This window comes from Ceratotherium simum, chromosome 9 (genome assembly GCF_057802395.1).
Source record: "Ceratotherium simum simum isolate JZ-2026a chromosome 9, ASM5780239v1, whole genome shotgun sequence".
NCBI lineage: Eukaryota > Metazoa > Chordata > Mammalia > Perissodactyla > Rhinocerotidae > Ceratotherium > Ceratotherium simum.
The window spans coordinates 53348868-53609991 of record NC_141908.1 but is presented as its reverse complement, the minus strand read 5'-3'; the positions used below and the strand labels follow the sequence as shown (position 1 = coordinate 53609991).

The 261124-nt window shown below is 37.3% G+C and overlaps 1 protein-coding gene and 1 pseudogene across 1 annotated transcript; both read left to right on the top strand.

Annotated features, from left to right (window-relative positions):
- The first annotated feature begins 48079 nt into the window (after positions 1 to 48079).
- Positions 48080 to 222475, top strand: OLA1 (Obg like ATPase 1). The gene is made up of 11 exons (XM_004426636.2): positions 48080 to 48241; positions 49545 to 49645; positions 68941 to 69084; positions 74309 to 74436; positions 151618 to 151793; positions 176412 to 176492; positions 176810 to 176907; positions 215572 to 215712; positions 216400 to 216496; positions 218530 to 218652; positions 221960 to 222475. The coding sequence occupies exons 2-11, from the start codon at positions 49545 to 49547 to the stop codon at positions 222059 to 222061; spliced, it is 1191 nt and encodes a 396-aa protein (XP_004426693.1). The 5' UTR covers positions 48080 to 48241; the 3' UTR covers positions 222062 to 222475.
- Positions 222476 to 232526: 10051 nt separating this feature from the next.
- Positions 232527 to 259628, top strand: LOC101404629 (oligosaccharyltransferase complex subunit OSTC pseudogene; annotated as a pseudogene).
- Positions 259629 to 261124: the final 1496 nt, after the last annotated feature.

Sequence of the window (261124 nt, the reverse complement as noted above, 5' to 3'; positions counted from 1 at the left end):
CTTAACTACTTGAACCATTAAAGGAATCTACTACTGCTTTTTTTTCCAGTTTTTTGAGACATAGTTGACATATAACTGACATATAACATTGTGTAAGTATAAGGTATACATGTTGATTTGATACACGTATATATTGTGAAATGATTACCACAACAAGGTTAGTTAACACATCCATCACCTCACATAATTACCATTTTTGTAGTGGTGGTGAGAACATTTAAGATCTACTCTTTTAGCAACTTTCAAGTGTACAACACAGTATTGTTAACTATAGTCACTATGCTGTACATTATTGGATCCCCAGAACTTATTCATCTTATGACTAGAAGTTTGTACCTTTTGACCAACATCTCCTCATTTCTCCCCCACCTAGGCAGTCAGGAATTTAGATAGAGTGCAGTGGGTATGAATGACTTGTCTCTGACTCACCATATCTGAAGTCTCAGTTAGGAAGGCTCAAAGCCTGGGGGTGACTCAACAATCAGGGTCTGGAATCATCTAGATGAGTCTTCATTCACACATCAGGCAGTTGATGCTGGCCATCAGCCAGGACACCAATAGGTGGTCTCTCCATGTGGTCTCTCTGCATGAACTGTTTTGGGCTACCTCACAGCATGCATGTGAATTCCTAGAGTGAGTGTCTCAAAAGAGCAAGATGAAACGCATAGCATTTTTGTGATCTAATCTCAGAATTCACATAGCATCATTTTACATTGCTCTTTTGGTTGGAGCAGTCATAAATATTTGCCCAGGTTCAAGTGGAAAAGGACATAAACTCCACCTCTCCATGGGAGGAGTATTAAGTCACATTGTCAAAAGAGCACTCGGGATATGAGATACTGTTTCAGCTCCCTTTGGAAAATACTGTCTGCAATAATATATGAATATACATGTAAAGGGGACTTCTTAACAGAGTGCAGAGAGTTGACATCTGAGAGCTATTTTTTACTGTCTGTGACAGTTGAAAACTAAAGCCTTTCCTGGAAGACTGAGATGTAAAGCAGGATTTTACATATTCCCTATGCTTTTTTTATTAGGAGTTATTCTTCACTAATTTCTTGGAAGTATAAGATTTGCAGTGTTTTGATTAATGTTTTGCTCTCACATGCACAATTTAGTGAGTGCATTACAATTCTTTAAACTTCTCATCAGCAGATGAACAACAGCAAGTTTAGAATTTCAGTATCTACAGGAGTTTCTCTTTTGGCTCAAAACACTGCAATGAGGGTATTGATCTAATAACTCAGTTGCTCACATCTCTTTAAAACAAAATTTCATAGACTGCTTTAATAGAGATTTATTGATAACAGAAAAAATAATGCTTAGTTTCTCAGTTGTGTATTCCTTTTTATTAGCTTCTATTTGATTACATAATGCAAAAGTTTGGAATATTAGAAATCAGCCCACATCTTTGGAAGAAGTTTTAATACTTTTCTTTGTTACTGCAGGTCTTTTTTTTTTTTTTTTTCATATGAAAAGAGACTGAGAAAATGTCCTAATGTTTGGTTAACAAATTAAAAACCCATGTTTAACTGACTGGTCCTATTTCACTGTGTCATCAGGGGTTGATTTACCAGCTGCAAAATTACATAAGAAATCGTTTAAATGTAGAACTGTTGACAATATTTGAACTTCTGTACATATACTGTGATCTTCTGATAATGGCTACATTAATTGTGACAGCTCACTGCAGCTAACCCAGACGAGCTCTGAAATCGGTAACGCATTTTCAGAGATCTGAGGCAGGTCACAGGCTGTCTTCATTTCAGTATCCAATGTTTGTCACACATTCACTAGTTCAGGCCTTTTCCACACTTCTCCAAATGGTTTCTGCAAACTTTATGAACAAAACACCTCTTTTAAGAACCAAACAATGGATATATTTAGGAGGCCTATCAATTAAGAAGGCAGAAAAGCTGTTGATTATGTGAAAAGGACAGACCCAAGGGAAAGGAGTTTTGCAAGTTGACAATTTGTCATTTTAAAACATTAAGTTGAATGGGGGCGGGCCCAGTGGCATAGCGTTAAGTGTGCGCCCGAGCTCAGCTTCGCTGGTCTGGGGTTCGGATCCCGGGCGCACACAGACGCACCGCTTATCAAGCCATGCTGTGGCGGTGTCCCATGTAAAGTGGAGTAAGATGGGCACAGATGTTAGCCCAGGGCCACTCTTCCTCAGCAAAAAGAAAGGATTGGCGACAGATGTTAGCTCCGGTCTGATCCTTCTCACAAAAAAAAACAAAAAAAAAACCAAAAAACCAACAACAACAACAAAAAACTAAGTGAATGGAATACATCTCAGCTAATAGTTATATTAGATGAGGAGACATTATCTCATAGTTAACCCATTTTTCTGTGTGCCTAGCTCCACCATAATTGAAAGATGGGGGAAGAAGTAAACAGAAATGTGTGTAAGTTAGGATTCATTTGGCTACATGTGTCAAAACAACCAGAAACCAAGATAAATAACATTGGCTTGAAGTTTAAAAAATAAAAGTTTACTTCTAAACTGATGCGGTGGCTCATGATCATCAGGGACCTGACTCCTTCTCTCTTGATGTCTCACCTACTTTACTTAGTACACGACCTCATAGGTCAAGCTGCTTAAGTTCCAGCTACTGATTCCACATTCTAGTCAGCAGAAAGGAGGAAGGGCAAAGAAAACATACTCTCTCCCCTTAAGAACACTTCTCAGGAGCTAAACTCAACTCTTCAGTTAATATCTCAAGTACTAGAATTTACTCACATAGCCACACCCAGCTGCAAGGAAGTCTGGGAAACACAGTCTTTATTCCTCATGGCCATGTTTCTAGCTACAAATTCTATAACCAAGGAAAAAGAGGAGATGAGTCATTGGAGGACAAATAGTATTCCCTGCCACAAAATACGTGCTTTGGGGGAGGGGGGATGATCTAGAAACCAATAAGATGCTGTGATGAGACAAATTTATGCTAGGTTGGACTAGTCAGGATGTGTCTGAATAGCAAAATGATTTTTAAACTTCATTCTATTCAAGTGAACATCAAGAATTATGTTTAAATGAGACAAAACATTATTGATGTTGTTAAGCATGAAAATGGCATTGTGGTTATGTTAAGATAATGCCCTTACTTTTTAAAGATTTATATTGAGTATGAAGAGATGAAATAACACAGTCTCTGGGATTTGCTTTAAATACTTCTGCAAAGGAAAAAAGAGGGGAGAGATAAAAGAAATATTGTCAAATTATTGATTGTTTTTAATTTTGGGTTATGGATATATGGGATTTATCATACTGTTATTTTTTAGTATGTTTGAAATGTTTCATAATAGAAATGTTTTTGTAAATAATCAGGATCAAAATTTCTAAATTCGAAGCGATAATGTAAGTTCCTTGCAGCCTTGGCCAAGTTACTTAGTGTTTCTGAGTCTCAGTTTCTTCGTATGTAAAATGGAGAAGCTAATGCTTGTCCTAACCAGTTAACAGCCCTGCAGTGAAGGTCAAATATAAAAATGCCCGTGAGAGTGTTCCGGAACCTATAATATAGTATAGTATCAGTTATTGTTAATGATATGCTTGCTGTCATTTTTGTTATCATTATTAATGTGAGGGCAGAGGCCATATCTCATTATTCACTGCTGTATCTCCAGTGACTTGTAAAATTCCTGGCACATAATAAATATGAAATAAATGTTTGAGGAGTGAGAACAAAAATTGTTAAGAAAAAAATTTGTATCTGAAACTGACATTGGTAGAAGAGACCTGAGAAATCATCCAATAACTTCATATTACATACGAGGAAACTGAGGCCCAGAGCAATTAAATGACTAGCTTATAATGACACAAGATGACAGAGTTTCAGTATAGTGGAAGAGGCAAAAACATAGTCATCCTCAAAATCACAAGTGAAACACCAGAGACCCAGAGAGAATGTTATTCTCTTTTTAGCTACCTTGGGGAAAACATGTCATAATATAATCCCGTCACTTGTTATAGTCCTAAGGAACAGTGAGTTCTCTAGCAGTACTCAGATTTTGTTCTATTAACTGTTTTCAAACAGGAAGCTAACCAGTGAGGACTCAAAAATCCTTTTTCATGCAAACATTTTAGTTCTAATAGTCCCTATTATAAGAATTGGTCTTGTAGATAGCACGCCAACTACTTACAATCTTTTCTTTAAAAGTTCTCATAATACTGTTTCATGATCTTTGCGGCCAAGAGCTGTAAATTCTGTCCAAATCTGCCACGGTTTTGAGTATGCATCCGAATCAATCATTTCAGCAACATCCCGACACAACAGGGCTGAGTTAGGACCACATTTTCAGATGAACACTCTACTTTGATGCATGATATATGTATGCTCAACACTCCCCAAGCAAATACCAGCAGTTAGCAATCATTCAATAGCCAAGGCTACAATGATAGAAATTATCAGACATTAATTTATTTTGGCATACAATAAATATGTACTTTTGCTCATGAGTCTATGGGTTGGTTAGGTAGTTATGCTGATCTGAGCTGGGCTTGGTTCATCTCAGCTGGGTTCACGTGAGTCTGTGATCACCTGGCAGGTCAGCTGGGAGCTGATTGAACTAGGGCGGCCACGGATGAGATGACATCTCTGAGCTCTCATCCTCTAGCAGGCTATCCCATGCCTGCTCTCATGGGTTCCAAAAGAGCAAGCAGAAGTGTTTAGCGCTTCTTGAGGCCTCAGCTTAGAACTGACACATTCACTTCTGCTGCATTCTACTGGTCAAGCAAGTAACAAGGCCAGTGAGATTCAAAGGTAGGGAAAATAGTTTCCACCTCTAGATGGAGGAAGCTGCAGTCACAGCATAAGAGGCACGGATAGCGGGAAGAGAAGAATTGGGGCCATTTTTGCACTCAGTCTACCATAATACAGACGAGACTTTGTAGGGATACCTTAGTGAGGTTTCCCCTAGGAGTGTCCCCAGTTAACCAAACATATAGCCTTCAAAGTGCTCTACCTCTTGAGTTGGGAGAATAGGAGAACTTCTTTGGAATAGAGGAGAGAAGCTTGAGGTTGGGCAGGCTGGCAATGGATATTGGACTTTATTTAAAAGTTTATAAAAACAGGCATAGATGTAATTTTCTGTTCTTTCCAAAGTTTGCTCATGCCCAATAATCACATGGATTTCTATGTTCTGGGTTTTAAGCTTGTAAAGTATAGCAGCTCGTTTAATCCTTACAACCACTATGTAAGATATCACTATCCCTATTTTATGCATGAGGCAACTGAGGTTTAGGAGGGTTAAAGGTTAGACAGCCTGATCAAGGTCTCTCAGCTCTAAGTGAGAGAGTTTGGATTCAAACCAAACCAAACTTCAGGGCCAGTGGGAAATATTAAACACTGTGCTATTCAGAGGCCGGCTCTATGGCTTGGCGGTTGAGTGCGCACGCTCCGCTGCCGGCGGCCTGGGTTCGGATCCTGGGCGCGCACCGACGCACCACTTCTCCAGCCATGCTGAGGCCGTGTCCCACATACGGCAACTAGAAGGATGTGCAGCTATGACATACAACTATCTACTGGGGCTTTGGGGGAAAAATAAATAAATAAAAATTAAAAAAAAAAAAATTTAAACACTATGCTATTCAGTCTCCCCAAATGTAGTTCCCTCTACCCCTGCAAATGGCTTGTACATCCATTTGGCGGTACAGAAAAACCTAACAATCTCAATTTAAATAAATAATAGAATTTTCATTTGTAGTTAATATGCTAAAGCAGGTTGGTGTCACATCATAAAGCAGGGGTCAACAAACTTTTTCTATAAAAGGCCAGATAGTAAATATTTTAGGCTTGTGGGTCATATAGTCTCTGTTACAACTCTCAGCTCTCCTTTTGTAGCACAAAAGCAGCCAGATACAATATACAAATGAATGAATGTGGCTGTGTGCCAACAAAAGTTTATTTACAAAAACATGTGGCCAGCCAGATTTGTCATAGAGAATTTGATGCCAAGCCAGGACTTAGCGAAAATGCACTTTGTTCTAAAGTCCGGTTTGAAATGTTCTCCAAATCCTCTCAAACATAATAATAATAATAATAGTAATAATGCACATTATAATTCATATATGCTATTAATAAAAGATACTTTAAAAAATAAGGCAAAATCATGACTGTCACACAAATATAAAAAAATAGATTTTATTTAGCTCATTAATTAATGAGGGAGACAGGGAGAGGTTAAAACCCTTCCAAAGGAGAATCCAAAGAACAAACACATATAGCAGTAATCAGGAATGCTGAAATGAATTTGCCAATAGATGAAAAACTGATCGATATTTACAGCAAATAAACTGTAGTGTTGGAATCATCTCTTCTATAGCATGATAGTCAATTGCATCTTCACCCGACACAATTTATTGTCACGTCTACAGACAAGACTCATTTGCATTACTATCATTTTTCTACAACTTAGAGTTGTAGACTCATTGCCCAGTCAAAAATCGTGAAAACCACAGACCCCCATGTAGTCAGATAACTCTGAAGGATTGCCTAGACAACATCCATTGAGAAAATACCCAGTAATATTCACCCATTCAGAATTTTCCCTGACAATCTATTGTAATTTTTCTTAGCACTGTGCTTTAATCGAAAGTTTCCCAAAGGGTGGAAGACGTAATACTAGGGATACTGAAGATGATTTTAGGTGGCATAGATAAATGTTTTTTATCTTAATAATCATATATTTATTTTATAGTGGCTTATAAAATTAAAATTAGTCTGTTGAACTCATGATTTCACAGATACTATTTTTTTAAAAAAAATCCATACCTAGGGCCGGCCCCATGGCTTAGCAGTTAAGTGGGCGAGCTCCACTACTGGCGGCACGAGTTCAGATCCCCGGTGCACACCATCGCACCACTTGTCCAGCCATGCTGAGGCAGCGTCCCACATACAACACCTAGAAGGATGTGCAACTATGACATACAACTATCTACTGGGGCTTTGGGGAGAAAAAGGGAAAAAAAAAAAGGAGGAGGAGGATTGGCAATAGATGTTAGCTCAGGGCCAGTCTTCCTCAGCAAAAAGAGGAGGATTGGCATGGATGTTAGCTCAGGGCTGATCTTCCTCACACACACACAAAAAATCCATACCTAAATAGATCACTCTGAAATTTCGGAACACTATAGATGAAGAGATGATTCTAAAATCCTGTAGAAAGGGAAAAAAAGATATTTACAAAGGATTGAGAATCAAACAAACATTGGACTTCCCATTCACCACACCGGATGTTCGAAAACAAGGGAAAAATGTCTTCAAAGCTTAGAGTGAAAATTATTTTAAGCGTATAATTTTATTTAAATTCAACCTTTTCAATGGAGAGTGAAAGAAAAGTAGTTATTCTCAGAAATTCAATAACTTGGAAAGTTTAACACCCATATAAATTCCAGGTAAATTAAAAACGTACTTGTTTCCAGTCAAGATGGAGTAATAGAGAGCAGATTTACCCTCCTGCCTGAAACAACTAAAAACAAAATATATGGAACAATGGTTTTCAAGACATTGGACATGAGACAATGAAGGACAGTGATTCCTGAGAGATGAGAAACACAGCAAATGACCCCAACAATTGTCCCAGCTTAATGCCTGGAGAGTTTTGAGGCTGCAATGCAGGAGGTGGAACCCAAGCTGAATGCAATGACTGAGCTGAGGAGATGGAGCTGAGGGGGACCAAAGCTGCTGGAGTTTGCAGAACAAAGAGCCAGAGAGAAGAAAACTTTTTGGAGAGAGAGAACCCCCAAAACCTCCACAGGTATTGAGGGACAAAAATGTCCCTCAAGTATTCAGCTGAGTGCTTATCAGCACAAGCACCTGAGGAAACTATACTAGATCATGGAAACCACCCATAAGGAGCTCACACAGGGCCAGGAATAGTGCCAATTCCCACCAGCCACAGTGGAAAACCTCACAATTCATGGGGTATCAAGTAGAGTACTCAGAGGGGTCTTGCTTCAGTAGTGGGGCAAAATTAGCCCCAGGCTAAATGCTATTCTGGATCTACCTAATAAAGTTTAAAAGCAAGACCTGAAAGGTCTTTCTTTCATATATACACTATCCTATCTCAAACTATTTCCAGGTAACTTAGTTGCATCCCAGAACAAAGCCCAAGAATATTTACAGGAATATAAGAATACCCACAGCCAACAAAGTAAAATTCACAATGTCTGGCTTATAATAAAAAACTATAAGGCATGTGAAGAAGCAGGAAACTTATGAGAAAAATCAATCAATAGAAACTGGAGAAAACTGATGCAGATGCTAGAATTAGTAGATAAGGACATTAAAATACTTATCATAACTGTATCACATATGTTCCAAAATCTGGACTAGTAGTTTTCAATAAAGGAGTGATTTTTTTCCCCCAGGTGACATTTGGCAATGTCTGGCGACAGTGTGGTCGTCACAACTTGGGGGTAGTGGTCCTACTGGCATGTAGTGGCTAGAAGCCAGGGATGCTGCTAAACATCCTGCAATGCACAGGACAGCCCTGCAACAAAGAATTATCCAGTCCAAAATGTAAGTAGTGCTGAGGTTGAGAAACTCTGATCTAGAGAAAAGATTAAACATGTTAAGTAGAGACACAGAAGATATGAAAAAGACACAAATGGAACGTCTAGAGATGAAAAACAACAATAACAGAGATGAAAAACTACACTGGACAGGATTAATGACAGATTAGACACTGCAGAAAAAACAGAAGTGAACTTGAAGACATGGCAATATAAACAATGCACAATAAACCCAGACAAAAATAAGTCTGGGGGACAAAAAGGAGCAGAGCCTCAATGATCTGTGGCATGATGCCAAGTGGCCCAGTCTACATGTAGTTGGAGCCCTGACAGAAAGGGTGGATGACAGAAAAAAAATCTCTGAAGAAATAAAAGCCAAAATGTTTCCAAATTTCATAAAAACTAATCCAAGAAGTTCAACAAATGCCAAGCACAAGAAACATGAAGAAGACTACACCAAGGCAATATCACAATCAAATTGCTTAAAATGAGTTTTAAAGAGTTATAAAGAGAAAACATTAAAAGGAATCAGAGGGAAAAAAAGACATGACATGTACAGAGGAACAAAGATAATGATGACAGAATATTTCCTGTCAGAAATGATGTAAGTGAAAAAATAGTGGAGCAACATCTTTAAAGTACTGAAAACAAACAGCTTTCATATATACACTATCCTAAAATAGCTTTTAAAAATGAAGGCAAAATAAAGACCTTTTCAGACATTGAAAAGCTGAAAGAATTCATCACCAGCATATCCACACTACAAAAAAAGTTAAAGAAAATCTTTTAGGCAGAAGGAAAATATGATCAGTTGGAAATACGGACCTACCAAAAGGAATAAAGAACATTGGAATGGTAATTACATAGGTAAATGTGCAAGATTTTTTCTTATTTGTTTCAACCTTTTATTTTTTTATTTTTATTTTATTTTTTTGCTGAGGAAGAATCACCCTGAGCTAACATCCATTGCCAAACTTCCTCTTTTTGCTTGGGGAAGATTCGCCCTGAGCTAACATCTGTGCCAATCTACCCCTATTTTGTAGGTGGGTTGCCGCCACAGCATGGCCGCTGATGAGTGGTGTAGATTCTCGCCCAGGAACTGAACCTGGGCCGCCCAAGCGGAGCATGCTGAACTTAACCATTAGGCCATGGGGCTGGCTCCTGTTTCAATCTTTTAAAAAGATAATTGTTTAAACAACAACAACAAAATAATGTGTGGGGTTTACAACGTATGTAGAAGTAAAATGCATGATAACAATAGGACAAAGCACTGGTTTGCTTGGAGGGGAGGCTAAGCGGTGTTGTCCAGGAGCTCTATCTGTGACTGACTGGTGTGTTAAACTTAGTAGAAGTATTGGAAATCCTGTGTGGCCTAGAGGCTGAGTCAAGCTCTCCAGTTGGTAAGTATAAAGCCAGTATTTTCCTTCCTAAAGAAAAGAAAAAGGAATGAAGACGTAGACTGATTTGGACAGGCATTTGGTCTGGATTTCATGAGCAATGGTGTAGGTCACTGTTTGATTCTCCCTTTGAACTTTCCCTCCACTGGGCCCCCAAGCCACCAGGACAGCAGGCTTTGCAGGTAGGCCTGGCCTAGGGTAGGTTGGGATTGGGGAATAGTCATTCAGGAAGGTTCCTTTATAGGGTACAAGACAGGAAACAGACCAGCAAACTGGCCTTCCTCAAGCCAAGAGGACATGGCTACTAGAATGCTCAGATGGCAAAGCCCAACCTGGCTTAGTGGTGCTGCCGCCCCAAGTAAAGCTAATGGACAGATAGCCATCCTCTAGACAGGGCCTGGGTATCCTTCCCAAAGTCCTTTTACTTTTCCCCCAATATGAGAACCCAGAAGAAAACAGAAAATATCTTTATAATCACAGGGAGGCAGAGATATTTCTAAATATAAGACTAAAGCCCGAAATAAAGGATGTGGCCTCATTTACCAGTCATTGGGGCTCACTTTGTGCCAACATTGCATCAAACAACTGATTTGCCTAATATTTTCATTGATTTCACCAATCATTTTGACACTGTGTAGTTAAAGAACTTGAAATAATTTCTTTCTTCAAAAGTTGAGGCTTCAATATTTGGTCTTAGAGATGTTAAGCCTAGAAATTGTAAAAATTGGGTTCTCAGGATAAAATATAACTGAGAGAGGGAAGCTCTCAGCTTTCCTCTATGCTCTGGAGCTTTCTTACCTACAGCAACCCATAGAAAGTTGTCTGGCTCTTAGTGCTTTTGTGCTCTGTTCTCATATATGATTTTGCTTCTAATACTGTTGGGAATGTAGTAGATCAACTGAATTGCTTACTCAAACTCATAAATGCAAGTTAATTTCTCGCTCTACACAGTACTCTGGGAATTAGTAATGTTTTGACCAAAAATGAAGATTTTATTAAAAGTTAGCATGTGGTTTTCATTTGGAGAGATGTTAAGCTGATAACAGTCTTTTATTTATTTATATATTTTTTTGTGAGGAAGATCAGCCCTGAGCTAACATCTATGCTAATCCTCCTCTTTTTGCTGAGGAAGACCAGCTCTGAGCTAACATCTATTCCCAATCCTCCTCCTTTTTTTTTTTTCCCCAAAGCCCCAGTAGATAGTTGTATGTCATAGTTGCACATCCTTCTAGTTGCTGTATGTGGGACGCAGTCTCAGCATGGCCGGAGAAGCAGTGCATCGGTGTGCACCCAGGATCCGAACCTGGGCCGCCAGTAGTGGAGCACGAGCACTTAACCACTAAGCCACGGGGCCGGCCCTGATAGCAGTCTTAATTTGACTAAGTACAATGACAATCTTTTTAATGAACATGGAGAAGCTGGATATATTATACTCTACAACCTGTGATCAACCTTCCAAATAAGTGAAAAAGTTCTAGGTAGAAAATTAAGATTAATGTCAATTACATTTCTTTGTGAGGCTTTTTTTTTGGGGGGGGGGTGAGGAAAATTGGCTAACATCTGTTACCAATTCCCCCCCTTTTTTTTTTTTTTTTGCTTGAGGAAGATTGTCCCTGAGCTAACATCTGTGCCAATCTTCCTCTGTTTTGTATGTGGGATGCTGCCGCAGCATGACTTGATGAGCGGGTGCATAGGTCTGTGCCCAGGATTTGAACCGGCAAACCCTGGGCTGCCAAAAGCAGAGAGTGCGAACTTAACCACTATGCCACCACGCTGGCCCCCTGTGAGACATGTTTTTATCCAAGCTATTTGGACTCTAGCACTTCATCTGGAATATGTATATTGCATAGCTGACAAATACCGTTAATGGATCGCTACTGTGCTAATATGCATGGTTATTGTATGAGTGAGCTTTTGCTAGTTTATATTGCAAGAAGAAACATGCACAAATCTCAATGGCTTACAACAATAAAAGTGTATTTCTCATTAATGGAGCATCTCAGCTTGGCTCTGCTCAATGTGTGTTCATTTCAGGATCCAGGCTGAAGGAGTAACACCTATTTAGGACACTCATTATTGTGACAGAGAGAAAAGAATGTAATGGGTGAACCATGCAATTGCTCTTAAGCTTCTGTTTAGATGGTACGTATCCATGACATCTCACATTTCATTGGCCAAAGCTAATCACATGGTTAAACCTAATCTTAATGGAGTAGGGATGTATGCACTTCTTATAGGAAAGGACTGCAAGTGACACGGAAATGTGTAGGATACATAATTCTCTCACAAGAAGTGTAGTGAATAATTGAGAACAATAATGCAGTCTTCCACAGCTATTAAATGGGATGTATCTGATGAAGAAATAATTCAACAGACTGCTCTGCTCTGATCATTCAAATAAGACCAATCTGATGGTTTATGTAATATCCTTGCAAATTGTATCACTGCACTTTCAATTTAAGAATCATGAAACTTCTAGTGAAATACAAACAATTGCTACTCAGGGCTACGTGTTTTTTTGGGTGGAAAGATGGGCAGGGGGAAGTCTCCTTAATAGGACCAATCACTAACTGGTTGTGCCAAAGGTAGTGACTATTCTTTATAACAGCAGAGCTCCAAAGCATTTCTTCCCACATTTGGCTCACAAGTTCTTTTAAAAAATGTCTGGCAGCTACCACCAATCATGGTCCCTATTACTGTTTGTCCTTTAAAATTTGTCCCCTACTCAAAATCTTTTCTCGAGAAGAGCTGTCATTGATTTTTTCCAGTATTCCATTGAGATGCCACATTGTTTGAGGCTGAATGTCAGTGTATATCCTTCCAGCAATTCTTCTGTCTGTAATCATCCCCACCCCTGGCTTTGGCTCATCATATGTGAGCAGGCTGGTTATCCTGATGCCACACACATGTCCTGGGCAGGGAACTGTTTTTGAAGAGCTCTGCTACCATACAGAGTTTGTAAGTGTTCATTTGTAATTCAAGAATTTCAGTATGATGTCTGATTATATTTTTTTGAAAGAAATTGAGCTCTACCACAATTTCAAAGACCTTACTTTTTGTATGTTGCTTGATGCCACCTTATTTTTCAGTTTCCACTACAATATGATGGTCTCCCTGATATAATTGCTAAATTTTCTTTATTAGTGCATGTGAGAGAATTACCTCACACACACCCCACTGCCTTTAGAGAAAAAATTGTCATTATTATTGGGTGAGATGAGTCATCAAAGAGATACTTGGTAATTAGCAGACCTGATAGAGTATGCAAAAGTGAGATTATTCATTGGATTTAGAATTTGCCTCTCATCTTTGCCAGGCACAAGAGTGAAGAGTTCAAGGTTTCCAAAAGATAAAAACCAGCAACTGAGTGGATGATCCAACAGAGAGGCATAAACTTTGAACTTGAAGAGTCAGAAATTCTTCTGCTTGTCCCCAGTGGGATGCTGACATAAGATGGAACATATGCTATGAGGACTAGGATGAATGAAATTGCTGAAGAAGCCAAAGTTCCTTAAAAGCCTTCACCGTTTACTAGAAAAAGGACTTCAGAAATCCCAAAAGGGACTGAGAAAAAGAGTCAAGGGTAAAGCTCCATCTTCATCAATGTGAAAGAAATGACTAGCTGGTCAATACAGGATTCTTCCAAGGAACTCTGAAACCAGAGAGGCAACTCTCTCCCTTCTGTCTCTAGGGAATTAGCAAAAGGCAGAACTTAAGAGGCAAAGTGGCTGATGGCACTGGCTAGGGTGTTGGGCCCACGTCCTGTAATAAGAACCAGCAGATGGCTTCTGGAAGAGACGGAGAAGTCTGTGTGTTGGTGTTGGTGCCTGACCAGATATGCTCAGGCTAGCAGTCTGAGTGGTTTCATTAAGTATCTAACTCAGACTGGGCAGGAGCAAGGCATGAAAGTGGGGGCTGTGTCAGCTAAAGCCGATTTGGGGCTGAAAGGTAGTTTCTTAGATAAGAAATTTGTGTTCTGTAAGCTATAAAAAGGGAAGGGGAAACCTCGTGCTCCTTTCTCCAGAGAGGAGGAGTTGATTCTCGGGTCAGACTTCAAGAAACTTACTAGATCACAATTCCCCGTGGGCAAGGTCACTGTGATTCAAGATATGCATTTTCTTCTCCTCCTTGCTTTCATACAATGAGTTGACGTGGACCTCTGCTCAAAACACTCAGATATTTTGTTCCTTTTTGGTACTTTCTCCTCACTCGTGCACCAGAAAGAATAAAAATGAGCTGGCACCTGCCTCCTTGGGGAAGGCTGGGTTATCTTTTGCTCTGTCCTTTTTCATTAGGTGCTTTGGTTCCTGGGTTAAGTCTCTTGCAAGGTTAATGTAGTCTTGCTTGGTCTATGTAAAACTACTTATATCCTTAAGTAGTTTAAATCTTTCAGGGCTGGCCTAGTGGCATAGTGGTTAAGCGCACGCGCTCCGCTTCAGTGGTCTGGGATTCACAGGCGCTCCAGGGTGCTCACCGACACACTGCTTGTCAAGCCATGCTGTGGTGGCGTCCCATATAAGGTAGAGGAAGATGGGCATGGATGTTAGCCCAGGGGCAATCTTCCTCAGCAAAAAGAAAAAAAGAAAAAAAAAGAGGAGGACTGGCATCGGATGTTAGCTCAGGGATAATCTTCCTCAAAAAAGGAAAAAAAAAAGAAATCTTTCTTGTGCCCTGGAAATTTCCTTGAAGAACAGAATACACCAACCTGAACCTGTTCCCAACATGGCTTTATTCTATTGGTTGGAGAGAATTAATTCACTCTCTACGGTTAACATCAAAGAAAAAAGAGGCAGGATTTCGAGGGCTACCAAGTGTATTCAGTGGTGTTCAGATTCTAGGTCTACAAATGGTAAGCTTTCATTTGTTATAAATGTTTGCTTGGGCTCATGATGGGATAAGCAATATACTGGGCAGTGGACTTATAGTAAACATACTAGATAATCTGTGCTCCACAGGTGTTTTTTATATAGGATTATTTTATATGTAACATTGAAGAGAAAACAGCTGTTCTGCATCCCTTTCTATGCCAGCAGGCCTTTTCTTTTAAAGAATAATGAAGATGTATTGCTCCCTGCACATTCCCTATATCTGCTGTCACAAAGATTGTATCCAGGAGGCATGTGATTCCAGAAGATCCATTTAATGATGGGTGAATACTATGAATTAATTTGACTAAATTTCTGAAGGTGTGCCCAGAAATGTGTCCCATCCCCTTTGAAGTGCTGCCCAGGATGGCAATTTGCTGCTGGTGTTCTGCAGCCTATTTTGGGGTAGATGAAAGGATCAGCACTGTGTAGATCACGATAGTGTTCAGACTCTCCTTATTCATTGCTCCCTCATGGAACAAGTCTGTGTGGCCGAAAGGTGATCCAAAAGTCACAGTGGAAATAAAAAAGGGTGTAAGATTACCAGTACAACATAGAACTCCTTTTCAGGCTTTCAGACTCAGTGGTGGGACACGGTAAGGGAGGATGTCACGGGATCGGGAGGATGGGGAGTGAACAGCTAGGATCATTGGTTGTATCTTCATCAGGAATCTGTCACTTTGTGCCAAGATCCATGAGCCCAGCTGATAACCCTAGAATTCAGCTGCTCGCCAGAAATTATTCTGCTAATTTGATGGCCTTGTCTGTTGGGAGCAGGAAGAGAGGAATGTAACATTGAATTGAGAGCATTTCTGGGGACTTCAAAGGACCATGAACTGGGAGTATTTGCCACTTTCCGATTCCTTATGTCTGATTTATGACATAATTTAGATCCAAGAATTCTCAAAAAATGAGTTATGAGTGATTACTTCAGGTAAACATCTTTGTTTCATATCTGATCAGAACTTAATGAATTTTTTTTAGTTTAACTGAAATATATTTCAATATTCAATGCTACCATAGCATCATTACATTCTAGGTTCAGAAGCGAAAATTTCTTTTCCAGGATTTCTTGCTTTGAGTGATGGTTAGAGCTGAATATTATTTAGATGAGACAATGACTATATCAACTTTTATAACTCTACAAATATTTATTGAATAAATAGTACTTGAAAAGCAGGTTCAAAGATGAACCAAATAATGGATTCTGTAGGAAAAGAGATTAAGGTCTACGTATCAAAATATCCTGATGAAAAGTCAACAATGTAATAGCCAACATCCAGACGTTTGCAAATTGAATTTTTTTCCAGAATGTTATCATCACAGGACAATGTAAATGTCACTTTTAATATTGATTTACACTAAATGCCCAATTCTTTTTTTTTTTTTATTTGGCCACAGTACTCTTTTATTTCTTTATTTTATTTATTTATTTTGTTTATTGTGGTAACATTGGTTTATAACATTGTATAAATTTCAGGTGTACATCATTATACTTCCATTTCTGCATGGATTATATCATGTTCTCATGTTCACCACTCCAATGCTAAATTACAGTCCATCACCACACACATGTGCCTAATTATCCCTTTCACCCTCCTCCCTCCCCTCTTCCCCTCTGGTAACCACCAATCCAATCAATGTCCAATTCTGTTAATTTTTCCGGGTTTAAACAATCACCTCTATTCAACACTTAAGTTAAAAATCCACATTATTAATATTAATAGAGTATTTCAGTTCTCATAATACTCTGCTTGATAAATTCACTTTCCAGGAATTTTTCTTCTTCTTCTTCTTACAAAGAAAATTCATAAAGAATTCAAAAAGAAAAATCGTGAAGTTCATCCTTCTAAAGTGTACAATTCAGTGCTTTTTAGTATATTCACAAGATTGTGCGACTGTCACCACTATACAATTACAGAACATTTTCATCACTCCAAACAAGAATCCCTATACCCATTAACAGTAACTTCCCATTCCCTTGTGCCCCCAGCCCCTGGCAACCACTAATCCACTTTCTATCTCTATGGATTTGTCTATTCTGGATATGATATATAAATGGAACCATACAATATGTGGCCTTTTGTGTCTGCCTTCTTTCATTTAGCAAAATGTTTTCAAGGTTCATGCATGTTTTAGCATGAATCAATACTTCATTTCTTTTTATGGCTGAATAATATTCCACTGTCTAAATATACCACATTTTGTTTATCCATGCATCAGTTGATGGACATTTGGGTTGTTTCTACTTTTTGGCTATGATGAATAATGCTGCTATGAACATTCATGTATAAGTTTTTATGCAAAAATATGTTTTCAATTCTCTTAGGTATATACGTAGGAGTGGAATTGCTGGGTCATATGGTAACTCTATGTTTAACTATTGGAGGAATTGCCAGATTGTTTTCCAAAGTGGCTGCGCTATTTTACATTTTCACCATCAATGTATGAAGGTTCCAATTTCTCCACATCTTTGCCAACATTTGTTATAGTCCATCTTTTTCAGTATAGCCATCCTAGTGGATGTGAAGTGGTATCTCATTGTGGTCTTGATTTGCATTTTCCTAATGACTAATGATGTTGAGTGAGTATTGTTCATGCACTTATTAGCCATTTGTATGTCTTATTTGGAGAAATGTCTATTCAAATCATTTGCCTATTTTTTAATTGGGTTGTCTTTTTATTATTGAGCTGCAAGAGTTCTTCATATATTCTGTATACAAGGCCCTTAGATATATGATTTGCAAATACTTTTTCCTATTCTTTGGGCTCTTTTCACTTTCTTTCTTTTTTTTTTTTTTTTTTGTGAGGAAGATCAGCCCTGAGCTAACATCCATGCCAATCCTCCTCTTTTTGCTGAGGAACACTGGCCCTGAGCTAACATCTGTGCCAATCTTCCTCCACTTTATGTGGGATGCCGCCACAGCACGGCCTGACAAGCGGTGCATCCGTGCGCACCCGGGATCCAAACCCGAGCTGCCAGCAGCAGAGCATGCACACTTAACTGCTACACCATGGGGTCGGCCCCTTCACTTTCTTGATAGTGCCCTTAGAAGCACACAGGTTTTTAATTTTGATGAAGTCTAATTTATTCATTTTTTCTTTGGTTGCTTGTGCTTTATGTGTCACATCTAAGGAACCAATGCCTAATTCAAAGTCATGAAGATTTACCCCTAAGATTTCTTCTAAGAGTTTGATAGTTTTAGCTCTTGCATTTAGGTCTTTGATCCTTTTTTGTTTGTTTGTTTTGTTTTGCTGAGGAAGATTTGCCCTGAGCTAACATCTGTTGCCAATCTTCCTCCTTTTTGCTTTTTTTTTTTTGCTAGAGGAAGATTAGCCCTGAGCTAACATCTGTGCCAATCTTCCTCTACTTTGTAGGTGGGTTGCTGCCACAGCATGGCTGATGAGTGGTGCAGGTCCACACCTGCGATCTGAACCTGCGAACCTGGGCTGCTGAAGTGGAGTGCACCAAACTTAACCACTACGCCACGGGTCATGTGGTCTTTGATTCATTTTTAATTAATTTTTGAATATTGTGTGAGATGGAGATCCAACTTCATTCTTTTGCATGTGGATATCTATTCCATTTTCTAGGCATTTTTGCTTCTATTTAAAAACATGAAAAGTATTGATAAAGGAACTGATATAATTCTAATGAAATACAGTATTAACAATAAACTGAGGACACAGAATTTCTGATTTCTAGGTTCATGTTCAGGTTACACTGGTTTTCCTCTAAGGGAAACCACTAAATCTCTATTGTTTAACTTTGAAATCATTTAAGCATCATAGATTTGTAAAACTGTGAAATATCAGCTATCTCTAGGTTTCGGTAGTTTCTTATAGGGCGTTTTCAAAGAGCAAACTGCTTGAGCTGACTTTGAATTCCTCAGTTGGTAATTGATATTCTGAACATGAAGCAAGCATAGCTTTTTAACCAATAGTGAATAGTATATTTATATGTCTTATTTTAGCATTACTTTCTCTCCATGTTTTTATAGCAATGATTGGACAGCCAATATTTTCAGCTTTAGCCTCTTACTTCATGGCAGTTATTGACTTGGCTTTAGTCAGTCGTGGTTGTTAAATTTGAATCCTGTCCTTCTATCACTCATAGTGCTCCCTTGCCTGTTTGTAACTAGAAGTATGGAGCTATTTTATTCAAAGTGGTCAATGAGATGACAAAATATCTCAAATGAGTAAAGTTCAACTTCATCTATCTCATTTTCAAAATTAGTCTAATTTCCAACTTAGCATTTCTGGTCAAGGAAATATTGGCTGCCTTTGAAAATGTTATAGGGGAAAAAAAAAAGCAGGTATGGCAATGCACCTATATTCCTCAAAGACATTTAGACCTAAGGCTATTCTCCAACCTGTCTGCTGTGGAACTGACGTTCTAACAAGTAGATGCTGTAAGCAAGAATGTGAATTATTAATGCACCACAGCATTGTCACCAACTGACCACAAAATCTATTTTAAAAATTCTTTTACATACATAGTACAGATTCTGCTGTGGCTCTGTGTGCTCTGAAAGCTGCAGATACATTTTAGAAAACACTGATGAAGCCATTACTGCTCTGTCCATTTGTTCATAGTATATATCATTATTCAAGAAATTTAAGAACCATAATGATGGAAAATGACACAGAAAGAAAAGAAAAGGCACATGGACTCTGTCAGAAACAGGGGCTACATTTTTATTCAAGAGGTCCCTAATGATGGAAAATCACAGTGAAAGGCAGAGGCGAAACCAGGATTCCATAAAGGACCTGACACACAGCAGTAGTACAAGTAGGAGAACAGTCATAGCAGACGCGTAAAAATAAAGAAAAACAAAATTAACGAGAGACAAGCTGTACCGAGGCTGACGCACAAAACAGCAACAAATCACAGCGAATTCTGAAGATTAATTTCAAAGAATCTTCCGAAATAAGCAAGGAGACAGACAGCATCAATATTAATGAAGCTGAAATGGAACTCCAAAAGAGCCACGGTATAAAATGGCACATGAATGTTTTGTTTTTAAATGGATTGTAGATTGGATCACAGGACCATCAGGAAAATGAAGGGACATTCACAAGAACACCATAACAGGGCCAGCTGTGTGATAAGCAATTACAACATCAGTGCTAAAATCTCCAATGTAAAAGAAAAACATCAGTGTTGAAATAAAAGAAAATGTCAACAGTCTGCAGATGAGGTAAAAGAAAGTGAAGAATAGATTTTATTGAGACTCAATAGCCTGCACTGTGTCAATATCGAATGTCTTTGATAAAGCAGACAATAGGCATTTGAAGAAAGATCAGAATGTGATTCCATCTTGTATTGCACTCAATTTCTCTTCAAATTCTCAGCTAAGGAAGCCCTGGAATCAGCCCAATGCTTCCACTGCTTAAACTACTTGCTGGTTGTAAACTAGATGCTTTTGGAAGCTGTATAACTTGGACAGCCTCCTGGAGTTCTGCAGATGTATCTCTCATACATCCCTGTAAATCAAATTTTAAAATAAATAAAGTGTGCTAATAGCACTGGCTACTCAGAGGAATGTTATAGTCTACATTTTTATAAAAGGAAGGATTGGTTATTAAAAGGCAAATTATCACACCCCGGTTGGTTTTATGGAGTGCTGACCTCCAGGTAGACTGGTCCAGGGGCTGTGTAGCAATGTAGTTGTGGCAATTCCACCTGGCATTTCCACTGGTATGTGGTGCCACTGAGAGAGAAAATAACACCCACTTCAAGCCTTTTCTCTCTTCCTATGGCTCTATAACATTTATGATTGCAGGTTGTTGAGCTATTCTAACCACTAGCTGAACCAAAGCTTGTTTGCAGGGGAAGGAAGAGGTTCACTTTCCATCCATAATTAGAAAAGCTAGTCGTGTCTGGCACAAAACAGAGTTGGGTTCTTCGCCAGTCTCCCCCAAAAAGATGAGTGGGAAATTATGGGCGTTTCTTGGGAACTAAAACTAAGGGGCCCTTTTACAAGGCTTTGCTCTCCGCACTACCATAATGAAATAATATTAGCATTGTGGTAATTTTAAATTATGTACACAGATTCTTTGGTACTCTTCCCTTCAAGAGCTGGCTTAATTCCCTTCCCCTTGATAGTGTGCTGGCCTTAGTGACGAATAGAATATGATGAAAATGATGGGGCATGACGCTGGAGACTAGGTCATAGAAGGCCTTGAGGCTTCCTCCTTGCTCTTTCTTGAATCTCTCACTCTGGGGAAAGCAGTGGCCATCTCATAAGGGAATCTCAAGAGGGCACTCAAGCAATCCTATGGAGAGGCCCATATGTTGAGGAACTGAAGCTTCCAAAGAACAGCCAACAAGAGTAACTGAGGCCTTCTGTCAAGAACCATGTGAGTGAGCCATCCTCCAGTCCCAGTCAGCCTGTAGCCAAGTGACATCACGAATGCAACCTCATGAGAAGCCCTGCGCCAGAATCTCTCAGCTAAAAACCTCTTCCAGGGGCCGGCCCCGTGGTGGCGTAGAGGTTATGTTCACTCGTTCTGCTTCCGCCCTGGGTTTGCCAGTTCAGATCCTGGGCGCGGACCTACTCACCACTCATCAAGCCATGCTGAGGCGGCGTCCCATATAGAAGAGACAATCTTCCTCCAAAAAAACCTCTTCCAAATTCCTGATCCACAGAAACTGTGAGATAATAGATGTTTGTTGTTTAAGCTGCTAAATTTGGGGGTGATTTACTATGTAGCAATAGATAATTAATACAAGCCCCCACCATTTATTTATGATATTTATCTGCCAGGTTCTGTGCAAAACTTCTTGTAAGAGAATGAGCTTCTTTAAAGAGGTCTAAGATCTTTAATTTCAATGTGCATATGAATCAGCCTGTGAAAAATGCTATTTTCTGTGGCTTATCCCCTGACATGAGGCTTTTAACCAGCTTTCCAGGTGATTCTGATGCAGTTGGCTAGAGCACACCATTCGAGAAATATTGCTTCAAGCCTTTACCCCTTTTCTTCAGAAAAATGCTTATCTTTTAAATAAGACCCTCTGGGCATGCTGTTCCTTTTTAAAAAATTGTTACACTATTACTTTAAAAATACTAGCCAAACACTGTACTGGAGTTTCTGGAAAGAGAAGGAGATAGTGTATCCTGATGAGAGGATATTTTTGGAGATTAACAACTCCTCAAACCAGACCATTTAAGCAACTGTCTTCTTTGCTTTGGTGGACATACCGGGTAGAAACTCCCCAGGGAATTTCGGAGTTGCATTTAGGGTAATTCTACAGACAAAAACCTAGGCCTCATTTTGTTCACAAGTTTATCTAATTTTTAGGAAGTGAAGACAGGGCCATCTCAGAGGAGCAGCTGGTTGTCAACATGGTACAATCTGTTGATCTGAGTCCCCAAAGGCCTTTCCCTTGATAGAAATCTCTGTTACTCTCATACGATGGATTCATTCTCTTATCTCAACTATCTTTTTAAAAATGTAAGTACTTTTGGAATAGGCAACATTCTTAACTATCTGTCCCTAAAAGAGAATGAATGCATGAAATGTTTTTTTTTTTTTTTTTTCTGTCAGTCTTAGAAAGGAGCAGGGGAGTGAAGAGAAAGAAGGGCTATTTCATGGAATCTATGATGCCATCAGTTATGAGGAACACCTTTACTTGATGTATTTTTAAAAAAGAAAAAGTGCTTCCAATCATAATTGGAAGATGTCATCAATTGTAAGACACATTTCAATTTCTGAGATATTAAAATGTGAAAAATATGCATCTTTAGACGAAATAAGAGTAGTTTTATGGCTGACAACAGTGGTTATCAACCACTTACCACTGGCAGGGGAGAGTCTAGATAATGAAACTATTTCTCATCTTTGTGTTTCAAAGTGGTAAAGACTATGATAGAAAATACTATTGAAATTTAAAACTATTAATGGAATTATTGTACTAGTTTGTGCTTAAAATCATGACAACTAAAACGATTCCTAATACTTAATTTTTGCGATCTTACAACTTAAATGGAAATCATCAAAATTATCACAATGCTTATAAACATGTGGAGATTTTTTTTTTTTCCCTTAAAAAATGAGCTTTTTGTTTCATTCATGGTCTCTGACATCACTGGACCCTCAATGGTGCTAGCAAGGGTTTGGCAAAGGTTTGGGTTGGGATTGTTGAAGGGTGGGGGGTGGAGAAGAAAACAGAATAATTTTGTAGCCTAAAGATATACTTATCATTAATAGGAGACAATCTAGAATATGATTCTATCTTTCTTTACTAGGATCCCTCTACTAAACTTTCTTGTTCTCCTTCCTAACCACTCTACCCCTCACTCTCAGAGAACTGTTAGATCAGAACTCCCTCAATATCTTGGCAACACACCTAGAGCATACACTGCGTCTATAGCCTCTATTCCTCCAGCTTCAGTGAAAGAGGCATCCACCTTCCTCCTGTGTAAGACGAACCACTCCATCTGCACCCTGGATTCTATTCTTTTCTGATTTCTCAGAGAACTCCCATAAACTATTACTGCTTTTTCCTGTTCTTAACTTTAACCAATCCATCTCTATTGGCTCCTTCCCATCCACATTTAAGCATCCTCAAGTGAGTCTCATTTTAAAAGTTCTTTGAAATAAATACAAAGTAGTGAGTATAAATAAATTGAGTGAAATTATAAAACCCAGGCAGTGCTTAGATGAAAGATCCTGACTCCTTCAACTGCAGAAAGCATTTTCTCAGAGAGCCTCTGTGCCCCATATGCTAACTATTCATTCCTTCAAAACAAATATTTGTTAAGCACCTTCCAGGATTGTGGTGGAAAGCTGGAAATGTTTTCATTTACCAGAAAAATAGAACTTGGCTCCAAAATTCCAACTGGAATATATATTTTTATGAGTTTCCTAATTAGAAAGTTAGAGAGAAAAGCATGTTTTCTTTGTAGTTGGGAAGGAGTAACCATAAATAAGGCCTGAAATGCTTAGCCTTTTGGATGAAGGCTTTCCACCAAGACTACTCATTCTACTCCTCGTCAATAAGAAACAGAACTGGAAGTATGGTAACTTTTACAGATTCCTGACATTAAAATATTTCTATACTCAAAACAGCCAGCCATATTCTAGTACACTCAAAGATTCTACAGTAAAAGATGAATTGATACAATTTAAAGATCCAATTTCTTTAAAAAAATTTACAATAGCATCAACAATATGAAATACTTTTCTGACTAAAGACACACAAGACGTGTACACTAAAAACTACATAAGATTGCTGAGAGAAATAAAAGAAGACCTAAATAAAAGGAGAGCTATACTTTGTTCATGGGGTTAAAGACTCAATATTGTTAAGATGTCAGCTCTCCCTGAATTGATCTATACATCTAATGCAATCCCAATCATAAAATCAGCAGGCTGTTTTACAGACATTGACAAACTGGTTCTAAAATTCACACGGAAATGCAAAGGACCTAGCATAGCCAAAACAACTCAAAAAAGAACAAAATTGGGGGACTTATTCTATCTGATTTCAAGACTTTATAAAGCTTCAGTAATCAAGACAGTGAGATGTACTGGCACAAAGACAAATAGATCAATGAAATAGCATAGAGAGTCCAGAAGTACGCTCACATGTATATGGACAACTGACTTTTGTGACAAAGGTATAAAGTCAATTCAGTGGGAAAAGGATAATCTTCCCAACAAACAGTGCTGGAAATGTTTGTATATCCACATGCAAAACAACGAATGGGTATATACATATGTCAAAATTTGTCAAGTTGTATACTTTAAATATATATAACTTACTGTATGTCATTAATACCTCAATATAGCTGTTTAAAAAAACATTAAGATTTATTTCTGAAAAACCAATGTGTAATTTTTCAGATAATGCTGTCAGGAATCTTCCAAATCATAACTGGAATGCCATCTGGGTTAGGATCTCCTGTGGATAGACAAATGCAACAAGACAGCAAAACTTGATCAAGGCAACCCTCTGCCTTGGTAAGTTTACACTAGGCTAAGTTCAAATGCTACCATTAGATTATCTTCTTTTGAATCTAAAAAATTTATTACTGTAGTGGATTAGAATTGGTGATCAGAACCAATTGTCGTTTTTGCTAAAAGTTAGAAGAACAGATTTTTTTACTTTGAATTGAGAAAAATAGTTCTTCAAAATAAATTATAATTTTAGAATGACACAATTCATCCAGATACTTTTTTCTAGCATTCTTGATAATCTGAATTGGTACTATTATATTAGGAAGGAAAGTCTATTAAATTTAATGTCTAATCATGCTAGGGAAATTAAATGATTCCTAGAATCACCCAGAGTAAAATTCTAAGAGCAACAGTTTAGCTTTTAGTATATTCTGACAGCATAACAGCTATTAGAATAACAATTGGGCTTGGTTTAGTGGTTAAGAGGTTTGTTGTTCAAAAGACCTGGGCTAAATGTCCATCAAGCAATGAACAGGTAAACAAAATATAGTTTACATACAATGGCATATTATTTAGCCTTAAAAAAGAATGAAATTCGTATGCTACAACATGGATGACTCTTGAAAACATGGGAAGTGAAATAAGCCAGATACAAAAGGACAAGTGTTATACGATTCTATTTATATGAGGTACCTAGAATAGCCAAATTCATAGAGACAGAAAGTACCATAGTGGTTACCTGGGGCTGGGAGGAGGGGGAAATGGGGAATTAGTGTTAAATTGGTACAGAGTTTCAGTTTGGGATAAGGAAAAAGTCCTAGAGATGGATGGTGATGATGGTTACACAGCAATGTGAATGTACTTAATGCCACTGAATTGTACATTTAAAAATGGCTAAAATGGTAAATTTTATGTTATGTATATTTTACCACAATAAAAGTAAATAAATTTTTTTTAAAGGCCTGGGCTGAGAACTGGTTCTGCCACTTAAAAGTTATGAGATCTTGAGCTATGCAGGCACCACAAGTTCCTCATATGCAAATAGGGATAATAATACCTACCTCAAAGAGTTTTTGTGAGAGTTAAATGAGATAAATTATGGAAAGTACTTAAATAGTTTTTTTTGGACAAAGTAAAAGTGAAGAAATCATAGCTATTATTATGTATATATTTATTTACCTCTGTAGCTCCAAGGTCAACAATTTGTTGAATGAATAAACGAATGAGTGAAGAAACAAATGAATTGCAGGGCACTTTTTCCAATGTATCTGAAACTTAGAACAATAACAACAAAAATGACTATTAATATTTGCATAATGATTTAGAGTTCACAGAGAGCTTTCACATACATCAACTTGTTTGAATGTCGCAATAACAAAAATGAGCAGGGCAGACGTGAGACTGTCTTCTGTTCCTAACTACCAGGAACGTAGAGCAGGGCAGCAATTAGGGCGGTTAGTACAATGGAAGAGTGGACACAGCAAACTTAAACTTTATACCCAGGTTTGGAGTCCAGGGGCTTTTCCACTGGCACAACATAAAATGACGAACAGAACAGGAAAATGTGCACAACATAAGATCACGTGAAGGGTTGGTGGATTGTACTACGGTTTGGTGCCTTTGCCCCAGATATCTTCCCTTCCTTTACACCTAAAAGTTAGCTACTATGCCTCTGGCAATTAGGGATGAAAGTGGGAATTCACAGCACCTGAGATAAGGTATCTTCTGATGGTGAGTGAGAGCCAGAGAGGGCAGGAAAGAGAGAAATCTGACACCAGTAACCTAAAAGGAGTACTATGCTATAATCTCATTTTCATTGCTGTAAAAAAGTCCTGGAGCAGAGCCGGCCGGATGGCATAGTGGTTAAGTTTGCTCACGCTGGGCGGCGGCGGCCCGGGGTTCTCAGGTTCGGATCACGGGTGCGGACCTATGCACTGCTTATCAAGCCATGCTGTGGCAGTGTCCCATATAAAGTGGAGGAAGATGGGCACGGATGTTAGCCCAGGGCAAGTCTTCCTCAGCAAAGAGAGGAGGATTGGCAATGGATGTTAGCTCAGGGCTGATCTTCCTCACACACACACACACACACACACACACACACACGACACACACACACATGAAGCCCTGGAGCAATAACAGAGGCTGTCCCATTTCTTGGCCCATGACTTCTTCTCCTATTGCTCAAGCCACTGTCCTCCTCCACACTTACATGATATTGCACTTTATATAGGGTAGAAGATGGAGAAGGCAAAGTTGGAAATGGATAAGGAAATAGAGCAAACTGGACCAGATTAGATCTAGACTGTGATTTTTGTTAGAATTTGAGGACAGTGACTTAAGCAATTTGTGAAGAAGGTACGGGCCAGGAAATAAGACAGTCTTCCTTTATTGCTCCAGAGCATTTTGCAGCAATGAAAATTACACTATGGAGTCTCCCTTGCATTATTATCTGTGGCAACTCTTCCTCCATAATTTCCTGGGCTGTCTTTTTTTGTTTGTTTTTACAGACTAGATTTTTGGAGGTGTTATCTTCTCACCTACAAAATACAATTTGTGCCCTTAAATTCTGCAGCTGAAGTGTGTACCAAATTTTCATTTCCTTTAAAATGTTAGAATTGAGTCATAAGAAAGCTGGAAAGCCATACAATCACCCTGAAAAGTTCTAGAAGCAAAGCCTTAGTGAGATGACTCCAACCTCAAACTACATGGCAAGCACAGGTTCTCCAGTGCCTTTATCATGATAGAGGTGATCTTCCTGTAGTCTCTTTTGTTGTCTGTCTGAGTAAGATGCTCTTTCCGGCTCTAATGAGTGAGGCTACAGACACATGTCATCGCTCCTTTCTCTCTACTCTTCTGACCTTGGATAGCATGCAGCCAGATTCTCCATCGTTACTGCAGAAAATGCCATCTTTAAAGGACAATGCCTTTTGCAGTCTTGTCAGAACTCCAGCTGATCTGGCAAAGGTTCAAACCTATATCACATCTTTTTTTTTTTTTTTTGAGATCAGCCCTGAGCTAACATCCATGCCAATCCTCCTCTTTTTTGCTGAGGAAGACTGGCCCTGAGCTAACATCTGGCTGATCTTCCTCCACTTTATGTGGGACGCCGCCACAGCATGGCCTGACAAGCGGTGTGTCGATGCACCCCCGGGACCAAACCCGGGCCGCCAGCAGCGGAGTGCGCGCACTTAACCGCTACGCCACGGGGCCGGCTCCCTATTTCACATCTTAAAGGACTGCTCTTTATTTTGGGGTGTCTTTAAAAAGCAACACTCTACAACTACCTGTTTCCTTATGTAAAATTCCCCCATGTCCTTTACCACTATGCTAAAAAAACACTTAGGAGGCATAAATACTACAAGTAAGATATGAAAAGCTCATGTTAAGAATTATTAAAATATTATTAATTGTACATGGTAAGAATCTTTAAAATCAACAGAAACTTCTTGAATGAACATCTGTACAACACATTTTCAGGTCACATTAGGTTGTTGGTCTACCAGAAGATACTGAGAAAATTTCATATGGATGTGAAATTTTGATGGTTTCCAAGGCTACTGGTGTCTCTATCAGGAAAAGAAATATCTGCTCCTACTATTGGGTGTCCAAAGAGAGACTGATCACACACATATAGATGCTACTTCTGCTGCTTCTGGGTTAAAGAAGCAACTGAGGCATATGGAACCCTGAAAACTGACAAGGGTGATAATGTCATGGAGCCTGTAGTTAGTGCAGGGCCCCCTGGAGGAAGGGAGCCCAAGGTAGGAGGGGCTGTATCCTAATAGGAAAAGGGTCTTAGACAGGAGGTGGGATTCATAAAGTTTGAAGGAGGTAGCAGGTCTAAATAGTAGGTATTTAGAAGGAGATTCTGGAGGAGTACATGGGGAGTGAATTAGTTTGCTTGGGCTTTGACAACAAAGTACCACAGACTGGGTAGCTTAAATAACAGAAATTTATTTCCTCACAGTTCTGGAGGGTAGGAGTCTAAGATCAAGGTGTCAGCAGGGTTGGCTTCTTCTGAGGGCTTCTCTCCTTGGCTTGTAGGTGGCCATCTTTCTATGTCTTCATATGGTCTTCTCTCTGTCTTTGTGTCCTGATTTCCTCTTCTTATACGGACACCAGTCATATTGGATTAGGGACCACCCATATGACTCATTTTATCTTAATCATCTCTTTCAAGGCTCTCTTTCCAAACACAGTCAATTCTGAGGTACTGGAGGTTAGGACTTCAACGTATGAATTTTAGGGGTACACAATTCAGCCGAAAACAGAGAGCATTCTAGGTAAGGGCATGACGACATGAAAGTATGTAATGATCACTGAGTGTCTGCCTAGCAAAATTGTAAAAGGTGGAGAGTGGAGAGAGACGGGGCTGGAGAGGTAGATGGGGCTCACAGGATTAAGGGTCTTGCCTACCAAGCTGAGCAGTTTTGATTTTATCCTGGAGACTACGAGGAACCACGGAAAATGTTAAATTATGGAAATGGCACAACCATATCTGTGTTTTTGAATGCTTTGTCTGCATTGAGGATTGGATCGTAGAGAGGGAAAGTGTTGGAAGGCAGGGAAACTAATTGGGAAGGTAAGGGTGAATCCAGAGAGATGGTGCAAGCTAGAAGGTGAGGGTTTTTAGGGTGTTATGTAGAGACTGTAAGAGAGGAGACAGTGTGGAAGAACCTGAGCTGTAAAAGAGGAAGTCGACAGAATAAGGTCTTGAAGGAAGCCAAAGGGGTGCAAAAGGCACAGAGAAGGAAATGAGTGAAGAAAAGAGGAAAGATGTAAGGATGAGGGAAGATTCAGATAAGCTTACAGATAGAGAGAATTAAAGGAGTCCCTGCCTGATGCCTCTGTTTTTATTTTTGCTCCTGCCGAGAGAATGGTGGATAAAAGTCTGGGACTTGAGGAAAATCATAAAGGTTTGGAGTAGCCACTGTGAACAGGAAGAGAATAAAACAACCTCGCTGAAACCCCAGCAGAGGTAAGGCTCTCACAGGAGTGTAAAGAGGCCAGAGGACAGTAGTCGTGGCACAGAGAAACTGAACTGGGTTGATTTCTGTTTGGACGGCTGACAGGGTTGATGAGGCCAAAGTCCCAGGCTGAGGGAATTGAGGGAGCTGGTGAGAGAGTGGCTGACATTCTGGGATCCAGGCGTGAGGAGAAGGAAAAGGAACCAGGAGGGGGCTACAAGTCTGACAACCTAAGACACCCGAGGTAGTGATAAGGCTGAAGAGCAGGATTAATGACAGGGAGGACACGTGAAATGTAGGAGCATAGGGAGTGGTGGTGAAAAAAACGAGGTTTCTGATTAAAGATTTCAGAGGAGGAGCAGTGTCAGGTAGTGACAAGGTCTTGAAGTCAGTATTAATGAGTGGAAATATGTGCTGAGATTACACAGGAGAGTTTGATATTAGACCTAAAAGGAAAATTTCCTAAAAGTGATGTCCACATGGTTCTATTGTTTGGCCTTTTTCAAACTTTGGGCTTGGGGAAATATTGGAAACCTCTGTTCCCTAAGGAAGATGAAAGTCAAAAGATAGAGCTCTAAAAAGCAAGTACATCTGGGGGCCATTAATTATATGTAAAAACAAAAATACCCTCAAAACAAGAAACAGGACAGGAGAGGTAAGAACTCTCCCTCTTGCAATGTTAAGTAAGAGGCTAGAAAGAATTTTTTGCCTAAATCTTCATAATAAGGCAATTTTACTTGGTTTATACTTCCTGTAAATGTTGAAACAAGAGAACTTTTAAGTTTTGTTATATAAATCCCCCCTACCCCTGAAAAACAGCTTGAATTCTCTTTTATGTGCTTGTCATCCTCCTGGGGTTATGAGTTTGATTAGTAAAGTGGACCTGTAATTTCTAACTTCACACTCTACACTTTATCTAACTATTCATTATTGCCCTACTTTCTCCCTCTAGAAATCAGTTTCCTTTCAGACAGCTTTCTTTTCCAAAAAACTATCTATAATACTAAAGTAAAAACTAAAAAAAGAAAAAGCATTAACCCTGTTTATTTAGGATATTCTATAGGAATCTCAAAAGTGAATAAAGCTGTACACAAATGTTCATAGCATTATTCATAATAGCCAAGAAGTGAAAACAACTCAATCGCCTACTAGCTGATGAATGAATAAATAAAATGCGATATATCCATATAATTGAATATCATTTGGCAATTAAAAAATGAAGTACTGATACATGCTACAGCATGAATGAACCTTGAAAACATTATGCTAAGTGAAAGAAGCCAGACACAAAAAGCAACGTATTATATGATTCCATTTATTGAAATGTCCAGAATAGGCAAATTCATAGAGACAGAAAGTAGATTAGTGATTTCAGGGTCTAGGGAGATAGGAGAATGGGGAGTGACTACTAATGGGTACATGGTTTCTCTTTGGGGTGATGAAAATGTTCTAGAATTAGATAGTTATGATAGTTGCACATTGTGAATATACTGAAAAACACTAAGTTGTACATCTTTTTTTTTTTAATACGATTTTTTTTTTTTTTGGTGAGGAAGATCAGCCCTGAGCTAACATCTCTGCTAATCCTCTTCTTTTTTTGCTGAGGAAGAGCGGCTCTGAGCTAACATCTATTGCCAATCCTCCTCCTTTTTTTCTTCCCCAAAGCCCCAGTAGATAGTTGTATGTCGTAGCTGCACATCCTTCCAGTTGCTGTATGTGGGATGTGGCCACAGCACGGCCGGAGAAGCAGTGTGTCGGTGCGTGCCCGGGATTCGAACCCGGGCCGCCAGTAGCGGAGCGTGCGCACTTAACCACTAAGCCACCGGGCTGGCCCAAAGTTGTACATCTTAAAAATGTGAATTTTATGGTATGTAAATTATATCTCAATAAAAAAATAAAGTGAATAAAGCTACTAGAGATTAAAATGTCTATATGACACATTGGGCATGCTACATAGAAATAAAGCATTTACACCAATTTTATGCCCCATGGCTAGTTTATTTTGCCTTGTTATACTTGTCTATTACCACTAAACTATAAACTTATCTGATTTATGATTTTTAAAAGAGGTCAAACTTATCTTTTAATCAATTGGTCATATTTCCTTTTTGTTTGAATTTAACATTTATACGTACATTAAACAGTTCTTATTTATGCCCATAGTTGGAAAAGTATCACTACACTGGCCAAACCCTTAATAGTGAATCTGGGTCTATAGTCCATAAATCAAACAGTCAGGGGTGGAATCAACCAATAATAAGTACTATGCTGCCTGACACACTCTCTTAAACTACTTTAGGGAACCAGCCAAATGGTAATTGGTTGAGATAACATTTTATAATTCAAGCAAAGTAGGTGATTGGGTCAAAGGAGATATCATTAATTTGCCTTAGAGGCAAGATTTTCCTCTTTGCTAAGACAGTTAAATGCATTCATGGCCTCTTAAAAAAAAAAAAAAAAGAGGGAAAGAAGGAAAGAGAAAAAGGAAGAGGGAGCTTTGCAATCTTCTAATGTCTGGTGAAACATTCCCTGATGACCTGAAACAAGGTTTGAGGTTGGGACTGGCTACTCCCACACTTAAATGCACCAACATATAAGAAGAGAGGAGTCAGAACTCAGACTTCCTGCAATTTACCCCAAACAAGGCATCTCAGACTTAACTCTTATGGTAGCTAGTCTCTAAAATTGGCCCCCATCAATTCCTCTCCTCCCTGAATGCATATTTTGTTCCTCATATTTATAAGTGGAGCATCTTAGCTTGAACTGCTGTAACAAAATAGCACAAACTGGGTGGCTTAAACAACAGAAATTTATTTTTCACAGTTCTGGAGGCTGGAAGTCTGAGATCAGGGAGTTAGCATGTTCTAGTTCTGATGGGAGCCCTCTTCCGGGTTGTAGACGGCTGACTTCTTGTTGTATCCTCACGTGGTAAAAGGAGAGTCAGCTAGCTCTCTGGCCTCTTCTTATAAGGGCACTAATCCCATTCATGAGGGCTCCATCCTCATGACCTAGTTACCTCCCAAAGGCCCCACCGCCTAATACCATCACATTGGGTATTAGATTTCAACCTATGAATTCTGAGGGGACACAAACATTCAGTCCGTAACATGGAGTCTATTTCCCTTCTCTTTCAATCTGAGCTTGTCTTGTGGCTTGCTTTACCCAACAGAACACAGCAGAAATGGCTTTCTGGGACTTCCAAGTTCAGGTCCAAGTTCAGGCCTCAAGAGAGCTGACACTTTGTTGCCTGTATCTTGGAACCCTGACCCATCATGGAAGAAGTCCAGACTATTCTGCTGGATAGAGGCCATGCGGTGGGACCCTGGAAGACGAGACATCATATGGAGAGAGAGGCCACAAGGAAGAGCACTAAGGCGCCAGACATGTGAGTAAAGAAGCAATTGCATGTTCTAGACCCAACCACTATGACTGCAACCACACAGGAGACCCCCAAATAAGACCAGAACCACCCAGCTAAACCCTTGAAAAACCATGGAATCATGAGTAAGAAAACTTCTATTAAGTCACTAAGTTTTGGGATTTTTTATATAACAATAGATAACTAAGACAGAAATTGGAATCTGGAAGTGTGGTGCTATTGTTACAAAAACCTAAAAACATGTGGCACTGGCTTTGGGGCCCAGCTGGAGGGAAAAGGACTGAAGGGCCTTGAGGAAACTGTAAATGAAGGTGGAAGGACAGTGATAAAATTGTTACTGTGCTGGAGAAAAGGCAACCTGTTATGTAGTGGTGGGAAGTTCGACAACACTGTTGACTGTGGTAATATGCAAGATAGGAAACATACTTAACGAACTTGTGAATGTGGCTAAGGAGATCTGCGGGCAGAATGCTTCAATTATTAATTGGTTTCTTTTAGCTGCATATAATGAAATATGAATATGGAGTCCAAGCCAAGACTTTGCTGGCAAAGATCAAATCCAAGTTGCTGCCATCTGGACAACAGGGCTTCTAAGAATTTTAATTGCACACCTCTTAGATTATCTCTAACAAAAGGGCTTCTGAGAATCTTAAGGGCATTGTCCCACAGCACCTGACTCTAAATCCAAGGAAGAAGGGGTCTGTCTCAAAGAGATTTGTGGGTGTGGCTTTTATCTAATGGAGTAGATTATAATTTCATACACAGGAAGCCCACAAAGTTTTTTTTTTTTTTTGAGAGGAAGATCAGCCCTGAGGTAACATCCATGCCAATCCTCTTCTTTTTTTTTTGCTGAGGAAGACTGGCCCTGAGCTAACATCCATGCTGACCTTCCTCCACTTTATGAGGGGTGCCACCACAGCATGGCCTGACAAGCGGTGCATTGGTGCGCGCCAGGGATCCGAACCCAGGCCACCAGCAGCGGAGCGTGCGCACTTAACCGCTACGCCACGGGGCTGGCCCCACAAAGTTTTTTAAAAAACGAATTATACAAGCATGGACTGAAGGGACAGAGATAGGTTAAAGATAAGAGGCCTCTGAGCCCCCAATGCCCTCTGAGCAAGAAGCAAGCAGAGAAAGCTACTCAGCTGCAAACAAGGGCCATTTCCTATGGAAAAGGAAGAATGACTCAAAGGGCAGAGCCAAGGGCCCAGAGAATCTGAGGGAACTACTCGAAGCAAGCAGAACTGGGCCTCAATTGCGGACATTTCTGATCTCAGAGCTGGAGGAAATGACAATGTGCTTGGCTGAATTTCAGAATTACTACCGTCTGGTGACTGCTACGTGCCTCTGATTTCCCCCCTTTTTGAATGGAGCTGTCTACCGCAGTTATCCTGTCCTCTTTTCACCACTGTCTTGTTGGATGCATGTGGGGCAGACAATTTGTCTTTTAAGTTCACAGGTCTTTGCAACCAAGGTGCTGTACCTGAGAGACCACACCTGAAGAGCTTCAACTGCCCCTGGACCTTATTTAGCTGATAAGATCCTGGACTTTGACCTGATGCCCTAACAGTATGAGACTTGTAGAGGTTTTGAGAAGGGGTGAGTATATTTTGCACGGGGGAGGGGTGTGAATTGTTGTGGCCAGATTGTGGACTGTAATAGCTAATCTCCAAAGATTGTCCCCTCAAATACTTCTCCTACTTGTATATGCTTGCCACTCCTCAGATCAAGAGCTGAGCTTATTTTCCTTTCCTTGAAGCCAGACTGGCTTTGACAAACAGAATGTGGACAAAGTGACATTCTAGGTCTTCTGGACCTAGACTCTCTAAGGGAACTGGCAGCTTTCACTTCCTATTGTTCCTGAAATGCTCCTTCTTTGAACCCAGCCACCATGCTGTGAGATGCCTGAGCTACACGGAAAAGCCATGTAGGGAAGAACTGAGGTGCCCTAAACAACAATTCCAGCTGACTAGCACCATTGTCAGCCAAATGAATGAGACCATTTGGGATCTTCTAGCAATCCCAGTACCCAGCTCACACCACTTGAAGCAGAAAAACTACCAGATAACCCACAGAAATGTAAGAAATACTAAATTATTGTGTTAAGCCACTAAGTTTTGGTTGTATAGAAGACTGTAAAGGAAGAGAACTAATAATATCTGTAGAATGTTCTCATCTTGTGCCAGGTAGCCTGCTTGCTGCTGTATATACCATTTTTCTTAACCCTTACAAAACCTTTGTGAAGAAGATGGTGGTAGGATCAAGAAACTGAGGCTGAGACAAATAAGTTGATCAAAATGACATAGCTAGTAAGCGGTAATACCAGAATTCAAGTCTAGATTATTTGGCTCCAATGCCTGTGTTCTTTTTAGCATACCAAGACATTTGCCAATATTTTATAATTAATAGGAAAACTTCAAGATTAACATAGAGGAAAACATGATTTTAAAGAGTATTACTCTAGAACCCTTGATTGTATTATTAAGTACCAGCAAATTCTTATTTTATATACAATGCTAACATATAGATAGCCAAATCCTTGCTTTATCATAGTCTCAATTAATAGATTTTTATTGAACTTAATTTCTTCTTTCAGTATGTTTTATTCAAATAACCAGAATATATGCTCGTTTATTTTGAAAATAAATTCTATGGAAAAATATTTTGTTCTTGTTACTTATGGAATTCTTTGGTTGGCTTAATGCTGTCAAACAATCTCACAAAAATCTATTCATTACATTACATTTTCTTTAAAGTTAATATTTGTGGCATAAATATAAAACACAACAGAAGACAGTTACATTTGATAGGCACAGCATTCCTGAGAGTTTGACTTTTAAAAAAATAATGTGGATTAGAACACTAACATTAAAAAAATTTCAAACAGCATGAAATATGTGCTTCAAAACCCCGTATCTAAGATGGAATCTGCAGTTAAAGAATGACATTTCTATACTTTCCAGGATAGCTCATTTCAATTTATTCACAAACAATCGGGTAGTTATATTTAGCTAACAATTCTATACAAAAGAGTCTCTTAGCATTCTAGTATTTCGTATAGTTGAATATAAATGTGAGCAATGGCTTTAGGCCAAATTGTTCCCTTTATTTGCTTGTTCTAGATTTTCACAATTTTATAATTTGGCTCTTCTTAGGGTTATTTTTCCAGTTGGTAGGGATTTTGCTACACTTGAATTTTGTACATTAACAGAAATATTGATGGCGATAGCAGTGGGAAGAAGTCTGGCAAGCAGATTCCTTCAGGGTCTTGTCTCTGTCCACTGCCACTATGAACCCCTTGCTCCGCCCTAGCCACTCGCAGCTATTTATTGGTGACTGAGTCAGTTGTACTGTATTTCTCCGAGACTTGCTTCCCATCTCATTTAACCTCCACTCAGTCTTTACAATTCAGCATGAGCATCTCCCACTCTAGGAAACCCTCCAGTTATTTTCAGTCTTGGTGCCATATAGTATTTACTCACCTCCAGTATAGCTGTCACTTATTACATTGTGACTCCTCTGTCTCTTTTCCCAATTATGCTCTGGAACCATTGAGGGAGCAATTGCATTTTATCCATCTTTATCTCCCCATTTCTCAGCAGAGTACCTGGCACAGCATTAGGTTCAATAAATGTTTGCTAAAGAAGAGAATGAAAGGGAAGTCTCTCTTAGAGGAAAAAAAAAAATCTAGCCTTAGAAAGGCACCTTCAAGGGGAACCACAGAAAGACACTATCTTACTTTCTCCTTTAAACAGCTTTATTGAGAGACAATTTATATGCCATATAATTCACTTCTTAGGGTTATTTATGCTAAGATAAACTGCTAGAGGTAGTTCACATTTATATTCCTTTAGACTATCCCATATACCACAAATAGTTGGGCTTTGCAAAAATCTTTTTTTTATAATGACAATTTTCAAACATACTAAAAAATATTCAACACCCTTAAAATTCTCAGAAGCCCTTTTGTCTAGCACAGTGGTTCTCAAACTTTAGCTGCATCAGAATCAGCTGGAGAGTCTCTTAGACCATAGACTGCTGGGCCCTACCCTTGGAGTTTCTGATCCAATGAGTCTGGGGTGGGTCCAAGAATTAGCATTTCTAACAAGTTCTCAGATGATGTTGCTGCTGCTGGTTGGGGGACCACATTTTGAGATCTACTGGTCTAGCAGTTTCAACAATTATCAACATTTTGCCATATCTATCATTTATCCCTTCCTCACCCCCTCCCTCCCCTTTCCTTCTCTTCTGTATTTTATAAAAGCAACTTTCTGACATTTCTCTATCATTTCACCCCTAAATACCTCTGTATGTATCTAAAAAAATAAGGACTTTTAAAAACATATTATAATATTATCACACCTAAAAGTTAACAATACTTCATTAATATCATCTAATTAATAATCATCAAGCTTTTCTGTTTATCTCAAAAACACTTTTTTGGTTTGTTCAAATCAGGATTCAAATAAGGTCAACACATTTCATTTCGTTGTTGTGACTCATAAGTCTCTTTTAATCTAGCACAGTGTTCTCACCCTTTTTTATTTTCTCATGCCACTGACATGTTGACAAAATCAGGTCTGTTTCCCGTAGACAGTCCTACATTTGGATTTGGATAATTGATTCCTGGTAGTGTAATTTAACTTGTCCTCCTATACATTATATTTCCTGTAAATTGGAAGTTAAAACTAAAGGTTCAATTAGATTTCAGTTTTAACTTTTTTAGCAAGAATATCTTATAGGCAGTGCAATATGTTATACTGCATCACAGGAGGTATGTAATGTCTGGTTGTCCTACTTTTAGTGATGCTAAGTTGATTGGTGAATGGATTCAAGTGGTAACAGCTTAATCTTTACATTGTACACTAATCAACCTTTCTCCTAATACTTTTATCATCTCCTAATATGAACACTGCCTAAACCACAAAATAGTGTTTTTTTTTTGTTTTTTTGAGGAAGATTGGCCTTGAGCTAACATCTGTTGCCAATCTTCCTCTTTTTTTCTCCCCAAAGCCCCAGTACACAGTTGTGTATCCTAGTTGTAGGTTCTTCTAGCTCTTCTATGTAGGACGCTGCCTCAGCATGGCTTGATGAGCGGTGAGGAGGTCCTTGCCCAGGATTCAAATTGGCAAACCCCAGACTGCTGAAGCAGAATGCTTGAACTTGACCACTATGCCACCAGGCCCGCCCCAAATAGTGGTTTTCTAATTCTATCATTCCTTTTACATTAATTAACTCAATTTCTCTCCTCAATTATGGCTATTTAGTGATTCTAAAATACAGTTTGTATAGAACAGGCAAGATAAATTCTTGTTCCTTTGTCTTTAATTTCTAATTTTCAAAGTAAGGAGTTGGTGCCTGTTGTTACTAAATTGTGTCCTCCTCCCCCCCCAAAAATCATGTTGAAGTCCTAACCCCCAGTATCTGTATTTGGAGATAAAGTCTTTAAAGAGGTAATTAGGTTAAAATGAGGTCAATAGGGTAGTCCCTGATCCAATGACTGTCCTTATAAGAGAAGGAGATTTAGACACAGATATACACAGAGAAAAGACCACGTGAAGATACCAGGAGGAGGTGGCCATCTGCAAGACAAGGAGAGAGGTCTCAGAAGAAATTAACCTTGCCAACACATTGATCTTGGATTTCTAGCCTCCAGAATTGTGAGAAAATAATGTTTAAGCCACCCAGTCTGTGGTACTTTGTTATTGCAGCCCTAGCAAACTAATAGAATGCCCTAGCTACTTCCAACGGTGACCAGTGACTTTTGGTTACTTAATTAACTAATTAATTAGCTTTCTTTCTCTTTTCAAATCATGAACTTGTGGATTTTATACTTTCAATGCATTTCAATGAGCTGCAGTCATTTTTCTTTTGGATATTTAAATTGTTCTGTATTTAGGCAAAGGAAGTTGACTTTTGTGTCATTTTGATACAACCCCAACAGTCTTGGATAACTTCCTTGCTTTCAGGTAGAAGACATCCCAGGCTCATTTTATACATTTTTTGACCTAGACCTGGAATCAGTTATCTTGAAAAGGTATAATATGGGTGCCACGCCTGATCATTGCTATTGGGTTGTCACTGCTTTTAAGCTTTTTCAGGAAACAAAAAATTATTGGAATTTTACTTCTGTGTTTTTCTATTTGTATGTTTCATCTCTTATACGGAAAGTTTTGGATCCTAACATATTAACATAATCATTTGTTCTCTAATATCCATAAAATAGTTTCAAAAATGAAACCAATATCTTTTTTTACTAATCATTAGACTACTAAATGAAATTTAAAATTTGCCTTTCTTTTTGTCCTTAGGATACATATTTCTAGGAATAAACATAGTCAAAGTCTTGTGTTCTAAAAAAATTTAAAATAGTTCTTTTCTTTTTGTGGTTATATCACGTTGGTGATATAACAGTTAAGTTCATTTGTTTCAGAACAGTTGTCTTGGTACTTTGCCAGGCAAGGTTCTTTGTTTATTTTATAAGCATCATTAGAAAATACTTTTCTTCAGGCTGTAATGAGAACTGAGGTTAAAAGACAGAAGAAATGGAAAGAAACATTATTCTGGGACCTCATCTTCCTACTTATATGCACCATTTAATAGTTCACCAGTGATTTCACAGCAATTCATCCCGGATTCCCTGCATAAACTGTTCCCTGACAAAACATCTTAATCACGCCTCAATTTAGATAATCCTGGTCATGTCACGAACACTGAAGACTTAATGTTTCCAGGCTCTTGTTTGTGCTTGAGTACCAAAGCCTACAGATAGATTGAATATGTCTTCCAATCTTGTTAATAGTCCTATTTACTGAACTGAAATATTCATGATTAAAAAAAGAAATCCTAGCCAGAAGTTCTCTTTGAGGTCAATTTTTCACACGAAATATTTGAGTTAATCTTTTGCTCCAGTAAAAAGCAAGCACACAAACACACCTTTCTTCTTTATACTGTTAGACAGACTGCATCATTTACTATGTGTAACACATCATCTGGCTGTTGTGGGACAAGCATGTTTAAATAGAAAGTACAAGAACTCTGGAGTCAGATGGAATTGGTTTTATATAGCTTAATAGTTACTAATAATAAGACTGTAATAAAGTTGCCTAACCTTTTATGGACTTGATGTCCTTAGTTGTAAAAGGGGTATAATGATACACACTTTCAGAGTTGGTAAATTAGGTCCCAAATGTAAAGTGGCTAGTATCTGGCACACAATAGGGGTGTAATAACCATTTTCATTCTCCCCACCAAAAAACCTCTTAAGACAAGCAGAAGCAGCAGAAATCGTTTGATCTTGAAGATGATTGTGAGTACGTTCTACTTCCTCCCTTGATTCCTAGGTCATTTTGTGTAATCTAGCTCTGCTTTAAAGGAGCGATAACCTGAGCTGTTGTTATTCATTACTTCAGCTGGCCAGGAAGCCAAAGCGTTAACCAGTCTTTTTAGTCCTGTTAATTTACATAAGGCACAGAGGTTATATAAAAAAGTGGCTATCCTAATCAAGGGTTCTCCTATCAGCTGTCAGACAGGATATCCCAAAGATAGTTCCCAGAGGGAGATTCCTCAATAATTTTCCAGGGTCACTCAAGGAGAGCTACAAGTTTCATCCCCCTCTTTGGAGATCTTTTACTCCCCTTGAAAAGGTATATTCTCATCCAGAGTAAAATGAAGCGCAAGACTCCATTCTAAACTTGAACTTGGTGGTGAGACATCTGGCGGCAGCAGTGCTTTCCTTAGAGTTAATACTTGTTTTTTCTTGTTAAATAATCATTTTTGTCATTTGGTAGTTGTTAAAAAAGCAAGGGAAGAGAGCACGTTTCAACCGATTTTTGCTGCAACGAAAAGTACTCCTAAATCATTATAACAGCAACTTTCAAAGAGTTGCTCTCCACAGGGCACATGTTCCAACAGATTTTAATGTGTATTACGTGACCAACTATGTACACATTTGGTAATGCTGGGTTAAGGAGATTTAACAGGTCTCTTTACTGCAGAACTTCTCAGAACCTTAAATGTACTTATCAGTCTCTCAAAGGGGGATGTAGTATGCAGCACTTCTTAAACCTATCTGATCCTAGATCCCTTGTTCCACAGGGCAGCTTAGAGGATCACTGTTCCACAGAACACATTCCAGGAAATAATGTCTTATAATTCAAAACTACAGGAAAGAGAATCATCGGACCAATGTGCCCCTAACATACATTAATAGTTTTCAGGAGAGTATAAGCTCTTCTTTGTTTTGGCTATTGCAACCACTGTTTGGCTGTAAGAAATAGAAACCCATTGCAAACCAATTTAAACAGAAAATGGAAGTTCTTGATAGAACACAGGATTATCTCACCAAGTCCAAGGTCAGAAAACATACAAGGCTTTAGGAGGACTAGATTGGAATTGGAAAGTCAGAACTTGTGATTAAAGGACCATATGGCTGATTACCTACCCTTCTTCTTGCCTGCCTGTTTTCTTTTTTTGGTGAGGAAGAGTCGCCCTGAGCTAACATCTGTTGCCAATCTTCCTTTTTCTCTTTTTTTTTTTCTTCCGCTTGAAGATTAGCCCTGAGCTAACATCTGTGCCAATCTTCCTCTATTTTGTATGCGGGTTGCCGCCTCAGCATGGCTGATAAACGGTGTAGGTCTGTGCTCATGATCTGAACCTGTGAACCCTGGCTGCCAAAGTGGAGTGTACTGAACTTAACCACACCACGGGGCCAGCTCTCTTTCTTTCTTTTGAGGATCTGTGCCTGGGCCTGTCAAGAAAAGTGTCTGACATAGTCCTGATTCTATGTTCTCTTTAAGAAGTCAATAATATTTACTGCTATGTCCTATGTCCAACTTCTCAAGAGAAAGAGAATCTTGATTGCCCAGCTTGCATCAGGTTTTCACCCATGCCTAGTCCAATCTGCTGTGGCTAGAGAGTTCATGTGCTATAAACAGGAAGACTTAGGCCTACTCCCTCAGTAGGGTGAGGGGAACGGATCTTTCTTAGAATGAAGGGGCCACGGCATGAGTAGGCACCACCAAAATAACATTAGTCGTGGCTTCTTTATGAGAGTCATCTTAGAAAGAAGGGCAGCCTTGACTGTAATATATTGATGATAGCAAATTGATTTAGAAAGACTGTCTTTCAGAGAATCTATTTGTGAATCTATTGTGAATATTGTGGTAGGCATTATCACTATCTAATCAGTATCTAATTCTCCTCTACTTCTGTGTACAAGGATTCCCTGCCCTTTGAAATTAGATATGACCCTGTGACTTGACCAGTGAAATGTCTCTTTGCAGGGGGAGCACTTTGATACAGAAGGATTTAGAGACTGAAGCAGCCTAAAAGTGCCAAGCCAATTCATGGACAGCTGGCAGATCTCCAGTGGACTTAATGTAAGAAAAGTACTTTTAATCAGCAAACCCCTTGAAATTTTGGAGTTGTCTGTTATTGTATCATAATCTAGCCTATGTTGACTAGTACAAATATTCTTTGAAATGACCAACACAGGTTCAAAACTGTAATGAAGGTGATATGTTATGCTGAGCTGGGGTTAATTTGAGAGGCCATGAGTTTGGAGACCTAGGGTTATGCACAAGATTCCTCAATTTCCAGTTCAATTGACAGGACTCTTGTGACACATTTTGGTAAGTAACTTCCCCTGTCCATACTGGAATTTTAAGTATCCTGTAAAGGTTAACAAAAATATTATTTTCACAACACCATCAAGTGTTATTAGAAGATGATCAATTTTCTTCAGTGTTTTCTTAGAGAACTAGGTGTGTCAACAGTTATTACAATTATGTACAGTACATCAGATGAGCACCAGTGCCACTGACTTCTTTTATAATTATCACACTGTGCTCAAGCTGCTGTCTTGAAAAAAATGGTTCAGGAAGTATAGTGGACACTGGTGTCCTTTTCTTATACAACCCTGATTTTGCTCACGTACCTATCCATATTCCACACAGCCATGTCCCTCAGAGGAAGTTGATCTCTTTTCCAGCCTTAAGGGTGGGCTGAATGGTCTGAGGGTAACCCCATTCCCCCCCAGTGTGTGGTTCAGGTACTGGAAAGAGATTCAATTTTACCAGTAGAAGAAAAAGTCCGGTGGAGGGTTTCTAAGACATGATTCCTTTTTCTAAGAGAGAGTTATAGGAAGAGATGGTTTCTTCCTCCCAGCCCTTCTGAATATTGTCATTTCTAGATATGTTGCCTAGAACTGCTACAGCAGTTTTCTTGCTTGTAGCCTGAGGATGAAGCCAGAGGAAGCTTAGAGAAGGCAGAGTCTTAATATGGAAAGAACCAGGATCTTTGAAAACAGTGTTGAGCTACAGAATCTATCAATCTTGAAGCTCTCCCTCTCTGGACTGTTACTTAGGATACATTTCCATTGAATCACAATTTCTGTTACTTGCAGCTAAAAGCATCCTAGCTAATACATTAATAATATATTTACATTTCTAGATTAGCATACTTTTTTTATGTTGCCTCTTGGAAAACAGCATGTAAAATTTTCTCTTAAGGATTCCTAAATCTTTATCCGTGAATTATGAGATTAGATAAAACTCTAGTAGTTTCTCCAATGATAACTGGACTTTTGAATCAATCAGCATTCTTTCAAATACAGTGAGCAATTCCAGAAGAGAGAGCAGTTGATTAAACATGTTTTACTTCACAGGTAACTTATAGTCAAATTTCAAAAATTAAGAATCATGATCTATCAAGTGGAAGAATGAAAATCGAAAATCTCCTTCTTTGCTGATGCCTGATAGGGTCTGAGTGCTGCTGGCAACGGGACGGGGAAAGGGTATGATTAAGCACTGCCTGGTATATAATATCAGAAGTCCTGAAAGTAAGAGAAAATCAAGGTGTTTTATTTTAAATCTTCAATGTAATCAAAATACCTAGGTATCCTACAGATTTTTACCAGGTTCTTGGATAGTTACTTGTGTAATTACTTGTTTGTCTATCTGACTAGATTACAAGCTCCATGAGGGCGAGGACCATATTTATCTTGTTCTTCATTGCTCTAAAGCCTAGAGCAATGCCTAGCATGGAGTAGGTACTCGAAAAAATAATTTTATATGAATAACAACAAAAAGTGAAGAACAGGATACTCTAACTATCTGGGACTATTTTCTGGACACTGGATATAATAGGATAAAAAGCTTAATATATATGGGGAAAAAATCTCATACAGGCAACATAGAGAAAAATGCTATTTAATAATTCTATATAGGATACTTATTTTTTAAAAAATTGAGATATAATTGATGTATAACACTGTGTATGTTTAAGATGTACAATGTGTTTTTTTTTTTTTGTGAGGAAGATCAGCCCTGAGCTAACATCCACGCCAATCCCCCTCTTTTTTTGCTGAGGAAGACTGGCCCTGGGCTAACATCCATGTCCATCTTCCTCCACTTTATATGGGATGCTGCTACAGCATGGACTGACAGGCGGTGGATTGGTGTGCGCGCCTGGGATCCGAACGCCGGGCCGCCAGCAGTGGAGCACGCACACTTAACTGCTACGCCACGGGGCCAGCCCCTATAATGTGTTGTTTTGATACACATATATTGCAATATAATTACCACTGTAGTGTTAGCTAACACCTCCACTACCTCACACAATTATCATTTCTTTTTTGTGATGAGAACGTTTAAGATCTAGTCTTTCAGCAAGTATATAATACAATACTGGCAACTCTAATCACAATGCTGTGCATTAGATCCCCAGAACTTATTTTCTAACTTCAAGTTTGTACCCTTTGACCAATATCTCCCCAATTCCCACCCTTCAAGGTACTTATTTTTTTGCAAGCTGTTCCCTTTCCCTGTAAAGTTATTATCAGGACTAAATTTCTCTTTTAGTGTAGTTATTACTATTATTTTCCTATCTGTTATGCCTGTAACAGATGTGGACAAGGCTGGCCAACAGGTGTAGTCAAGCCCTGCAAGCCCACAGTGAACATATCACCAATCCCATTATTCTCCTTTCCTCCTTCCTCTTTCTGTATGCTCTCCCTGTCTCCTGTCCCTAGGCTTTCTGTACAAGATCAGTAAATCTCTGGATTTCCAACTGAGCTACTCTGTTTGGGGGAATAAACTACTGACTCCAAACCACTCTCTAGATCCTTTGTGACCTTTGGTCATCTCCGTTGATCCCTGGTTATTGGCTGAAGCCTGGAAAGAAAAATTCTGAAAGGCTAATAATAGCAAAGAGTGAAAACATGGGCTCTGTCTACTTTTTTTCATCCCATTGATTTTTCCTCAGTAGCAACCTTATGTTGAGCTGACCTTATGTTGAGTCTATTCTCATTTCTCCTCTGACAGAAATCTTTTGCTCAATTTCCATTCTAGAACATCTCTGATTCTTTCCTCTAGGCTTCACTTAATCACTGAGCCCAACAGGTACTAAACAGACTTCCCTTTGTGCAAAAGGCTCAGGGACAAGTTTTCCTATATTCAAAGTCATTTTCTTAGGCTTGGCATTTGTGTTAACTTTTTTTTTTTTTTTTTTTTTTTTGTGAGGAGATCAGCCCTGTGCTAACATCCGCCAATCCTCCTCTTTTTTTGCCGAGGAAGATGGCCCTGGGCTAACATCCGTGCCCATCCTCCTCCACTTTATATGGGACGCCGCCACAGCATGGCCCGCCAAAGCAGTGCGTCTGTGCGTGCCTGGGATCCGAACCAGCGAACCCCGGGCCGCCGCAGCGGAGCGCGCGCACCCAACCGCTTGCGCCACCGGGCCGGCACCATGGGTTAACTTTTAATATCCTGTTTGTCTCACTGAGTCTTCATTTATCACGTAGAATAGTAGATACCCATTAGTGTCTTCTTTGAGAACTGCATGCTTCATTAGTAGAGAGTCATTCACAGGGATGTTCCTACTATGTGACCCCTACCCACCTGACGAAGGCTGATTGGACCCTCGGTATAACTTTACTTATGCTGGGCTCTTTCTCGTGAATATGAATGGACCTCCAGGGACTGAGAGCGAGTCACATTTCCCCCAGTGAGCTGGAAACGGAGTCCTGTTATTGGGTAACTTAGCAGCAGCAATTGGCCACTCCTGAAACTCTGCCCAGCTCCCTGAGATCTGCGTGACCTGCTTTGTCAAGGCACTCAATAGGTGGTCAAAAGTGCAAGCAAGAAAGATGAGCTGTGATTAGAGAAACAGGTAACTGACTCAAGGACTTGACAGTGTGAATTGAAGGGAATGGGTAGATCTCAGAGATAGTAACAATGAAGTAGTGAGATTTGGCCAAAAGACAGTGATAAAGTTAAAGACGATTCTACTAATCCATGACTGGGGAACGTTTTCAATTAGTACTGGAGTGGCTGGTTGCTGGGCAGAGTGGGCTCTGTGGGATTCTTGAGCGCTTTAAGTAATAGTTCCTGTCTGTTTCCACAAACAGCAGTGTGAAAGCCAACTACAAAACTTCACTACTAAAACAGCAGTAAGCAATTTAGGAATTACTTTGTTAGGACTATTCATAGGAGTTTATATTGATCGTGGGTACAAAATGTGGCCTAGTTAGCTTCCCTCTGTTTCATAGCTAGAGTGCACCCAGACACCTGTTTTATAAACATGTGGTTCTGGTGACAACGGAGCTAGACTGACAGAATATAAATAGTGCATATTTATGAATGATACTAAAAAAAATACAAAACCAAAGTTGAATCAAGTTGCCTGTGTCCTTGAGAACGTCCAAATATACAGAAAAAGCTCTTTAACTTACCTCAGTAGATCGCTCTCATACGGCTAGGAAAAACTTAATGCAATTTTATTATAAATAATGGCTCAGTTGCCGCTTATAAGGAGTCCCTATTAGAAAAATATTTTGGCCAAAATAGAACAGATTTCTCAATTAGATTGGGGCTTGAAATCTGGCTTCTGCCATTTACTAGTTGTGTGACTCTATCCAAATTACATAACCTTTCTGATATTGCTTCCTCATCTGTAAAATGAGGATAGCAACCAATTCATATCCTTCCCTTTATTAGCAACTAGTCTTTCAGAAAGAAGCTTCTAGTGTCACAATTTTTTGCACAAGTATTACATTCATTGCCATAAATGCTTGAATGCTGATGGAAGGCCAGGACCTAAATGAAAGAATTCCTTCTACAGATGGAGCTCGTGGTGTAGTCAGGTGTGGGCGAGAGGGGATGAAACCCTAATATTTACAATAGCTTTTATTACTATTTACGAGCCTTTCCTACAGATGCCGGGTACTGTTGCTACAAGCTTCACACACATTCTCATTTTATCCTCACAATAACTTGGTAAGGTGGGTCTCAAGAGCTTCATTTTATCCATGAGGAAATTGAAGCCCAGAGAGCTTACTTTGTCCAAGGTCACACAGCTAATGACTAGTGGAATTCAGATTGGAACGTACTTTCCCAAATTCCAAAGGCACCTGCTCTTAACTATTCAGAGGAAAAAGGGGGAAAATTGGCTCTATTCTGGGATCCGGTGCCTGTAAAACGCCTAAACGATAAGGCGACCAAGCAATCCTTAGATCATAAGCTTCCCTTAGCTCTTTTTTCCTTTAAGAAAGTTTATTTAACAGCTTCTCACCATCTGGACTGAGTGAAGAAAGTTATAGGAAAAGCAAGACGGGCTGGGGCCATGGTCCTCAGGACTCCGCTGGCGCGGCGGCCCGCCAGACCTCAGGTGACCCGTCTCCGGGCGGTCCGTCAGGGGGAGGGCGCCCCGGGGTCCAGCGGGTGAAGTGCGAGGCTGCAGGCCGGCAAGCGAGCGTGTAAGGCCCACGTGGGGCGCGCACCGGGAGGGAAGCGGAGATCCGGGGCCGAGAAGCCCCACGCGCTGAGGCGCGGAACACGCGCGCTCGGAGAAACCGGCGCCGGCAGCTCGGACTTCGGCTTCGGCTTCGGCTCCAGCTCCAGCTCCCGCCCGCTCTCGCGCGCGCGGCCCCCCCCCCCACTCTGCTCCCGCCTTCCTGGCCGGTCGGGCCAATGGACAGGGCGGGTGGGCTCGCGGGGCGGGGCGGAGCGGGGCGCGCGGCCTGCGCGCAGGTGCCGTCAGGCGCCCAGCCCGCCCGTTCCGCCGCCGCTGCCGCCGCCGTCGTGCGTGCCGCTCGGCGGAGGGGCTGGCCTTGCGCTCCCTCCTCCTTCCTCCGCCTTGCTCCCCGCCTCTCGCTGCCGGCAAGACTCGTCTCCCGCTGCAGCTGGGACCCCGTGTCATCGCCCTCCCCAAGCACGGTGAGGCCCCCAGGGAGCCCGCGGGCGCGTTCTCTGCTGCGTCTTCGGCGCCCCGGCCCCTTGCTCTGAGGCCGGCGTCAGGCCAGGGCCAGGTGGCCGGGCTGGGGCGAGGGCAGCGGCGGCGTGGGGTGTCTGGATGAATGAGGCGCTCTGACTAGGCCGCGCGTCCCGAGAGCGGCCCACGCCTCAGCCCGGCACGCTCTGGGAAAGCCGCCTCCGGAGGCCGGGACGCCCAGTCGCCCACTGCGGAGGGAGAACGTGTTGGGTGGGGGCCCACTTAGGCTGGACTGCCGGCCACCCCTCGGTGGGAGGCCAGAGGACTGGAGAGGCTCTCCTTGTGCAGCGGTGCTTTGGAGGCCTGGGGTTTGGCTGGGAACAGGTGTGAGTTAAGACCCCGAGAAGGGAGATCCCAGGTCCTCGGGATCAGGGATCAGAGACTGGAATATCACTTCATGAGCATGGCCTCAGGGTGGCCCCAGGAGGTTCAAGTGGATCCAGAAGATAGGGACAGTTTTAGTGCCAAGCGTATAAAACGTGAGGTTAACAGTCCTCCTGAGTTCGGTGTGCAGTAGTAAAGTGGGATTAATTCTGCACTGAGGAATTTGGAGCCAGATTAGCAGAGACCGAGAAAGTTTGGACTTGTAAATAAAAAGGGTTTGTGGATTTATTTACGGCTAGAAATAATCAGACTGTAGATTTCGAAGGTTGCTTATGAGGACTGATGAGTCGCACCTACAGTTCCAAGGGTGGAAGAGACTTGGTTGGAAAGACCTTGATACCGGCGTGTGTTCCTCCATGTGAAAAATGGTGTTTGTAGTGGAAATGGGAAAGAGCAGGTTCCAGATAAGAGGATTGGTTTGGTGGGAGGTGACTTGGTTGCTGGTGGTTCTGGAATGGATTTTCTTTGACTCTCTTATCTGTACTCCTACTTCCAAATGCTTTCATTTGAAATAACCATGTCAGGTTAAGAAATGAAATGTTTTGTAAACAGTCTGGATGGAAGATTCGCAGCTAAGTTTTAAATTTATTTTTGATTTCTGGTGCCGCATATATTTTTAGATCAGTCTTTCCAGGACTTCTCAGGAGTGGCTGCTTTGACAACTATCAGAATCAGATCTGTTCAGAGAACTTTTTTGTTTTATTTTTGTTGAAAAGTAAAGTGTCAGTTTTGTGATTGATATAGACAGTATGTTTTATTCATAATCTGTTATTCAATAATGCATTTTGTGTGATGAAATGTGTTTTTGGTCGATAGGGATAGTAAAAAGTTTTGTTCATATGTATATTTGTTTTGACATTTTAGATGCCCCCGAAAAAGGGAGGTGATGGAATTAAACCACCCCCAATCATTGGAAGATTTGGAACCTCCTTGAAAACTGGTATTGTTGGGTTGCCAAATGTTGGGTAGGTAAACGTTGGGCTTTTCTCATTTTCATCTTGTAAATATTTTGGGTTCGTGTTGTAAAAATGGAAACTCATGAGGTAATTAAAATTTAAATAGAAGAAAAGAGGCTAGGAAGCTGGAATATTAATATGTTGCAAAACAAGGTTTTCATTTAGATGTATTTTATTTTCGATTTTCTACACACTGTGTTGAAACTTGAGTTACTTATATTGTTTGTTTTGCTAAACTCAGAGGAAGATGCAATGAGAGTTAAAACATTATGTTGAACCAGGTCTGCTCTGTTTGCTTGAGAACACTGTTGGGAGACACACAGCATTGAATTTAAGTGGACTTGGAATAGTTTAAATTTGATTTTGGTACTGGCTGACTATGTGCAGTACCTACATAGGCTGATTACCAGAGGCTGTACAGTAGGATACTTAGGAAATAATTTTAAAACTTATAAATTTGATTACATTTTTGGGAGATCAGGGATCAGATGGCTGAATTTTTACTGGAAGGAGGTGACAATTTTGAATTTAATATTGGAAGTTGCTAGATAAAGGGCATCTGTTATAAAGTGGCTAAATCTGAAAATTGTGAGAACAAAAATTTGAGTTTTGTAATGTTTAAAATTAAAATTAATCATTTATTTGCAAATATAACAGTGATAGGCAATATATGTGGAGTTTATCATATAAATTTATACACATGCAACTTGGATGTTCAAAGTCTACTTTTTCCATTATTTGCCCTTCTGTTTTACTAATCTTAAAATATAAGATGTCTCAAAAGTGATGAGGGTGTACTAATGAGTAACAGATCCAATATGGATTTATTAAGGTGACTGAAGGTATTTTGGCATGTGCTTTAGGCTTTTAGATTGGTGGCAAGTAGGACACCTGTGTTCTTTCCTGTGTACCTCGGAGTCCCTGTCCTAGAGATTGCTTAGTGAATGGAGCATGGTATGACCAAGTAAGAAGGCAGTTCTTAAATTCTTGTAAAACATGAACAAGGTGGCCGTCCTAATTTCAGTCTTTCCTGGAGCTGGAGAGGTTTGCATTTGAAGGAGTTTCCTGCTGATATAGGCTGCTTGCAAAGTAAGACTAAATAGAGAGTGGAAATATAAGCGAAAGAGATAATTAAGCAAAGTACTGTAGGGTGCTGTCAATAAACTTGAAAGCAAGATATGATCATTATGGATGTTGTGAGCTTTATTGCGCTAGTGAGCAAGACATGGTTTTTAGATATTAACATACTTCTCTTATTCTAGAATCACTGCAGTCACTGCAGCTTGGCTTTAAATGGGACTACTTTAAAATGGGCCATCTTTTTTTTTTTCCTTCTCCCCAAAGCCGGAGTACATGGTTGTACCTCTTAGTTGTAAGTCTTTCTAGTTCTCTGTGTCAGCCGCCATCACAGCATGGCAACTGACAGGTGGTATGGTTCTGTGACCAGAAAATGAACCCCAGGCTGCTGGGGTGAGAGCTTGGAACTTTAACCACTAGACCATCAGCGCTGGCTCCAAAATGGGCCATCTTTTTTTTTTTGTGAGGAAGATCAGCCCTGAGCTAACATCCATGCCAATCTTCCTCTTTTTGCTGAAGAAGACTGGCCCTGGGCTAACATGTGTGCCTATCTTCCTCCACTTTATATGGGAGGCCGCCACAGCATGGCCTGACAAGTGGTGCCTCAGTGCGGGCTTGGAATCCAAACCCAGGCCGCCAGCAGTGGAGCGTGCGCACTTAACCGCTAGGCCACGGGGCTGCCCCCTAAAATGGGCTATCTTAAGAAGTGTTTCCTATGTAAGCTTTTTAGCCATAGAGCATAATAAAATCAATATGTATGAAAATAACCTAAAAATATTTTATTATAAAAATTTTTATTTTTTAATATGTTATAAATGTGCTATTTATGCTTTTAAATTAAATACTCCTCCCACCCCCCGTTTTATTGAGGTATACCTTACACAGTAAAATTTACTCGTTTTAATAATGTAGAGTTTGATGAGTTTTGGCAATTGTATTTGGTCGTGAACACTCCTTTTTTGTAGAATGATCTTACGTTATCTAACTGTAGAATGATCTTACATTACTTAACTGTATCAAGTAGGGTTCTTTGTAAGCAACACAAATTCTGGCTGTTTTAAGCAAGAAAAAGAGACTTACTGGAAGGATAGAATTGAAAAACAAGCTGAACAGCCAGGCCTCAGGGAGGACGCGAGCCAGAGTAGTGCTGGCAGAGATGGGGCCGTGTGGAGCTCAGCCATATGAACTGAACTTCTGAATGTCTCTCATCTCCTGCTGCCTCTCCAGTGATTCACATTCCTCTGTAAGGAAATCTGACTGGACTTGTCTACCTCTGGATAGGCCCACAAGAAATAGATTGGGGAGAAGGGGCAGTTCTCTAAAAGATGGCCTGCTGATCAAAAATAAGGTAATTTAGTACATCAAAGGAATCTCTTGAGTTTTAGAGAACTGAATGAATAAAAAAGTTTGCTTTTTAGTATGTATAAGGCTGATTACCTTATAGAGGTAATATTTATAGCTAATATTATAGGTAACATTTATCGATAATAATAGCTAATATTTATTGAACACTTACTATATACCAGTCACTATTCTGAGTGCTTTATACGTATTACCTTATTTAATCATCTGTTTAACACCCTTCCTCCCCATTAAAATTTAAATTCCATGAAAGCAAGGATTGTGTTGTTCTTGTTTATTGTTATAATTCTGGCACTTAGACTGGTGTTAGGAACTTAGTAGGCATTCAGTAATTATTTGTGAATGGGATAGTTTTTTCCCCCTTGATGCTGTGTGTAGGTTTAATGATAAGGAGACACGTTTTAATGGCTAGTTTTAATGAAGTAGAAAGAATATCAAACCAAGAGTGTGAAGATTTGGTTTCTAGGTTTATTCTGTTTTTTCTTACCTGAGTGACCATTTATAAATTAGCTTCTCTTGGGCCAGTGTATTTTTGTGGGTGTGAGGCTTGGAGGCTGTTGGGGGAAACTACTTTTTTTAAAAAAAGATTTATTTTTTTAGTGCAGTTTTAGGTTCACAGCAGAATTGAGGGGGAAGTGCCGAGATTTCCCATATGCTCCCACCCTCACGCATGCATAGCTTCCCCCATTATCAACATCCCCACCGGAGTGGTACACCAGTTGTAATTAATGAACTTACATTGACATGTCATGATCACCCGAAGTCCATAGTTTACCTTAGGGTACACTCTTAGTGTTGTACCTTCTATGGATTTAGACAATGTGTAATGAGATGTATCCTCCATTATAGTATTGTACAGAGTAGTTTTACTGCCCAAAAAATCCTCTGTGCTCTTCCTGTTCATCCTTCCCTCCAACCACTAATCTTTTTACTGTCTCCATAGTTTTGCCTTTTCCAGAATATCATATGGTTGGAATCTTACAGTATGTAGCCTTTTCAGATTGGCTTCTTTCACTCAGTAATGTGCATTTAAGTTTCCTCCATGTCTTTTCATGGCTTAAATATCTCATTTCTCCTTAGCACTGAATAATATTCCATTTTCCAGATGTACCATAGTTTATGTATTTATTCACTGACTAAAGGACATCTTGGTTGCTTCCAAGTTTTGGCAGTCATGAATAAAACTGCTATAAACATGCATGTGCAGCTTTTGTGGGGACATAAATTTTCAACTCGTTTGGGTAGAATACTAAGGAGCACGATTGCTGGATTGTGTGGTAAGAGTATGTTTAGTTTTATAAGAAACTTCTAAAGTGACTGTTCCATTTTGCATTCCCAGCAGCAATGAATGAGAGTTCCTGTTGCTCTACATCCTTGTCAGCATTTGGTCTTGTCACGGTTCTGGATTTTGGCCATTCTACTAGGTGTGTTGTGGTATCATTGTTTTAATTTGCATTTGACTGATGACACATGATGTGGGGCATCTTTTCGTATGCTTATTTGCCACCTGTATATTTTCTTTGGTGAGGTGTTTGTTAAGGTCTTTGGCCCATTTTTTAATCAGGTTGTTTGTTTTCTTATTGTTGAGTTTTAAGAGTTCTTTGTATATTTTGGATAACAGTACTTTATCAGATGTGTCTTTTTCGAATATTTTCTCCCAGTGTGAGGCTTGTCTTCTCATTCTTTGGACATTGTCTTTTGCAGAACAGAAGTTTTTGATTTTAAGGAAGTCTATCTTATCTATTATTTCTTTCACGGATCGTGCCTTTGGTGTTGTATCTAAAAAGTCATTGCTGTATGCAGGATCATCTAGGTTTTCTCCTGTCTTCTAGGAGTTTTATAATTTTGCATTTTATGTTTAGGTCTGTGATCCATTTTGAGTTAATTTTTGTGAAGGGTATAGGGTCTATCTAGATTCATTTTTTTTTGCATGTGGATGTCCAGTTGTTCTAGCATCATTTGTTGAAAAGACTATCTTTGCTGCATTGCCTTTCCTTTAGAAAATACATTTTGATAGTCCAGATTTCTTTACTGTGTCATGGGACAGCTCTTCTTGTTGCTACCACTGCATGAGATGGGATTAGTTTCAATTGAGAATGTCAGAAAACCCCAAATAACCTTGACTTTCTTTTTTCTGTAAGTAGTCATAGATGGGTATGGTATAGTAGTGCCCCCTTATCTGTGGTTTTGCTTTCTGTGGTTTCAGTTACCCCACGGTCAAACCACTGTCCTAAAATATTAAATGGAAAATTCCAGAAATAAACAATTCATGAATTTTAATTTTATTTATTTATTTATTTTTCCCCCAAAGCCCTAGTAGATAGTTGTATGTCATAGTTGCACATCCTTCTAGTTGCTGTATGTGGGACGTGGCCTCAGCATGGCCGGAGAAGTGGTGCATCGGTGTGTGCCCGGGATCCGAACCCAGGCCGCCGGCAGCGGAGTGCGAACACTTAACCGCTAAGCCATGGGGCCGGCCCAATTCATGAATTTTAAATTGCGTGCTATTTTGAGTAGTGTGATGAAATCTCTTGCTGTCCTGCCCATGACGTGAATCATCCCTTTGTCCAGCGGATCCACACTCTATACTCACCCGTTAGTCACTTAATAGCTGTCTCGATTATCAGATCGGCTGTCTCGGTATGGCATTGCTTGTGTTCAAGTGACCCTTATTTTACTTAATAATGGCCTCAAGGCACAAGTGTAGTGATGCTGGCAATTTGGATATGCCAAAGAGAAGCTGTAAAGTGCTTTCTTTAAGTGATAAGGTGAAAGTTCTCAACTTAATAAGGAAAGGAAAAAAATTGTGTGCTGAGGTTGTGAAGATCTATGGTAACTTTTATTACAGTATATTGTTATAATTATTCTATTTTATAATTAGTTATTGTTTTTAATCTCTTACTGTGCCTAATTTGTAAATTAAACTTTATCATAGGTATGTCTGTATAGGAAAAAACGTACTATATATAGAGTTCTGTACTATTTGCGGTTTCAGGCATCCACTGGGGGTCTTGGAGTGTATTCTCCACAGATAACGGGGGACTACGGTGCTCATTTTTTGTCCTTAATTTACTTAACCTATTTGATACTGTTAATAACTCCCCACCTCTCTTACTCTTCCTTCAGTCTTTTATGCTTGCTACACTTCCTGTGTTTGCTCCCTAATATTAGGTTTCTGTCCTTGGCTATCTTCTCTTTTATACTTTCTCCCTGGGCATTCTCATCGTTTCCTGATTTTAATCATCTATTGGCTTCTATTTTCTAAATTTATACATTCTGCGCAGGTTGCATCTGAGTTCTAAATTCATATATCTAACTGCCCTGAATATCTCCAGTTAAATATCTCCACTCAACATGTCTAAAATTGAGCTCATTTCCTCTGTAGTCCTTATCTTGGGTAATACTACTGCTTTCCACCCAAATACTTGAGAGATTTATCTTTGCATCCTTTCCCCTCAACCTTATTTTTCAGTAGGGTGCCAAATCTTGTGCCTAAATAATCTCTCTGGTCTATTTTCTTCACATCATTGTTTCCACTCATTTCTTTCTTTTTTTTTTTTATAATTTTATTTATTTGTTTCTTTTTCCCCAAAGCCCCAGTAGATAGTTGTATGTCGTAGTTGCACATCCTTCTAGTTGCTGTATGTGGGACGCAGCCTCAGCATGGCCAGAGAAGTGGTGCGTCGGTGCGCGCCGGGGATCCCAACCCCGGGCCGCCAGCAGCGGAGCCAGCAGCGGAGCGCGTGCACTTAACCACTAAGCCACGGGGCCGGCCCTCCACTCATTTCTTACTTGAATTATTCCAGAGGCTTCTTAAGTGGGCATTCTGTCAGGGCATTATCTATAGTGATTATTTTTTTGTTTTGCCCCAGTTTTTTTTTTAATTGAGGTATAACTGATATACAGTAAAATGTACAAACTTTAAATATACATATAAAATTTTTACATATCAATCCATCCGTGTAACCAGTACCCACATCAAGATCTAGAATGTATCCAGCACCACAGAAAACTCCCCTGTACCCCTTCCCAGTCAGTACTGTCCTTCCTGGGATAACCATATTCCAACTTCTATCACTACATAGATTAATTTGCCTAATACAGAGGGAATCATATATTATATACTCTTTATGTCTTTTAAATCAACATTATGTCTGAGAGAATACACAATTTACCCATTTTGCTGTTGATGGGCATTTGGATTGTTTCCACTTTTTGGCTGTTATGAGTAGGGCTGCTTTGAACATTCGTGTACATGTCTTTTGGTGGATGGACATAAGAACTCATTTCTATTGGGTGAATGGATATACCCCTCCACCCATACCCCCACACCCCGACACCCCTAGGAGTTAAATAGCTTTAGTAGATACTGCCACACAGTTTTCCAAAGTGGTTATTCTAATTTACAGTGCCAGCATTTTATAGAGTTCTAATTATTCTGCATCCTCATTCATACGTGGTATTGTCAGTCTTTATCATTTTGGCCATACTTATATGTAGTGGTATCTGATTGTTATTTTGTATATCTCTGATAGCTAGTGATTTTGAGCACCTTTTCATATGTTTATTGGATATCTTTTGTGAAGGGTCTGTTTTTTTCTTATTAGTGATTAAATGTTTTTTATTCTGGATATGGATTCTTTGTTGGATATGTATTAGAACTAATTCTTCCCAGTCTACTTGGTTTTTCGCTTAAAATTAAATAAAAAAGTGTTTTTGAAGTAATTTCACACTTTAAAAATTTCACACTTGAAGAACTAGTTAAAAAAATTTATATATAGTGTCTGTTTACATTCTCCAAATGTTAACATCTCCTATAACCATAGTGCAGTTATCAAAATCAGGAAATTGGCATTGATTTACCTGTTGTCCCACTAATTGTCCATTTTCTGGTCCAGGAGCTAATCCAGGATTATATGTTGCATTTAATTGTTTTGTCTTTTTAGTTTCATTTAACCTGGAACAGTTTCTCTTTGTCTTTCATGTAATTGACACATTTGAAGAGTGCGGGCCACTTACTGTGGAGGGCCCTCAATTTGGGTTTGTCTAATGTTTCTTTGTGATTCAATTCAAGTTATGCATTTTTGGACACAGAAGTGACATGTGCTTCTTAGTACATTATATCAGGAAGCACAGGATGTGATTTGTCTTACTACTGGTGATGTTAACTTTGATCACTTGTCTAGGGAGGTGTCTGACAAATTCCTTCACTGAAAGGGTTACTGTATTTCCCATTGCAATTAATAAATATCTTGGGGGAGATACTTTGAAAGTATGTAAATATTGTGTTTTTCATACTTGTACCCCCCTAAATTTGGCATGTATTTATGATTCTTGTTCAAAATAGCTATTATTGTGGTGTTTACCAAATGATGATTTTAAAATTTCCATTGTTCCTTCTATAAATGTAGAAGGAACAATTTATAGAAGCAGCAATGGGAATTCTATTGTGTTATTCATGTATTTGATTATAATTTACTTATATCAGGATCTGTTCTTATTTTACTTTGTTGGTTATAATCGGTTACTACTGTTATTTATTTTGTTGCTCAAATTGCCCAGGTTTGGCCATCAGGAGCCTTCCTGTTCACACATATTCCTTCGACATGTCCTCTATTTTTTGAGTGTTTTCTACTTTTGGGGACCACAGTGTCTTCAGGTTTATTTGTACTTTCTCTGCGCAAGCCTGGGAATACACACATTTTGTGTAAACATTTTTGTCTCTCCTGGATGTATACTTGGGAGTGGAATTTCTAGGTTGTATGTTGACTCTGTGTTTAACTATTTGAGGAACTGCCAAACTGTTTTCCAAAGCGACTGTGCCATTTTACATTCCCACCAGCAGTGTATGGGTTCCAGTTTCTCCACATTCTCACCAATGCTTATTATCTTTTTGATTATAGCCAAGATGTGAAGTGGTATCTCATTGTGGTTTTGAATTGCATTTCCTTGATGCCTCATAATATTGAGCATCTTTTCATGTGCTTATTATGCCTTCGTTTTTGAAAAATTTTCACTGGGGAGATTTTCAGGGACAGTTTTTCTTTCAGCACTTTGAAGGTATCTTCCATTTTCTTCTAGCTTTCTAATGAGAAGTCTGTTGTCATTCTTATTTTGGTTAAGTGATGCTTGTTTTTGTTTTTTCCCCTCTAGCTGTGTTTAAAATTTTCTCTTTACTATTGGTTTTCAGCAATTTGATTTTCATATGCTTTAGTGTGGTTTTCCTTATGCCTCTTTTGCTTGATGTCTGTTGAGATTTTAGGTTTGTGAGCTTATGATTTTCATTAAATTTGTAAAATATTTGGCCAGGATTTCTGTGAATGCTCCCCCCCCACCCCCGTTCCCTTCCTCTCTTTCTGGGACTTTTGTTGTGTGTGTGTTAGTCCTTTAGATAGTATTCCACTGAAGCTCTGGTTATTTTTTTTCTCTATGCTTCATTTGATAGTTTCTATTGCTCTGTCTTCATGTTCACTGATCTTTTCTTCTGCAGTATCTAATCTGCACTTAATCACATCCAGTGTGTTTTCCATTTCCATTTCATTTTATTTCAGATAGTGTATTTTTCATACAATAGCTCTGTCTGGATAGTTTTCATTTCACTTCTCATTGTCTTCATATTTCCCTTTACATCCTTCAGAAAATTCTAAAAAGATTTGTAACATTTATTTTAAGGTCCTTTTCTGCTAATTCCATCATCTTTGCTGGGTTTGTTTGTATTGATTGACTTTTATCCTGATTTTAGTCTATATTTTCCTGCTTCTTTGCCTGCCTGGTAATTTTTATTGGATTCCAGATGTTAGATTTTATGTTGAGTGCTGAATTTTATAGTATTCCTTTAAAGAGTGCTGGACTTTGTTCCAGCATTTAGTTATTTGTGTTTCATTTTGATTCCTTTGAGGTTTCCTATTATGTTTTCTTATGAGTTCATAATATTTTTTGCTCGGGTGCTACTTTAGCCTTCATACTAAGATATGACTCTTTTGAAGACTCTATCCAAGTTCCCTTATATTATAAAAATTCTCTACTCTGGCTGGTAGGAATGTGAACTATTCCAAGCTCTGTCTGAGGCCTGAGAATTGTTCACTCTACTGCTTTTGGGTGGTTTTTTCCCTGGACTTTTGGAAACTGAACTTACTCGTATACAAATCATTACTCAGCCATGTTCTTGACACCTTCTGCTGATGTTCAGAGCCCTCTCTCTGTGCAACTCCTTCCTTTCCAGTACACACACACTGCTCTGTAAATTCTAGCTGCTTTGGCCTCCTTAAACTCTCATTTTAGTCTCTTTAATTTGGCATGACTGCCAGGTTCTGTTGGTTCCCCCTCCCTGTGCTGTGGCTTTAAAACCACCCTTAGGCAGTAACGTGGGGCAGTTGAGAAAACTTGCTGTTCTCTCAGGGAACTCAGTCCTGTGCTGCATACTGTCCTCTGTCTGAAAACTGTTATTTTGTATATTTTGTCTGGTTTTCTAGTTCATTTTGGCAGGAGGGCAGTCCCATTGGAAAAGAGGAAGCAAAATTTCCCAATACCATTTTGAATGAAGTTAAATCTTACTGTATACTTGTCAACGTTCCAGGGTGTCTACTCTTTCATGGAAATTTGTGATTTGGGAATTATTTGCTTTCTCTTTTTAATACGTTTTGAATAAACTTTTGGACAACAGATCTGCTCTCCTGTTCACTCTTTCCTGTTATTATTTCAGCAATAATTCTGTGCCTTAAAAGTACTTCATAGATTAATTGGCTTTCTTTTAAGTCTTTTAATTTTCATTGTTTTGTTTTCAGAATTCTGGTCTCTGTTGCTATATCACCACATAATTTCAGATAGATTTTTTTTGCTCATTTATTTATTTACTATTAGCTATAGACTTTATTTAGATTTCACCAGTTTTCCCACTAATGTCATTTTTTCTTTTCCACTATATACTTTTTTTTTTTTTTTTTTTGGTGAGGAAGATCAGCCCTGAGCTAACATCCAATGCCAATCCTCCTCTTTTTGCTGAGGAAGATTGGCCCTGGGCTAACATCCATGCCCATCTTCCTCTACTTTATATGGGATGCCGCCACAGCATGGCTTGACAAGCAGCGCGTCGGTGCATGCCCAGGATCCGAACCTGTGAACCTCAGGCCACCGCAGCAGAACACGCGCACTTAACCGCTGCATGGCCGGGCCGGCCCCACTATATACCTTTTAAAGGTCACAAAAAATTTCATTTACTTTTGAGAAGTGCTAATCAGGTATTTTGTATAATGTCTCTCAATTCGAGTTTGATGTATTCTCATGCTGTGGACTTTTTTTTTTAATTGAGGAAAGAAACACATAATATAAAATTTACCCTTTAAACATTCTTAAGTGTACGGATCGGTAGTGTTAACTGTATTCACATTGTTGTGTAACAGATCTCTAGAACTTTTTCATCTTGCAAATCTGGAACTCTGTACCCACTGAATAGCAACTTCCAATTTTCTTCTCCTCCCACTCCTGACAATTACCGTTCTACTTTCTGTTTCCATGATTTTGACTACTGTAGATATCTTATATAAGTAGAATCACAGTATTGGTCCTTTTGTGGCTGGCTTGTTTCACTCAGCCTAATGTCCTCAAAGTTTATCCATGTTGTAGCATTCAACAGGATTTCCTTCTTTTTGAAAGCTGAGTAATATTCCATTGTTATGTGTATACCACATTTTCTTTATTCTTTCATCTGTCAGTAGACATTTGGGCTGCTTCCATTTCTTGGCTGTTGTGGATAAGGCTCTAATGAACATGGGTGTGCAAATATCTCTTAGAGATCCTGCTTTTAATTCTTTTGGGTAAATACTCTGAAGTGGGGTTGCCAGATCATATGGTAATTCCATTTTTAGTTTTTTTTTGAGGAATTTCCATACTGTCTTCCATAGCGCTGCATCATTTTACATTCCAACAGTGTACCAGAGTTCCAATTTCTCTATATCCTGGCCAACACTTGTTATTTTCTGTTTTTTTCCCTCATAGTGACCATCCTGATGGGTGTGAGGTGATATCTCATTGTGGTTTCGATTTGCATTTTCCTGATGATTAGTGATGTTGAGCATCTTTTCATAATGCTTGTTGGCTATTTGTTTATCTTCTTTGGAGAAATGTCTATTTGGGTCCTTTACCTGTTTTTTAAATGAAACATTTTAAGGCTACTTTTGTTGTTGTTGTCGAGTTATAGGAGTTCTTTTTATATTCTGGCTATTAACTCGTTATCAGACATATGATTTGCAGTTATTTTCTCCCATTCTGTAGGTTGCTTTTCCCTCTGTTGATTATTTCCTTTGATGTGCAGAAGTTTTTAAGTTTGATGTAGTCTCATTTTTCTATTTCTGCTTTTGTGGCCTTGTGCTTTTGCTGTCATATCTAAGAAATCATTGCCAAATCCAATGTCCTGAAGCTTTTCCCCTATGTATTCTTCTAGGAGTTGTATAGTTTTAGGTCCTACGTTTAGGTCTGTAATCCATTTTGAGTCAGTTTTTGTGTATGGTATAAGGTAAGGGTCCAACTTCATTCTTTTGTATATGGCTGTCCAGTTTTCTCAGCACCATTTGTTGAAGAGGCAATCTTTTCCCCGTTGTGTAGTCTTGGCACCCTTGTCGAAGATCATTTGACTGTATACGGGAAGGTTTATTTCTGGGCTCCCTATTTTGTTCCATTGGTCTATGTGTCTATCTTTATGTCAGTTCCACGCTGTTGGTTACTGTAGCTTTGTAATATGTGTTGATATCAGGAATCATGCTATGGGCTGTTGGGAAGAATACTGTTGAGGTGAAGTGCCCTTCTCATTGCATCATATTGAGGGGTATATAATACCAACATGACTTATTACTGGTGATGTTAACCTTGATCACTTGGTTAAGGTGGTGTCTGCCAGATTTCTCCACTGTAAAATTATCCTTTTTCCCTTTCCCTACCCTATTGATTAGAAGCAAGTCACTAAGTCCAATCCACACTCAAGGGGAGGGGAATTAAGGTCCACTTCCTAAAGGAAAGAGTATCAAAGAATTTGTAGATGTTTGTTAAAATCACCACAGTAATTAGTTAATATTATGGGGGAAAGATATTTTGAGGCTATTCAAATATCCTGTTTCTCTTTAAAGTTTCCCTGACTAAATTTTATCATTCCTCAGTGATTTTGCCTGCAGCAATTATTAGTGTGGTGTTCTAATGGTGATTTTCTACTTCCTTTATTCCTTTTACATTTATTATTTGGAATTCTTCCATAAGGAAGATTTATTTTTCTTTTTCCTCACATTTAGGTATTTATTAAATCATTTATATAGTTCTATTTGGACTCACTAAAATTTGTTTCATTCTTTGGGTTATAATCCAATACAGTCATGTATTGGCTAAAATGTCATAACGACATTTTAGTCAACTATGAACTGCATGTACGATGGTGGTCCCATAAGATTATAATGGAACTGAAGATTTTCTATTGCCTAGTGATATTGTAGCCATTGTAAGGTTGTAACACAATGCATTACACACGTGTTTGTGGTGATGCTGGTGTAAACAAACCTACTGTGCTGCCAGTCGTATAAAAGTATAGCACATACAATTATGTACAGTACATGATACTTGATAACGGTGATAAACGACTATGTTATGGTTTATGTATTTACTATACTATACTTTTGATCATTATTTTAGAGTATACTCTTTCTATTTAAAAAAAGTTTACTGTAAAACAACAGTATGTCGTGTTATGCTGTCAGTAGCCTCATACATCTGTGTTTACCCTGTCTCTTGATTGCGTCATTTTCTCTTGTGCTTGATTTAAGTATGTTCTGTGATGTTCTCACAATGACAGATTTGCCTAACAGAAACACATTTCTCAGAACATAGCCCTGCTGTTAAGTGACGCATATCTGTATTATCAGTATTTTGTTGCTTAGATTGTTCTGATTTGGGCCATTGGGAGCTCTTTCAAGTTGCCTCCTCAGTCCTTTTGACATCCTCCCATCTTTTTTTTAATTTCTTTCTTTTTTTAAAGAGAGTTACTTCCTTACTCTCTGACACTGTAAGATGTTTCAAGCTAATACTGTATTTTTCCTGTTCCAGCCTTGTCTCCAGGGAGCCCTGGTTTCCTTTATTGGAGAGTAGTATTTAGAAACTAAGATCTGGGCTCTAGGTATGTTCCTTCCTGCTGGGGTGTTACTGCTTTTAGGCCCTCTCACCTGATAGAGTGAGGAAATATATGTGGTTATATAACCCGTGTATACACATATTGGTATTTATTTCTGTCATCTGTATTTATTTCTGTATATAGCAGATAGTTTTTAATAGTTTAGTTATATCTAAATTTAAAACATTTTGAAAGGACTTCTGCTATTTTCCATGTTTTGGATATGTGATGTATAAAGAGTTAATTCAGAATGCTGTGAGAATTTGCATTGGTACCCTAACTTCCCAATACATAATGTAATTTTGCATAAGGTTTTAGATAAAACATCTATTCAGTCAGATTTACTTATCACAGTAAAATATGTAATTTCAAAAATAAAGCATGTAGGTCCTAAACGGAGGGGGCATACGTTTAGTCTAGCCACCCTTTTTTTTTTAATGCTATCATTGCTGAAATATTTATGTAAACCCATTCTTGCATAAGAGAGATTCTTACAATTTTGAATCTTTCTCATATTTTCAAGCTTTAATAATAACCTTAAGGTTTCTAAATATGTCTGTGTGTGTGTGTGTATGTAAAATCCTCATTTCACAGAAAGCTTTATGGGCTTTAACATGCCAGGCTTAGGCCAAAACTTTCAAATTCTTTGCTTTTGCAAAGCTTCTCTTTAATAGATTTGAATAGATCAAAATGTCTTAACGTCACTGAAGCCTATAGTAATAATCCTTAGAAATTTTTCTTTTTTCTTCTTCCTTATTTCTTTTACTTTTTTGTACTTACAAAGCTATTGGAAGGTACAGATGACTTGGACTTTATGAAATTTAAAATCCATATCCAAGATGAGATGATCTGTGAAAATGGAGATTTGTCTTCCAAGTCTAGTTTGAGTCTATGTAAGAATTTTTTCAGCCTAAGAGATAATGGGACTTTCTTTTGCTATATTTTTACCATATAGTGTTTTAAGGTATAAACTTTATTTATTAGAAAACATATTTTTGTCCAATTAAGCAGTCAAAAATGCTATACTTAATAATAGCCGTAAATGTGAAAATAAGTTCATAAACTCCCTATGGCCTTTTTATATTGCAGTTGCTATAACTATGGTAATAGCAATGAGCAGTTTTTTTAACTACAAAATACAACTGCCCTTTTTTTGTCCCCCCAAAAGGCACAAGTGTTCTATAAGTGTTTGGATTAATTAATATATTTAAATTATGCTGTAAGTACTTTTATGGTAATGTTATTTTGTAATATTTTCATTGCAGGTATACAATACTTTAGTTACATTTTAGATAATTAAGGACTCATGGACTGTTTTGTCAACCTAACTATCACATTCTATTTTTTACTTTTTTGTGGGGAGGGGAATAAGGTATGGAGAGTGGGCCAATTTATGTCACCATTTACTTCAGCACACTTGTAGTTTTCCCTCCTGGGAGAAATATCCTGAAGAGGAAACTGGTTGTGTTCTTGAGATCCTCCAAGTCTCGTCCGAATGCTTTGCTGAGTTCTCTGTCCTTCAGCATCAGTTTTCAATGAGTGTAAAGCCTGGATTCTTTTTTTTTTTTTTATTTTTTATTTTGAGGAAGATTAGCCCTGAGCTAACATCCATGCCAATCCTCCTCTTTTTGCTGAGGAAAACTGGCCCTGAGCTAACATCTATTGCCAATCCTCCTCCTTTTTTTTTTTTCTTTCCCTTTTTCTCCCCAAAGCCCCAGTAGATAGTTGTATGTCATAGTTGCACATCCTTCTAGTTGCTGTATGTGGGACGCTGCCTCAGCATGGCTGGAGAAGTGGTGCATCGGTGTGCGCCCAGGATCTGAACCTGGGCCGCCAGTAGCAGAGCGCGTGCACTTAACCACTATGCCACGGGGCCAGCCCCCAAAGCCTGGATTCTTGGCCTCCTTCCTCTGCCCAGAAAAGATGTCCCCAGGGTAAAAGTGTCTGTAGAGGTCAGATCACTTCTTTGAGTTTTTTTTCCCATTTGCATTCCATTTCCAGATTCCTAGCCCCATCAAACAGAAGCTTTCTGTATTCTGCATTTATATGGCTTTTCTAGTTGTGGATGAGAGTACTAGTCTGCTGTTAGCTTTTGCATCTCACCCAGAAGCAGAATTTCTTCGCTCTCACAATTGACTTGTTTAAGAAATCTGGTTGTTTATCTTACAGAATTTTCCAAAGTCTGAATTTTGTTGATTGCGTCTATGTGGTGTCATTTAATATGCTCTTCTGTCCTCTATATTTCCTATAAAGTGGTAGTCATATCTAAAGGCTTGATCAGATTAATATCAGATAATTTTTTTTTGCATGGAAAGATTCGCCCCAAGCTAACATCTGTTGCCAGTCTTCCTCCTTTTTTCTTCCGTTTTCCTCCCCAAAGTCCAAGTACATAGTTGTGTATAGTTGTTAGTTCTTCTGATTCTTATGTGAGCTGCCACTACAGCATGGCCACTGACAGACGAGTGGTGTGGTTCCGGGCCCGGGAACTGAACCCGGGCCACAGAAGTGGAGCGTGCAGAACTTTAACCACTAGGCCATCAGGGCTGGCTGGGTCAGATAATTTTTATGACAAGAATATTTAAAAGATGGCGTATGTACTTCTGTTAGGAGTTACTATGGTTTTTTTTTTTGTTGTTAGGAAGATCAGCCCTGAGCTAACATCTGTGCTAATCCTCCGCTTTTTGCTGAGGAAGACCAGCTCTGAGCTAACATCTATTGCCAATCCTCCTCCTTTTTTTTCCCCAAAGCCCCAGTAGATAGTTGTATGTCATAGTTGCACATCCTTCTAGTTACTGTATGTGGCATGCGGCTTCAGCATGGCCGGAGAAGCGGTGCATCGGTGCACACCTGGGATCCGAACCCCGGGCCGCCAGTAGCGGAGCGCGTGCACTTAACTGCTAAGCCACGGGGCCGGCCCAGGAGTTACTATGTTTTTTTCTCTTTTTGCAGTATTAACTATCATTGGTGATCATTACCCAGATCCATTAATTCCTTAGGGGTTCAAAATGGTGATATTTGAAGTTTTTTATTCTTTCCTCATGTATTGGCTGGAATATGTCTATATAATAATTTTCTTTTAATAAACTCTTTGTTACTCTAAAAGTACAGTTTGTATAGGAAAGATGCAATAAGTGCTTTACTTAATAATCTTCAAAAGAGTCAATCACCTAGCATCCTTAAATGGTGGCCAGAGAGTTTTTTTTTTTTTTGGTTTTGTTTTGTTGAGGATTATTAACAACTCATGGATATAAAGTTGTTTGATTTGTTACAGTGCATTGTAGCTATTCTTGTTGATGCTCAGATTGACTCATCTTTGGCCAGTAGGCCTATTCAGGTTGGCTCCAGAGTGCTTTCTATAGGACTCTATGGCCTTTAATAGCTTCCTCGTTTTCCTTTGGGAAAAACTGTTTGAAACTCATCTTATATATTTCTGGTCCTAGACCTGGAACTAGCCATTTCTTTAAGGAGTCTTGGTTATTTTTTATTTATTTACTTTTTTGGTGAGGAAGATTGGCCCTGAGCGAACACCTGTTGCCAGTCTTCCTCTTTTTCGCTTGAGGAAGAGTGGCCCTGAGCTAACATCTGTGCCCATCTTCCTCCATTTTGTATGTGGGTCGCCATCATAGCACGGCTTGATGAGTGTGTAGGCCCATGCCTGGGATCGGAAGCCACGAACCCCAGGTCGCTGAAACAGAGCGTGCCGAACTTAACCACTATGCCACCGGGCTGGCCCCCAGTCCTGGTTATTTTTAATGGACATGGGATTTAAAGATCATAGTCTGCATGTGAATTCTCTTTTTAAAAATTATCTGCCCTATTATAGGTGTTAATTTTCTAAATTGTATTAAACTTCAGAGTCTTTCTGGAATTAGATGGACTGTAATTTTATAAATAAACAGATTATTTTAAATTAAGTACTATGACATTTATCTTAACAGGATTGAAATTAAAAGCTAGCACTGTAGAAACTAGTGATTTCCTCTTGATTATCATTCCTAAAGTTCTGGAATTGTTACCAGCCTCTTTGAGGTTGCCAGTATAAATTCTATGACAGTCAGTATTATTCATAGGTTGTTAGCTGAGTCTGAATCTAGCCCAGTGGTTCCAAAATCTGACTTTACGTCTGCATCACCTGAGATATTTTTACAATACGGGGCCCTACACCAGGTCTGGAAAGAGGCCTGGTCATGCCTGCCTTTACATTCTCAGCTGATTCTGTTATAGGCAGGCATTTGAAAGCTACTGATTTGACCAACGGTGCCTTAAGTAACCAGTAATAGTTTAAGTGACTATTTTAGCGAATATTTCTACTTTATTCCAAAATGTTTAGTCTGAATGTGATATAAGAGCAATATTTAAAGACCTGCAGGCAGATGCAAGCTAAATGTCTTGTTGCCCAAACATACTTCTCAGCAGTGGTATTCAGATATGCCTTGATGGTTGCCTTTATTCATTACTCTCTTATAAGGGTCTCAGAGGTAAAAAAAAAAAAAAAAAAAAAGATTCTTCTGTTTAAAAGTTCAATCAGATGAGGTAACTGTAATAACTATAAAACTATAAATTTCTCCTGATAAGGATAGGTTTAGATCTCATCTTAATAGATATTTTTTACCATAAAAAATATTTGCAAAAGAGAGAATAATAATCATCCGTAATTCCATCATCCTAACATTGTACTTTTTGAATATCCTTTTGTTATCAAGTTTGGTCCATATTTGAACATTTTTACGTAATCATGTCTAGGTCGAGTTAGCAAGCACCAGTCTCACACTTTCTACATAATCCTTATCTACTTCCTCAATTCTTCTAGTTTAAAAAAATTATATAACAGTAATTTTCATTTTAAATCCTCATGTGTGCTACAGTCTTATTTCTGGAGCAAGGAAAAGTCACTTCAGTGAATTCTCTGCAGTCCATATTAATGATGAAATTGAAAACTAGTACAAAACAGATCAACAAACTTATAAAAATCCCATTTTGTTTTGAATTTTATTCTATGATTTTTGACACTGTAATTATCATATTTTTAAAAATGTGGCTGGTGTTAATATAAGTTGGCATTCTCTGAGCATGTATTACCTGATAAGAATCAGATAATTAGAAAATTAGTGACCAATTTATTCATTAATAGATTTTTTTCTTGCTTTGTTATACCTTGAGAAAATTCACATTTTGACTTTCATAATTTACCATTCACAATTCTAGACTTAGCAGTAATTCTTACGTACTAGCAATTAGAATGGAGTCTGAGCTCCAACTTTCCATTTCCTGTTAGACAATTAGCATCTCTTTCCCAATTCAGAATGCTTGGGAAGTGATTGACCTCACTAGATACACACCTCTCTACATTTATGCTAGAGAAGATTATAGTAGATGTAGGTGAAGTGATACTGGTACTACCAGATACTTTAGGAATTAAATTTTTTGTGGTATTATGTGAGACTAGCTATCATTTATAACAAAGATTCTTTCGGGAAATGCTTTTCAAGTTCCAAATAGACTGCGATAGGAATGTAACCTAATTATAAATCATGAGCTGCATTGTTGAAAATTTCATACATTTCTCTTAGTAAAAATGTATTATTCTTTCCCACCCCCATCCTTCCCAGATTGGTTTTATAATCCTTGTGGATCTTATTTGAGCATTGAAATGAGAGTGAGGTAGATTGTTCTCAGTGTTAGCCTAAGAATTGATTGAAATTGTTTTTATTCATTTTAGGAAATCTACCTTCTTCAATGTGTTAACCAATAGCCAGGCTTCAGCAGAAAACTTTCCATTCTGCACTATTGATCCTAATGAGAGCAGAGTACCTGTGCCAGATGAAAGGTTTGACTTTCTTTGCCAGTACCACAAACCAGCAAGGTAAGAAAATCTTAATGCCATTGTTTATTTGGTGGCCCTCTATGGACTGAACAAGTGTATGTAAGTGATATATTTAAAATCATGTAGAAGGGTTTTTTTCCAAAATTAATATAGCATTATTGCTTTGGGTGATTCTAAAAGTAATGTAGAGTGTGGAGAAGGGTGAGGAAGGATACATCTAGTTGTTAACATTGCTGTTATTTTTTTCTGAGGAGTATGAAGTCGAGGGAGTAGTTAGTCTGTATTATATGATCCCATTCATGTAAAATTATATGTGTATGTGTGTATTCATAGGAAAACGGCTGAAGTGAAGATCACAAACTAATTGATGGTTATCTCTGGGTAATGGAATTTTTAGGTGATTTTTACTTTATTTCTTATATTCCTCTATATTGTTTGAAGTTTTTATAACAAGCATGTATTATATCTTCAGTTAGAAAAAATAAGATAATACAGGTTCAGACAATATGGATATGTGTAAAGAGAGGAGTAGAAATCACCTATACTTCTACTTTGATAGAATAGATATAAATACTTTTGAGATATATCCTTCCATACCTTTCCTTGAATGTATGCACACATATTTACAGAAATAGGATACTTTTTTACTTGGGGTATTATTAATATTTGTCTAGATTAAAAAATACAGATTTAAATCACAATTTCTAAGAAAATAATTATGTTTAATACTATATTACATGAATGTACAGAGTTTATTTGCCATTTCCATATTATTGAGAATTTAGTTTGCTTTTATTTATTTATTTTTTTGTGAGGAAGATCAGCCCTGAGCTAACATCCATGCCAATCCTCCTCTTTTTTGCTGAGGAAGACCGGCTCTGAGCTACCGTCTATTGCCAATCCTCCTGCTTTTTTTCCCTTTTTCTCCCCAAAGCCCCAGTAGATAGTTGTACGTCATAGTTGCACATCCTTCTAGTTGCTGTACGTGGGACGCCGCCTCAGCATGGCTGGACAAATGGTGCGTCACTGTGCGCCCGGATCCGAACCCCGGGCTGCCAGTAGCGGAGCACACGCACTTAACTGCTAAGCCACGGGGCCGGCCCCTAGTTTGCTTTTAGTTTTTCACTATTTTTGAATGTGCTGATAAATCCTGTTTCTGTCTCCAGCCCTGAGCTCTGCTGAACTCCAGACATCTTTCTGACTGCCTTCTAACATTGACACTTGAATGACTAAATAGGTGCCTCAGACTTGACGTGTCCAAAATGGACCTCTTGATTTCACTCTGCCTTGTGCCAAATTTGTTCTCCCTCAAGACTTTTATAATTCACAAAATAGCACTGTTATTTCCCCAGGTGCTTAAGTCAAAGCCCAAGATTTATCCTTGGTTCCTCTCTTTCCTCACTCCTACATCCAATCTATCAGCAATTCCTGTGAGTTCTAACTACAAAATATATACCGAATTTATTCAGTTCTCCCACTTTCATCCACTAGTTTTAGCATCCATTAATTTTTTGATGAATTAATTATTACTATGATAGTTGTCACATGGTGATTTTGTGATTCCATCATTCCTTTTCGCTTATTAGTTGGCATTCTGCTGTAAAGAAGAGCTTTCTTGTCTTCATTTATTCATCCATGTATTTGTTCATATCAGTGTTACTCATTTGGTTATAATCTGTCACAGTCATTGGTGATAGCTCAAATTGTATCCCTCAAATTGGCTCCTCAAGCTGACTTCTTTTTAAAAACTTTTTATTTTTAAATGACTTCAAATTTATATAAAAGCTGCAAAATTACACAAAGAATGCTTGTATAGGGCCGGCCCCGTGGCTTAGCAGTTAAGTGCGCGTGCTCCGCTGCTGGCAGCCCGGGTTCGGATCCCGGGCGCGCACAGATGCACCGCTTCTCCAGCCATGCTGAGGCCGCGTCCCACATACAACAACTATAAGATTGTGCAGCTATGACATACAACTATCTATTGGGGCTTTGGGGGGAAAAATAAAAATAAATAAAATCTTTAAAAAAAAGAATGCTTGTATACCCTTCACCTAGATTTCTCTGAACCCTTGAGAATAAGTTGCAGACATGATGCCACATTGTACTTCATTTCTTCAGTTTGTGTTTACTAAATACAGACACTCTCAACTATAGTAGACCATCAAAATCAGGACATTAACACTGATCCAATATTACCATCTAATTCACAGATTCCATTTAGATATCTCCAGTTGTCCCGGTAATGTGCTTATTTGATTAATCCCTTTATATATAGCCAGTCTCTTGACCCCACCGGGTTGTTGCCTGATTTGGACGCTCTCCTGGCTTGGGCCCCGGCTACTGCTGGGCAGCTCTCCTGCCCTGATGCCTTCCTTATACAGGCCCTGACTGCTGTTGTGCTGCCTTCTCTCCTCACTCCAGCTCTTTCTTGTGTGGGTCCTTGCCACTGCCAGACTGTGTGGTCATGTGACATTGCTGAAATTTTTCAGAGACACGAAGAGAACAATAACAGTAATAAAGCTCTGGGACTTCAAATTTCTGGAAATTTTAGTCAACGAGAGAATTAATTTCTCAAAATTTCCCTTGCTTTTCCATTACTGGTGAACATTGATTAAATGCCTTTATGGAGATAAAAAGATTGAATGGGACTCTATCTTCATTTTTTCCATAATTTAATTTGGCCTCTTTGTGGTCAAGCAAATAAAAAAGAATTGACAATAATGCATAGTATTTCTTCTTGCTACCCGAACTTCTCTGTCATACTGCCAGTTCTCAATTTTTTTTTTTTTTTTGAGGAAGATTAGCCCTGAGCTAACATCTGTTGCCAATCCTCCTCTTTTTTGCTGAGGAAGATTGGTCGTAGGCTAACATCTGTGCCCATCTTCCTCTCCTTTATATGAGACGCTACCACAGCATGTCTTTGATAAGCAGTGCGTAGGTCTGCTCCCAGGATCTGAACCTGTGAACCCTGGGCTACTGAAGCGCAGCGCATGAACTTAACCACTACACCACCAGGCTGGCCCCTCAATTTTTTTTTTCTGATGAAAGAAAAATCCTACTCATCATTTCCGTCATTTTCTATTGAAGAAAAACTTATATAAATGCTTTTAGTATTCAGTGTTCATTATATTATAGTGACTAAAAGATTTTTAACCTTATTATTTTAGTTTCAAGGAAGTTTCATATGGTCTAAAAACATTATTTTGCTCAAGTAGTCATAAAATCATTGGTACAGTACATCAAGAATCCTTGAATTAGGCCTCAAGTTTTTACTTTTTGAGATATCGTATTAATAGTTTAAACCTTTATCCTGGCCTTAAATCAAGAATCAGAAATAAGAAACTCATTTTCATTAGAAAATGGAATCTCAGAGCTATAGATTATCTTATCTAGTTTCCTCATAAAAGGAAACTGAAGCCCAGAGAGGTGAAATGATTTGCCCAAGGTCACACAAATAGTTAATGTCCATCAGGAATAGAACCTAAGGCTTCTCACTTCAAATTCAGTGCCTTTCCACTCATATCTATGCTATTGTGCTTCATGTATATTATATGGGTGTTATTAGTTGTTAGAATTTATATCATTTAGGATGACTTTGGTTGCACTTAACATATTGACTTAAAAAGTTGATTTATTGAGTTAGTAACGGGTTGCGTGGTGTTTAATGTTGGTTTCAGCAACTCAGTTGTGTCATCAAGGACCTGGCTTCTTTCTCCTCTCCATTTTACTTTCTTTACCAGCTTGATCATAAGATTGCCTTCCCCTTGTAGTCACAGGATGTCTCTGAAATCTTGGAACTGTATACTTTCTCGTCCGTGTTCAGAATGAAGGAAGAGGAGTTTGCTTCTAGAAGCTCTCTCAGAAGACTGATGAGCTTCTATTCAAGAACCCTCCTAACCCTCTCCAGCAAACCTCCCCTTAAGTCTTTCTGGGCAAATGGGTTAAGGTGAAGGTCCTAGAATCATTAATTGTGCCTAGGGGATGAGATTAAACTGCTGAGTCTAGCTAGGCCTAAGCTACATGCTCCCCTTCTAGAATTAGGGGCAGAGCCAGCTTCTCCAAAGCTGTGGGCTACACTAGGGAGGTATGACTAGCCAAATTGAGGTCAATGTAGTTACCAAAGAGGGGCGAAGGATGCTGGGGAGGCAACCACAACATCCGACAAAAAACCTAACCACATTTTATGTATGTTTTCTGTAGATTTGCTGATAACAATTATCAAGTAATTTCTATCTGTATAAAAATTTTTTATAGAATAATTTTTTTTAAAAGGACTCATTTTTCATAGAAATAATAAGGAAGTGTTTTGTGGAATTTTTATGTTGTATTTTATCGTGTGGTGAAATTGACATTCTGAAAAATGAATTCTCTTTTGAAAATTAACAAAGGATACATACATACATACACCTTATGTCATACACCTTTGTCATATGACATTGAAAATAGCTTTATTTATTCTCATATACTTTAATCTCCATTTCTATGTAGCCAATTGGTTTTCTTAACTTGGCTTCTGACTTGTGTTAACTGTGCCTTTACTTTGAGCAAAGCAAAGGTTATTTTGTATATATATTTTGTATATCTAATTCTATTGCCATTGTCAACAACTAGGTTATTAATATGCTGATAATTGGTTCATGTGATTATGTGCATTTTTTGGCTATATAACCTATATGGTAATTAAATGCAAACCCAGATATCCTGTGTTTGAGTCCCAGTTTTGTCACTACTAGCCGAGTGATCCTGTATGCAATAGGTTTCTTAACTTTTCTAAGCCTCAATTTCCCCATCTGTAAATGAATATAATAAATGGCACCTACCTTATAAAGTTGTTTTGCACTTTGAAATGATGTAAAGCACTTAGTCCAGTGCCTGGCGCAAAGTACGTTGGCTCACTCTGTGATGATCACCTTGCTTTGTGATCTCTTGTATACTCCTTACACGTTCTCCACTGCTTCTGTGTATGCGTGCATGTGCCAACAGAACAGTATAGTAAAAGTAATGATATGAATTTTAATCTTTAGAGACACGATAAAAACATCTATTCTGCTTTACAGTTTTTTCCTTCATTTTCCTAGGTGAGAAAGTCCTAATGTATTGTAAGATTATTTCTTACTTATTTTTTTTAATTCATTTATCAAATCGTTATTGAGTCTTCTAAACATTCTAGAAAGGAAAGAATTCATGTAAATGTTTGGGAAATCCATTTGGTTAATAAACAGGTTCTTAGTACTATTTTATAATAAAACCGTCTTTTGTTTTTCAGCAAAATTCCTGCCTTTCTAAATGTAGTGGATATTGCTGGCCTTGTGAAAGGAGCTCACAATGGGCAAGGCCTGGGAAATGCCTTTTTATCTCATATTAGTGCCTGTGATGGAATCTTTCATCTAACACGTAAGGACAGTTGTTTATTTAATTGATTAATTTCATTATGATCAGTGTTTTCTTTGCATTATTGGTCAAATAAAATTAGAAATGACTAATTAGTAGAAGATTGGCTTTGCTTCACAAGATGAATCATGGATTCATCTGTTAATTGTGACTTGAAGGTTATTTGGTATCATCTCCACATGAGAAGCCTTATTTCATAGCAAGTATATGCTTGATTGATGTTATATTCTAATTGAATTTTATCCCCATTCTGGATTAGATCCATGAGAAGTGTTTCTATGTGGAAGTAATTTTGTTGATTGTAAAGGCATTTTGAAATTTTCTTAACTTGTAGAACTTTTCTGCATTCTTGCTTTTCCGTGTGTTGAGAAAGCAGAATTGATAGAGGAGGGGATTCCATTATTTCAGAGGAGAGAAAGGCATCCAGGTTATTTGTTAGAGATGAAAGGATCAGGGAAAAACTGTATATCAGCTGGTCCTTAATGGAGCGAGGAATATAAAGCAAAGACAGAAAACAGGTAGAACTACGTGTTGGTTTGTGTTCTTTTGACTACAAAAATGAGGCAAGAACATAGTAATTCTCTGATAGAATAGAAAGGTTTGGGTTAAGGCTCAGATCAAGACTGCACTTTATGTTAATAGTATTATAATGAGCAAATTAGTGCAAATGAAGGAAACACAGGTTGGAGGTGGGGGCCAGCTGTGGTCTGGTTTAGTGCTTCTGTTTGTTACCGGTCCTCGACCAGACAACGATATCAATTGAGAATGAGTATTTAGAAAATTTTATAGCAGTTTGAGTAATTTTTTTGTCATTTGAATTCTAAAAAAAAATCCTGCTAGTATTTTTGTATATCTTTTTAAAAAAATTCATTTGCCTAGTAAGTCATTTTTGTTATATTTTACAAAAGCCCACCACAGATAGTTTGAGAAGCACTGATCTAGGTAGCTTCACCTTGGGTAAAGGTATGGAGACACCTTCCAGAAGGGTTTGTGGTACAGGCAAAGAATAAGGTTATGGCGTAGGGGGTAGAAATTCAGTTAGGTAGAATAGTGTTACTAAAGCTTGTACACTGGCAAGAGCCTCTGTTTTCCTGGTGGTTTGTTTTTTTGCTGGTTCTGGTGACTTATATGAGAGTTTCAAAGAGAGGGTAGAATCAAGTGTGACTCCTGGGTTTCTGGACTGGCCCAGCTGAATGAATCTTGATGCCATTCACTGAAATGTTAAATACAGAAGGAGCAGCAAGTCTTGGGAGACAGTTGATGAATTCAGTTTGGGATAGTATTTTGAATTTGTGTACCTGGGACATCCAGATAGGAGATGTCTGTAAGGAGGTGGGACTGGTAGGGCAGATGTGGCAGGAGGATAGGGGCAAGAGAACTGAAGGTTTGGGTGTGAGAATGATTTAACTGATGGGTGGAATAGAGCTTAATGGAGGGTAGGAGCGAAAATAGGAGAGGACTGAAAAATAGAAGGCTCATAGATCTGATTTCCTGGTAAGGGTCAAGAATAGATATACTGGGGTTAAGAGGGTGTGTGGTAAGAGAGGAATATTTGACTTAAAATTTTCAGAGCTGGAGCAGTTTAGGGTGATGGTAAGATCCTGATAATAGCCTGAAACCATTAATAAATGTAGTAAAGTCTTTGGTTTTGTTGTCTCTTGTATAATATTCATCTGATGTTTTTCTAACCTTTAGGGAAAACATGAATTTGGTTAGGAGCATACATAATTTAATTGTATTTCATTCAGGCTAAAGATATTGTTAAGAAAGGACAAAAAATCTAGTTAAACTAAGTATCTTGCTTTCTTAGGGTGGGTGATTTCAGAGATGTTAAACTGTGAAAATATACATCTTAGAATTGATGAAATATAGTATATATTATTGTATAGTGCACAGAACACAGAATGATACATTTATAACCAGAATTTTAAAAAACCTTCATAGAATTACAGTCAGTAAAAAAGACTTGTAGAGATTAAAAAGATAAAGTGATTACTTTGAAGCTATGAAAATTGAGAATTCTTTAATTACAAATTATGATATATTTTCTCTTCATCAAGCATACTATTAAATATGAGTCTAAAAAAGATTTTATCTTTCATATTACTCTTTATTTAAAGATTATTTTCTTCAAATACCTTAAAATCACCAGAAATGCAATTCACTTGTTTATTGCTCATTAATTAAATAGTAAATTCTGTTCTGGGTGCTGGAAATGTATAGTGGGTAGCAGAATCTAAGCTCTGGTTTTATGAAGCTTCTAGTCTAGTGGTAGAAATAAACATTGAATAATTATATTAATGAATGTGTAATTACATTTTTGGATTTGGACTTTTTTTTTCACTTACTGGTGAATTGTTTACTTAGTTGTCCATTACCACGTGTTTGAAACCTGTTTTAATGCTTAACTTCATCATTTCCTATTTTGGTAAGGAAAAAAGATCTATTTTTTATGTTTATATCTTTTCATTTCTCTATTTTTGTTTTAGACAGTTGATTTAAAACCACTAAGGAAAGGGACGATATAGTGATGATATATATTAGTGTTTAGGCCACTTTTAAGCTTTCCATTAGAACTTCTGAAAGTTAGGGGAAAAAAAAATTAATGGGAAGTTTTGGTTTATTACTGAATTTTAATTTATTAATGTTATATTTCTATTAGTTTAATTTTTAAAAATTAACTTTTCCCCACCTTGTTTACTTCATTTGGTTATTAGATGCATGTAAATATATATACATTGTCTCAAAAATTTATACTTATTTTAAATGTAAATACTTATTTTGATAGGTTTGCTGTGGCTTTAAATGTTTATATCACTCAATCTTATTCATTTGACACATTATTTATGGGACACCTCTTTTAAGTGTGCTAGATGCTGAGGGATATAATGATGAGTAAAAACAGAGATGACCCTTGCCCTCATGGAGCTTGTCATCTAGTAGAGGAGACAGACATTGAGTAAATGGTCAAATATACAGTAGATGGCTTTCTCCAGTTGTGTAGCAAGAAGAGAGACAGTATGTGTATGTGAGTGAGTGTGTGGTGTTACCTTGAGGAAGTGATGGTTATGCTGAGAGGTAAAGGTTAGTGGGAGCTATTAAGTTAGCAGAAGGAGGAAAGGAAAGATTGATTATTCAGAGTAAACTGCTTGTTTCAAGGCCCTGTTGCGTTGAAAGAACTGTCAGTGTGGTTAGGATGAATGAGGAGGAGTAGGAATGATGGAAAAGAACCTGGAGAGGTAGTTGGGGATTCACCATGTCCACCATATTAAGAATTTCCTTCTCTAATGGCTTAAATATAAAGAGTTTTAAATGGAGCCTTGGGCTAAGGAGGCAGATTAAACTATTCCAGGAGTTTGTTTTGCAGTTATTCAGTTGAGTTGCATTTCTAATGTTTTAAGAAGTCAAAATGAAGTTAGGCACCAAGGGTTTGAAATTTCATTCTGTTATAAAAATGCTTTTTCAAGATACTGGTAATGATTTCCGTAGATAAACTCTGAGCATGAAAAATGTAGAATATTTCTTTTGTAAAGGGATCTATACACATAACTTAGTTTGCTTACCCCTTAAGTAGCTTTTTTTTCTTTGTGGGATTTGTTGCCTAATGTGTAGGTATTTCAGATCCCTTCCCCCATGAGTCATTTAGAATTCTCTTTAAAATTTTATTTTCAATGGTTTTCTTGTTTGCAAAGTACACTAATAAGGACTTTACTATTACTATTTATTATTTCACTGATAATGAAAGATGCTAGAAATAATGAAAGGTTATCTTATTCATGTGTGAAGATCTGGAGTTAGACTTGTCTTTTAAAGTATATTTATAAAGTTACTGTATACTAGCTCATAGCTATGGATTCAGCTATATAAACAGGAATTTATCTTTCAACTAAACAAGTGTTGCTGAAGTTAAAGTGAGTCTTATTTTAACACATAAAAATATAAAAATTGTTGGACTTTGCATGATGGGAATTATGAGAGCTAACTTTTTTATTCCAGTGATTCTTTTTTTGTGTGTGAGGAAGATTAGTCCTGAGCTAACATCTGTTGCCAATCTTCCTCTTTTTGCTGAGAAAGATTGGCCCTGGGCTAATATCCGTGCCCATCTTCCTCTACCTTATATGTGGGACGCCTGCCACAGCATGGCTTGATAAGTGGTGTATAGGTCCACACCTGGGATCTGAACCTGCGAACCCTGGGCCGCCGAAGCGGAGCATATGAACTTAACCACTAGGCTACCAGGCCAGCCCCTATTCCAGTGATGTTTATAAGCAAAGCTTTGTGGGTAGTATTTTCATAGTACAAATGAATCGCTGCTCATTAAAATTAATTTGAAAACAGAATCAAAGTCTTCACTTATTGCAAGGTCACTTATTTTTCTTGCCTTATTTTATTTCTTGTTTTAATTTTATTTATTTATTTTTTTTGTGAGGAAGATCAGCCCTGTGCTAATATCCAATGCCAATCCTCCTCTTTTTTGCTGAGGAAGATTGGCCCTGGGCTAACATCTGTGCCCATCCTCCTCTGCTTTATATGGGACGCTGCCACAGCATGGCTTGACAAACGGTGCGTCAGTGTGCGCCCGGGATCTGGGCCTGTGAACCCTGGGCCGCTGAAGCGGAGCAGGCGCACTTAACTGCTGTGCCACCGGGCTGGCCCCTTTCTTGCCTTATTTTATTTTATTTTTTATTATTTATTTTTTGTGAGGAAGATCAGCCCTGGGCTAACATCCATGCCCATCTTCCTCCACTTTATATGGGATGCCACTGCAGCATGGCCTGACAAGCAGTGCATCGGTGCGCCCCCGGGATCTGAACCCTGGGCCACCAGCAGTGGAGCGCACACACCCAACCTCTATGCCACGGGGCCGGCCCCTTGCCTTGTTGTAAATGCTTAGAAAACTTTTTCAAAAAGAATATTAATTGAAGAGTAATCTAATAATTTGTTCTTTATGTGAAACTTCATGTATAGCTAATTGAATATAATCATTTAGTGTTTAAGCCAGTTTATAGCAAATGTAGACTAATTTTATATAGCGGGTAGATGTAACATTAAATTTTGTTTCTACACACAATAACATGGATTAATCTCAAAATAATTATGCTTTGTAGAAGAAGCCAGTCCAAAAAAAGAGCATATACCATATGATTCCATTTATATAAGATTCTAGAAAATACAAACTAATCTTTCAGAAAGCAGACCAGTGGTTGCCTGGGGTCAAGAGGATGGGAGGGTTGGAGGGAGGGTTTACAAAGGGACATGAGGAAACTTTTGAGGGTGATGGATGTGTTCATAATCTTGATTGTGGTGATGGTGTCACAAATATATACATATATCAAATTGTACACTTTATGCATAGTTTATTATATGTCAATTTCACCTCAATAAAGAAAGAGGTGGGAAGTTAAAAAAAAAAAACAGCTTTTCTGTCACCTTTGCTTCCTGGGGAGTTTTGACTGGACTCTGCTTACCCTGATTGTTTCACTAGTGTAAGCATTGGAGATGATGTTATATTTTTAGGTAATAATTAGCAGGTTGGTGCAGCTAATGTAAGGATAAAAATTAAACCTGACATTTAAAATTTTGTGGAGAAGAATCCTGGATTTTGGTGCAATTACAATGAAATTATCTGTCTCTTTCTTACATCAATCTGATAAGTACAGAATCTTTTTAGCTGGAGAATTCTTTTTTTATTTTTTATTAATTTATTTTTTTGGTGAGGAAGATCAGCCCTGAGCTAACATCTGTTGCCAATCCTCCTCTTTTTGCTGAGAAAGATTGGCTCTGGGCTAACCTCCATGCCCGTCTTCCTCTACTTTTTCTACATGGGATGCCTTCCATAGCATGGCTTGATAATTGGTGCATAGGCTGCGCCCGGGATCCAAACCTTTGAACCCGGGGTAGGGGGGGCGGAAGCTGAGCTCTCAAACTTAACCACTACCCCACTGGGCCTGCCCCTAGCTGGAGAATTCTTTAAAATTGATTCTAAAATATTATTGTTTATTGGAGAGTTTGTTAGTAAATTTGTTGGACAAAACATTTTTAAAAAATTTCATTTGTAAAGTTCAAGAATGTGTGCATTCTATTTTAAAAATTATATAGTAAAATTGACTTTTTTTTGGTATACAGTTCTATGACTTTTAGCATATGTGTAGATTCATGTAACCACTACCACACATCAGGATGCAGAATACTTCATCACCCCAAAAAACTCCCTTTGTGGTCATGCCCTCACCATCCTTACCTCTGGCAACTGCTGATCTGTTCTCCATCATTTGAGTTTTGGGGTTTTTTTGGAGAATGTTATATCAGTGAAATAATAGGAATATGCATTGTTTTGTTGCGAAAGGATGTTTACAGATGAAAGTTAATGACGATATTAGCATATCCTCTGGGCCCATCCATTCTGTTTCTGGAACCTAGGAGGGTGTGAGGTTAATCCAGAGGGGATTGGTTTTCTTTGGTTTTCTATGTTTTTTGTTCTTTTTCAGTTTTCTTTAATCCCATTCTTCCCATTCTTTTATGAATCTTTTAGGTGTCTTTAAATAGCAAAATGTTTTTTTCACTCTTAGTGTTTTTGGAAATATTGCTCCTTTTTCTTTCAAAGTTTACTGTTTAAAAGTTCTTAAAATTTTATCTTAAAAACCAGACTAACTCTTGAACTAATAGGCAGAGCTACCTATCTCTAAAACATAAAATGCCTGGAAAATACAGAATGTTATGAAAATGGTAAGAATCCTGTGTTTGTCAAACTTTTCCGCCTAAGAGCTCTGACTGCCAAGGATGAAGAACAAGGGGGCCTTTGGTACATAGTGTAGCTTCAGTCATTTGACTTCAAGGAAAAGTTTTTAGAATCCCGTGGTTTACTTTCTTCTGTAGTTCTAGCAGTGTGCAGTCCCCAATTTGAGAAGCAAGATTGTAGGTTAAGATATAAATACCCCAGACCTACCAAGAGGCCTATCTGACCAAACAACTAGGTCCAGCTTATAATAATAATGAATATCTTTATAGCACTTTGTTTACTTAGTGCTTTTTAAATTGTTATGTCTCGATCATCAAAGAGCCCAGTGAGATGTATAGGCCTTAGTATTATCCTCATTTTCAGATGAGAAAACCAAAGCTTAGCAAGGTAAAATGATTTGCCCAAGTCACATAACTGAAAGTGGCAGTCCTTGTGATTAACTTGACTTTGTATGGTTTCAGTCTTTTCTACCACACTTTCTGTCATACTGTAGCATTAACTCCAACTCGGTGTTGTCAAACCTCTGGAAGAAATAGATGTTTGAGGGAAAACTTGGACAATGCGTGGAAAAAGTACCTGATTTTCTAAGGATTAAAGCTTTTACTTTTGATGCTACGTAGAGTAGAAGCTGGGAAATTTTGGTTAAGTTACAATGTTTGTATGCTTCTGTAAGTACTTATCTAGGTAGAATATTTTGTTTCCAATCATTTGTATTACTGAGTGAAGTATATAGGATTTGATGATTCTATCAAGTAGAAAGTCAGTAAAGGATTTTGATGGAATCACTGGCATTAGATTTCTTCTCTCTCTCTGTCTCACATTTAGAATGTACCTTTCTCAGTTTGCTTTGCCTGTGTTGACCAAACAAGATACTGGGTCTTAAAAAGCTCATTTTATGCTTAAAAATAGTAGAATACAGAATCATCTGTCAGCTCTATTGACAGGGGAAAATGTGTACTTCTGTTTATTAAACGTAATATAAACTCTGCTTGGGTTAAGTTTGCTGTCAAGTACCTTAATATTGTAAAAAAAGCTCTTAACTTGAAAATGCTGACTAAAACAAAACCTTTTTAAATAGAGTTTTTAATAGGATTAAGGTTAACTTGAAGGGTTTAGTTTTTCCTGCAAATGTGAACTGGAGAGGAAGCTTTAAACATGAGATAAGAATAAGGTTTTTACAAATTTAATACACAAGTTACTAGCTGAGGGAACCAAAACATAACACATTAGAGATGACACATTAGTGTAAGTAATATTTTTTAATAAGTGACATTTTAACAAATGGGGCTCATCATTTAGAGGATTTTAAAGTAAACTTTAAGAGAGAATAGCTATTGCAAAATTTGTTGACAAATTTAGGCAGATTTTAACTAGATTACTTTATGAAAGCCCTCTTATTTTCTTTTCAATTACTTCTTCATTGCCAAGGTAGTTGAATATATCTGTTTTGTATGTTCTGTTGCAGGTACGTCAGGTGCAGTTTCAGCAGCTCAGTGAAGGAATGTGATGGGTTGTGTGGGGGTGTGCAGGGGGCATGGTTTGGTCGGCTGCTCTTGTGCCCCTATCAGTCCTGTCCTAAGTTTACATGGAAGTAGCGTTGGTAAGAGCTCGAAGCTGATAATTTCAGTGAGCAAAATTATACTTCCAAAAAACCCAGTAGTCATTTTGTGCCTGAAAATAAGGTGCTATTTATTGTGCTGTGAATTTCCAGAATGTTAGATACATGTTGAGTTAAACATAACTCAAAAAAACATCCATACCTGTTTTTAGATTTCATACCTCTTTGTATGATCTATGCTCTTCTTCAAGCTATTAAATAAAACAAAGTAATGACTGACCTTGGGGGATTTCTTTTCGTTATTCTCTATGCTTGTGTTGCTTGAATGAACATTCAATACTGGCAACAAAGAATGTCACAAAAATTATATTTCAGTTGAATTTAACCTTTTCTGGCTTCCCTATGAAAATACTTGTAATTTTGTTAGTGAAATTTAGTTATTATTATAAGTAGCTATTTATGACAGAGGATAAACTTTAGGAGGGAAATAGATATCAAAGGCTAACTACCTTTAACACAGAGACCTTACCTCATATGTTCTTATATATTTTATATATAATATCCTTCCATGAAAGGATAAAGGGTTATAATTGAAATCAGGAAGAGAAATGAGTATTATCTCTGAGGTTTTCTCATGGATCACAATTTGAGAAATGTTGACTAAAACTAAATTCTTATTTTATAAGAATAATTGAATTATTTTTATTTTAACAAAGATACAGTATCCTAAGCCCTTTATAAAATATTAACTAATTTATTCCTTGTAACACCTCTGTAAGGGTGGGTACTGTTGTTATCCTCATTTTGTAAATGAGGAATCCAAAGAATAGAGGGGTTATAGTACTTGTGCAAGATTACATGGCTAGTAACAACAGATAGAATCAGATTTTGAACTCAGGCTCTGGTTACAAAGTCCTTGCTCTGTGTTGGATTAGTCCACTAATCTATGCTGAGAATTATCAATGCAAATAAAGAAGTCTTCTATTTCTTTTTGCTGAGGAAGATTCACCCTGAGATAACATCTATTGCTAATCTTCTTTTTGCTTGAGGAAGATTTGCCCTGAGCTAACATCTGTGCCAGTCTTCCTCTATTTTGTATGTGGGTTGCTGCTACACCACGGCCACCAGTGAGTGGTGTAGGTCTGTGCCTGGGAACTGAACCTGGGCTGCCAAAGTGGAGTGTGCTGAACTTAACCACTTGGCCATGGGGCTGGCCCCGAGAAGTCTTCTTTTTTAAATCACAAAAATTTTTATCAATCTTGTGACCCCTTGAGACTTTGTTTGTAGATCCAGTTTGAGAAACACTCATTTAAATTCCAGAGAAGTTGCATTGAAGTTTATCAGTTCTAGGTCAAGCACTTTTATGTGATACCCAAATTATATAATAAGAGGGCAGTGGAAAATTATTTATTTTGTAAATTCCTAAAGGGTAAGGGAAGGCTTTATTTAGAGAAAAACAGACTTGGGTCACTTGGATGCCTGGTATACATGTTGCAAACTCTTAATGCTTTTAAGAACAAAGACAACAAAACAGATATGTCAGAAAAAAGAGAGAGAATGCATTCGAATTTACTCATACTTTCTCTCTTCTGGTATTTTCAATTTGATTTATGAAGGGAATAAATAGAGAAATGATCAGCAGCTGAGGTCCTTGCAGTATCCATAGCAGCTTTCATTTATCTTCTAGGTGGTAACTTCTTTTCAGAGGTGTATGGAGCTAACATGTAATGATTGGCTATGTGATGTGATGAACTTTGTACTTTATAACAGTCTCGTAGGGGCAGGGATGTGCCTCTTTTAAAGATGAGAAAACTGAGGCTTCAAGAGGCTAGGAAACTAAGCCATAATATATATAACTGATAAGCACCAGAGCTATGATTTGACTTCAGGTCTGCCATTGTAGAAATATCTGGGGCTGACCATGCTTAAAATTAAAAATCTAAAGGCAGTTGGATAGTTAGTTATCTGAGAGATATATTCTTTGGTCTGAGTGTCAGCTGTTTTTGAATGTTGATGATGTTCTAAATAATCAGTTTCCTACTTAATTATTCCTCCTCCAAAGTATCTTGAACGTTTGAAATTCTGCAGAAATTATTTCTTGGGCCAGATATGTTATTCTTTAGCCAACTGCTTTTCAGGTTTTTTGAATCACACAGAACATTTTATAATGGTTTGCATGATTTAAAAAACTGAAAAACTTTTTAAAAAGTGGGAATTTCTTGGGGCTGGGCTGGTGGCACAAGCGATTAATTGTGCGTGCTCCACTGCGGCGGCCCGGGGTTCGCCGGTTCGGATCCTGGGCACACACTGACGCACCACTTGTCAAGCCATGCTGTGGTGGCGTCCCATATAAAGTGGAGGAAGATGGGCATGGATGTTGGCCCAGGGCCAGTCTTCCTCAGCAAAAAAAGAGGAAGATTGGCAGGTGTTAGCTCAGGGCCGATCTTCCTCACACACGCACACAAAAAAGTGGGAATTTCTCCATTTTTTGGCATAAATGGCACCCATAATTTTGAATAAACAACTCTGAATAGCTATGGTTATGTCTATACATTGCTAATTATGTAATATTAACTATAGAACAGAAATTCTTTATGAATACTCTGAATTTTTCTTTTTTTTTGCTTTTGGTTTTTCTTACTGGACCATGCCATTGAGAAAGAAAAATAACAGTTTCTAGTGTTTGGGAAAAAAAAACACTAGAAATTAACATTCTAAAAATTATTTAATGGATTAACTGCTTTTGGAAACAAGACAGATATCCTTTATACTTAGTGTATATATCACTTTTATGGAAGATTTTGTTATGAACATCTGTTTTAAAAAGCTAAATACCATGTTTGTTTATTTTTTAAATTTTTTGAAGCTCATTATCCACATTTCCCTAATAGGTTAGTTACTTATATAAGCTGAGGTAGCCTTTTAAAATTCAAAAAGCAAAAAACAAACCTAAGCCTTCATTCACTTTGAAGCCAAAATGCAAGTATGTGATGATCAGGATGTGCTTTTCAAAGTGGTCCCTTAAAAATTAGATACTGTTTAAATGATATTAAAGATAACGAAAGGGAAAAAAATCAGAATCATGTTAGTATAATGCAGCTATTTTATTTTTCTGCATTTCAGTTTGGTGCTTAGAGTAAAGTGGAATGAGTGTGTGTTTTGGAATCAAACCTGAGTGTGAGTATCTCTTCCCACTTTCTAGCCATATAACTGAAAAAGTAACACTATGTCTTTGAACCTCAGTTTTCTCATGTAAAATGGAGATTGTAGTACTGTACTTAAATCATTATTTTGAGTTTAAATAAGAGATTGTTCTGTGTCAGTGCATATAGACTATTATTTTTAATGCTGCTTCATTTTTTTTGTGAATATAAGGTTTTTAATTTCAACATATTTTTAAATGTTTTTTTATTGTAATAACACATACATAACATAAAATTTACCATTTTAGCCATTTTTAAGTATACAATTCAGTGGCATTAAGTGCATTCATATGTTGTACAACTGTCACCACCATCCATCTCTAAAACTTTTTCATCATCCCAAACAGAAACTTTATACACATTAAACAGTAACTCCCAATTCCTTCCTCCTCCAGTCCTTGGTAGCCACTATTCTACTTTCTATCTCTGAATTACTACTGTAAGTACCTCATATAAGTGGAATCATACAATATTTGTCCTTTTGTTACCGGCTTATTTCATGCTTCCTTGTTTTCTAACTGTTGCATCGTTGTCCATAGTATGGAAGTACCAGAGTTTATTGAACTACTTCCTATTTATGGGCATTTATTTATTTTTCCAGCTTTATTAAGATATAATTGACATATAACATTGTGTAAGTTAAGGTGTACAGTGTGATGATTTGAACATGAATATATTATGAAATGATTACCACAACAAGGTTAGTTAACACATCCATCACCTCACTTAATTAACATTTTTTTTGTGTGGTGAAAACATTTAAGGTTTACTCTTTTAGCAACTTTCAAGTATACAATACAGTATTGTTAACTGTAGTCACCATACTGTACATTAGATCCACAGAACTTACTCATCTTTTATAACGGGAAGTTTGTACCCTTTGACCAGCATCTCCCATTTCTCCCACCCCCTGGTAACCACCAGTCTATTCTCTGTTTCCATGAGTTTGGCTGTTTTAGATTCCACACATGAGTGAGATCATACAGTATTTGTCTTTCTTTGTCTGACTTATTTCACTTAGCATAATGTATGGGCATTTATTATTTCTGACTTTTTTATTACAGAGAATGTTGCTAATGGACGTTCTTATACAGGCTTCTCTTTGGTACATGTCTGGATACTTCTCTAATAGGCCAAAGGATATATACATTTAGAATTCTATCAGTTACTTCGAAATCCTCCCCCTCCATTCACATGAGGATATTAATAATGTTTTAAAATTTTTATTTTTTGAATAATTTTAGGTAGGTCATACATTGGAATAGATAAAAAACATTTATATAGTTCAAAAAGAAAATTGATATAACATTGGGGTATACAATGAGAAATCTTGTTTCTACCCACATTCTGATTCCTCTGTTTTGCTTTCATAAATGATGGCATTTATTAGTTTCTTGTGTTATTTTTTAGAGCAAGGGTTGGGAAACTTGAATTTCTTTAGTGGGCCAGATAGTAAATATTTTGCTCTGTTGCATGTTCTTCTGTGTGTGTGTGTGTGTGTGTGTGTGTGTTTGCAACACTTTAAAAATGTAAAAACTATTCTTAGCTCTAGGGTCATACAAAAATAGGGCACAAGCCTTAGTTTGCTGATTCCTGTTCTAGAGTTTCTTCATGCAATACAGGCACATGGGAATATATTAATTATATATGTCATCTTTGTTGAAAGTATTTTTATCAGTCTTTTCCTTTGATTTCTTCTATTACTTTTATACTTAGAAAGTTCTTATCCTCCCCATGATCAGGTAAATATTTACAGCTGTTTTCTTCTAGTTTATTTTCCTTTATTTTTATTGAGATATAAAATACAGTAAGCTGCATAAAGCACACAAATCTGAAGTGTACAGCTGGATGTGTTTGTACACATGTATACACTTGTGTGACCACCACATAGATCAAGACATAGAACATTTCTGTCGCCCTTCTTATCAGTCCCCCGCTTAGGGTGATCACTATTCTGACTTATATCATCATCGATTAGTTTTGCTTATTCTTGAACTTCATATAAATGTAATCATATATTCTATATTCTTTTGTGCCTTCCTCCTTTCTCTCAACATAATGTCTATGAGATTCATCCCGTTGTATATATCGGCATTGATAATTTGTAATTTTGTTACGTTAGAAATTTGGATTTCATCCACTTTGTGGCTGATAATGCAGGATTATGTCACTTAGTTAACAGACTTGAAGCTCTAGCAACTGTATATCGACACACTGTGAATGGATTTGAGTAGGAAGTTTGGGGCAAAAAGAACAACCAGGAGGTTTCTGTAATATTTCATGGAGGAAATAATGAGGGTTAGATTTCAGAAAACTGCCAGTGGCAGTTAAAGGGAAAAGCAGATTTGAGAGACTTTGTGAAGAAGGGATAGGGCTTAATGATGGGCTTTTCTAACATTTCCTATAAACAGAATTCTCAAATAATTCTGTTTGCCAAAGAGTCAATATAGAATATAGAAACAGCAATCATATTATGGGAAGCAAATTCTTTTTAAATTCATATATGCAATGACTTCTGATAACAGGTGTTTTATTTAGAAAAATGATTAATTTTTTCTCAAGGGTTTAGTGAGCCAATGTGACTTGTTTTTATCAATTTTTAGAAGCAATATAACTTCCTGTTGTTAGATTTTTAAAGCTTTGAACATGACAAGGCTATTGATTTCACTGAATCCTTAGCTTTTTAAGCTGGCATTAGAAATTTTGAAGTGATATTTCAACAGGAAGCTAAGGCATTTGTATGTTATCTGAAGGATAGCACCTTTGGCAGTATGACACTGCACCTACCTGTCAAGCTTTTTGTAGATAAAACTTGTTGAAGTTTCTCAACAGGTACTTAGAGATCTGACCTTGTAGGCTAGAAACAAGAGTTCTGCTTTCTGAGCTATGGGACAGTTTTGTTCCCAGTTTAGAAACATATAGTAGGTTCAGATTTACAGGACTGTTAATTATAAATTAAGTATATAATCACTTTAGTTATAGAAAACAAAATTTCAAATGCAATTTGATTATTTTCAGCTAAATTGGTGTGCATGCACGTGTGTGACATTGGTGGTAATGGTGAGAGTATGGGATACAGTGCTGTGTTCTTTCCTGAGTTCTATTCTCCAGTTGCTTGTTAAAGTTAAGTTTTCTGCTTGTGGATTTATTTTGAACTTTTTGTATGAACTTCAGTTGCATTTATTATTTTGTTCTGTTGACTTCTAAAAGAAATTTTACTGTCTTACAATAAAAGACAAATACATTAAAGTAACAGGAAAATGATGAAGGCCAATTAATGAAGAGTAAGAATTAAAGGGAATGGGGTAGTTTGATGGTCAGGAGCCTAAGTGCACGGTAACACATAACCCATGCAAATAAAATATTGAAATTGAGAATAAATCTTACACTGAGCATTATGGCAGTCAAGGCAAAGAGAAAAAATTATGGGTTGTCTAATTTCATATATATATGATGCAAGAAGCGATTCCCTTTCCTAGCTCTAAATTGAAATTTGTTGGATCTTTGTAGGAGAGACCTGAGGCACAGCCCAGTGTGTAATGATTTCTGTTAGTTTGCTTAAAAGACAGTTATTTGGAAACACTCTTTTACCCCTCTTATAACACTTGATAAGAACAGAGGGCATAGAGGTAGATTATTTTTTTTCCCTGTAGTTTTTCTCTTTTCTGGAGTATTTACCTATACTATTATACAGTAGTATAGGTTTGTAGCTCCAGTTCATACAAGGGATAAAATGTAGGGAGTCTAGATGACTGTAGAGTTAGCATGTTTTTAAATTACGTCTTCAGGGTATGAACAGGCTTTGGCAATTGCGGCATAGCAAGCAATTCGATATTAACATTGTTAGCATGTGTCTGAATTGCTGGTATTTTATTTTGATATCTAGGAGAAGGGAAATGATTATTAAGCATCTGGTGTATGTTAGGTACTATGGTAGAATCCTTCTGATATTTTATTTCTTAACAATTCTGCAGGATTGGTGTTATTGCAGTTGTACAAATGAGGATATTGAGAGAGAAAGGTTAAGTAGTTTTCCTAGAGTACCTAGCTAATAAATTGGGCATAGAGCCTGTCTTTCTTCTTTAAAGTTTTTTCTCTTTCTAATCTTTCTGCCATGCCACACTGCTTTTGTACATTTTTAGATCTGAATGTTTAGGATGTATGTATTAAACATGTTTACGATGCATGTATTTGTGTGTGAGAGAGAGAGAGAATTCAAATGCTTGGTGTGCATTGTATTTCAGAGAATACCTGCTCTGCACAGTAGTGACCTACAGGAATATCAGACTCTTCTGAAGAAACAGGTGCTGTATAGAGATTTTAAAGGAGTTGGGTTATAGTTTTTGTTCTTCTGTTGCTATCAAATATTTATTGAGCATTCACTGTGTGCTAGGCTCTGTGTGCTAAGTGCTTTATGTGAGGAATTTCATTTAATTATCAGCGCAAGTCAGAAGTGGGTACAGAGAGGTTAGGGAATTTGCCCAAGGTTACACAGCTGGGTAGTACTCAGTAAGGTAAGTCTGACTCTAAAACCTGTACTGTTAGCCTTTGCACCAGCGCTGACCAATAGAAATATAATGTGAGCCATAAATGCGAGCTACATATGTAATTTAAAATTGTCTGATAGCCACATTAAAAAAAGTAAAATGAAAAGATGAAATTAATTTAAATAACATATTTAATCTATCAAACATATTATTTCAGGGGCCGACCTGGTGGCGTGGTGGTTGAGTTCGCATGCTCCACTTCAGTGGCCCGGGGTTTGCAGGTTCAGATCCCAGGCACAGATATATGCACTGCTTATCAAGCCATGCTGTGGCAGGTGACCTACATATAAAAGAGGAAGATGGGCACAGATGTTAGCCCAGGGCCAATCTTCCTCAGCTAAAGGAGGAGGATTGGCAACAGATGTTAGCTCAGAGCTAATCTTCCTCGCCAAAAAAAAATACGCATATATATTATTTCAATATATAGTCAATGTGAAAAATTATCGATATATTTTTGGTACCGTGTCTTTGAAATCTGGTGTGTAGTTTACACTTAGAGCACATCTCCATTTGGACTAGCCACATTTCAAGTACTTAATAGCCACATGTGACTACGGTATTGGACAGCTCAGCTGCACACTATACTCATAGAAAGAAGTTTGAAGATGATACGTCAAATTGTTGATAGATTTTTGGAGAATAGAATTGGGGTGGAGGGAGAGATGTGTGACTTTCCTTTTTTACTTTAGAGCCTTGGCTTTTTTATAAGTGAACATGTATTCTGATTTTTAAAAGATGAAGAATTTTCTAATTTAAATACCAATGTAAGGTATGCACAAATGATTCAAATAAAATTCTCAAGAGTTCTGTATTAAAATAATGAGAAGATGGTTTTGGCTTAGTATGTTGTGATTTAGGAATTGTCAGTGATCTAATTCTATTTGTGTAAAATGTTTGATTTTTAAGCTGGGTTAATCAGGATGGTTCTGCCAGGATGATTTGGTTAAGGAGTTTCCTCTGAGATAACTAAATTAGTGGGTTCTGGTGTTAAAGAACTTACTTCCTTGATTGCTCCCATAGCATTGTTTTTTTATGGTCTGTTCTGCCATATTTCTAAAAAACCTTAGTGTAGTGTAGTGGATGTGTGTGTGTTGAGGGGAGGCGGGGAGGCTGCAGGGAAGGCAGGACTGCCCTTATACCTCTTTGTCCTAGTAAACTAATTTCTTTGTGTGCAGTTCTCTCTTCCCCATTCTATGTATTCTTGGTGAGGGGATATTATCCAGCTTCCTCCTTCTACCCTGGTAGCCTGAGGGAGCCTTTTCTTTGCCTTTGCCAGGTAGAGCCAGGAACTGGCTACTTAACCTAAGCTGGGCTTTGAAAGATGAAAAAACTGAGGTAACGTCATTGAGAATTAGTATTTCATTTCATCTGGCTGTTTTTTCCCCAAGAGTGAGAATGATTATAGAGAAAGAAGCACAGTCTTTAAAATAGATTCTTAGCAATTTTATTGTTTTTATACCAATTGTTTTAATATGCACAGTGCAGAGTCATCTAAACAAAGTTCCTTTGTTGATTTGTCAAAGCAAAGGGAGGGCTGGCCCCGTGGCTTAGGGGTTAAGTGCGTGCACTCTGCTGCTGGCAGCCCAGGTTTGGATCCTGGGCGCGCACCGACGCACTGCTTCTCTGGCCATGCTGAGGCCGCGTCCCACATACAACAACTAGAAGGATGTGCAGCTATGACATACAACTATCTACTGGGGCTTTGGGGGAAAAAAATAAATAAACAAATAAAATTATAAAAAAAAAAAAAAGCAAAGGGTAACCTTTACTAGTCATGCCAGCCCACTGTTGTCTGAGATATAATCAGTAGCCATCTACTTGATATAAAAAAGTGTTCCCTTATAATGGATTGAATTATATGCAATTTAGATACAAAAACTTTTCTTTAGGAAAAATGTAGTGCATATAAAATTGTAATTTAATTATGTGTTTACACCGCTTCCCCTCATACTTTATGAGTAGACAGTTTTGGTTTTATCAGATTTCACTCTACCTTTTGATTATAAATGGCCAGATGCTGTTACTGTAAAAAGTATTCATTATATTTAAAAAATTCTAAATGATACATGCTTATTATAAACAAAATAGGAAATAATTAAGGTGTTCACAATAAAATTTTATGTTTGCCTCTTGTTCCCAATCTCCGGAAGTAACTGCTTTTCTTTTTTTTAAATCAGAAAGGATATATGCTTATTTTCTTCTCCTGATTACATGGGGGAGCTTAGTTTCTTTTTGAATTTACTTTTCAATGTTTATTTTCCTAAAAAAAGGAGTCTACTTTAGTAAGTAGAGCATTTCAGTTTTTAGGGTAACTGCTAATTGTACTGTTTGATTTTGATGTTATTTCTTTTTATTTTGAAAGATCTATGCAGTTTTATAATTCTTAGAAAATACTTCACTCTCTTCCCGCCCATGTGGTTTTAAGCCCTCGACTGATTTCACCTCTCTCGGCCTTCATTTACCCCTCTTAAACTGGGCAGACAAGTTCTTACAGAGGTAGAACTAAGATTAATCTATGTAGATGGTTTCTGTGCAGATGGTTAAAATTTTTGGCCAGGAAAAAATTCTCCTTTGTTATTAACGACAGATGCATCTTCATTCTGTTTTATATTACTGTCCCTCTGTATCTGTTTGAATTTCATATGTCTAAATTGCTTAGTTAGAGCTTTAACAGTAAGATTCCAGAGAGCACCTTTAGTTTTGTTGCCTGTGTTTGCTAAAAAGAGATGAAGGTGGGGCTGGCCCAGTGGCGTAGCGGTGGTGTATGGGTTAAGTGCATGTGCTCGGCTTTGATGATGGCCTGAGGGTTCACAGGTTCGGATCCCCGCCGTGCAGTGACGCACCGCTTGTCAAGCCATGCTGTGGTGGCCTCCCATATAAAATAGAGGAAGATGGGCATGGATGTTAGCCCAGGGCCAATCCTCCTTGGCAAAAAGAGGAGTATTGGCAATGGATGTTAGCTCAGGGCTGATCTTCCTCACAAAAAAAAAAGAGATGAAGGTAGCATTGATGGAAGAAATAGGTTTTAAATTGCCTTTCTAGTTTATATGGAATTGTAGCCCTCAAGGCACTACAACTTTATTGAACTGCTAAATGATAAGGTAAAAATGCCTTCATTTAATTGCCCCCCTCCCCTTTGGGTTAAGTTAGGTGTTTATATGTTTTGTAAATCACCTTTAATTACCATGAACATAAATTACTGTTTTCAAGAGCCCATCTCTTCCCCTTCTCATAAGCCCGTCGTTTAAAAGTTTAAAATGAGTCACACATTTTTGCCTAAACACAAATTGCCAATATAAAGCTGTCTTTGATTGTATCCTAAAATAATGGAGTTTTTTTCTTTGGGTCCTGTAATTTTCTTTTTCAGCAGTATTTATTAAATTAATCTAGTATTGGATTGCAGTAAACAGTCTGACCAAAAAACATATGTTTTCTTTGTTTCTTTGGTACAAATTCAATGGGTTAAGTAATTATGCAGTGGTTCTCATCTACATATACAATGCATTATAATAACCAACTTCTGTTTACTGTGGAAAATATTGCAGCGTAGGAAACAGTTCCTTCTACTTTGCATTGTAGTGTTGTATGAAGCTATTTAATCTACTAGCTATTTACAATTTAATTGCTTGAACATATCCTCATATTCATGGTGGTCTTATATCTGCTTTAGGTGCTTGAGGCATTCTCATTTTTTTCTTGAATGTCTTTTCTGACATGTTTTAGAGGTCTCGTTTCCTGTCCTTCCTACTCAAAATAGCAACTTTATGGATTCTTTTTAAAACTCTTTTCTCACTAACCAGTTGAAATTACTCAGGGATGTGAGGGGAGCTTCTAGGGTCCTGGAGAGTCCCTTGATTTTTAAGTATCAGATTTTGAACCGTATTTTTCTTAGTTGTTAGAACACTGTCCTTATGTTAAGTTAAAAATGTAAGTATTAAAACTAATTTGGTTTTGAAAACCAGTACATTCATTGTTATACTTAACTTGCATGAATGAAATCAGATGAGCACTTGTGTTTTATTATAGTGAGTCTTCAATTTCCTTATAACTTGTCCTTTTGCAAATTTTACATTGACGTCCTTAAATCACCCACTGTATGCCAGATAGAGTTTTCCTACATCAGTAACTTATAATTTTGAGCTTAGGGTTTGGTAGTGCCACTTGCCACCCCAGGCAGTTGAAGGAAAGGCAGGGCTTCCCCTAAGGGCTACAGGCTGTGTAGCAGCACTGGCCCTTTAGAACAGAAGTTTCTTCTACTCTCCACTGGTGAGGTCAAGGTATCCCCTCAGAACCCCCATACTGGCCATGAGCCTGGAATTTGCTTGTCCAGGTCTGTGATGCCCCCTTCTTGGTCCGTCTTCTCTTCCCACCCCAATTCTGTCTTTGCTGTCCTTGCTCCCTCTGTGGGAGGGAAGAAGGAGCATTGCCTGGCTAGCCTGGACTTGACTGACTCAATTCTTGCCATAGGACCTAAAGAAGGTTCTATGACTCAATTCTTGCCATAGGACCTACATCCCATTGTACCACCAGACCTTTAGATACTTTGCGCTTCACATAGGTAAGGAATGGGTCAGGGGAAGGTGGTTTTGTTCCTCTTCCATTGTACCTGTGGTAAAAGGGACAACTATATCCACCTTCTTTTCAGGCCAGTTGTGAAGGTCTTCTCTTGCATGACAGCTTGTCAGATGGATAGAACCGAAACTACGGATTATACATTAATTTACAGCTTTCTAGGAGTAGCGATCTCCCTTACTCCCTAACTAAATTTATTGTTCAGATTTTAATAAAGCATTAGTGTGAAAGTGTAGGGGATTGCATGTACTCTACCATTTTCCTAACTTGTTTTTTTCCATCTTTGTAAATACAGGTTGAATTCTGATATGTGTATTGTGGGTAATGTGTTTGGGAAAGAACTCTAATTAAAATTATCTTGAATATGATTTTTAAAAACAATTGAAGCAGTGTTATGTTAGGGGTTACAGTCAGACCAAGAACGGATATTTTACTTTTAAAGAACTGAGGAAAATATAGGCAACATTAATGAAATTTATTACGGGTAATAATTTTAAATGTGGAACTACAATCTTATCACTATAGCAGCATTTTAGATATGATCTGCTGTTTATAAACTCATGGTTGCATTAGTAGGAAGGAATCAATTGAGTAATAGGGAAGGGAATTTATTGAGTTAGGGACCAGGCACTTTACAGTAATCTCATTTGATTCTCCTAGGAACCCTGTGAGTTAGATCTTATTACCCCATTTTAGAAATGAGGAAACTGAGTCTCAGGGAGTTTAAATAACTTGTCAAAAATCACACAGCTGCTGAGTGGCAAAATCAGGATTTTTAGCAAAACCCATACTTTAACTGCTACCATATGTTTTTACTCCTAAAGTTATTTTATTACTTAATATTATATCATAAGACGTTTTTCTTTTATAATAGCTTTAATATTAATAAAATTTTTTGAGGGGATAATATTTCATTGTGTTGATGATCATTTCCTAAATATTGGAATACATTTTCAGTTATTTTCCTACGATAGATAACTCTGCAGTGAGTGACTTTATTCGTGTATCTTTTGCCTTTATTGTATTATTTCCTTAAGAAATATTTATCTGAGGGGCTAGCCCCATGGCCTAGTGGTTAAGTCTGGCGCATTCCACTTCAGCGGCCCAGGTTCGCGGGTTCAGATCCCAGGCTCAGACCTACACCATTCATCAAGCCATGCTGTGGCGGTGACCCACAAACAAAATAGAGGAAAATTGGCACAGATGTTAGCTCAGGGCTAATCTTCCTCAAGCAGAAAAAGAGGAAGATTGGCAACAGATGTTAGCTCAGAGCAAATCTTCCTCACCAAAAAAATATATATATATATTTATTTGAGAGAAATTAATGAATCAAAGGATATACTTTTACAGTTCACTTCTTGCTAGACATTGCCATGTTGATTCTCAAAAGAGTTTCTTGAATTTACTTTTTGTAGAAATTACCATATCCTATTTAACCAACTATAAATGTAAATTGTAGAGTATACATTGGGAACAACTTAAAGTATAGATAAATCAGTGAAATAAGTTGACATAGTAGCTATTTTACCCTATAGAGAGTAAAGGGGAAGAGCTGGATGAGTTTCATAAGGAAACAGCTGGAAAAGCCCAAGAGTGGGACTGTTCCTAAAGCGTATAGCTAGACAGTTGTGGGGAGAGAATGGAGTAGCTTGAATGCTCTGTAATTTATTAGGGTGATGATTTGTACCTGGTTTGCTGTACTTGGCAGGGTTTTGTAGTTAATCTCTAAATTAAATTTGGTGTAAATTAAGACCAGATTATAATTTGAATTTGAATCCTTCTTTGTTATAATCTCTTTCTGTTCTTTTTGTCAGCCTTTCTTTGCTAACATTGTAATTCATGGATGAGAATTTAAAATTTGCTTCATTTGATTTGAGAGGCATTAGGAGATAGGCCTATTTTACTTGCAAATAGAAGGTTTATACTGAGTATTTATGTAGAAAAATTATTATGTTAAAAATGCCACTATGTTTTTCACTAAATGACTTCTTGGGTAATATTTTATTAGGAAATCTAAAAAAGGAAACAAAGTTAATGTTATTTCAGATAGTATACTTACATCTGGTGTCTGTGAAAATATGTACACATTTATAAGTTTTGTATTTCTGTATTATTTTTGGTAACTACCCCATACTAGCTAAAGGCAAAATGGTAGCTAACCTTCACTAGTCTGATGATGATATCCCTTGACAGTTGGTGAAAGGAACTGTTTTGCCCAGCATTTCTCTATCACCTCCTTTCTTTCCCTTTACATGACATGAATAATAACAAGTGCTATTACCAGAAGCTTTATTTATTGAGGGTCAATATGTCATAGGCAGTATACGAAAAGCTTTATTATTACATATGTTACCTCATTTAATCTTTCACAAGATTTACATGAGGTATGCACTACTATTCCCATTTTACATACTAGAGAAACATTTTAGAAATTACAGAGGTTAAGTGACTCACTCAAGTTAGTAAATGGCAGAACTGGGAGTTGAATCTGGGCTCTTTGATCTAAAGCCCTTCCATTTAACCACTATCTCTCATATGTTGTGTACATTTTTAGTTAATTGGCTGTAACATTCATGGTCCCATGTTTTAAGTCTTTAGTCTCCTTTACCTTAGAACCTGGTTACTTCAAGAAAATCGTCACGTTCTGTTTTTGAACTTAAAGTACTCATGGTAATTACTATGAAATTCACAAGCACTTCTAGGGATAGAGTTCAGAGGGAAAGACAGATCACGTTTAGTCATAGAAGTTACATTTTTTTTTGGTTCTTAAAGATAGATGTTTTGTGTAGATTTCTTTGAAGGCCATTTATGCATGGTAAGGGAAATACAGCTTACTTTAGAAAGTGGATGCTTGCTGTTAATTAGCTTCAATATATCAGTATTTTATCTGGAATTTTAAAAATTGTATTTAAAGGTTACGGGAGCTTACTTTTACCAAATAAGAATTCCATTGAAATGCTTTGCTGACTTAGGCTCCCCTCCCCACCTTGGGCATGTGGGTGGGATACAAAAATGGGATTATATTGACTTTTTTTTAGAAAAAGTTGGCACAATAATGAGTTGGTTCATTAGCATGCTCCAAAGGTGATTAATGATACTTTTTGATTCATTACTTTTTGATTCATTATAAATTCATAGATTTAAGTATTTTTATGTTTCAGTCCATTGCAGTTATCATTCTTACTGATAGTCAGGTTATTCCATCTTTGGCCAAGGGAGCCTCTTCAAGTTGGTTCCTGAGCCCTTTTGATACCACCACACTAGTGGTCTTGATAGCTTTATGCTATCTGATATGATACAAAGAATGTTCCTGTGTTATCTCTTCCATATCTTGCCCCAGGTCTGGAAGTAGCCAAGTGTCCAAAAAACCCTGGTTCCTTTTTCTAATTGCTATAGTCTTTCTCACTCAGCTGTCTCTCTTTATAGCCCTTAGAGAAATTCATTTTTATAAAAAAGAATGCAACTTTTCAGCCATCTGCCCCTGTATGAAAAGGTGGAAAAACATCTTAAAAAGAGTTGGGATTAATAACCTCTAAAGCAACAGTTCTCAAACTTTTTGATCTCAAGACTCTTTTATATTCTTAAAATTATTAAGGGCTTCCAAAAACTTGGGTTTATGTAGGTTAATATCAATCAATATTTACTATAAGATTTGAAAAAAATTATTTCTTCTTAACCTATTTTAAAATAACGATGATAAACCCATTATATGTTAATATATTTTCTGAAAAATAATTATATTTTCTAAATAAAAAATATTTAATAAGAGCGAGAATTGTTTTATATTTTGCAAATCTCTTTAATATCTGGCATAATAGAAGATGGCTGGATTATCATATTTGCTTGTGCATTTAATCTTTTGCAATATGTTGTTTTGGTTGAGAAGTGTAAAGAAAATCTGGCGTCACACAGATATGTGGTTGGAAAAAGGAAGAATATTTAATTTAATTAATTAATTTATTTTTAAGGTGGTAGAAGGCACATGGAAGGAAAGTTATTTTTTTTTCACTTTTTTTTAAAGGTAACATTGGTTTATAGTATACAAATTTCAGGTGTATATCGTTATATTTCAGTTTCTGGGTAGACTACATCATGTTCAATGCCCAAAGACTAATTACCATCTATCACCATACACATGTGCCCAGTGACCTCTTTTGCCCTCCTCCCTCTGACAACCACCAATCTAATTTCTGTATCTATGTGTTTGGTGGTGGTGGTGGTTGTTTTTATCTTCTATTTATGAGTGAGATCATACAGTATTTGACTTTCTCCCTCTGACTTACTTTGCTTAGCCTAATACCGTCAAGGTCCATCCCTGTTATCTCAAATGGCAAGATTTCGTCTTTTTTTTTTTTTTATAGCTGAGTAGTATTCCGCTATATATATATATATTCCACATCTTTTTTTTTTTTTCTGGTGAGGAAGATTAGCCCTGGGCTAACATCTGTGCCCATCTTCGTCTACTTTATACTTGAGACACCTGCCACAGCATGGCTTGATAAGCGGTGTGTGGGTCTGCGTCCAGGATCTGAACCTGCGAACCCTGGGCCGCTGAAGCGGAGTACGTGAACTTAACTGCTATGCCACCGGGCATGGCCTATACCACATCTTTTTTATCCATATGTCCCTTGATGGGCATTTAGGTTGTTTCCAAGTTTTGGCTATTGTGAATAATGCTGTAATGAACATAGGGGTGTATATGTCTTTACACATTCGTGTTTTCATGTTCTTTGGATAAATACCCAGCAGTGGAATAGCTGGATCATATGGTAGTTCTATTCTTAATTTTTTGAGGAATCCCCCTACCTGTTTTCCATAGTGGCTGCACCAGTTTGCACTCCCACCAGCAGTGTATGAGAGTTCCCTTTTCTCCACATCCTCTTTAACACTTTTTATTTCTTGTCTTGTTAATTATAGCCATTCTGATGGGCTTGAGGTGATATCTCATTGTACCTTTTTTTTTTTTAATAATTTTTTAATTTATTGTTTCCCCCAAAGCCCCAGTAGATAGTTGTATGTCATAGCTGTACATCCTTCCAGTTGCTGTATGTGGGACGTGGCCTCAGCATGGCCGGAGAAGCAGTGCGTCGGTGCCCGCCCGGGATCCGAACCCAGGCCGCCAGCAGCAGAGCGCGCGCACTTAACCGCTAAGCCACAGGGGCCGGCCCTCTCATTGTACTTTTGATTTGCATTTCCCTAATAGTGATGTTGAACATCTTTTCATGTGCCTATTGACCATCTGTATATCTTCTTTGGAAAAATGTCTGTTCAGATCTTTTGCCCCTCTCCCCCCTTTTTTTTTTTCAGGAAGATAAGCTCTGAGCTAACATCCAATGCCAATCCTCCTCTTTTTGCTGAGGAGGATTGGCCATGGGCTAACATCCGTGCCCATCTTCCTCTACTTTATATGGGACACTGGCACAGCATGGCTTGACAAGTGGTGCGTCTGTCTGCACTCGGGACCCGAACCCACAAACCCCAGGCCGCCAAAGCGGAGCCTGCGCACTTAACCGCCACGGCACCGGGCCAGCCCCTTTTGCCCATTTTTTAATTGGGTTGTTTGTTTTTTGTTGTTGAGATGTATGAGTTCTTTATATATTTTGGATATTAACCCCTTATCAGATATATGGTTTGCAGATATCTTCTCCTAATTGTTAGATTGTCTTTTCATTTTGTTGATGATTTCCTTTGTTGTACAGAAGCTTTTTAGTTTGATGTAGTCCCATTTGTTTATTTTTTCTTTTGTTTCCCTTGCCTGGTCTGACATGGTATTTGAAAATATGCTGCTAAGAGTGATGTCGAAGAGCATACTGCCTATGTTTTCTTCTAGGAGTTTTATGGTTCCAGGTCTTACATTCAAATCTTTAATCCATTTTGAGTTAATTTTTGTGTATGGTGTAAGACATTGGTCTACTTTCATTCTTTTGCATGTGGCTGTCTAATTTTCCCAACACCGTTTATTGAAGAGACTTTCCTGTCTTCATTTTATATTCTGTCCATAGATGTGTGGGTTAGGAATAGTATTTTAATAACCTTTTCAGATAGTTGTGAATATGGTTTTTTCATACTACATGAAAACTTGACAAATAGAAGTTTTTTAAAAGTTAAGTGGAATGTGGAACCTGCAACTGTAGCAATGGACTTAAAGTACAAGTACTTACATTCAAGTCCATTGGTCTGTCTTGTACTTTGGCTCTTCTACTCATGCATGCATTTAGTCATTTGGAAGATACTGATTCTCAGTAAGTGATGCAGATCTTCTAAATCTTGATACATTTCATTTTATAATATAAAAAAATCACATCTGTTAATATCACCACAGATCTCATAAGAAAAGTCTTTAAATATTGGGAAGCAGTCAAGCTCATGGTGGCAGATACAAGTTTTCCAAAATTCTGATTTTCAATTGAAAGCCTGAATTGTATCATTTATAATGAAATGGCTGCTAGATACAGAGATTAAATAACCATGGCTTGAATGTCAGTCATTCTTTCAAGTAGAAATGGTGTTTCTCAACAAAAGTGGCTAGTTCAGCTTGCAATTCAAATGCTTTTCCTTGATAACCATTATGCTTTGGTATGCAGCAGCAGTGTTTTATGTGTACTTCTGTTTCCTTGCCCAGCATATTAAAAAGATATGTACCCAAGAGTTGACATTTAATAAAATTAATAATTTTTACTGCCTCATTAAAGTCATTCGTAAGTGAAACTTGATTTTGTGTGTGTGTGAAGAATACAATGACTACTAGTACAATTTGGTGTCATTACCTTGATTTATGCTAAGATCCTGGCAGTTTTTCCATTGTTTTTGTACCATGACTGCAAACGTCAACACAGTGAGAAAGGCAAATAACATCTTAGTATTATTGTGAAATAATGTGTTGACCTTGCAGACCCCCCAGGGGTCCATGGACCACACTTTGAGAACCACTGCTGTAAATTCTTTGAAAATGCCCAGAAGTCTTTGTTAGTCTTTATGAATCTGTGTACTTTCTCATCTTTTGTTAACATAACCTGGATTTCTTCAAGTTCCACTATTCCCGGTAAATGAAAATAATTTAGTACTCAACTTTACCATTTTTGTTTTGCAGTCATTGCATACAAAATTTCACTGCAAATGTGCAGAGGTTTCAGCTATGTGGTTATTTGAAAAGACTTTGAATAATAGATATTGCATGATTCAAGCACCTTGCTTACAATGAATCTTTGGCTAGAGTGTGTAAATAAATTAGATATTACATATATACCCTAGAATTAAACAGTTGTAATGTGAGTTTTAGAGTTAATTCAGTATTCCTGGGTTGTACTAATGTGACCATAAGGGAAGCTGTAGATCACACTTTCCTGTTTATTTTTTCTTCATTTTTTAGTGGCTTAAGTCAACCCTTCTCCATCCTCATTTGTTGTCCTTTGAACTAGAACAGTTAAAATCATTTAAGACAAATAAGGGTCCTTTGTGTATAGGAATATTTGGTAGTACGAAGAATCCTTTAATCATAATCCATTCCTACTCAAAAAATTTTTTTTCTGTGTTAGTTCATTGGAGCGGGGGATAGGGGAGTGAGTACCTATGTCTCAAACTTTTGAAGTTTTATTTTATTCTGACTTTGCATTAATTCTCTTTCAAAAAACAACATCAAAAACAACATAGCTTCTAGTGCTTTATCAAAAGTTTAGATACTTAAGTTGGGGTGGTGGTGGTAGTGGCGAGTATTTAGTCATTTTGGACACTGCCATCTATTTCGCTTTTTTCCATCAATGAGAAAACACCTCCAAGACTGCTAGCTAATTGGGCCTAAAGAGCTTGGGTGTTTGTTTCTTTGTTTGGTTTTATGGGGAGATTTTTTTCAGCACTGAATAACAGTACCCAAATATCAATTAATATGGATAGATTTTTTAAAAAATTGAAAATATTTTAGCCTAAATTATTAAACTATGGAATACATTGGTAATATATCAACACATTGACAGTATATTAATGCATTGTCTCATGTAAACATTTTTGGCCCAGTATTAATCCTAGTTTGTCTGGTTCAACTTCTCCTTTTTTTATGTTGAGAATACTGTATTTCCCTATATAAGAAATCTTTTAGCTATTCAAAGGTTAAAGCAGATATTTGGCAAGACATTGTTAAAATGTTGATTATGAAAATTTTAAGAGCTTTTCTTCAGTATTTTCTTTTTGTAAACCACCTGTTGTCTTATGTGCATAGCATATACATTTGAACAAAGTGCTCATCACTTGTCAACCATCAGTGGCAGCGTAGAAATTACTTGTGGTACTTGCTTTGCAAGAAGTTCTTTTGTATTTGTGACATCAGCTTTGTTTTATACAATTAAAGTATTACACGCTAGAATAATCTAAATTGCAACCACTAAATGGTGATGTAGTTTTTCTTGCCTTGAACTGAATTTGTTTACTGATTGTATGCAGCTATTGACTACTATTTAACGTGACAGCTTCATAAAAATTTCCCCCTTATTTTGGTAGCAAATAAGAAGGTAGTTATATTATTAAAGGTTTTTCTCAATTTTAAAATTTGCCTTCAATAAATATTACATTAAGAGATAAAATGTAGAAAACCCCATGTGTGTGGAAAATCCTTCAATTATATGGTTTGATTTTCAAATGAAGTTTAATACTCCTAATATGATACATTCATGATCACTTTAATAGTATTGCTCTAATTTTTAAATTCCCAGTTAAAAGTGTCTTGTAGTCATTTTTATTCATTTTCTTCTGTTAAAAAGGAACAAAGTATAACTGTTTGATTAAGACTTAAGGTTGATACTAGAATAAATATTTAGACTGTTCGATAACTTCTTTTATGCTTACGGTAACATTAACTCTACACAGCAATCTGTAGTCTTAGACAACTTTACCAATGAATTCTAAGTAACCTGAATATTTTCCCTTTGGTGTCTTGTTAAATAATCCTGGTTATAATTTATTTAAATAAGTTAAAAGCACTAATATATTGACATTATTTAAATTGACAAGTATTTTCTTCAGATAATTTTTTCAGTGAACAGATTTCAGAACTAATGGAATAAAATTACTCACTTAAAGCAAATTTATCTTGTACTTTGTAAAAAGCTTTAGGAATGTCACTATTCAGTTTTTATTTTAATAATAAGTGAAAGGTAAAGTATAGTATAAGTACATTTTCCAAGGTAGCCAGTGGTGTATCTCTGCAATGTAATTGGCTTGCTACACCTTGACAGTAGTTTGTATACAGAAACTCTACATGAGTTCAGTGATTCAAAAGCAGAAAACTATTTATGAGTAAGACTTTTTGTTCTTTTCAGAAACAGTCTGAAGCTAACTGAGAACTTCATATTTGCAGGAACAAAATTTGGAGTTTCTTTTTAACTACTTGGTTGCACTGATGTAAGTGATATAATGTAGTGGACATTAGTATATAAGTAAATGATTAGATGAGTCATAAGATGGAACATCTGCCTTGGAAGGCCTTTCAGACAGCATAAGTTATGTTGTTGAAGTCTCTAATCAGTGCATCTGTCCCTGAGACTTCAGTTGGTATAAGGATAATTTTCTATTTTGGATTAGTTACTATATGAAGACAGGATATTAAAATTTTTTTCATGTGTGCAACTGGAAAATTTGTGCTTGTGATATCTGAATAAAAAAATTACAGCGATTTTTTTTAGCATAGTAATAATTAAGGAATAGCAATAAATGTATAAACTTTTACTTTTGCATGCCTTAAAATGGTTATTTATGGTAGGATTTTACTTTATAGACCCATAGATGCTTATCAGAGGAAATTTTCTTGCAAATACTGATGTTACAACAGAAGAGAAATCTAGATGGAACCTGAAGCACAGCAGCATTCAGATAGGATATTTAACTAAACAGAAGCCTGTATTTTGAGTGCCTTCTGAGGTAGAACATTCCTATAATTTTAAATTGCCACCAGAGTTGAGGTGGGGGGAAGGAAGACAAGGGAAGAAAGGTGAATGTGCATGTATTTTACACAAAGTAAAAACTCCTAACCAAAAGCACATAGTAGACTATCAGATGATGATAATGACATACGGAGAATTGTGTACTTGTATGTGTATTTTATTCTTTGTAATCAACCAGCCACAGAAGACAAATTCTTATGATCACATTTAATTTTCACTAAAGGATGTGATCTAGAGTAGAAGAAATCTCCTGTCTTCCCTTAGAAAATTTATACTTAGCCATTCAATTAATCTTTTTAACAAGAAAAAAATGAGTGTAATTAGAGTACGGGGGTTTAAATAAGAATTGGGCACATGCTGATTTACACATTGGGATTTTTAAATCTTGGAAATATAGACCAGTCATCAGGAAATATTTTTGTTGCAAAAGACAGTTTAGGACTTTCAGCTTCTGCGCTGGGATGTAGAGAGCTGGAAGGAGTGTTACTCCCACCATTACAATGAAAAAGAACCCGACTGACTTCAAAACCTAAGGACAGACAGTGCCTGGAGGGAAAGAGGAGACATGAACCCTCACTCACCTGAGGTAGACACAACTGGACACCAGTAAGAAGAGTTCAGCTAGAATTGTGGACGTTTTAGTGAAGGTCAAATACAGGCTGGCAGGAACATGCGAAATTTGCGAAGACATCAGAAATTGAAGAACCCTGTACCCTCTTGTGTGCTCTTTCTCCACTAACCCCAGTGGATGGGGTCAGAACCCCAAGAGATGGGCGATAGGAAAGATCCCTAAGAAGTATCCATTGTGGCACATTGTATTCTCCTAGGGAGGAGGATCGTTCTCACCTCTCTCCACTGTGTAACAAAACCCTTAATCTGTGGACAGTGGGAGTGGTGGAGAAGGAGGCAACAAGCACCTTTGCCTTGGGTCATTGATGAAATTGATTGCACCTGGGGGAAAGAGGGGGTTGCACTTACTTTTTCAGGATATGCTGAGCCCACAGCTATGGGATTAGATCAGGGAGGAGGAGAACTCAAAAAGCTACAGCCTCAAGACCCAGAGACACAGTATATGACTAAGTCAGAGGCTTGCTCAGAATAGCAGAGGATGCACCCTCTCCCAACCATTCCCTACCACCAAACTAAGAAGTTTCTAGTAATAAGTAATAGCAGAATACTGCTGGGTTAGTTACAGGAGAGGAAAAAGAATCAACAAGAGACACAGTGCAAAGGAAAGACCTCAACTCAGAATAGAATAGACATTACTCTGGTAAATCAGCCTCCCATCCTAAACACAAGATCTCCACAGGAATTTGAAGCCTGTGGTACGCTGGGGGTAACAACAGCACTAACCTCAAACCCAGCCCAACTCCTAACTAAATAAACTCACCCTCCCCAAAGGTCAAGGAGAAGAAAAAATTTGTCCCTTTTCCGGCATAAAAACTATTTACCTCAGTCTCTGCTGTCCTACACAAGATGTTCAACAAATAGTCATGAGGCATACAAGAAGGCAAGAAAAACCACACTCAGGGAAAAAGCAATCATTGGAACTAACCTCAGCTATAACAGATGTTGGAATTATCTGACAAGGAATTTAAAATAACTGTGATTAATATATTAAAGACTTTAACAGAAAAGGTGGACAGTGTGCGTGATCAGATGGGTAATTCCAGCAGAGATGGCAAAAAAAAGAAGAATCAAGTGGAAATGCTGTAAGTGAAAAACACAGTAACAGAGATAAAGAATGCCTTCAGGGCCGGCCCCGTGGCTTAGCGGTTAAGTGTGCGCACTCCGCTGCTGGTGGCCTGGGTTTTTTGGATCCCGGGTGCACACCGACGCACTGCTTCTCCGGCCATGCTGAGGCCACGTCCCACATACAGCAACTGGAAGGATGTGCAACTATGACATACAACTATCTACCGGGGCTTTGGGGAAAAAGAAATAAATAAATAAAATTAAAAAAAAAAAAATGAATGCCTTCAGTAATCTCATAAGTAGATTCCACATAGCTGAGGAAAGAATCAGTGAACTTCAATATAGTTCAATAGAAATTACCAAAACGGAAACAAAAGAAAACTTGAAAAAATAAAAGGAATATCCAAGACCAGTGGGAAAACATCAAAAGATCTAACATATGCATGGTTGAGATATCAGAAGGTAAACAGAAGAGAATAGGGTAAAAGAAATATTTTAAGAAATAATGACAGAATTTTCCAAAATTAATGAGACAAAACCACAAATCCAAGAAGCTCCAAGAATAACAACCTGGATATATAACACACATACACACACACACACAGTGATAATATATTCTGACTGCTGAAAACAGAAGTCAAAGAACAAATCTCAACGGCACCTAGAGAAAAAAGAAACATTACATAAAGAACAAAGATAGGAATTTTCTCTGATGGCTGACTTTTCATCAGAAACTGTGGGAGCCAAAAGACAGTGGAGTGACTTTGAAAGGGCTGAATGAAGAAAACCTGTCAGCCTAGAAACATATACCCAGTGAAAATATCTTTTAAAAATGAAGGAAAAATAGGTTATCTTAGGCAAACAAAAACTAGGTATTCATTTCCAGCAGATCTACTCTACAAGAAATGTTAAAGCAAGTTCTTTAGGCCAAAAACGTATGATCTACCAAACTTAGATCTACACAGAGACCACTGGAAAGGGGGAAAAAAGGTTGTTTCTTATTTTTGATTTCTCTGAAACAAAAGCAAACTTTTTATATGAAGGGCTAGTTAATAAATATTTTAGGCTTTGAGAGCCCTACAGTCTGTTGCATCTACTCAACTGTGCCCTGTAGTGTGAAATATGCAAATGAATGAACATGGCTGTGTTCCAATAAAACTATTTCCCAAAACAGGCTATGGGCTAGATTTGGCCCGTGGGCTATAGTTGGGCCACCCCTGCTCTATAAGATAACTACTGACTATCCAAAGCAAAAATAGTAGCAATGTGTCATATGTTTATAGCATATATAAGAGTAAAAGATATGGCAACAATAGCATAAAAGATGGAAAAGAGGAATTGGGAATATATTACTATAATGACCTTACACTCCACATGAAATGGTATAATACTATTTTTGAAGGTGGCCTCAGATTAAATTAAAAGTGTATATTGTAAACCTTTGGAAAACCACTACAATTTTGAAATAGGGACATAAATAATACCTCTATAGAAGCAATAAAATGGAATCATAAAAAATCCTCAGCACAAGAGAAGTTAGAGAAAGAGGAAGAAAGAAACAAAGAATAGATGGAACAAATAGAAAACAGCCAGCAAGATGGTAGATTTTAATTCAGTCATATCAATACAGCCATGCGTCGCTTAATGATGGAGATATGTTGTGAGAAATACATCATTAGACAATTTTGTCATTGTGTGAACATCATAGAGTGTACTGAAGGGGAACAAAATTTGCCACCCCAAAATATTCTTCTTTAATGTGAGGATTATTTTAGGCTGACAGGTTTTCTTGTTACCTTCCCTTTAACTGCCTAAAAGACTTCAGATAAAAACATCTGTCTCAGGAAGCGAGCTATCACCTTAGCATAACATGAACTAGCTGGTAGACAGGGAGGAACCTGGAAAAGCCTGCTTGTTGGGTTCCCCTCTGTGTTCTTCTGTTTCTGTGTGGCCAAACACACACTTGTTTTCCAAACATTTGCTCCTTCTCACCTATCTGTGAATTACCTTCCTTCCCTTTGAAGTCCCTGACTTTCCCCACTCCCAACATCTTGCTTTGTCTTTAGCTGAGGATGGTATTTAAGGTGAAGGCTTCAGCCATTTTGGTGAGTTATTTGGTTTTCCTGGGTTTCTCCCATATATACATGTCATTAAACTTGTGTTTGTTTTTCTCCTGTTAATCTCTTTCATGTTAATTTAATTCTTAGACCACCCAGAAGAACCTAGAAGGGTAGAAGAAAATTCCTTCATCTCCTGCAGTACTTACACAAATCTAGATGGTATAGCCTATTACACACCTAGGCTATATGGAACTAATCTTATGGGACCACGCTAATATATGTGGTCCGTCGTTGACTGAAAAGTCGTTATGTGGTGCATAACTGTAATCACATTAAATGTGGATGGTCTAAATCAGGGATTGGCAAAATACTTTTAACTATAATTTCATTTTTTTGTACATGTATTCTGTGATCGAGAAAGTTCCTGGCCCTACTGGGCATCTAGAATTTAGAAACTCATATACGTGCATGAAGAGGAGTTCAGATATTGCACAGTGATACCTACCAGTTTAATGGTAATATACTTTTAAGGAATAATTTTCATTGTAGGGGAAAAAATTGACTTGGGTCCGAGTAAAGATAAAAGGACAGACTTTTGTACTTCAGACTTTAGAAACACTCATCTGAAACAAAGGAGAAAGCATTACTGTAAACATACATTGAAGCTGTTCTGTCTTATCAGTTTCCTAAATGACATTGGATCAGGAGGTTTTTTTTTTTCCTGTGAGGAAGATCAGCCCTGAGCTAACATCTGATGCCAAGCCTCCTCTCTTTTTTTTTTTTTCCTGAGGAAGACTGGCCCTGAGCTAACATCTGTACCCATCTTCCTCTACTTTATATGGGATGCCGCCACAGCATGGCTCGACAAGCAGTGCGTCGGTGCATGCCCGGGATCCGAACCGGTGAACCCTGGGCCGCTGCAGCGGAGCGCGTGCACTTAACCACTTGCGCCACTGGGCTGGCCCCAGGAGTTATTTTTTAATGTAGGAAATTTTCAAAATTTTTTTGTGCAACAGACTCTGTTGTTAGGTACACATCCATTAGCTATACTTTTTCCTTTGGAATACTGCTGAGTGTACTACAGTAGGAATGCTTCCACATTACTCTAATGTGTGATAGATCAAAATCTGTGCGTAATATTTTGTTGGTAACTTTCATGTAAATAATTTGAAGCAGTACATATTGCCTTTGAAAATAGAATTTCACATATTCAATATAGAAGTGACCCAATATTTGGAAAGAGATTTATGGTTTTCAATTCCAGCTTTGTTACTTGCTGGCTAGTTTTGTGCAAGCAGTAACACTTAAGTTCCTGGAGTGAAATGGAGATTATTATCATACCTGGTTTATAGGCTCATGGTGAGGTATAAATGAGATATATGTCAAACACTAAATACTGAGAAATATTATACAAATTGAAATCCAAAAGTAATTGTTTTGAATATGTAATTATATATGTGGCTCAAAAGTAAAATGACATATAAAGGTATAGTCTTACTCCTTGTCTCTGTCTACCATGACCCCCTTATAACTCCAGTGTTTATTTTTACAAGTTTTTATTGTTATTCTTCTACACTTTCTTTATACAGATACAAGTAAATACAGTTAAATATATTTTTTTTAATTGTTCCTCAACAAAAAGCCTGCCATACACACTGTGATGCACCTCGCTTTTGGCATTTAAAATATTCTGGATCACTCTCCTTATCAGTGCACAGAGATTGTTTTCATTTTTCTTCACAGATGCATTGTATTTCATTGTGTGGCTGTGCCATCATTTATTGAGAAGTTTTAGTATTGCTGGATACTTAGGTTGTTTCCAGTTTTTTGCTCTGATTATATTACTATGCCACAATGAATAATGTAGTATTAGGTCCTTTCATACATGTGTAAGTTTATGGGACGTAGATTCCCAGAAATGGGCTTGTTGGGTTAAAGGGAAAATGTGTTGTTAATTATGGCAGATACTGCCAGATTTCCTTCCTAGAGGTTATACCATTTTTGTACTGCCAGCAGTAACGTATGAGAATACTTATTTCTCCATAACCTTGCCTGCAGAAGATGTGTTAAACTTATAGATATTTGCAGGTTATTAGGAGAGAATTGATATGTGGGTGTAGTTTTACTTTGCTCATTGTAAGGGAGGTTGAGCATCTCTTCATATGTTTAATAGCTGTTTGTATCTTTCTTTTTTTTTTTTTTAAAGATTTTATTTATTTATTTTTCCCTCCAAAGCCCCAGTAGATAGTTGTGTGTCACAGCTGCACATCCTTCTAGTTGCTGTATGTGGGACGCGGCCTCAGCATGGCCAGAGAAGCAGCGCGTCGGCGCAAGCCTGGGATCCGAACCCGGGTCGCCAGCAGTGGAGCGCGCTCACTTAACCACCAAGCCACCGGGCCGGCCCTGTTTGTATCTTTCTATGGATTGCCTGTTTATGTTGCTTGTGGTGATATTGTGATTTATAAGAAATATATTTGGTTTTTGTCCACAGTTCCTGGCTCATAGTTCCCAAAACTCTTGGAATTTCCTAAGTGTTGAAAGTGATAAATGTGTCTTTTCTTACGTGAATGAGGTGACTTTTGGAAGCACCTAAGAGTGGGGGATGGTTGCCAGGAGAACCAGCCATGTGATCAGAGGATTGGAACTTTCAATCCTATCCCTGATTCCCGGGGAGGGTAGAGGGCTTGAGGTTGAATCAGTTGCCAATGGCCAATGACTTAGTCAGTCATGGCTACCTAATGAAGCCTCCATAAAACCCCAAAAGGACAGCTGCACAGCCCTTTTCCAGAGAGTGTCCGTGTTAGGGAACTAGAACACTTCCATGTGCCATCGTGCGGCGCCCCAAGCTCCATCAGGACAGAAACTCCTTTGTTTGGAACCTCATCTGGCTGTTGATTCATATCCTTTAATATCCTTTGTAATAAATTGGCAATCTAATGAGTAAACCGTTTTCTTGAATTCTGTGAGCCAGTCTAGCAAATTAATCAAACCTGAGGAGGGGTCATTGGAACCTCCAGTTTGTAGCTGGTCGGTCAGAAGCACAGGTAACATCCTGGGCTTGCGGTTGGTGTCTAAAGTGGAGGATGGTCTTGTGGGACTGAGCCCTTTACCTGTGGAATCAGATTCTGTCTCCAGGTAAACAGTGTCAGAATTGAGTTGAATTCTCAGATACCCTGCTGGTGTCATAGAACTGCTTTTTGGTGTGGGGAGGGCCCCTCACCCTACTCCCCACCATTGCAACTGGGTCCAAGAACTTGCCCATTTTCCTATTGGGTTGTTCTTTCTTTCATTTTTTTTTCCTTTAACAACTAAGAATTCTTTATATGTTGGTAATATTAGCCCTATATTATATAAGTTGCAGATATTTTTTCCCAGTTTGTCATTGACTTTGTTTATGGTGTGTTTTGCTATACAGAGTTCTTTTGGTAATTGAACTAAGTTATTATCAAAAAGACTATCCCCAACTCAAGGTTATAAAGTAATTCACCTATATTTTCTTTCAGTAAGTTTATGGTTTCAATTTTATTTGTAAATCTCTAATCCATTTAGAATTTATCTTTGTATATGCTGTGAGATCCTACTTTATTTTTTTGAGAATGGATCTTTAAGGGTAGTCAAATAATATTTATTAAAAAGTCTATCTTTTACTGATTTGAGATATCACCTTTATCATATGCTAGATTCCTGTAAGTATTTGGGTCTATTTTGAATCTTCTCAGTCTGTTTCACCAGCATGTCGGTTTATTCATTTGCTAGTGCAGCACTTTTTAAATCATTAAGAATTTGTATATATTGTACTATCTGGTAGGGCTGTTCCCTTTATTTTCAGAGTGTTCCTGGCTAGTCTTGCTTGTTTATTTTTCCTCTATAAACTTAATAATCAGCTTGCCTCATCCCAGAAAATAAATCTTGTTGGAATTATTATTATGATGACCTTAAATTTATAAGTTAATTTAAGAAGAATTTATAGTCTCTCTATTCAAAAATATGGTACATTCTTTTACTTGTTCAAGTCTGCTTTTGAAGTGTTTGGAAATTTGTTAAAGGTCCCCTTTGTGTTGGTTTTGCCCATTTCTTGTAAAATTTATTTCTAGGTATTTTATCTTTTCTCTGTTGTGGTTGGTATTATAAATGTGGTCTTCGCTTTCATTGTATTTTCTTTCTTTTTTTTTTTTTTTGAGGAAGATCGGCCCTGAGCTAACATCCATGCTAATCCTCCTCTTTTTTTTGCTGAGGAAGACCAGCTCTGAGCTAACATCTATTGCCAATCCTCCTCCTTTTTTTGCCCCCCAAAGCCCCAGTAGATAGTTGTATGTCATAGCTGCACATCCTTCTAGTTGCTGTATGTGGGACACGGCCTCAGCATGGCTGGAGAAGCAGCGCGTTGGTGCGCGCCCGGGATCCCAACCCAGGCCGCCAGTAGCAGAGTGCGCGAACTTAACCGCTAAGCCACAGGGCCGGCCCCTCATTATATTTTCTGATTGTTGTTTGTATATTAAAAATACTTTAAAAAATCAGTCTGTTTACCTAATTCTTTGTTAGGTACTATAGGGATCACCCAAAGAAAACGTGAGAAATTTTCCATGTTCTTGAATGACTGATATGTAAGTTGAATAGATAAGGCTTATATAACTGAAACATCCAGAATACTTTATATTCACATCTAAATTATGCATTTCAGACTATAACTGAGACTTAATGATAACCCAACATCAGCAGAATGAATTTATAAGCTCACCATAGGGGAGACCTTACTAGATGACATAGGTTTTGAAGAAAGCCTTAAAAGATGGATAAAATATAGATTAGGTGAAATTAGATATAGTATATTAATTCCATGGAATACTATGCAGTTTATTTTAAAGTGGACAGGCGTCTGTCACATTTGAAGTGAAAAACCAGGTTATACAAAGCACTTTATATAGAAGTATTCTGGTTTGGTTTAAGCCCTAGGTAAAAAAGTCTCAAAATACGTTTTTAAATGTTAACAATGGTTATTTGGAGATTTCTAGATAATTTCTTCTTTTTGCCTACCTCTTTTGGTAGTGATTACTAGTTGTCCAGCAAAATCCATGCTCTCCTTCCTGGCCCATGGCTGCTCATCTTTACTACATTTGTTACTACATTTCCAAACCTACCTTGGTAATGGACACGTGTCTGCATTTTCAGCAATGGGTTGTGAAAGGAAGTGTTATGTGACACTTGTGGTCCTAGATGTTAAGACATTGGCTGCACCTCCTCTAGTAGTTCTCCTTTTATGCTGGTTTATGGAAGTGCTTAGACCATGCAGGTGATGGGGTTGCCTTAGAGGATAGTAGAGCCATGTCTTGGAAGGAACTTGGCTCCGTGAATGACTACATGGAGTAGAGCTGCCTCACTAAGCTGGACTATTAAGATTGAAATTAAAGAGAAATAAACTTTTTGTTTGTTAATCCACTCTATTTTTGAATCTCTTTATTTAGTGATCTAGTTTTATTATAACTAATACATCTGTGTGTTCTAAATATGTGAACAGACATTACTTTTATAATTTAAAGAAATAAAATCTATTTTTCAAAGAGTACAGGATCATATTATACTGAAACTTACTTTTCTCTTTTAATATATCCTGAATATCTTGCCATGTCATCAATGCCCATTTTTGTTTAAATAAACTTTTATTTGGAATAATTTTAGATGTACAGAAAAGTTTCAAAGATAGAACTGAGAGTTCTCATATACCCCTGACCCAGTTATCATTTATGTTATCATTTTACCATGGTACATTTGTCAAAACTAAGAAACCAACATTGGTACATTACTATTAACTGACTCCAGACTTTATTTGGATTTTATCCGTTTATCCACTGTCCTTTTTCTATTCCAGGATCCAATTCAGGATACAACATTACATGTACTTGTCATGTTTTTTTAGTCTTCTCTGATCTTCTCTGATAGTTTCTCAATCTTCGCTTCTTTTTCATGGCCTTGACAGTTTTTTTGTGTGTGTGTGTGTGTGAGGAAGATCGGCTCTGAGCTAACATCTGCCAATCCTCCTCTTTTTCTTTTTTTGCTGAGGAAGACTGGCCCTGGGCTAACATCCGTGCCCATCTTCCTCCACTTTATATGGGACGCCACCACAGCATGGCTTGACAAGCGGTGCATCGGTGCCTGCCCAGGATCCGAACCGGCGAACCCTGGGCCGCCGCAGCGGAGTGCGTGCACTTAACCATTTGCATCACCGGGCTGGTTTTTACTATTGAGGTATTTTTAGTATGTCTCTTAAGTTGGGTTTATCTGGTGGTTTTCTCTTGAGTAGATCAGAGTTGTGGGGTTTGGGGAAGAATACCACAGAGAGGAAGTGCCCTTCATATCATATCCAGTAGTTTATGGTATCTGCCTGTTATCAGTGATGGTGTCAACCTTCATGACTTGGTGAAGGTGGTGTTTGCCAGGTTTCTCCACTGTAAAGTTACTATTTTTTCCTTTTTGTATTTTTTGTTTTCTTTAGAAGCAAGTCAAATCTAGCGCACACTTAAAGGGAAGGGGGAAAATACCTATTTTTGAAGGCCAAATTTAATCTGATAGATATCAATCTTGATGTCCACCAGATCAACTTTAGATGCTTGAAATTTTCTGTTTTGATCTTAGGGACAGCTGGCCAGTCAGCATGGAACCAGGCTGGAATTTCCTTCTTTAGTTGTATAGAATATAGCCTACTATTTGGGAACAAGGGAGGGCAAAAGTGGGATCAGAGAATATGTCTGTGTCCCTCTCCAAGTGCCCCATTTTTTCTATTGGTCGTTTTGATCTGGAAATCAAAGTTAAATTCGCCGTCTCTGGAGACCTGAACATTTCCGGTAGTATTAATGGGAAGAAGATTTACTGAGTACTATTTATTGAATTCCATTTGGGATGAGGACTGTGCTAGGCCTTTTAGATAAATCATGTTTAATCTTTAGAGCAATCCTAAGAGGAAAGTACCACTGTTATCTACATTTTACAAATAATGAAACTGAGACTTCGACTTTGAGTTGCCTAGTGTCATTCAACTTGTAAGAGGTAGTATCCAGATCAAAACCATTTTTCCCCTTCTTTTTGTCCTCTTATACCTCACAGTACCACCGGTTCTTTTGCCTGTACATCAGTGAGAACAACCTAGTTATTAAATAGAGGGATATGATAGCTATTTGGTGCACTTAACAGGTAGTATGGAGAAATAAAGACCATTAATGCTCTGTGACGTAATCAGATTTTCAGGTTAGGATTCTCTCTTCCCCAGACTAGATCATGGGCCCTCTCTTTTCCTCCTCTGTTTTCTCTGCCCTAGTATATACTTCCTGAAATATCTGCAGAAACCCTTGAGAGACTGGGCTTTCCTGGTCTCAGTTCCAGCTCACTATTGGACGGCTGATGGTTGGATTATCAGGTCTGACTTTGTCTTGGTCAGTTCATAATGATGTCAGTGGCCTACTTTCTGCTAACTTGGAATCTTGGTATGCCAATGCATTATAACTAATTCCTCCCTCAGAACTAATGATGGGTGAAATAAACTTATGATTTTTCTGAGAGTAAGTTATGTGTAGATATAGTAGTCGTATTAGCAAACATTGACCTTTTTATCTTTTTGTTGAGGTAGTGTCCCATTTTATTAAAGAGATCTCAGAGTTTTCTTTAATGGTATCTTTAGAGATTTGTTATAGACAATAAATAAAATGTTTAAAAAGTAAAATATGTTGTATATTTGATGGTAATAAATACTAAGAAAAAAAAAGTAGGGAAAGAGGAATAGTAAGTGTTGCGGTGGAGTTTGCAATTTTAATCACTACAAGGGGAGGCTTCACTGAGAAGTTGACATTTGAGTAAAGAACTGAAGGAGATAAGGGATCAAATCTATAAATATTTGGGCACAGAGGCAACAGCAAATGCAAGGGCCCTGAGGCGGAGTGGGGCCTGGTATTTTTGAGTTCTGTCATTCTACATCCACCTGTGTCACACACTCTAGTATAACAGGTGAATTGTCCCTGCCAAGGCCAACCCCTACACTTGCACATTAAATCTACTTCTCTCTCGCACACAACACTGTGATCCTGCTGTCATGCCCTCTCTGTTCTGTATCATGTTTCCTCTATTGATTTTTTCCCATGACCATGCAAACATGTGTAATGACCCCCTTCAGCCACTGCTTTCTCTGTTCTGCTTCACAACGAAACTGAAAAGAGATTGTTTATAATGTCTCCATTTCTTCACATTTCTTTTTCTTTTTTTTAACCTATTCCAGAGTGGCTTTGCCCCCGAAAGAGCATTTAAGAATGCTCTTGTCTAGGTCACAGGTGACCTCTAATGTTGCCAAGTGCTCCTTTTTCATCATTTTCTCTGATTAAATATTAACCAATTATCTGTTTACCTTTTATTATCTGTTTCTTCCTACTTATAAGTTCCATGACAGCAGGCACATGGGTGCTCCTCAATAATTGTTGAATGAGTGGATGAATGATGCTACAAGCCTCCTTGTACATACCTTATATGCACCATTGTCTACTTGCCTGAGTTTTTTCCCTTAGGGTAAATTCCTAAAAGTAGGAATTACTGAGTCAAGGGTGTACACATTTTAAAGGCTTTTGTTACTTGTTAGTAAGCTGCTCCTTAACCAAACGTACTGTTACCATTTGTTTATTTTTAAGACTTTGACATTTATTATGAACTTCTCTTAAGTACTTTTACTATTTTAGATTTATATCTTTTCCCAGATTGCCAGGATCAAATTATGTATGCCAAAATTCCAGCGTAACTTGCAATTTCATACTTTATTATTCTGTCAGGGCTAGATAGTCTAATAGAAAAGGCTCCTCCTGAAGTTTTATCTCCACGGAGTAGTGGAGACTTAGAATATCATTGAAGCAGCATGACTGTCTTTAAGAAAGAGGTTTTTAGCCATCATGCTGCATCCTGCTGTCTTATCTGAGGAATAACACATTTGCTAGAGGTGTTTTCCTTTAGATTGCTGCCCCAGTCAGAGGTCAAGTACTGTGGTAACTACACTTTTGCTGTATTGATTGAAGAAACAGAGCACTGACACACACCTCCACACACCCATACCAAATTTGTCCTCTGATTATATGGCTGGATGTCTGATACTGGACTTACAGCTGAGTAGTCTGGTTTTACTTACATGTTCCTAGTATTTTGTAGTCAAAATGTAGGCATAGCTGTTGATAAGAATAAAAATTGATACATTTGTTTTATAATTGTCTTAGTGTTTACTAATTGTAAAATTGTTTACCACCTAACTTAAATATTATAACAAACTATATTTTACTATGGAATCTTTAGATATTTTCCTTCATTGAGAGAAATGTTTCTGCTATTGTTAATTAGCTAGTAACTGCTGTTTTCAGTGTGTTCAATTACAGTATGTTGCTTGATTATATGTTATAAAATAAACTTAAGGTTACCCTAGGCTGCTAAACTCAGTAGTTGTATGTTAGCTTATTGTTAGGAGCAGGTTTCTTGTAAATTTGGGAGGGAAGGAAAAGATAAAAGTAAAAAATAAAGATATATCAAGATGTTTTCTCTTTCATTAAGCTTTCTCAGTATGTTAATCTTCTATTTCTGGTTCTTGTTACATGACTGGCAAGTGAAAAGTAAGTTTAGTTACCAGTCCAGTTAGGAACATGGAGTTTTTTAATTATAGCCATCACTACTATCTAATAATTGATAGCAAACATTTGTTAAGTATCTACAGTGTCAGATGGAAAGCCCTAAGGGCTGGGTTAGTAAAATGCGTAATATATCTGTCCTTAAAAAGTTTGCAGCCAAATGGGAGAATTAAGACAAATGATGGAATTCATAATAACTCAGAATTAGTCAGTAAGGGAATCTGCTTTGTATTCTAAGGGACATGTAGTTTTAGGAAGTTTATTATAATGTTGTTACCACTTGTAACAATGACTCATATAATGTAGTAATGTCTGTATAACCTTTATATATTGTCAGGTCATCCCACATGAGCCTCTGTCTTTTTTTTACAGATAATTGAGCAAAAATATTTATAGGCTCCATAATTATTGATAATGAAGAATTTCTAAGTATTCATAAGTTAAGATAGGGTGCCCATAAAAGAGCCTTATAGGGGCCAGCCCCGTGGCTCAGCGGTTAAGTGCGCGCGCTCCGCTGCTGGCGGCCCGGGTTCGGATCCCGGGCGCGCACTGAGGCACCGTCCCACATACAGCAACTAGAAGGCTGTGCAACTATGACATACAACTATCTACTGGGGCTTTGGGGAAAATAAATTAAAAAAAAAAAAAAAAAAAGAGCCTTATAGGCCAACAAAGATACGTATTTGAATATCTAACATATGGACCTGATGTTTGGAATGTTTAATAAACTGAACTCAGATATTATTAAATAATGCTCATGCATAACTATTTTGAGAAAGTATCGTACCAATAGCAGTTTTTCACATTGTTGTCACCTGTAGCTATTAAGTTGTGCTTTGAGAATTTTGGGTATTAGTGAGAATTTCATTAGTAAGTTGTTTTTGTGATTCCCTTGGTTGTGTTTTACCCTCCTGGATATGACTAAAGTAAACTACTTACAGTTAAAAATAGAAAATGCATGAACACATATGTATATAATTTTCTGCTCATTATCCTTTTAATTTAAGCACATTATCCTTGGTTTAAATTTAAGTTATATAGCTCAGATGGTAAACTAAACCAATCCAAAGTCAGAGCAAGTAAGGCATAATGTTATGGCGTCTTTCTTACTCTGCTCTTCTATACTTCCTGGTGGAAGCGGAAATTTTGAAAATAAGAGGAGATACTCCTTAGAAGGAAAGTGTAATGTTGCTGTCATTGAGACAATTGTTAAATTAGTTTTCCTTTAAAAACTTGTATTAGTTTTCAGAAGTCCAGAGTTTATATAGTTTGTACAAGTTTTGGAGAACTGATTGTACAACATAAAATACTTTTGCTGTCTTCTCTTTTTTGTGATTAGATGTTTAAACCAAGCATAAAGTTTAGGTTAGAGATATTAAGGGGAAAATAAAATATTTGTATTGGATTTGAAATATACTTATTTCATAGGCTCATATAAAGACAGTTTAAATTAGCTGACCCAATTTTTGTGGAAGGTAATAACAGTTGGATCATACGAAGTGTGTGTGTGTGTGTGTGTGTGTGTGTGTGTGTGTATTTGTCTTAAGGAAGTAGAGTAAGTCTATTAAAATTTTTCTTGCTCATGAAATACTTAAATTTAGATCTTACTTTTTTCAAAGCACTGAGGCTTTAGAACTGGTGTTTGTTTATAGTGTTCATTTGTGGAAGGAGGTGGATTCATAAATTAAAATTGGCTTAGTACAACAGTCATTAACTGTATGAAGACTCTGGGTGATCGTTTAGAAAACCATGTATATTTCCATGTTCTGTTTCACGTTTGAGGCTATGCAAAAATAGTTAATATTTACGTTCTGATGTTTAAAAAAAATTATCATCTGCTTTGAATTGATTTAGTGATTCATAGGTTGTAGTTATCTTGTTTTACCAGTGTTTAGTTTAGTTTATTCTTAGTTTAGTTCTTCATAGGGAAGTGTGTTTTTATTTGATTAGTAATTAGAAAATAGGCATTTAAAAATTTTTGCACAGACTTCTAATATGCCACTAAACATCTGTAATAGATACTGAAATAAATACTTCTCTTTGGTTTACATATATAATAAATTCTGAAAATCATTTAATGAAAGTATTGCATATAGTTGAATTTCCAATAAAAGGGTTTGGATAAAAACTTGTTAACTGCATTTATTAGCAATTTGAAATGTACAGCTTTTTTTACGTGATTGAATTCAATATTTTAAAGAAGGAGAGTTAGTATATTTTGAAACCATTAGAGAATTGAATTGGGGGAAAGTCAACGACTTTTTGTAAATTGAGATTTTTTCTTTAACATCTGCCTTTCCCTCTTAATTGATATTAATTTCCTGAGGAATTGATATTTTCTGATTAAGCACATTAGGATTTGCCTGAAAAAAATTTAAGCGATCCAAATGTACTTGAATTTGTTAAACTGACTGACTTTATGAAAAGTCCATTGCCGTTTGCTTATGGTTTCTGGCTTTTTGCAAGCGGAGAATAATAGTGCTCTTAAATTGGATTTATGCTGACTTTTAAGAAACATATTTGTTCCAAGCAGTCTAAGAAGTGCAGAGATCCATGTCAATATTCAGAATTCATATTTTCCTTGAACAGAAGGTTGTGATAAAATGGTACATGGTGTGTTTTCATTGCCTGTTGAAAGACTTTCATGCAGTTAAAATAAGCATTTTGATGGTGGTTGAATTAAGAGTTTTTGTCAGTCTCTTCTCATCATGGATGATTAGACTAAAACGTCTGCTTGTCTTGACTTGAGATCACCACAGCTTCAGATAACATGCTTTGTGATTCAAGGTCGAAATATTTTGAATTCTAATAGGCTGCCAGATGAATTGCTTGAAATAGACTGTAAAATTTCAAGGCTTCCTTTTCCATCTGCTGTGAAAAGAACCATTGGGAATGGTTGAGCTTGATGATCATAGAATTACTGGATGGTGATTCTAAAACCCTCAAAGGGAAGTTGCTATGGAGATCTAGTTCCAGACTGTGAAATGATTCACCTTTGAAAGGCTGCAGGGTCTGAGAAGCTGAACACATCATTGTTCAGGTGGTCATTGGTTAGGAAATTGCTGGTGCCTGTGTAATCAGCACTCCTGTGGTAGTTAACGATCTAAAAAGGTTTGTTCTGAATGATGTGGGACAACAGCAATGTGCATAAGATGGCTTCTCACAATCATGGTTTGTCAGTCTTGTGCTTGTAAAAATACAGTGAACTAAATAGCTCAGAAATGAACTGCTTCATTGAGGAAATCTTTTGAAAACAAAATTATGCATTGATGAGTTTGACATCTAAAACAAAATGGTTCCTTTTGAAAATAAAGTTTTTATAGAAACATGCTCTGTTTTCTTTGTTTTAATCCATACCCCCTTCCCCACCCCCACTTTTGCTTTAAGAAGCTCTTTATCTCTCTAGGTCCAAGGCCTTACCATGGTGAAATGTTCAGCTTTTAATATCTTAAGTACTCTGTCAAGAGCCTTTTTGCATAGCTACAGGGTCACATGAGAAAGAGTTTAGAAAAGCCCCCAAATCATAGAGAATGAGTCTAGGAAAGTCCCTAAATCATTAGGAGTAGAATGTAATTAATACCCCTATAGCAAATTGTTCCCCTCAAATTGTTTTTTGTTATTCATTATTTGTGACAACATGTATTTTAAATTGATATTTTTCACAGTTTTTTCGTCTACTGTTTTTACTAATTTAAATTTTTTAAATTACTTTTCACTTTTATTTCTAGAAAGCTGAGACCAGAATAATTTTTGAAATTCATTTTATGGCAAATCATTGTAAACTGCTGTTTCCCGTACTAAGATTTCAAAATAGGTGAAATTCAATCTTAGTTAATTTCATAAGAGCCTATAATATAATGTTGAGCTTCAGTAATCAAGTATGAAACCTTATCAAAGATAATTGTATATATCAAGTTTCTTTAGGTATGGAGTTTCCCCCAAACATTATTGAGGTATAATTTACATATAATAAAATCACTCATTCTTAGTGTACAGTTTGATGAATTTTGTTTATTGTATACAGTTATGTATCCATGATTACAACCAATAAATACAATGTTTTAATCATCCTAAAATGTTTCCTCATGTTCTTTTGCAAGATCCCCTCCTCCAACCCTTATCCTCTAGCATCCACTAACCTGCTTTCTATCATTATAGTTTTGTCATTTTTAGAATTTCATATAGTATAATATAGTGTATAGTCTTTTGTGTTTGACTTTTTTTACCTAGCATAATATTTTTGCAATTCATCCATATTGTGTGCATTAATATTTTGTTCCTTCTTATTGCTGTGTAGCCTTTAATAGTATGAATATGTCACAATTTGATTATCCATTCATTAGTTGATGGACATTTGAATTTCAAGTTTCCAGTTTTACTATTATGAATATTTGTGTACAAGTCTTTGTGTAGACACGTTACTATTTCTTTTGGATAAATACCTAGAAATGGGATTGTTGAAGCATGTGGTAAATGTGTGTTTAGCTTTATAAGATACCGCCATATACTGTTTTCCAAAGTTACTGTAACATTTTGATTTCTCATCAGCAATATGTGAGTTCCGGGCACTCTACATCCTTTCTAAGACTTGATACTGTCAGTTGTTTAAACTTTAGACATTCTAGAGGGTTTCTCATTGTGGCTTTAATTTCTGTTTTTCAGAAGATTAATGATGAGCTTCTTTTCACGTGCTTATTTGCCATCTGTATATCTTCCATGGTGAAGTATCTGTTCACATCTTTTGCCTATGTTTAATTGTATTGTTTGTCTTATTTTGAGCTAAAAAAATTTTTTATGTATTCTGGATACAAGTCCTTTATCAAATATATGTTTTGTGAAATTTTCTCCCAGACTGTGGCTTGTCTTTATTTTCTTGATTTGTCTTTCGAAGAGCAAAAGTTTTTCCTTATGATGTTCATTTTATCATTTTTTTTCTTCAGTGGTTCAGTGCATTTTGTGCCCTGTTTAAGAAATCTCTACCTAATTCAGTGTCACAAAGATTTTCTTTTATTTAAGTTTAATAATGTTAGCTCTTACATTTAGGTCTATCATTCATTTCTAGTTAATTTTGCATATGGCATGAGGTAAGGGGTTAAAGTTGATTTTCTTCCATACAGATATCTAGTTGTTCCCAGAATCATTTGTTGGAAAAAATACCTTTTCTCTCATTGAATTAGCTTGGCACCTTGTCAAAAATCAATTGACCACATTTGGAGGTCAAGTACAGGTCTATTTCTGGACTCTATTCTGTTCCATTGATCTATTTGTCTGTTCTTCTGCCAATACCACACTGTCTTGATTACTGTAGCTTTAGTAGCTCTTGCAGTCAGATAGTATAGGTCTTCCAGCTTTGTTCTTTTTCAAGATTGTTTTGACTTTTCTAGGTTTTCTGTATACATTTTAGAATCAGCTTGTTAATTTCTATAAGTTAAAAAATAACCTGCTGGGATTTTATTGATTTTTGACTTTGTTTTGAAACTACCAGTGGAGACTACTGATCCATGAACATGGTAGATCTCTCAATTTATGTAGGTCTTATCTCAACAATACTTTGTAGTTTATAGTATACAGGTCTTATACATATTTTATTAATTCTATCCTGACTAGCTAATTTTTTTTCTGCTATTATAAATGATATTGTAGGTTATTTGTATATGCCCTCTATCAGGTTGAAGAAGTTCTCTTCTATTCCTAGTTGGCTGAGGGCTTTTATCCTGAATGGGTATTGAATTTTATCAAATACATTTCTTTCATATGTTGAAGTGATCATATGTTTTTTCTTCTTCATTGTATTAATATGGTGAATTACACAGACTGATTTTTGGATGATAAGCTGCTCATATTCCTGAAGTAAACTCATTTTGTCATACTGAATAGTTCTTTTTACATTATATTATATTTGATTTGCTAAAATATTTTTTAAAGGATGTTTGCATCTGTGTTAATGAGGGATTATCAGTTCTGTGGTTTTCTTTTCTTGTGACCTTTGTCTGATTTGGATATAAAGGTGTAATATTCTAAATTTAGTTGGAAAGTATTTCGTCCTCAATTTTCTGAAAGAGTTTGTGGAGGATTGGTGTTATTTCTCCTCTAAATGTTTGGTAGAGTTTACCAGTAAAGCCATCTGAGCCTAGGGCTTTCTTTGTGGGAAGGTTTTTATTTACAAAATCGTTTGTTTAATTGATATAGGACTATTCATATTTTCTATTTCTTCTTGGTTCAGTTTTGGTAATTTGTGTCTTTTTAGCATTTTGGTTATTTCATCTAGGCTGTCAAATTTATTGGCGTATAGTTGTTAATAATAGTCTCTTATTAAATGTTTAATGACTTAAGATCTATAATGATGCTGTCTCTTTCATTCCTGATATTGGAATGAAATGTAATTTTTGTGTTTTATCTTTCCTTGATCAGTCTATCTAGAGGCTTGTCAATTTTATCAGTCTTTTCAAAGGACCATTGGTTTCATTGATTTTTGTTTATTTGTTCATCTCCTGTTTGACCAGTTTCTTCTCATATCTTTATTGTTTCCTCCTTTCTACCTATTTGGTTTTAATTTGCTTTTTTCCCCTAACTTCTTAAGGTGAAAACTCAGATCATTTGTCTTAGTGCTTCTTTTTTACTGTAATCATTTAAAGGTACAAACTTTCTTCTAATTACTGCTCTAGCTGCATCCTACATATTTTTGTGTGTGTGTGTGTGAGGAAGATCAGCCCTAAGCTAACATCCATGCCAATCCTCCTCTTTTTGCTGAGGAAGACCGGCCCTGAGCTAACATCTATTGCCAGTCCTCCTCCTTTTTTTTTTTTTCCTCTCTTTTTCTCCCCAAAGCCCCAGTAGATAGTTGTATGTCATAGTTGCACATCCTTCTAGTTGTTGTATGTGGGATGCCACCTCAGCATGGCCGGACAATCGGTGCGTCGGTGCGGGCCCAGGATCCGAACCCAGGCTGCCAGTAGTGGAGCATGCGCACTTAACCGCTGAGGCCGCTGAGGCTGGCCCCCTGCATCATACATATTTTAATATGTTGTATTTTTATTACCATTTTAAAATATTTTCTTGTGATTTTTTCTTTGACTCATTAATTTTTAAAAAGTAGGTGTGTTTCTAAATGTTTGGAGTTTACCTAGTATTCTTATTGTTATTGATTTCTACTTTAGTTCCTTTGTGGTCAGGGATCATATTCTGTATGTTTCAGTCTTTTTAAATTTATTGAGGCTTTGTTTTTGACCAGGTATGTAGTCTGGGCCAAATGAACTATGTGTTCTTAGAAAGAATGTGTATTTTGTTATTATTAGTTGTAATATTGCATAAATATTTAAGTTCAAGATGATTGATAGCATTTTTCATATCTTCTTTGTCTTATTTTTTTGTCTAGTTCTATCAATTTAGTTAAGAGAAGGGTGTTAAAGTCTCCAACTCTTGATTGTGAAATTGTCTATTTTGTCTTTCATTCTGTCAATTTTGGCTTCCTATGTTTTGAAGTTTCGTTATAAGGCATATACACATATATGAATATTATGTCTTCCTGATGAATTTACTTTTTCTCATTATAAAATATCCCTCTATCTCTGGTAATACTTTTTATTTTGAAATCAATTTTATCTGATATTATTATAGCCACTGTAGCTATCTTATACTTATTGTTTTCCATCTGTTTACTTTCAAACTATCAGTGTCTTTATATTTAAAGTACATGTCTTATACACAACATATAGTTGTGTCCTATTTTATTAATTTTGACAGCATCTTTTAAAGTGCATTGTTTAATGCACTTATTGATAGGTTTAGTTTGTGTCCTTATATTTGTGTTCTATTTGTTGCTTCTGTGTTTTGTTCCTCTGTTTCTCTTTCTCTGCATTTTCTTATTATTTTAATATTTCTTAGAATTTCATTTCAATATTCATCTTGGTTTTTAACTAGACTTCGCCTTTTTCTTTACTGGTTGCTTTAGTGATTACAATATACATCCTTAATTTTCACAGGTAGTATATAGATGTTTTTAAGTTTCTTACAGTTTACATAGTTTACATTGTATTACTTCATATAAAATATAAAAACTTTGGAAGCATATAAGCCCATATTCCCTCCCAGTCCTTTATGCTATAGTCGTATGTAATGCTGTACAATTTAAAAAATTGAGATAAAATTCGCATAACATAAGATTAACCATTTTAAAGTGTCCTTTTCAGTGGCATTTAGTACATCCCACATACAACTTTTGCTTTAAACATACGCTTGTATTATAAAGAAATCAAAAGGAAAAAAGCAAAAATAATCTTTTGCATTTATTCAGATATTTGCCATTTTAGTTGCCCTTTATTCCTTTCTGAAAATCTGAGGTTCTTTATATTATTTCTCTTAAACTTGAAGACTTTTCTTTATCATTCATTATAATGCAGGGCTATTGGCAGTGAATTCTCTTAGTTTTCTTTCATCTGACACTGTCTTTATTTCAGCTTCATTCTTTAAGAATATTTTTGCTGGATATAAAATTCTTGGTTGGCAGGTTTTTTTGTTTTCCTTTCTGCACTTTAAAAATGTTGTGCTCTCTTCTGGCCTTCTTACTTTCCGATGAGAAGTTAGCCATTAATTGAAACATTTTTCTTTTACTGCTTTCAAGATTTGCTCTTTACTTTGACATTTGTCATACCTCTGCTATTGTGTCTGCCATTGAGTGTGTCTCTGGCATGGACTTCTTTCTCCTTGTTGTTCATTTAGCTTCTTCAATCTATAAATTTCTGTCTTTCAATAAATTGAGTAAATTTTTATTCATTAAGTCTTCAAATATTTTTTCTGACCCATCTCTTTCCCTGTCCTCCTAGGACTCCAATTACATGTAGGTAGTGCCATTTCATATTATCTAATAGGTCCCTGAGGCTCTGTTCGTTTTTGTTCTGTCTTACTTTTTTGTATTTTTTTGTAATTGTATTTTATTGTATTGACTAGATAGTTTGTATTGATTTATCTAAAAGTTAACTTACTCTTTCCTCAGTCATCTTAATTTGGCTGCCATACAAGTTTTTTTTTTAAGGCATTGTGTTTATCAATTCTAAATTTTTCTTTCTTTTAAACCATTTCTATTTCTTTGCTGAGAATGCTTATCTTTTTGTTCATTGTTTGCATAATTTGTTTTTATTTATCAAAGATAGTTTTTTTGTTTTTTTTTTAGATTTTATTTATTTATTTTCCCCCCAAAGCCCCAGTAGGTAGTTGTGTGTCACAGCTGCACATCCTTCTAGTTGCTGCATGTGGGACACGGCCTCAGCATGGCCGGAGAAGCGGCACGTCGGTGCGCGCCTGGGATCCGAACCCCGGGCCGCCAGCAGTGGAGCGCGCGCACCTAACCACCAAGCTACGGGGCCGGCCCCAATCAAAGATAGTTTTAATAGACACTTAAAATTTTTCCTCAGCTACTTGCAACATCTGGGTCATCTCCAGTTCAGTCTCACTTGTTTTCGTTTCTCTTAACAATATGTTTGATTTTCCTTAGGCAATTTTGAATTGTATCCTAGACATTATGAATGTTAAGCTGTGATTCTGGATTCCGTTGTTTTTCTCTGATACGTTGTTTCTTTTGTATTAGTAAGCAATTGAACTTGAACTACAAACTCCACTTCTTAGTTGCAGTTCCAGTTTCACTTCAGATATTTTGTCTTTCGCTGGTCTGCTTTGAGACTGCCCTGCCCCTGTGTGGTTCTAGTGTCAAAGAAGTGTGTGTACTGAATTTGGGGATTCCCTCTATTTTTCCTTGCTCTTTCCTGTCCCTTTGCACTCTTCTATTGCCATAGTTTCTCTGACTCATCTGCTTCTAGTGCTGTGCTGCCTACACTTGGCCCTAGGCTGAAAGTCTTGAAGACAGGAACTCACTTCGTATAACTTCCCTCCTTGAAGCATGTATTCTCAGCCAGTCTGTCTGTCTTTGTTCTCCAGTGCCTTTAGGTAGCTTCTTTTAGTATCTTGTTCTTGTTCCATAGTGTTTTTCCCCACAAGAGTGGTAGTTTTCCAGTGGGATCTTACTATGCCATTATTGAAAATGGAGGCCCTTGGGTGGAATTGTAGGTTACTTAATAACTCAGTGACACACCAAAACTGGAATACAATTCTTATCAGATTTGTATACCAGTACTTTACTTTCTGTAGGGATAGCATGCATACTAAGGCAGTGGGTTTTGAACCTTAAGAAGAAGGTTTTTGAGATTTATAGTTAAATTCAACTTATTACCAAAATATAATCATAATCTTGAATTGACTATTATACAGTATTTTATCCTTAGTTTTAATATATCATCATACCTCATTATTACTAATAAAATTTTGTTGAATGAATAATTGATAATTATAAGGATTCTGTTTCTAAAGATTCTGAATTTACTTGTGCTGGAGTGCTGTCTCTCATATTGCTTTTGGGGGTGGATTGAAGAAGATGTAAAAGATTTAGTCCATTGTGTTAGTTACTAAATTGTAACTAATTTATATTTACTGATTTCAAACGGGGGAAATATTTTCGTTGGGGCTAGGCTAAATATTGTATTGACTTCTGTTTTTTTTCCCTTTTTTTTTTTTTAATTTACTCAAGATTCGTTAAGACATGATTGTTGATACCTTTTAATGTGAGTTAATCTTTATCTTGAGTAACAATTATTATGACGGTGTTATAAAAGAAGACATATTAAGTGAATTCTTAACTAAATATTTACAATAGGAGAAGGGATGAGAACTTTAAAATATTTTTCCCTTAAAGACGGTCTAAGTTAATAATATCTTTTAGCAGGATAATTTGGAGCCATTAATTGGAATTATTAGGTGGATAAATCAACAATACAACCAGAAGTATACTTTACCACATCTTTGTGACTCATTATTTTAAAGATAATACTGATTATCACTAACAGAAGTTTTGTAGCAGACTGTATTATTACATAACAGAATTTTACAGATATTTAAAATTATATAGACAGAGATACTTAGCAAAATGATGAAGGAAATTATTGCACTCTGTAATAGTAGCAATAAAAACAACTTTTCTCTTGGAGACCAGAACCCCATTCAAGTAAACCTTTCTTTTTCTTTTTTTTTGAGATTTCCTAGTTCGTGTTCAGATCATGTTTCCCAGGTGTGTGAACTGGAACTGCCACTCCCACAGTTGGGTTCCTGTCAGAGCTTCCTAGTCCTCTGTTGTATCTGTGTGCTCATAACTGATAGAGTAATAGCTGTCTTGAGTCTGCCTAGGAAATTGCCTCTCAGAGGCTTTGTTATTTCTTTCTGCTTCATGGGAGGCAAATTTAGGTTCTACTTGTAAGCCATGGGCTTATTTTTTAGTATGTGAATTGAAATTCCCAAAGTTGGGTCAAAAGTAAAATGTTCACCAGGTACGTAAAAAACTTTATCAGATATTATCTTCTGATAGGTATTAGGAGGTGACATTTGAGTCATGAGTGATAAATTATTTGCTAGACAATGAAAAGAGGAAAGATATTCTCAGTGTCTTATAAAGTGCGTTTCTTTTTCTTGTTACTGAAATTATTTAATTTGATAAGCTAATCCAATTTCTTTGATAGGTGATACTCTTGCATACAATCAATAAAGGCTTAAACATCATTTAAATGAATCATTTTATGTTTAATGAAGAAATAAAACTTGAACTGGATAGACTTTGGTTAGTTGAAAGAGAACAAGAATTTCCTTGGCAGGGACTCTCCAGAAAAGGGGATAGCACCGACACTTGTTCTGTACCTTCTTTGTATCAGAGATATTTTGCTATACAGTTTTTTTTTTTTTGTAGATAATATCTCTGTTTGGAGATGAAGAAACTAGGAATCAGAAAGATTGTTGTTAGCTACATGACCTTAAGGAAGTTAATGGCAGAACTTATAATTTCTGAAGCCAGGACTGTTGGCCTGAGCATATCTTTTCCATGACACTTTATACCAGCTGGATGCGTTAATTTTAAAATGTGAGACAATAGATACTCATTGTAACAATGTTTTAGTTAGGGTAGGAAGCATAATGTCTGAGTTGTGATATTTCCAGTTACAATAAAATTCCATTTCAAAATGGCTTAAAAATAAAGATAATCCATTAGCTTATACTTTTGAGCAGATAAGATATATGGTTTCAGGCAGTACTTGATCAACTGACTCAAAACTGTCCCTAAGGACTTAATTTCTTTCTATCTCTGCCCTCTATCTTGAGCACTTTACCCTAAGGCTGATTACTCTCATGGGCCTAAGATGGCTTCCAGCATCTCACTGGCCATGTGGTTTCCAGTTTATATCCATCAGGGAAGGAAGAGGGACTTTGGCCCACTCTTCCAATAAAATGTTTTGAAATTTACTCCAGTTGGACCTGATTAGGTCACATGCCCAGTCCCTGACCAGTCACTGTGAGCAGTTGGAGTCATCTAACCTGAAACCACTTAAACTCCTAAGAAGTAATGGATGGGCCTAGAATAGGGTGTAGATAGGTGTTAGAGATTGACAATGAATCTGTACATTCTAATGTCAAAGTTGAACATTGTTATTTGCAATTCTCTTAATTTGGAGAGGGGAGGAAATGCCTGTTAAATTTGTAGTTTAAAAATTTTTAGAAACGAATTTACTTTGATTCTTGACTGGCAAGTATCGTCTTTTCATGGTAATACCTCATAATACTGATTTAAAACATCCCATTATTATGAGTTAAAGCAGTATAATTCTGATGCAATTTCATTACTAGAGTTGTAATAAAAATGTTTCCTCTTCATTAAATATGTGGTAGAGTTTATTGTTCATGAAAATGAAACTGATACATTATTTTGTGGGATCACCAAACATAAAGCAGAATGGTATTAGAGCCTCCTCATAGTGCCCTGTGTTGGTTAGTGCAAGTTTTAAGCTTATCTATATGAAAAAAAAGGCATAGTATAAATCCAAAACTTAATTAAATATCGTATTTTAAAAGTTTTATTTCTTTTTGTTTATTTTTAAATAGTCTTTATTTGGTTAAATAAAGGAGTTCTGTTCTCCAAATGAAAACTTTTCTTTTTTTCTCTTTTAGGTTAAAAGTCTTCTGGTATCTAGATTTAAATTTTTGATCAGCTTTCTAAGTAGGCACCCAAACTTTTGTTTAGAGATAATAATGATTTACTTTATATTATTGCTATAATCTGTCATAAACTTCTGTTGGTCTTTTCTGGAAGTGCTTCTTTTCTTTTTCTACTTCATTCTTTTTCCACTACCACTTCTTAGTTCAGGCTCTTGTGTATTATAACTGACCTTAGTAATAAATTCTTTCTGGGGCTCTTTTTTTCTAATCAGTGGAATCACCTGCATTAGACATTTTTTGTGTGTGTGTGAGGAATATCAGCCCTGAGCTAACATCCATGCCAATCTTCCTCTTTTTGCTTAGGAAGACTGGCCCTGAGCTAACATCCGTGCCCATCTTCCTTCACTTTATGTGGGACGCTGCCACAGCACGGCCTGACAAGTGGTGCGTTGGTGCGCGCCCAGGATCCTAACCGGGCTGCCAGCAGCGGAGCGTGCGCACTTACCCCCTACGCCGCCGGGCCAGCCCAACATGTTTTTTTTTTAAAATGCAGAATCCTGGATAGTACCTAGTGATCCAGAATCAAGGAGAGGTCTGGGAATCATCTGCACCCTAGGAGAGTTTTGAAAATCACTATTCTAGTCTCTCCTTCATCCAATTTCTTCCTTCAAGAGTAGTGGTTCCCAACCGTTCTTATGTCCCATAGTGACTACGTCCAAGAATTTGGGTCCCATACCATGGAGGAAAAAAACAAATGTCTAGTTTTCACAAAGCAGAAAATAATTTTGTGCGTTTTGTTAAATTTCCAACTTAAGTTTTATTAACATTGCAGTATTATTTAGAAGTATATATTATTGCTGTGGTTTTAAAATATACACAAGTAAAAATCTGTCAGCTGAATGTTACAGTGAATATTAGGTTTTATACCATGCTAACTCTAAAACACAAAGATAATGAGTACATAAGGATACAGTTATTAAGTAAGAAGCAGTACCTTCATAGCCTGATATGAAGCAAGAAAAGGGGAACACCTAGGTTCTAGGGGTGTTGCTCATATTCCAGAGGACCACATCTTTGGCATATTGCTTTTAATTGTGATATAGCCATTGAGAAATTAGATGTCCCACTACTTGTGAGTCATTGCATGTGATTATGTTACTGCCTCTTGTAAAACATTTTGCTTTCCCTGGGAATTCCATTTTCTGCCTAGTACTCAAGGCTCTTCATTGTCAAGCATTAGTATGTTTTTCAGTGCTCTCTTTTCTGTTTTAAATTTTCCTCAGAAGGATAAATAGTAAATTTTTTATACTACTTTGCTTGCTTGCCTAAGAGAATATGCAAGGTGCATTTGGATATGTTTTTATTTTCTTTATCCAAACTGTGGATCAAGCAGTAAGATTTTAGATAAATGAAAATAAAATTCGTGTATTTTAATGTTTTACATTTATTGTTAGGCGTCTGTATATTTTTTCTGTGTGCTAGTCACACATGCAGATTTATATATGGCATATTTATAAATAAGCCTATAGATACAATACGTTTATGTTTACATTTTGAATTTGCTTTTATTACTATAACTTCAGTGTTACATTATCTCTAGTATTATCAATACTTTTATTCAGAGTTAAAACTTAGCTAGCAAAATAATATATGATAATGTGTCTAGATTGTGTTTGATATAGTTGGATGAATTCTTATATGTAAAAATATATATGACAGAAAGGAAATCTTATTTAAGAAATGAACTGCACTATTTAAAATAGAAACCTGAGCTCTTTTTTACATTGCAGCTGAGTTAAACAAATAATCTTCCCACCATTACTAAGAAGTGCATGTAGTTAAAAATACATTTATACATATTATTTTAAAAAACCTAGTTAACTTTAAAATATGTAAGTTTTCTTGTCGTTTAGGGTTCTGTGAAGCTGATCATCAAGAGGGTTGCAAATCATTGGTGGTTTCTATTTTCAGATTTCCACATCCCAGAGTAATTTGCTTTAATTTCACCCAATTTAACCTATACTTCACACCATCACCATTCAGCTTTAATAGCTATGTTCTATGCATAAGAAAAGCAGATAAATGTCCACAATTAGGCTGCAAATGATTACAACTAGTTAGGGCTTTATGAAGACAAAACTTAAGGGACTATGGCGCCAAACAAAGCCACAAAAGACGGCTGAAAATGCTGTCTTGAGAAGTCAAGTCTACCATGGCATTTGATTTATCACTTTTGTAGTTGATTTTACTTATTTTTAATATATTGGCAGGTGTGCCTCCTCTGAGAAATATTCAGCTTTAAAGAATATTAGTTCTCTGTTGTTAATGTGTTTTAATTTTTAATTTATTTGCTTCCTTGAATTTCAGCATAGATAACCAGATTGAATCTTTTTTAAAGAAAATTATCAAAATAATAGCATTTTTTTGGAAATTAAGCATAGTTGGTTTGAAATGTACTAGCATTTATATACCTCTGTCAATGCATTTGTGAAATTAAGGCTTTTCTGAAATGTTTAGGTATATGTTGAATGGTCCTATCAGACATTTGATGGAAGTATAATTTTACAATTCTGTGTAGAATTTCATTTTTAGATGAGTCTTAACATGCAAAATATATGCCTATAGAGTATTACTTATGTAATGTATGTGCACATATATAAAAGATTCAGAAATTCTTTTAATCCTATTTATGTGTGTGTTTTCCTCTCTATATGTAAGTTCTTGTTGATGGTTAGTGCACAGCATTATTTTAATGTATAAAGAATTTGGCTGTGTTTTAAGGTTTTAAAAAAAGCCAAACTATTCATTTTACCATAAAAGCATGTTTTCCTCCCGCAAAATAATATTTGTCTTTTTGTTAATGTAGCTCCATATTTAACAAGGTAAATCTGAGTTTAAAAACTGAATCTCATCTCTCTTCAAAATTTTCAGTCAAAGTTTTGACATATCAATCTTTTCTTATTTTTTAGTGAGTAAATAAAATTCAAGATTTTAGTTTAGTGTTTAGATTTTAGTCTTTAGTCATTCTGTTAAATATTCTTTCAGAAATTCTATTAGATGAGGGTAACTACTGATGAATAATAATTTTATTTTACAGTTAGTGTGCACCCAGAATTATTCTGGTAATTGAAATACTCCACATTTTAGAAATGTAGCGCCCACTGTTTTATTTTTTATGAGGGGTAGTGTATTTAAAACATTGTACATGTTTTAGATAATCCTTATTTTCTTAAATAATAATCAAATAATTAAATAATGTCTCTTTAGTTTTTGTTGCTTAAAAGCCAAAATAAATGTAGATTAAAAACCCAAGCAATTGTGGTTTTTATACACATGTAATAGACACATATGTGTGTGTGCACACAGTTGCTAATTTTAAAAATAGTGCTCAACAATTAATAGCTTGTTGCCTTTATAAAACCAATGTGTGTGGGAAAGTGTACTGAAACTTATTTTTAAAATATATTTATTTTAAAGAAAGTAGTCAATTGTCTATCCTGCAATGTAGACCAGTATAGCCGTGGCAAGACAATACACTACACAGCTTCACAGTTGTATTAAACTAGTTTCATATGCTATATCATAAAACTTTCAGTCCAATCAGCAACTACATTTAAATACTGCAAATTGTAGCAGCAAAACAATAATTCTGCTGATTAGCCCCTTTCCATTTCTTGTAAGTGAACTGTTTATGCTGTTGAGTACCTTTTGAAAAAAGAAAAAGCCAAAACAGCCTTGATTAGTCAAGGAGTAATTGGATGACTTGATTTTAGCAAGAGAATGAATTGGTTGATGATAGCCTGTAACTAAGTGTAGTGGTTCTGTTCAGATGAATACATAACATACAGTCGTCAGATCTTGACAGGTATAATATATACGCAGTACTAAAATCTGGTGGTGGTGGGGATAGATGGAGATCGAGGGGAATAAGTTTTCCATGAAGACTTTCTCTGTAAATTTTGAGGTGATTCTTAAAGGAATCTAGAGAAACTTCCATATTTTTTTTACATTGAAGGAAGTGGTGGGGAGATTTGTCTTATTTTATTACATAGTCCCCAGGTTTTATACTCTCAAGACAAAAGAGCTATAGGATCATTTAACTTTCTTCAGGGGGATCAGTGATATTACATCCTTTCGTTCTTGTTGAAGATCATGGTTCATTAGTAGAACCATGTGGGAAAGCCTTGAAGCATTAATTGTGTTCATATTTAACTATTTAAAGTCTTGATTAGTCAGAACTTTTTGTACACTGCGTTCTTATTTATTATTTCCTGATTACTTTTAAGACTTTATCTGAGTTTATATTAATGAAGTGTGGCATAAAGCAAAAAAAATTTCTTTTCAAATTTATTCCTCTGTAACTAGTCTTCTTAAATAAGCCTAAATTGTCAACCCCCTCCCCCCCTTGAAAGAATGTATTACAGTAACCACCCCTCCTCTGCTGTAATGTGCTACTGGGTCCAAAAGTTTCAGTTGCATAAAATATGAGGTCATTTTATTGCTAGATGAATGAAATGACTGGGGTGACCCTGCACAGCAAGCCACAGAGGGGTGAGGGGTGTGGCAAGGTACAGGCCCAGCCAAATCCATTCTGGTACTGGCTTTGATTTGGCACCACCTGGTGGTGATTGTTTGCTCTGGCTTAACTATTGATGGTGATGACTAGATCTTGAGGACTTGAGGATAGCAGTAGAATTCTAGGAATCTCTCAGGTGGTTGGTACCCATTTTGTGGAGCCAATTAGGGTGGATTGGCTTGGAAGAATACTGGGGATACAGTGACCTACCTTACTGTCTGCTCCCGAAGGTGTGGTTGTTTGCCTGTCCTTAATGTCTATAGGCCTTACCATTCCTTCTGCTTCAGCTCTTGTTTTAAAACTGTGGGTTATTGTCTATAAGGGTGTAATTATTTTGTGAGGTATGTTATCTAGTTTTAGGACATTTACCTTCACAGTACTTTTCATTTGGACCCAAGAATGTGATCTCTGTCCTGTAATGTGGATTTAGTCAAACCATCATTTTCCTATTCTAACACCAGATGTTCTTGGTGAGTCCTCCTTTTTCCGTTCCTTCTATTCCCCCCACCCCATATCTTAGAAAAACTAGGTAAAAGTCATAATCCATTGATACTATGGATAAAGCTATAAAATAGTTATTTTTAAAATTAATAGCCAGCTATTTACTTGACTGATTAATACCTGTCACATGTTTACATTTTTCAAGCATTTAAACGCCAGTTTCACACTCTAGTGGAGACGATATTATGTCTTATCACAGCATTGATACACTTAAATATGGGATTAAAAAATAATTTATACTTCCATCAAAACCTGTACATTAATCTTAATCTAAATTTTTTTTTTTTTTGGTGAGGAAGATTGGCCCTGAGCTAACATTTGCCAATCCTCCTCTTTTTTTTTTTTTTTTTTTTTTTGCTGAGGAAGACTGGCCCTGGGCTAACATCCATGCCCATCTTCCTCTGCTTTATATGGGATGCCGCCACAGCATGACTTGCAAAGTGGTGCGTCGGTGCGCGCCCGGGATCCCAACCGGCGAACCCCAGGCTGCCGCAGCGGAGTGAGCGCACTTAACCGCTTGTGCCACTGGGCCGGCCCCTTAATCTAAATTTTAAATGGCATCTACATAACACAAGTGTTCCAGTTTGAAACCTTGAGTCTGTCTGTTTTCATCAGCTTGTGCTGAGTACTGACCCTCTCCCTGCTTCCCTTCTTCCTGGGTTTACTTTCTTGTATTTATTATGTGCTGATCTGTCTCCTGTAATAGATTGTAAACATCTTTGAAGGCAGAAACTAATCTTATTCAGCTTTTTCTCATCTCTGAAATTTGCCTTCTAGCTCCTGGCCCCGTTCTCTTTGTGATTAACATTCAATGAATATGTTAAATATGTCTCTTAAGATGTGTATCTTTAACTAGCTATTATACACCTCCAATTTTATGACTAGCCACATTTCATTTCTTCTCAATTTGATATCATTCTTCCTACCCACTAGACAAAAAAAATCTTTGTAAAGATTTTCCTTTTAGATTTGACCACTTCCATGTTATGTCTGTAACTAGTACCCAACAGTTAGCTGCTTTGTTTGTGACTACTGGTCTCTCTCTAAGCTATTAGATCTTGTACGTAACTGATAGAATCATTGAAAGAGAGTGTAAGTGAGCAAGAGCAAGACCACAAGAGCACTTCTCTGAAAACCTACATAAGAATTTTATAACCAAAGAGATTAAATTGCAGCTCCTCAGCTCAGTGTTAGAACCTTTCCATCAATTGACAGCTGCACATTTGAACCTATGGTAGCATCTTTCAGTTGCTGCATAGCACCTTTGTCTTTTGGTGTACATTAATGGTTCTCAACTGGGGGTTAGCAATGTCTGGAGACATTTTTGATCTTCTCAGCTGGGGTGCGTGCCTGTGTGCATGTGTGCGTGCTCGTGTGTGTATGTTACTGGCATCTAGTTTGTAGAGGCCAGGGGTGCTGTTAAACATCCTAGAATGCACAGGTCAGCCCCCACAACAAAGAATTTTCTGGCCCAAAATGTAAATAGTGCCAAGGTTGAGAAACTGGTATATACTTTGTCTTCAGCTTTTCATTGATGATAAGTATGGCTAACATATTTTGAGTGCTTACTATGTGCCAGGCACCATCCTAAGGTCTTTAGGTATATTATCACTTTTAATCCTCAGAATAATCTTATGAGGTAGGTATTATTATTTATATTTTACAGACAAGGGAACTAAGACATAGAGAAATTAAATAATCACACAACTAATGAATCAGTCTGAAATCCAGATTTGAATCCATAGTCTGATTCCAGAGTCGGTGCCCTTAATCACTTCTGCTGTACTTACACTTCCATCCTGCCTGGAATGTCCTCTTGACTCTCTGCTTCCCTTTGCTAATATCTGTCCCTAAAAGGCCTCATTTATATTCAAACCTTCCCTCCTTAATCCTGATTGATGCTGATCAATCCCTTTGCTTCTTTTTTCTTTTATGGCTGCATTTATTGGTCTTAGTTATAATATATAGTTATGTGTTCCCTCTTCTTAATTTGATTTATAAATTTTTAAAATTGTATCATAATGCATAATCCAGTGCAACACACCCTAGAAGTCCTCAGAAAATAATTAAGAGAATATCCGTCACTAATAGTCAAGCATTCAGAGGTGAAGAGATGAAACATAAGAAACCTCTCATGTCTATTATTACAGTTTGCCATGTTTTGTGCTTTATTTACTCTCTTAATTTATATGGTTGACATGCTTGGCACTCGTTTCTTTGAAATACTTGCTGAATATCTTACTGTGTGCTGTGAAATTGATCCTTTGCTGTTGTGGTGCATGTGTAGCTTCATCTAGAATCTATAGTTCCCCTCTAACAGTTTTTCATTCTGAGTGCTAATAAGTGCTTGAGACATTCATTCATTCATTACTTTATTCTTCACTTCACCTTATACCTAATTGTGTATCCGCTCTGATCAAGGCACTAGAGGGAACTAGAAAGGCATTTAAGACAGAATCCCCAAGCTTAGGTAACTAGGAGATAGAATCACATATTCTTTTTTTTTTTTTTAAAGATTTTATTTATTTTATTTTTTCCCCCCAAAGCCCCAGTGGATAGTTGTATGTCGTAGCTGCACATCCTTCTAGTTGCTGTATGCGGGACTCGGCCTCAGGATGAACGGAGAAGTGGTGCCTCGATGCGCACCCGGGATCCGAACCCGGGCCACCAGCATCGCAGCGCGCGCACTTAACCACCAAGCCACAGGGCCGGCCCTAGAATCACATATTCTAATACTAGATATACATGAATATGAATAAAATGAATAAAATGGACAGATTATTGTTAACAGTTCAGATAGAGGGTATGGTTAGAGAAGGCATCATCGTGGAGATATCATTTCAGTGACATCTAATTAAGGCTGTATGTAACTTTTTTCAAAAGGCAGAAGTGAGGAGGAAGAATATTCCATGTAGAAAGATGAGTAACAGCACCAAAAATGTAAAATGAGAGCATTGAAAGTGGGTCGGTTGGATTGAAAGGTGGGGTATTAATGTGCACCAACATTAGAAAAATTAAAGCTCTGATTTGCCATTTAGTTTATTTCTTGAATGGCAGAGAGTTCACATGGCTCCTTTAGTCATTGCTTACAGTACTGATAGTAAAGATAAAATTCTAGTTTTTATTAATTTCTTCTTTGCTTTTTTTCTCTCCTTACAACATTACTCTTTAAAAAAGTATAAAAATGGATTTTCCCAGGAGCCATATTTAGGATAATATATTAAACCATCAATTTTACCATACTTTATGCTAAACCAGTCTCTACAACTCCTCTTATGACGCAGGGATGGTAGAGATCTTTTAGACCTGGCCTCTCCAGAATTGCCTTGTAGATGAGGGGAAATTAAGCTATGGATTTTAGGGATGGATGTGATTTGTAATAGAAAGAAAGGATATGTATCTTTGAGCCCCAGGGAAAGAAGTGGGCAAAACTTAGTGACAGTTGAATTTGAAGAACTTTCAGGGCTTAGGGAGTCAGTACAAGAGTTTTATTTGAGCTGAGGTTTTGTGGAGAATGAGAGTGGGGCAAGGCCAGTTTATAGAGGGCTTTTTCTACTGGCAGAAGGCTAAATGAAGAAGTTAGGAAGTTAGTGAGATGGTTACTAGGAAGGTTAAATACAGCGAAAGCAGCTAGCTCAACATTGAAAGTAGAGCAGGATCTCAAATATTAATCCTAAGTATAATTGATTAAATTTGCCTTTTATACATTTAAAGTATCTATTATATAGAATAAGAAGTGAAAATGTTGTTGAGAGATGAATGTTAGTTCTCATTAAAGTACTTCTGCCTGCTTCCTTGGAAAGAGTTGATATGTTGCAGCAACTAAAAATGTAAAACCTTAGAGCAACTGAATATCATTAAGTACAGGTGTTGACTTTGGGTTATAATTCATAACTTTTAAGTGACTGTAAGGATTCCTTGATGGTGTAGATGTCTAATTATCTACAGTATAAGTACAATACCAGTAACTGTTAGGCAGAGTTTTCTGGTGTTCTGTACATTTGAAAGAATTATATTGTATAATACTGTAATGTGTTGCTCCTAATCAGTTAAGTGGTGTCAGTAATAACCAAAAGGCTTTTTTGCTTGCTACTACACTAATGTAAGCTCCAATTTTAACATTTTTCATGTCTTTCTACCTCTATCTTTTCTTCTCTTTGTTCATCTTATCCTTCCTACTTAATGTTTTGTTTTTGAGTCACTATTTAAAAGCATATTAGGGGCCGGCTCCATGGCTTAGCGGTTAAGTGCGCGCGCTCTGATGCTGGCGGCCCGGGTTCGGATCCCGGGCGCGCCCCGAGGCACCACATCTCCGTCCAACCCGAGGCCGAGTCCCGCGTACAGCAACTAGAACGATGTGAACCTATGACATACAACTATCTACTGGGGCTTTGGGGGGAAAAAATGAATAAATAAAATCTTTAAAAGCATATTACTTTTAATTTATATGAACCCTTAAAATTAGGAGAAAATAATAAAAAAATTTTAAGGTTTCTCAGAACATGACTGACCCACTTTATTATTCTCCCCTATACTAAATATCTGTTTGTCTCAAGATTAGGAATGAATTTTTACTTCTAGCATTGCTTGATTGCTTCCATATAAGTTAACTACTCTGTAAAAGTCCTTCATGAATCATTTATAATTTCTTTAATTTTGGATCAGTCCCTCAGAGTCAGCCACATGTGCGTTTTATTTTACTAAACTTTTTGAAAACCTTGATCAATTTTTGAATATATCAAGGGATGGTAGTTTTCTTCCTCTTGGCCAAGATTTGATTTTTAAGCCTTTTCCTATAATGAGAGAGGGGGAGGCGAGAGGAGAAGGAAGAGAAGTGAAGCAAAAGCAAATTCTTTTGGCTATCCATAGTTCTATTTTCTATTCCAGCATTAAATAATTAGCCTGTAGCATAGACCGGATTACTTTAGGGCCTTTGGTATATCTCAAATAATAGGCTTTCCCCTGGAAAATGAAGGTTAAAGACTGTAAAGGCTACTTTTATTGATTCGTTATTATAAATAAGTACAACCCACCAAGTCTAGTTATGCTATTCTGTTTATGCTATTGCATCAAGTAATTAAGTTTACATTACTAGACCAATCATTTCCATTTTTATATGTTTACAAAATATTTTATTTCTCCAGAGATCTATAATATATCCATTTAAAGTAATTAAAATTTGATTAATACAACTCTTTTCATTTGCTTCAAACTCTAAAGGCTTAGAGACTTAAACCTACATCCTTTTTAGTGGAATTTTGTTAGTAGAATGATTTATTAGTTTTCTTCTGTGTTCCAGAATTCTCCTTGTTCCCTGATATCTTTAAGAAGGTAAATTGAGGGGCCGGCCCCATGGCTTAGCGGTTAAGTGCGCGCGCTCCGCTATTGGCGGCCGGGGTTCGGATCCCGGCGCACACCGACGCACCGCTTCTCCGGCCATGCTGAGGCCGCGTCCCAGGTACAGCAACTAGAAGGATGTGCAACTATGACATACAACTATCTACTGAGGCTTTGGGGGGGAAAAAAAAGGGAGGAGGATTGGCAATAGATGTTAGCTCAGAGTTGGTCTTCCTCAGCAAAAAGAGGAGGATTAGCATGGATGTTAGCTCAGGGCTGATCTTCCTCACACACACACACAAAAAAAACCTTAAAAAAAAAAAAGAAGGTAAATTGATTTTTGAAGTAAATATAATAAATTGAGATGCCTTTCTCCCACTTTCTAACTTAAGGAAAGTAGTTAAAACTACATATTTTTAAATTTAATACGGAGATAAGTATTACAAGCTTGAGATCTAGCTAGGAATTAGATTCTGTTTTTGCTCAGATCTCTTTTATTGTCAAGAGGGGAAGGGGCTTTATCTAGATTAGGACTAGAGTTTTAAAGTGCATCTGAAAACCTGGGCTTAAAGTACACTTCTAAATCAGAGCATTTGGAGTGTGATAAATAGCTTTAACTCCCTCTTTAAACCACTCTTGCCCACCATTCAATAAAGAATTTTTGTCATATCGTTTATGGAAAGTACATAGGAACTGGCACTTTCCAGTGTTTATGAATAAAGCCATAGATGTTAAGTGAATTGTCAATGCAAGGTTAGCTCTCTCCCTCTCTTTAAATATTAACAAGCTATGGAATTATAAGGAAGTTGTAAATCATGGTTCTGACACAAGGTAGAGCTTTACTTTGAAGAATGGATTAGAAATTTGAAAAGATAATGATTTTTTTGAGCTGGGTATCCTTATCTTGATTTCAACATTATATTTAATAATTTGTCTTCTACTTCTTTAGGAATGTGGCCCCTAACCTTTTAGTGATTTTGGTGGAACCCTAAATTAGAATATGGATGTTCAAAACGTTTATTATTTACCACGTAGGACAAACTGGCAAGAATGTCAAATAATGTTGTATATAGAATGTTTTGGTGCTGTGATTTAAGATTCAATATATTTGTGTAATAATTTTATTTCTTTTTTTCTAGAGTCTGTACTTTGGTTATATAATACCTTTTGGTTTCATACTTGATTGGGCTTTGAATATTAAGTGTATCGATGTTACCTTAGATGCAAATAAAGATCTTTTGGCCTGAAACCTTGTCGTGATCTCTCTCTCATTGCTTTTATCTAGTTGACACTGTTTTCTTTAGTTAAGTCTCGCTAGTCGTCCTGCATTCATATCTCCCATTAGTACCCTAGGGTACTTCTGCTTCACCATATTTGGAGTACAGCAATTCTCTTTTAGCTGGTTCCCTGCTTCTGGTTGTTCTTTCTAAAATGCTGCTTTCCATTTGTTACTCACTAACATAAAAACCAGTGTTGGCTTCCAATTGACTAGCAGGTGAGATCCAGATTTTCCTTGCTGTTTGGACTTCCCTACCCTTCACGCCAACCTGATGTAACAAGTTTTTATCTTCTACTACTCTTCAATTTCTCACTATAGTACGCTCTCCAGTAAGCTGTGTTTATTTCAACCTTTATTCTTTTCTCTGATGCTTTTCTCTATTACTTGTCATGCCTTTCTTCATCTTCTTTACCTGTACTATTTTTTCTATATTTAAAGGCCTTGATAATTAATTATTATTAATTAAACCTATATTTCTCCTTTTTTATTAGATTAGATTTGTTTTCCCAACCAGATTGTTCAGTCATTGAGACCAAGATCCTATTATTTTCATTTTTATTTTTAATTCTCACAAGACTTAGCATAGTATTAGATATATAAACAAGCTTTCTTTAAGTGAGGAACTTATATTTAGCGCTTATGTTTAGGACTTATATTTAGTCCACTTACAGTATTGTGGTTTGCATATGTGTTGAGGGGGTGATAGTTTATGCACTGGTTTATATACCAAGGAATTCCTCAATTCTGCATTGTATAGTGGTAGAGGATGGAAAAAACATAAGTCAAATAGGTCCATCTTGACCACATACCTCTTATTCCCAAGAAAACTCTAGAGATGCTATTTGGAATATCAAGGTTTCCATGACAGGTGATTTAGAAGGCACTGCTGTGAAGTCTGTACACTTAAATACATCATGTGTTTTAAAATCTATTTCTACGTCTAGCCTGGGGTGCTTTTCTTCTGAAAACTGAATATGGTTCAAATTTAAGTAGTAATATAGCAAAGTGGTTCATGGAAGTCCTGAATTTCTGAAGTATATTTTTATTTCTGAAATCCTTCCCAGTTAGATTTTGCATCTTAAATGTATGGATGTGTCCTTCTTACTCAAATTTATGGAATAAGATAGGCTTTGAATGAATGAATGAGTAAATTGAGTAATTTCAAGAGTAAAGATTGAGTAAATCAATCTTCAGTCCATTTATAATAATTGAAAGTAGCCAACTCATTTCAGCCACATCATACCAAGAAATAAATATCATGCAGAATGTCCAGTACCATATGGATAGTCAAATGTATCTCACCAAGTCATAACTTATTTCTGTATTCTGACTGGTTCTCAGTAAAGGAGGTACACAAATTTTAAAAGTCACAACTTTAGTATAAGCATTGACATTTTGCATTTATTCACTTAGTGAATAGATTTTGTAGTAGAAATGATTTATATAATAAATAAAAAGGTATTTTTTGGTTCATTTTATTTGCTATTACCTCAAAGTATACTGGAGCCACTCAGGGAGTTCTGAGCTGGAAATTCTGTTAATGAGTGTATAATAGAGGGATAAGAGAAGAGAGCTAAGAGAGATATCAACATTTATAGGGTAGTTAGAGCAAGAAAAAGAATACCCGAGAAGAAATGGCCAGAGGAAATAGAAGACAATCAGGAGAATGTGGTTAGAAAGAAGCAATGGAAGAGACTATGTCAATGCTCTGAAGTTAGATGCTACTGAGAGGTCATTAAAGATTCCTGAAGAATAGGTGTTTGATTTAGCATCATGAAGGCAAATCATTGATGTCCTTTTTGAGATCAATTTCTGTTAGCATGGTAGAGGTGTATTCCTAACTGCAGTGGTCATGTTTTAAATAGGAAGTAAAGAAGTGGAGAGAGCAGGTACAGACAGCTCTTTCAAGAAGTTTGGCTCTGAACTGGAGGAAAGAAAGCATTAGCTGGAATGGAAATTAATGCCCAAGGGTGACTGACGTGATTGATTTAATGTAGAATCTTAAGCCTACTTAAATGTTGATGGGAAGGTATTAGTGGACATGCATATGATACAAATATATGAGAGAGAGAGAGAGAGAGGCATAATAGGTTGAGGTCTTACGAAATAGAACAATCTGTGGAGCAGATTGGGAGAGGATAAGATCTAGAGCAGAGATGGTAGAGATTCGCCATAAACAGTAGAAGGTAACATTTTCCCTTATAATGCTGAAAAGAAGGAAAGATTGGGTAAAAACAAAAGGGAGTTTGGTGTTCCAAAGATGATATGCATTTTCCCTGTGAAGTGAGAATGATTAGGTCCTCTACTGGATAGCAGAAGAGAAGAGGAAAGTGTTGGAAATGTGAGAGAAGTCAAGAAGGTTTGAAAAAGGTGCTTTGTTGTGAAAGGAAACATTGCAAGATTGTTAGGTAAAAAAATCTTTGTGATGGAATCCAGTCTGAGCCTAGCATATGGTTAATTTTCTCCTATAGCAAATTGGCTTAATAATGAGGGTTTATTATAGTTAATGTTATTTTCAGTCACCCTTTATATATATATATATATATAGGTGTATAGATACAAAATAATTTTTATGGTAATAGTGGTTTTTTTCTTTTGGCTAGTCACTGCAAAACCAAAATTTTAACTAAAATTTGTGCAATTTGTCTGCAAATTAAACTTGTTTATTGTGTTTGAAAAAGAATGACTTTAAAAAATGACTTATTTTGTTTATAAACAATGCATGTTCATTATAAAAAGTTTAAGCAAGACAAACCTTATAAAGAAGATTAAAAAATTGCTCAATACCTCACTGCCCAGAAATTATTTTCATTAGCATTTGATCAGTGTTATTAAGAGTGAAACAATTTTATATAAATGTGGTTATTAATGTGCTATTTTAAATATAATACTAAATTTTATTTTATTGAGTTTGAAAGAAAAAAAGAGCTGAAGTAATATAGAAGAAATTACTGAACTTCAGGTAGTTTTTTCACAAAAGATATGTTCTTAAATAATCCTGCCACAGTTAAGAAAAAGGATCATGAAAACACTAAAAAGTTGGAGAAATTATTTTTAATTACATGTTTTATTTTCATCTGGCATCTATTGATTCCTTACTGTGAATGATGAGGAAATGAGCCCACTTACGTTTTTACCTCCCCTCTCCCTATCTCCAAATTTTTATGTTATTGTTCTTAACTTTTAATAGTTATTCTTTTTATAATACATATGGTCTATTTTATTAACATAATTCCTGTGGTTGCTTAGTCTTATTTATATGTTAGAGTATATCAAGTGCAGAGTCTATTTGCCATTAATCTCTATTCTTGACAATGAAAAAACAGATTGACTGAATATAAAATTCTTGAGTCACAATTTCTTTAGAACTCTGAAGACATTGCACCACTGTCTTTTGGCATAGAGCCACCTTGGAGAAGTCTGAAGCCATATATGTGACTTGATTTTACTGCTTTTATTCTTGGTGACATGTATGGTGTCAATGATTCTGTATCAGTTGGTTGACCAACTTGCAGTTGGTTGATTTTTGTTTCAGCATTTATTTATGCAAGCTTACCTGGAGTGTGAAACTTTGAAGGTGGCTATGATTTCTAAGTGGGCCATCTTCTTGACTGATAAATGATCTCTTTCAAAGACTATAAGAAATCTTATGGTGGTTTACCTTCTATAATAGAGTATAATTATATACTCTATAATTCTACTAATTATAGAGTATATATAGAGAGGAATATTTTCAAAACCTGAATGAATTTAGAAATGCTAAAGTTTAGTTCTTTTGTACTCTTGAGTTATAAGAAATAAGAGGATAGGTCCATGTTTACGTCCTTGAGTCATAGTATTCCCATCTCTGATATATGGAATAAATAGACACTTGTGAAAAGGGATATAGCTATTAAAGTATTTCTCAACCACTTTTTGCCAGAATCAGTGATCAGCTTTCTGTACTCATCTTTCTTTTCTTTTCTTTTCTTTTTTAATTTTTTTTTAAATTTTTTTTATTTTATTTTTTCCCCCAAAGCCCCAGTAGACAGTTGTAGGTCATAGCTGCACATCCTTCTAGTTGCTGTATGTGGGACGCGGCCTCAGCGTGGCCGGAGAAGCGGTGCGTCTCTGCGCACCCGGGATCCAAACCCGGGCGCCAGCAGCGGAGCGCGCACACCCAACCACTAAGCCACTAGGTTGGCCCGATATTTCTTTTCTAAACAGCCTCTGACACGGTTGGATACAGTCGTCCTTTGGTATCCGTGGGGGATTGTTTCAGGGACCCACCAAGGATACGAAAATCCACAAATGCTCAAGTCCCTTATAAAAAATAGCATAGTGTAGTGAATTCAGCCATCCTTCTGTCTTCGCGAGTTATTAATTCCTCCATATCCATGAAATTACAATCTGCGGTTGGTTGAATCCGTGGATGCGAAACCCGTGGATATAGAGGGCTGACTATACTCCTTCTTTCTTGAAACATTTTCTTTCCTTCACTCCCATAAGATCATACTCCTACTTTTTCTCTGACTTTGCTACCCCTTCTTGGTCTCTTTTGCTATATCCTCCTTCCCTATCAAATATCTGAATGTAGGAGTGCTCTCTCTACATGATGTCATTCAGACCCATAACTTTAAACACGTCTGATTAACTCCCAATTTTACATCTCCAGTCATGACCTTCCATCCTACATGTAGTGCATCTGTAAAATATATTCCTGGTATGAACACTTCTCGTCTTCTCTATGGCTACAATTTTATTTCAAGTTACCACTCATCTTGTCATCTCTCATCTGCACCACTACAGCCACCTCCTAACTTAGTCTTTCTGCCATCACTCTTGTCCCCTCCCTTAGAGTCTGTTGTTTTTAAAGTAGCCAAAGTGGCCTCTTTAAATCATAAATCATATATTATCACCCTACTTCCCCTTAATTTAAAACTCTCCAATCAATGGCTTTCCATTACAGCTAGAATAAAATCCAGGCTCCCGTGGCTCACAAACGTATGTGAACTGCTTTACTTCTCCAGCTTAAATTCTATTTACCATCCTCTGCTGTGGTTCACCCACGCTGACCTTATTTCTATTTCTGAAACACTTCAAGCTTGTTCCCATTTTAAGGTTTTTATACTTTCTTCTTAGAACCCTCTTCCCTCAGATCTTCACATTACTGCCTCATTCTGGCCATTCTGGTCTCAACTTGAATGTCATCTCCTCAGAGGTCTCCCTGACTGGTCCCAGCTAAAGTATTGCACAGCAATGTGCCCCCATTCCCCCACTTTATACAGAATAGTACTACCAAAAAGTTTTTAAAAACAAGATAACATCCCACCACCAAAATGACCATAGTTAACATTTTCAGACATTTCTTGATTTTACCAAAAAATATGATCTCACATTTTTGGCTAAATTTATTTAAACAGGAAACTTTGTCACTAACATAAGTGGAAAATTAGTATCACTTGCCAAAATTGAAGATGATAAAAATAAATACAATGAAACTACATATTTAAAATTTTTTAGCCTTTAGAAGCTCTGAGGCTGAGACCTACTCTGTTGATAAAAAGGTAAATTTATAAATGTTAGAAAGACTAACAGCATCAAACTGAGACTTTCTCTTTGACATAGAAGAACTGAAAGAGAATTGAAATGGAAATAACTTTGTCACCAAGCAATTCAGTATCATACAGTATAATCTTCAAGATGACTAATGTCATCTTCTTTACCAATATAGTGTATCCCCCAAAGGGGAATTGTGATAACTATAACAATTATGATAATAATTGCTTTAGTTAATGTGAAGTTGAAGTAAATAACTTTGACCATGGATTAGGGTAAAAATATTCTGGTGAGCTAGTAAGAATCAGTGGGGAAAAAAACCTGTAAACTCACCAAGTTTATTTTAACCTGTTCTGAGGTAAATTGAGTAACATGAAACAATATTACTCAAAATTAATATTTGAGTATATTACTATGGAATTTCTTCTAAATTAGTAATTCCCACATCATAAAAAAAATAGTATATGCCCCGATTACTAAAAGAATTCTATGTGTTGGGCCCTCTGCTAAGCACTTTACATATATTATCTGATTTAATCATACCTGTTCTCTGAGAGGTAGAAACATCTTCATTTTAAAGATGTGAAAATGAGATCGTTAGAACTTAAGTGATTTGTCTAAGATTTTATGGCCAGTAAGCTGGTCTGACTTCAAAGCCCTTATTCTTAACCGCTAAATCTTGTACTAAAAAGGTAAGATGTGAAGGAATGCTATAATGTAAGCGTAGTTTGTTGACCTGAGAGCATGTCTTCTGAAAGTAATCTCTAGTTTTTTACTTCTAAGAAATGGAAAGTTGCCCAGATGGCTGCCAAATTTTCTGTAAACTTGTGTTTTACAGCTGTTTTAGGCCTCTTTTATCACAAGGCTATTCAATTTTAAAGGATAACTTTATTGTTCCCTTCACTTAATTTTTGGCAATATTTATTATCAAAAATAAACTTAAGTTATTCTCATAGTATGTTACCACCTCACATACAAATGAATATAATAATGATACTAACTTTCAGGCATAGGAACAACAATGCAGTTGAGAGTGTATGGGGTCTGTGTTTGAGTTTTTTCCTATAGTAGGGGGAATGGATTAGTGATGATCCAGCCATAACTCCTTTCCTAGCCTAATCCTTGGCAAACTCCAAGCAAGGTACAATCTAGAGAATAATTTGAAGATTATAAAATAGACAAGTGGTTTCCCTCCCCCACTTTATTCTAGGTTTTCTATTTGGAATAGTTCAGATCATCAGAGAGCTTTATTTCCTTTGCTTCCAGAAGAATTGCAATTACTAAGTTTCTCTCTATTATCCACTTGGTTAAAATTGAGGGTTGTAATTAAGAAATTGCCATTAAAACCTGCTGGTGCATTTACCATAGGGATGTTGTTGAGGACATCACTGTAGTTTCCCATTGGCTCCTACATAAAAATGACTATATAGGATATTTTTCATTCTGAGTGTCATATAAAGTGTAGTTATTTCTACAAGTGAACTGACCACGTTTCCTTTGTTGCTCTGACTGCCAGGAAGCTAACTTTTATTTTTATTTTCCTCTTTTATTGTGCCATTTGTGTAAGGTGCCTCAAATCATAAGAAGTAAATAATATTGTGCTTCCAGAGAGACTTCTTTCATACTTTTCAAATATTCAAAAAATTTACCTAAACCACTGTTTGTCTAAGTGTGTTTATTAGTAAGATATAATGTACCTCCTTATTTCTTGGTAATTTTGTTCATGTGAATTTGGCATTATATAATACAACGTCAGTTGTATGCCAAGAATACTTATTATTTTAAATACTTATATTTTAATTTCAATAATATACGTATTTTTTTTATTATTATTACTGAATAATTCCTCATTAAGATACAAGCTTAATTATTTTTAATTGTGGAAAATTATGTTTAAAAACTTTGTAACCTGTAATGAGAATATCTTGGTCTTGGGTATATAAGAATGAGCTATAGTCACTGTTTTTCTCTTATCAAACTGTCTTTCATGATTCCTATGATTCCTCTATCTAAAATAATTGATACTTTATGTTTGAAAACGTCTCGTTTTGGGAGTGTAATCTAATTGGTAATTTTAATTAAATTAATTTGTTTATAAATGTATTGTTTTGTGGGTGTATCATTGCTTTCTGTTTATAATATTTCTTGGTATTTGTTCATTTTTGTTATACTGTTCTTTATCTGGTAATTTGAGTAAATCCCAGTTGAATTGTGTTGCCACATTATGTCTTCAAAAGGGCATAAAGTCAGTACACATGTTTCAGTAATATCTGGTTGTTTTACCCTTATGTTTCCAGTTGGCAATTTGAAATTATGGCTTCAACTGCACTTTAAATATGTGATAATAGCATGTGTTTCTAATAAGGGCCAGCACCATTTTGTTCAGATGGTGTGAATGGTTGTCACTCATATATGACAAATGCACCTTCATCTGCTTCTTTGATAGCCCCCTAAAAACCATACCCTCAAATCAGGCCGATGAAATTAGCTGCTGTGTAAATTGTGTGTCTGAGTGGTTCATTATCTAATCACCGTCAGAACCACAGTGATAAAGTAGATTGAAGCAGGGAAGAGGTCTGCCAGATGATTTCACCTCCCCTCCTCACCCACCCGCCCCGCCCCTAAATGCGGTTTCCCTTGGAAACCCTAATAGTGCAGTTTAGAACTTCAGGCTCTCATGCCTGGAATTCAGTATCTTTTAATGTACCAAACCTGAAAATACCAGTAGTTCTGGAGCATAATTTTCTTTTTGTAAAGATCATAATTTTATTTATTTCAATTAGTTTTTGAAATGTTGAGGCTCTTGAACTACTGTTTTGTTGCTAGTGCCCTAGATATTGCTAAATAGGAAAAAAAAATACTATGTCCTACTTGCAAGAATTCAGAATAATTTGAATAAATTGTTAACCTTCTAGGAATCTTTACTCACTCTAGTAATGACCTTCTGTATCATTTGTTTATTGAATTGCTTCCCTTTAATTCATTTTAGGTGCTTTTGAAGATGATGATATCACGCATGTTGAAGGAAGTGTAGATCCTATTCGAGATATAGAAATAATACATGAAGAGCTTCAGCTTAAAGATGAGGAAATGATTGGGCCCATTATAGATAAACTAGAAAAAGTGGCTGTGAGAGGAGGAGATAAAAAACTAAAACCTGAATATGTAAGTAAAAATTTACAGCTTCTTTAAGATACTTGAGTTCATTTTTCTTGATTAATTTTTTTAAAATAAAGCACATACAGTATCTAATGGTGTTATGGAATTTTAGAATCCAAGGATCATTTCTGTTAAAAAAATTGTTGAGAAACTTCATTTTCTTTTGGCATCGAAAGGTCATGGTGACAGGCTATTTAAGGTGTTCTTTGCAAGCCAAATTTAGCAGTAATATTGAGTGTTGATATGGTTACTGTGTATATCCTCAAGTTTTAGTGTTAGAGAAGTGTGGTTTTATGATGAAAAGCTTACTGGATTTAGAGAAATGACTGAATATATGAGTTTTGTGGATTTGAAGAAGTGAATTTATACAAGGAATTGATCTTCCATAGGGGTTGACTGAATGAATGCACTATTAAAGTCTGCAGATAATTATAATCTTCTATGGAGTGAATAACACACGTCATTGTCTTTAATATTCAAATGTGTTTTCTATCACATTGTAGTGGATAATTATTATTAATATTGTAATAAATGTTTCAAAATCAGTTTTGAAGCTTTTAGTTTAAATATGATCAAATTGTCTTTTACATTAAAAAAGCAATGCCTTAATTATATATTTTCTCATTTACTAATATCTTCCATAAACTTTTCTTGCTTTTTATGCTTCTTTGTCATAGGAAGGATTTTCTTTCTTTTTAACTTTTCATGTATTTTTAATATGTGTTTATTTTTAATTTTCTCATTTTCAGAAACTGATTATCTTACCTTTTATCTTCCTCATTTATTTTTAATAAGTTTGGAAAACTCACAGTTGATTAGGGAGCTCTGCACTATTAAGGAAGAAATCAATCACAGAATCAACTTCCAAACTTAGGCTCTCTATCAGTAGATTATAGTCAAAAGTTCCTGGTCTTAGAACAGGGAGACCTGTGTTGTGCTGCTGATTTCTTTGATAGTCTGGAGCAAACCCAAGTCATTTCACTTGTCTTAACATCTTAATATCTGGTTACTTCACTTTTTTTGCTATTCAAATAAAATGGAGAAAGGAGAGAAATTTGTCTGAGGAAATTGTACAAGATTTAGGATGGAAAAGGCGATTAAAAGTATGGGTATGAGAGGCCGGCCCGGTGGCGCAAGTAGTTAAGTGCGTGCGCTGTGCTGCAGCGGCCTGGGGTTCGCAGGTTCGGATCCCCGGCGCGCACCGAGGCACCGCTTGTTCAGCCATGCTGTGGCGGCGTCCCATATAAAGTGGAGGAAGATGGCCACGGATGTTAGCTCAGGGCCAGTCTTCCTCAAGGAAAAAAAAAGTATGGATATGAAAAATGTTCCTTTTTGAAAAGGGGAAAAAATTTGTGCGAAAGATGTTAATATTGAAAGCAATTCATTTGCCCCAAATAGCATGGTTACTGATTAGAATAAATCCTTATGCAGTCATCCCTTAGTTCATTGAAACTTACTGACATCCATATGTCTTTCAGAAACATTAACTATCTTAAAAATAAATTTATCCATCTTGCTTTCCCTTAAATGGGAGAAAGGGACATCAGGTTCTTCTGAAATTCTTGGGTTACCACTTCCTGGCTTTTCCTCTCAAAACTAGAATTATTACTCCTTGTAACAGCATTTTCTTCTCATTTCTAAGCATTTTCCTAAAATTTCTATACAAGATTTGAAAGCACAGCTTGGACTTGTGTTTACAGAAAAATCTGAATACCTTCTCCTTATTCATTTTCCTTTTCCCCATCCAGCTCTTCTGGATAGCATTATAGCCTAATTTTCTCATTTCCAAAAACTGTGATTATTCCATCGTTTTCTTTCCTCATAGGAGATTCAGCTGCTTCAGAATATATTATAGATCAGTGTTTCTCAACATTTTTTTTATTATCACCATCCCTAAGGAAAAAAGTCAATCAAAATTTAATTTAAATTAATTAATTTAATTTCTCCCTAATGAGAGAAATTAAATACTAATGAGTGAGAATTTGCTAGATAAGAACAAGCTTTGGAGGGCCACAAACCATTTTAATAACTAAGTTTTTTTCACTCCCAAGAATCAATTTTTGCCCTTCTAGGAGTAATATTACCCCTATCGAGAATTCATGCTACAGATTATCTTGTAGCAAAACCAGTAATGGTAAGTATGGTAAAACACATGGCTTTCTAGAAATTTTTTTTAGTTTGTTGTTAACAAAAATAGGATTTTGGTTGGATCTGTAACTCAATTTAGAGAGAATTAACATCTTTACAATACTAAATCATTCAATGCAGAAGCATCTTATGTTTCTATTTAGTGAACCAGGCACCATTGGACACTTACATATGTTATCTTATCTACACCTCACAATATGCAAGATATATATTATTATCTCAATGGTAAAACTGAGGAGCCCACATTTCAAGAGGTTTTATGAATTGGTGAAGATTTCACACTTAGTATAACTGTAGATCAAGTTTAACGAGATCAATCTGACTGCAGGGACAATATGTCTTTTTTTTTAACATTTTTTTTAATTGTAAAATATGCCTCAAAAAGATGCATTAACCTCATATATATAGTTTAACAAATAGTTGTAAACCAAAGGCTAGTAAAACCTACTTGCATGTCAAGAAATAGAACATTATTAGCACCCCAAAATGTCTCTATCACTTACCAGTCTTAACACTCTCCATCTTCCCACAGCTAACCACAATTCTGAAATTTATAATAATAATATCCTTGCTTTTTTATACCAGTGTATGTACCACCTAAAACAATACGAATTAGTTTTTCCTGATTTCAAACTTTGTATAAATGGTATCATGTTGTATATATTTATATGAGCATTTTTTACTCAACGTTATTTTGTATAATTCATTCATGTTGCTTTTATCTTTAATTCATTTGTTTTCTTTACTGTGAAATATTTCATTGAAAGAATATACCATAATTTTAAAATCTATTGTACTGTTGATGGGCATTTGAATTTTCCCCCTAAGCTTTTGATAATTATGAACAGTGCAGCTGTGAACATCTTGTACATCCTGGTGCACATAAGGGTAGTCTAAGGTATATATCTAGAAGTCAGTAGTGTATGTATATCTTCAACTTTACTAGATAACACTAAATGGGTTTAAATGTTTTCTTAGTATATGAGAGTTTATTCTGTTGTCAGTACTTGGTATTATCAGATTTTCATTTTTGCAATTTGACAGCCGTGTAATGGTATTTGGTTATGGTTCTAAATAATTATTTAAGACTGGAGACCTTTTTTTAATATTTATTTGCCCTTCAGGATTTCCTCTTTTGTGAAATGCCTGTTCTAATTCTTTTGTTCATTTTCTATTGAATTAGTGTCTTTTTCTCATTAATTTATGAAAGATACTTGTATATTCTGGATACTAGTCATTTGTTTTAAATGGATTACAAATATCTTCTCCCACTCTGTGGCTTTTGTTTTTGCCCTTTTAATGGTACCTTTGATGAACAGGTGTTAATTTTAAGGTTAGGGGTTTTTATGTCTTGTTTAAGAAATCTTTCCTCCTTAAGGTCATCAAGATGATCTGTCTTCTAAAAGCTTTATTGTTTTCTCTTTCACATTTAGGTCGTTAACTCCCTGGAATTTATTTTTTGTAAATAGTTAAGGCAGGCATCTGATTTAATTTTTTTTTCCCATATGGAAAACCTGTGTTCCAGCACCATTTTTTAAAGACTGTCCTTTCCCTACTCCAACAAAGTGCCACCTCTGTCATAAAATCAGAGAGCTGTGGCATCTTAGCTCTTTCCTGAGGATTGACAGATGACCCTAGTCAAGTGGCCAAAAGCAACAGTGGGATCCCAAACCTGTTGAGAGATGAAGGTGAGAAGGGGAAGATGGTATGAGGGGTTGATATCCCATGGAGTCTCTGGCATGGTATGTGTTCCCCACATCATTTCTGTACTTTCCTCTTCCCCAACTGTCCCAGTCTCTTGTCTAGATCAGGGGCAATTAAAGTGTGGTCCTCAGACCAGCAATATCACTATCACTTAGTGGAAATGCAAGCTACAGATAAATCAGGATCTCTGGGGTTATGTTTCAACAAGCTTTCCAGGTTTGAGGGTCACTGCTCTAGAGCAACCAACACCCCCACCCCCGGTATAAGTGGCTTAGGCCTCCTTACCCCCAACCCCTTTCTTGGTCTGGTAATGCCTCACTATCTTACCAGATCCTTGGTAGTATTAAGAAGATATTTTCTCTATTTAGACCTATTTTATTGTTGTCTTGAGAGAGAGAGTTACCCTGGATCACTTAGTTCATTATTTTTAAAAATGGAGAGCTCCTGGATATAATTTTGCCAGTTAATTTGACTGATGTCATAATATAACAATCGGTGAGGATAGAAACCAGTGTTAACCAGGGAAAGGTGTTTGAGAATGAATTAATTTTATAAGTAGTTGGTTTATTAGTGAATATTTTTACATTATAACTACTTTTGCCTCAAAAAAGAAGCAAGTCACACAATATGTAGAGTATAACCCAGTTTATGTAAAAAATAATAGCTGTATTTTTATAAGTGCATCAGAAGAGGTATGGAAATACACTCAATTGTGTTTTCACAGTAAACATTTGGGAAATAAAGCAAGTTTTAATAGTAAAGTATTTGGAAAGGGGAGTAGGTGTGAGAGAGTAAGTGATTAGGTGGGCACTTTGATTGTTTACTCTCTATTCCTCTCTTATCTGACTTTTTTCATAACAGTATGTTATTAAATTTTTTTTATTTAGAAAAAAGATCTGCGGAAATTATTTCCTTTAGGTGGCCTCCAAAAAAAAAGAGTTAAATGCGTATACATTGTCCTTAGCTGTTTCTGGTCTGTATTCATCAAACTATGATTTTAGCTTTGCACTGGAGAAAGTTTTGAAGTTTCTGTCTGGACTTAGAAAAGGAATAGCATAGGAGATGTGAAGCTAGAAGAGAGGCACACATGAGAAGTCATAGGCTTTGGGATCAATTCCATCTTCACTAACCTGAAAACTGTGTAGGCAATGTAAGAAGAAACTCCTTATGAGTTTTCTCAAGACTGTGCCATTTTGAATTGCAAAGCCATTTTGAGTCATGTATGAGACTCTTTGCCTTTTAATCTAAATTCTGGTTTAGGTCTTAGATTGGGTTTCCTCAGAAGTAGACCCTGAGGCAAGGATTGGAGTGCAGGTAGTTTCCTTGGGAGCTATTTCAGGGAGAGACACATCAGAGAGTGGGGAATTAAGACCAGGAAGGGACGGAAACCGATACAAAGTATGTAATTGAGCAGGTGGAAACCCTGAGCCACTGGGGCTCAGTCCTGCTAGGGTGCTCTGGAAAACAGTGTAGAAAGTGTCTTGCAGGGACCGGCCCCGTGGCATAGCGGTTAGGTACACGCGTTTCGCTGCTGGCAGCCTGGGTTCGGATCCCGGGTGCGTGTCGATATACCGCTTGTTGGGCCATGCTGTGGTGGCGTCCCACATAAAATGGAGGAAGATGGGCACGGATGTTAGCTCAGGGCCAGTCTTCCTCGGCAAAAAGAGGAGGATTGGCACGGATGTTAGCTCAGGGCTGATCTTCCTCACACACAAAAAAAGAAAGAAAGTGTTTTGCAGTTTTTCTACAGAAAGGGTCGGGAAGGTGGGGTAATTATCAACTAATTTCCAGCAGTCATTGTTTATGGGCTGCTCCTAGGATTGTTAACTCCCTGGCAGCTGATGTCTCTGTGGTCTGAGCACAGCACTTAAGCGGAGTTACAGAGCTTACAGTAAGAAGCCGTCAGCATGTACTGGACCTGTGAGGGCAAAGGGGATGTGGGCAAGGCACTGACAGTCTCTGCTACACGTCTCTTCACCCACTGTGCATTTAAATTTTTTGTCCTAATCATTGTTTATTTTTGGTTGTTCTTTAGGATCACAAGTTTAATTTGGTGGTGTTTTATATTTTTCCTTGCTTCTGATTTATCTTTAGTCTTCTCAATACAGAGAGGGTACCTATGTGATTATGATATCAACTAATTCTTGTAGGGGAGTTTCTTAAAAAAATACTTCCTTATATTCCCTAACAGATGGTCTAAAAGTATACGTGATTGGCTTCTTTTCTTCAGTTTATGTTTGTAATCTTGGCTAGCAGAATCAGGGACTTGACATAGATTCTAGGAAGTTGTAAGAAAAATAGGTAGATCATTTTGTTCACTAGGTATTTACCTGATTATTCCTTAGTATTCATTCAAAGGTGTCTTTATTTTCTGGATAATCTTTCAGAAATTCAGCATTCAAGCCTCTTTCCTATGAAGTTTCCACTTTGTAGATTTGGATGTCATTTGTATTTTTATGTAAATAAGCAGGGAAAAGTTGGATTAGGTATACTCTAGCATAAAACATGAGCCAACTTTTTAATGCTAAAACAGAATCTTTCCTAAGTATAAGGTTGATATATTCTGATGTAAAGGCACCTTTTATAGTGGGTCTTGCTGTCTTTGGTAAAAGTGAAGCACTAAAGAAGGCAAGAGTGGGATAAACATTTCCTATTGGTATTAATTGGCCAAGTATATTAGTTTCCTAGGGCTGCCATAACAAGTACTATACACTGGATGGCTTAAAACAATAGAAATGTATTCTTTTACAGTTCTGGAGGCTGTAAATCTGACATCAAGGTGTTGGCAAGGCCGTGCTCCCTCTGAAGCCTCTAGGGCAGAATCCTTTCTTGGCTCTTCAGCTTCTGGTAACCCCAGGTGTTCCTTGGTTTGTGGCACTATAACTGCAATCTCTGCCTCCATCTTTACCTGGCCATCTTCCCTCTGCATCTCTGTCCAAATTTCCCTCTTCTTATAAGGACACTAGTCATAATTGGATTAAGAGTCCACCCTACTCCTACTCCAATATGGCCTCATCTTAACTAAAGTCATGTACTGCATAACAGCATTTCAGTCAGCAGTGAACTGCATATGTGACAGTGGTCCCATAAGATTAGTACCATATAGCCTAGGTCTGTAGTAGGTTATACCATCTAGGTTTGTGTAGATTCTATAGGGGAGGAATAAATTTTCCTCTAACCTTCTAGGTTCTTCTGGCTGGTCTAAGAATTAAATTGACATGAGAAAGATTAACAGGAGAAAAACAAACAAAAGTTTAATAACATATATACATGGAAGAAACCCAGGAAAATCAAGTAACTCGCCAAAATGGCCAAAGCCCTCACCTTAAACACTATCCTCATCTAAAGACAGAAGACGATGTGGTGGGTGGAGACAGTCAGGAACTTCAAAGAGAAGGAAGGCAATTCACAGGTAGGTGAAAAGGAGCAAACATTTGGAAAACAAGTGTTTGGCCACACAGAAACAGAAGAACACAGAAGGGAGCCCAACAAGCAGGCTTTTCTAGGTTTCTCCCTGTCTACCACCTAATTCATGTTATGCAGAGATGATAGCTTGCTTCCTGAGACAGATTTTTTTTCATCTGAGTTCTTTTAGGCAGTTAAGGAAGAGATAACAAGAAAGATTTTCTGAGTCTTTTGTTTCTTAAAAATGAGCAGCCTAAAATAATCCTCATGTTAAAGAGGCACATTTTGGGGTGGCAAATTTTGTTGCCCTTCAATACACTCTATGATGATGGCATAAGGACGAATCACCTAATGTTGCATTTCTCCCAGCGTATCCCTGTTGTTAAGCAATGCATGGCTGTAATTTTCAAATAAGGTCACACTCTGAGTACCAGGGGTTAGGACTTCAACATATGTTTTTGGAGGACGCAGTTCAAACCATAACAAAAACACCAAGGCGTCAAGATCAAGGTCGATTTTAAATCTATTTAAGTATGCGTACATTCCATTTGGAAAGACAAAATTTGGAAAATGAAGGTAAAAGGCTTAAGGAACAGCTTATTTTGTATTGATCAATTATTTGGAAGTTATCATACTTAAAAAAATATTAATAGAACTAACATTTATCTAATTAAACAACTAAAGAAGGCAACCAAAAATTGTAATTAATGAGTCCTTTTTTTCCTGTCACTATCTCTGAGTTAAATAATTAATGTCCCCCAAAACATATAGCTGTTAGCAGATTTCTTCTCATTACTCTTATGGCAGTTTTTAAAGTTGATTTTTATATAACTTTAAAAAATCATTACAAATATTTAAATATGTAATAGATATGTTTTTCACTAAAATCAAATGATTCAAAAGGATATACTGCAAAAACGTAATTCTCCTTCCCACTTCTGTCTTCTCATTCACCCTTTTCTCCTCTTTGGAGTCTTATGTATCCTTCCAGACCTATTCTTAACATGACTTAAAAAAAAATCATTTCTAAAAGAACAAGATACTGAAAGTACTTGGTGAGGCGGGACAGCATTCGTTCATCTTTCTCCTCGTATTTTGTGTGTCCTCATAGTCTCTAACTCAGTTAAAGGAACCAAATTGTTTGAACTAAAAACCAGTACCTTTGACTCTTCTTTCTCCTTTACCATTTACATCTCATCCTCTTGATTTAATCCCCTGAATATTCCCTGTATCTCTTCCTTCCTCCTTATTTTCAGGACTTCTTTAGTTTAGGCCTCATTTATGCTTAATTTATTTTTGCAGTTTAACTGGTTTTTTTCACCTCCCATTCTTGCTCTTGTTTTCCACAAATATAAAATGCAGATCTGTCTATCTTATTCCCTTGATTAAAATACCTCACCGTCTTCTTATAAGATACTGCCCACATAAAGTCCCTGGCTCACAAATTTCTTTGTGATTCGACCTTGCTTGACTTACATTTTCTCAGCTCTCCTGGCAGTGAGCTAAATATTTTGGTTTCACATGAGCTCATTTACTAGAACTCTGCCCTTTTGCCGCTCCTCCATCTCAATTTCTTAAAAGTCATCCTTTAAGACATAGCCTAAAGCAGAAGTTTCCTACTCTTTAAAAAGTTTTTTATTGTGGTAAACAATACATAACAAAAAATCTACCACTTTAACCATTTTAAGTGTACAATCTAGTGGCATTAAGTACGTTCACAATACTGTACAACCATCGCTACTATCCATTTCCAGAACTTTTTCACCATCCCAAACTGAAATTTTGTATCCTTTAAATAATAACTTCCCTTTAAATAATAATTTCCTCCTCCTCCCAGCCCCTGGTAACCTCTATTCTACTTTCTTTCTTTATGGATTTGCCTATTCTAGGTACCTCATAAAAGTGGAATCATTACAATTTTTGTCCTTTTGTGTCTGGCTTATTTCATTTAGCCTAATGTTTTCAAGGTTCATCCATGTTGTATCGTGTATCAGAATTTCATTTCTTTTTAAGGCTGAATAATGCTATACGTGTATACCACATTTTGTGGACATTTGGGTTGTTTTTAAATTTTGGCTATTGTGAATAATACTGTTATGAACATTATTGTACAAGTACATTGTGGTTTTAACATTTTTGAAGAAATCTCCATTGAAAATAGTCTAGAAGGAAATATTAAGTGATAATAGTGGCTTAGGGAGGTAGAGTTATGAATGCTTCCCCCTTAAATTTTTTTCTACTTTGATTTTATTACTTTTATAAAATAAACTTATAGAAATGAACCCCAAAGTTAAAACTATTTATTAAATATACCAGCCCATTTAAAAATGCATGAGCCAGGAATGTGATTAGAAATTATTGTAGTTCATTATTTGAGTCTGCATAATACACATACCCCAAAGCTGGTAAAGAGGTTATAAAATTTTCAAAATAAGAGTGACAAGTTGCTTCATTTGATGTGGCAATACTAGTGTGGGAGTCAAACTATGGTATGTGGGACTGCTTCATGGGTCCAGGAGAAATGATTATTATAGTAAGTGTTCTAAGCCTAAATGAGGATTTTTTTGGACAATGATGCTCTTAAGGCAGCAGTGGGAAGGACTGAGGTTAAGTGTCTCCTTTTTCTTGAACTGGGATGAGAAGAATGAAAGTGTAGGCATCACTGACCAGGATTAATCTAATGGTCATCTTAACACTGTATATTTTACTCTCTCAATTTATAGTCAGTATTTTAAGCAAATCATTGTTTTTCTCTTGAGATTTTAGGGGAAAAAATTTGACTTCTTATTTGGTAGTGTGTTATGTGAACATCATAGAGGTAAGATCTGCTAGAGATGAAAATCTTCTAAGTCATTTAATCTCAGAAGTTTTATTGTATTTTTTAATTGGGGTCTTTTAGTTGTAAGGAACAGAGATGCAGCTTAGGCTATTTCAAGAAATGTATTTTTGTTTTTAAAATACAAGGCAATGAGGGGAACGGAATCCAAAAATATTCAAGAGTAGGATGTGTGGTATGGCCAGGCCTTTTGGAGTTGAATTGTAAATCAGCCCAGGACAGCACCCAGGAATTCAGCAGAAGTCTATGCATCTTCTCTGTAGTGTTCTGCCGTTCCTGTAACTCAGATGTTCTGCATTTCTGCTTTACTAGAATTCTACTTACTTTTTTTCTGCCACCACTAGAGTTCATCTGCTGTTTTATATTTTGCTTCTATTCCTGATTTCTGCTTCTTCATAATTTCTGCTTACTTATAATTAACTTATTTATCATGTCATGCAATTTACTCTATCTTGTGTTCTTTCAGTGTATCCTTTCAGCTTAAGTCTCCAATTCTATTATCGCGATATTTCGTAATTCCAGTTTCTGAGAGCAAGCATCTAATTGCCTCAATCTGTTCCCGTTTTGGCAGAGTTATTTTGCATGAGACCACTTCATAGGTCAAGTGCCCACCAGTTCTGGCCAGGAGACTGTGTTCTGGGTAGGACTGTTTCCTCAGCAGAACCTGTTTGGGACAAGGTTCACGCGGATTAGACTCATTTGAGGCCAGACTACTTTAGAATCATCAATTTATATATACCCTGAGGGGAATGAACTCATATAAGAACTGATGTTATGGTGCATATGCTAGAGGCATACTTTCCTGGATATTCCCAGCTGTACACTTTCTCCTTGCCTATAACCAACCAAACACAGATGGAGAAAATTAAAACTAGGACATGTTGGTATCCCCATAAACTCATTATTACCAACCTCAAATGGGCCCTCAGCTTTATCCAGCTTTCCTATTTGCCCTTCCACTCTCTGTTGCAATTGCTTCCTTACTCTCCTCAAACCTCTTAATTATGCCCACCCTCTACTTTCATCCCTCCCTACCCTCAGCAGATGACCTTGCCTCCTACTTCAAAAATCAAAATAAAAGGTATCTGAGTAGGAATTATCTCAGTTTTCCACTAACGAAACCTAAAGCCTATTTATTCATTCCTCTTATCTGTGGCTAGTTATTCTAATTCTTTGGATCTTATCACTTCCTAACTTTTCAGAAACCTTACGCTGTTAGTCATCCCTTCTTTTTTTTTCCTTTGTTGTTTTTAAGTAACTTTATTGAGATAAATTCACACATCATAAAGTTCATCCTTTTAGGGCCGGCCTGGTGGCGCAAGCGGTTAAGTGCGCGCGCTCCGCTGCGGTGGCCCGGGTTCGCCGGTTCGGATCCCGGGCGCGCACTGACGCACTGCTTGGCAACCCATGCTGTGGCAGCGTCCCATATAAAGTGGAGGAAGATGGGCACGGATGTTAGCCCAGGGCCAGTCTTCCTCAGCAGAAAAAGAGGAGGATTGGCAGATGTTAGCACAGGGCTGATCTCCTCACAAAAATAAATAAATAAATAAATAAGTTCACTCTTTTAAAGTATACAATTCAGTGATTTTTAAGTGTATTCGCAAAGTTTTGTTTCGATCACCAATAATCTCTTCTTTCTTGTATATACAACTTGTCCCTCTCAAACTAGATCGTTTTCATCAACTATTTAAAGCTGGCTTTTTTAATCTTAAAAAAAAAAAATTCTTCCTTAAAAAAAAAAAAGTACCACACTCCTCATCCTTCAATGACCATATTTTTATTATTAAAAACCTCTTGAAAGAGTTATTTATCCACCTCCTAATAACTCACTCCAATCTGTCTGGTTTATCTGCCCGTCGTACTCTAACAGGGTTCATCAGAGTTATCAGTGACTTTTACATTGTTAACTCCAGTGGACATGTTCAGTCATCGTGATTTGTCAGTAGTGTCGAACGCTTGGGTCATTGCTTGAACTACTCTTCCCTTGGGTTCCATGACTACGTTTTCCTGGTTTCCCTCCTACTTCTCTAGCAACTTCTCAGTTTCTTTTACAGACTCATCCTCTTATACCTTTCCTAGTAAATATTGGCATTACTTAAAATTGAGTCTTCAGCCCTCTTCTCTTCTCTCGACTCTCTTCCTATGTAATGTCATCCATATCCATTGCTGCAATTACTATTTAAATACAGATAACTTTCATATTTATGTCTCTAGCCCTGATCTGTCCTCTGAGCTGCAGACTAGTGTATTTAATTCCTGACTTGACATCCCATGGATTTCTCAGACATCTCAAAGTTAGCACATCTAAAATCAAAATCAAGAGTTCCTGCCCTCAAACCTGATTCTCTTCCAGTGTTTCTTAGCTCAGTGAAACGTACCACTGTCTGTTAGATTATGCAAACCAGAAACCTAGTCATCTTTGACACATTCTCTTTCATCATTTCTCATATCTAGTCCATCACTGAATTCTGGCAATATATGTATATAAGGATATAAAAATATGCTCTATTTTCTTATGTGTATGCATCTATAGATACATAGAGATAGAGAAAGGATAAGATAAAATATGGCAGAATGATACATTAATGACTCTGGGTATACGGACATTCTCTATTATTCTTGTAGCTTTTCTATAAGTTTGAAATTATTTTAAAATAAAAAGTAGAAATAAAAATGTCTTATGATTTTAATGTGTAATGATACAGTTAAAATACGTGACATTAATAGCACAGTCTGTGTCAGAGGGCAGTAAAGGGGTAACATTGTGAATATACTAAATGTTTGGTACTAAATTACTTTAAAATGGTTAATGTTATGTTTATGTGAATTTCACCTCAGTAAATCTTTTAAAAATTAAGACAGAATGTCAGATTGGATTTTAAAAGTCCACCCCTATGCTGCTTACAAGATACACATTTTAAATAAGATACAGAAAAATTGAAAGTAAAGGATGGAGAAATATATACTGTACAAGCCCTAACCAACTCCCCTCAAAAAAAGTTGGTTTAGGGGCCGGTCCGGTGGCGCAGTTAAGTGCGCGCACTCTGCTGCGGCGGCCCAGGGTTCACCGGTTTGGATCCTGGGAGTGCAGCGACACACCGCTTGTCAAGCCCTGTTGTGGTGGCGTCCCGTATAAAGTAAAGGAAGATGGGCATGGATGTTAGCCCAGGGCCAGTCTTCCTTAGGAAAAAGAGGAGGATTGGCAGATTTAGCTCAGAGCCGATCTTCCTCACACACACACAGAAAGTTGGTGTATTATACTAATATCAAAGTAGATTTTAAAGAAGTTAAAAGAGAGCATTTCATAATGCTAAATGTTCAATCTACCAAGAAGATAAAATAATTTTAAGTTTGTATGTACCTAATAATATAACCTCAAAATGTAGAACTAAAAGGTTAAAAAAACCAACAAATCAACAATCATGATAGAAAATCATAATACTTCTTTTAGTAATTGATAGGACAAGCAGACAAAATTTTAGTAAGGATATAGAAGATTTAAACAATGTGATTAAGGAAATTGACCCAATTGACATATATAGAATATTGTACCCAACAACCACAGAACGTACGTTCTTATCAAGTACAAATGGAATATTTACCAAAACTGACCATATCATTAGCTATACAGCAGATAAACAAATTTTAAATGGTTGAAATCATAAAGAATATGTTATCTGACCACTTTGGAATTAAAATTAACAATCAATAATGAAAAGATTACTAGAAAATTCCTAAATGTTTAGAAATTTTGCAGTACCCTTCTAAAAGATCTCATATTTTAAAGAAGAAATCATAATGGTAATTAAATATTTTAACCCTGTTATAATGAAAGTACAGTACATGAAAATGTGTCATATTCTTTTTTGATGTATGCATTCAAGTTCTGTAAATTTATAGTCTTAAATGTATATATCCAAAATAAGAAAGGTAAAATCAGTGATCTCAAAGTATTCATCTGAAGGAGTTAGTAAAAGAGCCGAGAGACAGTAGATGGAAAGAAACAATAAAGATGACAGCAGGCACTGATGAAATAGAAAAGAGAGAAACATGTAATACAGAGGCTCAAAAAGGTTAAAAGGTGGTTCTTTGGAAACACTAATAAAATTGATAAATTCTTAGCAAGACTGGTGAAGGAGAAAAAAAAGAAGCACAAAACCAGCATCAGGAATGAAAAAGGAGTATTGCTACAAATCCAGCAGACATTAATGTGCTTATAAGAGGATAAACAACTTATGACAGATTTGAAAAATATATGAAATGAACAAATTTCTTAAAAGACTACTTAACAAACTAACATAAAAAGAGTAAAAATCTGAATAGTCCTGTATCTATTGAAGAAATTGAGCTCATAATTTAAAACCTTATTATAAAGAAAACTCCTGGACCAGATGACTTCACTATATGTTTAAAGTCTCACATACATTCTTCCAGAAAATGGAAAAAGAGAGAAAACTTCCCAACTGGTTTTATGAGGTTGGAATAGTCCTGATACCAAAACCTTGCAATATAAGAAAGAAAAATTAAAGACAAATCTCTTTCATGAGCATAAATGGACAGTCTTAAATAAAATATTAGCAAACTGAATCCAGTAATAAATATTAATGATAATATATGACTAAAATTCTAGGAATGCAAAGCAGGTTTGACATTCAAAAATAAATGTAACAGAATAAAGGGGAAAAATCATCCGATTATCTTTATACATTGGGAAAAGGATTTGATAATATTTGGTCACTGGTGATTTAAAAAAAAAAAGACCTCTAGGAATAGAGGGTAATCTCCTTAATCTGAGAAAGGATATCTATAAAAAACCTACATAAACAATTATACTTGATGGTAAAATACTGAAAGCTTTTCCCCTTTCAAATCAGAAACAAAGCAAGTCAGGCTCACTATCACTGCTTCTGTTCAGTCTTGTACTAGAATTCCTGTATTAGATAAGATAAAATAAAAGTGCCATTATTCACAGGCAGCATGCTTGTATATTTAGAAAACATGATAGAATTGGGGATATAAACCATTAGAATTAGTAGATGAAGTCATCTGGGTTGTTGGATACAAGGTCAATACAAAAAATGATTTATATTTCATAATCCAGAACTTGAAGTTAAAAAAAAGATACCAGTTGTAGTAGCATTTAAAAAAATTCATATACCTAGGAATAAATCTAGTGAAAATTCTACTAAAATTTCCACCCAGAAAATGATAAAACATTATTGAGAGAAATTAATGAATGATTAAGTAAATGGAATGTTTTTGATTGGAAGACTTGATATTTTAATCTCTCCAAAATTGATCTATATATTAAACCAGATCCCAGACAAAATCCCAGCATGTTGTTTTTTGTAGAAATTGACAAACTGATTCTAAATTTTATGTGGAAATGCAAAGATCCAAAAATAGGCAAGATAGTCTCAAAGAAGAACAATGTTGGAGGACTTGGTACACATGAACTTTGTGTCAGGACTATTATAAATCTGCAGTGATTAAGACAGTCAACAATAGACAAATTGGCCAGTGGAACAGAAAGGATATACAGACACAAATACAATAATTTGTGGTAAAGATTGCACTGCAGAGTAACAGAGAAAGGAACGCTTTTATCAAGAAATGGTGTTGGGTCAGTTGGATATCCTTTGGGAGAGAAAATAAATCCTCACCCACCTTAGACTTTACAAAAAAAGTAAAGTTTACATAGAGTAAAAAAGTGAAACTCCTATAGAATAAAACATCTATAATATAACATAGAATATCTTCATGACCTTGGAGTAGACAAATTTTTTTTAAACAAGACACAAAAAGCAGTAATCATAAAGGAAAAGATTTTAAAATTGGACTGCGTTAAACTTAGGACTTTTGTTAAACAAGAGAAAGAAAAGGTAAGCTACAACATGAAAGAAGATATTTGCAGTATCTAACAAAGAATTTGTCTACAGAATATGCAAAGAACTACAAATAAGTAAGAAAAAGACAGCCCAAATGAAAAATGGGCAAAAGATTTGAACAAGTACTTCATAAAAGAGGAAATCTCCCATTACTCATTAGGGAAGTGCAAATTCAGACTACAGTAAGATACCACACATTTACAGTAAATTAAGAAGACTGACAATACCAAGTGTTGGAAAGAATGTGAAGCAAATGGAATTGTCAGACAGTGCTAGTGGGAGTGTAAATTAGTAGCAACATATGGTAAGTTTGGGTAAATGACAGCAACTTCAGTCTTAGGTATATACCCAAGAGAAATGCATGTACAAATTTACCAAAATACATGTACAAGAATGTTTATAGCAACTTTATCTTTAAAATATAAACAACCTAAGTATCCATTAAGAATGGAATGAATAAGGGGCCGCCCCGTGGCTTAGCAGTTAGGTGCGTGCACTCTGCTGCTGGCGGCCCGGGTTCAGATCCCTAGCGCATACCGATGCACTGCTTGTGGGGCCATGCTGTGGCGGCGTCCCATGTAAAGTGGAGAAAGATAGGCACAGATGTTAGCCCAGGGCCAGTCTTCCTCAGCAAAAAGAGGAGGATTGGCATGGATGTTAGCTCAGGGCTGATCTTCATCACACACAAAAAAAATAAAAAAAGAGTGGAATATTCATAAGTAAAATTGTGGGGACCGGCCCTGTGGCGGAGCGGTTAAGTGCACGCGCTCTGCTGCTGGCAGCCTTGGGTCCCGGGTGCGCACCGACGCACTGCTTGTCAAGCCATGCTGTGGTGGAGTCCCATATAAAGTAGAGGAAGATGGGCACAGATGTTAGCCCAGGGCCAATCTTCCTCAGCAAAAAGAGGAGGATTGGCATGGATGTTAGCTCAAGGCTGATCTCCTCGCAAAAAAAAAAAAAAAATTGTGGAATATTCCTACAGTGGAATATTACATGGCAAAGTAAAAATACACTACTGCCACATGTAACAACATGGATGAATTCAACAATGTTGAACAAAAGAAGCCAGACACAAAATAATACATATTATATTATTCCATTTCTATAAATTTCAATAACAGGCCAATTTGTGATGCAAAGAAGCCAGGATAGTGGTTATCTCTGGAGAGGCATGGAACATGGTGACTGCATTGCTAGTAATATTCTATATATTGATCGGGGTGGTAGTTACTAGCATGTGTTCATTCATTCCATGATACTTCATCAAGCTGTACACTTACGTATATTACACTGAGTATATGTTTTACTTCAGTATAACCCCTTCTCAAGTTTGACCTCCAAACCACTGATTATCTTCTGCCGTATCAGTTGAACCCCCAATTTGGATTTTTATTTTCCTACTTTGATTTTGGTTTCCTTAAAAATCTTTCTTATTAGTTCGTCAACTCTCTTGACATTTCATCCATTTTTCCTGATCTCACTCCATTCTCTCTTTAAGGTCTCATGCTCCTATTTCATAGATGCTCTATCTTTTTGCACTCTGCCAAGTATGTCAACTAATTCATTAAGAAGGATTTTTTTTTTTTGATGATCATTTTCTTCTTCCTTTATGACTCTCCTTAATCAATAGCCTTGTCCTTCCTTGAGCATGGTGAAATCCATTCAAACTTATTCACAGGAATCATAGGGACAATTGCTGCCTTCTCCTTAGTAATGGTCAAATCCTCTACTGAGATCTATACCTCAAGAATGGACTGGTGTCCATTCTGGTTGCCACTTTATAGCTGACAGGGGCCAGGAGATTGCTACGTTAAGTTCTTACTGTTTACTTCAGTGAATCACATAACTGAAAACCGACAACTGCCAGCATACATTCTACCCAGGTTATTGCTACAAGTAACCTATTTTAATTCTTGGAGGACATCTCCCTTACACACACACACACAGCCAGCCAGCCATGCAGAGCATTGCTGCCAGTTGTCTTAGTTTGTTCCTTTGTTGCCTAATTCTTTTCTGAAAGTTTTAGTCACTGAAATATGTAAAAAGATGGTAGTCAGGGATCAGTACTCTGGTCTCCATAAACAGCAGCACTCACCCAGTAGAACAACAAATGCTTAATATTCTGATTCAGGCAAATCCTAAATATCAAGTTAGATTATACAATGGAGGTCTATTTCATGAGAGAAAGCCTAGATTGGTCTTTCCTCAGTGTGGGCTATTTAAAGGGGTTGCTCTGGGTTGGAGCAGAAGGAAGCTATATTAGTGGACTTCTAGCCAGACTGTTTTGAGCTGGAGGCCTTGCCCCTGTTCTTTTGGTCTGAGTGCATTGTTGGCTGTGTTTGTTAAAGCCACCCAACCAGTATAGGTCAGCTCATCTGGATGTCAGTATCAGGTATTAGGGTAGTGGGTTTGGCTAGAGGGAAGTATCAGGCTTGAAAGCTATAATTATTAAAGAATAAGAGTGAGTCACCTTGATAAACTGCCAAGTCTATCCGTTTAGCCATCAAATTTTAGGATTACAGATGGTGGGCAGAAAATAGATGAGTCCTCCCTTCCGCCTCACCCTATGAATATATCTTTATTTTTTTCCCATTATAAAGCTGATATTTATTTCTTAAAAATAAATAAAACAGCATTATAGTTTAAAAAAAAAAGGCAGAAAGGAAAAGTCTCTCTGGTATCCAGCATTGCTAACAATTTGATTATTTGAGTATATTTATTTATATGTCTTATATATAGTTTCAAAACCACAAATGGAATTACATTATTGCATTCCACCATAAATAATAATACTTTATTGAATATTTACTATGTGCTTGGAACTGTGGCAGTTACTTTACATGTATTTTCTCATTTAATCCTCGCAATCACCCTATGTTGCATTGAAGTTATTATCCCAATTTTACAGAAACAAACTTAGAGAGGTTAAGTAACTGCCCCAAAGTTACACAGCTAGAAAGTGGCAGAGCAGGGACTCAAGCCCAAATCTGTTTGAAAACAAAATCTGTATTCTTAACTTTATTCCATTGTTCCAAACCTGCTTTTTTCACTTAGTAATATATTTTGGACATTTTCTCATGCAAATGTGTATAGAGATATGTCTTATGTGTATATATATATATATATTTTTTTTTTTTGGTGACAAAGATTAGCCCTGAGCTAACATCTGTTGCCAATCCTTCTCCTTTTGCTGAGGAAGATTGGCCCTGAGCTAACATCTGTGCCCGTCTTCCTCTATTTTATATGTGGGACGCCTGCCACAGTATGGCTTGATAAGCGGTGCGTAGGTTCACGCCTGGGATCCAAACCTGTGAACCCTGGGCTGCCAAAGTGGAGTACGTGAACTTAACCACTATGCCACCAGGCCAGCCCCGAGATATGTCTTGTCTTAAAGGATAAAAATTGTTCTGTTATGTAAATATCCCATAATTTATTAGCAAATCTCCATTTAATGAGTTTATAGGTTGTTTCTAATCTATACCTCTCTTCTTGTGCTAGTATCACACTGTTCTATTTACTTAGCTTTATGATTTATTTTAATATATATAAGACAAGTCACATATTTTTCTCTCTAAACATTTTTTTACTTTCAAGCAGTTTGTTCTTTTAGAATAATGATATATTCAATATGTAATGTTCTCCAACATCCCCATTATGATTTTAACTGAAATTGTGTTAGGTAAACATCATAGTGGCTAGAATTTTTATCAGCATGGTGTTGATCAGGATAGATGAATTTTGAGTGCAGGGTCTGGCTGAAACAAGTTTTAGGTCTCAGTGTCTCTCTGGACTTCAGGTCTGGGAGTCTATGGACCTATAACATTTACTTAATTGGCTGTCATTGGGGCACTTGAGTATTGCCACAGAGTCACTCACAGCTTTGATTCTTTGATTTTTGGATCATGAATCTCTTTTAAAAGCATTTGGAAGATAAGTGCCATCATCCCTCAAAGGCACATAAGCATAGAACTTTATATACAATTTCAGGGTGTTAGGGAATCCCTGAAATCCATTTATGGATCATAGGTTAATAATAACTGCTATGGGAACTGAAGAATACCAAAATAGAGAAGTCTAGTAAGTAGTCTTGGAAAGTCTAGTAAATAACCGGGTTGTGTTATTGTGTGCAAAGAAAAATACTATTTTTGTGATACATGGATTGACAATCAGATATGGTACCCAAATAGTAAGAATATTCAATTTCCCTGATGACCTTGGAATAAGAATGAGGACTATGAATGGGACCTTGGGAATGCCTGGGCTAAACAAGGAGCAATTAGAAAGGCAGTAAGGAAGACAGACAGGCCAGGGTGATTGGACAGAAAATGAATTTTTGAGTCACTTAGACCTGAATTTGAATCTCACCTCTACCACTTACTAGCTGTGGGAATTTAGCCAAGTCACACATCCTCCCTGAGTCTAAATACATTACAGCTGCTATTAACAACAACAATAATAAAGTACGTCAAGAAAATAGAGGATTTCTAAAGTTAAATGTGAGGCTCTCGGTAAGAAGAGTCAAAGCAGAAGAGCGAAGTATTCAAGATGAGTTTAGATTAAGTTTCTTTGCAATTAAAAGGTAGTCATTCAGCCAAAGCTAGTTCTTGTAGAATGTTAAGACTAGAAGCCTGAATTGCGATTTCACTAAGAAAGCCAGTATTGTTGGTAACTTCAGAAATTTGAAGAAAAGGACTAGTGAACAATTAGTCAGATTGGAGAAGATGTATATGTGCTTTAAAGGAGTACCCAAGAGAATAGTTTGCCATTTTGTAGATCACTGGTATTTAATCTTTCAACAGTCATAACAATGGCAACAACTCACATTTGTTGAGAACTTACTTGGTGCTAAGAACTGTGCTAAACACTTTATATACATTATCTCTTTTGATCTTCATGACAGCCCCCAGGAGGTAGATAGTACCATCATCTGCATTTTATCATGAAGTAACAGGTCACAGACCTGATAATTGGTAGACCTACGATTTATTCCCACACTTAAGCATTAAGCTGTTACCTCTCTAATTCGTATACTCACATCACTGCTATATAACCAAAAAGTTCAAATGACCAGGAATTTTTGCGTAATCTCCATCATGTGCAGACTTTATTTTGAAAATGAGGAATTTGTTAAAGTTATCAAAACAGTCCTCCTCCTACACTTGTATTTCTATATAATGATGTTACTAAAGAAATATGAAATCCTAAAGTAACTTCTGAGGCATCAAGCATTAAAGTGTTTTTATTGTGTTCTAATTTGTTAAAAGTAGGTTAAGTATGTACAGTAGTCCCCCTTTATCTGCAGGGAATACATTCCAAGACCCCCAATGGATGCCTGAAACCATGGATAGTACCGAAACCTATATATGCTATGTTTTTTCCTATACATACTTACCTATGATAAAGTTTAATTTGTAAATTAGGCACAGTAGAAGATTACCAACAATAACTAATAATAAAATAGAACAATTATAATAATATACTATAATAAAAGTTACCATAGATCATAGCATCCTTAACCCATGATTTTTTTCTTTCCTATTAAGTTGAGAACTTTTGCCTTTTCACTTAAAGGAAGCACTTTATGGCTTCTCTTTGGCATGTCCGAGTTGCCAGCATCACTACTCTTGCCCTTTGGGGCCGTAATTAAGTACAATAAGGGTTACTTGAACACAATCACTGCGATGATACCATGGCAGTTGATCTGATAACCGAGATGGCTACTAAGTGACTAACGAGTGGGTAGCATATACAGCAGGGATACACTGGACAAAGGGAAGGTTCATCTCCTGGGCGGGACAGCACGAGATGTCATCACATTACTCAGAACGACGCACAATTTAAAATTTATGAATTGTTTATTTCTGGAATTTTCCATTTAATATTTTCAGACAGTTGTTGACCACAGTAACTGAAACCGTGGAAAGTGAAACCGTGGTTAAGGGGGGACTATTGAATTAGATTATTTTTTCAGTTAACCATATTCAATTAACTGGAACCTTTTATTGTTCTAACCATAATTATTAATATGTGTGTTTATATATACAACCATAAGAAAAAAAAATTCAATCAATCCATTAAGTATTATATACAAATAAGTCCAAATGTTTTATTTCCTCTAATTATAAGTTTTTCAGATAAGGAACATCACATGTTTTACTATTTTGCTGAAATTAATTTTTACTTTACGTAAGAAAAACAGCACATTGCAATTATGCCATATAATGATCATTTATATAAGATAATCTTATCTGAGAGCAGTCTGTTTTTTATTTGTCTTAGGTAAAACTGGCATCTTTTAGTAAGCTAAGGTGTCTTTTCTTGCCTGTTAAATCTTTTGTGGGGATAATTAAGAGAGTACTGGGTACAAAATAAAATATTTAAAATTTTTAAATTTTATTACTTTCACCTGTTCAAAAGCTTGGTTATAATCTATAAATTTTTTTTAAAGATTTGAACGTGGCTTTAATGAATATACTGTTTGAGAACTTTAATTATGAGTAATTCTCTTTAACTAAAATTTGAGTGCTCCTAATTTGTAATATAATATGTTGGTGTGAGGGGGAAAAACATGAATGCTAAAAAGCTTTTGTGATAAGATTTCTATATCTGAAGTGATGGTCTAGTTAATTTAAAATGAAAGAGAAATACTGAAATTCCTTCACTAGTGATCAGCACTTATTGAGGCCTGTGGTTTTGTAAAAATATTTATAGTTACAAAAGTATTTTACACTTTTTATATGATTAAAATTTAATTTCCTTCCTTATTTTTGGTTTGGCTTTCTTTTGTCTATTTTCTTCTCTTTTCTTTCTTTAATTAAAAAAACTAATGGAACCAAATATAAGATGGTACCACTGTTTTCTCCTTCTTTTGTAAAATCTTGTTGCGTGTCTCTACATAAGCTGTTCTGGCCACTCATCATAGTAACCAGCTGGGCCATTTCACCTGCTGGAGCCATTAAAGAGGACTCTCTCCCCCTAGATTAATCCCCTCCGACATTAGTTTTTTGCACTGACAACTGGAGCAGGCATTCAGAATTTGCAGGTGGCCAGTGTGACGCACATAATTGCCTACAATTTTAGGCAATGAATAAAAATGGTCTACATTACTTGTCAAAGGTTGTATATGCAGTGCCAAGTGAGATCTATGGGAAGCCTTTTAGGGTTTAAAGAACAGTTAATAGCAAGGCTGCACAGGGCTTTTTTAATCATAATGCATTTGTAATATAGCACTTTGATCTTCTCCTTGTAGGAAATGGTGTTACATTAGCCACTTTTAAACATTTATGAGTGAAATTCAGTTATAGAAGAGTAAAAGTGATTATTCTTAAGCAGAACATGTTAGATTTCATTAAAAGTTTTCAACTTGCCCCTTCCTTGTTAAAATCTGTGGGAAGTCCTTTTCCTGGAGAGTTTCAAATCAGGATCTAAGGATATAGGGCTTTTTCCTTATTTTTCCTGTTGGTAACAGCAAGATTTAGAAAGAAGGTATACTAAATATTGCGGTAATTTATACAAGTGGATATCTATAGAAGAATAATTGATTTATGGGAAAGTAAAATATATCGATGAAAATCCAAGGAATCTATTACTAATAATTGTGTATTACAATAAATTTTGAGAAATGCCTATTTAAAACATATTCATAAATTATCTTTAACCAAAAAAAAAAAAAAAAACCAGATGACTCTTAAATGCACTTCTTCTGAAAGAGCTAAGTTTGACCTTTCAGACCCAAGAGCCTTTTATTAACACCTGCCTGTAAGGAGAACCTTGCTACACGCAGCTTTTAGATTCAGAACCACAAAACTGATGAGGAAAGGCTTGAAGGGTTCAGTTTGTGTCACTTGCTGTTTGCCGTTTCCATTTCACAGATGATTAATCTTTCTGTGAAGAAAGGCCAGAGAAACAAAGCACATTGGGCGCTTCCTGCAGTTACTCCTTCTGAATGCACACTGGCTTGCTAACTAAAAGGCCTTTAGATTTCCAGCAGAGAGAGATGTTCTGAAAGTGAATGCAGCTGGTTGGAGGTCACCAGTGCAGGGCTCTTGCCATTGTGTAATGGAGGCTTTGGCGGGTTGGGGGAGTTGGGGCGGTGTTGGAGTGAGGACAGGATAAGTGGGCAGGGAGAAGGTGTTGGCAAAAAATTAATTCAGAATAAAAAGAGTTTTGGTCAGTTGATTTAATATTTTGGAGGGTGGATCATCAATAATAGGCTCAATTTCGTCTATTTGTTTTTCTTTTTTAAGGAAAAAAATTGTAATTCGGTCTCTTTCCAGAATCCCCCCTCCCTACATTTCCTAATAGCATGTTTATCTTGCAAGTGGCATCAGTAGGTAATGTTGAAATATTATTAACTCTCTTATAGACTTGGGTATATTTGAATTGTCTTGAAATTTTTAAGACTGTTACTAATTTTGCTAGTATTCCACATTTTATATATTAAAATTTCAATGCCACAACAATTTCATTGGTATTTGGTTTTTTAATGAGATATTGAAAAAATTATCTGTGTGACTTAGTTCCCTTTTCATAAAAAATTGACTTTATTTTTCTTTCAAAGATTTGAAAACTTTTAATTTTACTATTTAGTATCTAAATGCTTAGTATTCATCTTCTATTTACTTGTTTCTCAATTGCATATAGGACATAATGTGCAAAGTCAAATCCTGGGTTATGGATCAAAAGAAACCTGTTCGCTTCTATCATGATTGGAATGATAAAGAGGTAAGTTATAAACATCGAGCCATCTATTATTGCCTTTGCTTTGATTTCTTAGAGAACAAACTAGAGTTGTCATTATTTTACACTTATTATTTTGTCTAGTTAAACTTTATTTCTGTCAATGATTGCTTATTCCCAGGCTTGTTATTTTTTTCTTTTCCCCTACTCGTGTTATTTCATAACAACTAATCTTTTAGAAACAAGAATTATGAAAATGGAAATGGCTACTTGTTTAAAAAAGAGTTTACTTTCAAGTTATTCAATGACTTACTCAATATTTACTCAACTTTTAAAAAGGATTTCTCTATCTCCCACTTCAGATTGAAGTGTTGAATAAACACTTATTTCTGACTTCAAAACCAATGGTCTACTTGGTTAATCTTTCTGAAAAAGACTACATTAGAAAGAAAAACAAATGGTAAGTTTTTCCTCCCCAGATATACCCAGACATACCATATCTGTACACACACAAACACACATACATATGTACTTGATGCTATTTTTTTTTTAATATTTTTCTCCTTATTATTGTAAAGTTTAAAATGGATGAGAAAGCTTTGCCTGGTGTTTACATTCTAAGAGGAGTCTCCTAATTGATTTACACTGAGAGAACTTAGGAAAAAACAAACGGAATTAAATTAGGCAGTATTGAATCATACATATTTACTTATCAAATTTAAATTTAATAGACATTATTGTTTATTTCCTTTGAAAAATGAGAATAAGTGTATTTGGAGCAATAAAACTTTTTAAACTAGGAATTTCTAGCTGTGTTGATATTATATGTGACTTTAAAATATCCACTTGGGAATGTAGCTGGGCATAAATTCTAAAATCCAGGTGGAATGCTTTAAAAAAATTTTTTTAATTAAAAAGACTGTGTGTGTATGGGCAGGGGAAGACCAGGTATCTGTTTCAAATACTTTAAAAGGGTACAAAGGTAAAAATTATGCATTCGTGTATTGATTGTCATTTTTGACCTGTAACCAAAATGTACAAGGTTTTGTTTTCATTCACTAATAACTTCAAAAAATCAAATATGTTCATGTAACATGTGGGCATGTACACATTTGGCATAGTATGCACTTTGACTTGCCTTGCTGGACTCTCAATGTTTTATACTATTAAGTCATACAAAGAAGTCAAAACTATCCAAAGCAAAATATCTGAATTCTCCTAAAATATATTGTCGGTTTTTCCCTGTACTTCATTAAGTACTTAGATGCACATGGTTTCAATTTTCCATTAAAAATTCTCATTTCCATATGATATCAAAGAGTGAGAAGCTTTAAACTGAAAAATAAACATTCATAGACTGGAAGCCAAAACAATAATTAATGTCAGATGGTTAACTCCAATAAATCATTAGAATAAATTCTGTGAAATTACTGCAACTAAAAATGCCCTGTTGATACTACTATAAGAAATTTTGTGTTCCTGATAGGAAGCTGAATTTGGCCTCTTTATTGGTAATGTTGTAGAAAGCATAAACTTAAATGAAAATTTAGTTCTGACTGGTCAGTGTCCTCTAATAGGTAATTAACTTTAAAATAATCAGTTCTGTCTTGTTTCAAATTCTTATAAATTTGCTGATTAATGTGTTAAAAATTGTTACCTTTGGGAAGGAATTTTGAAATTTATTGTTTGACCTCAGTTAATAAATCTTCTCATTGTAGTATGAATGGTAAGGTTTCCTGCGGATCTGTGAAACAATACAGACATCAAAGTTTACATGAAAAGGGATGAGTCAGTTTCCTTGCCCAAAGGGGCTTCTCACACCTGTATTTGGATGATTACAGGTAGAACTCCCTGGCTCTAATTGTATAGTAAATACCATTTCCCAGACCCTAATGGTAGACAGACTGCTTGGGAGACGCCAGTCTGTGATTTAGCTGTCGCCAGACACCCCATGTTTTTTGTGAGACCAGTTGTGATGATGATATGGTTATAGCCAATTGAAAGTAAACTCTTGTCTAAATAGCAAATTTTAATTTATAAAAATGTAGAGATATGGATGATCCTATTTATAAAGCCAAATTTTAGATTTTATGTATAACTAATGATCTGGTTTGGGGTTGTGTGTTTGGTGGTAGGGAGGGGGAATCAGATCTTGTGGAAGTTAGTGTAATTGTAGCTGAAAGATCAAAGACTGGGTAACTGAGTGATGTTCTAGAAGAGAATTTACCACATAGCCATTTTCTGTACAGTTTCTGCCGCCTGCTGTTCCTATTTTCCCTCAAGCTAGCCATTGACTACCCCCTGTGCATCCCTGCTCGTAAAAAATGATTGAGGAAGTATTTGTCATGTATTTATGAGTGGGAAACATTGTGTGATAGGGAATGGCATCTACTGGAGCCAGAAAGATTGCCGTTTTCCTTTCATTCAGCCACTCTGCTACAGCTTTAAATCCTCTGTTTATGCAACATAGCCTTTGTATTAAAGTCCAGAATAAATTTTTATTATGAAGGACATGAGCACTAGGTTTTCATCATTTATAACAGTGCAAGCAGATGTAAATAGTTAAAATAATTTTAACTACTAAATCCTTTTAATTTGTATTAGCATCTTTTTTTTTTGGTAATGCTTATAGCTAAGCTCCATTTGCATTAGTTGCTCCTTTAGCAAAAGAAAAAGGTTTTATTTTTTAAGGTTATTATATAATGTTACTGTAGCAAATTAAGAGTGATGCAGGTAGCTGTAATAAATATTTTCATGGGTCTTTTAGATCTAGAAAACTATTTTAAATGGTCAGCAAAGAGGAGGAGGGGTTTGTGATTTTGGCAACAAGAGGAAGACTAAAACTATATTTTAGTGGGTCACCATTTCAGAAGTAATGAACATTTTAATTACTAAAGTTCACTTTAAATTTAAATGATAAGGGATTATTTTTCAATCCTAGAAAAGAAAGAAGCATTTTGAAAGATAAGTCTATTGTTATTGAGTAGGTGTGCTGACCTTTTGAAAGATGTAGAAACTGGAATGGCTTCAAGCATCTACTCACTGGTTTTAACAATGTTGAATTAGTCATTTCGTTGATTTATGATTAAGACCTAGCCTCTAAAGAGAAGCTGACATGGCAGCTGGGTTAGCACAGTTGTGTTATGATCAGATGACAGTAATCAAGATGTTGTAAGGGAAATCCACAGAAACCTTTTTTAATTATTACAAAGTGCTGTTCTTTGGATGAATAAAACTGAAGAAGTTGTTGCCTTTGGTGGATGCCGATGATTTTTGAACACTTGAGGATTTCATTTTTTAAACGTGATCAGTTGTTACTTATAACTAAGATTATACTATATGTAGTATTAATTTTCATTTGAGATCACCTACTAAGTCATGGTATCAAATAGGTACAGGACATTAGAACTGTCAAACCATTGCTTAATTAGGGGTTTAAATTGCAATCTTCGCACCTTTGCTGCTCTGTTAGTAGTATATGCCATCCAATTATGAAATCAGTAGCACAAGCTAATTTTAGATATTATGTACCCCTACATAGCTTCCAGTTATGTTTCATTTTTGTGTTCTCTCGCCCCCATCTTTCTTAAAACTACCAATAAAGAATAGTTGTATTTTATTGTTTATTATACTGCATATTCATATTCAATTGGAAAATATAACAAAATTTAAGACATTCAGACTTCTTGTGTGCATGTGTGTGTATATAACACACATATTTGCATGTGCCCTGGTGGGCTTGTGGCCACTGAACGTTACCCTTTGGCTAATATTATATAAGAGTAAATTAATCTGTGTTGAAATTGATTCAAGATAGGTAGACAAATATTTACAGTCTTTTAAGCTGTTGTATAATCAAGGGCAATGTGCCAGGTTCACTAAATGAATTTTAAATAGAAAAAGATTTTATTAATTCTTATTATATTATGATTCAGTCCCCCCACCCCCACTTTTCTGTTTTTGCTAGTTTTCCGTATAATTTGTATACAACAACTAAAAATAGTTTGGCAGTACTATCCATTGTGTGCCTGGTTAGGGGGAGAATCGTGGAATAAATCCGGTGTTTTCTGGATTTTTTTGAACTGTGTAGAAGAATTACAGATACTGTATCAGCAGTTACATATGAAGGGGGAAGTGTGTTCATTTTTTACACATAATTTTGTGTGTCTATACATGTAGTTATATATACATATAGGTAACATATATATACATATATCTATAAATATAAAAGTATTTCTATAAAACTATTGTCCAAGTCATCAATTTTGACAAGATTATTCATTGAAGCTAGAAATTTAACACAGATATACTGCTTTGAAAAATCACCTTGTTATACATTTGGTTTACTTGAAACTAATAAAATGGGAATGATTACTCTTAAGTAAATTATTCATTTTAGTTCAGGAGGCTTCTCAAGTAGGTTTGAAATTAGGTTCAATTCATATAAAGTTTTCAGGAACATACCCTTTTATATAAAGCAAGATTCACATATATAATGTTTTTTAAACATTTCACTTTATCATCCATTAGTCTGGCAAAGTAAAAGCCCTGAAATACCCATGCAACGTTTCTTTGGCATTATAATATCTATTTTTTATCACTTGTGGTTCATATAGTTTGGGGGGGTGGGGGGTGTTGTGTCCACTTCATCTTGAAGTACCTAACATTATGAAGGCTATGATAAATAATACGTTGTTTATTCTGAGTGTGTTCCTACCTACTTGAAATCACAACATAATGTTGGTAGGTTTATTTTAACATTTCAGGAGTTTTTTAGCTGAATTAAATTTTGTAAGCTATAATTTGTAATGGTTTTCATAAATTAAATGCCTTTTTAGTGGTTAATTCCTTTATAAGGACTAATGCTTATTTGCTCCTTTGACAGATATAAAAGGGTATAGGGTGGATCAAGGGTATTCTAAAAGTCTAAACTGAGCAATTGTCTTTTTTTTTTTTAATATGGGATTGATTAAATCGGTGAAGTCCTAAACAAAATATTCTTAATTTTACTGAAGTAAGTTATAAATGAATCTAAAAAGAAAATATTTTCTTAAGACCCCTTCTTCATTTTACAGTTTCTTGTTTTTATCACTGGATAATTCTCAATTATTTGCTTTTAAATTTATATTATGATAAAACTTTAAAACAGTATCATATGCACAATGAGTTAGGATTTCAAATAATTTCAGTGAATGGATTTTGTGGAATTGATTATTTCTTAATTTCTCTGATCAGAATCTTGAGAGTTAAAAAGAATATACTAAAGCAAAATAATCTTTTTATTACAAGAGATGGAAGACTGAAAGAAGTGGGAGGGAAAAGACCTTTGCCCATTCAGGAATCATTTTACTGGAAATGTTCTTTTTGCATTTGTATATATATGTACGTGTAATAATACTTGTGAATTTCTCTCTGGTTTTCATTAAATGGTTTTCGTTACTCTTTCAGCAATTTCATATTCTTATTAAGAGATATTAGTGCCCTGGAGAACTTAGTCATAATAAAACCAAATCACACTTCTGATTCCATATTATAAAAAAGATAATTATAGAACAAAGCACATCTTTTTATATGAACATAATGCTATTGGCCCACCATATTGTGCGTAGTAGGAATTTCCCCTGGCCTATTTGCATTTTTTCCCAGTACTATTTATAGATAATAATTTCTATTTGCAAAATGGCTCACTGAATTTGAGAAAGTGATACTTTTGGGAGGGTCAGTTGTTATCTTTATTAGCACCATCTGTGGACTTACTGATTTATGAGTGATATGATTTATCAAATATGTCAAGACTTTCCTCTTTTTTAAAGTAGTTAAAGAATTTTACTCCATATAATAGGGAAAAGTTTTACAAATTTTTTTCTGGCTTCAAGAAACTAAATCTCTTTTAAAAAGCAAATGTTCTCTAGGATTCTCTCACATGAAATTACAACATATATTCCCCATACATGCACACACATATATAATCTAGGAAATGAAAGGCAAAGTTTGGCTTATGGCTACACAGTGTTCTTCAAATTACAAATGATTCATGTACACAAAGAATTTCCTTGCCCCTCTACCTCACTCACTTTGGTGAATAATTCAGGGACTATTAATATTCTTAAAAATTTGTGCCCTAGAGATTAGGGAATTCTGAGTCAGACTTTGTTTCTAAAACTATGAGTTGAGATGAGCTACACTCATAAAATGGGAGTTTTGACTAGTAGTTGGTAGAGATAGAGGAGAATTTTGAAGTTCGGCAATCTCGGGACTTTTGGGGATAGGAGATATATAGGGCAGGGATTTGTGAAGGGTTTAGAATGGAGGCTTACTACACTATATACAGAACCTGAATAACAGTTTTTCCTGGGAGAAGGCTGTAGAAAAGAAAAGGAGAATGTGCCATTTGGGGCAATTTCAGTGTTTTGCCTAATATCTCCTGCTTACACAGGAGAGGAGAGGAGTATTATTTTCTCTGCCCCTCTCTCCTGTGTTCCTCAGTCACAAGACCTACCTTTGGAATTGATGTTATAGTTCAACTACATTATGAGTTAAATAGACTTTTGAAGGCTAGACCAAAATGTTGGGTACCGTTAATAACATTGCTTCTGTAAAGAAAATGAATTCTAAGAAACTTTGAGCATCTAGTCTATTTGTAAATTAGGTAGTATATATTATCAGTAAGTTTGGTGTATTAAGAATACTGCTATTTTAGAATTTGAAATACTAGTGTTTTGGTCCTTATTTGCTGCTAACTAGCTCTTTGACCTCAGGCAAATTACTTAGCCTTTCATATATTAAAGATGGTTCATGAGAATTTTCACATAAAATGTGTTCTGTATAAACAATATTTCTCAAATTTAATTAACCTAACTCAAAAAGAATACAGTAATAGAGAAAGGACTTGTTTAGTCTTCTGTCTTCTGAATGTATCTTCTGGATACTTCTCTTGGTTTTTCTTTCCATTATTATGGATAAAGGAACAAAATGTATTGTATGTATATTTACAGCTATAATGCCATGCTTTGAGACAGCTGTCCTCCAAAACAAAAATAAACAACTGAGAACCATCTCTACTGTGCAGTAGCAGTAGCAATAAGACTGCCATGATATCACCACCATCTTCCATATAACTCTGCCCTCATCTCTCTCTCAGATTGGGCCCTATGACTTCACCATTCACATCTTAGAGGATTTTCTTGTCACTCCTTGGCCTCCATTAGGGTAAATCATTCTTTAATTGTTACAGTAGCATAATTTTTTAAAAATAGGTGCTTTTTCTTTAAAAAGCCTTTTAAAACAGTTACATTGTGATCTTCTGTATTTCAATTTCTCTATTTTTGAATGAATATGTGTGTGTGTTGGAAGTGAGCCAGTGAAGGTTAGTAAAAAATTAAAGATCATCTCTAAGGTTCTCTTCCAGTTCTAGAATTTTATGATTTTAATGAATTGGATTATAGCAAATTCACAAAGAAAAGATGCCCGGGAAAATACTTAGTACCTTCTCAACCCTCGTATATATGTCTATCATGGTAGGATTTTTTTCTAACTGTGGAACTATACAGAGTATTCCCAAGGTTGCAATTTCCTAACTTAAGTGCAACTTTTCTGGACCAGATTGGAGATAAGATCTGGTCTTTTCCCCTACTCTTATTCCCTCTCCCATATCTCTACACCTTGAAAATAAGTCTTTTCTGGGTCTCACCATGTTCCCATCTTTCTTCACAGTGGGCAGCTATTGCTCTGGCTACAATGAGAACAAAATGGAAATAAAACCTATTTTTAAAATTGTCACATCTATATTCGAGCCTAGTTACATTACTCAAACTATTACATTTCCTTATTCTAACTTGACCTAGAAAGCATTTCCCCATCAAAAACATTAGATTATGAAACACCCTCAAAAGCCTACTTAATTCACAATATAATAGAAATAGTACAGTTTGGGTGAGACATATTTTGGTATTTGTGACCATTTTTATCACCAATTTTTAAGTTCTGCTTAAAAATATGTTCCAAAATTACTGACTTAGGAATTTTGAGTACACCTTTGTCTATAAGTTTAGGATTAGTGTCTGTTCAGTCTTTTTAATGCTTCGTTGAGAAGAGAAATTAACTTCATAAAAACTGTCACCATGAGTATAAATTTCAAATTTATGTTCCTTATGAAAACTATGAGCTCCCTGAGGAGGTAGGTACTGTGTTTTCTTTTTCCTTTTCTAAGCAAATAGTCACTGAGCCCTTCTGTGTGTCACATATCATTCTACATTCTAGGTGGTGAACAGAGAAGTCCTTGCCCCTATAAGGCTTATAGTCTCATAAGTTAATAGACAACCAACAAACAGATATTTCATATAATGTCAGGGAATGATTAGGACAATGAATGAAAATAAAGCAGGGTAAGGGGTGCTGTTTTTTGTCAGGGTGGTCACAGAAGGCTTTATGAAGGAAGGGAGTGTACCCTGAGAAAATCTGAGGAAAGCAAATGCACAGGGGGAGTGGGATGGAGCATCAGAAAAGAATGAAATGTGAAGACAACTACCTGAAAAGATCTTGCAAATTCTTATTCAGATACACTGCGATTACATAGATTTTAAAACATACCCTTAAATGTGTTCTAAAATTTAATTTGGGGTTTTACGAATGACCATCATTTATTTTCTAGTTTGCTATAGTTCATTTCTTATAGTCCAGAAATATTTTCAGTTGCTAAATGTTGTAAGCAACCTTTAATATTTGCAATTATATAAATTTATTTTTAATTTCGTCTTTACTTTTTCATGCTTGTCTAGCAACTTGCTGATCCACACTACCACTCATAAAGGACTTCTTTTAAAAATCCCTCGATGTATGACCTCAAAGAAGTAGATTGAACTTTACTAAGAATAATAACCACTTAAGCTAGCAGAGGGATAAATAAGATTTGTGTTACCAGTAATAAAGATAGAAAGGTACCTTTTTCAGTACTTTAAATATTTGTCATTAAGATCAAGGGGTAGTCATCAATATTCCTGGATGATTATCAACATTTTCCTTAGAAATTCTTTAAAAAAAACAGTATAGTTTGTGGAAAACATCTTTGGGTTTAGTCCATTTTGAAGTTTAAAAGGAAAAGATCGAATAACATCTGTCTGTTGGTAATCGTTTTTTAGCTTTTTTTAAATGATATTTTAAAGGATTTTTTTCCAAAGAACATTTTAAATATCAGATATTTAAAATGTGAAGGCCACTAGTACTTTTCGTACATAATTTATATTTAAAATTGTTACCTTTTAAATGGTGCCATTTTTCTTTTGTCTGTCTTGCCCCCCCATTAAATGACATTGACTTAGCTTTTCCTGTACCAAAGCAAAAGACATGCATAACAAACCATCATTTATTATTGAGTTCCTGTTATGTGGCAGGCACTCTTTTTAGCTTAGAAACTGGTGAGATGTTAATAGAAGAATAGATGAATCTTATATGAAAATTTTATGGATATTTATGAAACACAGATATCATGCCCATTTTACAGATAGGGCAGTTGGAGAGATTATAGAACATGCTCAAGTTCTTGTAGCAGGCAAGTAGTAGAAATAGACCTGTTTGACTTCAGTGTTGGTGCCTGTTCCACCCATGACAAGATACATTTGTGAATCTTCAGAAATCTTTGAAAATATTGCTTTAATTGACTTTAGCATTCTGCTACATTTTATCTCGGAAAATATCATCTCCACCAAATTGTTTAGGGTTTTAGTTAATAAAAGGAAACAATTCTCAAGATGACAGCTGTGTGCTTTTCTTAGATAATAAGCTTTAGCTGCTGCTGTTTTTGCCTAGCCTTGGAATTTTATTAACTATATAATACTGTTATATTGGGCCGGCCCCGTGGCTTAGTGGTTAAGTGCGCGCGCTCCGCTATTGGCGGCCCGGGTTCGGATCCCGGGTGCTCACAGATGCACCACTTCTCCGGCCATGCTGAAGCCGTGTCCCACATACAGCAACTAGAAGGGTGTGCAACTATGAAGTACAACTATCTACTGGGGCTTTGGGGGGAAAAAATTTAAAAAAATAAAATAAATTTAAAAAGTGAATTATTAAAAAAATAATAATAATACTGTTATAGAAATATATTTTAGCACCCGCTTTAACATCCATTTTTATTTTTTTTTTATTTTTTATTTTTTTTTTTTTAGATTTTATTTATTTATTTTTCCCCAAAGCCCCAGTAGATAGTTGTGTGTCACAGCTGCACATCCCTCTAGTTGCTGTATGTGGGACGCGGCCTCAGCATGGCCGGAGAAGCAGCGCGTCGGTGCGAGCCTGGGATCCGAACCCGGGTCGCCAGCAGTGGAGCGCGCTCACTTAACCACCAAGCCACGGGGCCGGCCCAACATCCATTTTTAAATATATACCATATATAAAAATTTTGGTGGAGAAAATACAGTGGCTCTTATTGAAACCAAAATAAAAATTGTATCAGGTTGCCAAGTCTAAAATAGTACTACAGAATAGACCCCAGAAAACATAGCTGTAATCACAGATCCGTTTTTGTGTATTAGTATGATAAGCAGAATTTGCCTTTTTTTTCCTTCTAGCATACCATACAGTTTGTTAAGAATAATTCTTTAGTGCTAGAGGTGAAAGAGTTGATGTGTAAATGAACAGGGAAATGAGAGAATATCACGAAATAGAACAACAGCAGATAATTCATATGCCTTGTGTTGTCGTCATCGTATTAACAGTAGTCAGCATCAGTCAGCACTTACTGAACATTTAACTATATGCCAGTTACATTTAAGACTCCTGAGAACCTTATATGGTAGGTACCATAATTATATTAAGGAAGGCAAAGATTGAGGAACTTGGCTAAAGTTACATAGCTAGTCAATGGTGCCAAGATTCAAACCTAAGCAGTTTATCTCCAGAGCTCATGTTCTTTATCCTATACTATAGTGTCTCAGCATTGGGGCATTGGTGATGCTGGAAAGGTAGACAAGGCCTGAGAAATAGGTCGTATACTAGCCACATTTCCTGTCATTATAAATTTCATTCAGGTAAGATTTTGTTGTTGTTAAACTGTTCACACACTATAAAATTTGAGACTAAAAATTCACTATAACCTGATTAGAGAATGCCAACTAAAGGTAATATAAAAATTGTATCTAAAACTGTATCTTTATTTCCATGACCTTATCTCTGAAACCTATTTTCCAAACATGTATCAATATAATAACCCTTTGCAGGGACAACAATTAAAATAGTTTATACATTTTTACATAGAAAATACATATTATCAATCCTTTTTTAAGGTAAGTACTTTCTTCCTTCACTTGGTTGTTTTGTTTGTTTGTTTTTAACCACATAGTAATTTGTTCTATTTCCTTACATTTTCAGTAACTTGGATTTGTTTTTGAGACCTTCTTGGGAGTAGGGAATTGTGCATGTGTGTGCACGTGCACATCTCTTTTATTAGCTGAAGTACAGATAATTTGTATAATATTCTGTTCAAATACTGTATTAGTGCATAGCCGTATAATGGAAAGAACATTATATATACATATATGTGTATATCTGTATATGTGTATGTATGTACACATACTTCCAAGTCTTGGGGCAAAATAATGACTACCATTTGTTGAGCATCTATTATTTGCTGGACTTTGGGACACTTACATGTATTCTCTCCTTTGGTTTAATCCTCATAACAACCTTAGAAGGCAAGTATCTACTCATTTACTTAGAGAGGTGTGAAGTAAGAAACTTAGTTAAACATTTTAAAAACTTCTTTTACTCAAGCTTATGAGAGAAAGTATAAAACATTTTGGTGCATTTATAGCATGTTTTTTATGCAACAAAATGTGCACAAAGAATTTTCTGTGTTAGTTGTATTCTAGTGAAAATTACACAGAAACCCACATCAGCTAGAGAGCAAACACAAATGCACTTTTATATAAGCAGGACTCAAGTTGGTTGACTCCCTTATAGCCCTTGTTTCCCCACCTGTCAAATAGAATAATTTTCTTATAGAATAATGAGAACTAAAATATTTTACATATATTAAATGAGATTATTCTGTGAGAAATAGATCCATTGTCTTGGAATTTAATTCTCATAATTTGATGAAAAAGCATCTATATGAAAGGTCTGTAGTTAATTAGTGTCTAGCAGTTGTAATTACACAATAAATTCCCTTAACTAACTTGAGTCTTGCTTATATAAAACACTGCAATTATGTTTGCTCTCTAGTAGATATGGGTTTCTGTGCTGTTCTCACTAGGATACCACCAACATAGACAACTCTTTTTTGCACTTTTTGATGCATGAAAAGCATGCTATCAGTGCAATGTTTTTATACTTGCATGAGCACAAGTTAAAAGAAGTCTTTAAAATGTGTATTTTAACCTATTAAGTCTCAAGAAATAAAGGATAGCAATTTCCCATTTTCTTGTATTTTTCCTAAATATACATATTTTTGTTTTTTGTAGTATTGTAATGGTCTGTCTTCTGAAATTTACAAGAATAAGGTCACTTGTATTTTCCCTTTCTTTCACTATATTTTTTTCTCTCTCCCTCCACCAAAAAAATTTTTTTCTTTTAAATTTGAGATTCAGCTAGAAATTTGTTTAGAAATAGAAGTACCAAGCTTCATATTTGGAGAGATTTTACTGTTTCATGAATGCTCAAGACTTTTAAATGGAACAGCAACACTTAGAAAATCTTGGTATGTTTCTCTTTTCGTTAATCAAGACTAATCTCTGTATCTTTCCAGCTCTATCCAAATGAAATTTTCCCTAGTCCTGTCAGCAGCTAACATTATAACACTTACTATGTAACTCAGAAAATCAGTGGTTTACAAGACAGTTTGACAAGGCCCAATCTGAGATAGAAACAGAAGAGAGAAAAAAAGATGAGAGAGACTATAGAGAATATCAACCATTTGTTTCCTTTCCTATGTTCAGAGTAAACATCTTAGTTGTCTGGGTCTCTTGAAATTAGCACTTTTAAAAGCTTTTAAATGTTACCAGAATACATTGTTGAAGTCATATCTGGTTAAAATTTTTTGATTAAGTATGGTTAAGTTGTTATGTTTCTGCAGTTACACATTTCATGATTATGATGTATGATGGGACATTATTTTAAATCTATTATTAGGTGAAATTTGTGTGGGTGGCCAAGTGTATGTTTTAATGTGGCTTTGTATTACTTAGACATCTTGGACATATAGTTTAAAGACCCAGATTAGATTGGAAATTCTGTCAGCTTCACAGTCTTGGAAAACTGAAACAAGAGAAAAAGCAATGCCTATTAAGCATTCTTAGCCATATGCAGGGGAAGATATGTGAGTGTGGCTTAGCTAATAATGATGAGTTTCTTCTTACTTATAGAATTTTTTTTCCTATGAAATATTTAATAGTTATACATTTGCTGTTTTATAGTTATTTCAGTGCCCTATTGACATCAAGGGTTACTGATTGTTGTATTAGTAGTTCTTGACAAATAGAAATTATTTGATATGCTAAGCCATTTTTGACAGAAGATATAAAGTTTTGACAAACACGTATGGCACAGCAAGTGTCCAATTCTAAAGAGCAAAATAAATGCAAACCACCATTATGGTGAACACAAACAGCCTGAAAGCAAGTTATCAGTAAGCAAATAATTGTTGAACTGTTATGAATGGAATAGGATGTTGAAATAGGGCATGATTGGCTGATGTTACATATGTCCTTGATTACCTTCCTTGTGCTTTTATCCTAATAAGTGACATTCTTTGTATTCCCTTGGATGGCTAGACAGTCTGACACTGAAGAAGAATAAATATTGCATGTGGTACACATTAAGCTGTCATCCAAGACAGCATTTATAAAAAGTAACTGGAGAAATTCATAAGAAATTCTGCACTGCTACAGTTTCCTGGCTCCAGTCATAATTGTCAAAGTTCTTGACACATTCAGGTCTTCAGAAATGATTTAGGTTTACAGTGGCTCAGTGTATGAATAATTATCATGGATTTGTGTTCTCATATTGCCTTAGGATGTTAATGTTAGTTACCCAAATGTTATATTTTACGATAATTTTTATTTTAAGAAATGTCTCTACACTGGTAATAGTGAAGTGACATATCTTCCATCTTATGATCTTTCATGAAAGGATTTTAGACAATTCATGTATTTGAAAGGAAGACAGGAGTTTTTAAATGCTTAGTTTATCTTTAATCTGTTGGAAAATATTGCTTGCTTGTGTATAGCGCTAGCAAACAACTTTCAAAATAAGTATTTTTATTTTTCTTCTCTAGCAGCATTGGAAAGCCTTCAAATGGTCCAAATGAATACCATTTTAAAACTATTTCCAAAAAACTAAATCACTACTTCATGTTTCATTTTAAAATATTGTATGCTTTTATTCACATACTTTTGTAATTTTAATGTAGTTCTTTGAGGCAGGGCCGTGTTTTATTTGTTCCAGTCACTATTATCTCTTAAAATTTCCTTTTGGAGGAAGATGGATAGAAGACATAATATTGTACTAAAATAAGCATACCTAAATAAAAAGGTAAATTATGAATGCAAATTTAGCAAACATTTTTTAAGCTCTTCCTCTTTCACTAAACTAAAACACTTTTCATCCTATCTATATGGTGTGCTACATAATAACTAAAGGATGCCAAAAAAATTTTTTTCTCCTTTATATTTCTGTAACCTGACACAATTATTCTAAGCCATTTGAAATTAAGTAATTAGTAGTCCCATTCTATAATCTAATCAAGAATATAGCTTATTCTATCAGCTGATTACTAGGAAAATATGATTAAGTATTGGAATGATTTAGGATCCAACACAAATATGAAAATAAAATACAATGTTGGATTCTAAATTATGAGCCCTGTTTTGGGGAGGACAAGAGGTCAATCAGGGTTTCTCTGACAACTGAATTTTGTGTTAGGTTTTAAATTATCTAATATTAATTTAGGGGAATGTTTTTAGTATACTCTCTTTACTTGGAAATCTAAACCATCCATTTGGATTGAAGAAACTTTTCTCCAGGTATAACACTGCTGAAATGTTACCTATAGCTTTTAACTCTCTAGGCCACTACAGAGCACAAAATATTTGCCCAACTGGTAAATTGAACTGTAAGTCCCACTGTGGGAAATTGCTTTGCTGTGCTCCAAACAGCGGTTATCTTAGTAATTGTACCTGAATTCTTTGTGGCTAATAGAGCGTAGACGTCCATTTTATAAGCAGAAAATTATTTCTCTTAAATACTTTTAATTATAAGTCCTCCAAATAAAATGTGAATCAGCAGACTGTAGTGAGACATTAAACCACATAGTTTTTAATTGTTAGTGCAGAAAAGTGAAATTCTTTTTTCCTTTTAGTGTAAAACTGTACATATCTGACATTTCACATTCTAAACTGGAGCTCCCAACAAGGAGCTTATCAGAGCAAATTGTCTAGTCCATCCCCTTCTTCACTCAAAACCTAATGACCCTTTATCATCATAGTTTAGATTGCTGGACACAGATGTGAGAAAATACAAGTAATCTACAGGTAACTACAGTAGCTGCACTCATGTTCTCAGAGAACTGACTGCTGGGAAGATAAAGAGCTTCCCACCGAGTCTGTGACTTTGCGGCAGCAAAGCACATCATGAGCTCATACATGAAGTTTTATTTGCTGAAGATTCACAATAAGATGCATTAGAACATTCAGCAGGGACTCTTTTTACATGAGCACGGAAATTCTGGAGAGTTATTAGTTGATGCAGCAGTGCATAGCATCACACTAAAATTTTTTAAAAGTTCAACAATGTTAATTCTTTCTATGGATATCAAAGATTATGACTACAATGCAGTATTAATATTGACTTTCTTGATATTTATATAATCTACTACAGACTCTAATCTCTTTCTCTTCACAAAAGGCTGAGTTTCTTGCTGAAAAGTAGTTTGGTTATGATTTTTAATATGCGAAACAGCAATTTCTCAAACTTTAGTACAAAGTTGTATTTCAAAGGATTTGTATATGGCCAGGTGCTCTGCTTTTGTTAGTGCTTAGATTGTGATCAGTGAGGTAAACTCGTTTATCTGTTTGTTGCATGCAATTGAGTAATTTACCATGAAAAGGATGATTTTTTGGGGGGAGTGGGGTGGGTAAAGGTACTGCACCTGTAGCTTAAGTTTTATAATTGTTAGTTTGACTGTTTGAATGATCCTTAGTTTTGTACAACTTTAGAAAACTACAATGCAAAAAATATTTACTTAATCTATTTTTATCTATGAAATGTTTGTTTTTAGTCATTGAATTTAGTTTAAGTTTACTAGATTGGGGTGAATCAATATGAATTAGACTGCCTAAACTTCAGGTGTGTGTTTCTTTTAAAAAAATCATTTTCTCATCATATTTTTCTAAAAGCCAATTAATTTTGTTTCTATAAAAACTATAACTATGGATTAGAAATAGTCATATTACCTTCATATGTCAAGATGAATTACAGTCCTCGAATCATTTTTAGAAATTACCATTTTAGTAGCTGGAAAGATGAAGATGGTTTTCAACAACCAATATTGGTTAAGCAGTTGACAGCCAACAAAAAGAGTGGTGAGGTATTTGATTCACTCTTACATAGTTGTATGGGTTGTGTAGCTGGCTTAACTGGTATTCTTTATGGAAAATATGGAAATGCTCAGAAAATTGAAGAAGATAGTGGCTAAGTCTTTTTGACTAGCTTCCTATTCATTTTTGGTTCAAGAATATTACAATGTTGTACTAATTCTTTGCAAGTAGAGCACCAAAATTACGTCAAGTATACCTGCGATCTTAAGTAATTAATTTAAGTTTCTAGTATAGAATGACCAATGAACAAGTAAATTTCTTATCAGAAAACAGAAAAGGGAAATTATCTATAGGTACTGCTAATCATTAGGACTCCTATTATTCTTCTGATAGCAATTAGCGTCACTGTTTTTGGAGATTTGCATCAGTGAAGATTTTTAGTTTATGCTGATATATTTGAAATATTTGTAGTTGCATGGCATAGATTAATCTAAAAAATAGAACATTGAAGAATTGTTTGAGGTAGTATTATGCATTAATTCTGTTTTTAGTTTGCTAGAAGATCTAAAGAAAAAGCTATATTTGTTTCCATTTAGCAGCAAATAAGAAACACAGAACTTAAAATTCTACAAAGCACGTTTTCTTACCCTCTTTATGTTTAAAAGGAAAGAAACCAGAGGAGCATGTGCAGTATAAGATTGTTTTGCATTTTTGTTTTTACATCACCAGATTAAGTTTAATGAAACCCATCTGCAAATTGAAGGAACTACTCATTGGTTTTCGTCAAGGACTATAGTGCAGTTTTTTCCCTTCTTTTTCTTCTACAGTTTTTTAAAATAAATTTCAACAAGATATACAGAAAATTAAAAACCTTGTCTGTTATAAAGTTTTGTTTGAGCTTTTTAAACTGAGTGATTAGCAGAAATAATGACCCTGTCAGCCTTAATCACATTAAAATGTGGTTAACATCATTTAATTTTTTCCACTTAATATGCAAAAATTTCCAGTAGATTTGCAGTGAAGGCCATTGAAATTCCATTAGAACAAGAATAAAAATTTCAGGCATCATTTATTCAGAGAAGGAATAAAGGTCTCGATTGAGAACTGCTGAATCTTTCTATTAGAGACACTATGAATCATTACATTGAATGTACCTTACATTTCGATAGACCTGTGTCTGGCTTTTCAAATGGTTGAAAATCATGTTTTATCATTTTTCATAATGAGAAATAAGTTAGAATGGCATAATTTTATAAATATCTAAAAGATTACCTGAACATTTTATTTTGTACTCCTTCAGCCTGTTTAAATTTTAAGTAGAAAGTTATTTCTGCCTGAAAAACAAGATAATGAAAGAATTAATTATTTTAACATGGAACAAACGACATAGCCAACCCACAAAATGGACAGGTTGTGTTTTAAATAGTTATTTTGGTATATGCCAAGTAAGAAATTTAGAATTAAGACCTGAATGATACTAACTCTTTCCCAAAGTTCGTAGCTTATCATTTGTCAAGCTTCAACTGGTATGTTATGCTGCATTAGCTATGTATGAATTACAACTGAAGAACATTCTATGATTTCTAGTATTGTTTATCCTTTTATGATCATTTTAGATATTTATTTGCTGTGATGTGTTCATAGAATAAAAAAATAGGAAAAGCTTAGTTTTCTTTTAAAGAATTAAGAAATGCCTGTCATTTATACTTTCTTTGGCATGTTTGCATTTGCCAGTATCCTGTAAAACTTATATTGTGTGGAATGTTTCTCTCCGTTGAAAAAAAAAGATTGTTACTGTACATAGCTGGTAAGCAGAAATGGCTTTCTGAAACCATTCCTATCTTTCGGGTAATTAAGTAATTATACAGTGTTTTGTTTTGTTTTTTTTAATTTGTATTTTGTTCCCAAACCATTTGAAGCCATTATATAATTATATTTTGTGTACTTTCTAGTAAAAATACCATTGGAAAATTCATCAGGGAAAGTATTCCGTGCATGTGCTAGTCACAATGTATAAATTTCTCCATCCTTGCATATTTCTGTGTCTTTGGAAATCTAAGAACATTAATTGTCTGCTCCTCCTGTTCACCACACCCCTTCCCCCCACCGAGGTTGGCTCCTGTGTGTCCTTAGAAACACCTTCCCTGACTACCCTGTCTAGAGTAATCCCCCAGACTCCCTTTTGTTGACAGCATTGTGTATTTGCTTCAGAGCACTTATCACAAGATATATAATCTCACCTATTTGGCTGTCTTTCTATCTCATAAGAATTTAAATTCCATGAGAAAAAGGACCATGCCTGTTTTGTTCATTTTATATCTCCAGTGCTTGGCATTGGATTCAGTAAATATTGATTGATTGAATAGCCGGCTGGATAAAATCAGTTGTATTTATCCTTTATGTTTCAACACTGACTTTTAGACTTCATTAATAGAAATATCTAGATCATTTGAAATCTGTCTGTTCTGGTTAGATACATCTAAAGTGTAGGGCACAAGTGGATAAACTGTCTGTGCCAGGGATCAGCGGATGTTTTCTATAATGGGTCAGATAGTAAATATTTTTGGCTTTGAGGACCACACAGCCTCTGTTGCAGCTACTCCCCTTTGCTGTTATACTGCAAAAGCAGCCACAAACAGTATGTTAACAAATGGGCATGGCGTGTGCCAATAAAATTTCATTTACGGACACTGAAATTTGAATTTCATATAATTTCACTGTCACAAAATATTCCTTTTTTTTTGAGAAGTCATTTTGAAATGTAAAAACCATTCTCAGCTTGTGGGCCATACAAAACATGCAGTAATTTGTTGTCCCTTGTTCAGACCCCTAGCCAAAGACAACTCTTCAGTTGTGCATGTGATTCTATATCTTCACTCAACTACTGAAGTGTAGTTCCTTCTTCTCTCTCTCCTGCCTCATCAGTTCTTCCTTCCCTAGTGGATGTTTCTCATCAGCATATAAGCATGCTGTTTTTCCCCAGTCTTTAGAACAACAACTTATTTGACCCCACTTGCATTTCCCATTCTCTCCTTCCTCCTTGAAAGAGTTATAGAGGTATTAAATGAGATTGCATATGTAAGATGCCTGTCAATTTCTCCTTTCCTTTTAAAAGATATGTGATTGTATAGTAGTATTTTTTGTATTACTTTGTTTGCAGATTTCTCTTATTTAAAGGAAAACCAGTGTGGAAAATATATCCTCAATAATATTTTTCCTTGAAACAATATGACCCCCTTGGGGTGGGAGGGAAGAGGTCTATAAAAGATGAAAGAACGCTGCATTCTATGTACCTGTCTCTGTCTTTCTGTCTCTTTTCCTTTCAAAATAAACTGTGCTTAGAAACTTCATGACATTCTCTTCTGCTTGGCTTTCGGGTGATAGGTATATTAGCCTTTCACTTCCAATCTTTTCTCTTTACTAATTTTCTCTCTGCCTGCCATGGCTCTTCCCTAGTGATTAGTAACTGAGTGACTGTTAGCTTTTTTCACTTGCCCTCTCTGGGCTTAACGCCTTAAACTCTAACCTATATGCCAGTGGTTCTCAAACTTTAGCATGCATCAGAATCATCTGCAGGGTTTATTAAAACACAGATTGCTGGCTCCACCACCAGAATTTCTGATTCACTAGGTCTGGGATGGAGCCTGAGAATTATGTCCAACAAGTTCCTAGGTGATGCTGGTGCTGCTGGTACACAATGTTACTTTGAGAAGCACTGCTCTCTGCTAACAATTTGTAAATCTACAGCCCTTAGTTTCTGCTCTTTGCCCTTTTCAGTTTTAATTATTCCTGACCGTTAACAAGAAATCTCCATTTGGCTATTCCATTATCATTATTAAGCTTAATATGTATAAGACTAAACTCCTTATTTTTTCTTATAATACATCCACAGTGGAATCTACTTTCAAACTTTCCTATCTTTGTTAGTAGTACTAGCACTCACTGAATCTTTTAGGCTTAAGTTCTTCAAATCATTTTAACATATCTTCTTTCATACACCATATTCAGTTAATCACTAAGTTCCATCTTTTTTCTTCTAAATCTGGCCCTTATTCATCCTTATTCCTCAATTACATTGCTTGTCAACCAAAATTAAAACCTCATCACTTCATTTTTGAGTTAGGTAACAGCCTCCTAGCTTATCATCCCTGATTCTGTAGCTCCTTTCATCTGCAGGGCATTCTGATTGGCTTTAAACATGTTCACTCTGCCATTTTCTCAGTCCACAATCCTTCACTGAAACATAGGAGAGTATGTTTCACATACTCTCAGCTTGGGGTAGGCAAAGATCTCTTGAATGAGATATAAAAACAGTAGCCATAAAAGAAAAAATTGGGGGCCGGCCCGGTGGCATAGCAGTTAAGTTCCTGAGCTCTGCTTCGGCACCCTGGGATTCTCAGGTTCAGGTCCTGGGTGCAGACCTACATACCCCTCATCAGGCCATGCTGTGGGGGAGTCCCACATACAAAATAGAGGAAGACTGGCACTGATATTCGCTCAGGGCCAATCTTCCTCACCAAAAAAGAAAAAACTGGACTTCATTGTAATGAATAACTTCTTTTCATCAAAAACACCAATAAAAAAATGAATAGACTAGCCACAGACTAGAAAAATACATTTACTACACACGTATCTGACCAAGGACTTAAATCCAGAATATATTTTTAAAATTTCTAGGGATGAATAATATAAAGACCAATGACCCAGTTTTTAAAATGGGCAAAAGACTTAAACATACACTTCACAAAAGAAAATACGTGAATAAACATGAAGAGGTACTCAGTGTCTTTAAGCTATCAGGGAAAGGCAGTTTAAAACCACAGTGAGATGTGATTTCATACTCACTAGAATGGCTAAAATCAAAATAACTAACACCACCAAATGTGGACAAGGAAGTGGAGCAGGAATTGTCATTTATTACTGGTGAGAATATAAAATGGCACAACTACTTTGGAAAACCGGCAATTTCTTTTTTTTCTTTTCTTTTTTTTGTTTTGTGAGGAAGATCAGCCCTGTGCTAACATCTGCCAATCCTCCTCTTTTTTTTGCTGAGGAAGACTGACCCTGGGCTAACATCCGTTCCCATCTTCCTCTACTTTATATGGGACGCCGCCACAGCATGGTTTGCCAAGCAATGCGTCAGTGCACGCCCGGGATCCGAACCGGCGAACCCCAGGCCGCCCCAGCAGAGCGCGTGCACTTAACCGCTTGTGCCACTGGGCCGGCCCCACAATTTCTTTTAGGTTAAGCATACACCTACCCTGTGATCCAGTAATTCCAGCTTTCAGTATTTACCTAAAAGAAATGAAAGCATGCATTTATACGTTATAAATGTTTTTGTAACACAAAACAATGATAGCCGCCTTATTCGTAATAGCCCAAAACTGGAAGCAACTCACATGTTTGTTCATCAGTAGGAGACCAGATAAATAAATTGTGGCATATTTATACTATGGAAGTCATGTTCTTCACCAATAGAATATACAGAGCAACATGGAGAGGCGATGAGAATTGACTGGAAAGGGTCATAAGGAAACTTTCTAGGGACATGGAAATCTTCTGTATCTTTTTTGGGGTGGTGGTTACATATGTATATAAAATTTTCAGAATTTATCACACTGAACATTTAAGATCTGTGTATTTTATTCTTTGTTAATTATACCTCAATAAAAGTAATTTTTTAAAAAGCCATCGATGGCTCCTAGTTTCCTATGAAGTGTATATAAATATACATATAAAATACCTAGAGAGATCAACAGGCTGACTTGGTAAGCTCTGTGAAGACAATATTTGTCTTATTTATCCCTGTCACCCCAGCACTTTGCTAGTACATAGTAAATATTTAATAAATACTGCTTCTGTAAGTGAATATTCTTAATGCACCATGAATGTTTTTCCACATAGTTTATAATACTTTTTCTAATTACTGTGTGATATGTTATTATATTGATGTACTATATTTTGTTTATCCAGATTCTCCAGTGTTTTCTGTTGAGGTTATTTGACCGTGTTTTTTTGTTGTTGTTGTTGCTTTTTAATGAATAAAACACAGCGAACATCCTTGTAGATGTTCAAGAAAGTACATTTTTCTTAACCCCAGACAACATTTGATGTTAATGTTTTAATCTTTACTAATTTGATAGACAAAAAGTGGTATAATATTTTAATTTTAATTTATTTGATTACAATGTAAAGATAGGGTACCTTTAATGACTGTTAGACTGATTATTAGAGAAAAGATACGTCTCCACTGGGAACAAAATTAAAAATGGGTTTAAGTCAATTGCATAGCATTTGATTTCTCATTTATAATTATTATTTTGATGTATTCTAAGAGCAGAAATCTTATAGTAAAGTTAGAGAAACCACTCAAGAATATGCATTTAATTTTAATGTGTCATAAATAAAATTACTTTTAGCAATTTCTTTTCAAGTGAATTCATTTAAATCAGTAGATAAGTGTAGCAGGCAGTGTGTCAGAGTGGTTGAGAGAAACGTGTGAACTGGGAATGGGAGCAAAGGAATAAATGTTTCATCAATTTTGTCTCTCTCAGTATGACCGGGGATCAGGGTGTGAGAAGCTGTTCCTCATATCCAGAACCAAGTAACAAGTGTTTCCTAGACTGACTACTTTGAGTAATACTGGTTTAACAACTAGAGCAAAGTCAAACGTGCTTCCTACTGGTTTACCTCAAATCTATTACTTACTTGATATTTGCACCCCTACATAATTTTTTGTCCCTTCTTAGAAACTGTAGGAAAATCACTCAGCAATGATTTTAATGGATATCAAAACTTGCCATTTTTCTATACAGCAGACAGGACAATTTAAGGAGGAAAATAAAGAAAGGAAATAAATCTCTTTTAATAAATTTTGAAGTAGTTAGTGCTTAGACTTGCCTTCTCAGATAAATCTGGTTAATAGCCAGATCACAGGAAAATACAACACAATTCTGTTTAAGAAATTGTGGTCAGAACATTGAGTTGTTCAAAAAAAATAAAGCCATTCTTCAGTTTATAATTAATAATGGTTAATATATGTCAAGCACTTAACCTTGTGTCAGATAGCATGCTAAGCATTTTACATGCACTTTCTCGTTTAATCTTCACAACAGCCCTCTGAAGTGGTTGCTATTATTATCTTCATTTATAGATAAGAAAACTGAGACTTCAGAAAGGTTCCGTGACATGGCTAGGATCTCTCCTCTGGCCCCAGTGCTCTATAACCATATTCTATACTGCTTCCCTTTCAAAGGGATTGCCTGTGGGAGTCTTTTAATTTTAGGATTCCTTTCATTAAAATAAATTAACTTTTGTATTTTATTTACAACAGTTCATTTTGCATACAATGTCTTCGGTAAAATAATGGACTCTGGCGTATTATTACTTGCTAAGACAAACTACAAGCTGTGAAACCAACTACAAATTTTGGCAGATGTGATTCTACTCCCACGTGTTTCCCAATTATTCCTTTTCTTGTGTAAAAATATTCCATTAAGCCAGTTGGCACTTTGTATAAGACTATGCACACCAAATTATGTTAAAATAATAACAGAATAAGTCTTCTTTCAGAAATAGCTGAAAGTTTTGCCACAGATTGCTTACCGCTGATAGGGAAAAGTCACTTCATTTCTCGTCTAACGTGGTTCCATTTAGCATCTCTGAAAATATATGTTAATAAGAATAGTTGCATGTGCCTGTTTGCAGCTATTGAAGTTTCCGTAAGAGCTCTTCTCTTTTTTAATGCTTCTTGTTCCTCCCCTGCCCCCACATCCCTTATCTCCAAAGATACAGAAATAGTGACTTTCCCTTTTTCACAATGACTTGGGTTTGTGTCCTTCTATGTCTGCTCCTTTATGAAATTCACATGTATCCCACATGGTAAATATATCTGTTTACCAAATCGGAGAGGATTTGGATAAATGAGATCATAAGGAATGGACTCTTTTGTTTGAATATGGAAGCACCCTCCAGAGGCTGAATTAAGAACAACTTCAGGAAGAAAGATCCGTTTGGGAAAGGAGGTCTGTCTGTGCAAATGGATTCTGACGTACATACCCATATTTATCTTTCCCTTGAGGGTTTCTTACTTTCTTACTGGCCCCACAAAATTCCAGTTCTGTCATAAGCAAAAACCTCTTTTCTTTTCTGCTTTTCCTATTATAACTAAACCTGAAAAAATGTTATAATTATATAGCTGAAAAAACCATTAAATGTATTGGTTTCTTTTTCCAAAATTCCTGGTTTTGATGAGGCCAAAATCTTCCTTTATGGAGATTGTGCACCCCCTTCTCCTCGTTATGCCTGTGGCACATGACTTCCACTAACATAACACTTATCATGCTCTTTTGTAATTATGTGTGTTTTTCCTCCGCCATCCCTACACCTCCTTTTTCAAAATTGCATCCCCAAGATCTAGGATAATGCTTATTAGTACACATAGTTACTTAATATATACTTTTGTAGTCATTGTGCTTGAATTCTTTTCCTTCCAGTTACCTCCCTATCTATAAAGAGTTGGTTGGGCAAGACTTCTTCTCATAAATACAGACCTGATTTTTAAAAAGAGCTCTCATTCTTTACTCACAGGCACCAAACAGTATTTTTAACTCTACAGTAACTGTTGAGAATGATTCCAATAGGAGACAGCTGAGATGGGAGCTAATGTTTGAACGCATCCTGTGTTCTAAGCACTTTAATACTAACATCAACCTGTGAGGATAGATATTATTATTTGTGTTACAGATGATTAAATTGAAGTTCAGAAAGGTTAAATGGCTTTCCCAGGATCTTATAGCTAGTATGCAGGAAAGCTGGATTTTGAATTGATATTTGCCTTACTCCAAAATTTCTGCCTTTTCTTTTGATCCCTTCTATCTCTGCGGAAAGATTAGACATTATAGGATCATAATGTGCAGAATATTAGCATTTTTGTTTTTTATCTTTAAATTCTCAGTTTAGCTTTGGGTTTTTTATTTTTCAGGTAATTAATATACACAAAGTTCTCCCTTTTAAAGTACACAATTCCGTGGGTTTTAGTATATTCACAATGTTGTGCTACCATCACCACTAATTCCAGAACATTTTCAACACCCCCAAAAGGAACCTTGTACCCATTAATAGTCATTCCTCATTGCCTCCTACACCTAGCCCCTGGCAACCAATTATCTACTTTCTGTCTCTGGATTTGTCTGTTGAGGATATTTCATATAAATTGAATCATACAATATGTGGCCTTTAGTGTATGGCTTTTACTTAAGATAATGTTTTCAAGGTTCATCTATGTTATAGCATGCATCAGTACTTCATTTCTTTTTATGGCTAAATTACATTCTATTGTATGGACATACCGCTTATTACTGTGCATCTTTTTTTGTGTGTGTGTGAGGAAGATTAGCCCTGAGCTAATATCTGTCGCCAATCCTCCTCTTTTTGCTGAGAAAGATTGGCCCTGGGCTAACATCCGTGCCCATCTTCCTGTACCCTATATGTAGGACGCCTGCCACAGCATCACTTGAGAAGTGGTGCCTTGGTCCGCGCCTGGGATCTGGACCTGCGAACCCGGGGCCAGCGAAGTGAATCGGGCAAACTTAACCACTATGCCACCGGGCCTGCCCCCATCTTTTTGATTATAACCATCCTAGTGAGTATGGAATGGTATCTCTTTGTGATTTTGATTTGCGTTTCTCTAATGATTAGTGATATTGAGCATCTTTTCATATGCTTTTTGGCCATTTGTATATCTTCCTGGGAGGAATGTCTATTCAAATCCTTTGCCCATTTTAAGTTGGGTTTCTGTCTTTTTATTATGGAATTTTAAGTTGTAATTATTATTGAGTTTTTTAATATATTCTGGCTACTAGGCCCTTATCAAGTATATGCTTTCCAAATATTTTTTCCTATTCTATGGATTGTCATTTCATTTTCTTGATAGTGTCTTTGGTACAAAAAATTTTTAATTTTGATAAAGTCTTATTTATTTATTTTAGGAAGATTGGCCCTGAGCTAACATCTGTTGCCAGTCTTCCTCTTTTTCTTTTTTCTCCCCAAAGCCCCAGTACATAGTTGTATATCCTAGTTGTAGGTCCTTCTAGCTCTTCTCTGTGGGACGTGGGACGCTGCCTCAGCGTGGCTTAATCAGTGGTGAGTAGGTCTGCACCCAGGATCCGAACCAGTGAAACCCGGGTTGCTGAAGCGGAACTCGCGAACTTAACCACTACACCACTGGGCTGGCCCCAAGTCTAATTTATTTTTTTCGATGGTTGTTTGTGCTTTAGGTGTCATCTCTAAGAAACCATTGGCTAATCTAAGGTCATGAAGATTTTCACCTGTTTTCTTCTAAGAGTTTTATAGTTTTAACTCTTATGTTTAGATCTTTGGTCCATTTTAATTTTTGTTTGTGGATCTCCAGTTGTCTAAGCACCATTTGTTGACTGTTCTTTCCCTGTTGAATTGTTTTGGTACCCTTGTCAGAAATCGATTGACCATAACATAAACTCACCAACAAAAAACTCAAATAACCCAATTAAAAATGGGCAAAGAACTTGAATAAACATTTCCCCAAAGAAGATATACAAATGGCCAACAAGCATATGGAAAGATACTCAACATCATAATCATTAGGGAAATACAAATCAAAACCACAATTAGATATCAGTCATCTCACACTCATTAGGATGGCTACTAAAAAAAAAAAGAAAGAAAAAGAAAATAAGTGTTGGCAAGGATGTGGAGAAATTGGAACCAATACAATGTTGGTGGGAATGAAAAATGGTGTAACCACTATGAAAAATAATATGGAGATTCCTTTAAAAATTAAAAATAGAATTATCATACAATCCAGCAATCCCACTTCTGGGTATATATCCAAAAGGATTGAAAGCAGGATCGTGAAGAGATATTTGTATACAAATGTTCATTGCATCATTGTTCACAATAGTCAAATGGTGGAAGCAGCCCAAATGTCCATCAGTGAATGAATGGATAAACAAAATGTGGTACATACATACAATGTATTATTCAGCCTTAAAAAAGGAGGTCCTGTCATATGTTACAACATGGATGGACCTTGAGGACATTAAGCTAAGTGAAATAAGCCAATTACAAAAAGACAAAAACAGTATGGTTCTACTTATAAGAGGTATCTAAAGTAGTCAAACTCATAGAAACAGAAAGTAGAATGATGGTTGCCGGGGGTGGGGTTGGAGGGGGAAACAAGGAAGTGTTGTTCAATGGGTATAAAATTTTAGTTTTGCAAGATGAAAAAGTTCTGGAGACCCATTACACAACAGTGTGAATATAGTCAACACTACTGATTTGTACATTTAAAAGTGGTTAAGATGGTAAATTTTATGTTATTTTTTTTACCACAGTTAAAAATTTTTTTTAAATAAATTGATCATAGGTGTATACGTTTATTTCTGAACTCTCAATTCTATTCCATTGATCTATATGTCTAACCTTATGCCAGTGCCACATAGTCTTGATTACTGTAGTTTTATAGTAAGTTTTGAAATAGGGAAGGGTGAGACCTCCGATTTTGTTCTTCTTTTTCAAGATTGTTTTGGCTATTCTGAGTTCTTTCATTTTTCATATGAATTTTAGGACAAGCTTGTCAATTTCTGCACAAAAGGCAGCTGGAATTTTGATAGATTGCAGTGAATCTGTAGATCAATGTGGGGAATATTGCCGTTTTAACAGTATTAAGTCTTCCAATCCATGAACACAGATGCCTTTTCCATTACTTTGGTCTTTAATTTTTGTCAATGATGCTTTGTAGTTTTCTTGTACAGGAACAGTCATGCATCACTTAATGACAGGGATACGGGGGTACGTTCTGAGAAATGCGTTATTAGACAATTTTGTCGTTGTACAAACATCATAAAATGTACTGACACAAACCTAGGTGATATAGCCTATTACACACCTAGGCTGTATGGTACTAATCTTGTGAGACCACTGTTGTTGACTGAAACGTCATTATGTGGCACATGACTGTACACTTCTTTTGTTAAATATGTTCCTATCTCAGTTTAGTTTTTATCATTTACAAGCCCTTTGTAAATTTAGGCCAATCTCAAAAAGACTTGGAACTGAAGTTTTCATCATCTTTATGGTACTGTGTTTCTTTGGCACACTACCACTATGACATATGTGTTGCAATGCATGCTCTCTCTCTCCCTACATATACACACTCACTCTTATTCCAAGCATCTTCTCCCCCATCTCTTCCAAGATATCAAAGATATTCTTTTGACTTTCTTCTTCTTTATAAGTAGGCTGGATATGGAAGTCCCATTTCTGATACCGTCTATGGTCTTAAAAAAAATTATATCTGTAACAGTTAAATCAAGATTTGTGGCTATTTCTATAAATTTAGGTTTTGATTATAATTGCATCAACCTGGTGTCTTCCTCTTTGCACAAAAGTGAAAGGAAAGATAGTTTACCCTGGGGCCCCATGGCCAGAAGTAATTTCATTGCATCTGTAGGATCATGATATAGTTGGGAAATTTTCTTGCAGCTAACAGAGTCTCATAGTCTTAAGCTACAAATGTTGGTTTATCTCTGTAATTACAGAATATTTCCTTGTGTAATGTTTAAGACTAGAATATAGAATGGCAAAGAAATGGCAGACACTCAAGAATAGTGGCTCTCAGACATCAGAGTGCAAAGTGTTATATGGGTTAGGTGCAAATCCAACTTCCAGAGATCATAAATATAGGTTTTCTGGTAGAGTCCTGGATTCACAGGTGGTCCAGAAACTATATTTTGAGAAACACTACTCTAAATTGTCAAAAATATGCTCGCTTTGGGCCACTTAGTATAAACACAAATCATAACTTAGTAGCCTTGAAGAAATAAGAAGCCTTGAAGGAGTAACAAGAGATTCAGGTATCATCTTAAAGTGTGAGGTGCTCATTTTGGTACGTTCACAATGAAGCTTGATGGTTCAGACTTGAATTACAGTAGTTCAAGCCATAGATTTAACTTGGGAATGAAAATAACCCCAGTATGCTATGAATTTTTGCTTGTATAACCTTACCTGAATTAAGTATGCTCCCCCCATGTTCTGTTGGTATGATTTTTCACTTCACCATTCCAACTAATAAACATGCATGCATACCTTCAATGGTCAAGTCAACTACAGCTTACTCATTTTATTTATTTTTTAAGATTTTATTTGTTTTTTTCCCCCCAAAGCCCCAGTAGATAGTTGTATGTTGCAGCTGCACATCCTTCTAGTTGCTGTATGTGGGACGCTGCCTCGGCCTCAGCATGGCTGGAGAAGCGGTGCATCGGTGCGCGCCCAGGATCCGAACCTGGGCCGCCAGCAGCGGAGCGCGCTCACTTAACCGCTAAGCCACAGGGCCGGCCCTATAGCTCACTCATTTTAAAGGTTGACTCTGGCAGAAGAGACAGGTAGCTCAGGTCTGTAAGAATCGTATGTACTTCTGAGTGTTCATTTACCTAACCTTTTTTAGATTAATTTTCACCTTAATTCATTCCTATTCATTGATCCACCCAACATTTATTGAGCATCTGTTTGTGCCGGGCACTGTTACAGGTGGCACTGGAAATACTGTAGTGAACAAAATATTCAGAAAGCTCCTTGCCTTAATAACTGGGTAAATGGGTTTACCAATGCTGGCTGGAATACAGTAAACATTAAGAACATAATATAATAAGTGCTGTGAAGAAAAATAAGTCAAAGTGAGGGAATAGAGATGACAAAAAATGGGAAGGGGGAGGTTTTTTTTTAAGATGGTGAAAAGTAGCATTTAAGCAGAAATCCGAAGTGCCTAGCCAGCATCAGTGGTCTAGTTGACAGTCTCACCACCGCAGCCCAGGTTCCTTTCCTGGTCAGGGAACCGCACCATCCATCTGTCATTTGTCACACTGTGGCAGCTTACATGTTGCTGTGATGCTGAAAGCTCTGCCACTGGTATTTCAACTGCCAGCAGGTCACCCATTTCAGCAGAGCTTCCAGGCTAAGACAACCTAGGAAGAAGGACCTGGCTACCCACTTCTGAAAAAATTGGCCATGAAAACCCTGTGAACAGCAGTGGAGCATTGTCTGATACAGTGCTGGAAGGTGAGAGGATGGCGCAAAAGGAGCCGGCCGGGTTCCACTCTGCTGTGCACAGGGTTGTTACAAGTCAGAATCCACTCGATGGCACTAACAACAACTGAATTGCCTAAAGATTTCAGCGCTTGTACTTCTTCAATTTCTGGCATATGCCATAAAATGATAGAATTTGCCATCATTCAATCATTGTTTAGAGTTGTTAAAAACAATAAAACTCTTTCTTCTGATGAAGTCTGGTGCAGAAATCCAGCACATAAGAATGATGCAGCTCTGGTTGAAATGCGAGTGGAGGGTCCAGAACCTCCCTGTTCCTTCCTCCCTTGCTCTTTCCACCCTTTCTCTTCCTAGCACCTTGAAAGTCTTTTAGGGAACCCAGAACAGGTTGAAAACTACTTATCAGTTTGCAGATAAGTAAATTAAAGCTGAGACCTTAAATAACTGCCCATTGTCACTCAGCTAATTATTAGCTAAAGGTCTTTCCACATTATTATCCATTCAGAAAATCTTTGAGCATCCACTGTGTGCCAGTGCGGTGCTAGGAGAGTTCTGTGGATGTATCAGGGAGCAAAGACAAGTCCTTGACCTGAAGAAGTTTTTATTATAGTGCAAGGAGATGAACGAGAAAATAGGCAATTTATAGCATAGGGTGGAGTGTGGTAATAGCATCTATCTATATGGAAGCTCAGGGAAAGTTCTGCAAGAGCTCGTTTCTTAAAGAACGAATTGGAATTAGACCGGTTAAGAGGAGCTGCCAGTCATACACTTAAATGAGGATAACTCCAAAATGTGGTCCATTATCAGTACTAGGGTGCTTTCAGCTACAAATAAAAACCCCAATACATAATAATAAGACCCAAGGTAGTTTGTCTCCAGGGTTGGTTAATTCGATATTCCTTTGTGATATTATCAGGAACAAGGATTTTTCTCATCTTTCCCCACTTCCATTCTTTTGGTCACAGAATGGCTGCTAGAGTTCCAGGGATAAGATCCAGACATAGTGTCCAGCAGAGACTCTCTTCTTTCCTCTTTTTAAGAGCCAAAGGGGGTCGGCCCCGTGGCTTAGCGGTTAAGTGCACGTGCTCCGCTGCTGGCGGCCCAGGTTCAGATTCCGAGCGCGCACCGACACACCGCTTCTCCGGCCATGCTGAGGCCGCGTCCCACATACAGCAACTAGACGGATGTGCAGCTATGACATACAACTATCTACTGGGGCTTTGGGGGAAAAATAAATTAATTAATTAAAAAAAAAAAAAAGAGCCAAAGGAATCTTTCAGCATCTTTTCCTGAAGCCCCTAGCGAACTTCCCCTTGTCCCCTATTGACCAAAACTGGTTCACATGCCCACTCAAACCAGTTGCCTGCTGGAGAATGAAATTTCTAAGATTTACTCAAACTAATTGATATTCACCCTTATGTTTCCTCCTGATTATTCATTGCAAGATAATTTTTTTTAAATAGAGGCTTTTTGCTGAATATAGAAAATATTTCCATACAGTTATTACATGTTCATCACATATAGATTAATTGCATGTATTATATTTGAATTTTTTAAGCATATTAAGGATTAAAGAAATCCCAAGTCATGGTGAGCCCAAAGTGTTGAGATAAATATTTCGCAATTTTTCTAATTTGCTTTTAAGGTTGTCTGCTTGTCATAACACTTATCATTTCAATTTCTTCATAACCTTCCAATTACCACTAGTGTCAGAAAGCTTGTTAATCCTTGAAACAGAAAGCCTGAAACCCAATTTTTATTTATTTGCTGCAAAAGGAATGCCCATTTCTCTAGGATTTATTTCCTTTTATATATATATACACACCACACACATACACACACACATATGTATGTATATGTACAAATGCCATTTTATTATAGTGAATGCAAAGTGAGTGGAGTTTTTCAGGCAGTGGTTCTGTGAGATGCTCATAGGGAACAATTTGTATTAATATCTCTTTTACTTGGTATGAATTCAGATTTCACGAAGTCCTCTCTGCTGGAATAACTTGTTATAATTTGAATCTAGACTCCAAAGCTAACTTATTACAGTGTTTTTCCAGGTACTGAGTTTATTAGAATAAGAGAGGCATAATTATGTCTTATAAAGTAAGAAACTGTTGACCATGGTAATTCTAATTTTTTTTTTTTTTGGTGAGGAAGCTTAGCCCTTAGCTAACATCTGTTGCCAATCCCCCTCTTTTTGCTGAGGAAGATTGGCCCTGGGCTAATATCCATGCCCATCTTCCTCTACTTTATATGGGTTGCTGCCACAGCGTAGCTTGATAAGCGGTGCGTACGTCTGTGCCCGGGATCCGAACCCACGAACCCTGGCCACCGAAGTGGGGCGCATGAACTTAAACCACTATGCCACCAGGCTGGCCCCTATACTAGTTTTACTGTGAATCTGAAACTTTGGCATTGCAGGGGATTCAGAGCAAATATTTTCCTTACACTTCCTGAAATTCTAGTGACTTTTTCTTCTTCTGGTTTTGAACCTGGGAGATGTAAGCAGGAATTTTTCTGTTATTCTCACTTCTCTCCAGTAGAATAGATAGTCAACATCTGCTTAGTTATCACTTGGTCTGCAGAGTTATATCAGACATTTTCTTGCTTTCAGTTAATGTGCTTTTATTGTCAAAGTCCTTTAGTTCAGTGCTTCTGAAAGTTTAACATGCATATGAAATACCTGGGGATCTTGTTAACATACAGATTCTGAGATTCTGCATTTCTAACAAGCACCCAAGTGATGCAACTACACTTTGAGGAGCAAAGTTGTAATTATTCTGTACAACTCCGTGAAGTCAGACAAGAACACTGAAACTTGAAGTCTGTTACTTACATCAGGTAAGTAACAGACTTTTAGAAGAGGAATTTGATTTCCAGACACTAATCAATTAGACTAGAATTTACTTTTTTGCTACTTCTTCTTTCTCCCTCCTTTTTCCCCGCTGACTTCCTTACTAACCCCATTCTAATAACTTTATTCAAAGAATTACAAAAGAGTTGGGAATTTTGTATTTTCTAGGGCTAATTTTTTGGCTTTGAGTGACAACTGTTTTGGTATATATTTCAGTTTGTATATTGTTTGTGATATTAACTTTAGTGTAGGTTTCCAGTAATATTTATTGCCATTTGTAAAATAACTGGATTAATTAAATAATGTTTATGTCATCTTTAAGAAGATAACTTTACCTTCCATAAGCCTTACTCATGTTTTCTGGGTTTTTTTGGAACACTGTAAATTGACATTAATTTGCAGTGATCGTGTTTGGAAAACGGAAAAGAGGAATATGATATCTTAATGTCATTCTTTGGGACTCTGAGCAGTTTTAATAGAGAGTAAACCTACAAGGGAGGAGACTAGAAATGACCTCAGTGTTTATCATTGCTCCCTGGATTTGTGGTACATCCATACCATGAACAACATGAGGGGAACTAGCTTAGTAAAGGCCAGGTCCTTAATAACATTAACTAAATGATGTTAAGTCACTGAATGAACCTGCCCTGGATCTTCCTTTGTGTAAGTTACATCATTTTCTGAATATTGACATATGATTCTTGACAGAAGTTATATTCAGTCAAAAGCAAGAAATCACTGCTAATTTTTTTTAAAAGTTAATACCTAGATTCACACAGAAAACGATATAAGCTGTGTATAAGGACCTAATATAATTATATGTAGCCATTTAAAAGATTTTAAATATGCTTTGACATTGCAAAGTAGAATAAGCAGATTTGGGAGAGTTCTAATATTTAACAAAGATATCATAAATGTAGTATAACTTGGCTTCAGTGCTAGATTGAGTCATCTTTAAAGGATTTTTAGAAAATATAATCAGAATTTGAGTAGCTGGGGGTAGTTGAATGGCTAGATGGACATGAAGTATAGAAAAGAATAAAAATTTTTATTAAAGTATATTAGAGAAAACTATTTCAGGGGTTTCTTTTAAGTTGCAAGAATTTAGTTTTATGCAGAATATCAAATAGCACCATTGGGATTGTTCTCTTTCCCATTGTAAGGTAAGTATTGTTTTGTAAAACCTGTCTCAGTTTGGATATGTGTTTGAAAATAATATGTCTATGAGTCATATGTTTGAATCAAGTATAAAGTATGGGTGATGGTCAAAAAAAGTTTGAAAGCTATTATATTAAGACACAATAAAATGGAGAATTTATTTCTAATATGGAGAGCTTCCAGTTAAGATGGTAGACTAAGCCAATACAGGAAGCTCCCTTCTTGTTCCTAATATATAGAAACACCAGAGAAAATAACCAGAAAAGGATGGTATTGATGATGGTGTGGTATTTTTAGAACACACAGCAAGACTTGAAAACAAGAAAAGGGATTCTCTAGGTGCCAAAAACAAAGAGGAAACTCAGTGACAGTAGACAGTGAAATCAACAGTGTATAGCCCTCAGGGAAAATTAAGCTTATATATGGCTTTGAGGCCTTAGTATCTGTTTAGGAATAAGAGTCAAGGCATGGGCCCCCAGGCTGCAGGTGCTGGAACAAGACTCACTCATAAAGCCTAGAAAAAGCTATCCTTTCCACGATCAGATACTAGAAAATGCCCTCCACTCTTATCCCGGACAAGGGAGGAAACTGTTGCTGTCAGGAAATTAGAGACGAGGACTGCACTGTAAGAGGTAGGGGGCCTTAATTTTCTTTACTAATAACCTAGTGCAGAAACACTAGCCTTAAAATGATCCAGAGCCTACCTCCATAGATCTTTCCCTAGAAGAAACAACCACAAAATAGATACATAACAACCCAGGGGATGATAAACTCCCTTGGAACATAACTGCTGCTGCCAAAGGACCACACACCCAAAAACAACACAGCACATACACAGGAACCAGCTGTTGTGAGAGGTCATTAATGAGCAGATGACAAATGGTGGGGGGCAGAGTTATACCTAAGAAACCAGAAGTAGTTAGAACAATCTGAAAGGAACTTTTAAATTAATCTGATTAAAATATTGAAAGGGACTAAGAATTCATTTAACAGGAGTAAAATATTACCAAAAAAGAGCAGTAGATTTGAAAGAGAAACAAAAAGAATTTTTAGAAATAAAATTAGTATCTGGGAAAAGAAATACAAACAATGTAAACTAACCCTAGGAAAATCAAATTATGGAATCTGGAATTTCAGGACCGGCTGGATGGTCAGATTATAAGACGAAAGGTAAATTTGAGACATGATCTTTTGGAAATCTAATACTAATTTGATATTAAAGGTCTCATTCTACCAAAGAATCTAACAGATCACAACCTGCCAGTGTATCTCGAAGCATCTCCCTTTTAGTCTTAAAACGGATTGTGGCTGCTTTGTCCCCTTTCTGTGGAATCATTACCAGGGAGAAAAATACAACTAATGGCAGTTCCTCTTTCCATTTGTCACTTGTGAGACTTTGGGGAAATCAATGTGGCTCTGGCTCCTTATTGAGAGAAGGATGGATCTCCTTGCCATGTTCTGTTCATATAAGTTTGCAAAATGAGCCATGAAAGTCTTTACAATTTAACTCTTTGGGAGTGTGTTGTCTTTACTGTTTCTTCTCTCTTCATATAATTTGATATTCTACAACAATGACAGTATCATCACCATCATTATCGTTATTATTTTGGTCACTAACAATTGGATAGGATAGTTTTCTTTAGACATTTGCTGACATTTGTATATGGAGATTATTATTCAGTCACTTTGACAAAATGTACTTAAAATTGTTTTTCTAGTAGTGGTACTGAGCTCAACTTTGATTTTCCATATCCCTCATGTGCCGGTAGCACTCATTTTTGAGATGACTGGCTGTAGTTTGGGGTATGGTTTGTAGCAATAGAATAGACATTTTTCTGCAAAAGGTAACTGGTCCCAATGGGGTTCAAACTTGTGATCTTGGCCTCATTATCACACTTTTGTAACCATCAGACCTAATAAATGTATTATATGTATTTCAGTCTTTAATCTTGAAATCGAGTCACATTTTTTAATTACCCAAGGCTTTTTTCAAATATGTAATTAAAAATCACTTTGGAACAATTCTCACTTTTGTTTGATAGTAAAAGTAACAAAAGTAAAGCAGACAGCCAAAGAACCTAACTCACTTTTCATCTTCCCTGTGTTTTCTATGACAGTGAAAGTCACAAAAGTGAAGCTTGCAGGCAAAGAGCCTAACTCACTTTACGGAGAGTGCGACGGTACCTTTTTCTTTTACTGAGGCTGTAGCAGGTCTGATGTCAGTCACTTTAGAGACCTTTAGACCTCAGTGCTCATTTATTGCTAAAATGTACCAGCTCTGCTTCTGCATTATGAAGATCATCTGTCAACACTTTGAGATATTCTCCTTTGTTATTAAGCTTGTGATGCTCTACACTGTCAGGTTTTTTGCCAATTATAGTTAAGGTACAATGGTGTATTCACCAGATCAAAGTCTCACATTGGCGGTAGAGGAATGATTTGTAAGTCTTTATTCATCTGAATTGTACAATAGAACACCTGAGGAATGCAAATAATCCCTCTGAGGACTCTGCAGGAAAGACTGTTAAAATGACAGGGTAGAACTATTGTTATTCTGAATTGATGTTTTAGCCAAAGTAATTATTTCTTATCTTGTTGTTTCATAACAGTTCTAGTTTTATTAGTTATGTTGACCATATTTATGAAGCAAAATGTGTTTGATATTTTTATATTATCCTTTTACATGGGCTTGTTTTATTTCACTTTCATTGAATCTGTATTTGGTATGTGATCTTTTTTTTGATTACATATTTGATTCTGACTTGTATAATAAAGGTATGTTACTAAACCATTGATGATAACATTTAATATACACTTTTGTTTGAATAGGGTAAGTCCATGAAATAACTTAGAATCTCATAATGTTGTTATAGGCAGAAGTATCAATTTAAATTTTCCCTTTTTTCCTTAACCTGTCCTTCATAATTTTGCCTGAGAAAATATCTCGTTTGGATTTCCTATTTTAAAGAACACATACTTTATTCCAAAATAAATCTTAGAGATTGGTCTGTTTTTTTAGGATGTGACCAAAAGGAAAAAAATATGAAGATGAAAAACCACTGGTAACATATTAAATAAGTAAATTATAGGTTAGCCTTGTATATAACAAAGATGTATAAACTATTATGTGACTGTTTCATTCCTTTATCCCATCCTAAATCCTACTTAGGAGGCCATATTCTTAATTTTCTAATAACTTTGATCCCCTGCCGTTTTCTGTGATACGTAAGTGTTGATGAACTTTCGGTTTAGCTCTTGTGTTTGTTTTCCCCTAAAGTGGCATTTACATTGATTACTTAAAGGATTCCTGCCACAGTTTTTTACCATAATAGCTATTAAAACCTTGGTTTAAATATGGGAGACTAGTGGAACTGTGTAAGACGGTGGTATACATAAAACTCTTTAATATAAATTTCTATGAAATCTATAATCGATTCTATACTAAACTCTATTCTAGAATGATAGACATATATGCTATGATTATCTGAAAATGAAAATTAATAATAGTAACTACTGTTAATATTGTTTACTATATGCCAGGCGTTACTTTTCTAGGTTCTTTACAATATAATATGTACTATTATTATCTCCATTTTTATAGATGAGGAAACTGAGGCTTAGAAAGGTTCAGTAACCTGCCCAGGAATAAAAAGCTAGCAAAGTGGTAGGATCAGAACCCGGTTAATATATTCACTACACTTATTTCATTTATGTTCTAACTACTACTTTGCCAAAATACTTCATGCTGTGGAAGAAAGAAAAAAATCACTCAATAACATCTTTTCAGATAACACTTGGTATCAATTTCCTAACTGATTTGGCTTTCCAAACCCTTTTTGATTAAAGGAATTTATTTTCTCTATAGTTCTACTATTCATGATCCTACAAAAGTGAGGTTCGTAAGAATGGTGTGTACACAGTCAACTAGGTTTGTAAATCTGTATTTCTGGATGTGTTTGTTTTGATTAGCAAAAATCTCCCTCAAAACCAGTGACAACTATAACCTCTTGTTAGTCCTAGAAGAAACTGAACCAGGCATATGGATATCTGGGTGAACAAATTATTTATTTGTCAAAGCCTCTTCAAAATTAGCTGGCATTTGTAGGTCTGATTCCTATACAAATAGAACTTTATGTTTTTGCTTTTTAAAAATTTACTTTGTAAAGTAAGGAAAATAATAAATCATAAAATCGAGGTTTTCAAGGGCACAGGTGTTAATGCTGAACAAATTTCGTGTAACTTAAAAAAGTTTTAAAATATTTGTGTAGTAGTTTCTATAGATAATGTGCTAAAGTAAAACTAGGTTACAGTAAAATATTATGGCGTAAACCTGAAGCAGTTGCTGCCTGTTAATGCCTTGACCTTGGAAAGCTATACACAAAAAGATGGCATCATAAAACCGTGCAATTCTTATGAATATGTATGTGCTACTTGATAATAATGAATGTGGTACAGTCATGCATGCACTACAAGATAATGTTGTGCCCTTTTTTGTCTACAGGTTGATAAAAATTAAAGAGTGGGTGGACAAGTATGACCCAGGTGCCTTGGTCATTCCTTTTAGTGGGGCCTTGGAACTCAAGTTGCAAGAATTGAGTGCTGAGGAGAGACAGAAGTATCTGGAAGCGAACATGACACAAAGGTTAATTAGCATTCATTTTCCCTACACTTTATTATCAACTATTTCCTTGCAGTAATTTAATTGCTTGCGCTGATAGAATAATAAATGACAGAGTAATTACCATTATAAAGAGGGAATCTTCTCCTTTCTTTACCATGAGACAGAGTGAAAAGATTTATTTTAAATTAAGTTTTTAACTGTCATCTGTCATCTCCGTACAGTGTTTTAATTATAACATAGGTATTAGTTATGTATATTTTTGAGAAGGAATGATCGCCAAAACTTTCGTCCTGTTCAGTGGGGGAGGGGAAAAGATGAATCAGTTGCCTTAGTTTTTTGTGAGTAACAGTAATATATTGTTTAAACATTGGATTTCCATGAAATAATTTTGCTTTCATGACCCACGTCCTGGAAATAATTAATATTGGAGGGAAATAGTCATAGAATGGGTAGATCAAATTTTTCTTTTTTTTATGGTAAATAATTCAAAATGATATATTCAGACTAATACAATTAAAACCAATTTTAGAAGGGATTTTTTAGAAATAGTTACATGCTTTTTGACCTCTTCAAGTGTTTTATGAAAGATGAATGGTCATTTACTAATATCTTTAGCATTTTCTGCTTGAAATGAATAATTTTAGCTCTATACCAATCTCTGGCACAATCAACTTATATGTTGAGTGAATTTGTTTCATTTTATTTCAGTGCTTTGCCAAAGATCATTAAGGCTGGGTTTGCAGCGCTCCAACTAGAATACTTTTTCACTGCAGGCCCAGATGAAGTGCGTGCATGGACCATCAGGGTAAGATTCATACTTATTCATCAGCTATATCCAGTTCCACACTATTGAATTCAGATTGATATCACTGACTTTGAAGTTTGTCATGGTGGTGGTTAGCTAGTCATTACAGATGAGGTTTTTGTCCAGGATAACTTTAATTATTTGTGAGCTGCTGAACAGTGAAAGTGGAGCGGCATTGATTGAGGCAGGTAACAATTGATTCTGCCTATTACATAGTCTGAATTTCTTCATCCTGTAGAATCTGTCTACCCTCCTCCTGTGGTCAGAGATAAGACGCACCAGTATTGTGCTTGCTTAATCTGTGTGACTGGGTTTGTCTGCAGTGAAATTGATGTTGCTTTTCATTTTGTATTCGCTAAGTTTGTTTGGGTTGCGGGTGGTTCTTTCCTCCTTTGCTTTGCTCGGATTACATTTTCAGCAATAAAAGCAATATGACATCATTATGCTCTTCATAGATACACAGTTGGGCTCAAAGAGCTAAACTCAGTGTGTAATAATTCATGCCTTTTTTAATTTGAATTCATAGAAGTAGTGTTTATTTTTGCAATGTTATATATTCAATCTTTCTCTTTTTAAAATGTGATATGTATTTTAAATATTGGTGTATACTGATTACGACCAGAAAGAATGACTAATTTATTCCCAGAGGACAATAGAAACTGAACTGTAATGGCTTGCTTTTAAATGTAAATATATTGTAATATGGTAGTTACTATTGAAAAATATTTTGAAATATATGTAGTCCCAAATAGTGTTACAGAATATAAAAATGTCAGAACTTTTAGAAATACTCAGTGTCTTAGTCATTCTTTTATTATGCTTTTTTTAATATACATTACACGAGAAATTTTAGTGCTGCTTTGATTTTTGTTTTTACTGACTACTGTAGTTTATTGTTACATTTATTTTGATTTAATATGGATAGGAACGTGGAGGCAGTTCAACATGATGTTAAATGCATCGTGTGAATGTGAGATTCACTGTTCTTTTTATCTCCTCTCTCCTTTGTAAAAAAATGATTGACTTCTAACCAAGGTCCTTTTATATAGACTTAAGAAATAATGTCAAAGCAAATCCGAATTGGTAAACAAATTGCCAAGGTTTATTTTTACTATATATTTTAAAGCCTTTAAACTTCCAAACTTAAGTATGTGCAGCAGGAAAGATAACGTGTTCTGGGCTTGTAAATGTGAAAGCTGGTTTATCTTAAGACTGATTGTAAGTATCCATGATTTAATGTGCTAAGATATTTAGTCAGGTAAGCATCAGTGAGTAGCCATATTAACGCAATACATCTTTTATTGTAAAAACTGTGCTTTATAGTGTCAGACTCCTTATCACTTTAACATGCTTTATTAAGCAGCCTTTAGGTCACCATTATTTCTCAAATTTCTTTCTATGGTTGTGTGTGCCTGGAATATATGTCCTTGTAATTTAACATATGGGGTAATTATAAGACATTTCTCTTCCTGTATCAACTTGAATTTTCCTTCGTGATGGTTAGAGGCACAGTATATTATATAAAATCTTCAGAAATTTTATGAGAATTTCAAAATTATTTGCTGAACATAGATTATATGATTTGTTGGAAATATCTTTAAAATGTCTCTTTATATATTGATTTTTATATGTTCTTTAGATGAGCTGAAATTTTCAAGGCTTTTTATCTTTTTAAAACCTTTGATAATTCAGCTTGAAAGTTACTTTAAAATCCTTATTTTTTTCCCACTTGTGAAGAACAAAAAATCGAAATGAAACCTACACCAAAACCAGACCACTGCATCTAAATCAATAAAACTGTGGATGACTTTAGGAAAAGCATAGCTGCGCTTCTCTAATATCTACTGATGTGTCTGTGCTCAGTCTGCCGCACAGATAGTGCCCAGTGTTGAAAATGTACTAATTGTGTATCTGACATCTTAACTATGCTAAACTAAGTTTAAGTTGAGTCCAACTGCAGATCAGAGAAAAGAAATTCTGCACTTACAATCATCTTAAACGCAATTAGTTTTCCCTGGTCTTTCTCTTCAAAGAAAGGGACGAAGGCTCCTCAAGCTGCAGGAAAGATCCACACAGATTTTGAAAAAGGATTCATTATGGCTGAAGTAATGAAATACGAAGATTTTAAAGAGGAAGGTTCTGAGAATGCGGTCAAGGTAAGGAATTATTTTCTAGTTTTATATTTTATAATTTTTACTAATATGAAGATACTCATGGGTAAAATGAATAACTTTTAAATTGTATATCTGGATTTAGTGTTACTATCAACTAATTGAAGAGCTGTAGATGTTTACATGCTTTTAGATAATTTTAAAAATGGGTGAATTGTCAGTAACTTTGTGATATTTTTCTAAAAATGAAAATAAAAATAAATTAATTTTAAGTGATTATAAATCATTTCAATGACTTTGTTCACTGATGGCCAATGAAAAATTATACTTTTACATTTGAATAGCTGAAATAGAGTAGCATGTAGATGCGTATGATTAATTCAAGGAAAGGGACAGAAATTTAGTTAAATAAAACTTGTTCTTGCTGAACCTTCATCAATGTACTTTTTTTTTTTTTTGTAAGGTATTTGGGAATTTGATTTGCTTTCTCAACACTAGAGGGCAGGTCCAAAATTGTGCTTTATTTTAGCTAATGAGTATAATTTGATTTGCAGCCACTAATGGTGAAGCAATGTTGTACATGAGTAATAAGTGACTTTTTTTTAAATGTAAATTGTATTGCAAGCTTAATTTTGTTTGGCTTTATTAGGTTTTACTTGGTGAAATCTAGTAGGTATGTCGTCTCTAATCAATAGATATAGGTCAAGTGATTAAACTGACATTGTAGGAAGGCTTCTTTATCTTTAATTTAGTTTAGTATTTGAAGACTACCATAGAAAATGTTAAAGAATTTAAACAGGTCTCTCTTGTGTTTACTGTTTTATAATTTTAAAGGAATGCAAAAAAGTTTATTTCAAGTTTAGTTTATTCTCATTAGTATCATTGGAAAGATCGTACTGAACAGCAGGACTTTAATAGAACAGTTGGAACCCCAGGAAGAGGAGGGAAAAAATCTTGGTATAATTGGTTGATTGTTGAATGAGAGTCATTTTGGTTTTTAAAAAGGAGTTAGAGAAGTTACAGTTTACAACTAAACAAAGTCATTAACTTTTCAGTGGTGTCATCTGTATCGATAAATAGTTTGCAAATACTGAGATTGAGTTTTGTCAGGAATACTAATTAGCATTGAAAACTCTGATTATTTTCAACATGCTACATCATGTTGGCAAATGTATTTTTCATAGGTAAAGAGGATTAAGGATATTTTTCTATTACCAGAATTCAGAAATCAGATGCTGCTTCTTTATACTCTCATGTGATAAGCCTGTTTTACCAATCCTTAATAGATGTCTATGTAGTCATAAACTTAAAAGATATATAAATTGTGAATACTTCCTTTAAGAATGCAGAGAAACTTTATAATATACAATAAAATAATATTTCCTGCTTGTATAAATACATAACACTAACTGAGAGCTTTTATACTGTAAATTGGAAAAGATTGACGTCTGGCTTTTCAGCTTAGAATACCATTAAGTATTTTATGTGGTTTTTAATCTCCAAAACTAACATTTCAAAATTTGCACTCCAAGTAAAATAAAGCATTTATGAATTGCTTTGTGCTCTCTTATTCAACAAATATTTACTTGCATATTATCAAGTAGGTTTGGTGTTTGAGAGCAGGATTGTGTTGTACATGTGTGTGTACGTATATGTATTTCTAACGCCAGCGCAGCATAACTAATTTAATGCCAGTGCTGTGAACTATATACTGAATAGCTCTGTGTGGGCTTTGTAGTCTACAGGGATATCACATTATTAGCAATCATATCTGCTTAGGCAAAGCTGGCTTCTACAGATGGCTGCTTTCAAGTGCAAATGAACTGGTTAGACGTGTCTTGTTTAATACATACTCAAGATTCACAAATGGGTATTGATTTTTTTTTCAACCAGTGTTTCTGATAGCAGTGGAAATGGATTAAATGGTCTCTAGAGAATTTAAAGGAACACTGTCACCTTTAATTAGTAGTAAACTTGAGTAATAACAAAGTATATAAACTTACATTAATATGTCATGTCAATATGTATTTGATTTAAATTATCTATATAGTTTTATAACGGTGGGCTTTAGATTCTCAAAATGAGTAGCATATATGGCCTTCGGTACATCACATGTCTTTACAAAAATCATGTGAGTGTGTGTGTATGTATGCCTTTTAGAATGTTAACGTATGTTGGCTTTTTAAAAATTAGCTTCATTTTAATAGCACATATTATTAGTAGGTGATTTTTTTATATGTAGTCTAGATCATTGAAAATATGCTTACTAGGGCTCTGTGATCTGGTTTGTTGATTTCAACCTCACATGTATGATCTTTGCTAGTGTTGTTTCTGATTAGTAAAATTGCAATTGACTTTGAACATTCTTATCAATATCTTCAAAGGGAACTACTGATGTTGTTGGACAAAGATTTCATGTTCTCTATAAATTCTAATAGAAGGAAAATACTTTTGAGAATTTTTTCCAAAAGATCCTTGAGTCCTCATTGTTGAGTGGTCGATGGTGGGGTCACGTGGGACTGTGTCAGTTGTGTGCAATGTTAAGTGTAGATGCTGAAGAGCCTGTTGTGCTTAGGGTGCAGTGTGTGTGCTGTGCCACGGGGTGAACCTTGGTCTCCGGATCTGCCACTTGTTTGTGTTAGAATTGCTGGCAGATTGCACGTCTGGATCTGCATACCACCAGGTGGAATCAGTTGCTTTGTCAACTAATTTACAAGTGATAAAAATACATGTCTTTGCAGTTCCAACCTGTTAGAGTCTGCTTGTAACTAGGGCCATTAGTCAGTAAACTTCTTCATGATGAATTCTATTACACACCACTGTGTATGGTCATTGTCCAGACTAAATAAAAAACTACAAAGAAATCATGTAAAATCTATACGTTACAGTTGATAATAGTTTTCCTTGTAGCAAACTGTCTTTTTGGCATCACCACTATCACCAAAGAATTTCTTTAAGCAAATAAAGCAGCTTTAAACTAGTTATATAGTCTTCTTTTCCTGCCTGGTTTGATCTGTTTTGTTACAGTGACTTGCCGGATGTTTGCAGACACATCAGAAATGTACCATAAACAGCATGTAATGAAACTTAATGATATTGGTATAATTACATTTATGTACCAACAATTTAGTGGAGAATACATTATGATTATGTATGTATGGAAAATCTAGTTCTGCCCAAATCAGAAATACTTTGCTTCTCTCCAAGTCTAGTTTTGAACTAATACACCTTTCTCTCTATATATTTTTTAATATGACCCAAGAAGTATAATACTTTCTGCATCTGCTCCTGCCATTTACCTTTTGTATTTAGTTGTAAAATAACCCATTTCCTCTATATTTCCTATTTACAGGCTGCTGGAAAGTACAGACAACAAGGCAGAAATTATATTGTTGAAGATGGAGATATTATCTTCTTCAAATTTAATACACCTCAGCAACCGAAGAAGAAATAAATTTTAGTTTTTGCTCAGATAAATGTACACCTTCCAAAAGGCATATGATTTTTTTTTAATTAAAATTTCTGAAAACTGAAGGGACAAATAAAGTTGGGGGGATGGGAATCTTCTACAAACAGAATTATTTTTATTTGTTTTAAAATTAAAATACTGTGTACTTCCAGTGAAATGCAAGTTTAGTAAATGTGAACAGCTTTGCTTTTCACGTTATTAAGACCCTATTCCAAATTGTAGAAGCTTTTCAGGAACCATATTACTCTCATGATACTTCATTAATCTCCATCATGTATGCCAAGCCTGACACATTTGACAGTGAGGACAATGTGGCTTGCTCCTTTTTTGAATCTACAGATAATGCATGTTTTACAGTACTCCAGATGTCTACACTCAATAAAACATTTGACAAAACCAGCCTTGGTGTGTTTGGGGATGTCTGTATTGACTGACTGTGGTGTGCTGAATGCGATACGGCACCTGGTGGTTGCTGATTACAGAATTTTAAGGCGTGTGTCTGACACAGTAACTGGCAGTGTGGGGCAGCTGCAATTGTATCTTAAAAGTGAGTCTTTCATGGGAATCAGAAGAATAGTATACCAGGGATTTGTCTCAAAGTGAATTAATTTGTAGATGGACATTTATTGAAAGGTGATGGCAGTGATGTTACAAAGGATATAACATAGGTGACTGTAACCAAAAAGAAAATAATGCTGGAAAAAAATTCTGCTTCAAAAATTAAGAGATTTTGTTGTTGTTGTTGTTATTCTTCTGAGTGTTCATTTTTAATCTTTTTTGAAATTATGAAATTATTGTGGAAATTAACCCATTCATATCTTGTGGTTTATATATTTGTTTCAATTCACTGTGAGTGTAAAAGTTCAGTACTAGAAAGATTAGACCTTGAAAATTATAAAACTTTTTTCATACTTCCTATTAAAATATTTTAGACCAGTTGAAATTTTAGTATTTATACGTTAAGCACTTTCTAAAATTATAGCAGAAAATTCTGAAAGAAAATAATGACAAATTAGTTATTTGGAGACCATTTGCCACTTAGCCTTTTTTTTTTTTTTTTTTTTTTTTTGCTGCTGAGGAAGATTCGCCCTGAGCTAACATCAGTTGCCAATCTTCCTCTTTCTTTTTGAACATGAGCTGCCGCCACAGCATGGCCACTAACAGGTGAGTGGTGTAGGTCCATGCCCAGGAACCGAACCCAGGCCACTGTAGTAGAGCACACCAAACTTAACCCTTAGGCCATGAGGGCTGGCCCAGCCTTCTTCTTTTATGATGATAGTTCTGTTATCCCTGAGCCCTCCCTCTCTCTCCCATGTTAACTAACACTCCTGCAAGACCTCTCTTGTCCCCATCCATGGCCCTGTCATGCTCCTCTGGGATCATAAGACCATTCCAGTGGAATGCAGATTCACACCTAGGCCAGCTTTTGCCTCTGCTGTATTACTTTGTCACATTAAAGGTGAGGAAGTATTTTAAAAAACACATACCCTTCACATCGAAAGTTACTTAATGTAGCACAAAAGGCAAGAAAAGAAGTAATTTTAAAGGAGATTTGGCTATATATAGGAAAGAATGTTTAAATAGGATTCAGTTGAGTAATGAATATAACTTAGAAGCTCTTTAGTGAGTATGCTCTTTTTGAGAATCAGATAGTGATCTTCTTTTCCTAACATAAAAATTAGTAAACTGTAGCAGAGAAATAAAAATAAAACTAAGTGAAAAGTTTTTTTTAAAAAAGAACTAAATAAAACATAAATGAAACTCAAGTACAAGTACAGTTGGCCAAGTTTGCTGTGAAAATTCCTATTGTATTTCTGTACTGGAGGAATGCACAGATTAGTGGATTGTTAGGGATTTCAGCAGTATAAGAAGAAATCAAATCTGCTGTTGAGTCTTCTCCAAAGTAAATTGCATAGACTTCATAAAGAGGAAGTTTGAAATCTCGTTAAAAAGGCTTTTAGATTTTGTGATTTTACTTTCTCTAACTTCTAACGTGATAATTGCACACTGCAGAACAGAACCAGTAATAAGAGAAAGAAGTTAGTTTTGAGGTTACTGCATTCATTAGGGGCTGAAATTAAATGGTAAAAATGTTTAATTTGGTTAGAAGTTCTGCAGCATTCCATATACAAGTACAATATTGTGTTTTCTGCAAAAGTTGAGAATTCCAAGAACTTTTACATATAGATAACTGGGTATATTGCCTATGTCTTTATGTTTTTCCTCCTTTAATATTGGTGGTAATTAATGTATTTTTAGGATTATAACTGAATATTTTTTTCACCTATCTGTAGAACCATCTTAATTGAATTCATAGTTAAAAGAGATTTGATTTGTGCCCAAAGCTTAGAAAAAATTTGTGAGAACGTTTGGTTTTATCATATTATCTTCATAACTTGCACTTTGGGCATGGCTCAGATCAGAACCAAACCCCCAAAAAAGCACAAATACTTTCCATCGTTCACAGAGTTGTGAGTGAAGCTTCTGTTCACTTATAATTTGCTAGCTCCATTGGATAGTAAGTCTTCTTACTCGTGATTAATCAACTTTCCTGGATTAAAATCCAGATTGATTTTATCTCTAGTTGTCTTTATATTACATTCTCAAAGCTCCTTTGTAACAACTCTGTCCCCTCTTATTCTAAGAGACAGAGATAGAAATCCCTTCTTTTCCTGTCTCTTACATTTTTCTGAGTAGTCTACTTAAATACACTTAGTGCTTTTTTTAATTTTTCTGGAGACTTCAGAAATGTTGATTGTTTCTAGTGGCAAACTGCTTTAACTGGAAAAATTGATCTCATCTTATTTTAAGCTTGTAAAAATACACTATGGTGATAGAATAAAAGAGCTAGGTTTGTCTTTTGAGTGACTTTTTTGTCTCCTTTTAACAGATTTGTGTCACCATATGAAAACAGACAGTTCTTGAATCGCCTTCATGGTCTGTGAATATCCTGAACCACTTGTAGATCAGTATCTCAGTGAAAAGCCCAGTGTTGCAATTAGGAAATATAAAAAGAGGGGACTCGACCCCCCAGGCAGCACTTCACAGAGTCCTCAAACCACATATCTGATCTGGTCCTTGGCTTTGCAGGTCTAGGGACTTGATTTTTTCAGCTCCGCTGATGCTATGTATAACATTTTCCAGACTTCTAAGAGTCTAATTTATAAACTAGAATGCCAAGTTCCTTCATTCACAGTAAAAGATTTTCCTTATATGTAAGTAACAAATGGTGGTGAAGGCCCATTTGCAGGAGTCAGGAGGCCAGGGTTTGAATCCTGACTATACCACTTCCTAGTTGTATGACCTTGGTTGGGCAAGTCACTTAACTACTCTGAGCCTGTTTCCTTGGCTGTAAAATGGGGATAATAGGACTTCCTTCTTGGAGTTGTGAGGATTAAATGAATTTATACCTGTAAAATGCAGACACTGCTTAGTATTTAGTAAATGCTTGGTAAATGTTAGCAATTTTATATTTGGAGTGCTTTCTTCTAGGGTCCATATTTATACAAAAGAAAGTTGCTTGGTGAATGTAAAATGAGAAGAGAGAAATGTAAATGTTCTTTAGGAAGTCACTTCCAGGACTTGTAATGGATGTCCCCAGTTGGGGATACTTCGGTCTACTTGAGCAGTAAGTCAGTTTATTAGTCCTGCCTCTGTATGGTCACAGTGAAAAGATGGGCACAAATAATTATGATATTTCTTCTAAGGACGCATAAGAATGGGAGATAATGGGATTTGCCTATTTAGCATCACAGACTTCCAAATTCTAGGATGTGCAACAGGGTTGTTAATGAAACGTGAAAAGAACTCAGTCACATGAGTTGGGATTCTCAGATCCAGCTCTACTTTCATTCTGCATTTATGCTTCCCAAACCAGAGAATGGCTTATTTTGGTGCCATTCTAGGGGAGCATTTCTGTATCTGCTTTCTTATTATGGATGCTAGAGTTGCTGTCACACTTTGGCAAGCAGCTGAGGAGAGAAGAACTCTTCACAAGGTGCCTGTGTGTGTGGCCTGCATTTGAAGGCCCACAGAGCCCATCCAATAAGGTCAGTGCATTCTGTTTCTACAGGAGTGTGGGAAAGACAGGTAAGTAGTGATCTGTCCAGTTCTTTGACTCTCCTTCTTCTGGTCTTCATGCAAGTTGCCATTTTTTTTTCTGGTGAAATAAACCATCTTGGTTGCCTTAGAGTACAAGGAATAGATGACATCTTCATTTAATTACATTTCAATCACATTTTTCTAGTCTTCTTGATATAGTTTTATAAAACACTCGACTCTCCAGATCATAACTATAAACTATCTGTTTGAAGGAGGGTATTTGCAGATTCTATGTTGCTTTTACTCTGAGAAAATGACATTATATGAGGGTATGCTAGTTGTCCACCAGAATGCATGCTTTCTTCATAATTTAAGTGGAGTATAGCTGGGTACATGGCTTTCCCAGCCCCCTTGCAGCTACATGTAGGTCACATAACTAAGTTCTTGTCAGTGGAATGTGAATGAAGACTGATTCCAGATCGAGGCCTTAAAACGTTGGATGTGTGCTCCTCTCAGGAGCTATTTTCCTTCCAGAGAACTCATCATTAATGCATAGAAGGACAGCCCTGGGGGACAGTGGAGCAACAATATGGTGGGAACTTACATCTCGGAAGGACTCTGGGGAGCAGAGCACCCAGTAACCTGGTGTTTACCTTGGGACTCATACACGAAAGAGAAATAAACTTCAATTCTGTAGGCTACTGTATTTGAGCTACCATATTTTTGTCGTAGCAGCTTATCTTTTCACCCTAGCATATTTAGACATCTTCTGTACTTGTCTCTATTATACCTTATTTGGAGTTGATACCTTTTGTTCTGTATTATGAACACAGCTTTATAGGGTGGAAAGAGCTTCTAATCAGATCTGGATTCAGATACCACTTCCACCACTTAGATGCCACTTTGTGCAAGGTATTCTTCCTGCCTTAGATTCTTCATATTTATAATGAAAATCATCCTGATGTACAGATTAAATGGCCTAATATGAGAGGACTAAAGAGTTCCATATATATAAGAGCCACACAATAAATGTAAGTTCTTGTATAGTTCCCTTTAACATCACCTAAAAGTAAGCAGTATTAACAGGCCCAATCCTTATGTACTACACACAATAAAACTATGGAGCGTGTTTTTCTGTGGTTATTTAAGTACCTGTCCTACAGAAGAAATATTAATATTTTACTGTTGCTAAAGAATATTTTGAAATAGAAAATTGTTGGATTGAGTGATAAATGTTGACATTTTGCTAATAACATTCCAGGACTTCATGTAAATCATTGAATTTTCGAACTGCAATTGTCACTTCAGAGTATCTTGCTTAACTCACCTATTCTGTAAATCCGAAGTTATTGAGGAGCAGAAAGATTAAGTAATGCTAACCAGAATGACTAGTCATAAAGAATAAACTGTGTTGCAAAGATTAGTTTATAAATAGTTATTTGGAAGTTGGAATTAATTTTCTCACAGAAAATTGTTATTACATTTCCAGAGTAGCCACAAAATTCTATATAACACAATGTAACTGAAATACTGGTTGGGGTGGGGGTGGTCTTGGACAGCCAGGAAAAAAAGGACAGAAAGAGGGCCAGCCTGCTGGCATAGTGGTTAAGTTTGCGTGCTCTGCTTCGGCGGCCCAGGGTTCGCAGGTTCAGATCCCAGGCACGGACCGACGCACCACTTGTCAAGCCATGCTATGGCATTGTCCCGTATAAAATAGGGAAGATGGGCACGGATGTTAGCCCAGGGCCAATCTTCCTCAGCAAAAAGAGGATTGGCATCGGATGTTAGTTCAGGGCTAATCTTCCTCACCAAAAAAAAAAAAGAAAGGGTAAGGAGTCCAGACATCTCAACTTGGCACTTGAGGCCATTGGTGATCTGGCTACAGCCTACGTCTCTCTCATTATTCCTTTTCTTGTAAAGATATAAAGAAATTCATTTGCTTGACTAAAATTGCACAGCTCATTATTTCCTCTATCAAAATAATACATGATTGTCCGTAATTTCAAAACCAGTACAGTATAGCATTATTTGCATTGAATGACCCATATTGGCCTTAATGAATAGAAACAAGTTTGGAAGAGTGGAATGAAAATCCTGTCAGCCTGGATCGTATAAACTTGAAAGGTTTTGGCAATCCATGATTTTCCCATAATCCAGGCTAGGATTTCCATGAGCAGTTTCTGAAAATAAAGAAATAAATGATTAGGGATGAGTAGAGATGAGAAAAGACCCAACAGACCCTTGTGATTCCCTTATTTCTTCAGCCCACACTCTCTTCTCCAAATTATTATTACCATAAGAATCATAAAGGAGTACTCATCCAAAAGAAATGAGGAATGTGGAAATTCGAAGGAAAAAACAAAGCTTAAAAAGTATCCTACTCAATGAAAATGTGCTGTCCCTCAACCTGCTCAGGTGTAAGAAATGCTCTATATTTTTATCTGGGGAGCAGTTACTCAGATGTGTACATATGTAAAATTTCATCAGGCTGTACAATCAAGATTTGTGCACTTTATATAAGTTACACTTCAATTTAAAAAAGAAAAGGAAAAAATATATCCCTCAATTAAGTGGTTGGTTGGTACAGCCTTTATGCACAAAGCATTACTGGCAATGTTGAGTCTTCATAAGTGCTTATGTACTTTAAAATTTTAAAGATGTTGGTTAGAGATGATAATACATAAACTGCATACAAAAAATTTGTCAATGCTTAAGATGGCCACATTTCACAATTGAACAGGATGTATTATTTCAGAAACTATGATAAAAGACTGGTTCCCATAGATGAAAAGGTAAATTATTTTCTATGATCCAAAGAATTGAAACCCATATCAGCTGTAATAAGATTCAATTGTAATAGCAAAAACAATTGGAAGCAATTTAAATGTCCATCAATATAGGAAAATGGTGAAACAAATTATAACACGTCCATATAAAAGAATACTTTCAGCCATTAAAAAGAATAAAGCGCATCTATATGAGCTAGCATAGAAAAATTTCTGATTCATACTGCTGTATGAAAAAGTAAGTTCAGAACAATTTATATAGAATGATCGCAGAGGTAACCTCAGTTAACTGGTGTGTATCCTTCCAAATAATTATCATATTTACATATGTGTATACATCTATGTATATTTTTACATAAATGGAATTACAATTGTTACGCAATTTTTTTCACTTAACTGAATTAAAGATTTGAAAGCAATGTAAAAATGCATCTAGAATTACATCATATCGGAGAACTTTCATGTATTCAGGTAAGCCAAGACTTGAGTGAAAAGGATCCATCCATTAAAACAAGTAGGGTAGGAGCATCCCAGCAGAAGGAACAGCTAATGCAGAGGCTATGAGGCGGGAAAGAGCCTGGCATTTTGGAGGAACAGACAGGAGGCTAGGGTGGCTGAAGTGTGATGAATCAAAGGTTCTCAGTTACGCAGGGCCTTGTATGTGAAATACAGTGCTGGGATTGTATTCTAACTTAAATGGATAGCCATTCGAGGGTTTTAAACGAGAGGCATACAATCTGATTTATATTTTTAAAGATCACTTGGCATCTTGACCCCATCTGCCATCTCAGTTGTGAGAGCCACCTGTGAGGAAGAAAAAGATGTGCTGGCTGACATGCAGAGGAGAGATGGAGCAGAGATCCTGGGTGCAGGAAGGGGGCCTGTCAGAGGCCAGACAACTGCACCAGGCATGCATGACTGTCCAGGGCAGCACTGTCCAATAGAAATATAACGTGAGTCATGTATGTAATTTAAATTTTCCTAGCAGCCACATTAAAAAAAAATTCACCTTAATGTATTTTATTTAACCCAACATATCCAAATTTTAACATGTAATCAATCCTAAAAATTATTAATAAGACAGTTTAGATTTTTTTCTTTCATACTCAGTCTTCAAAATCTAGAGTGTGTTTTACACCTACAACACATCTCAATTCAAACTAGCCACATTTCCAGTGCTCGATAGCCACATGTGGCTTAGTGGCCAGTGGCCAGTGCAGGTCTAGGGCTTTACCTTTCCTCCTAAGGAATTTAGCCTGAACTCTCATCGCCTTCTGATTTCTACAGATCTCGTAAAAAACCCACTTCGCTCAGACTGGTTGTGTTTTCATTTAAGGCTGAACGTAAAAAGTGTATGATAATCCTCATTTCTGCTTTTTTCGTTGTAGTTGAAGAAAAAAGAATGAGGGGCTCACTAACTGTAGAGGAGGGCAAGGGGGAGACCAGTTATAGACCCATGAGATTGGCTCTTAACTTCAAAAGTAGAAATAGGGAGATGCAGCTTGATTTTATCTGCTTGCTGGAGGAAGAATTAACGGGACATGCTGATGAACTGGGTGAGAGGAGGGAGGAATCGAGAATGACTCCTAGATTTTTAGCCTAAGCAACTGGATGCATGATGGTGCCGTTTACTGAGATGGGAAAGACTTGGGGGAGGAGCAGGTATGGAATGTGTTTGGAGGTGGGAATCAAGAATCTATTTTGAATGTAGGTGACACAATCTGACTTCAGGAATTACTGTAAAGCTACAGTAATCAAGACAGCGTGGTATTGGTGAAAGAATAGACGAATAGATCAGTGGAACAGACCCAGAGAGCCCAGAAATAAACCCACATACATATAGTCAACTGATCAATGGGGAGCAAAGATAGTCTCTTCAACAAATAGTGCTGGAACAACTGGGCATCCACATGTAAAAAAATATGAATCTAGACACAGACCTTGCACTCTCACAAAAAGTAACTCAAAATGGATCACAGACCTAAATATAAAACACAAAACTATAAAACTCCTAGAAGATAACATAGGAGAAAATCTAGATGGCCTTAGGTATGGCAATGACTTTTTAGATACAACACCAAAGACACAATTTATAAAAGAAAGAATTGATAAGTTGGATTGCATTAAAATTAAAAACTTCTGCTCTGCAAGACGCTGTCAAAAGAATGAGAAGACAAGTCACAGACTGGGAGAAAATATTTGTAAAAAACATATCTGATAAAGAACTGTTACCCAAAATATAGAAGAAACTCTTAAAACTTAATCATAAAACAAATGATCTGATTTAAAATGTTTTAAATGTAAGTTCAAGATGCTCTTTAAACACCATTGGGTAGATATCAATTTGTGTGTCTGAAGCTCAGAAGGAAGTTCACAGCAACATAGGTATAAATTTGGAGTCATCACTGTATGGATGGTATTTAAAACCTGGGGACTGGAGTATATCACCTAGACTAGACAAAGACTAGACAAAGAGAATATAGAAGGAGAAAAGGAGAGAGTCCAAGAACGAGCCTGGTGCAGAGGTCAAGGAAAGGAATAGAGATCAATAAACAGACTGAAGGAGCAGTTAATGACGAAGGAACAAACCAAGACTCTATGGTCAGAGCAGCCAGGAGAAGGCCGAGTTTCAAATAGAAAGCAAATGCTGCTGAGCAGTTGAAAAAAAGATAAAGATGTGCTGGTTGACAAGTTCTGTTTCATTTGAAAGCAAGTTTGGATTACTCTTTTGAGAAGTTTGCCATATAGGGGAGAAGAGAAATGGGGTAGAGGCTGGAGGGAGATGTTCAGGCAAAAGGGTGGGTGGGTTGGTTGGTTGGTTGGTTTTGGTTTTTTTAGCGATGGGAAATGCTAGAGCATGTCTGGATGTTAATAGGAATGCTCCTGGAGAGGAGGGAAGTTTGAGGCTGATGAGGCAAGAGAGAAAGAAGGGGACAGAAGTGCAGTCCTTGAGAAGCTACGGGCTGGGGGTGAGGGGGTGCGATCTGGAACACAGGTGGAGGGACTGGCCTTTAGTAGATGTAGGACTACTGCTTCCACTGGAATAGAAGAGAAGACAGGGAAGACATGGGTAGATGTGTAGCTTGTCTTCTCAGTGAAGTCTGAGTCAAAGCCCTCAGCAGAGGGATGTGTTGAGAGTAGGTTTGAAGGGAAAGTAGAAGCTTTTCCACAGCCCTCTTCGACTTGTCCTTTTGCTTTTTTTTTTTTTTTAACTAAGGTTCCATGGGCTAGCACAGAATCCTGGAAACCTCCATGTGTTAACCCTTTAGTTAGTGGATTGTCGGGAGATGGGAGGGCACTTGGGGTTCAAGACAACTATCATTTACTTCAGAAGCTTCCAATATGTCATCAATGTGGACAGTGCCCCCACGCTGTCCAGCTGAGTGTCAGTGCTGGGGAACGAACACCTTTGGACCCTCAGCCTCCTGCTCTTCACCTTGTCCCAGGAAGTAAGAAAGACTAGTGCCTAAGGTAATTTCTCATGAGGCTCTGCCTTTCCTCTTTCTATTTCTGTGGTAAGAGTCCTCAGTTCTTGCTCTCAGGAGGCCTGCTAAATCTGAGAAGTTTCTGTTTAGGACAACTACCCATCAAAACAGGTTCAGTCTCAGTAGAGACTAGCCGTCATGGCCGCTGCTGTCAATGATAGAAATGGGGTGTGTGTGTGTACAGTTCATAGCCTTTCATTTCAATCCTTTGAAAGCCCATGAAAGTGCAGACAAGAGAGCACATCTTGAACTTTTGAGGATCTTGCTTGAATGGATTAACTAACGCTGTTTACTAATATTCTCTCTCCCCCTCTGAGGACCCTCGCCTTTAGAGTTCAGTGCTCTCTTTGCTTTGAACAACGCTCCAGGTTGCTGCTCTTCTGATCACAGTGTGAGAGCAAGTTTATTTGCTTTCGTCAAATTTTGTAAGTGATTTCAGCCATTTGGCTTATTGTATTTGTGTCATTTTGGGGTGAATTCCAGGGACCTTGGGACATCATTCCTTTTTTACTTGAAAATAGATTTAATGAAGAACTGTATTAGATTTGGCCACATTTTATTTCCAAGGAAGGAGCCTGTCCCATGGCTTCATTTCATGCGAAGCGACAAAGGATGTCTGGTTTGACTGAGGTCTGTACCCAATTTAAACAATGTAACAAATGAAAGTTATGTTTCCTTTTTTTGCATCCTTTGAATAGTAATGACCAGCTCAGGCATTGGGACCAGTGTCCCACCTTTCACCTGCTACTGCCACCAAAGATCACAAACACTGTTGATTGTTTACCCATAACCATCTCACATATCCAGCTCACCCCCTTTTCCTTGCTAACAAAATCTCAGTTGTGTTCCATAGTGAGTGAGTGTGCCCAGCTCCAGGAAATGAATCATTCTTGGTCTAAATTCATCATGTAATCCGTCTTCTTCTCTGCCAGTGATAAGGATAGGCAGGTGACCCAGCTCTGGCCTGTGAAATGTAAGGAGGTCTGGGGAGGGGGCTTGAAAGAGCTTTGGGGAAAAATTTTTTCCCTGATAAAAAGAGGGAGACAAGAAGTCCCTGCTATGGGGGACTTGAGGTGAGTTCCAGGGCCCTCTGGACATCATTCTTTTTTTATTTGAAAATAGATATAATAAAGAACTTTGTTTGGAGTTATAGAAAAGGAAAGCCAAGGGATGGGCAAAGAAGTGTCCCTAACTGTTGTTAACCAGTCCTGGATCAGCCTCCCTCCAGACTTCTTGTTTTGTGCAAGAATTAAATGCCTTCATTGTGTAAGCCACTTTTAGTTGAGTAGTCTATTACTTGCAGCTAAAAACCTCCAGATACACACGACTTCACAGAACATACTGTGCTCAGGAACATTTGTAACTAACACTCTTTATCCCAATTCAACAAAAACAATTCCGCATCTTCCGCTTGGCTGTTAAGGCATGGTTCCTTAATAGCTTGTTAAATATAGTTAAAGATCCAAGAATATTATGAAAGCAAAGTGTTTTAATTCTTCTGGTTTTCTAACACACTTTGACTAAGTGGAATATTATAAATAAAATGATTTTTCAATAACATCTGTAGAAAAGAGAATGTCAGTGTTCCCAAATAGTCACTTTAGAGTTTTCTTCTTTAAAATATTTTTCAGCCTTTCTGGTTCAGAATTTCAGTTCTTAATTGGGTCAGCCTTTGGCAATCATTGGAAATCAACCATAAACAGCCTCTTCTACTGCCTGAGGCAGGCACTATGTTGAGTATTTTGTTTTTGGGGTTTTTTTACTGCTATAAAAGCTCACCTGCATTATTAAAATCCCAAATATTCTTCATTCTTTATGATGTGGCATTTCTTAACCTTATTTGTCTATAACTTCAGCACTTCATCCATTTTTGTTACTGGAGGCTTAAATTTGTTCTGTATTTAATATTTTTATCACGGTTTTTCTCCTCTCCAACCCATTCATATCTTTACACCTTGTATCCCTGACAATGTGGGAATATGGCCAAACCTCATTTTCGGGACTGCTAGGTCAAATTAGAAGATGACAACACTGTCATTTATAATTAACTACCAAATGTACACCTTCAGTTTACCAAGTTTTCTGTTTTTCCTATCTTTTCCTGAGAGTACAGTTAAGGTGTTTGGGTTAAAACCAGCTCCAGGAAATCCCTGACACTTTGTAATAAGCAAAAACAGTCATAAACTAACATTTGCTCAAAGCCCAAAATAAACCATGCAACAAGCCTAAATGGAATAAGCACAACTTTCTCTTCTTTCTGAGTTTTAGTTTTTAAGGTGGCCAAAGCAGGTTTAGTTATTGGCAGTAGATATGAGCTTATTTGCCAACTAAATGCATTGGGGTGGGGGTGGGGAGAGGAGTGGAAAGAGTAACAAAGGAGCACTGACCAAGTTTGGACAGAAGTACTTCCAGTAAATTCAGTCAGTGGGGAATTCATAGGCCAATGTGCATTTCCACAAGTGGCTTATTGAACTTATTTTCAGGTTCCACATAGAGCACTGATTGCACCAAGCAAGATGGATAATTTATCTCCTGCACCACTGGAGCAAAAACTGGTAGTATAAACTTGTTCATTAAATTCAACAAGCATGTATGAGCCAGGCCTGCGCCAACTAGTAAGGACTATCGCCCTCTTGAAACCTAGGCCTGTGGAGGAGGGGTTTCAAATTTGTCTCAATTGTACCCACAGGACTTTAACTTATGGAGGCAACTGAATGACAACACAAAGAAGCTAATGCCATTGAAAGAAAGTTGTTATTACTTGCATTTCCCAAGAGAAGGGAGCACACCCCGCCATTCAGAGCCACATAGGGAAGCACCAGTTTTGGTCAGGAGGCAGAAGCAGTGAGGGGAAAGCATGGCCCAGACCGCTATTGTTTTCCACAGGAAAGGCAAGACTGGGAAAACAGCTTAGGATTGACTATTTTGAATAATGCAGCAGGTTCTGGGCTATGGAGGTGGTCTCTAGTTGTGTGCTACCTGGCCCTGTGTGATTAGGGCAGAGGAATATTGGCTTGGTGTGTGCGAGTTAGGTAAAGGAGGTGGTTGGGAGTATGGACTCATAATTTGTTGGAGGGTTTGTAATATGATTTTCATGCACCCACAAAAGCTGGCTCACAGAGGAGATATAAACAACTTTGGCCGTTAGTTAGGCCCTATGACTAATGGATGCCAAGTAGACAAATATAGAATCTAAAAAAACACAGAACAAAAATCCACATGATCAGGGAGTCTCAGTGCAAATCAATCCTCTTATATAAAAACACAACTTAGAAACTATACTACATACTGACAAACTCATGGAAAACCAACGGAAAAGCTATTCCAGGTTTTAACTATAAAAATGTGTAGTAAAGAATTTGGCTTTGCCCAAAGAGAGGTTTGGCCTTTGCCCTCAGCTTCTGGGATTAATCTATGTCATACCTGATAGGACTGTCTTTGTTTAGGTTACAAGAGGGCCACAGTGCATCTTAGGGTGGGGAACTGGCCTCTCCAGAAAGACCAGCTGTGTAATTTAGGGTAGGGCTTTAGCTCTCATAGTATCAGTGGACCTGCAGGCTGAGTTCAACCATGTGGGCAATCAATCAGTCATGAGTACATAATGAAACCCCAATAAAAACCTGGACACTGACGCTCAGATGAGCTTCCCCAGTTGGCAATGCTCCGTGTGTATTGCCACACACATGGATGCCAGGAGGCAAATGCATCCAAACTCCACAGGAGAGGACAATGAAAGCATCCCATCTGGAACCCTCCCAGACTCTGCCCTTTATGTCTCTTCCTTTGACTGATCTTAATCTGTATCCTTTCCCTGCAATAAAACTCAACCATGAATATAAAACTCTCAGTGTGTTCTGTGAGCCCTTCTAGTGAATTATCGAACCTGAGGGTGGTTTTGGGGACCCCCCCCAAAACATGCAATTCATATCAGAAGAGAAAGGAGTCTTAGGAACTGTGACCTCAACCTTTGCAGTTTGTCTAACTCCAGGCAAAAAGTATATAGATGTGCATTGTAAATAAATAAATAAATGTAAAAAGTAGAGAAGGTGTTAAGTAAAAAATGGAAGGTTCTCCTCCCTTCTCTAGTTTCATCAGTCCCAGTTCTCCAGAGAATCCCACTGTTAATTGTTTCTTGCTGGTTTATCTCTCTAGACATTTTCTGCGCAAATATAAACATATATACACACTTGATTATTTTTTTTATCATAAATGAAATTATGCTATGTAGCCTGTGTGAAACTTCCTTTTATCCCTTCTGTTTCATGAGTAGTCTTTGTGTCAGCACATCTGGACCCACCTCTCTGCTTTTGGATGGATGAATGTTTGTGGGGCTGAACCATCATAAGAAGAGAACCAAGTCTCAGGGTTCTTGTGAGATCACGTGATTTCACAAACGTAGAGCTCTTGCAGCAGTGCTGACACAAATAAGCCAGCACTCCATGTGTTTGTTATCATTTGTTTGCTTATTTATTTAGCCAGCCCTCTGTTGTGTACATTGCTAATTCTAATTTTTCCATTATTTCCAACAAGGCCACAATGAATATCCTTGAGCTTGTACTTATGCATTCACATCTAGAATGAATTCCTAGGAATGGAATTGCTGTGCCAAAGGGTATGTGCATTTAACATTTTGCTAGGTTTTGTCAAATTACTGTCTAAAATGGTTGCACCAACTTGTATTCCTACCCCTCACCTGTGATATGCCTGATTCCCCTTACTCTCAATTAGTGAGCATTAACAAACTTTTTAGTCTTTACTAATCTGACAGGGTTTTAAAACTGTGTCTCCTGTAGTTTAGTTTGCATTTCTTTCATTATTGTGAGGCTAGGTATCTTTTTTTTTTTCCTTTTGTGAGGAAGATCAGCCCTGAGCTGACATCGATGCCAATCTTCTTTTTGCCGAGGAAGATTGGCCCTGGGCTAACATCCGTGCCCATCTTCCTCTACTTTACATGGGATGTGGCCACAGCAGGGCTTGACAAGCGCCATGCCTGGGGTCCCAACCTGCGAACCCTTGGGCCGCTGAAGCGAAGCACTCGCACACAACCGCTACGCCACCAGGCTGGCCCCACTAGGTATCTTTTTTTATACATTTATTCATTTACTTTATAGTACTTTTTCTTCCAGCCGCTTAACTCATGTGCTTTAATTTTCTGTTTGATTTAAGCAAATTTCCCATAGTCATTTGAAACTGATACCTTGAATGAGAATCAGGCAAAATGAAAAGATACCAGGATGCTTTCTCAGCATCATGACTTCCACTGTGGTTTTGAGCTTCCTTAAAAAAAAAAAAAAGCAAAGCAAAATGAAAAACAATAGACTGGAAAGAGGTACTAATTTTCTCTGGTTGATTGAAGGGTTTTGTTTGTTTGTTTATCCTTTTCAACTAAATAGAAATCATTCCCTCTATTTCAGCTTATATCCATTTCTCCAGCATGGAAATCAACCCACCAAGAACTGAATCTTTTTATTCTTTGATTTAAACCAACCTAATGAATAAATATTCCATTATTTCTCACCCAACATAAAAGGTGGTAGACAGCAAACTGGCAACAACTTTTGTGTGTATTTGTAAGTTTTTTGCACTTTTTATGAAAAAGTGAATTACTTTTTATAAAAAAGACTGAATTACTTTACTAAAAACAGGTTGATCCGTATGTTGTTCTAAAGGTATATTCTTGATTTTCAAGTGAATTTCACATTTTGCAAAGAACATATGCATTAGCTCATCAGGAATTTGATTTCTCCAAAAAGGAGAGACCCTAAAATGTGGTCCTGCCTTTCTTCAAACCTCCTTTTCTTCCAAAATTGATCTCTTGAAAGCTTCCCAAATGGGGCTCCTTGTTTTTCAACTGTACAACCTCTTCCCTCGCTCCTCTGCAGTTTTCAGAACTTGTAACAGTCAATGTATGATTATACACATACTGGCTTATTTCTATAATTTTTTTTTATTTATTTATTTTTTTCCCCCAAAGCCCCAGTAGATAGTTGTATGTCATAGTTGCACATTCTTCTAGTTGCTGTATGTGGGACGCGGTCTCAGCATGGCCGGAGAAGCGGTGCGTCGGTGTGAACCCGGGATCTGAACCCCGGGCCGCCAGCAGTGGAGCGCACGCACTTATCCGCTAAGCCATGGGGCCGGCCCACATACTGGCTTATTTCATATATTTGTAGATATATCCATATCCATCTTTTCTCCTCTGCTAAATTGTAAAGCTATAGATTAGGTACTCTATCAGTTATAAATTAGCAAAACAAATTACCTCCAAATTTAGCAGCTTAAAACAACAATACGCATTTATTATTTAGCACAGTTTCTATAGGTCAGAAATTCAGGAGCAGCTTTGCTGGGCTGCAGTCATCTAAGTAAAGGCTTGACTCAAGCTGGAGGCTCTGCTTTCAAGACGGTGCACTCTCATGGCTGGCAAATTGATGCTACATAGTTTCTCACCACATGGACTCCTCCAGAGAGCTACTCAAGAGTCTTCATGACATGGTGTCTGGCTTCCCCCAGAGTGAATGATCCAAGAAAGAGCAAGGCAAAAGCCACAGTGTCTTCTATGACCTAGCCTCAGAAGTCACACATTTCCAAAATATCCTATTGGTTACATAGATCAGCCCTCTACAGGGGCGTGAATACCAGGAGGCAGGAATCATTTGTGGCCATCCTAGAGTCTGGCTACCCTGGGGACCTGTCTTTCATTCATTCTTTATGTTATGCCTCATAGATCATAGATCTTGGCCTAGGTATAATCACTTAAAAGAACCCAATTATGGGGCCGCCCCGTGGCTTAGCGGTTAAGTGCGTGCACTCCACTGCTGGCGGCCCGGGTTCAGATCCCGGGCGCGCACCGACGCACCGCTTCTCCGGCCGTGCTGAGGCCGCATCCCACATACAGCAACTAGAACGATGTGCAACTATGACATACAACTATCTACTGGAGCTTTGGGGGAAAAAAATAAATAAATAAGTAAAAAATTAAAAAAAAAAGAACCCAATTATGAAGAAATACTGTAATGAATTAGGAAACTGGTTCCTTTAATTAAAACTGATGACACATGCGTAAAAGGACAAGCCTTAGGTCAAGTAACCCAGGAAACATCTCCAAGGCAGAGATTTGCATATAAGGAGTTTATTGTGGAGAGCCCTCTGGATCTCTACCCCTGTGGAGTGTGAAGGCAGGGGGACTGGGATCAGGGAGTTGTAGAACTGCAACAAAGGCCTCAGCAAATGCCCCGGGAGCTCTGGAGCTGGGAAGGCCCTTCAGAATATTTACACCATGGAAACTGGCAGATGCTACAAGTCAGGGTTTTTAATCCCTGATTTGATCCCTGAGTCGGTTATTGATCATTTACCAGCACACAAGTGATCTATTGAATCCCTTTCTCTGAGATCCAGAATGTGTTATTTTAACATATTAAAATTTCTGAGAAGTCCTACAATAAGGTAATGTGTTTGACTTTGTGAAATAAGCATTTCCCAAACACATGGCATGGGTATAAAACTTCGTCCACAGACTCAAGTATACAAGAAGCTATTTAATTTCTGATTCTGAGTCCAACAAAAACATAACCTCCCTCCTTCCTGGGATTCCCTCACTCCGCCCCCCATCCCCGGGGTTGTGCCCCAGTTCCAGGTGGCAGGAGGGGTGCCCTTCTGGTTCTGGTTCTCACTTATCGGACCACCCAGGCACTGCTCAGATGCCCCGAATCACTGCCCGCAGTGCCCTGCCGGCTCTGAGGTCTGGTCTGGCCTTTCTGTGACACACTCAGGTAAAGGAACCCTTGTCCTTCAGGCAAGCTGCACATGCTCTCCAGCTCCTCTGTCCATTCCACTTCCTATTGCCTCTCAGGCCTCCTTCACCCATTTTGCCTCCTGAAAGCTTCTGAGTTGCAAAGCCTGGTCTAGGTGGCCAAGGTGGCTCCTTTGCCACCTCCTTGGGCTCTGCTGAACCACACACAGACACGGGCTCCCTCCCTGCCCTCCCCCTCCTCCTTCAGATTCCCCCTTCCCTTTCCCCATGCCTCATTCCACCTCCTCGTTCCTTCTGCTCTTCCTCCCACCCCTCCTCTCCTTTCCTTCCCGTCTCTCCTTCCCCCACCGCAAAAACTTTCCAGGCTAGAGTAAATCCCTCTCTATTCATCCAGTCTTTGCTGGAGAATCAGCTGAGTTCTCCTAAGGATTTAGGTTTTGAATGACAAAAGCCAGAAAGGCTGGTTGTTTTGTTTTCTATCCTGAGGGAAGCCTCGCCTAAGGCAATGAGCCCTGTACCCCCTAACTGCTTAAGTGGAGAAGAAAGTTTGAAATTGGGAGAGAAGGGGTGAAGAAGCTCAGATCTAAAAATACCCTGCACTCCATCACACCTGTTGGAACTTCGGGACGGTTTTGTGGAGCACAGTTCAGGGAAACTCTGCAAGTGGCTTCCGACGTGACCTATTAAGGAACCTGCCGGGTGCCAAGGAGGTGCCATAGGATGGCCTCAAGGAAACAGGCAACAGACCACCGGGAAGCACTTTCCTCTGCAGACCCTGTCCGCCCTTCTGGAGCAAAGATGCCAAGGGGAGAGGGGGTGGAGCCGAGGGAATCCCAGCCGACCCAGAGTCACTGGGTCCCGGGGCTGCGGAGGGCCAGTGGGGGAGGCAGCTGTTCTTGACGGCTGTTTGAAAGCTTCCTTACAAGACTGCATCTGTGCCCGTGCACTTGGGTTTCCACAGGGACTGCTTTCTGAGGGCTCATGGCACTTTTGAAAAGGATCCTGATCCCCACTGTGATAGTGTAGGGCCCTGGAAGTATCTTAAAATTCCCTGGAAAATTAATATATTGATTTAGAAGGGACACCAAAATGCAAAGACTCCTCCAGACTAAAATGAGTTCAAACTAAAATGAGTTAAATGGGCATGATTTAATAGCAGGCCATTTCTAACGTGTTTATTTCACATAGCGTTTATATTGGTGGCAACTAGGATAACAAAGCATAGGGCCTTGATAAGGTCAAGAAATTACCAAATGCTAATTGTTTCTGCCAGGTGTAAGTGAGGAGATAAATAGCTTATAAATTAAACAGCAGTGCCTGAGGGCGCCATTCCTGGACTCTTGGGCTGTTCTGCACTCGCCAGCAAAATATTCCTTTTATCTCATAATTAGACACTTTTACCTTTAAAGACCGCACTCATTAATGAATGTTACCCTTCCACTGCCAAACTTAGAAGAGAAGAAAAAGGATAAGGGGGGCAGTAGTCTAATAAATTGAATGTCAATGACATTTCATCCTTTTGTCATCATTGAAATACAGATGTCTATCTTGGATCATATCTGGCTATCTATGGAGTTTTTCCATAAGGAGCTACTTTCCCAGTGCGGAAGTATGGCCGTCATGGTATCTGGACCCGACACCTTCCAACACCTGCTCACGTGCTGCAGCTGTTCCCATTCAGGATCTTGCCTCAGATTCACTTATAAGTGTTACTATACCATCAGATTTATTCAATGCCGGTTAATATGTCTTAACTTTATCATGAATACCACTTGTTCCCTTCCCAGCTTCCCATCTCAAGCGAGAATCGAAAGGGTTGAATATCACTACCACATTATTTTACTAGAAATGTAGACATAGAGTGCAAGGCAGTGTGAAGAGTTGTTTTCTTTCTTTTTTCTTCAGCCTCAGAACATCTGGTTAGAAGAATGCTATCTGGATAATGTTATTTTTCCCTCTGCTTTAGTCATGGTATATCAAATGTGTTAGATATTCTAAGGACAAAAATGTGTCCATTCCTTGTTATTTCATCCATCCATCCGTCCATCCATTTATCCATCCATACGTTTACTTCATCATTTATTCTTTGCATGTTTACCAAACTCTCTTGGTTCAGATTCTGTGCAGGGCACTAGATGGAAGACAAATGTGAGTCTGGCACATTTCTTTCTGCTGAGCTCAGAGAGAGGCCAAAATCGTAAATACTGAATACACTATAAAGCTGTGGGCAGGCCCCATCCGACTTGGGCTTGGGCAGGAAGATTCCAGTGAGGAGATGATAAGGCACAGAGGAGCAGCAGAGAGCAGCGGCTTGTAGGCCCTCAGCTGAGCTATCCTCAGAAGCAAACAAGTGCCCGCTGTGCCCAGGGTACCAAGTGCAGGCTGGGCCAGGAGTACTTGTGAAGATGAGGTGCAGCACTTGACCGAGGTTACCTCATTTTATTCTCCCGGTAATTCCGAGACGTGGGCGCTTCCCTAGCTGCTCTATAGTGGGGAGCAAGAGGGAGGGAGGAAGAAATCTCAGCTGCCCCTGCCAACTGTGACCTTGGGAAAGGAACTTAACCTCTCTGGTCCTCAGTTTCTTCGTATGTTAAATGGAGATCAAAACAGTTTCTACCTCTCGGGCTTGTTGTGATGATCAAATGAATTTATACATGTAAAGTACTTAGAATAGTGCATGAGATTGATAAATAATAGCTATCATTACTAATCCCACTGATGAAGCTTAGTGAGTGTAATTAAGTGACCCAAATCACCCAGCTAAAAGGGGCAGAGCTAGAGCTCGAACCACTTCCTTACCCGCAATACTGTGTGCAGTGTACCGCGTACACAGATTGACCACCTACTCAAGATTGGGTGCAACCAGGAAAGGCTTCCTGTAGAAGGAGGCATCTGAGCTGAGTTTGGAAGAAAGGCCAGGAGTTTGCCAGGGAAAGAAGTGGGGGAAGGCATTTCAAGGAATTGGAGCAGATTGTGTGAAGGCCCAGAGCATGAGCAAGTCTGGCATGTTGAGGGGACTGAGGTGTGCCGGGGTATGGAGAGTGAGTGGGGCCAGGGCACAGATGAAAACCAGCTGAGGAGTCTGGGCCTGATCCTGAAGGCCTTGCAGATTCTTTGTTTTGTTTTTGGTGCCAGTTGTGTGTTTATATGAAGGGTGGGGGAAAAGTGAAAAAGAAACTTAAAAATATAGGTCATCTGTGCTTACAATTTATTGACTGTTTCTCTTTAAGTGACTTGCTCTTTTTACCTAAATTTATTTTTAAAAGAAACTTTGTATCACAACCTTAAATAGGCAGCTCACAGTGTTTTGGAATTCAGATATTTTTTCTGATTTCAAAGGTGATACAGTGTGTGTACCCAACATTAGTTAACACCCTCAGAGGGCAAAAGAATCAATGAATATTTCTGCAGAGAAATAAATGAATATTTATACCAAGTAGGATAAAGACTGTGTATAGCTTGCCTCAAATCAGCTTTGGCTCCAAACTTACAAAAAAATCTTTCATTTTTGAGAGCTTTTTGGATTTTAGGATGTGGATGAGTAGTATCACTTGGTGGAAATAGAAGGTAATGGAAAAAATATTCATTGCAAAGGAGCTACGTGGTTAGAGTCCAGCTTGCCCTCGCTGCTGGGGCTGCAGAAGGGCCCTTGGTGAAAAGGAAATTCACAAGGGAGAAGTTCACAGCCTCCACCGGCAGTGTTAACACGGGGGATCTGAGTGCATGGTATACAGAAACTCTGTGTGATATTCTTGCAACTTTTCTGTAAATCTAAAACTATTCTAAAATTAAAAGTTTATTTTAAAAAAAAATTCAACGAGCACCAAACCAGACTTTCTCCTTGATATTAAGAACGGAAAGAGAATAAAAAGCAGAATCACTTTCTCATTCAGTCATTCCATTTCTTAGTGCCTCCTCCTCATCCCACCTAAAATCATCCTGTGGACACCCCCACCCCCAGGGCAGCCTCCAGCCTCGGGAAACCCTGGCTGGGTCTGAGCTGGGCAGAGCCGTCACTGAATGTCAAGCCAAGGGCTTGGGCTTTTTCTGTGGACAGCGAGGTTTCGTTAAAGGTGTTTAAGTAGGTTTGGGGGTGCCTCTGAGAGTTTCTTCTGCGGATAGGGGTGAGCAGTTTGGTGGGAGAGGAAGAAGTTGGACAGGGGGAGGGAAAGGTTTTGGTCATGAAGGGAGAGATGTGGGACAGATGTGGGTGGATGGGAGGACTCAAAGCGGCAGGAATCCAGGCCCACTGGAGGTGCTCGGGCAGGGCAGGGTATGTAGGAGACTGTGTTAGGGGGCTGGCTGGGGCAGGATGCTGACTTTGAGGGGGCCAAGGGCACCTTACGGAAAATGTCCTCTATGGGCTGGAAGCCAGAGCTCAGAGCCAGAGATGCAGGTTTGGATGCCATGCTTTCGCGGATTGTAATAGGGCCCTGACGCTGGAGGACACCTCCAGGAGATAGAAAAGAACATTCCACTCGCCTCACGCCCCCAGCCCCACCCCCACTGCAGTTTAAATTGAGGAGGAGGGGGAGGAGACCCAGGCTTTCTACAAATTGGGAAATAGGCAGAGGGGCCCTCATTCTAGGTGGAAAAGGAAGCTTGGTTCCTCGTTGTTAATGGTGCAGCCAGTGGAATTAGGATCTAATTGGCAAAGGGCAGAGACCCTCCCCGGGAAGACCTGGTGCCCAGGGCTGCCTAAGCGGGGAGCTCTTCCACCAAAGGCAAAGGTACCAACAGGAAAAAATAAAAGATGCACATGGCGACATCCTGGAGAAAGCAAGGAAACAGGACTTGCGTCTCAAGAGTCTGCAGGCCTCTTTGCACGCAGAGGACACCCGTCCTGCCCACATGCCTATTCTTGCCCCCAGACTCTCTCATGCCCATCAGCCCTTTGCCTGAGCCGCCAACACCGGGGACCCTGTGCCAAGCCAGTGCCATTCTGGGGCTTAACCCACCTGCTGGAAGCAGGAGAGAAGCTGGGGCCCCAGGGCCAGTTGCTGAAACTGGATCCCAGCGGAGGGGAGAGCTGCCCTGAACAGAGGCCCCTCTGGCCCTGGCCTGGACCTAGGGTCCTGGCCCCCCGGTGTCGGTCCCCTGCCCCCCAGGGTGGGAGGAGTGGCAGCCGGCTGCGGGCCTGCCTGGGAAGTGGGTCAGCCTGACATCCCCAGCAGATGTCAGTCTGGGAACAGGAAGCAGCTTGTTTGGGGCTTCTAAAAATAAATAAATAAATAATAACCACGACCACAAGAACAGTCTTTTATTCCAAAGTAAAAAAATGCTTTAATGACTAGAGCATTTAGCACATCGGGGGTTTTCATTGTTTTCAATTATGTGCCATTCTGAAAGGAGAGCACAAATTCTGAGCCTGAATGGAGAATTGTGGGGCTGCGGCTTTGCGCTGTTTTAAACATTTGCTTTACTACTTTAAGAAGAGAACTGTAAAATGGAAATAATGATATATTATTACAAGTAAATTACACTGTGGAGTAGCATTAATATTGCAGTTGAAACCTAGAATTTGAAATAAAGATGGAAATATTCATTTGTATATAGTTTTTGTTCTTAGAAAAATGATTTGGAATTAGGCAAGAAGCTTCCTTCTGCGTGTGTACCAGGTGGGGGCTGAGCGCTCCCGGGCCCCTGGCCCCGGGTCCGGCCCGGTCCACACGCCCTGCCCCATGCCGGGCCAGCAGCAAGGCCCCAGGCACCCGCTGGGACTGGGAACCAGGAGTTCTCAGCCCCGGGGTGCTGGCACAGGGTGGGGTCCTCCCTGCTTCCCTCAGCGAGGGGGGAAATTAATGCGTTACTGAAATGGAGTGATTTAGAAAGCAGAAATCCCTGCGGTCTGGGGTGGTGGGTGGACCTCACAGTCTTAGTGCTTGGGGACAGAGACTAGATAAGGAGATGGTAGCAGCAGATGACAGACAAGCTTTACTCTTTGGCAATCACTATCTCCCTTCTCAGAAACAGGTCCAATTGCTGGGCCTGGTCTCCCATCCACGGGCTCCTCCTCTCCTTCTGGGGAGAGGGCTGGGAGAAGGGCGACAGGAAAAAGGTTAGGGTCCATAACTTCCTTCTGTTTATTTGTCAGTTCAAGTGTTTTTTTGTTTGTTTTTTGCTTGAGGAAGGTTAACCCTGAGCTAACATCTGTGCCAGTCTTCCTCCACTTTGTATGTGGGTCGCCACCATGGCGTGGCTGACAAGTGGTGTAGGTCCGCACGGAGATCCCAACCCGGAACCTGAACCCGGAACCGGGTTGCCAGAGCGAGGGCACCGAACTCAACCGCTAAGCTGTGGGGCCGGCCCTCTAGTGTTTTTTAAACCAGTATAATATAGCTGAGCTCTGCTGAGTATGTTTTCTGAAGCAAACATCAAGGCTGCCATGGACAGTAATAAATGATCTTTGGAAGTGCTTCCTTTAGATCAGGAGGGATTTGCATACTAGACCAGGCCCACGCTGCTCACATGACCCCTACCCTTTCCTGACCTGGCCCTGCCCACTCTGCCAAACTCCTTTCCCCTGTTCTCCGCCTTTGCCCCTGAGGTCCCTCAGTGTGGGTCACTCCCCTTCCTTATCACCCACGCAGGCCACCAAGCTCACCATTCCAGACCGAACAGCCTCTACGGAGTATGGGGCATCCCCTCACCCCACCCTACCCCTGGGTTCCCATAACACCTAGCGCTTTCCTTTTAGCATTTACCACACTGTGTCCCCCCTATTTGATCATAAGTTCCCTGAAGTAACTGGATTCCTATGTGTATCCATTGCCCATTGCAGGGATAACTATAAATAACTATAAATGGTTATTGAATTAATGAATAATTTGGCAGTTTGTGAGGTGGGACTGGAAAGTACTATTTATTGAGCACATTACAACAACCCTGCAGGGTAGGCGTGATCTCTCTTTTTACAAATAAGGAAACTGAGGGCCAGAGATGCTAGGTAACTTGCCCCAAGTCATACAACCAGGAAGGGACAGAGCAAGGATTAGACTGTCTGACTCCCCAACCACCTTTTTACCCTACATGATGGAAGGAGGACTGAATCAAAGTATCCCCAACATGTACACTGGGCATCACCAAGAGACTTTTATAGCACTTACGGGTTCCTTGGAATCTTCAGGACAGCCTAGCAAATACCAAGGGTCTTCTCCATTGGAGATTTGCATTGAGTTCCTGATAACCACCCCCCACCGCCCCACCCCCATCCCCTGCCTCCATAATCTTTTACTTGGAAAACTTTCAACCTAGAGAAAAGTTGAAAGAGTAGGACAATGAACACAAGTAAATCCTTCATATTTGCAAATATATATATATACACACACATATATATTTATATATTAGGGGTTTGGGTTTTTTTGTTTTTTGGCTTCTTTGCTAAACTATTTGAAAATAACTTGCAGATATCTTGACACTTGACTCCTAAATATTTCAGCATGTTAAGGAGAAAGATTCTCCTCTGTAATCACGATTCCATTATCACATCCACAAAATTTAGCATACACTTAATAGTTAATATATAGTCTATATTCAAATTCCCTAATTGATTCAAGAATGTCCTTTTATAGCTATTTTTGTTTTCTGATCCAGGATCCAATTAAGGGTCACTAATTTCACTGAGTTACCTTTTCTCTTTCGTCTCCTGTAACCTAGAACAGTTTGACTTTTTTCTTTTTCATGACACTGACATTTTTGAATCCAGACTCGTTTTCTTGTAGAATGTCCCACATTCTGGATTTCTCTGTTTGTTCTGTAATATTTTTCCCCCGAAAATACTACATAGGTGACATTGTGTATTTCCCACTGCACTGTGTCAGGAGGCACACAACGTCAGTTTGTCCCATTATTGGTGATGTTATTATGTTTGATTACTTGGTGTGGTGGGCAGCCTCTAAGATGGTCGCCAATAGTCCCTACCTCCTGGTATTCACATCCTGCATATCCCCCTCCCCTCGAGTACAGGCTGGATTTAGTGACTCACTTTTTTTTTTTTTTTTTGTGGTGAGGAAGACTGGCCCTGAGCTAACACCTGTGCCCATCTTCCTCTATTTTGTATGTGGGATGCCACCACAGCATGGTTTGATGAGCGGTGCATAGGTCCGAACCTTCGAACCCCGGGCCTCTGAAGCCGATCGCATGAACTTAACCACTACACCACCAGGCCCGGCCCCCATGACTCACTTCTAAAGACTAGAATATGGCAGTAGATAGAGTATGTCACTTCTGAAATTAAGTTGTAAAGAGACTGTGGTTTTCGTTTTGGAGCCCTGTCTCTTTCTGTTCACCTCACTCGCCCTGGGGGAAGCCAGGTGCCCTGTTGTGAGGCAGCTGTATGGAGAGACCCATAGGAGCGATCTTGGAAGCGAATCTTCTGAGGCCTGCCAACAGCCACCCGAGTGATAGAATCGACTATGACTTCTTTCTGATAGTCAAATTGTCCCAAATTTGGTTAGTAGAAGTTCCTTCAGGCTGAGGTCTGTATGCTGTTGAAAGGTTCCATCAGTCTTTGAGCACTCTCTCACTTTCTGGCTCACTTTGTGTTTTCCTGGCCCAAACCTGGAATCAGCCATCTCTCCAAGGTTTCTTTTAGTGGAGAATGGCATTCAGAAGCCAAACTTTGGCAGTAAGTACTAAGTTTGCTCATTGCTACTGGGATATCATTGCTTATAGACCTTGTTAGTGGACAGAGCTAGGAAATGCTTTTTGTGTGTGTGTATGAGGAAGATCAGCCCTGAGCTAACATCCATGCCAATCTTTCTCTTTTTACTGAGGAAGACTGGCCCTGCGCTAACATCTGTGCCCATCTTCCTCTACTTTATATGGGACGCCGCCACAGCATGGCCTGACAAGCGGTGCATCGGTGTGCGCCTGGGATCCAAACCCGGCAGCAGCAGAGAGTGTGCACTTAACCACTACGCCACGGGGCCGGCCCCGCTTTTTTTTTTTTTTGGAAAGAAATTTCTGCCAATTCAAATCCAACTCCCTAGGGTTCTTCCTCACCTTCCCATTCCATATTTGTATCTCTCTTCCTCCACAGGGAGACCCCCGATTCCCAACAACATCAATATATCTAATCATTTGCTCTGTCCTACAACATACTCAAAATAGTTTCAGAATTACTACTCCCAAACCATTTCCAACAAGAAGCCTTCTAAGAAAAATTCAAGACTTCTTTGCAGTTCTATTTGTTCTTGGAATGTATCCCACTCTTTAGTATGGTATGCAGGTATGTAGTCAGAGTGCAATATTCACAAATCATTGAAATTAACTCTGTGTGTGTGTGTGTGTGTGTGTGTGTGTGTGTGTGTGTGGTTCCATTATCAATTTGATATGCAGTTAGGTTTCTTTGTTTCCATTTCCAGTTTTAGGGTTTGCTTTCTTCCAATTTTTTAAAATTTATTTTTTTAATATATAAAACTTTTACATGGTTCAAAAGTCAAAACTACATATAAAAAGTATACTCAGAAGTCTTACTCCCATTCATATTCCTTCCACTTCATTCCTACTATCCACTATAAGCAACTGTTTTTACTAGTTTCTGGTTTATTTATCCTTCCTGGGTTTCTTTTTCTTATGCAAAAACTCAAAAAAAACACTTCTGAGTTTTTCACTTAATATGTCCTAGAAATCATCACGTTAATTCATAGAAATAGTCAACCTTTTTTCAGCTGTATATTACTCTATTGTGTGAATTCATCATAGCTTAATCAGCTAGTACCCTAATGGGTGAGCATTTAAGTTGTTTCTAATAGTTTGTTATAAATAATGTCTCAGTGAATAACCTTGTAAAGATTGTTTTATATTTGTGGAAATGTACTTTCAGGGTGAATTCCTGGAATTAGGATTCCTGGGGCAAGAGGTAAATGGATATGTAGTTTTGCTCAATATTCCAAATTCCCTCCATGGGGGTTGTACCATTTTGCATTCCTGCCAACAATGACGAGGATGCCCTTTTCCTTACAGCCTTGCCAACAGAGTGTCTTACCAAACTTTTAAATTTTTGACAATTCACGGGGCGGCCCGGTGGTGCAAGCGGTTAAGTGCGCGCGCTCCTCTGCGGCAGCCGGGGTGCTCCGTTTGGACCCCTGGCGTGCGCGGTCACACTGCTTGTCGAGCCACGCTGTGGGGGCGTCCCATATAAAGTAGAGGAAGATGGGCACAGAAGTTAGCCCAGGGCCAATCTTCCTCAGCAAAAAGAGGAGCATTGGCAACAGATGTTAGCTCAGGGCTGATCTTCCTCACACACACACACAAAAATTTTTTTTGACAATTCAATAAAAACTAGTATCTTGTTGTAGTTCTAATATGTATCTATATCAATATGAGTGAAGCTGAACATCTTTTCATATTTTTAAGGTCCATCTAAATATTTTAATTGTGTGTGTGTGAACTCTCTATGCTTTTTGCCCAATTTTCTATCAAGTTTTGGCTTTTTTCCTCAATATGTAAATGTTTCTTATATTCCCAATATTATAGATTAACCTGTACCTCTGAAAAATATTGCAAAGCTTTTCTCTCAGTTTGATTTTTTTTTTGCCATGCAGCAGGGTTTTTAAAAAAATGTTGTTGAGGGCCGGCCCCGTGGCTTAGCGGTTAAGTGCTCGGCCTCTGCTGCTGGTGGCCTGGGGTTCAGATCTCGGTGCGCACCAATGCAACGCTTCTCCGGCCATGCTGAGGCCGCGTCCCACATACAGCAACTAGAAGGATGTGCAGCTATGACATACAACTATCTACTGGGGCTTTGGGGGGAAAAAATAAATAAATAAAATCTTAAAAAAAAAATTGTTGTTGAATTTATTAACGTGTTCTTTTATTGCATCAGGATATTTTATTTTTCATTAGAAAGCATTTATCTGGGAGTTGGCTGGGCTTGGACTGGATTTCTATGCATCTTGGTGTTATAAGTTCTCCCTTTTGTGAGGCACAATAGGGAGACCTCTTTTCCCTTCTACCAAGAAGGTGATGGGGGCTGTGAGCGGAGCCAGTCTGATTGGTTTTCCATCTGTTTCTTTCTCAGGAGTTCCACATCCCTCCCCTTGACCCAAGGAACCCTGGTTGTGGACAGTCACTTAGCTCTCATTGGGGAGGGTGGATGCCACGTGGGAGAGAAAGCTGCCCCACATCTTCTCTCTCAGTTCAAGGAGCAGGTACCCAGAGCTGCCCTTGGCTTGCATGGGGTTCAAGTCATAGAAAGACTTTTCCCACACCCAGGGTATAAATAAATCCACCCACGTTTTCTTCTAATACCTGTGTGGTTTCGCTTTTTACAGTTAGATATCTGATCCATTTGGCGTTTATCCTGGTGGATGGTAAGAGGTTTGGGCAAAGTGGCCCCATGGAGTGGGGGTGGGGTGGCGTGGGGAAAATAAGTGGCGATCTTTATGGTCTGGGCCACTAGGTGGCGCTTCTCTAGATTCATTTCTGTGGGACTGTAGGCAGAAATGCTGTAAGTCCTCAGAAGAAAAAGGAAGTGACTCATTAGGTTCAATTGGCCAAGAGGAAGTCCTAGTGGGAAGTTCCCCTCCAGCCACACAACCTTGACTTCTGTAGGCAGGCTGGGTGCTTCTTTCCCCATATTAGAAAATATCACTTCCTCCATGTCTCTGTTTCCACCAAGAGAGTGATGTGGAAGAGTCTATGTGCAAAGACTGCCTCTGCCGTGAGTGTCTCCAGGCCTGGGGTGAGGCAGATGGGAGAGAAGTCAAGATGGCCACTGCCCTGACCTAAGCTTCTTGAGGAGTCTGGGCCTGGGAGGCACAAGACCTTGGTTCTTGTCCCAAAGCTACTGCCAACTGGCCCTGTTATCACAAGCATGCCACTTAGCCTTCTATTCCTCAGCATCTTCATCTGTGAAATGGGACAACAATGCCTTCCCTACCCATGTGCCAAGGATGTCAATGGGATAAAATGATACAAGTGGAAATATGTGCATGAAGTAAAAAACATGGTGCAAATGTGTTTTTACTATCATTATGGTTATATTTTATCATGTATGTATACATGTCACTCTAGAAGATATAATGGTCATGAGAACTTGTATTTATAAGCTAATTTGCTGTTTATTAGGTGATATTTCCATGTATCCTCTCTCTGTGGAAGTGACACAGGCTTAATGAGAAAATGGACTAGGTTAGCTTAAAAGGACTGCTGAAGTAGACACCCTGGGGGGGGTCTTTGATGAGCTTTCCTAAGGGCCACCAAACCCCTGAAATTGTGTGCAGAATTACATATGTGTGTATTTTTCACAGCTTGTATCAGATTGCTAAAGGGGTTCATAGTTCAAAAGTGTTTAAGAACTACAGCCCTGTGGAAAGGAGCCTGGCTGGCTGCAGGGCCCCCTCCCCATTTGGCTTCTGGAAGAACTGAACTGGTTCTAGTCCCTTCCCAAGTCCCAGGTGGGGTCTTATGGCTACTAGTCTCACTTCTTACTGTAGCTGGTCTGGAGAGAAAGAGAAGAGAGATGTGGGAAGGGTCTAGAAGGGGTCTGTAGTGTCTGGAAACCAAAAATGAAACTCTACGGCAGTATGGCTCCAGTGGCAGCTCAGCAAATAGGTCAGAAAACAATTTTGTCTTGCAAAACTCTTTGTCATGCCACTATGGTCTTCTTTCTGTTCCTCAAATGTGCCAAGGTCGTTCCTTCTTTGGGGCCTTTCGTAGAGGCGCTTTTGATTACCTAGAAGGTTCTTGCTCTGGCTCTTCCCTGACTGGCTCCTTCTCGTCATTATCAGCTCGAATGTCACTTCTTCAGAAAAGTCCTCCCTGATCACACAGTCCGCCATGAGCCTGAATTATCTTCCCAGAGCACATATCACTGTGGGAAATCATCTGTTTTATTTGCTTACTTGTTTGTTGTCTGCACTGCCCACCCCCCACCCAGCAGAATGACAACTTGTTTGGGGCAGTAGCTACATGTCATGCCCTGAGTCTACAACAGTATCTGACATAGGTGAACATTCAACACGTACTTATTGAATGGCTATGTGTCATATGAAAGGCACCGTGTTCTTGTCGGAAAGTGTTGTGTCAGCATCTTTGACTCTTTCTCCCTCAGTGCCAATGTCACAGTCATCAGGTCCTACCTATGAGTTCTACTTCTGAGAAATGTCTCATACCTGTCCCTGTGTCCTCTCCTGCTCCCCACCCCCCACAGTTGCTGCTGGGTTGCCTGGACACTATCAGCCCTGTACCTCTCTCCCTGCTGCTGGACCTTCCTGAAACACAGGTCTCCCCACCCCAGCTCTGCATTCTTCTTCCTTGCTCTCACTCACCACCCCCCCAACCCCCGCTTCCTGGGACAGCCAAGCTCCTCATGTGTCTTCCTTGCTGTTCTTGGGGCTGAATTGAAGTGTCTTCCCATAGTAACTCCACGCCTTGCTTTTCCAGCCAACAGACCTTGCCTCTCTCATTAGTGGAGCCCAAGAATGGCGGCGTAGGCAGCTCCTTGGGAATCCCTTGAGAAGACATAAATGTCTGCCTCTGAGGTGCATGGGGCTTCTGAAGGCAGCAGGGTGGGTGGGTGTGAGAGGAGGGCCTGGGGCAACAGCCAGAGAGAGCTTTCTGAGGATGTCTCAGGAGCAGGCCAAAAAGGGCTCCCACAGGGCAGACCTGGGGCCCCTAGACAGCTCTTGGGGAGCCTGTAATCAAAGATGCTGGGCTGGCCTGCCACAAATCAGTCAAGCCCTTGGAAGGGCTGGGATGGAGCTGCACCCAGGAGGCGAGAGGGATAGCCATCCCTCTGTTTGGCAGCCATGGATAGCCATCCAAGGGTGAGCAGGTGGATTGTGTAATAACTTGAGGAGGAGAAAGCGAACCCAGTGAGACAGGAGATCTTGGCTTTGGTGAGGGAACAAATACTGATCACAGTCATGATGTGGCCCTTCTCTTTCCATCAACAGCTGTTGCCAGGTGTGGCTGGGCAGGAGTCAGCAAGCTACTGCTTGCACCCCAGAAGAACCCATATTAGAACTGAAGTGGGAAAACTTCACGTAAGCTGTTCAGGGAACACGTTTAGAGACCTTTCTTATGTAAGACATTATTTCCTGTGAGTTATTACCATTAAGAATATTTATTTTTAATATCAAATATCTAAATTCATTTACCCTCTAGAGATCATTTCATCTTGTACTGTGTGCTATCTCAGCAGAAAAAATGCTTTCCCCAAATGTGTCAGTTCTATTTTTAAAAAGGTTCAGTGACCTATTTCTGTAATTCTCACAGACACTGAAAGAACAGCAGAGTCTATTTAGGCTCAGCTCTGTCACCGAAAAGTTGCCCCTGCCAGGTGTTGCCTAGAGAGGCGCCATCTTGCTTTACAGTAAAGAAGCGTAAATAAGTAAGAGGAATCTTGTCAGCGTGAGATCATGAGAGCGTAAACGCACACACACGTAAACTCACTTCTCCATTTTTGAACAATGTCATGATGACTACACTCCAACTTTAGCCAAACTCAACATTAGGAGATTGCTTAAGAGTCAACCATTTCCTGGATAAAGAACTTTAAAAGACAATTTACAAAGAGGAACTACAATTCATCGACTAATACGTGGAGAAATGGTTAGCTCCTCTAGTAATCAAGGAAATGAAAATTGTAACAATGCCACTTTGTAAAACCAACCCATGGTGTGAGAAGTCAGGCTAGCGATTGTCCCTGGGTGGCAGGGAGGAAGGTGAGAGGGGCAGGACAGGGGCTTCTGGGTTTCTGGTAATGTTCAGTTTCTTGATCTGGGTGCTGGTTACTTAGGGGTGTTTGCTTTGTGAAAATTCACTTATGATTTGTGTACTTTTCTGAATGTATGATAAACCTCACTACAAAGTTACATTAAAAAAAACAAGCTCACTTTCTATCTATTAAGTTAGCAAAAAATATATTTTAGTGATAGTAGCCAATATGGTGGAAGCCATCATGAAGCTGGAATTCCCACAAACTGCTAGTGGCAGTGTACACGAATACAGCCCTCTTTGGGGAGCAATTCAGCAAAATGAATTTGAAACTCTTACCAGCATTCATATTTGTTAACTCAGTACTTCCACTTCTGAGATTCTATCTTAAGAAATAACCCTAAATGTCCGAAGAGGTTTATGTGCACGTATGCATTGCAGTATCATTTATAATAACAACAAATTTATAATAGCAAACATTGAAAACAATCTCAATGTTCAACTATAGGGCATTGGTTAAGTCAACTTTGATAAATACCCATGATGACATTTTATGCTCTCATTACTGTAAACTAAAGTGAGTAATGACGAAGGAAAAACAATATAGTCATTAGGAAAAACAGGATATGAAATTGTAGGCATGATTACAGCTATGTTTAAAAAAAAAAGGAACATTCCTATGCAGAGAAAATCACCAGAAGATAAAAAGTGAGCAATTCTTGTGTCTAGATAACAGAATCATGGGTAATGTATTTTCTTTAATTTACTTTCCTGTGTTTTCCAAATTTTATTTAATGAGACTATTACTTTGGTAAAAGAGGGGATGTTTAAAAAGTCAGCCATGTGCCTTCCACTCAGTCTCAAAAGGCGCTGCCCTCTGCTTCTCCTGGGTCCCCTACACCCCTGCCAGTCTGTGCTTTCGTGCCTAATGTCGCCATTCAGGGCTAAATGGAACCAGCATTATTTAGGAGCAAATTAACTGCCCGGCTCCTCCTTTCTTCAGGGCCTCACTGAAAACTCTCGCCTGTGAGGATGAACATACTGAAGCGAGGGGTAGGGAATTCAGTACAGAGCTTTACATTTTGTGGCTGTGAAGAAGACTCCGTTGAAAAGTCATCTGCCAGGTAACAAGGTAAACATGGTGCTGAGTTCATTTTCCCTGTCTGCTAATTCTCCCAGTTCCGTGCGACCCGGCTTCTCTCTCCAGACATCACCTTTTCTCTCCTTTCCCTCCAGCCAAACAACTTGAAAGGCAAGTCTTTAATTAACTTCTTCAAAACCCACCTTCTCCCCACCCTGCCCCCATTGTCCTGACCGCATTCTCACCAGGGCCACCCATCCTGAGCTGCTCTGGCCCATATGTGACTTGGTAGGGAGACAACCCGACAATGGTGCACGGCTTGGGGAATAGGATGCTGGCGAGACTTTAGCCCTCATCCCCACCGTTGCCTGGGTGCCTTTGTGCAATCCCACAACCCTTGACGGAGTGCTGCTAATTGACCTCCAAGTTGCCAAATGGATCTTCAATGCCATCTTGGCAGACATCGACACTGATGGTCCCGCCTTCCACCTTCTGGCATCTGTGAGGTATCCAGGATCCAAACCTCTCCAGGTCTCCTCCTTCCTCTCTTGTTGCTTCTCCTCTATGGACTTTCCTAAAATATTGGCATTCCTTCAGGACTCATCCCTTCTCTCTGTATACTCTAACCCTTATCTCCATTCCCAAGGATTTAGTTACCTCCTGTTTCCTCTGATCTCCCAAATTGAGTGGTTCAGAGTATGGGCAAGGTGCCACCACCTACAGCTGTGTGTGACCTTGGGCGAGTTCCTTCACCTCCCTGCAGCTCAATTTCATGTGTAATGTGGATATGACAATAGGACCTACCCTGTAGGGTTGTTGACACAAGAAAAGTGTTTCAGGGCCGGCCCCGTGGCTTGGCAGTTAAGTGCGCGCGCTCCGCTACTGGCGGCCGGGGTTCGGATCCTGGGCGCGCACTGACGCACCGCTTCTCCGGCCATGCTGAGGCCGCGTCCCACATACATCAACTAGAAGGATGTGCAACTATGACATATAACTATCTACTGGGGCTTTGGGGGGGAAAAAAAAAAGGAGGAGGATTGACAATAGATGTTAGCTCAGAGCCGGTCTTCCTCAGCAAAAAGAGGAGGATTAGCATGGATGTTAGCTCAGGGCTGGTCTTCCTCAAAAAATAAATAAATTAATTAATTAATTAAAAAAAAAGAAAAAGAAAAGTGTTTCATGCAGTGGCTGGCCTTTGATATGTCCTCAATCTGTGTTAGACACTATTAATATCATGATTATTGGTCAGTCTACATCTCTTCTCATCCCCAGACCCATACATCCAAGAGTCCCCTGGACATCTCCATTTGGGGATCTCTCAGGCCCCCTGGAATTAATGTGCCCCAAACAAAACTTACCATCCTTCTTCCCTTTGAATTGTTTCTCCTTCATTATGTCTTTGTTGGGGAATGGCCCCACCAGCCACCCAGACCCTCAAGCCAGAACACTAGAAATCACCCCGAAGCCCTCTCTCTCTATGCAACACCTGATCTTTCATAAGTCCTGTCAGTTCTATCTCCTGAATCCCTCTTTAATATGAACTGTCCTCTCATCCTGGCTGATACAGGCTTGGTTCTGATGTCCCTAAGCTCATCACCAGGGCTACAAACGTGCCAAGGTCCCATTAAAACATTTGAAATCTGGGGGTGCAGTGAGGCGGCAGTATTGGCTCTACAATACAAGAAGAAAAGTGCAAAATGAAAATTTACAAATTTTTATTTCAATCGCTACAAAATGTAAATTGTCAGCTCCCTTAATTATTAACATTTGATTTCATAAAAATTTCATTAAATTTGGGAGCAATTTATAGGTTAAATTTTGCCCATATTCAAGAGTTTCTGACCATTCATGACCTTTGAGAGATCATATCTAATATATATTAAATTCTTTTTTTGTAGCCAAATAATTTTAAAAAGCAAAGTTATAAAAGATCTCTCAGAAACAGCAATATAATCACGTCTCCTGTGGGACAGGCATGTTTAATGCCCATTCTGAGGCGGGGCGGGGTCTCCACAAGTGAGGGTGCCTGGGGCCTGGAGGTCTGGCAAGCCAAGCCATCCTTATTTCTTCCGTGGGTAATAAGCAACAGATTGAGGTTTCCTGTCCCACCTTTGCCCTCCAAAATGAAAGTTTATTCAGGTCCCTTCCTGCTATACATCTTGCATTGGCTCCCCAAGCCCTCTTAAGGGAAATTGCCCCCACCCCCAAGGCTAGGTAGGACTCCCTCCTACCCTATCACCTAAGTCCCTTGCTTCCTTTTGTTGAACCACTTTTCTCTTCGAATTGTAATTATCTGCCTCCCATTGCTCTGGGAGATCCCTGAGAGTAGGGACCACTATGTAAAGATGGTTCTTAACAGTGCAGATGCTCCAGAGTATTGAAGAGTAAGTGAATGAATGACGGGATGGGAGAGGGGGTGGAAAGGACAGACAGGGAGCAGGAACGGGGTTGAGGGCTGGGAGTGGAGACTAGGGCAGCCTGAGACAGGTTTGGATTGAGTGGACTGAGACCTCAGGCTAGGTAGAGGTGCTCAGTAGCCAGGGGATATACCAGTCTGCAGCACAGGGAGGGGCTGGGATAGAGAAATTGATGGCGGCCACCAAGTAAATAGGGAGTGGTTGAAGCCACTGCTGGGGCTGTGAAGAGGCCGCATAGGAAGTGCGGGCAGAGAGAAAGAGCTCTGGGAAACCTCAACACTTCTGGGGTGGGCAGGAACGTGACAAAAGAGAGTGAGGGTGACGTTTGAGGGGTTCCAGCAGAAAGAGGAAGAAAGCTGTAACGGGAGGCATGAGGCCCCGGAGGCCAGAGTTACAGCAGTGAGCACTCTCTGCTGGCTGACTATGTGCCAAGCCCTACTCCAGGGCTTTGCATGGATTATCTCCAATGAGCTGCAGAACAATGTTAAAATAAACCTCATTGTTCAGAGGAGTGAATAGAGGCATAGATTGGCTGAGTAACTCGCCCAAGGACATACAGGAAGGAAGTGAAGGCACGGGGACTCCACCCCAGACTCCATCACCACGCTAGATTACCTCCAAGTACGAATGGGGCTGAAAGAGTGACCCTAGGACATGGTTAATAGAAAGCCTCATTGAAGTGTCTGTGATGAGAGCAGAAGCCAAACCACAGGGGAATTGGTGAATAGGTGAAAGGCGGAGAAGGGGGACTGTTTTATGAGAAAAGGAGTGTTTGCAATTTCACAAGTGTATTTGTTATTTTTTCCACATCAAGAAGCAATTGTACATCTTTAAAAAATCACCTTAGCTCTTTCCAAGTGGCACATGGGGCTGGAGGCTGAGAGCTGCACCTGCCGCCACCAACTGGGAGACTTGACACATAGTCCCATTCTTGGTGTCCCAACCTGAAGCTGAAGAGGCCCCCCTGGGTGCAGGGCCGTGAGGGCGTGTGCTCTGGTGGTGGTGTCTCACTTCCTCGTCATGGGAAGAGTAGTTTGTGACGGTATTGAGGAATCTCCAAGTGTTGGCTCTCTGACTGATGATGTGGCTATCAGAGGCCAGTATTTTTCTTGGCCCACAGAGTAAATAGCCAATATATTATGGAAGGACTCATGCCCAGCTTCCTGTTTACGATGGGAGGCTTAGGTTTTATAATCCTGGACCAATCCAACATTCCAAAACTCAGGAGATTTCTTCTTCTGGTCATTGGACTCGTCTGTGTCCTACTGAGTTTCATCATGGCCAGAGGATTCATGCAAATGAAGCGGCCGGGTGATCTGAATGGTTAGAGTGCCTTTTGAGAAGAAATCAGTGGATAATGGATTTGTTCCTGTTAATGAAGTTTTAAAGGCAGTACCAATCCTCTGATATGAAATGTGGAAAAGGACAAAAATCAGTAGAAAAAGAAGCATGTATGAAAAGATAGGAAGCACATCAAAGCTTGGACTAGAATGTTTCCTTGGTAGTGAAGAGACAAGCTCATCCCAGTATTTTTTCCCCGCTGACCTATAGTGACATACCAAGGATGTAAAGTGGCCTTTTCTTCTTAGTTTTTCATTTCTTAAAGAAAATAGACTCTATTTCTACAACTATAATATTGAATAAAGTGATTATTTTTTATAACCCCCTTAACATTTTTGGGAGATGACATATCTGATTTTCAGAAATTAATATAAAATCAGGAAGCAAGAGCCCATAAGCTGAAACTCTGCACAGCTGATCAGCTTTACCTCTGGGGCTTTGCCCTTAAACAGAGTGTGTGATAGTATGTCATTTCAGATATGCATGTAAGATTGTTTCCTGAACAATAAGATGTATAAAAGGAGCAGAAATAATTTTTCTAATTAAAAAAAATTACTTTGAACATAGCGATGAGAACTCAAGCCCTTCTCCATTATTTGTCTAACTCCTTCCTTAATGCAGAACTGGCCATAACAAATCCTGGAGGCTTTTCTGTTCATTATTCAACATTAGGGGTTTTCTTATATTTCTTCTGTCTACAGACACTCTTCTAGAGCTCTGCTGCGTGCAGAGCCACCTGGAAACATGAGGAGGAAGGAGAGGCTTTCCATCCTCCTGGGGACCAGGGCAGCTCTGCCTGGAGGCCTTGGCTCTGGATAGGCCCTTTGCCTAGAATTCTCTGCCCTCCGGCGTCTGCTTGGCTAACTTCCTCGCCTCCCTCTAGTCTTCCACCATCTCATGAGACCTACCCTGACCATCTTGCAATACTGCGGCCGGCCCCCTGCCTGCAAACTACGCGGGCTCCTGATCTCCAATCTTGCTCTATTTTGTTCTTTTTCTATAGTGATAGTCAGCCACTAAGTAATACTACTTATGCATTATCCTTCAAGTTTTCTGCACATTCCCCCCGCGACTACCACAGTGCAAACTCCTTGAAGGCAGGTGCCTTTATCTGTTGTGTTCTCTGACCTCTCCCAGGTCCCTAGAGCAGATCTGGGCACTTAGCAGGCTCTCCATTCATATTTTTAGATTAAAATAAGGAGTCATCCCAGTGGGTTGTGACTCCTTCATGAAATAGGAAGGGCTTTAGCCCACCTTTGGAAGATGGGTAGCCTTCCCATAGGAGAGAGAAACAAGGAAGGCATCTCGGGTGGGGAGCGACAGGAGCAAATGCTGGACGAAGGAGCAAGGAGCAAGTCAGTCATTTGGGAGGCAGTGAATAGACTGATTGAGTGGTGCCCAGGATGTATGGCATCAAATGCCAGGATGAAGGGTATGGATTTTCTTTTAAAGATTTTATTTATTTATTTTTCCCCCAAAGCCC

Coding starts and splice junctions, on each gene's coding strand:
- OLA1 (XM_004426636.2), top strand. CDS start 49,545: ATGCCCCCGAAAAAGGGAGGTGATGGAATTAAACCACCCCCAATCATT. Junction 69,085..74,308: donor CAGTACCACAAACCAGCAAG/GTAAGAAAATCT, acceptor TTTGTTTTTCAG/CAAAATTCCTGCCTTTCTAA. Junction 215,713..216,399: donor GAAGCGAACATGACACAAAG/GTTAATTAGCAT, acceptor ATTTTATTTCAG/TGCTTTGCCAAAGATCATTA.